Below are 244777 nucleotides of genomic sequence, written 5' to 3' on the forward strand. Positions count from 1 at the left end.
CATGTAGGAGTTGTCTTATGCAAACATACAGTTCAAATATCGTCATGCTCTCGGGCAACAGGTAGCACGAACTGTTTATTCTGAGTGGGTGGAGTAGTTTTACAAATCCTTTCAGCGGAATCACACTCAGGGTTCAACTAGTGAAAAACCATAAAACATCTCACGCGTGGTCGGTTTTTATCTTTTATCGTTTGGTTTAGCCTTTCGCCGAAACGACAGGCTTTATGCTGTAACTGTCATCACAAAGCGACCTCTACCCCGCGCATTTTATACCAACCGATAAACTAGTGTACCGCACGTTTTTGTCATATTGTCGAACACGTGTGAGCGTTACACAAAAATATATTACGACATGCTATATCCATATATATATATATATATATATATATATATATATATATATATCCATGCATTATAAGTGTCATGCCTGTTCTATTGATTTCGCCTGCAACATTTGGCTTTGATTATTTATTGGTTGATGCTAACCATCAAATTTCTCTTTGTGAACATACGATTCCATTTTTTAAAGACATCTTCATAAATATTTTACACACTGTATTTTAAATATTCAAAACAAAGACAATGATTTATGTTTTGCTCTCTCCATTCTTGCCAAACTGTACCCAGTCTCATCAAACAAGGAAAGAGAAACACATTACCTCCCCTATTTGAATAGGCTCAATTTAGAAGGGTTTTCTTTTCCTATGACATTGAAACAAATTCCTCGTTTTGAACAGCTTAACCAGTTGAGCATCAATGTGTACGGATTTGAAGATGGTACCTTGTACCCTATGTATATCAGTAATGAGTCGAACGTGGGGGAAAATAGGCAAGTAGATTTATTGTTATTGTCGCAAGAAAGTCAACCGGATGATTTTGAAAGAGTCTTGGGGTTAGAAGATCATGAGGACACCATGGATGTAGACAAGATACCCAACACACATTATTGTCTCATTAATAAATTGAACAGATTAGTGAGACACAGAAAAGGTAACACAAACATGTGTTTTGTTTGTAGAAAATGCTTGTGGTCTTATTCATCTCAGGAAAGGTTGGAAGCTCACAAAGACTATTGTTATGAGAAAGCACAAAGAGTCAAGTTACCTAAACCAGAGGAAGCAGTGTATCAGTTCGGTTTAAGATCCCAAAGCAAAACTGAAAGAGCCAAGTTTTTGATTGTAGCTGATTTTGAAAGCTTGTTAGTGGCTGAAGATGATGGTTCTTCACGTTTAAACCGTCATGTCCCTTGTGGCTATGCCTACAAGGTGGCTATGCCTACAAGGTGGCTATGCCTACAAGGTGGTGTGTACCGATGAACAATATTCCAAACCCATTCAAACCTATATAGGTGAAAAAGCAGCAGAACATTGCATTGACAGCATTTTGAAAGAATATGACGACATCATGAACCTGTTTGATTCCATCAAACCCATGCAACTCACTGAGCAAGATAAAATTGTCATAGCTAATACAGAACATTGTGGATTGTGTGGAAAGCTCTTAGGAACAGATAGAGTATTGGATCATGACCACTTGTCGGGGAAATTCCGCCAAGTTTTGCATAACAAATGTAACTTAAATTTTCAGTTAAGGAAGAAGGTGATTGTGATGTTTCACAATCTAGAACATTATGATGCTCATCTTTTGTTAGAAGTGGCACAACATTTTGGCGACCGTGAGATCACAGTAATACCTCATACCACTGAGCAATTTCTGTCCTTCACGGTGGACCATAGATTAGTGTTTCTGGATTCCTACAAATTTTTACAAAGTTCTTTGGATGCGCTGACACAAAATCTGTTGAAAAAGGGTACGGACTCGTTTGTGTATTTGAAAGAGCAATTTCCTCAGCATGTAGATCTGTTAACACGAAAACTTCCATTTCCCTATGAACATATGGATTCCTGGGAAACGTTAAATGAGACATGTTTGCCTTCAAAGGAAGCATTCTACAGTTCATTGACTGAGCAGGGTGTTAGTGAGGATGACTATGCATTTGCCCATCAGTTATGGCATACATTTCAATGCCAATCCATGTGCGACTTCATGAGATTGTATGTGACAGTAGATGTGTTGCTGTTAACCGATGTTATTGAAACCTTTAGAACTGGTTGTTTAGCCGACTATGGACTTGACATTTGCCACTACTATTCCATGCCTGGTTTCTGTTTGGATGCTGCTATAGTATGAAAATCACTGGCGCTAAATTGGATCTGTTTACAGATGTAGACACTTACAATTTTATTGAACATTCTATTCGCGGTGGCGTGTCTGTCATTGGTAAAAAGTATGCCGAAAGCAACAATGAACATATGACTGATTTTGATCCAGAGAAAGACACGTCCACTCTACTCTACTTTGATGTGAACTCATTGTATGCTACTGTCATGTTACAGCCGCTACCTATAGGAAATTATCATTTCATTGAACCTGCAGAGTTCAACACCATAGACTGGACAAGCATCGAGGTAGGGGGAGAGTATGGGTACATCTTCGAAGTTGATTTGTTATACCCCAGTCATTTGCACCAAGCTCATGCTGCTTTCCCTATGGCTCCAACGCATGATTATATCCCATTTGAGGAGTTATCTCCTACACACAAACAGCTTCTGGCTCATTTTAACAATCGTCCCATAGATAAACTTCCAAAGAAATCATCTGGTAGAAAACTTTTTTGTACCTTGAAAGATCGTTCACATTATGTGGTTCATTTTAAAACCTTGCAGTTGTATTTGAAACATGGGTTAGTGTTGAATCACATACACAGAGTGCTGAAGTTTAGTCAGGGTCCATGGTTAAAGTCCTATGTGGAACTCAACTTGGAAAATCGCAAAAATGCAAAGGATGATTGTGACAAAGACCGTTACAAATTGATGAACAACTGTGTGTTTGGTCGTTTCTGTATGAATAAACGCAAACACAAAACTGTGCGCTTGGTGACACACAGACCCAAACTTCAAAAACTGGCCTCCAAAACCAATTTCAAACAGGTTAAAATTTATTCAGAAGAGGTGGTCGCCGTTGAAATGGGAAATTTAAGTGTTCATTTAGATCAGCCCATCGCTGTGGGTTTTAGCATTTTGGATTTGGCCAAATATGAAATTTATGACTTTTACTACAATGTGATGCAAAAGCAATATGGACATGAACATTTAGATTTGCTCATGACAGACACTGACAGTCTCTTTATGCAAGTCCATGCCCCTCCACATGAACCCCTCTTGGACCCCTATGTGTTTATGAAAAAAAATCTCCATTTATTTGACACTTCCAATTATGCAACCAATGACTCAAAGGGGCTCTATTCAGATCAAAACAGGAAGGTGACAGGCAAGATGAAGGATGAAGCAGGTGGAAACATCGTACTTGAATTCTGTGGACTAAAAAGTAAAATGTATTCGTTTTTGATGAAAACAGATAAGGAACTTATTGAGAAAAAAACAGCCAAAGGTATTAAAAAAACAGTCATCAAGAAATTTCTCAGACATAAGATGTTTACAGAGTGTCTTTTTGACAAAAGGGCTGTGACATGTTCCTTTCATCTGATTCGCTCTTTCAATAACGTCTTGTACACACAGAAACAAAACAAAGTGGCTCTGACCTCCATAGACAACAAGCGTTATGTACTAGAGGATGGCATTCATAGTGTACCTTATGGTTATTCATCAACTGAATAGTTACAACATCTGCAAGAAAATCTTCAAAACAAAGTGGCTCTGACCTCCATAGACAACAAGCGTTATGTACTAGAGGATGGCATTCATAGTGTACCTTATGGTTATTCATCAACTGAATAGTTACAACATCTGCAAGAAAATCTTCAGCGAAATTTCACAATCCCTAAAGGTAAGCTACATGATTATTATGATAATTTGGTTTAAGTGTATTTGGGTTCTGATTTTGCGTTTTGAAATTTAGAATGTATGTTCATGTCATTATGTTTGTATTCGCTGTTACTATGTGTGTTTGAATTATTTTACAGAATGAGCCAACCATCCTACATCTGTACAAGCTGTGATGGGTTTCTGCCAGTGGATGCAAATGGGGAAGACAGTTCGGGACTCTTCACATATGTCTATTGCGGTGTGAAGCTCAAATATACATATCACAGGTTTCTGACACACACTGGCAAATGTGTCGTCAGGAAGAAACTGAAGACAAACCCGCCTGCACTTGTCGTCACAAGATTTATTATGACTAACTGAAGTCAACTTGTGCAGAACTGCCTTTCTCCTCAAGACATTTTTCCAGCGGATTGTGCCATTTTGTTCCACTGCAAGACAAGCTTGCTGAACACTATGTGTGACTACTTTAAGACTACAAAGAGAACAAGCATGACAATAATTGTGGACTCATTGTTTATTGACACAATGTACGTAGAGTTTGATCATCAACATCATTTCAATAAAAGGATTCTAATGTTTTTGATTTACTCATCCCGGGAACACCTTCAGTAGCTTAACGTTTCATAAATAAAGCATTTCTATGTGACTTTGTTTTGTCTTTCTTTTTTCTTTGAACACTTTTCATGAGATGTTTGGGCATATGTAAACGTTTTAATAGTTTAAGAAACTGCTTATAGCCCACTGGTGGACGTCTACTTCGTGGTGACAAGATAAAAAATCGAATCAAGTTCACTATGTTTGAGTTTTGCAGTACATTATTATTGTTTACCACAAGTTGTAAATTCTCATCTACGTTTAATTGTCCTTTTTCAATGTTGTTTTTCACAAATAGCCACATTGACATCAATTTTCCAATAGTCTTGGTAGAAGAAATGTCCTTGATTAACTGGTCAGGAACTTGAAACAGGAGTTCAGTCTTTTTCTTGCATACAGGATTATCAGCTGGTTGTACTGAGTTAGCTATCCGTTGTGAATTGTCATCGTCTATCTCATTCGCTTTCTGTGATTGAGCTGTCTGATGAACTGTCCGTTGAGCTGTCTGTTCTTCTTGTTTGGACATCAATCTCTGATAATTCTCTCTCATCAGAAGAACCATAGGCTTGCTCATTTTGTACTGAGGTCAAGTAGGCTTGGTAGTTCCTTATGCAAATAGGTAAAATTGAATGGTATGCAACGATGAGCTCACGTTTCCTCCGTCTGCTGACACTCTTACTGGCTAAGATTCGAATGACATTCTTGTGACGTGACAGACGGCTTTTATCTTCTTCTGTTAGCTGTATGTTTCCATCAAGAATATTATACACTAGTGTAATAATTGACATGAACTGTTCAGATGAAGTATGAGTCAGCATAGCTTTTCTCTGTGCAGGATTAGCTTGTGCTAACACCGATAAGAAAGTGACATGTTTTTCTAATAGTCCACTCATGTCAATGCTTTAGGGTAGCTGTTCCGCTTTAAAATGATAGGGTTACTGTTGGAGCAGGTTTTTTTTATCTCATCATCTATGCTTCCTTGGTTACCTTTGGTGCTGCTATCATATTGATATAGTCACAGTGAGGAGACAATTTAAAATGTTCTGAAAGTGGATCATCTTCAACTATCCATTGAGAGGCACAAAGTTTACACTTAAAACAGTAGACTTTATCAGACGTCCCCGTGTAAATAAATCCAGCTTCAGCCATTGAATTTGGTGACTGTTTCAGTTGAATGGGCCAACTGTTGAAAGATCTTAGTCTGTCACTGTATTTTTCTCCATAAGTAGAAGTATATGTTACAGCAACACAATCTGGCGCTATGTTATCAAACCGTCCACAAGTATCCATACCTCTGTGTTCAGTTGGAAGGGATGCAAGTGAAATGAGGTGTTATGGTTGTATTTATTGTATTTATAGGGTTAAGACTACTGTGGTAGGTACACAGTACACATCTCATCAGGGAATATTCCTGTACGCAAACGTCCATACTGTTCATCAGCAAAAGGCGACACATCTAGAACAAGATACCCAAATTGTTTCCCGCTTACAGCATCATGAAATGATTCGGTAAAATATTTACTCTGTCCTGGAAATATCTGCGATGCTAAAATTTTATATTCATGAGCCGAACGAGGGTTGGACAATAACACAAAATAATGTGTATTTATTGACTGAGTTCTTGCATATTCGCCTCTTGGATAGATACTTTGCATTAGATTTACTGCTGTCAATCCTAAATGATGCGAGAGCATGGTATACAGATCTAAATAAACTGGACTTTTACAAATGTCTTGCATAAAATCATCAAATATAATCAAACATCGTTGATCCGATTCTAAAGAATATGATTTCAGTTCTTCTTCTGTAGGTAGACTGTTTTGAAAGCGAATATTTAAAACAGTTCTCTCCAAGTCTGAGAAAATTTCTTGCCACACGGCATAACAATACACAATCAAGTTCGGTGGTGGATCAAACATGGTGCTGGCTTGTTTTATGAGGCGAGCAACCCAAAAGGTTTTACCACTAGACGATCCACCTACCACGGATATGGTCGTAGGCGTTTTGAAAGGCAACGGACAAGTATTTTCTTCTTCCATGATGTATCTTGCTTTTGTGCTCAGTACACAACTGAGATAAATCACTAATAGCGAAAGTATTTATAAACAACAAACAATAATACTTTAGTAGAAACTATTTTTATTTTGAAATTATTTTCACATGTTAAATATCATACATGAATGTCATTATTCACAAGTAAAACAGGGTGCAGACTTTTGAGATGTTTCAACAAAGGTTTGACATACAGATGCTGCCAAACTTTCAATTCATTGTCTTTATTCACTTGTGCTGGTGATAAATTCGGTAGGGAGGAATGCAATGTGTGATTGTAGTTGTGTACTAGTTTAGGTAAAACATCAATGTAATGTTTGGTATTGTTGTGAGTCATGTAACGCGTAATCAGTGATTTTAACGTTCTGTTGAACCGTTCTACGTAATTACTTTTGATGTTTTCATTCCGCGTAATGGTGTGAGTGATGTTTTTCTTTTTCAAATATGACTCAAAGCCTGCTCGAAATTCCGATCCAGCGTCTGTGCGAACCTTCTTTGGTTGTCTAGTTTTAAGTATTTCTTTGAAGGCTTTCGACACCAATTCAGATTTCTTATTTTCTAAAGGTAGCACAAAAGCATATCTGCTCAAGATATCAATAGCCACCAGCAAATATCTGATGCCATCATTCTCTTTGCTATAACGAGAGAGGTCGGCCAGATCCACATCAAACATTTCATTCATAAAATTAACCCTTACTTTTAACCTTTTAAATCTATGCTTGACTGGCCTATGTAGACTGTAGGCATCTTGATTCTTCACAAATTGTTTCACATTCCTCAACCTGATATGATGTTGTCTGTTTTTCTTCAATTCATCACGTAGTTTTGATGGACCAAAATAAGCTCCAGGATTTTCAGCATTGAAATAATACTTTTCTATGGCTTTTTTCTTGCTTTGACATGCTGCTCTTCTTTCTTGACCTCGTGCTGTACTGCGGAAACTGTGACTGACTAAGCAATATATATTGAACATGAAACACCATTTGGTTTATTCATTTTATTTACTCTATGACCATTCACTAAGTTTGTTACAATACATAATGATAACCGCCATGTTACAGAGCATGATGAAAGCACTTCTGTATTTACACTGATAGGATATGACCTTCAAAGTCCTGCGATACCGCGTCTTTCATCATGCCGCCTTCATCATAGTAGCACATACAGTTCATGAGATCCATACAACACACATGACACTGAATTTGTCCACTATTACAGCTCATGTAACGCAACCTATTGTTGTAACGACATACACTGCAACTTTTCTGAAGAGGAGTAAGTTTCTCTTCCTGATAGAGATCTTCCATGATTCCACTGGATGAATCAACAGCTGTTATGTCTGTGGCTTGTTTCTCTTGCTGTTCTATGTCCTCTATGAGTTGAGTGTAATCCAACCACCAGTCATCTATAGTAGGTTCTGTGGTAGGTATTATGGATTGTGTCGTGAGGGATGGAGTTGACACTGCTTCAGTATCATCTCCCATGTCGTCCCTAAAATGACAAATAAGATTGGTGAATGTAGAACCGCAAACACAGTTACACGTACATAAATGAAAAGATATTTAAAAATCAACATAGTGATAAACTATACGCTTACCTTGGTTGCAAAGGAGTGGATTTCTTCTTTTTGGTCTTCTGCTTCTGACCCCTTTTCTCTTCCTTCACTTTCCTTGGCTTCTTAGCCTTAGCAAGACGCTTGTTGGGTGATCGACGTTTTCTGTTGCTTGAATTTCCATCCACAGAGGTGACAGCAATTTTTGAATAATCCAACATCAAGCTCATGAGAGCAGGCGATAGCGACGGAAATTTCTGTTCTAGGGTCTTCATTCTCCTAGACATCTCTGTGTATGTGGTTTTATACAACTCACTTGTTCGCATCATCGTTTCGTGCAACTGGAGCTGAGTGTTAAGAATATCCTTCATTTCTTGAAATGTACTCGTGAGCAACTGGTCTGTTGAAAAGTGCACACGTCGAAGGTCAAACATCTTTTGTGCCATATGGATTACAAGCAGAGATGTCTTTCTGAAACTCATTCGGTCGATAATGACAATGAAACTGATTTGAAATGTCTTATACTAAAAGGTACATGATGGGATTGCGTAGAGCATGAGAGCACTGATTGGATGTAGAGTAGTACACATACAGTTTGGTTGGTTAACACTCTACATCGGTGGAATATTTTTATTCTAACTGAGGAATGTTTGTTCGTCTGGACTTAAATCGTTTGCATAGTTTTCAGGGACCTGTGGAATGTTTGTTCACCGTGACGTCAATAGATTGAATGCTTTCAGAAGCTTTTTAGGAGCACACCTCTGGAATGCTTATTCATGTGTACTGGAATGATATTGTATTCTATTGAATGCTTTATTGTTCCTCTGGAATGTTTGTTCACCGTGACGTCAATAGATTGAATACTTCAGGAACTTGGAGGTGCACACCTCTGGAATGCTTATTCATGTGTACTGGAATGATATTGTATTCTATTGAATGCTTTATTGTTCCTCTGGAATGTTTGTTCACCGTGACGTCAATAGATTGAATACTTCAGGAACTTGGAGGTGCACACCTCTGGAATGCTTATTCATGTGTACTGGAATGATATTGTATTCTATTGAATGCTTTATTGTTCCTCTGGAATGTTTGTTCACCGTGACGTCAATAGATTGAATACTTCAGGAACTTGGAGGAGCGCACCTCTGGAATGCTTATTCATGTGTACTGGAATGTTATTGTATTCTATTGAATGCTTTATTGTTCCTCTGGAATGTTTGTTCACCGTGACGTCAATAGATTGAATACTTCAGGAGCTTGGAGGAGCTTAGAGGAGCGCTCCTCTGGAATGCTATTGTATTCGTCAGGAATGCTTTTGTTCTCTTAGGAATGCTATTGTCTGTGCTATCTGGATTACTTACTATCTACTTATGTATGTACATATAATTATTATATGGTTTCTGATAACTACTGTATTGTACGTTGACCATTATTTTTGCCGAAATAAAGTATAGATAAATACATTGTATAGTAACGGTAGTGTTAACACGTAAGATTTCTGTCGAGCTGTAATTATACACAGATATAATTTCATATCTTCATATAGTTAGTTAATCAGAACAAAATAGACATGTTAGATTGTCCTAATGTTCCTGATCAATTCGCAGGGATGATGTTATGTTTATGACTGTGTCCAGTGAAAAGAAAATATTATAAGTGCGTGGTGATGTGACTTGTCAACTGATAAGATGGTATCTTTACAAACTGATGAGGGAGACCCGGAAACACGCGGCGGTTGCACGTAAATACCCTGTCAGTGTCAGAAGATGACATACCGTTCACCGTGACACTTTCCGCATAGCCCGGGTTGAAGGCCTTTCCCGGCCAATAATCATCTGGAAGCAATTAACCATTTTTTTCACTGTCTATTATCTGAATGAAATTCATTTCGTCACTCACCGGCCCTTCACGTTTTCTCACGTAATCGTGTCAATGCCTGTTTGAACTTCCAACTGTCTATCTATCTGTCCATCCATTCATCCATATATCAATCCATCCATGATGACAGATCTACTATAATGGCATATACTGAGAAGAGAAATATTCAAATGAAATCACAATAATTTCAATTTGGAATGAATACAGATAACCGCATGTAAAATGTTTCAGAATTATGATGTCCAGGCTAACGAGTTAACCTCCCTTTTAGTTGATATTGGGAGCAATACGAGCAAATATATATTGATTTAAGTTATCTGGAATACTAGGTAATATACCCAAGACATGTTAATTCAAGGTGCAAGCCACAGTAAGCGCACCTTGGTTTCCATAGTTAGAAATACCGTGCTTGATTTGGTAATGTATGCAAAATGATGACCTGAAAGAGCCACTTAACCAATGAAATTGTGGTGACAGGTAATTTTGCTTTCGAACATGACCGACATTCGTGAAACTTTATAACACAATGGCATTAAACTCTTGTCTTTTATTTCCTTTAGAACTATATGCTTTATGGGCATTTAGAAGATGGAAGGTAACATAACAAGGTATGGTATGGATTTACAGCTTCTTTATTATTTATAACACCACGTTTCTTGCTACTTCTTGCTACCTATCAGTGTTAATTGTGTTATATCTAACATAAACTACTACCACACGCGGCATTTCCCATATCTCAGCGTACAAACGGATCGGTATTATGATATTGCGAAACATAAATGAATTTACTTTGATGTAAAGCTAATGCTGTGCAGCACAGGTATAATATTTTTTATTGATTGGGGTAAATACTTCACGATTGTTTCAAACAGTTATGCTATTCCTCCAACCCTACTGAATACGTTCATGTGTTCATCCAATGAAAAGGTGATTAAAGGCCTTTGCTGCGCACATTTGTCATAACAATAAGTTTTGGGTTTTTCTATTTTTGTTTGTTTTTATTGTTCCCAATGTGATGAGTACAAAAACATGATGAGTACAAGCATATAGAGGAATATGTGGACATAGCAGCTAGTGGGCTCAATAGCGATATAGTACACAAAGTACATTGAATATCAATATCAGTGATATGTTTTTGTTTAATAGTCATTCAGGGTTAAATTCAGGGATGAGAGGAAACTATTTGGTTAAAAAGCTTTGAACATTATTATTTCTTCTGGACATGAATGATTCAGTGGTAAATATGTCTCTCAATATCCTTAAGTAATTATCAACTTTTGGGAAAAAAATTTCAAAGAGCAAGTGTAAGTATACCACTTAGCAGATAAGATTATGTGGTTCAGTAATGGGTTCTTACATAAAAAGACAAACCAGATCAAAGATTTTGTCAAATTAAGTGTTTGGATACGTTTCGGAATCCACTGTTCAAGTTTCTTCCAGAAAGTTTTGGTTTCATCACATTCCCAATATGCATGGCATAAGGAAAGTTTCAATAGAATCATTACACAAAGAACATATTGTATTGTTCACCAGATTCATTCTAAAAAGTTCTTATTTGGTATAAACAATTCCGTGCAGAAATTAATATTGAAAATCTAACAGTTTAATATCTCTCAAAACAATAAGTTTATTACATTATCAAACAATCCTCTGCATTTCTTAACTGGTTCTACGTTTTTAATGTCCAACAAACAAGTTCCGCTAATTTCTCATTCATTCTTTCTTATGAAATATATAAGACAAGGAATTTATATTCAGTGTTACAGAAAAAAGGCTAAAAGCAACAGTTTGTTTATTTGACATGCTGGATACTCTAATGTGTAAAGTATCCGAAGTATCCACTGTTTAATGATTTTTTTCCTGTGAGGTGATACCGTTCACGGAGTTAGGTGTAGGAACATTTGGCAAATATGCATTACCTCAGGTGCTGATTTAAGCATTTTTCTGGCTTCATTTATATATTCCTTTGCATTATGTAAACATAAACTTGTTCCCCCCGCGAGATCAACTTTGCTGACAACAAGAAATAGAAGTAAGTGATAAAGAGTAACGTATATTGGATGATTACGTACTGCGGAATAAAAGCTGTTAATAGCAATTAATGGTTATGATCAAAGATAGAAGACTATATCTTTTACTCAATTTACATTACTTTTTTAAAAGATTATTACTCAATTTAGCCAGTGGATCACCCTGCCCATTTGTTAACTACCCCAACAAAAAAAAGATGACAGTGACTGGTTCTTTTATGAATATATATTTCGTTTCTCTCATCTCACAGCGAGTACTTTTCAGTTTATATGTAATTTATTTCACAATTATACATTATCTAGGTCTATTGATACATACCAGTTTTACTCAAGCTATTTACAAAGCGTTGCCATATAGATGTAGTTTGATCTCACCGCAATGCCACATGATCTCAAAATGAAGCAGTAAATGGCCAATGGGGCTTCTGCGGCAACATATTCATGTTCGGGGCCACAGTATCTACCACATTATACCGCAAGGAGAATTGCAAATGTGGAGTCTGACGGCTTTCCCCAGCAGGTCAATTTCATATGAGACTTTCAGCGAGAACCACATACGTAGTTTGAGCTGATCAGGACACGATCAATTGAAGATGGAATGCGAGTAAGTGAATCCTAATCATATTTCTAAATAGACTTTAATAAATAATGGACATTAACGAAGGAACGTTTTATCACAGTAAACGGTTTAGTAAGATTGCTTATGCATTCATTTCCATTAATAAGTTGAATTTACCATTTTGTTTTTTTCTCAAGATAGCAACAATTAGCATAAATAGTATGAAGGTTCGAATACACCCAGGAGTTCGATAACAACGAAAGTGTTGTGCTTGCTAAAGCCAACTTTTGTAACATTACAGGATATTGCTTCAAGAACCAAAAACCTAAGAAGCACTACAATGAGAACTGTGAGTAAACATTATGTCAACGTGAGTGAGTTTGGCTGTGATAACAAAGTATCTATCTCAATTCTGATGTGTGAAAACCGCATTTGACTCCTTTCCATGATTTAGGTAAAGGTTCACCTCTTGTTCAATATAAAAAGATGTGTATCTGTGGATATTTATATAGCGCACATATCCACGCACTAGTACATGGTCAAGGCGCTGGGTTTTTCTCCATCGATCATTGGATATCCATATCAAGTCTCTGGGGAGAGTAGGCGCACCGAGCTAATGTGTCTTTCCCATCCTTACGGGATACCCATTCACAGCTGGGTGGACTGGTACGCATAGTGATGTACTTTACTTGTACTTTGTCCACATTGTTGTACCCGCAACTAGGTGTTTGCACGTATTCATGTAGCCAGTATCTGGCATTTGCATCAACGGAGATGTGAGTACTTTTAATAAAGTGCACAGGGTTGTGACAACACTGAAAGAGTCTGCACACAAAACTGACTGAAACAGTCTGCACACAAAACTGACTGAAAGAGTCTGCACACAAAACTGACTCCAAGGTTTTTACACCCGGTCACAGGTGGGCTCGATCCCGGCATCACAAGCTCGCTGGCGCCTTTGACAGCTCGCCCACCATGCCCCACGGTGTGTCCATACAATTCTATTTCTATATACATTCTCATTGCTTATGTAGACATACCGACGGCATCAGATAAACCGCTGATTCTGCGGAATGGCAGGAATCAAAATCTGAAGCCAAAAGATGGATGCCTGTTTTTCATTGTATCATCGAAGACATGGGATTGTAAATACAGCAAAGGACCAAAGGAAAAACATAAGGTAATGTACCAAACCACCTTATCTCCATACCCATCGGTGAGCTTTAAGGGGTGTAAAATGGAATGAGATTTAGTTACATATAAATGCGAAATGCATTTATAATTTTATCATTGAGATGGTTGTGATTTAGTTGTAATACGTTTGTAGATAGTGAGGTATTTCTTCTTTGCTACATATTTATTCATAAATATGGATAAATACTAATTTACTAGTTTTGATAAAAAAATGTAACGCTTACAATTGTAATCAAATACAAAAACGATGGAGCACAATTTCTTATCATATTACGGAAATGCAAGGTCGAGGTATGATAAGCGCCCTCCCGGCCCGCGTGATACACGCACATTTTGTGCGTATATATATATATATATCGGGTTTCAGGACACTTTATTTGTTAAGAGCCCGGGTTCGTGTCCACAAACAACAAATAAAGTGTCCTGAAACCCGATGTATCCCACTGAGTGAACATCTAGATGTCTGTGCGAAAGGAAACGATGTTAAATTTACAATATTTCCTTTTTATCAAGTTCAAAATTCGGACAAAGTAAAACGAATTTTAAAAGAACACTACTTCATAGACAAGTACAAACCAATGTTAAACCATTGCAAGCTGTGACCTTGTCGCTCTAGAATGTTGTCCCCCCTATTATGACGTCACAATATATATGTAATGACGTCATACTGTAACCGCTACAATCTCCCTGAAGAGTAAAGAACGAAACATGTTGCAGAAAACGGCATTCTGTTTTTATTTATCTATGCAATATATATATATATATATATATATATATATAATGTTATAAAAGATAAACAAAAGCATAATGAAAGATAGCAGACTGGGGGGGGAATAGGTGCTAGTTCCTGAACGTACTGTGACATTTTGAATAATGAAAATATTCCAAAGAATGTGTTCATATATAGGATTATTACTTTATGTATTATGTCGGAAAGCGCGCTTTAAATCTCCAAATCATCATCACACGTAGAATTTGCATTATTTCAGGAGGCGGATACACCGGCTGAGCACCAGTATGCAAGGAAACCTACCAGACAGCGACTCTTCACGATACCCAAACTGCACTGTGACGCAAAACTGCATGTGAGAAAGACGCTGTGTTTTCCATATGAAAAGGTGATACTGCAAAGCTTATGCTTATTATAAAAGTCGTTTCTGATGATCACATGTTCATCCAAACCAAGAACCGAATGCATACAATACCCATTATGCGTTTATAAATACAAGAATGCCTTTCAGTGATAAAATGAAACATATGTCATGTTCGGGAGTATACGTTCTGGTTAACCTTTGGGGGTTGAGGTCCATCTGGCATCTTACTCTCACTGTCAGTGATGTAACCAACTCAGCCACAGCATTTCCTAAACATGGAAGTGTAACCACTGGCAGTCAAGATCACGTACTTTTTGTATCCTACAAAAGCCAGAAACAAGATGTGACAAGCATATGAATGCTAAATATTGGTTTTGGATGTTTGTAGACGCGTTAAAAAGATTAGGCACAATGGACACACATACATGAAAGTTTATGTTTCACGTGACCCTCAGGTTCTAAGGCCTCAAGCAGGATGCAATTAATCTACTAATATTCTAAGATGCCTAGCGGTTAGAACAATCGAAAATAAAATACATTATCAGACATTGTAAACCAATAGTGTGTGTTTTCTGCAAATAGACCGATCCAGTCCCGGCCGATAAGCCCCGCCCACTTCATTTTTGACGTTAGGGGGGACAACCACGGACTAATCACAATGGCGTCACCGCCGGCGAAACGTACGTGATTGTGAACGTTGTTGATGAATTCTGCTTGTAATATGTTGATATCCGTCGTTTGTGAATGATATTTAAAGAGGAAAGTTATACGTACTTTATTTTTAATATATTTTAGTTGACAGATTGTAATTGGCGAGTGAAAATGAGTTGCATGCTCGATGAAAAATCGTCTCGGCCAGCTGCTGAGTGTGGAACGTGTTTCCTTTCGAACCAAATAACATATCTGGCAATTCACGTCCGTCTAAGATATTAGCAGGGAAAGGGTAACAGAAAATATGTTGTTTTGTTTTTTTCAAAAATTCCCATCGTAATATTACAAAAACCGTGAACACAGCCACATGTTCAAGTTGGAGATCGTTTCGGTATCTATAAATAGATTGTCAAACCTGCGCGTGGCGCCTTTATTTATTTAATACGTTGTTCAAATTTAGTTAAATCAATAATGTGAAAACATGGGTTTCTACCTTTTAATGAACTAAGCAGAAAAATGTGTCCCGTCTACTACTTCGTCCACCTTATTTGTCTATATTTGTAAACAAATAAATCACTGGATATCCTATTTGATCTTATTTGGGAATCTGGAAAAAGGTTATTGGGCTTGTAAACAGTATGCATGGATGTATCTGGACATACACAGAAGCAAATATTCACCAGCTAATCTGCTAATTCTCAGTATAATTTCTCTCTTCAAAATCTGTACACCATCCTAAAATGACACTGAATATTAGGAAATCCATTTTTAAATCATCCTTTCCAATATATTTTTCTATATGTACTTTGTTGTGGTATCATAATTTACAAACTTCTACAATACCGGGCTTCATGAACTGCCAGCATTTACGTACAGTTATGTCACACCACAATAACACAAAGAAGATCCAAGTCTTCACCTGTACACTGACCCATCTTCCAGACATAGGAAACCTGTGATGCAAAATCTTTGAACAGGGTATTCACAGTTATCCAAACAATTAACTAGCATTGAAATAGAATGTTACACAAAATACAAATATACTGCTTTTTCTTCATAGAAACTACTAATGTAAATAAGGTGTAAAGAATATATCCTAAGTTCAAAGCTTTTCGTCAATAAACTTACATACTGTCATTATTGCTTCTTAAACAATGATGGGGCGGTGGGGTAGCCCAGTGGTTAAAGCGTTGGCTCGTCACGCCGAAGACCCGGGTTCGATTCCCCACATGGGCACAATGTGTTAAGCCCATTTCTGGTGTCCCCCGCCGTGATATTGCTGGAATATTGCTAAAAGCAGCGTAAAACTAAACTCAGTCAGTCAGTCTTAAACAATGATAATCTTTGTTTTATTAGATCTGAGACCATATCCCTAAGGGACATAACACTAATTTTGATACATTTCCTTTTCTGAAATTCTTACTAGTGCCATCAAAAATATATTTAAGTTGTTTCTAAATTGGTAACAAAATAAAAGTTTAAGAAAACACACATGAAAATGTCCTGAAGCTTTCACCTCCTTCAAACCAGTGTGCAATTTAATATGAAGCTCATTTTCCAAATAACCATCCACAAACCTTGAACAATTTGTCCAAAACCACCATCTTAATAAACACTACTTTGGCTCAAATGTCTTCAAATAATGGTAACCTCCTCAAAAGCTGATGATTTCTAAGAAGTTTTACATCAAATATGGGATAAATATATGTTTCAATATTCATTCCAGTTACATGACTAGTCAACTGAATATTTTGTAAGTTATTCTGTTCCAAGACTGAATAATGCCTGACCAGGGTGTGACCTATTTCTTTTCAAATTTTCGGGATGTTGAAATTTATTATCATGAGCTTGATACTAGTAATCATTTTCAGAATAATCCTTTAAGTAAATATATTATTTAAAAAATCCAAAGATATCTTACAGCAGGAGCCAACAAACTAAGTTAATTAGTAGCAAGTGATTGTTCTGCCAGGGTACGTATTTAGTGTTTGTTTGCCTAGCTCTGCCTTAAAATCACATGAAACTGATATGTCAGTCAATTAAGTAGTTATTTATAATTAATTATGTAATTATTTATTTTATTACCTTTCCACGTTTACTTAAGGACGCAAGATTCTAAAAACATACCTTGCTATCATTTCCAGTGAATTATAATTAAAATGACAGTTATGTTAAGACTCCTAACATGTACCAGTGCGCCACCCTACATGTTGAAAAAATTATGTTGTAACAAAAATTCAAAAGAAATAATGTTCTCATAGTTAAGAAATACACTTTTATTCCACTCCATCCAATATTCCAGAAAGTCACTATTCTTCTTACATAGTTTTCGTCTCTGATCCACATGGAGTAACGTAATTCAATTCAAGGTCCCATCTCTTTATAAAAATTCTGAAATATTTATGGCATGGTTTTATACACTCATTTGAATTAATTTTGTTATTTGGATGTTGCCTGATAGGCAACTGCTGACACTGACTATGTTTCCGTTTGAAATATAAAAAATATTATTTCTGGAATATTTTGCACTAATAACAAATACTGTACTGTAGGCTTTCAGATTGTGTTTTTGAAACTTTAAAACATCCTATAATGAGTGACAAATTTAAGAATATCTAAGGGCGATGGTAACAACATTCACCACATTGTTCTTTAATGTAACAAGTTCTGCTATTTCGATCGACAATAACCCGAAATCAGATGCGGCTGTCAGATTTGTTTACATTGTCACCTGTCTCATTTCAGCTTTATGGTGCAACTCAATGCGCATTATTGACAAAACACGTTTCAAAAACACTTTTGTATACAAGAATTGCCCGTGTTTATACACTTGCAAAGCCTTAAAGTGCTATTTGTTGTCATCTATTGGTAAAATGTGTGCGAAAGTGTTAAGCAACCCTCAAGCACGTGGGTTTTGTAATCGAAAATAACGTTAAAGCATCAAATCACTTTGAAAATAAAGTTTCATTGTGTCATAGCTTTATTAATGGTGTGATTATTAACACACATAAAAACGGTGTATTAAACGCGGTTTATAACAGCAAATTTAAAGTGCCTCTATTGCAGGCATGATTTTGCATGAGCGAAAGTGTAAATTCGCAATTTCATTGATCCGTAGAGAGCACGATCAGGCATTTCATTGATCCGCTTCAAATCTTGATCAGCTTCTCTTCATCATAATAGTCGGTTAAAGGTACACATCAAATCGCAGCAATATGTAAAAGATATATAGCGAGTGTGAATGGCATAATACGTAGCACATCGCTTCCGAGGCATCGTTTGACCCCGGAAATAAATCTGACAAATCCACACAGCGCGCCCGGCCTGCTGATTGGCCAAAATTGACGCATGCGCCAGTTTTGATTGACAGACTGGATCGGTCTATTCATTGGTCGAGAAATCTTGTCGAACATTGTTTCTGACGTAACAATTAAATGACGTTATCCCATGTTATTCTAGTGTGCCCACTCGTAATCGAACCATTTTACATTACGTCACAATGTAAGCGACGTCACGATGCATGTCAGTTTTCATCGCCTCGTACGGCCTCCTACAGTAAACTACTCGTTGCATCCCGTTTCTTGGTTTGCAGTTGCTTCACGCGGCTAACATCACTGGTGGAAACATTACGTTTATGTTTTACGATGGTTAAAATGTGTCAATTCGACTCACAAGTTTTCAGCGCCACGGTAACGTTCGCAATGTTTGCATTCCCACAATGCAATCGTGTGGTATGAGCCTGCAATGTCTGTTGATGAAGTTGTATCTACAGATGGACTGGGACAGAGTAAAGACTATGTGAGTATAAACTTGGTGTTGCGTTTATCTATGAATGTATGTGTGCCAATACATGAATGTGATGTAGTTAGTTAGGAGATGCGGTCGCCCTACCCCTCACTCCTTGACTTAACATTCCCCATGGACCAAGCGAGTGCAGAGCTGGAGCTTACATCTCCCCTGACAATGTGGAAAGACCATAATCAATAGGTAACTTGGATAGGGTTTACTGAAGCCCAATCAACAGTTACGACAATATCAACCACACCACGGGGTGAGAACAATTCCATGCTGTTATAGTACATTCTATTGTACCGGCCAACAGACATTTATTGTCGTAAGAAACAGTCGACTTGTAACATTCATCAAATAAGTTGTGAACAGGTTCCTCTTTAGTGGTGGATTTTTGTTTGTACTTCATACGGCGGTATATATACACCCAAAGTTTGGAGATCGTTCATGTTTTACAAATGGTTCCTTCATGTACAGGCCGAGAAAGGTGACAGAAGGAAACGACGAAAATACGGAGCAGAATTGAAGAAAGCATTGGTTGAAGGACGACTATCCGAATATCACTTTCAACGACGCTTTATTGTTTCATTTCCGAGACCCGAAGACCATTCAGAACACCCCACTGGCGAGGTATTGTACAATGTCATCTGGGTATGATGTACCTATAATTGGAAACTGAGGCATCAATAACAGGATGCGAATGTTAAGTCGCGAGAAGTTACTATATCGTTGTTACACTAATTATTGTTGTAATACAGTACACGCTGTGTCAGCAAGCTCAAAGGGAGGAAGAATCGTACGCATTTTGACTATAACATGAAACAAGTGGCTGTAAGCAAGACACAATTCGTTATAAAGGAATTTACTGTACGTCAAACTGAACAGTAGAACTTCTGTACTACCGATGTTTGCTTCATTCGCTATAACTTTAGTTCAATATGTGTGTGTCTGATATTCCATTTACATGTGAACGGGAAGCTATTGATAAGCTACAGCACCATCACCCCTTATTTGTAGCTTTTGTATGCGCCGATATTCTAGATGGCTAGTTAATTACAGAAAATAATGAATTGCAGGATAGCAGTGGCACAAACAGGGTAGACAAACTTGTGATTAACAAAATACATGAGGTTGTGGAAACTGGTGAAACGCGACCCAGAGAAGTTGGTTCAAAGGTAGAAGAATTTATAAAAGAGTTTATGCCGTCAAGACCAAGTTCCACGAATCGGCAGTTCAGCCCAACCAAGAAGGATTTATATAACCACATTCAGACAGCTTTACGAAATAACAGGTAATGACGTTAACTGTTGCGTATATGTAAATTACACGGCACGGGATTGTAGTTCGATGTATAAAGAATTGATTGAATAGTGAATATCCCATCTCATAGAGAAATAGTACACAACACCTAAAACTAACATTACACAAACAATTGTTTTCCAGATGTTAATTTCATCCAGAGTTCATAATCAAACTGTGTTTTTGTTCGAATTCTACGATATGAGTGATGATATAACCTATAATCTACTACAAGAAATACAGTTCAAGAAACATAGACGTTATCATTTCAAAATTCACTCAACATATGAAAATCTATAGACAATTTCAGGAATTCCGGAGAAGAACAAGGAATCATCTCCGACTTACTTGAAAAACTGAAAAGAGACGACACAGACTCACGTCTAGACAGCTGCTGGTTTCGACCAAGGAAGTGAGGCAGTTTTCGCTTCAATATAATTATGCTAATGTTGGGTAAAGAAAACCTTTGTTCCTAACCTGTTTAGACAAATCCTCATGCCCATGGAACATAACTGTGAAACTATTGGCAGGTATTGAGTTTTGTGCTTCCTGCCTTTGTAATGGTTTATGATGCTGGTATCGCAACTGACCAAGACAGTGCTGGTTAATATGATTTTAAAGTGTGAATATTGAAAGTGAGAATAATACGCAGGTCTTGTAGTGGTTGGGTTAAACAATAGTAACCACTGCCAATATATCCACATACTACTTCTACAGTAGAGGTTAGGTTGTCGGATAGTCTGTCTCACAGTCCCTGAACCACATTATTTTCCCTACTGCAAAGCCCTCTCTGCAGTGCTAAAGCCCTAAATAAAGCAAGTCTAGATTTCCTCAGGTTCAGAATCTCTGGTCTCCCTGAGGCTCCTTTTCAATTTAAATGGGCTTGCTTGTTACTATTAAAATTATATATATTCAGAGACTAAACGTTAGTCTAGTTGTCGGAGTGCAAGCTTAAAGAGAATTATCCCATTTGCTACTCCTCAGCAGTGTAGATGTTATCTGCCCGTGAGTGACAGGATTGTGACGGCTATGGGTGCCTGGCGAGAGCCTGGTGATGTCATAGGTTAACATTGGAATTTACTACTGGAATAACATGTGCCTTATAGTAAATGTGCTGACAACCATTTTACTCATATTTTGATGACTAAAGAGATTCATTTGATTAGTAGTTATGAAATAACCAAAAAAATATTTTATGGGAAAAAGATATTCAGCATGAAGATGTCTGTATCAAATACGTGCACTACCCTAGCCGTGCACACAGGCGGTCATGGGAATGGGGAAGGGGGGTATTTCCCCAGCCTTCTGAATTATGAAACCTTGAATGAAACTGTTTGGCTTGTGACAACGACACTGATCCAGAGCAATTCCCTGGGACTGGTTGTTGCTTTCACGATTGTTTTTACTCCGCAACTACCAGGATGATTGATCCCTGTTGCACCACCATCAAGCGCAATTGGTACTATAAGGGCGTTTCCATACACTGATAGACAAAGATTGAATACATTAATTAGAACATATTTTTTACCTATTGCATTGTGTGATGCGTCATTTCTATGCGGGATTATTATTAAAATCACTTTGTAACGAAATTTCTAACCAACATGACTAATCATAGGCGGGTGCAGGGGTGCGCACCCCCCTTTTGTCCTGAAATTTTATTAAATGACCATTGAAACTCTCGTGAAAATGAAGTGTGCACCCCACCCTTCTCAATAGTGTGCACCCCTCCTTTCTCAAAAAAGCTGTATCCGCCCCTGCTAATGTACTGAAACCTTATATTGTTTAGTGGATTAGGATATCATTACTTCAATCTTTATTCCAATGTGCACTAACACCGGTAACATTCAGCCTTTGTTTAAATGACCTACATAAAGATAATGGTATTTGCTTAGAAAAGTTCTTGTTATCAATTTCAGTGACACTTCAGGTGACACCTTTTTACTGGTCATGTCAACACAGTAGCAAAGGACAATGCTTGAACAGTTTGGCAGTGCTGTTTTATTGGATGCAACCTACAAGACTAACAAGTACAACCTTCCTCTGTATCAACTGGCAGTACGCACAAATTCGGTGTATGTTCCCGTGGGTTTTATTGTGACGGAAGATCAGACCACGGATAGTCTGCAGGAGGGGATGGAGAAATTTTCTTCTTTTCACAAGGAGTGGAAGCCTGAAGTTTTTATAATTGATGACGACCAGAGGGAGAAAAACGTCATACAGAAGATTTTTCCAGGTAATTGTTGTTCTTAATAACACACCTATGCACATGCTCGCAAACTTACTATCTTTCTCACTCTCTCTCAATCGGTTTATTTAAAATATAATTCTCTTCATTTAACTATCTGTGTTCAAATTTCCGACTAAACTCCTGTTACTTCCTATCTTGAAATATTGAGTCTCTCTCTCTCTCTCTCTGTTGTGTGAGTAAATTATTATTGATCAAGAATAAACTTCAATGTAGAGTACAATATATAAGGTTTTGTTTACTTTGCCATTCATCAATTTCTGAAAAAAAGCCTTTTAACAGTGGAGATTAAGATTTCATGACATTGACTGAGACGGCACATTTCTGTTTTCAGAATGCAGATTTTACATCTGCCATTTCCATGTAAAGCAAGCCTGGAAAAGATGGCTACAGAGGATACCATCAAAGACAGATGAGGAAGCGATGATGTCAGAGTATGTTCTTGTGCTGCATTCTGTGTAACAGAAATTATATAATGGATAATCTTCAAACACACTATCTTAAGAATAAAACATACATCCAGAATGTGTAATAACTAAACAGAAGAAGGGAAGTTATAAACAGAAAAACATAAGCATATTTGTATTGGTAATCAAGGGGGTTATATGTTAATACTGCTTCAGTACACAAAATGCATGATGTAATGAAAACATAAGTGAAGGTAGACTATAATTGATGGCTAGTTAGATGTGTGTAGGAGAGAAGTATATTTGCTGTTCATATGCTATGAATAAAGTTATTTACTTAAATGAAAATCTGCCAGTTTTAGATCAGAGATTTGAACAGAACCTAACATTTGTAATTTATCTCCTTTCATCAAATACAAGTTTCATACAGCACTGTTTAATTGGAAGATTAAGATTATTTGTAAACATTGTAAACATAAAGAAGAAATGCTGAGCATGAATGGTATGATGTACACAGGAACACATTTTAGCATCCAAAATATGTCTAACACTGATTGGTGTTAGATCACTTCATCTAAGAATGAGACAATGAATAATTCAACAAAATCAGTTACGTAAAATAATATCCCAGTATATGTCCTTCCATGTAGCAAGTTCTGGAATTTGGTAATGGTCTATTATGTAATGGAAGCATATTCCAGAATTTTTATATAGCTGACATATACGTAACTCCTAATGCTTTGTTTTAAACCTCACTTCTTGAAGATCAGCTATGTTCAGTACAAGCATACAAGATATTCAGCTTTTGTTTGATTATAATGAAATTATTTTATGTGTAAGTTCCAGCTTTTAAATTTTCTGATGACTGACGACTTTGCCACTTATGGTCATAAGAGCATGTATGTGTAAATTTTCCAATAATATGGTGTGTTCATAAGGCCACTTATCAAAAACATGACCCAGTAATCATAAATTGGGGAAAAATAATAACTGGTACATATTTTCCAAGATAATTACTGATACATGATATCGAAAAAATTTCAAACATTTAAACATACTTTTTATCTTTATGTACAACCTATGGTTTCCTTCCATGTGTGTTCCTAACTGTTTCCAGCGTAACTTACATGGATATTGAATTGTTATTATTGGTTTTATACAGCTTGTCCAACATCATGTGCTGCCTGGAAGAGTCTGACTATGGCAGTAAAGTTGAGGAACTCAGAAATACGTGGGGGCACTACACGAACTTCATGGAATATATGGATAACTTCTGGTTATGCTCACCTAAGGTATATGAAAAAATATGCAATGTACTGACTACAAACATAAATTGGGTAAAATGATACAAAGTGTTTGCAGTGAGTTATGTGAATGGTACATGGATTCACATAATCACATACTGCATGCAAAATATGACTTTTATCCAGAATGTATGCATGTGTAAACATAAGCATATTTGAATATGTCATTAGTGAGTGAGTGAGTGAGTTTAGTTTTACACTGCACACAGCAATACTCTAGCTATGTTGAGTCGGTAATAATAATTGAGTCAGGACCAGTTCTTACAAAATGTTTCTAAGTTTGTGATGAAGTGTTTCAGTCAACAGTAAGGTGCTAATGTTATTTTCTATATCAATGTCTTTGTACAATAACAGTTAAATTCTTTTGTGTGGAAATATTTAACATACACATATGAAACTTGCTTGTATGTGATACTATATATGATATTACAATTCCAGCCATGGGCCATTGCCTTCAGACCTTTTGATCAACATGTGGGACTAACAACAAACAATGGAGTTGAGAGGCTACATTCTCTGTTTAAAAGTGAGCAGAAGCATTCTACAGACATGAGCATAACAGGGCTGATTGCACTTCTAATAAAACACCACAAGAACAGGTAAATCAGATTTTTTATTTAATTTGGTAATGGTTAACTGTAGGTCCTAAAAATATGGTTTGCCAATATTATGTGTGCATCCATGTAAGCCTACGCTGAAAATGCATGTTTCATTCTTTCTGCACTGTTATATGCTAGTTCATATTAACAGTGGGCTAAAAGAAAGTATTACAGAATATTACTTGATGGATTGATTCACTGTAACCTTTGGAAAAGGAATATATACTGGCCACATAAAGAAACTGTGCACACAGAAAATATAAAGATAGGCAGACAGCGTCTTTATGCATAAATAACGGTGTGAACATAGCAAGTATTGGAGACAATCAAACGCTCATGCAGGTGCCAGGCGATGTGACGTCATTGATGGTGGCCTATGGACGTGCAATGTGTTGCTGCACACAACATGTGAAACTCAGAAATTGCTGTCACTGTCGAAAGCTTGATCTTTGGTCATTCAAACGTTCACAAATTCACATGAAAAGTCACATGCGCATAATGCCAAGATTAACATGTGCTCAGCGTCATGAAGCCATTGGAACGGTTCGAGCAGGCATGAGCCAACAACAGGTGGCAGCACATTTCCAATGCCATCGTAACACGATATCTGCATTGGTCAGGCGTTAGGGAAACAGTAATGACGTCGCCGACCACCCACGTTCTGGGCGTCCCCGGGTAACGACGCCAAGACAGGACAGATGGATTCGGGTGACTCATATCAGACATAGGTTCCAGACGGCAGTGACCATGTCCCAAACCATTCCCCAGGCCTTCATTTGGAAAATTTGGTAGCCTCTATGTGTCGTCGATGCACTGCTGTGCTTCACGCGCATGATGGTCATACCCGTTATTGACTTTGTGACTTCGACGTGTGACCCCCGACTCAATTTTGAACTTCTGGCGTCATCGTTACGGATATTGTTCATGTTCTTTTGACATGTTGTTGAGGCCCGATACTTCAGCTTATAAAGTGTCTACATCATGTCGTCTTTTCTGTGTTGTATTCCAATTCTGAAGGAATTTTCTGTGTGCACAGTTTCTTTATGTGGCTAGTATATATGTGGCCAATTGTGAAATGCTTTTGTTTTGAGAATGTAAACAGATGACAAATATAAATAGAAACTATTAAGTTCTCACAAACAGATAAGAGTAATGAGCATACAGTTGTGGTTGAAAATATGAATTTATCATGTATTCCAAAAAGGTAACCCACTGCAATATATGCAAGTGTGTTACAGCAAATGTAAAATGAAATGTCTGTATATCATACTAATGACAAGAGTCATTACCCTTTTGACAGTGAATTGCCACATTTTGTATATACTACTTTGCATAATACCTTTAATGCCAATACTATTCTCTGGAGCAAACTATATACTAGACACATGTGCATGGTGTAAATACCCTCAAATTATGTTATTAAAATACAAGCAAGTATTTACTATATGCACTACTGACAAAATTTAGTAAAATGTAAAGCAGGTTACTGTTAGTTACTGTTAACTATATACAACACTGATATATATTCTGGAAATAAACAATGTGATTGCAGTTACTACGAAAAGAACGACAGAATGAAGATGGCACTGAAGGATTCTGTCCCAGGGTTTTTGACTGGGAGGGGGTGGACATGCTTTGAACACTGCAGAAGGAAACTGAATGAGGTGATGCAAACAGAATCTATCCACAAAGGTGAATTAAATTACCTAGTGAACAATTACAATGTTGTTTTAAATAGGGGTACCAAAGATCTCTGTTCTTGCCAAGACTATAGAAGACATTTTTTTCCATGTAAGCGTATTCTGGCCACATTATATCACAACAACCTACCCTGGGAAGCGTTACCCAAGCAATACAGAGACACTCCAATTTTACATGTCAGCAAGGATTGTAGGACCTCACTGCCAACAGGTATTAATGTCAAGTTTCCAAAAGTCTCTTCAGAAGATTGTCTATCACCTAGCAACATGAGTGGTGCAGAGTGCAGTGGCACATCACTGAAGGCTCATACAGATGATATTGACACTGCCCAAGGGAAACAATCAAGTGTGAGGTTGCTGTGTGAGCTGAGGGATCTGCTGACAAGGTGCAACTGCCCGGAAACAGTGACAGAGGCCAACCAGTCCCTAGAAATGATAAAGAAAACTGTTCAAAACAGAAACTGTTTTAGGAAAAGGAGAAAACACAGGCAGATGCCAAGAGCAGCTTTAAACTTCCTGAAGTCCAAACTACACAAAAAGTATTTGCTGAACAAGAAAAAACATACAATGCGTAAGTATTGTGGTAAATGAAAACACTGAATGATTATTCAAATATCAGAAAAGTAATATAAAAGAGTTAAACAGTTAAAAAACGTCTTGGTACACTTATTTAAAGTTGATGGCTATCATTAAATATAACACCCTACTTCACAACTAACTCTTTTGAATATTTTGGTGCATTTAATAGCCAACAAAAAAACATCCTTTACTGTGTTCACAAACTAGCATCATCAATGTACATTGTGTACATTGCGAGCGATGAAAAGCATGTGCATCAAACCATGTGTTCTACGTCCATGCATTCTATATACAGACATTGAAGGTGTACTTACGTATGGATAATACCATTCCAGAAATTATTTGTTTTCATTTTCCATGTGGAATCACTTTGTTCTGACGTTGTTATGACTCTTGTCATACAAAAGATCTTTTCACCCCAAAATGGATAGATTAAGGATATTCTCTTCAAACTGCCAAGGATTGAATAATGATAAAAAGAGACTGGATGCTTTTGAAAATTTAAAGAAAAGAAGGGGAAATATCTATTGTATTCAGGACACTCATTTTATGAAGGACACAGAGCAAAAAGTTGAAAATGAATGGAGAGCAGATGTTTGTTGTACTTTTTCTATTCAGTGACGATCAAGAGGCGTGCCAAAAAAAAACCGAAAAGAGGTGTGGAAATGTTTTTGATAACAATTTTGTCTTTCAAGTTATAGAGGAGATTTATGATACAGAAAATGGTAACTTCATCATTCTTAAGATCAAAATAATTTAAGAAGAGTTTAGTATGACTGATATCTATGCACCAAATACAGACACTCCAGGGTTTTATAAAAATATTAAGAGACTATTGTATAAACTAAATTCAGAAACAAATATAATTTGTGGAGATTTTAACCATGCACTCGATACCTATAACTATAAACACATAAACAATCCAAAAGCATGAGAGGTTTTTTCTTGAAATGTCAGATGAAACTAAACCTTTATGACCCGTGGAGAGAAGCTAACTTAAAGAAGAAAAGGTATACTTGGAGAAAATCAAAACTTATGAAACAAACCAGATAAGACTACTTCCTAGTTAGTAGAAATCTAGAAAAATCAATTATTGTCACTGACATAGTCACAGGTTACAGATCAGACCATTCAATGATTACCATGGAAATGGAATATTCAAAATTGGAAAGGGGAATAGGTTCAAGTTCAACAACAGTTTACTGTACGACCCAGAGTATTTCAAAGAAATCAAAACAATAATTCAAGAAACATTTGATCAAGATAGCATATTAAACACAGATGTGGGGAAAAAATTTAACAATCAGCGATCAACCATTCTATAAGGTGTTACTTTGTATTATTCGAGGCTTCACGATAAAATACTGAAATTGATTAAATAGAGAGAACGAAATAAATGAAAAACTTGAAACGCTAGAAACTAAACTGGACGAAACAAACGAGCATCATGATAAACATATGATCATAAAAAAAATAAGTAAATTGAAATTTAGAATTTTTCAACTTTGGACCTTCAATTACAAAATGGATAAAAACTTTCTATAACGATATCAAATCAAGTGTTCTTTTTAACGGTTTCTCCTCAGACTTCTTTAACTTAACAAGAGCATGTAGACAGGGTGATCGCCTTAATTATTGTGCAGAAATTCTAGCTAAAATGTTAAGGGAAAATAAAAATGTCAAAAGGCATTAAACTTGTTGATATGGACTGACTGAGTATGGTTTTACGCCGTTTTTAGCAATATTCCAGCAAAATCACGGCGGGGGACACCAGAAATGGGCTTCACATATTGTACCCATGTGGGGAATCGAACCCGGGCCTTGTACCTTTCAAAAAGAAATAAAGTGATAGAAAATATAAAAGAGTTTATGCCTATGCACTATTTCTCAAAGCGCATTAATGATTATAAGAAGTATGTATTGCTTCTAGAAATTAAATGTACAAGTAATACACTTTTACAGTTTTACTTGCAGAGAGGGCTAAAAGGCTTTCAAGTATTTCTAGAAAAGCTGTCAATAAGGTAACCCTTTAGAAGAATAAGCAGTTTTTTAAAAAACAAGCACAATAAAGAGAAACAGAAGGAATATTCTGTTTCAGCTGATTATAATAAGCTGTCTGCTTTCTGTTACTAAACCGGCTAGCTATTCTCCAAATGTTTGTAGCCCTACGAACTTCTTAAGCCCACTCTTAACACGTTGGCTACGATCAAAGTTAAGATTTCTTAGGGCTACGAACATTTGGAGAATAGGGCCTCTGATCCTTTAATGTTACTTTAGAATTATGGTGATCACTGACCACTTGCTTTTTAAACAATACTCACCACTTGCAGGAGCATGGACAATCTGTGTTTGACCAACCAAATATGGCAAGTGTCATGGTAAGTGTAAACAATGAAAACAAATGATTAAAAATATATGATTCGTATATTTATTGTTGAATCTAATTACTATGTTCATTTTTGGGTACATGTCATTAAAATATCTGTTGTCATGCCTCGGTAATATGGGAAAGTACATGTGAAGTGATGAATCTGTAATAACATGTATAAAGATATTAACCTCTCATACTAGACAAACACAGCAGCTGCATTTGTGGGAGGAAAGAGGAAATGGACAGAAACAATAGACTTAAAAAGAGAATCCGATGAGGACACCACAACCACAGGTATGTAAAGTGTACATACTTGGAATGTACAAAAAGTGATATTACTTTCTTTCCAGAAAATTTGGATTTAGACCCTTAAAAACCAGGTGTATCTTAAAACAACAGAATTTTTATGTAAGGTTTCAGGTATCCTTTAAGGATTTATATATCATAACAAAAAAATGTTATTACTTCCAGCAAGCAGTATATGTGTCAGAAGATGATAAAGCTTGTCTTTCAACAGCTGAGGTAAGATAGTTGTGCATGTGTATATGTTTGTCAATTAACACCACACTCAGATATATTCAGATTGTATGTATATATACCAGTACTTGAGCCTGATTTAATGAGAAACAATACATACCTTTTTCATACATGATAATGCTATTAACCTAGTCACTGAGACTGTCCACATAATTCACTTACTCACAACAAGCACAGGTTCCTAGGAACCAATTATATCCATACCCATTAGTTCTAAGTTAAAGCATCAAATGTTTACATGTATTAACTATCAAAGAGTAACAATACCATCTGGCTGAGATAAGATGTGTGTATAGTGCATAAGATGTATAAGATATGGTACAAGTCAAATTAGGGAATCAGACATGAGTTTTATTACTGAGGAGCCAAATTTGTAATGAACTTTAAAAATTAGATGTAGATCTATAAACAGAAAAATGTTTTGAGTGAATACAAAGCAAAAATACATTTAACAGGAAAGTAATAAACATTTGTGCATTTGCAAACTGTACAGAAATGTAAAATCATAAAACTGTGGTGCATAAAAGTAGTTAAAATGGACTATTGACAGTAGTATGAATCACAAAATATACTGAAATATATATACAATAATATTTCATTGTTCTTTTGCTGGTCTTGTTACAGATGTCACCAGGTAAACTTAACAAGAGACTGACAGAGATTTTCCTAATCAAGTTGGGTTTAGTTTGGAACAAAAATGTCAGTGGGGTACAGCTTCATAATGACATTTATGAACTAAACATCATTCTGGTAGAAAGCACTTGTGTTAAAAGCTAAAAGGTTATAATTATGACCCTTAGACATGTGAACCTAACATAAAATATTAGAAAATGGCTTCTTTGAAATCAATGTATAGAATTAACAATAAAAAATTAAAAAAACACATGTACTAGGTGACATTAACCACTTGCAGGAGGATGGCAAAACAGAAGATGACCTACCTGCTGTGGCAAGTTTCACGGTAAGTATATAGAGAAAACAAGATGTGTTAAAACATTCTTGGCACTGCCTGGTATTGTTGGTAGAATCCATATCTTACACTAAAGGTAGATCTTCTTAAAATATCTGATAACTTAACTGGTCAATACCTGCAAGTACCGGTACCTATGAATTCATAAATCTTTGTCATACCATGCTGGTAGAGATAGAACTTCCATTCTCTCATACTAGGCAAAGTCAGCACCAGCACTTGAAGGAAGAAAGAGGAAATCAGAGTACAACAAAACCACAGAGGTAGGTAAAGTACACATACTTGCAAAGTACAAAAAATGTTAAATTCCTTAAAGGTCACATGCAACGTAAAACACAACTTTGCAGATTCTGATACCTTTCGGTATGGACTTACCGAAACAAAGCGTCAAAAATGCAAATTCAACTTATAAAGTTGAAAAATAACGCGATGAAAAAAACCGCGCGAAATCGGAGTTCAAACGTTTCACTAATTTTCCCCAGACTTTTCTGGGGAATACCGGTTTCAACAGCTGGCTAAGGCCATAGCACGCGCGCAGTGAAATAGGTTCAGCGCCAACTTGGAAGCCGGGCTGTCTGGTGAATACCGGTGAAGGGTTTGGTGTGAGCCATTTTATAATGTTTTGTTGATATCTCACAGGCTGAGCTTTTATATGTTATGACAGTAAATAAACTGTTTATATAATTTCATTTGTCTATTTCACCACGAACGAGTTCTTCTTACCGAAGTCACTTTCTCAGTTCGATACTTAAAAGCAATGTCATTATTTAGCTGCTGACACAATTTCTAACTGTGATATAGATATGTCGCTGTCACAGACAAAACTCAATGTCTTGTTTTATTGACACCTGTCTGCCTGCCTGCCTGTCCGCTAATGACAATAATCAATACACAACTGCGATCACTGACCACATGCAATTTGAACTTAACACCAATCAGGCTATACACCATAAACAAAATGCATTGATTTATGGCCCGAGTTTGGTCTCTGTCACATTATGTAATTACACAGACAGGCAGGTGTGATACTTGAACACATGACATGTTATGATGTCTGTTGATTGCAAAATGTTATACACAAAAAATGAGCATGTATTTACAAAACCCAACATCTCTATATATACACACACAATGAGCTGTGAAGGCGGTATCTGCTAATGAACCAGCCGTTACACTTGAGTGCACACCCACCCGCTCTGACTGGGTTCGGTATCCCGGGCTGCTTCGTTTCGAGGGAGGTAAACCCAAGTACAAAATATTGCACTTTTGATCTGCGATTATACGCTTATAATTTTGTTTATTTGTTTTTTCATAATCAGCAATGCATATTATATGTCATGAAGAAGTGATAATTGTGTTTTAATTATGTTTGATTTTTTGGTTGCATGTGACCTTTAAAGAAAAGTTGGATAAAAATCAGGTGTTCTTTAAAATAATCCAATGTGTATGAAAGGTAACCCCAAAATAATTGACAGTTTTAGAGGTTACTGTTTTAGTTATAGAGATTATTACATGGGCAAGTGTGTCATACGACTTATACAAAATGATTGTGAAATTTTGTAGTAATACATAATTTTGCATGAGTATTGTACGAGTCGTATGACACACTTGCTTGAGTGTAATAATTTTTTTATTATACATTTTATTCCTGCACATTTGTGCAGTAAAACACAGTATGCCAGTGTGACATGACACATCCTTGACATCACGTTCAATTGTTAAGTGATATGTGCACAGATGCCCATATAATATATAGGACACTGGTTATGTTTCACCATATGAGTAATAAAAGTATTATGCAATAATATCAAAAATAATGTTATTAGTGAGTCAGGGGAGTTCAGATATTTCAGTCACATTGTATACATTAATAATAAATACACTTATTTCATAAAATTTGTGGACATAGGACAGTAAAACAACTAAGTTATCATAGATAGAATTTTGAAACTGGCATTTAAAGTTTTTACTACAATGACTAGGTATAAAAGTATGGTGTGCAAAAAACCATTTGAAGAATGAGGAAATTACATGCATGCTTTAGGGGACAATTATTTTTCGTTACTTCAACCCCACTAATGATCTAATTTACTTATTAGCACTACCAATGTTTATTTTATAAGAGATATCTATATATGTACATCAAGATTTATGTAGGAGTTCAATTTCTTTAAAAAAAAATTAAATATTTAATGACAACTTACTCTGTTTAAGGGGCGGTGGGGTAGCCTAGTGGTTAAAGCATTCGCTCGTCACGCTGAAGGCCCGGGTTCGATTCCCCACATGGGTACAATTTGTGAAGCCCATTTCTGGTGTCCCCCGCTGTGATATTGCTGGAATATTGCTAAAAACGGCGTAAAACCATACTCAATCAGTCAGTCAGTACTCTGTTTAAAGATGCTTCATAATTAATGATTTGAAATAGCAATCTATTGGATGGAAAAATGAATACAGTGAAGCAAGACATGTTGGACTGTGATTCTTTCATTACAAGGGATACAACATGTAGGATTGTCGCCTTTTAATAGATATTCATGCGTATATCCTGAATGGCCAATATGAAATTGTCTTAATATGACCTCAAACCTGGACTGACAACCCAACTAGGCATAACCGATAGCTGGTTTAATTGCATGTAATTTAGTGATACTAGCTTGGGTGTCCCACTTCTTTTGCATTAGATTCCAGATGTAGCTCCTAATAATAGTTTTATAGTCACGGTAATGTATCAGAAATGGTGTTACAAAAATATGTTATTACTTCATGATGATGATGATGATGATAAGACATGTATGTGAAGTTCTGAGGAAAGTTAAGTGTGTGTGTGTGTGTGCATGTTTGCCATTAAACAGAACACTCAGCAGCATAAAAGTTATGAAAAAGAAATAATTATAACCCTTAGACATGTGAAACTAATATATAATATCTGAGTGTGGCACCTATTGAAATAAATGTATAGAATTAACAATAAAAAATTAAAAATACATACACTGGCCATTGCAGGAGGATTGCGAAACAGAAGATGACCTACCTGCTATGGCAAGTTTCATGGTAAGTATATAGATAAAACAAGATATTTTAAGATATTCCTGGCACTATCTGTTATTGCTCATGGGTTGTTACGTGTAATGTAGATGTTAAGGTACTGGTACACTTTAATAAGATATATGATAACATATGTCTTTAATGCTAGCAAATACGGGTGCTCCGATTAATTGAAATAATGAGAGATTTGTAGCAATGACCAAACGACCAAGCAATTGATCAAATTTTCTCAAAATAGAGTACGAACAATTTTGAAAGTACTGTTTATGTTTTTGAAACACTTGACTGAACACTTCTTGAAGACTGGGAAGTGTATGTTCATGATATATTAGTCATTACTTTAAAGTAGCAAGTTTCATAACTTTATATATTGGATGTGAAATTCGCAAATGCAAGTTGTGCAGTTTCTAAATATAACAATAACAAAATACAAGAGATAACAACATTTTTTTTTCTTTACACTTAGCTGCAATAACAACCTGAACAGGAAGGTGAAAAAGTGATGCAAACCAATTTTTCTCAATGATTGCTCATTAGTGATGATAATCGATGAACAAATTATCAGAGAGAAATTTCAACCCATTCCTAGCACTACTAGCAAGTTCCTATAAAAGTGATAAGTATTTGTGATAACTAGTACTATGCTGGTAAAGATAAGAACCCCATTCTCCAATCCCAGGCAAAGTCAGCTGCATTTGAGGGAGGAAAGAGAAACAGGACTGTAGAAATCGACCTAACCAGAGAATCTGATAACAACACAACCTCAGAGGTATGTTAAATACACATACTTGCAATGTAAAATAAATTTATTTTACATTTTTATAAAAAAGAAAATATGTATTACTGCACCCAAATTAAACGTTCTATTGTATAGTGGGTGATAAGTAGAAGAATGAATATTCTAATAATGTCAACAATTGCAGGACCAAGATGAGGATTCAGATGGCTTACCAGAGTTAAAATTTGAGAGGAGAAAGAGGAAAAGACCTTTCTTAAAGCAAACAACAGATGCTCACACAACTAAACAGGTAAGTATAGTACCTGTGCCTCAATAGTGACTCATAGACATAGAAAGGCTTTCAGTGGATTTCAATATGAACTCATAATGAACTTAATGTTCCATTCTTTACAGAAACAAGGAGATGAGACACATATGGTCAACAGGAGACACAGTGAACCTGTAAGTTATTGAGCTAACACTGTAAAAGGATTGTAGACATTGCTGAAGTATGGTTTGCTACTTGTTGTGAGAAAACAATCTAGGCTGCACAAGACACATCTGTGTTTGACGTAAAAATATTCCAAGCAATCTGGTTGTGATGACATACAATCATAGTTAGTGAGCATTACCTGCCAATTCATCATGCTGCCTAAGACTACACCAAAATGGAATATGTGATTAACACCAAGAATGAGAGAAAATTACCCCTGGTATGCAGCATGAAGAGCCAAGTGTATACCAAAGACAACAACCATTAAATATGAAGTTTTAACATAACAGAAATGACAGTTATTGTTCATGTTGCTTTCAGCTACCAATACCTTTGGATTATGAGTCCATATGGAGGTTTCACTCAAACACAAATGCTGTGATGGCTGTAGTAGATGGACATAAACTGACAGGGAGAAGCTTCGCAGCACTGAGACCAGGGCATGAAGTTACAGATGAGGTACTTCCATAACAACTAATTTATTTGAAAGTTGACTGACTGACTGACTGACTGAGTTTGGTTTTACGCCGCTTTTAGCAATATTCCAGCAACATCACGGCGGGGAACACCAGAAATGGGCTTCACACATTGTACCCATGTGGGGATTCGAACCCGGGTCTTCGGAGTGACGAGCCAACGCTTTAACCATTAGGCTACCCCACCGCCCCTTTGAAAGTTGACGATGGCATAACTGTTTGACAAATGGTACACCTATATATATAAATATATATCTATTTTGTTAGGTTATTTTGATGTTCATGTTAATAAAATCCTGATGGCAATGGATTAAAGAAGAAATTTTCCACAAAATTATTATGCTTGACTTGGATTAACCCTTTTGGAATGACTTTTTACTGATATAAAACATAACAAAATAAATATGGTGACACAGCTGATATTTTAGCAGCATGCATTTTGTTAGTAGTTTAATGTGACATTAGACAGTAGCCCAGTTATCTAATGATGGTATGTTAAGAAGTACACCAGGAACCAAATATACAATGGTGAATTGTGACAATGCAGCACATGTATTATTGTGTGAAATGATTGCTTAACATTTTTACAGATACTCAATGCATACTGCAGTGTGAAATGTGGCGACCGAGATGATGTATACCTGATGGACTGCCTTGTTGCAACAGATGTTATTCTCAAGCATGGACAATCACCAGTATTTAGGAATGTAAGAATTACAACCATTGTCATAAAGTTTGCATAAGTTCTAACACTAGGATTACCTTTGGTGGACAAATACATACCAATAACAATTGCTCCACATGTATATGTCAGGGTAGAGATTGTGATCGGAGTCTCTACTGGTACAATCAGAGATTCTACCAGTACAATTTCATGACATGGATCTGACAAAACTCACTGTTGTGACATATTGTTTTATGTATATATTCGATATCTGCGGACATCAGTAATTATTTATAACAAATAATGTCACATTTATGACAGACCTAAATGTTGCCAATGTTATTTATTAAGAGACATAGCTGACATTAGCACTCACAATAAAGTGTGAGATTTTCTAAAATAAACATTGAATTTGTATTTTTTTTAATTTTAGAGTTATATCGATAACAATCATAAATGAAAACAGAGAAACAATGTTTTATTTTCATTTTGTTTGTAAACAATGCGGACAAACAGTGTGCACTTTCAATGGAAGATGTTATTCTACAGTATATGAAGATAAATTTTGTTTTTCTAAATATTCACTTAGATTATATACATTAACATGTATGTTTATCCACTGTTGAAGGGGCACGTAAAGTAAGGGTTTCATATCCCTATGACATATATTAATTTATTTCATACTCTATGCCTGCAGGGGGATTACAGCTGACATGATGTTTAAAAGTTTTTGTTTGTTTGTTGCACTCAGCAAAATTCCAGCTGTATGGTGGCGGTCTGTAAATAATGAAGTCTAGATCAGACAATCCAGTGATGAAACATCATGAGCATAGATCTATGCATTTAGCATATGAGGACATGTGTCAAGCAAGTCTGACCACCAAATCCCTTTATTTGCCTCTTACAACAAGCATGGGATGGTGAAGACCAATTCAAACCAGGATGTTCACGGATCTGCTATTTCAAGAGTTATCTGCACTTGATAACTGACATACCAAAACAGACCTAGCTATGAACAGATATTTCTGCTCATTCATTAACACACTGCATATGACAATATCACTTGTAAATACTAGATTATGTTGTAATATGCTGTAAATATTATAGAATTAGTAACAAATGTAGTAGTAATGAATGAACTGTGCATCCTTTTAAAAAAAATAAGCAAAGAATATTGTTTGAAAGACTGAATTTTTTTATGGAACAGGTGGATCTTCTTTCGAAAGAGATGATACTAGCACCATATGTGACAGGAAGGCACTGGCAAATGTTTGTGGTATACCCCCAAAATTATGAGATTGTATATATAAACCCAATGGGTGAAGACACATCACATGAGAGTAAAGAGGCAGTTTTGTCAGCTTGGCGGAGAATACTGAGAAGCAGATGTAAAATGGGTCTACTCAACAAGGACACCCTTCAGAAGAGATGGAAGCTGACAACAGTAAAACATCAATTACAACAAGACTCCACAAGCTGTGGAATATATGTGATGAAGGTAACACAATTGTTAGAAAGCTAATTACAGCTAAAATATTTTGGTAACATACAGTTGACTTCAAAGAAGCAAATCCAAACAATATTTCAGCATGAGAATTCGAAATGCATCAGTTTGGTTAATATGTTCACAACAGATACCACAGTTTAACATAACTCCCCCAAATATTAGTACAAATTCCTACTAATGAACTGATAATTTCAAATTTCAGTTTGTTGACTTTCTGCTTGATGGGGAGAACATGTGTACCCCATTTGATACAGTTGAGTGCAGAATACACATAGCATCACATTTGCTGCAAGAAGCAGGTAAGTACAGATTACTGAAACAAAGCGAAACATACTACTCTATTATTATAACGTAAAAGAAAAACCGAGTAAGTTACACCAAAGCACATTTGCAAAATGTATAAGTAATTAACAGTAATGTGAAATTTTCTCAACAAATGTGAATGTGTTGTTTCAGATTTACCTGCAATGGCAGATATCTGTAAAGGCTGCTCAATGCAAACACGTATGGAGGCCACTAAAAGATTTGAAAAGAGAACACATGTCACCAAAGAAAGGGTACAACAATGGGTAAGGATTTATGACAGCTACTGAAGAAATAATGTGTAAATAAGTTTTACATGAATGTGGAATAACAAAATTAATACATTACATTCTGGACTGATAGAAAAGACACACACCTGAAATGATAAAGCTAAAATATTAATAATAATCACTTTGTATTACAGGTTCAGTGTGAGAGCTGCAAGTACTGGTATCACCTTGAATGCTCTGGCAGCAGTGAATCATTTAGAACACTGCAACATGAGACATTTGTGTGCAATGTGTGCCAGGTAGATGGTGTAGAGAACGAGAACAAGACATCACAAAGTTCATCTCTATTCCTAAGAAAAGGCGCACAAGAGCAAAATAGGTCTCATGGATCAAATACTAGGCTGGCTGGACACACGAGAACAATTTCCAATTAATTGCCTTAAATGGTCGTGATAAAAATGTCAAGGATGCAAAGTGAATTCAATCATCCACCAAGGGCACCATTTGACATAGTTGTGAGACATCTAGAGTACAGACAATTTTTCAGTCAGAGGGCAAATAGGGCATCAATCATTTTGGACAAATTCTCACTATCACTGCAGGGCACAGTGCATACTCACCAAAAATCCACATTTCACTCTAAGCAGGCTTGTAATTGATCCAAATTTAATATTGACAGACAGCCACATACAACATTTGGCACAAAATGGGATTGACATAATGTATGTTATAAATTCAAAAGTACCCTATTTGTAATCTTCACAACATATTGAACAACTACATGAATGAAGACCCTCAAAGCAGCCCTGAATACAGAACAGACGCCAGTGATTCCGGATAACATGACTGTGAAGACCCTCCCTGAAGCCCTCACTACAGAACAGATGCCAGTCAGTCATGATAACATGACAATCAAGACCCTCGAAGCAGCCCTCGCGACAGAACAGATGCCAGTGAGCCAGAATAACATGAGAATCAACACCCTCAAAGCAGCACTCACTACAGAACAGATGCCAGTCAGTAAGGATAACATGACAATCAATATCTTCACTAAAGCCCTAAGTTCAGAACACATGCCAGTGAGTCAGGATAACATGACAATCAAAACCCTCCCAGAAGCAGGAAAACATGACAATAAAGACCCTAACAGCAGCCCTGACTTCCAGAACAGATGCCAGTCAGTCAGGATAACATGACAATCAAACCCCTCACAGAAGGCTCACGTAAAGAAGAGATGCCAGTCAGTAAGGATGATACCATGACAATCAAGTCCCTCTCTGAAGCCATGGCTACAGAACAGGCCAGTGAGTGAGGACAACATGACAGTGAAGACCCTGCCGGAAGCCCTACCTACAGAACAGATGCAAGTCAGTCAGGATAACATGACAATCAAGACCCTCTCTTGAAGCCATAAGTGGTTACAGAACAGGTGCCAGTGAGGATAACATGACAGTGAAGACCTCTCACAGAAGCCCTACCTACACAGAACAGATGCCAGTCAGTCTGGATAACATGACAATTAACACCCTTAAAGAAGCCCTCACTACAGAACAGATGCCAGACAGTCAGGATAACATGACAATCAAGACCCTCTCTGAAGCCCCTCACAACAGAACAGACGACAGTGAGTGAGGATACCATGACAATCAAGACCCTCACAGCAGCCTCAAAACAGAACAGATGCCAGTCAGTCAGCATAACAGGACAATCAAGACCCTCTCTGAAGCCCTCACTACAGAACAGACTACAGTGAGTGAGGATACCATGACAATCAAGACCCTCACAGAAGCCCTGACTACAGAACAGATGCCAGTCAGTCAGCATAACAGGACAATCAAGACCCTCTCTGAAGCCCTCACTACAGAACAGATGCCAGTCAGTCAGGATAACATGACAATCAAAACCCTCATAGAAGCCCTCACTACAGAACAGATGCCAGTCAGTCAGCATATCAGGACAATCAGGACCCTCACAGAAGCCCTCACTAAAGAACAGATGCCAGTCAGTAAGGATACCATGACAATCAAGACCCTCTCTGAAGCCCTCACAACAGAACAGACGACAGTGAGTGAGGATACCATGACAATCAAGACCCTCTCTGAAGCCATGGCTACAGAACAGGCGCCAGTGAGTGAGGATAACATGACAGTGAAGACCCTGCCAGAAGCCCTACGTACAGAACAGATGCCAGTTAGTCTGGATAACATGACAATTAACACCCTTAAAGAAGCCCTCACTACAGAACAGATGCCAGACAGTCAGGATAACATGATAATCAAGACCCTTACAGAAGCCCTCTCAACAGAACAGACGACAGTGAGTGAGGATACCATGACAATCAAGACCCCCACAGCAGCCTCAAAACAGAACAGATGCCAGTCAGTCAGCATACGGGACAATCAAGACCCTCTCTGAAGCCCTCACTACAGAACAGATGCCAGTCAGTCAGGATAACATGACAATCAAGACCCTCACAGAAGCCCTCACTACAGAACAGATGCCAGTCAGTGAGGATAACATGACAATCAAGACCTTCCCAGAAGCCCTCACTTCATAACAGACGCCAGTGAGATTGATAAAATGACAATAACAACCATCCCAGAAGCCCTGACTACAGAACAGATGCCAGTCAGTCAGGATAACATGACAATCAAGACCCTGAAAGCACCTGTCAATACTGAACAGATGCCAGTCAGTAAGGATAACATGACACTCAAGACAATGCCAGAAGCCCTCAGTACAGAACAGACGCCAGTCAGTGAGGATAACATGACAATCAATACCCTCACAGAAGCCCTGACTACGGAAGAGATGCCAGTCAGTCAGGGTAACGAAGACCCTCTCTGAAGCCTTCACTACAGAACAGATGCCAGTCAGTCATGATACCATGAAAGTGAAGACCCTCCAAGAAGCCCTGACTACAGAACAGATACCAGTGAGTGAGGATAACATGACAATCAAGACCCTCACAGCAGCCCTCACTACAGAACAGATGCCAGTCAGGATACCATGACAATCAAGACCCTCACAGCAGCCCTCACTACAGAACAGATGCCAGTGAGTAAGGAAAAACATGACAATCAAGACCCTCAAAGAAGCCCTCAATACAGAACAGATGCCAGTCAGTGAGGATAACATGATAACATCAAAACCCTTACAGAAGCCCCCACTATGGAAAAGATGCCACTCACTCAGGATAACATGACAGTGACGATCATCTCTGAAGCCCTGACTACAGAACAGAATGCCAGTCAGTCAGGATAACATGACACAAGACCCTCACAGAAGCCCTCACAACTGAACAGATGCCAGTCAGCAAGGATAACATACCAATCAAGACCCTCAAAGCGGTTCTCACTACAGAACAGATGCCAGTCAGTGAGGATAACATGACAATCAAGACCTTCCCAGAAGCCCTCACTTCATAACAGACGCCAGTGAGATTGATAAAATGACAATAACAACCATCCCAGAAGCCCTGACTACAGAACAGATGCCAGTCAGTCAGGATAACATGACAATCAAGACCCTGAAAGCACCTGTCAATACTGAACAGATGCCAGTCCAGTAAGGATAACATGACACTCAAGACAATGCCAGAAGCCCTCAGTACAGAACACAGACGCCAGTCAGTGAGGATAACATGACAATCAATACCCTCACAGAAGCCCTGACTCACAGGAAGAGATGCCAGTCAGTCAGGGTAACGAAGACCCTCTCTGAAGCCTTCACTACAGAACAGATGCCAGTCAGTAAGGATGGCATGACAATCAAGACTCTTAAAGCACCCCTCAATACAGAACAGATGCCAGTCAGTCATGATACCATGAAAGTGAAGACCCTCCAAAAGCCCTGACTACAGAACAGATACCAGTGAGTGAGGATAACATGACAATCAAGACCCTCACAGCAGCCCTCACTACAGAACAGATGCCAGTCAGGATACCATGACAATCAAGACCCTCACAGCAGCCCTCACTACAGAACAGATGCCAGTCAGTCAGCATAACAGGACAATCAAGACCCTCTCTGAAGCCCTCACAACAGAACAGACGACAGTGAGTGAGGATACTACGACAATGAAGACCCTCACAGCAGCCTCAAAACAGAACAGATGCCAGTCAGTAAGGATGACATGATAATCAAGACCCTCAAAGTGGTCCTCACTACAGAACAGATGCCAGTCAGTCAGCATAACAGGACAATCAAGACCCTCTCTGAAGCCCTCACTACAGAACAGATGCCAGTAAGTCAGGATAACATGACAATCAAGACCCTCACAGCAGCCCTCACTACAGAACAGATGCCAGTCAGGATAACATGACAATCAAGACCCTCACAGCAGCCCTCACTACAGAACAGATGCCAGTGAGTAAGGAAAAACATGACAATCAAGACCCTCAAAGAAGCCCTCAATACAGAACAGATGCCAGTCAGGATAACATGACAATCAAGACCCTCAAAGAAGCCCTCACTATATAACAGATGCCAGTCAGGATAACATGACAATCAAGACCTTCAAAGTGGCCCTCACTATATAACAGATGCCAGTCAGGATAACATGACAATCAAGACCCTCACAGAGGCCCTCAATATAGAACAGATGCCAGTCAGTGAGGATAACATGACAATGAAAACCCTCCAAGAAGCACTCACTACAGAACAGACGGCAGTAAGTCACGATTTCATGACCAAAAAGACCCTCACAGCATCCCTCACTACAGGACAGATGCCAGTCAGTAAGGATAACATGACAATGAGACCCTCTCTGAAGACCTCACAACAGAGCAGATGCCAGTCAGTGAGGATAACATCAAAACCCTCACAGAAGCCCCCACTATGGAAAAGATGCCACTCACTCAGGATAACATGACAGTGACGATCATCTCTGAAGCCCTGACTACAGAACAGAATGCCAGTCAGTCAGGATAACATGACACAAGACCTCACAGAAGCCCTCACAACTGAACAGATGCCAGTCAGCAAGGATAACATACCAATCAAGACCCTCAAAGCGGTTCTCACTACAGAACAGATGCCAGTAAGTGAGAATAACATGACAATCAAGACCTTCCCAGAAGCCCTCACTTCATAACAGATTAGAGCCAGTGAGATTGATAAAATGACAATAACAACCATCCCAGAAGCCCTGACTACAGAACAGATGCCAGTCAGTCAGGATAACGAAGACCCTCTCTGAAGCCTTCACTACAGAACAGATGCCAGTCAGCAAGGATGGCATGACAATCAAGACCCCTCAAAGCATCCCTCAATACAGAACAGATGCCAGTGAGTGAGGACAACATGACAATCAAAACCCTCACAGAAGCCCTAACAACGGAAGAGATGCCAGTCAGTCAGCATAACATGACAAAGAAGACCCTCTGAAGCCCTTACTACAGAACAGATGCCAGTCAGGATAACATGACAATGAAAACCCTCCAAGAAGCACTCACTACAGAACAGACGGCAGTGAGTCAATGATTTCATGACAAAAGACCCTCACAGCATCCCCTCACTACAGAACAGATGCCAGTCAGTAAGGATACCATGACAATCAAGACCCTCACAGCATCCCTCACTACAGAACAGATGCCAGTCAGTAAGGATACCATGACAATCAAGACCCTCACAGAAGCCCTCACTACAGAACAGATGCCAGTCAGTAAGGATACCATGACAGTCAAGACCCCTGCCAGAAGCCCTCACTACAAAAACAGATGCCAGTCAGTAAGGATACCATGACAGTCAAGACCCCGCCAGAAGCCCTCACTATACAAAACAGATGCCAGTCAGTAAGGATAACATGACAGTCAAGACCATCACAGCAGCAGCTCTCACAACAGAACAGATGCCAGTCAGTGAGGATAACAGGTGACTAAAGATTGTGCCAGAAGCCCTCACTACAGAACAGATGCCAGTCACTCAGGATAACAGGTGACTAAAGATTGTGCCAGAAGCCCTCACTACAGAACAGACGCCAGTCACTCAGGATAAAAGGTCAATCAAGACCGTGCAGAAGCCCTAGATACAGAACAGATGCCAGTGAGGAAAACAGGAGGATGATAAAAGGTTATGGCTCACAATAAGTGAAGCTAACAGGACAATAAAGAATGGTTCAAGCTTATGCTTGGGGAGATGTTTTCTGTGCTATAATGATAGGGTAGAGATGAACTTTATAAATGACACATTTTAACAATTTTTGGGCCAGATACCCTGGGCCTCCAATTGGCCTGGCCTGGAAACTATCACATTCATGAATGAAATGCTGATAGCATTACATCAGAATGGGATAGGCTAACACAGGGTGATTGAACGTTTTTTATCATATGCCTTAAGACAATATGTAAAGGGAATGCAAAACAGAATTAAGGAAATATAAAGGTTACTTCCATGATGAGTTAAATAGAAACTTTTAAAGCATGTATCAGTAAAACACAAGAAATACATGTACTTAAAATTAGAAATGAACTTGCTCTTTTATGTCACTGTATGTACACTTTTAAGCGATGAAATTAAATATCTTTGTCAATTGTTTCATGCAAAAGTTCACTATAATAAGATGGAGTGACACCTATGTGTTTAACATGACAAAACACATTGTTTTACGAGTATTATTAGAACAAGCTAAATATTTGTATTGAGTGGGAAATAAAACTGGGCATTACAAAAAACAATAATGACCAGGACTGACTGTTTTAATTTTTTCGGATAAAAAATGGGACAGAAATTATTTTTGTAAACATTTCTTACATAGGAAAATACTGAAAATAAATATACTAAGCAGCAAAAGAAACATCAGTTTGGAATTTTCCTCTGTATAATCATATAACTGTAAACTCATTTAATGTTTTGATTGTATATTTTTGACAACATCTCAACTTTATCTGAGCAAAGACATTCCTTCCCAAACTCAGAACTGAACCCAGGAAATGGTGTCAAAAACGCAACCTGATTTCGGAGATGGTATGGTGTTCTCCATGTTTTCATGCAACTCATGTTGCACGCGTTGGTTCACAAGGACCATCCCTGTAAAATGCACCCCCAAACCTGGTTGAAACATTCACATTACAACATCAACAGGATGCCTGCACTACTCACGACAGCTCAGAGGAACCAGCGCTATAGAAGACTTGAAGCTGGCCACACCGCACAAGCCGCTGCCGATCACTTCCAGGTGAACGCTCGGACCATCTACAGGCTGCAGCAGTTTCCTGGCCACCAACACCACAAATGATCGCCTCCAGTACTGGCAGACCAAGGGTGACCGCAAGACGACAAGACCACCATGTAGTGCGACAGCATGTACAGAATACCTTCATGCAGGCATCCGAAACAGCACGCTAGACAGTGGGAACACACGGGAGACCAATCAGTACTTATACAGTATGCCGACATCTTAACAGCGGGAATTTCCATTGCCATAGACCTTACCGTGGACCTATACTCACCCTTATCATCGGCGCCAACGCCTACAGTTTGCCCTACAACACCAAAACTAGCTTATACAGGCAATGGAGAACTATTCTGTTCACAAATGAGAGTCGGTACTGCCTATCAACTGCAGAAGGCAGAACAAAATATGGAGACGACATGGCCAGCGTTACTCAGACCAATGTGTTATGGAAAGAGACTCATGAGGAGGTGCAAGCTTCATGGTATGGGATGGAATAGGCCTGAACTGGAGAGTGGGTTCTGTTGTGTTTCAGAACCTTGGTCCAGGGAGAGGAGGCAGCATCACAGCGGTGCGCTACATCGACCAAGCTCTCAGACCCCACATCATACCACATTTCTCACGTCACCGGAACAACATTTTACAGCATGATAACGCCCAGGCACATACTGCCAGAGCTACATGGGACTTCCTACAGCAGAATTGTGTCAACATTATGCAGTGGCCAGCCCTTAGTCCTGATTTAAACCCACCTGAACATCTTTGGGATGAAATTCAGAAGAGACTGAATAATGTCATACCAAGGCCGAACACAGCTGATTTATTGCGCCAGGCCTTTCTGAGAGTGAGGTTCCAGGTGCCAATGGCCTTCATCAATCGATTGGTGCACTCCATGCATAGACGCTGTGCTGCAGTTATTGCCGCTTGTGGTGGTCACACTAGATACTGAAGTCAAGAGTATGAATGGACTGCAAACGTTCACGTAATGTCTTGAAATTGTGCTGAGTTATTCATTGATGTGTCAAGATATTGTACACAAAAAATGTTTTTGATCTGCTTATTATGTCCATTTCTGTAATGATTTGATTACAGTGCCTATCTAATTTTGAATTCATACTGACAGGTTTGTTTGCTGCTGAGTATAGAATGAAATGCTGAAAGAGTAGAGAGAAAACAAATGGAAATATAAGTTAAGAAGATGAGGTGAAACATGTACAAGTACATAAGTAAACTCCTAACTAGCTTGATGAATGATTATGGCCATATGATGACGCATGGGAAAGTATCCTAGAGTATCAGGTAGCTCAGGTAAATCAGGTGCCAAGTTCAAGCTGTATTGCTTTGATAAGTATGATTACCGTATGTTATGGAGATGCTAATACACCCTTATGTTGCAGGGTACCTGGGATGATAATGTTTGCCACTGGACTGCTGATGTTGTGTACTAGGGGGAGTTGATTAGAGGACTAGTGTGTTGGCCACTTGGAATACCAACCGGTACACCTGAGGGAGGTGTTTCAAGGACCAATGAGATGTACACCTGTGTGTGGGAAGTGGGAATATTCCCATGACCGACAGGCCGACCTCAGAGTATCAGCAGCAAAATTATGTATCTCATTATTGTGAATTTCTGCTTGCATTAATAAATGTGTATGTATAAGTTTATTGTGCTCTGTTCTGATTCAGGTGACACTTGGGGAATATCATCACTGGCCACATTGATACTTGTGCAATTGGTGCATGTTGGGGTATATGGGTGGGACAGAATGTCGTACCAGCCAAGATTCAAGAATTATTACCTTAAGTATAAGGACATCACATAGAAACAAACCACACTGATGAGTTCATAAAATGTTATTAGTGAGCACACTGGGCCTCATATTGGGTGATGTTTTGACTGCTACATATGGTTGGGGATGGATGGCTTGGACATCGCTTTGTTTGTGATAAGCTGACCAATATTGTAGATCTAAGACAACACAAGGATATTATACAAAGTATGTCAATACGTTTTGTGCACTGGAGGTGTTGTAGACACAAGGCATTTCAGTATTCTGTAGAGTTGGATGATTGGCTCTGTCAGCTATGTGGCACACATTAGTATACTTGAACTGTGGAAACATTTCAGCAAATTAAGAGGAGAGTGTTTTGTTAGGTCAGTTTGATAAGTTGTGTGCGTATCTGTGAATGCCAACTGTGCCATAATGGAGTTGGGCATCACTATGTTTCATTAGTCCTGAGACATGGCACACTTAAAAATAATTCTGACTCAGTACCCAGATTTGTATATAAGGGTGGGATTTGTTCAGTGAAATTGAGGATGAAGGTTTAATGCTGTTGTTCCAGAGTTGGCTGGTTGGATTGAAGTTTAATGTTACACTCAGCAATAGTCAAGCAACTGCATTTACTACTGGAGGATGTATGAGTATACACGTAACATGACAGATTCACTGACAGAGTTATGCTAGCCAAAAGTGAAACTGTTGAAACTAAAGTTAGGTGTTTATTCTTTGGGAAACAAATTATGGATGTGCATCTGTTTAAATTATGTAAATTCATGTTATAAAGTTTAATGTAATTTGACAAAAATGGGAACATCATTTTGCCATAAATAAGGTAGTTTATATTAACATCATGTGATGATATATGAGAGGTAAAGAATGATGTATGACAAAATCTGAGAGAAAATGGAAATTCATGAACAATTACTTAGTTTTGTAATTAAAAGTCAAAAGCTTGATTAGTATGTACAGTACTACGTACATACCAGAAGCAGTATGCGAAATAGCCTCTGGCCCACTAGCCCCTGGCGGCTAGTAAAAATCCAGGTGGGCCAGTAAATCTACAGTCATTGGCTCGACTGGCTGATGAATTTTCATTGGGTGATTTTGTAAATATATCACTGTCTCCGACTTGTTAAGATATAATAAACTTCAAAATCATGCAAGATTATGGCCTGATAAAAATGTTCATCATATTAGCAGCTGAATGATGAAACCCATGTCTACATTCAAATTTCTCGGACTTGTACATTATTTTGTTGGCTAGTAACTTTCAGGCACAGCTAGTCCGGACTGGCTAGCAAAATTTGAAACAATTCTCAAGACACTGACCAGAAGCAAACTTCATGGCACACTATGCATCTATTACCCACTGTGAGTGAGTGAGTTAATATGTAACGCCACAGCCGCAATATCTCAGCCATATCAGGATGAAAACAATTTATACTGTAAAGATGAAAAACATTATGAAGCATGTATCCTGTAAGTTTCATAGATGTCTGCCTGACCCATTGAAAATTCACAGGACCCATAGAATAAAATTAAACATACATTTTAGATTGAACATTTGTTATAATTGGTATTGAAATTATTAACAAACATAAGATTTATGAGCATCAAACAAGTGTCACATGTCACATATAACAACTTCAGTCAAAGTCATTGTGAAATATTCAGTCAGACACTGGGGCCGCAGGTTGTAGACTTCTATCGACCGCTGGCTTAATCTGCCGGATTTGTCAGAGGGTCAGACGCTATTCGTGAACACTGATGAAGAGTAAAATTAGTCAACAATGGACAGTAAAAATAATACAGTATCACAGATATAAATATAACTTGTACATAAAACTAAAACATTTTGATTAAAGAAGACAATACAATATAAAACACGGGCTATAGATTATTACCCACTGTATTAAGCCAGCAAGACAGACACACAATGCATGTAAATTCAGGATAATATATAACAATATAGCAAAGTTGACTGTTGAATGGTTTTAGCTTTGTGTATTGGCCTATTGCTTTGTTATTTAAAGAATTCATACAACAAACAAATTTCAAGGTTGGTATGGGGGGGAACCATGATGTATAGGCAGGGCTCCAGACAAGGGCCGTATCGGCTCAATACGGATATAAAATAATCACGATACGGTAGGAAATAATTTAGAAAACATAGCAGATACATACATTGTACATACCACAGCAGTGGTGTACGGTGTTAAAATCATTTACAGACGTTTTATCTGAAAAAGTATTGTTTTATTGTTTATTGACCTGTTTACACCAGAGTAGCAATGTTGTTGTGCATATATGAAACAGAACACAAGATTACTGATACTCCATTAATTTCCATTCAGTATTCTAAATGTACTTTAATTGTTTTCCTGTACTTCTATACTGAAAGAATAAGGAGTACATACCCTGATCATGAAACATTATCTGGGGCCCTGTATAGGTTGATAGTTTTTCTAAGCTATAAGCTGGCTATTGTAAACTAGTGATGGATTTTTACACACACTATTCACAGATAAGTAAATTAACTGTAAAATATACTAAATTCAATATCTTCCTCTTTACTCTTTTTATGAAGTACTACCTTTACAAACATACATATATGTCAGTTAAATTGTTTTGATTTAATTATAGAGTACAGGGTAATGACAACAATTGACAAATATAACAAGTGAAAACATAACAATAGGTTCCTGACAGGTTGCTTTTTCTCCTTCACTGGGATCGTATTTATGGCTAGAGTTTGATGTGTCCATGGATGTACATATCGACAGACTGTGTAAAACCTGCTAATTCATTGGTGCAGGATTGGAAACATACAGAAGTACATCACAAAAGAAAGTGCGAAGATTCTACTCAGATGTATAATTTCCTACAGAGTAGATTACTGCAATGGACTGCTTGTAGGTAATAACAGGGTTCAGCTTAAAAGCAGGACTCCAGATAAGGGTCGTATCGGCGTATGTACGGATAAAAAATATGCATGATACAGTAGGAAATAATTTAAAAAAACGTAGCAGATACGCACCATAACCATGGTGTACGGTATTAGAATTATTTACAGACGTATTTTTCTGAAAAAGTATTGTTTTATTGTTTATTGACCTGTTTACACAAGAGTAGCAATGTTGTGGTGCATACATGAAACGACGTTGAAACACAAGACTACTGATACGCCATTAAATTCCATTTAGTACTCTAAATGTACTCTTAAGTTTAGTACTCTAAATGTACTCTTAAGTTTTTCCGTGACTCTGTATTGAAAAAAATCAGGAGCACGCATTACTCACGCTGAAAAATTATCTGAACCCTGTAAAAGAGTGCAGAAAATACAGAATACTGCTGCCCTGCATCATTTTGTTATTAGTGCCGTGTTCATATAACCTCACTGGCTACCCATTGAATAACATCAACTTTAAAGTTCGCTGCACCATATACAAATGCATCCACAACCATACTACCTAACTGACTTGATCACTGTATACACACCAGCCAGAACTTTTCGATCTCACAACCAGCCCCAAGACTACTGAATTGACTACCAGTAAACATCAAAGACTCTGATTCTCTGACAGCTTTCAAATAACAACTGATGACTTACTTTTTTCCTCTGTATATACTGACTCTTTTCCCTCTTTCCCCGCTTTGAGCTTGCACTAGTGTGAGGATTATAGTGCATAAGAAATGGCCATTATTATTTATTATAAATACTACTTATTTAGAACAATGTTCATTCTTATTACTATTTTGAAGAAATTATTTTACCTGTTGTGAGAAACATTACTTGAAGCACCCTTCCAAAACATGATGTAATTTTATTTCCAATACTAGAATGAGACAAAGGGTGATATCAATATTATTGGTGAAACATTACAACAGTATGAGTTTAGACAGATACAGGTTAAGGAGCTCTTTCTGTATGGCACAATGACAAGCATCTCCCAAATCATGTTTAAAATTGTAAACAACATAAAATTGCTAATTACTACCCAACCTAGAAGAATGAGTTAATATAAAAACTATTTAGAATTGTTCCAATTAATATTAAAAGTATGAAGATTTAATATTTAGGATCAATGTATTAATTTGAAGATAAACATTTTACAAAATAGTAACATTAACTAAGTGCATTGACATTATTGTGTGAAATGATTACACAAAGTAGAATGAATATACATAGATGACAATATAATGACAAGGCCAGTGTGATGACCAAAAGAGAAGCCATTTAAGTGTAACGGAGGTGTAGTGACTGGGCTGCGTATAAAGTGCCGTGGGTATACCGTAACAAGGAAATTCCTATGGTGACACTAACATAACCGCAAAAATTATTTCCATTTGTGATTTATTTATGATAAGATAAAAAATAAACGTTCAAACTAAAGAATAAAATAAAGGTAGTTATACATAAAACAGTTTACTGTGTTAATGAAACAATGATACTAACTTTTCTTGAAGGCAAATGTAAAAAGACAAGAAACGTTTAACGTTACCATAACCGTACGGTAGCTGGGTACTGTCTATTAAAGTTGACAAGGATGTACGTATGGCTAGCGGCTTCACAAGTACATGTACATGACGCCCGCCACATTTAACCTATATACAGATTAACAACAACACAAACGATATTACGCTTGGTGACACTGGAATACCGATGTTGACCACGCTGGCACTGTGTGATTGATACAACTTTACAACGCTAACTGACTGACAACAAAAACTTTGTAATATTACACGCGAGATGTGGCTGTTAGGGTGAATTGCCTCCCTTGAATATACTACAGTCGATAAAACGAACACATGCACACGGTCTCTGAACGAGAGTGAAATAGCGACGACCCATGGCCCACGTGAGTGTTCAAGAAAGTTTATCAGAATCAGACTCTGACTCTATCTCTGTTAAAGAAGAAATAACGACAGGTGGGTAATTGTACTAGCCATCATAATCTCAGATGTCTAGTGTGATCAGGATTGAGTCGTTTTGGACAGTTCTATTAATCGACATTAGCTAGAACTCCTCATCGAGTTCCTCTCGTCCTACCGTTTTGATCGCAAACAGAGGGACTAACTACATACGGTTTCGGTATTGGTTGCGGAATATGGACTCGTCCGTCGTTTAGGGTACCGTGTACGTTTCTGTAGTTTGACTTTGTTAAGGGTACATATCTGTATACAGAAACGTACCTGGGGTACATATCTGTAGTACCTGTGCCGACAACGACCACTTCAGCGTATGTTAGTGTAACGCAATCAGGATACAGATGTTGTCACTGTTGGAGTCTCAGCACTGTACCAATGGATGGTTTTATATAGTGCCAAAACCCCGGCCATGACAATATATACCTTGATGCTAGTTTTCGCGTTACAAGGTCTAAAACATGATAATCAACGTAAAAGACTCACCATACTTACCGACTGTTGCTCGGGAAATCAGTTTTTTTACGCCTCCGTGGTGTAGTGGTTAGAGCATCCGCCCAGAGAGCGGAAAGTCGTGGGTTCGATCCCCGACCGCGTCATACCAAAAGACGTTAAAATATGGTACTTGTTGGTCCCTGCCTGGCCCTTGGCATTAATGGGTACAAGGACTGGTCGGCTCGGAGTCAATATAATGTGTCTTAGTGGGGTATTCATGCATCACTGCGGCATGGTATCTCAGTGGGCTAGCACTATAAAACCAGCTTCAGTCTGGGCTAATACAAGCAGCCGCACATACACATACACACGCATGCACGTCGTCATATGAGCGAAATATTCTCAAGCGCGACGTTAAACCCAATTTCACCTCACCAAGCCTGATCATCTTGTCTGCATATATTGCAATAGGACCAGTGAGGTAGCAGATGTAAATCTCACTCAGATGATCATGTTTATAATGATGTGACAACATGGAATGGACCATGTAAAACGAACCAGTTTTTAGTTATGAAATTTCATAATGAAGTCACAACAAGCTCAGTTCTACTTTTTTACTGAGACTTTATTACTAAGCCGCAGATGATAAGAAATCAAATAAAAATAAAAAATGCAATTTTCTGAAGTCACTGAAGAGATACATGCACACTGATACAGGCTTGATGCTAAGTTCACATATTGTTGAGATGTTTTCATAAGAAACAGCTGTAATTAGGTTCCAACAGAAAAAAACAATAGTTCTGTTACATATCTAGTTCATTCAGATTTTATATATTCTTTGTATTTGTGTGACATAACATGATAAAGATCTAGCCTTTGGTTTTATTTTGACATTCACTGATTCAGGTATACTAACATTAACAGTATCAAAAGTGTACCTTAAAAAATGGGCCCTCATGAACAAACTAGCTGATCCTTCTAGATGCAGCTACCTCTTGCCTGACACCCCAGTCTGGGGTTAACAAGCTGAGGCTTGTAATTTGAAATGATTATATTGTGATGATAAGTCTGTTGTGTTGAATATTAATTTATGTTTCATTTTATGACCACCACATAACATTTGACTTAGAAATGTAACAGTCTGATGTGTGGCATTTTCAGATCTACCTAAGATAACACCAAGAATGACAACACAACAGGAGATGGCCCTCCACCTCCATCTGGCCTGGCAGACGCCATGGCAGCCATTTTAACCAAGTCTGTTCAAAAGGGTGCAGTTATTTTGGCTAAAGGTCAAACTGATAAAGAAACTGTGTTCGAAGAGGAAGAGAGATAAAGAAGAAGGAAAGTTATCGAAGATGACAGTGATTCTGATGTTGAGAATAAAAGAGAAAAATTTGAAAAGGTTCTTTTTATGCATACGTTGTAATAATGAAATTTGTTGATTTCTAGTCCATTTGCCACGGTTATTTGCTTGTCATTCCAAAGACATTGATTTCCTTACTTTGGCTATACCACTGATTTCATCAAAATCATTATTGGTCTCTTGCTTCAGCCCATACGATCTAAGCAATGTCACCTGTAATAAAATGTCCCATAGTGGTTCTCATAGCATATAATCTCAAACTTAAGAGTAAACTTCATTTGCAGAGGAAAGAGTGGAATAACTTGTGTCGGGTGAAACCAGATCCAATGGAACGCAATATAGAACGCCGCTTTGCAGCTTAATAGCAACACGGTGAGTGACAGTTACGCAGATACTGTTGTATCATGCCTGTACGACAGTACTGTATCAGCTTAATCTCATGTTGTGTTATGCACTAATAACTGCCTTTAATATGATTACACCTTATTCTCAGTGTTATTCTACCTACATGTGTGGTCCATCTATTTGTACCTCTGCTCTCAGACTGTTTGTCTACCTGCAACCACTTCTGTGGTCTAGCAGATTGATAATCTGTCCAGAGAGTAGAAGGTCAATGGTTCAATCCAGAACCATGTCATTCAAAAGATGATAATAGAGGAATCTGTTGATACCCTGCTTGGACGCTCAGTCTTACAGGGATAAAAGGACTGTTTTGCCCAGAGACAGTATATTGTGTCCGAAAGGGATATCAGGGTTAAACTGTGACATGGTATCTCATGTAAAACTGTCATAAGTCTGAACAAGTGCTAGCAGCTTCATAAGCATGCACATCTGTATATAATCGCGGATAAGTGTGATGATCTTGAACAAAAAGTTTACCCATGAAAATCCAGGTTAGAATTGGTCTTCAGCAAGCCATCCTTGTTGTAACTGTAAGAGGTGAATAATGGGATTGGTTGGTCAGGCTTGCTGATTTGGTCGACACATGTCATCGATCCAAACTGCGAAGATCAATGCACATGATGTTGATCACTGGATTGTCTCGACAGACATGATTATTTACAGACCCCCGTCATATAGCTGGAATATTGCTCAGTGCGGCATTCAACAACAAAGAAAGAGAAAAATGAACAAAAAGTTAGTCCCCATTTCATCACACCTCAACTTATCTCCCTACAGGGGCGTCGTCCAGCTATTCAATGCTGTCCGTCAACAACAGAAAGTTTTGGAGGAGAAACTCACAGAAGCTGGTTCGTCCATCAAGAAAAGTGAAAAAGTGATGGAGTCCATGACCAAAGGAAAATTCCTTGATTTGTTGAAGGGTTCCAAACCTTCATTGTTAAAAGACTCTAAAAAAGTTACAAAGAAAGAACCGGTTTGTAGCTTTCATATTCTATTGTTGTCATCAGCAGATACTTGGGGGGTGTTTGTGTCATAGCTTTATACACTGTTTTATGTCCTTGTTACATTAACGATGAACCTAGCACATGGATTTGGACTATAATTTATATGTTCTCAAACTTTTTTTATTTTGATATACGAAACTGGTCCAAAATATATGCATTGTTCCACCTTTGGCAATGGTATTCAGAAATTTTACAAAACTCTGTCTGCTAAGTGTAGATTGATGATCATCATTATCATAAATCTGGAAAAGATGCTTTACCCACAATCATATGTAGGTAACACAACATACCAATTGGATCTGGTCTACAGAATTATGGAATGATAAACTGCCTGAGTCCACTGTGTATAGCCAACAATCAGGCACTTTTGCACTAGTTATTATACTCACACTTTGCTAAGGAGGCAGTCTAATCCAAACTTTATCAAATATCATAGTTAAATTTGGTCTTGTGATCCATTGAAAATGGATAAATAATTATTTATGAACCCCTCTGAGAGGTATTTTAAGTGTCCTTTATGGGACCTTAACTTGATACATGAGTATTTTCTGAATGTCTTTAATCAATCTTGCTTGAACATTGCTTTAAAAAGCTTGTAAAACCAGACTCAATTTTAGTTTCTTGTTTAACCATAAAATTTGTCCTGGCACCAATCAACCATCTCAAAAGGAACGAAGATTGACAAGTACACAACACCTCTGAATAGCAAAATCACTAGATGCAGTCATGGTGATAAGTAATGTTCCATGCTTAAATGCTTAGATATTTAAACCAAATTAGGCACATCATATGCTGTGAATCAATGATTTGATCTTTAAAAGTGTGAATAACATATTATACCATTGTCAACATTAGGCAGTTTTTGGGCCTATATCATAGTTAAAGAAGGATGTTTTTATGTTTTGAGGTGAAAAAGTGATATTTATAAACTCTTTTATTTAATGTCTGAAAACAGGACAACTTTGCAAGTAGTGGTGCATGAACATCTTTGATCAATCTCGTTTGGTCTGGCTTTAACTGCCTTTAGTTTGAGGGTAAATTGTATTAGGGGATCATTTGGCTAATATATCTACCTCTCTGTGTCTGAGATTGATCACATTTCTGTCATGTTTCAGACATTGAAACAGGAAGAGGAGCCCACAAAGTGGAAGATTTTAAGAGACTAATTTTATGATGGGTGCCAAGATGAAGGACTGGGACAAAGACAACAGCAGTTTGACGAGGGAGAGGATGGGGAGGAGGGGGTACAGATTTGTCAGATAGCTTAATGAAGAAATAAACCTGTGTGATTGTATTTCACTGTGTTTTGTGGTCATTGACTACCACTGTTCTTTGACTGTTGTTGAAGAAGTGGAATCTGATTCGGCAGATGTATCATGGTGTGAACATAATTATCTTCAAGTGAATGTGAAGACTACTAACGAACTTATTACTGACTTCAGAAATAACAAGAACACCAAGTTGCCAGTTATAATTAACAATGAACCTTTGGAAACTGTTAATGAATACAAGTATCTTGGTACATATATTGATAACAAACTGAATTATGATGTAAACACAGATGCTATATTCAATAAGTGTCAACAAAGGTTACACTTCTCGCGCAAATTGAGATCTTTCAATGTTAATCAATTAATTATGTGTCTTTTCTATCAGTGTTTTATACAGCACGTTCTGGCGTTTTCTGTACAATGCTGGTATGGAACCTTCTCCCTTAAAAACAGAAACTGTCTCACCAGAATAGTTTTATTAGCCAGTAAAATTGCAGGTGTATATTTTGCTAACCTAAATGAAATATATGAAGAAAGAGTTCTCAAGTCAGCCCGTAAGATTATATCTGATCCAGATCATCCCATCTACTATGAGTATTAATTACTGCCTTCTGGGCGCCGTTATAATTTACCCCGTTTTAGATCCAATCGTGCCATGAAATCCTTTGTTCCTGCCAGTATTAATCTCTTAAATGATTCCTTGTTAGCATGTTATGTGTGTGTTATTTATTGTATGAAAATAATTTCATCGTTTTATCAATGTTTGAGCTCTTTACTTTACACAAGAATTCCCTCCCGGGTAATAAAGTATTGTCATTGTCATGGTCAGCACATACTGTTCCCAGCTGTTGACATATATGTTTATAGTGTATATGTTATCTGGATTGTGCCACAATATGTTCATGAATAGACTTTTTTTGTTCTGGAAATGAGTCAAGTGTATAGAAACTTTAGCTTGTTCAATATTTTGATTCTTTGATTTATATCATGCCTAACAGACAACAATGATGTTGTTCATGGGCGGGGGTAGCCTACTGGTTAAAGTGTTCAGTCATTATGCCGAAGACCCAGATTTGATTCCCCACCTTGGTATACTGTGTGAAGCCCATTTCAGGTGACCCCTCTGTGATATTGCTAGAATATTGCTAAAAGCAGCGTAAAATTAAACTCACTCACTGTTGCATTTTTAGATATATCGCAACATTTTTGTGGTCAAGTATATTGCGTTAAACAGATGTTAAAAGTTTTGATATTATTCATTTGTTTTTACTTAAATTTACACAGAAATTCATTAACAAATTAGGTTTCCCTTTGAAATTTACTGACAAACCCGCAGAAACATTGATATTTCACTCTAATACTTTTCTCCTTAGAATTAATGATGGATTAACTGGCAGCAACAGACCAGGTTGAGTAATTTGTACCATGGTGTGTAGAAAATAGGATCTGCATGTAATTCAGTGTCAAAAGCTGACAAACACTTCAGCTATCTGTTGTAACGTCATCACATCTGGAAGATCTGGGTTAGAATTGCTCTTCAGCAACCTACGTTTGTTATAGGAGGCGACACAAGGGATCAGGAGGTCAGGCTTGGTTGACATGTCATCGTATCCCAATTGCGTCGATTGGGGCATCATTATTTTTTATATTTTCACGTAGCCACCAAATAAATAAAATTAGAAGGGTCGGTCGGGTGATGAGAAACACAGAAAAAAAAAATGCTGCCCCTGATGCTCATGATGTCCAGACTCACATATTTACAAATGGAAAAATGCAAACAACAAACAAAAAACAAATGTTGTGACATCATAGAACACTTGCATGTCTTAACACTTAACATTTTTACGTGTTGCATAATTCAGAAAGGAACATCAAATGTGGACATAAACGAAGAGTGTTGAAAGTTTGTAGTTCACAAATCCTGCCAACTACGTGTAATTAGTTGTATGGGTACTAGCATTACTAGGTCACAGAAGGCACAGGTGAATATTACTCCACATAACTCCATGGATAACGAGGGGCGGTGGGGTAGACTAGTGGTTAAAGCGTTGGCTCATCACGCCGAAGACCCCGGTTCGAATCCCCACATGGGTACAATGAGTGAAGCCCATTTCTGGTGTCCCCCACCGTGATATTGCTGGACTATTGCTAAAAGCGGGGTAAAACCAAACTCAGTCAGGCAGCCATGGATAACGAGGAGCCAATCTCTGGGAATTTTTCACCTTGTAAACGATGCACAGGGGTTAAAGTTTTATGGGACCATATTTATATTCATGGGCATGGTGAGATCTAGTGCCTCATGATCTAATGGTGTTTCCCGGAAGGAAGCTTTCAGAATGTCCATCTTTGTAACGTCCAACGCGTGATTCAGCTCATGGGGTGGCGGGGTAGCATAGTGGTTAATGTGATCAGTCGTCACGCCGAAGACCCGGTTCGAATCCCCACATGGGTACAATGTGTGAAGCTCATTTCTGGTGTCCCCCGCCGTGATATTGCTCGAATATTGCTAAAAGCGGCGTAAAACCAAACTCAGTCAGTCAGCCATGGATAACGAGGAGCCAATCTTTGGGAATTTTTCACCTTGTAAACGATGCACAGGGGTTAAAGTTTTATGGGACCATATTTATATTCATGGGCATGGTGAGATCTGGTGCCTCATGATCTAATGGTGTTTCCCGGAAGGAAGCTTTCAGAATGTCCATCTTTGTAACGTCCAACGCGTGATTCAGCTCATGGGGTGGCGGGGTAGCATAGTGGTTAATGTGATCAGTCGTCACGCCGAAGACCCGGATTCGATTCCCCACATGGGTACAATGTGTGAAGCCCATTTCTGGTGTCCCCCGCCGTGATATTGCTCGAATATTGCTAAAAGCGGCGTAAAACCAAACTCACTCACTCACGCCAAAGGTGTGGACCGATGTCTAACAGGACATGTGGTTGGCTTTCACAATTCTAGAACTGTCCCTAGTAAGAATGGCTAAATTGGGATGGGTTGGTTGCTATGAGAAACCTATTACATGTTACTTTTGGAATTACACATTTTTAGTTGAGCACGTCTTAGGTTGAGTCCTACCAGGGAATTGAAACCACCCTCAGAGTAAGGGATTAATCGCCAAAACACAAAGTCAGGGATGTAACCCATCCAGCCACCCAGGGTTCCGCAAAAACTGATGTTGGACAACAGAACACGTACTCGGGGTACTGAGTACCCCTTTAAATAGGTGTTACAAATACGGTTCCGATGACAAATATTCACTTTATATACTGACTCCATGAAATACCGTTGACGTCAATAGCCATACACTCACTGTTGATGCTGTAGTTGTTCCAAGTCAAAAGACACGTGAAGGTCCGTGTTAGAATTGGCCTTCAGTAACCCATGCTTGTCGTAAGAGGCGACTAACGGGATCGGGTGGTCAGGCTCGCTGGCTCGGTTGACACATGTCATCGGTTCCCAATTGCTCAGATCGATGCTAATGCTGTTGATCACTGGATTTTCTGGTCCAAACTCGATTATTTACAGACCGCCGCCAAATAGCTGGAATATTGCTGAATGCGGCGTAAAACTAAACTCACTCACTCAAGTCAAAAAGATATAAAAAACACAACAACAAATGTTCTTAACAATTTATTACAAAATGTAAAATTTCTTGGAATAATTAACATTATTTCCACAAGGACTATTTTGATGTTATACGTAAAGCCGCCCTTTGCCTGGTATATGTCCGAGGTTGGTTAAGAAGTAGAGTGTCAGTAACGCCCAGACTAAACACGGTGACAGTCATGGGTTTGGCGAGTGATGTTGCTGTGATTGTCATATTGGCTGCGTCCACCGTCAGATCCACGGAGTTGCCGCCGTAGTCGATTCCGGTGATGGAGAGGCGTGAGGTTGACGGAGGGAGGTTGGGGCTGAACACTAGTTGTGTATCCTCAATCCGGAATCCCCCATAGCCAAAGATCATCGCCTGGAGATATCCTCCCATACCGGTGTGGAAGTTGACGGCGCCACTGCCATCGGCGTTCTCTGTCCAGATCTGAGGAGAATAGACGGTGAATAGTTATATTTTTCCTAGTAGAAAATACGTTGCAACCCAATACACGATTATAGGTTTGAATCCCCAAATTTCCTTGATGACTCTTACGTTGTGTTGAATTTTCTGGAACCTTCTCTCACCAGAGCTGTAAACGTATACATACTAACTAATGTCATCTAAATTGCTTATCTACTGCACTGAGCTGTCAAGCCTCAAATAGCGTTAAGATTGCTGTTTCAGCCATAACTTACAACCACTCACCGGGTAAACCAATCATTAGTCTTTCTCCCAGACCCGGGCTCATGCTTATAATTTTGAAAGAAACAGATAGTTCCATTTTAATTGAAAAGAAGCCCCAACAAGTTGGGAGATTTAGAACCTGAGGAAATCTCGACTTTCCGCGCTCAGCAGAGGGGGAAAATAATCTGGTTTAAGGACTGTGAGACAGATGATACCTGACCCAACAAAATGAATTAAAGAGATGTCAGTCAGTGATTGGGCTAGTCTAGATTGCCCCAGCTTTCTTTCTACTTACATAAAAAGGTTTTTGGACATTTAGGATGGTGCGCTGGAACAGTGAGTCGGCCTTGACCTTGTCACCTAGCTCCAACCAGTTGATAGTGAAGATGCCCCACGTCATTGCCGGTCCGCCAGGGGTCGCCTAGTGAACACGCACAGACACGCGTTGTTATGTCACATCCAAATAGCTAATTAGCTTTACATTATTAAATAAAAGTCATGTTTGAATAAGTGATTTATATACTGAACATCATTGAAAACGCACCAGTTATAAAAGTTCAGATTATTAAAAGCACGTGTAAGGAATTGATATTTTTTGAGTGGATAATAACAGATGGGCGACTGACAAAAACACCAACACAGAAAAGACGCTCATTCATTGAAATGTTCCACAGTCAGAAAGGATCAAACACACGTGGGGTCAAATCGAAAAGTCAATATCGCGTGTGACCGCCGATTGCATTGAAACATGCAGTTCAAAGTCTCCTCATTGAGTCAATAAGCGTCCGAATAGAGTTCTTGAGGATGGCATTCCACTTCTGCAGTAGTGCAGCCTCAAGTTCCCAGATGTTTCGCATCTGTTGTCGCCGCGAAAGACTTTGACCAAATTCGTCCCACAAGTGCTGACTGTGCTGGCCAATGAATAACCTGGATGTGTTGCTTGGCCAGATACTGCATGGAAAGTCTTCTTGTGTGTGCCCGCGCGTTGTCCTGTTGAAACGTATGGACATCTTGGTGGTGATTGAAGACAGATACGATGTGATTCTGAAGAATCTGCTCACTGTAATAAAGGGCATTAACTCTCCCTTGACAGACATGAAGGCAGTCCTGTGACCACCCCACACCATGACACTCCCACCACCCAAAGGTCTGTCTGAACCACACATCCATCAGCATAACGTTCACCACGTCTACGACTAACACGTAATCGACCGTCATCATTACGTAGATGAAGACGTGACTCGTCAGTGACTACCACACCATGCCATTGTTGTAACCTTTACTGAAAATGCCTGCTAGCCCATTGTATACGTTCATTACAGTGTCTGTCTGTCAGAATTGGTCCAACGTAAGGACGTCGAGCATGGAGCCCTGTAGCGTGTAGACGGCGTCGCATGGAGTCAGCGCTGATGACCCCCACGTCAACCTTGAACTAATGCAGCAGTCCTGGCAGTCGGCAGTGTTCAATCACTGATATGGACAAGGTCAATATGGCGATCCCGATGGAGCGTCGTAACACGTTGTTGCCAAGGTCATTGAAGGTCTCGGGTGCTGCCTGTCTACTGATGTCGTCTATGAAGCCTAACGATGGTGGAGTGGCCAAGTCCAAGTTGTCGAGCAATATCCCTGCTGCTGGTGCCAACCTGAATCATGCCTAGTGCACGTTCTCTTTCGTGAGGTGTTAACCTCGGCATCTCGATCTGTCCTCGTTTCACAATAGTTAGTGAAGAAATGAGAATCGGTTCTCATACATCTGCTTTTAATGTCACAGTCAGTATGATTTCAGAATGAAACTCGCGCATTTTTCATGGCGTGGCTGCATGTTGATGCATTTTGGAATTAAGAATCACACTGTGGACAGGAATTTGTTTCTAAAGAATTTTTTCAACTGGACATGCCCTTCGACTTCATTTTAGTTATATTCATTGATCATTGTCATGCTGAAATCCATCTTGATGAAAATATGGACAATTTTAGATAGGTGCGTTTTCAATGATGTTCAGTGTATATTCACTGAATGACATACAATAAGGAAATTAGTTTCAACTAATTCTCTTGATCGCTGAAGTTCCTTCATAATCTTTTGGGCATACACTATGATAATTCTCTCCATCACTTCTGGTGTCCCGTCTTCTGTCTGACACATTTAGCCCTTTAGTGAGAGGTTTCACTGAGGGGGTAATCCTGTCAGACTTGCACAACTTATGACTTTCCATTCGGGTTGGAATATTGATCTTCAGTAAGCCATGCTTGTTGTAAGAGGCGACTAATGAGATCGGGTGCTCAGGCTCGCTGACTTGGTTGACACATGTCATCTGTTCCCAATTGCGTAGATCGATGCTCATGCTGTTGATAACTGGATTGTCTGGTCCAGACTCGATTATTTACAGACCGCCGCCATAAAGCCATCCTCGATAATCTCCAGGCTATACGTTACGATAACTCTCCACTATACCCTGGACGCATCTACAGTTCCGCCGGATAATTTTATTACCTCCCTTGGTTGGCCTCTTATCCAATCAGGTGTCTACGCTGGGAAGTTGAGCGGACCAATCACAACTCACTTTCGCTTCTTAAATTATCTAGCCGATTAAACGTGGCAACACAATTGATGCAGAGGTACTCTGAAAGAGGTTGGAGGAGTTCTTGCATATATTTTTTTTTACAGTTTCAGACCTGTAAATTTGTCTGTATGATTTCCCAAACATCTGAGTCGCACTGCGAACAAACCTTCGCGACTGCGACCGCTATCTTTGTTGACACTGGCAAGTTCGGTTGTAACGGCGGCTTAGCTGATTGGCTACTGTGAGTATGCGGAGCCAGCCAAGGGAGGTAATAAAATCATCGGGCCAAGCCGTAGATGCGTTGATGATGTATTCTCATTAGAAACAGTTTTGGGCCCCAATATCATGTATGGGTCTGTGCAACGGGCAGTTTTAGATTTTGTCTCGTCATCTGGAAAATATGATGTAATCTAGACAGGCTCTCGAATGGCTTAGACAGACTTAGTTCTGTGGTTTTAAATCATTTTAACACTCTGTCATCTGAACCTACTTCTTTTTTATTGAATGAGTATTTCATGTTTCAGAAATGGAAGTGATTACTTAGGTTTTTAATCCGTAACACGAAGCAGAGGTTATTCCATATATGTATACATCTATCCAAATTAATAGTGTTGTCGTTTCTTTTATCTTAGCTAAACGATTCCTTTTGGCAATGAAATTACGTATGATTGTTTATTAAATCAAGTCAATGTGTTGGGCGCAAATAGGCCTCTTATTGGCCCACGTCGCCCTAAAACTATAAAACCAACCAACCAACCAAGCCGTAGATGCGTCCAGGTTATAGTGGAGCGTTATCGTAACGTATACCCTGGAGATTATCGAGGATGCCATAAAGCTGGAATATTGCTGAGTGCGGCGTCAAACTCACTCACTCACTCCACTCCAGCTAACTCGCCTTGATTTAACTGGAATACTGTTCAAAGCGGTGTTAATCTCCACGCATTCATTAAAGTTTGGTTACCTTCTCGTAGATAGTGAGGTCATTCTTGAGCACCTGCTGTGTTAGCTTCGCCATGAGTGGGAACCCCAGCATCACCACGTCCGCTTGCTTCACCACGGTGCCTGCAGACACACAAAATCATGCACCTATCTGGGGCATCAGAAACAGACCACCAATAGACCTATAACCAGTCTCTGCTTGAATAAACCCTGAGTAACTCAAAGACTAGTGAACTGAATTTACACAATATTTCAGCTGTCGCGGCTTTCTTAATAATAAAAATCTATTTAAACAAGTGGTCGACAGCAGTACAGAAAGTTAAGAAAGTATGCAGTCTTCACCATAGTTGTCTCCCGAAATCCCATGTTGTGGAAAAAGACGATCCTTCAAATGTTTGCCATCCTTTCAGACCTCCACCTTCAATCCCTTTTTTTAGAAATTAAAATTCCAAATCGTAATTGTCTTTAAATTGCAATGACCTACTTACCCATGCCCGTTCAACCCAAGGGTGTTACTTATATGCATATGATAGTAAGGCCATCCATAGTTTCTTATGTTCTCATCTCAACCTCAAATAGTAAGAAAGCTTACGTATTTCTTTATAAAATGTTTTTCAGGCGTTGTGTAACTTCTCTGAAATATCAAGATCGCTTTTCAATTTTTACGTTATTCTATGAAAGTAGAACGAGTCGCTTTGCTTTGGAAACAAACTTTTGTAATTTGTAGATGACGATTGTTGAAGCTAACCTGGGGTATTGTTTATGAGCGTGAAAGGACAAGAGATCCATATACGTGAGTAAAATGTTAACAGCGGTGAGGATAATTCAGATAAGAAAACGTTTTTCAATTTGATGTCAAACAATGTATTGCTGCTTCATATAAATTGTATAAAGTTATTCATACATATTATTTATATTTGTACACACCCGATCTGAATGTACCCTTACTGAATTGAAATGATAAAAACGATTGAAAAAAAGAAAACGTTCTTATTCCACGACGGACAGAAAATTCAGGGCGGGCTGAAAAAATACAGAAAACATACGGACCTTCTTCATAAATGCACAGTCCATACCTATCTTGTAGGTGTCAAACTCGGGGTGATACTGTAGCTTGTCATCGAAGGGGATGTACATGTTGTCGGCGATGTCTTGCCAGTAGCCGGGGGGAGTCTGTCTTGCCATCCTGGTGGCGTACACCCCCGTCAGCAGACTCAGCTTGGCGACGGTGTTGGTGTAGACAGAGTTGCTGACGTTGTAGTGGTACTCGTCCGGCGGCATTACACCTGTGGAACAAGAGTTGTCACGGTATACATCCTGCCAAATGAAGACCCGGGACAAGAACACAGGCATAAACTGAGCTGAGTGGGTTTGGTTTTACGCCACTTCTAGCAATATTCCAGCAATATCACGGTGGGGGGACACCAGAAGTGGGCTTCACACATTGTACCCATCTGGGGAATCGAATCCGGGTCTTCTGCGTGACGACTGATCACTTTAACCACTATGCTACCCCGCCACCCCATGAGCTGAATCACGCGTCTATTAGGCCAATAATGTAAACAGGAGTTTAAGAACAGACACGCTCTTTGTTTTTAAAAGAAACTTGTCCTGGTATATGTCGTGTGTTTCTAAACTGACTTGTCCCTTGGTCTTTGTTTTCAAAAGAAACATTTTAGGTACATGTATATGTCATGCGTTTCTAGAGTGACAAGCCCGTTGTCTCCAAAAATGTTCTTTGTTTTTAAAAGAAACTGTCTGTGGTATATATCATGTGTTTCTAGACTTACGTGTCCTTTGTCCTGGAGTGTTTTGTGTTAGTGTCTAGGCAGACGTACCCCTTATTTCCCACAGTTTTGTAGTGGTGTTCTTGACAACCCTCGACGCCCAGAATTCGGCCATGTTGGTGATGGCGTCAAGGCCCCGTCCTTGGGTGAGGAAGTCTGTGTCGTTTGTGAGCTGCAGATACTGGCGGAACGCCAGGGACACGTCTCCGGTGATGTGCTGTTCCAGATCACCACAAGCCACGGAAGGACTGGTCTCCAATCCTGAAATACATAGTATACACGTGCATGATGGTACCGTCTCCAATATCGGACTTGACATTTTCTACTCCATGAGAATCATACTCTGTTGTCCATTGAAGAACAGAGATCAGCATGTTCCCTGTAGTGTTTGTTGGCATTCCTTGTGGGAAAAAAACCAAAATGCTCCTCCTGCATTACAATATTCTTTTCAATAAAGAACTGTTTAATAAGTCGACCATCAACTAAAATGTGCCCATGAAAAATCTTTTTATGCAGCCAAGAAGATAAATAACAGCTACAGTACCGATATACCTCTGTTAAAAAAGGAAATATATAAAGAATATGGTTGACACCTTAAATTCCAGTGTTATTAAAATCTCCAAATGGTTAGAAAATGAAAAACGGTAACTTCTGAAAACTTTATTATACCTGAAACAATATTTGTCTTAAAACCAAAGAATAAACTAAAAACATTTGTTACATTTAGTTTTGTATTTGGGACATTCTTCTAACCGTTAACGAGTCATTTAGAGAAATGGACGGACAAGGAAGCATGATCACATTTCAATGTTTTCCTCGTGACTCATTTTCAAGCTTTAACATGGCATTGTAAATAAGAATATGTTATTGTTAGATTTAAATTTAATGTTTAAATTTAATTTGAATTATTCTCTTCTTTGCGTTTTGTATTTTGTACTACTGCTGATGTACAGCAAATTCCCATTCAGGGTAATAAAGATTTTTTCTTCTCTCTTCTATAATAACGTTTGTCACCTGTAAACCCTGATTCCCACGGATATCTGGCCCCGCGGTAGCCAGTCGTGTTGGCCAGTATCTGGGCTGCTTTCAAAGTCCGTAGGCGGGTTCCAACCAATGTGCGGCCAAGATCAGCATGGAGCATCATGATTGGTGGAAACATCCACGTGGACTGGTCCCAGAACACGTGACCATTATAATCCTGAGGACGAGAAACTATAATGTATACTACTCAAAAAAGTTGAATAACACCTTCTTTTTGGCCATGGCAGATGAACTATAGTCATATCAATAAATCAGATCTTCTTAAACGTATTTTTAGTAATATTTGTATTATGCATACAAGCATATGTGAACGCACAAATCTAGTTTTAAATTTGTTATAACGAAGGCGGACGAATGTCACGTAATGTTGTGGTAACTTTACGTATGACATAAACGCTTAGGGTTGAACTGTATGGAAATGGTGTTGACAAACCAAGGACAATAATCAAATTCGAACCTACGATAAGTCCATCCTTGTTCAACAAAGGGGCGTTACTCAGTATCGAGAATTCTGACTTACTCGGACCCTTTGTAATGACTGACATTGGTCACCTAGAAATTATGAATTGTGGCTACCAGAAACTGATGTTAGCTGTCAGCGGAACCTACTGGACATATGCATGGCCTTGTGTTAATCCTGAACGTTTTAGACATGATATTATAGAGTTATGCCCCTTTAGATGCCAGTACACGCTGTGTGTTTGCGTCATATGATGCTTAGTTCTCTGATGGCTCTGTGACTTTGTAGGTTTGACAAACGTGATTTGAATACTCCCCAAATTAATCGCTCGCCATTGTCTCGCTACGTTCACACAAGTTGAAAGAAAATCGAACAAAAGTCAATGGATTTGGGAATCCCTTGTCACAGATGATGAAAAGTGGAGACTACACAACCTCACATGAGGTTACAAACTCTGATCGCAGCTCACACTACCGACGGGTGTAGTCTGTGTCTTAGTCCTTGAACCGCATTATTTTCGCCTAGGTCAGTCCTTTATTCAATGCTATGCTCTAAATAAAGCAAATCTAGATTTTTCCCCTGTTTCCGAAACTCCCATCTCACTGGAGCTCCTTTTCAGTTTGAAAGGAATTACTTCTTTCTATCAAAATTATAAAGGTTCAGAGACTAAGCGTTAATCTACCAACACTTGGTTTGTCTGGTACTAGCTCCTCCAATATGATATATAGATATGGAGTGAACGTGAATTACTGTTAATAAGTGCTGTGTAAAACAACATTCCATCAATAAAAAAAACTAAGCTGCATTTGTTACGAAAGACCGATTACCTCCCCCCGGGAGCCATGGGCTAGTCCTCCTGGTGACAGCCCAACGAAAGACCAGTTCGGATCTTCCTTCAAAGGGAGAGAACTGGTGAGGTAGTAGAGACAGGCATAGTTGATCCTGGCCAGGGTGAGGTTCCCCTCCACATCCACACGCCCCTTCTCCCAAACATCCCTCCAAGCAGCCACGTGGGAGGAATACAGCGTTCCATTCGCCATTAACTCCATAGCTAACAAACAATGAGTTACATTTATCAGAGCTTCAAAACCCAGGAGAGAAAAAAGCTTGAGATGTCGTAGTCTTGTGTGGAACCTGGTTAGGGGTTCAAGTTAACGCATAAATGGAAATTCCCTTGTCACAAACGTCTCTGAAAAGGATGTCTTGAGACCTAAATGTGCGATTTTATATTATTTTTAAGTGAGTCCAGAGATTCAGTTTTGTCGTGAGAACGTGACGTGAGTAATATAAGCCAAAGGCGTGAAAGTTGGCAGGTATGCATTTACATATGAGCGTACTTCATACTTATCAGCAGAATACTTTGATTGTTTCCGAGCTCATATTTAACATGACACAAAGGCAAGTATATGTGTGAGCTTGTCAAAGAAAGTTAGATGGCTGTCTGAAGCTGTATGTACTATTACAGAAAACATATGGTTGTTTTCACGTGTAGATTGCATTACGACTGTCTCAAATTACAGACTGGCAGGTAGCTGTCTAAACCTATATGCAAAGTATGACATTTCCCAGATAGCATTCAGACGTTGGGCCAACGTTGGCAATGTTGGCAAAACCATTGCCAACGTTGGGCCAACGTCTGAATGCTATCTGGGGAATTAGCACAGGAAGCCAGAAGACTGTCTGAACTTACATATAATATATGCCATTACAGAATACCAGACAACTGTCTGAAACTGAAATCAAATCTACAGACAGACAAGTGACTGTCTGAACTTCAATGCAATGGATGACCTTTGATAGCCGACTGTCTGAGCCAAACGTCAGAAGGATCTCGGTAAGGGAACGACAGTTAGTACCGCTGCCTTAAGCACGTGCCACATCAGACGCCATGTTAACTTTGAGACGGTGTTTTGTCTCTGACCTTGGTTGAAGCCTTCGATTGCCTTGCTTTTGTCTACGTTGATAGACGTGAAGAACACGACGTCTTCCTTGGAGATGCCAACCGGAAGTGACAGGCTGCTGGGAATGTTGCTGGAAAACACTGTCACCGGTGTCACTGGCGCCATCGCATCGTACTCCGCTTCTTTGGTGTGTCCACTCTTCAAACTAGTGGAAAACAACATAACTGATTATACACCGTGTACACCTCCCTGCATTTGATGTCATATATCTGCTCTGAACGTCAAGGGTTTTCTATTGTCTGTGTAGAGTTGCGTCCCTTATTCGTGCCAGGAATCATTGACACCCCTTTGCTTCTCATGTATTCAATCACAGGTTTGTCCGGTCCAGTCTCGTACAGGTCGATGTACAGACCACTGTGACATATGTGGAATATTGTTGAATACGACCTTTACCAACTTTCACCCATTTGCTCTTCCGCTTTGGGGTTTAATTCCTTCCATATATACCGTGGTTGTTTCTAGCCAGAATCAGCACCATGCCCGCATCAATGGGTTTCCGTATCATTTGGGATTTTCTCTCGTGACATGGCTGAAATACTGAGGTGAGGTGAGGTGAAAGTGGGTTTTACGTCGTGCTTGAGAATATTTCGCTCATATGACGACGTGCATGCGTGTGTATGTGTATGTGTATGTGCGCCTGCTTGTACTAGCCCAGGCTTAGGCTGGTTTTATAGTGCTAGCCCACTGAGATACCATGCCGCAGTGAAGCATGAATACCCCACTCAGACACATTATACTGACTCCGAGCCGACCAGTCCTTGTTGTACCCATTAATGCCGAGCACCAGGCAGGGACCAACAAGTACCATATTTTAACGTCTTTTGGTATGACGCGGTCGGGGATCGAACCCGCGACCTTCCGCTCTCCGGGCGGACGTTCTAACCACTACATCACGGAGGCGGTCGTGGAGTTAAACCTCACTCACTCACTCACTCATTCTCACCGGCATAGAAACAGACATTTGTCAATACTGATCTTCATCCAACACGAATATTATATATATCTTTGCACCGTTACCGCACACAAACTGCTTCACTAAAGTACATTTCCACTTACCCTTATCATTTGGTTTAAATATGTCTATAACAATTCAAAATTAAACTCACGTGATCTGTCCGTTGTCGTCAACATTTGTCCATGTGACGTCCTCGCTGGCTGTGCCGTTGTTGACGTTCAAGGTCACCGTGATGTTTCCGTTACGATTGCCGGACGTGTCAGCTATGATCAGTTCTATAGCGAGGACGCTCGTCACCACTCTGTGTGCGTATATCCGTAGTTCCACGTAGAATCCATCCCCGTTATAGCGCTCGTAGTATACACCTGTGACAGACACCATGATATTTAAAGGGGGACCGGGCTCAGAAACCTGACAGTCCCTGAAAGTTTCATCAAAGGTGCCCATACACTTTGTTAGCTTTCTAACCGATCTTCGATAATCAATCGTGTATATCAATCAAGCTGGTTGTAATTTACTGATTTAGAAGACAACAATGCCACAGCTGGTTCACGCGAGGGATTCATTATTATGTCTATACAACCACTAGAAACTTTTTTCAAAATCTTGGAAGAAAGTCACCCTTTCATGTGTATACATGTATGCATAAAGACGTGTATAGATTTGTATAAACTCAACGAGTGAGTGAGTGTAAATTTTACTTCGCTTTCAGCAATATTTCAGCAATGTCACAGTGGGGGACACCACGAATTGTATTTATGTGGGAATCGAATCTGGTCTTTGGCGTAATGAGCGAACGCTATGACCACTTGCGTAAATACCACCCCATAAACTCCTCGACGCTAAAGCGCCCGACGATGAAAAAGGCTTTGAGTTCCCTGGAGATCACAATTCAGGCGTCACGACACAACGAAACCATTTGAAATAATCAATGCCTATTTCGGTCGCCCATTGGTTCTTACTGGTAACTGCTTTATGTTGATAAGTTTGAGGAGCGGCAGGGTAATCTTGTGTTTAAGCGTTAGCTCGTCACGCCGAACGTTCGGGTTCGATTCCACATATGGGTATATTTTATGAAGCCGGTCTCTGGTGTGTCCTGGCAGGAATATTGCGCACAGTGGGGTGAAACCAAAACCACTTACTCACACCTAAATAGAACATCTATCTCGTAAAAAACGTATTTATACCCTCAAATCCAACGTTTTTTGCGCCATATTGACAGTCTCTGGAATCTCACCTCTGCCAATGTCAAGGACAAATTTCTTAGTGACGTTGCTAGGGGTGATGGATGTAATAGACACGGCCACAGTCGACGGAAGTCGGGCTCGGTGACTGTCCCGTTCTTTGCCGTTATAAAGACCGTTCATGAACATGGAGTCGCCCTTGACGACCGTGGCCACATGACCGTTGCCAATCTCAGGCCAAAGACGTTCATCAGAGGGGTACCTATTTTGAGAACATATATGAATATCAATGGCATGTAGATGAACTTCAGGCAGAAATATACCGAGTTACCATGAAAGGGCAAAATTTACCAAAGGGTAGGCTGAGACAAGGAGACAGCACCAAATAGCTCACCTTTACAGGCAGGTATATACAACTAAAGACTCTTAGAAAACCCTTACCGCGAATATTGGACTCAAGGCAATTTAAAAACGTCATCCGTTTACTATTTTGACGTCACGAGAGGTCATGAAAGAGTTTCTTTGTTGCTTAACGCCGCACACAGTAATGTTTCGGATATACGACGGGACCAGACAATTCAGTGATTTACATTATGAACGTTGCCTTACGCAGCTAGGATACGATGCCTTGCATCAACCGATTCGGCAAACTTGACCACCCGATCCCGTTAGTCGCCGTTATTCCAACCCCGACCTTCACGGGGCGGCGAAGATTGTGATACTATTCTTTTAACTCAAGTTTTATCATCTGGTATATATTATATAGATACACACTAAACATTTCATGATATACCAAGCCAATTGTCCCATGTCGTATTTAAGCTGCATGAGTACTCTGGTTTCAGTAAATAAATGTCTGTATGGGGGAACTTACTTATCAAACTCAAACACCGTAGCGTCTTGGGGCAGAGCGGAAGGCGGGACCTTGTCGGAGTCGCATGACACCCTGTACCGCTTGTCACCATGACGATTCGTACATATCCGGTCTGATGACGCATGTCCACGAGTCGAGGTGTCTCTACCGGTCTGATCCGGAGACCCAATGGTGTGGACATCAGGGGTTTGTCCATTCCGCGACTCCTTCCACGACACAACGTTGCCAGTGTCCCTGTGTCCGTAGGTGTGAAGCAGCAACAGCGTCGTTGTAGTGATAAATATCAGGAAACCCGCCATCAGGACGTTTTGGATGGAAACCTGGATTGAATAATAGCCGCATATTTGTACCATTCATCACTGATGAAATGAGCGTCCGCCCGGAGTGCGGAAGGTCGTGGGTTCGATCCCCGACCGCGTCATACCAAAAGACGTTAAAATATGGTACTTGTTGGTCCCTGCCTGGGGCTCGGCATTAATGGGTACAACCTGGGGCTCGGTATTAATGGGTACAACAAGGACTGGTCGGCTCGGAGTCAGTATAATGTGTCTGAGTGGGGTATTCACGCTTCACTGCGGCATGGTATCTCAGTGGGTTAGCACTATAAAACCAGCTTCAGTCTGGGCTAGTACAAGCAGCCGCACGTACACATACACACGCATGCACGTCGTCATATGAGCGAAATATTCTCAAGCACGACGATAAACCCAATTCCACCACCACTGATGAAATGAAGCTGCTTATATTATGTTCCCCTTACTGCACCGCCCAGTCATGTACGTAAGCTACATTCCTCTATACATTCCAGTAACGACCTGTAAAGCCTCTCATAATCATGATAATTTTTGTTTTTCTTAGTTTAGCCAAAAAAAACTTTGTTGTTTTCGAATGGTGTACATGCGTACGTGCGTGCGTGCGTGCTTGTGTATGTGGTTTTACGCCACTTTTAGCAATATTTGAGCAATATTACTGCGTGAGACACCATTGTATTTATAACCTATACACGTGAAGTTAACATTTCTGGATGTCAGCTTCTGTAGGGGGCGGGATGTAATAGCGCTGTTTGATAAGAATGGCATTGATCTTCGCAAAAGGGATTAAGTGACATGCATCTACCAAGTTAGCGAGTCTGACAGCCCAGTGGCTTTAGTAGCCTCTGACAACAAGGACGGGCACCTGACATCGAATCCTGTGAATATTAAGACGCTTAATCCACACATTTGGGTACGATGACACACAAGACCAGCCGGGTCCTGGCTCCGAAATCATAATGAATATTAGCGATATTACACCATATCACCATCCAGATCATATAATAATATATGTAGGTTCGAAAAATACACACGAAGTTAAGCCCTCGTTACAGAATGTCAGTAGAACCTTGTTACACGTACCTTGAATTGAGGCGCACTCGGCTCTTTGACAACAGAGGGTTGTCAGTAATTGGTTACACTCACATCCTAACTGTCCACCCTTGCAACGATGGTAGCCGTGACCTTTAATTGCGATTGTCCGAAGGTTAATCTAAGATACGTACCATATGGAGGCCGTATCGGCATGTCTCAGCATCGGTAGTCACGCCCCCTTCCGTCCCCGCTATAACGATGATTTGGTTCCGCTGTTGAAACACGAGGCAGCAGCTGGTTATAAAATAACATGGCAGTATACAATGCACTTGAAAAAGGGTATATAAACATGTTACATTTCTACAAGCACTGGTCGGATCTATGGTTAATGAAACTGAAAAGAACACGGTATAACGAATTGCAGACCGACACTTGTTCATTTACAAACATGTAAAAAATTATAATTACTCAGATATGACCTTGACTTACCACCAATGTCCAAATAACAGTATACCTGTTCTACAGGCCGTCTACAAAACAATTCTACGACGTTTAAAAATGTGGTCAAGTTTTGCTTTTTGCGATACAGATATTTTGTAAACAAATTTAATTTTTTGTTTGCGTTTTCACGGAAAGATGATATAGATGAAAAAGGAACAATATAATTATAGAATTGTTTTCTTCATCTACACTTAGCAGATACGAGTTTGTATACAAACGTAAAACGGTGTGCTGTCTAGAATAAGCCTGTTTTGAAAACTGGCTGCAGGCAAGTACAGAACTGTTTACTGCAAAGCCATAGTTATCTATCTGTGCCAGCGCCTGACCGACATTCACACTGCAAAACAACCCAGCAACGTTTCAAACATGGAAATGTATTTACGGAGATCCTATTACACTTCACAGTGCTGCATTGGTCGTTGTGCAGGTTTTCGTCAACAAGACGTGCCAGTGTCCGCTTTGCGTCGGTTCGAATCCCACATGGACCCGATTACGGTCCATGGAAACGCGTTGTTTCGACCTACACAGCAGAAATGTCAGTGTTGGGTAAAGTCCACCTATCGGAACGAGTTAACAGCCAGACATTGGTTTCGGTGTATTCAGCTTCTCCTAAACTGTCAGTTGGTTAGTGAGTGAATTTTGTTATATGCCACGTTTTATGGAATATTCCGGCAATATCACGTCAGATACCAGGAATGGGCTTCACGCGTTGTACACAAGTTGGGAATGGATCCCGAATCTTCGACGCAACGAGCGTTCACTTTAACCACAAGGATACCCTACCTCCTCACTATCGTTTGGAAACACCGTAAGCGGCACTTTACGCCACATACTGTAGATCATATAGAGCAAGAGTACACGCTTGGACGGTACGTGATTTTCTTGGGTGTTGGTGTTCCATTCGTCTAAAACATTGCCATTTATTGTGCAAAATGTTCCCTGAGGCGTGTTATAACCTTTGACGATCCTGGGTTCGAATCACGGTTCGTCCTGATTATGTTCATAGGTCTGTCAGCACCAAGACCGTGTTTGTGGGATTCACCAAAACAGTGAGCGCTAATTAACAGGCCTTGCAAGAAACCTGTACGGTTAAAATCTGTTTGTTTGTTTGTTGTCGCCCATTGCTCGTTGTAAGCTGTTGGGATCCGATGACAACCAAGTCAGCGAGCCTGTCCACCCAATCCCGTTATAGTCGCCTTCTATGACAAGCATGGGTTGCTGAAGACCAATTCTAACCCGGATTTTCACGGATATGCCTAGTACGAGGGCCCTTATTCTCGAAACGTTCGTAGCCCTAAGAATTCTTAACTTTGATCGTAGCCAATGTGTTAAGAATGGACTTAAGACGTTCGTAGGGCTACGAACATTTCGAGAATAGCTAGCCTGTACCGTTAAAATCTGATTTTCTGGGTTTTCTTCCCATTCAACCTGCAGTGTCGTGATGTGACTGGAATACTTTTGAAAGCGTCACTGACCTCATCTACTTCCTCACTATATAGCTAAAAAGGGTATTTGTACTCTGGATCTACAGTTGCCTACTATTTACTAACGAGTAGCACACCTTTAGTTTACATCATCAAACAAAGTCACAGCTACAGGACATACTTAGGCAAACAAAACTCCAAGTTCTAGACTATTGAAATACAGATCGGCGTTTCTTCTTCGCGGAATCAAAATCTGATTATTATGGACTATAACTTAGACTGGTTTTACTTGTGTGGGGCACATGTCTCGTTCTGAGAGAAGATCAGGAACGAAATCTACCACCTGATTTGGGATACGCTTTTACATTCAAGCTTGCCTCTCCCATAGTCTTTCGCTTTCTGTTTCTATGTATTTTCTTTTTCAATGAACAATAATTCAAGCGATTCCATGGCTTTTGATTGCCCAACCAAGGCAATTCTGGCTCTCTGTTTTCTATGAACCGAAAAATAATGTGGCCCACATAACTCTTTCCTGATTGGTTAATAAAAGAATGGATTGCGCGGGAAGACATCATTTATTTTCTACTGTCACTACATTTTCTTGTTACTAATGATTAACTAAGAAGCGATTGGAGTTATTTTTGTTGACGTAATTTCAATGGGTTTTTAGCGTATATGCTATAAACCATTTGCCTTACCACACAAGCCAGTACCTCCATAAAATGTTGATGTCAATTTTTAAATGGTTTTGTTCTGCCTCCCTGTCCGATATTCAGGATTCTACGGTGTTACCTTAAAGGTCACATGCAACGTAAAACACAACTTTGCAGATTCTGATACCTTTCGGTATGGACTTACAGATACAAATCATCAAAAATGCAAATTCAGCTTATAAAGTTGAAAAATAACTCGATGGAAAAAACCCCGCAAAATCGGAGTTCAAACGATTCACTAAATCCACCCCAGCGCCTGGGGTGAAAAGTGGTTTCAAGAGCTGGGCTGCGCTGATAGCGCATGCGCAGTGAAATAGGATCGCACAGCTTGGAAGCGGGATGTCCGGATTTAATATAAGGTCGTGAGCAGGAGTAGTCTAAAAAAAAAATTAGCAAATAATCTACTCATTACATAAAAGAACCTTGTTAGGATCTAGATCTACTCAGCTATGTGTCAACCAGTGAGGCGTTCGACATTTCAAGACGGAAAACCTTCGCTGGCGGCGAATACTCGGTGAAGGCTTTGATGTGAGCTATTTTTTCTAATGTTTTGCTGATATTTCACAAGCGCGAGCTTTTTATATGTTATGACAGTAAATTACCGATTTAACTGTTTATATAATTTCATTTGTCTATTTCACCACACGTTCTTCTTACCGAGTCACTTTCTCAGTTCGATACTTAAAAGCAATGTCATTATTTAGCGTTGACAGAACTTCTAACTGTGATATAGATATGTCGTTGTCACAGACAAAACTCAATGTCTGTTTTATTGACACCTATGTGTCACATGCAATTTGAACTTAACACCTATCAGGCTATACACCATAAACAAAACGCATCGATTTATGGCCCGAGTTCGGTCTCTGTTACATTATGTAATTACACAGACAGGCAGGTGTGATACTTGTACACATGACATGTTATGATGTCTGTTGATTGCCAAAATGTTATACCAAAAAAATGAGCATGTATTTACAAAACCCAACATCACTATATACATACACACACATACAATGAGCCGTGAAGGCATCAGCAAATGAACCAGCCAATGAAAGGCCTCGTTACACTTGAGTGCACACCCACCAGCTCTGACTGGGTTTGGTATCCTGGGTCCTTCGTTTCGAGGGAAGTAAACCAAAGTACAAAATATTGCACTTTTGATTTGCGATTGTACGCTTATAGTTTTGTTTACATGTTTTTTTCATAATCAGCAATGTATATTACTAGTATATGTCGTGAACAAGTGATAATTGTGTTTTAATTATGCTTGATTTTTTTGTTGCATGTGACCTTTAAATAGTCCCAGTATGTTCTTGATCTATCTAGCCATAAATCTGCACATTCTTTTCTGACAGACCCTTTCTGACTCATACAGTTCCTGTTTTGAATTTCCTCTGTCATCTATGGTATACCTCTTTGGCATCAATGGCCAGTCCATTCAGGGGTGGAACTGGTCATCAGCCAACAATTCTTTTCCTAAGAGGCGACTAATGGGTCTGTGGTCTGGCTCGCTTGGATGCATGCCATCGTATCCCAATTGCGTAGATCGATGTTCATGGTGTCGAATGTTTGGTATAGGCCAGATTACTTTCATAATCCACCGACATATACAGTATACCCTGGTTATAATGCCACGGTTTGTCCAGGAGAAATATGGCATTATATGCAGGGTGGCATTATAACAAGGTAGGACAGTTAGAGGCCTTGTGCACTCAACGAGGTGATTGAGCTGATGTTTCCCGTAATGAGCCTTGAATGACTGGATAATCCCAGCGTGTAGGGGCTGCAGGTGACTTGTTGTTGTAGGTGGAGCTGGGATGTTGCTGAGTGCAGCGTTAAACAAATTAATACCACTATTGACTATAGGTGTGTTGTGCCGTTTAAACCTAGAGAGGACGTTATTGTACAGCAGGAGGAGTTTATGCGATGACGTAAGGTTTAAGTACGTGCCCCCGCCCCATCGCAGGCCAATGCTTCATAAAAGTTTATCTTAAAAGTGAAAAAAAAGGGTGGCACATTATTGAATGTGGCGGCCATTTTGAAATCCAATATGGCCGCCAATGGGATGATGGGGAAAATTGGAAACATTGTTTTTTACATCAAGTGTAGTGAGTGGTTTAAGAAAATGTATACTGTTGCCAATCTCCAATTTCTTTAAACGAAAATACATAATACAATGGACTATTACAAAGAAGACTGACTGACTGACTGAGTTTGGTTTTACGCCGCTTTTAGCAATATTCCAGCAACATCACGGCGGGGGACACCAGAAATGGGCTTCACACATTGTGCCCTACAAAGAAGAAACCAGTCAACAATATTGATCATATTGGTCTCCAACTGCCAGTTTAAGAAGAAGTTGGGCACTGGGTTGGGGTTTAACATTGTTTTGTGCAGCCCGAAGTGTTGCAGATCTCAGGCCTTTTCCACTTTAATGACCTCAGTAGCTGTACCTCAATGACAGCATTCCTTGTCCACAACAAAAGATTTCACTATTAATTCTTTCATTACAAAATGCCAGTTAGAAAGTGGTCAGATGTAACGTGTCATATTTGGGATTACACTTTCTAGTACTTTTTTGGTTGAGGCCCATCCGAGATTCGAACTCACACCCTCAGTGTCAGGCACCTAATCGCTGAGCGGGTTAGGCAGCTGACTTTGCTTACTGGCGATTAGGTGCCCAACTGGTTGGGTCTATTATTGTGAAGGGGTGCACCTTTGTCAGACGATTGGTGTAAACGAGTGGACTGGTTGCTGGGCCCATGTTGAAAATTTGGAAAGCGACTACTGGGACAGAAATACTACGATTGAACATGAAATTGAAAACGTGATAATTGAACTGGGTGTAGAGAGTGATAGCGAGAGTGAATCGGATTGTGAAAGTAACTGACGTCTGTAAGTTGTAAAGTTAGTAAACCAAACCAGATAGCATATGACTGTGTTTAAACAATTCAATTAAACCTTGACATGATTGTTTTTTTCAGAAGTGTTGTTTTCCGGGACAAGTTCTGTAACGAATCTCTGTATAAATGCTTCGCACGAACGCAACATTAATAACATTCTCTGCACCCCTATTTAATGAAGATAACCCGTTTGTGCCATTTGACCTCCTGGTTCATGCTTATGTAGAGGAGCTCAGGTCAAGCTGAACAAGCTGTAGTGCTTGAAGCCTTGACTCATCAGCCAAAGACCTGGGTGTGATAAGCCACAATGTGTGAAGTCCATTTCTGGTGTCCCCAGCTGTGATATTGCTACAAGTGGCATAAAATCATATTCACTCATTCACTACATTCCCCTTCACCTGAACTCTCTTTTCATGTTCATGAAATGATTCACGATATTTGGCTCACTTTGAATGGATCCAGTGAGGAACTGAAGAGATGAGTTTGGTTTTAACACTGCTTTTAGCAATATTCCAACAATATCACAGCAGAGGACAACAGCTTCAGACATGACAAGTTAAACCACAGGGCTAACCTACTGTCCCTGCACCTGATGAAGGAACAGTGAGTGAGTGAATAAATGAGGGTTAGGGTTAGAGTATGTTATATCAATTAGCACTCACAGGCAGCTCCAGAGTGGGGTGTGTGTCTGCAGGGAAGTCCTGAAAGTTTATTAAATGACCATTAAAACGGGTGAACTGTGCATCCCCCTTTCAAAAAAGCTGTATCCACCCTTGCCACTATTCCAGCAATGTCATGGCGAGGGACACCAGAAATGGGCTTCACATCTTTTACTCAAGTGGGACATGCGGAAGGTCGCTGGTTCGATCCCCGACCGCGTCATACCAAAATACTTTAAAATATGGTACTTGTTGGTCCCTGCCTGGCGCTCGGCATTAATGGGTACAACAAGGACTGCTCAGCTCGGAGTGAGAATAATGTGTCTGAGTGGGATATTCATGCTTCACTGCCACATGGTATCTCAGTGGGCTAGCACTATAAAACCAGCTTCAGTCTGGGCTAGTACAAGCAGCCGCACATACATATACACACGCATGTCGTCATATGAGCGAAATATTCTCAAGTACGACGTTAAACCCAATTTCACCTCACCTCAAGTGGGGAATAGAACTCTGGTCTTTTGACATGATGAGCAACAGCTTTAACCACTAGGCTACCTCCCCTCCACTACACCCGATGAAGGAACAGTGCTACCATACCATTGTGTGAGCTACTAATACTGAGTACTAACCCTTGAAAATGACTTGTTCACAAGACAACTACTTGAAAAGTTGATATCTCTTTTAATGTTTCTTTATTCACACCACCATGAAACATTTCCAGATATCTACACAAAAATACAACCCCTCACTTGACTACATGGAAGTGCACACTCTTGTCTCAAATCTGAAACAAAGCCCATCACTCTGTATTTGAAGTCCGAGCTCGTGTCAACAGGGGTAATATTTTCACAGTTCTCAGCACTACAGCAATTACTTTCAATGTCACAGTAATAAGTAACACATAATGTCATGTGATTCGAGTCCATTTTTCACTGATCACCCACAACCTCTTCATGGCCGCTTCGTCAACAACCTGCTGTGACAAGGCTTGTTCCTCACAGTCACTGAAACAAGAAAACACGATCACCAGGCAATAATAATTTGAGTGTAGTTCATTTTTAGTACTGAACAACAAGTCCTCTTTACAGGGTAATAATGTAGTACTGTAGACATAGAAGAGATATAAATATCAGGGTTTTACACAGACTTTTAAAAATGGGATTCATGGTGACTCACCATATTTATTTTTGGGAGTCATTTTCAATATTTGGGAGTCATGAAAATTGTAATATATCTTTGTGTTCATCATTCTCAGTATGTAACTGTGTATGTCATACCACCAAATGAAACTACAGCATAGTTCAATTCACACAGCCAGGATTACTGTGTCCTCTGAGCTCTCTGGAACAATCTGACAGCTCTGTAAAAGTCAAACTATCATCGAACAATATCATTTTTTGCTTATCAAATCGATTTTATTGAACTGAATTGTGAGGGCCACCTATAAAACTTGCGTCAATGACTCATATGATAGTATTTTGAGAGTCATTAACATAATTGTTGCATCAAATACGCAGGAATCACGCGTCATGCAAAACCCTGAATATACATGAAAGCAGTCAAAGTAACAAATTCATGAACATTCATCGTTACCAGCACATTTAACCGTAAACCGTACGGAAATCGAAGATTAAACAAGACTTACCTGTAAGTTGAAGGTTGATCTAGATTATATGAAACTAATCACGAGTAGGAGGGATCACGTGAGATAGCGATAGCGAGCCAGGAGTCAGACTTTAAAGTGTTTGAAACCGTGTCCACAATAAGGGTGGGTGAAACTGTCAAGTTTTGGGAGGGCACGTGATCCCTCCTAATTGTGATTAGTTTCATATAATCTAGGTCAGCCTTTAACTTACAGGTAAGTCTCGTTTAATCTTCGATTATATTTCAACCAATCACAACGTAGCTCGTGATCACATGTTCAAAGCACATGGTTTCAAACAAAAGGCAGATAACTAAGTAGAATCTTAAAGTATTTTCCTGTAACTGTGGCATGATTAGGTCTTGTGTGACATACAATGTCATCTGATAGTGTACATGCATACAGTACCTGAAATATTTCCCTGTAACTGTGGCATGATTAGGTCTTGTGTGACATACAATGTCATCTGATAGTGTACATGCATACAGTACCTGAAATATTTCCCTGTAACTGTGGCATGATTAGGTTTTGTGTGACATACAATGTCATCTGATAGTGTACTTGCATACAGTATCTGAAATATTTCCCTGTGACTGTGGCATGATTAGGTCTTGCGTGACATACAATGTCATCTGATAGTGTACATGCATACAGTACCTGAAATATTTCCCTGTGACTGTGGCCAGCTTGGGATCTAGCGCGGCGTACAGTGTCGTCTGAGCTCCCTGCCGCGGCGTCTTCAACATCAGCCACAGAAAGGGAAACAACAGGAAGCTGGAGATGTAGGACTTGGTGACACTCAGGTGCCGGCCGATCTCTGTCTTCACAAGCCCAGGATTGACAGCATTACAAGTTACACCAGTGTCTGTCAAAAACATCATCAGATCCAGGTTAACATTTTCTTGTCAATATGATATAACCATCATCTGTTAAGTGGTTCTCAGATGGACAGATGCTTTCAAGATACAGGCACATCTGCTTCATCAGTTGACGCTAACAAGTAACAAGTATTAACCCTCATACAAATATGTCCAAACTGAAGTTCAAGTGTATCAATAAAACATTTGAATCAGGCTAGCACAACAATACAGGTACCAATCTTGTTAGAAGCAGATCTCAGTTCTGCTTCTTCTCAGTTCTTGCAACAGCTTAACAAAGATCTATGGTCATCTCATTCTGGGTTGCGTCAGAATGGTCAGTAAATAACTCGTCACTTACCATTATCAGGGAAGGGAAAAGTTGTATGTGCTTTCAAATCATGCAACCTTGAGACAGCTTAACAATGTTCAGGGCTGTACGATTGAATCAAAATCATCGTCTTTTGCTTCACAGAGATAAAAACAATTGAAACAGTAGAGACCTTCGGAAGTACTGCCATATAATATTGATTATCTGTCAGACATTCCAGAAGTATAGTTCATTCAGTTTTTAAAATTTCAAATTATGAAATTTGTCCAAAAATAATTTTAAGTGTTGTCTGGAATGTAGGTCGCCAGTTTAAAATTAGTGCCAGGAGGCTAGAGAAAGTTGCTTTCTGATTTGGCAATGTCAGCTTCATTCATTGACCGGTCATAGTTTGTTATAGATCATTATGATGTGACACATGATCTGATGTTTGTGTAGTGGCAGTAGGCACTAAGATCAGATTTTCATACGACTGGCTGTGATACCTTTCAATCGCTTTGCCAATTCCACAGTAAACAAGACGTTGGCAAGCTTGCTCTGTTCGTAGGCTCCAGAAGGGTTGTAAGTGGTTGCACTGTTCAAGTCCTCAAAGTTGATGCGGCCCCTACTGTGGGCCAGACTGGATACGTTGATGATCCGACTTGGAGCAGACGCCTTGAGCTTGTCCAACAGCAGGTGAGTCAGAAGAAAATGTCCTGATTGTTGATACAACAGGTAACTCAAAAAAGTGCTAAACCGAAACAGTACATACAAATTTGAATACACTTCACAAATCTATTTCGATCTTTTAATAGAGTTTTGCATGTCAAAATGGTTAAAAAGTGAACTGATTCACCCTCATTGAACAAGTTACAGTCAGCTGAAACATTCCTAGATCATATATATGGCTAATGCTAAACTGGGCCCCGTTCCTCAAAGCAATCGTAGCGCTAAGATGATCGTAACTCCCATACTTTAACATAGACTTACGACTGTTGTAGCGCTACGATCGCTTTGAGGAACGGGGCCCTGCATTTGAAACATACCTAGATGGTTGACACCTAACTGCATCTCAAACCCGTCTTCAGTCAGCAGTTTCGGACATCTCATGATACCAGCATTGTTGATAAGTATGTCCAGACGCTTCTCATCTGAATATATTCATTAAGATTTGTTAGACACATCGCACAGAACAGACAAGCAAATTGCTCATTATATATTACAATTCTTAGCCAGACAATCCAGTAATCATATCATGAGCATCGATCTATGCAATTGGGATACGATGACCACCCAACTCAAAAGTCACCTCTTACAACAGATATGGGTTGCCGAAAACCAATTCTAACACAGATCTTCATGAGGATGGTCATCTTTAGCACTACCAATAGGACCAATAAGACTGACTGAGTGAGTTTGGTTTTACGCCGCTTTTAGCAATATTCCAGCAACATCACGGCAGGGGACACCAAAAATGGGCTTCACACATTGTGCCCATGTGGGGATTCGAACCCGGGTCTTCGGCGTGACGAGCCAACGCTTTAACCATTAGGCTACCCCACCGCTCCAGGACCAATAAGAAAGCAAGGAGATTGTCCCACAGATAATGGTTCATAATGATGAATCTTTAATCTATCACATCAGCAGATCCTGACTCATACAGAAAATGTACACTAAATGATGTTATATGGTTACATGTACAGGATAGAAAAACACTGCCATACTCAAGTAAGTAGAACTTTTGACCACTCGACTGACCACACCCCAGATGTTATAGGACCTGTTTCTCACTTTGATTAACTGCCTTTGCAAATGCCTTGATTGACCCGATCGAAGCAAGGTCCAGCAGCTGACACTTGATGTTACGGTTTGCCGTCTCTACCACGATCTCCGCCCGGGCACGCTCACACTTGTCCAGGTCCCGACACGCCATAATGACACGACTTCCTGCCACCAGAGACACATCTATTACTAGTATATGGTCTCTGCTGCCACGCAAACAGTTTCATTCATAATAAATATATTTTCCAAACATTATCAGAATTACTAAGACAAATACTACTTTAAATAAGTAAAACCATAGAGTTTCATTAACCTTTCAGGATTTAAAAAAATATTGACTGAATTCGTATTTTTAGAGCTGCATTGGTTGCTGAAGACCAATTCTAACCCGGATGTTCACGGGTTATCACATAATCTAACAAATGGTACCATATTTTACTATTTTCGGTATGGCACCAATGATTGAACCACCAACCTTCTGCTCTATTTACTAGACCATGGAGGCGGTCGATATTAAATAATAATATTTGGTTGCTTTCACAATATCTGACACTTTGATCAATACTGGACTGAGTCAGTCAGTATGGTTTCATAACACAGATAACACCATTCTCTTCCCACAGAGGTTACTTGTCATATCTTCCTACGAACCTCTGTTCTAATACAGCCATATTTCCCGGTTCTCGTAAAATCCCCTAGCGGCAAAGGATCGCAACACGAATTATCTCCCTTCTTTCTATCCAATCAGAACACGTGTTACATCGACTTAGATTCAACTTGACTAACACAAGCAAAGGTGGGGCCACAAATATCCCCCATCTGCCGGGGACTTGTGTTGATGTTACACACAAGACGTTTAATGGCTAGCTTGTCCGTTGTCAACGACGGCGATAAACACGCCACTGATCCGCCATAACATGACTGAGTTCTGTCTAGAAGAAACGTTTTCGCATCGCACAGGGGAAGAAGTTTAGTTTTCTCGAAGCATACGGAAATTACCGAGGCCTCGCGAATCATCACTTTTGAAACAACGTCGCTGATTGATTGCACAACTAAATCTGTTTGCCTCCAATCACGAGTCTTGAACGCTCACACCATGAAAGGGCCGTATTAGAACAGAGGTTACGTAGGAAGATATGACAGGAGTAACCTCTGTGGGAAGAGAATGAGATAACACTGAAACATGAGTTTTTCAGTTTGGAATGAGCTGTTCACATGTCATAACAATACCTGACCATTGTATAAACAAACAACTATCAACTATCCAACACTTATATTACCTCCATCCTGAGCAGTGTAACATACCTCTCTTGGCCAGGTCCCTTGCCACTTCTTTCCCGATGCCAGTGTTGGCTCCAGTGATGACGACAGTCCGCCCAGCCAACCTCTCTTCCCCGGTGTACTTCCCTCCCCCCATGTAGTCCCTGTATACAGAACATCTTTGTATACAGAACACCATTGTATACACAACATCATTGTATACATAACACCATTGTATACAGAACACCATTGTATTCAGAACACCATTGTATACAGAACATCATTGTATACAGACCATCATTGTATACAGAACACCATTGTGTACAGAACACCATTGTATATAGAACACCATTGTGTACAGAACACCATTGTGTACAGAACACCATTGTATATAGAACACCATTGTATACAGAACACCATTGTATACAGAACACCATTGTATACAGAACACCATTGTATACAGAACACCATTGTCTACAGAACACCATTGTGTACAGAACATCATTGTGTACAGAACACCATTGTCTACAGAACACCATTGTCTACAGAACATCATTGTCTACAGAACACCATTGTCTACAGAACATCATTGTCTACAGAACACCATTGTCTACAGAACACCATTGTATACAGAACACCATTGTATACAGAACACCATTGTCTACAGAACACCATTGTCTACAGAACATCATTGTGTACAGAACACCATTGTATACAGAACACCATTGTCTACAGAACACCATTGTCTACAGAACACCATTGTCTACAGAACATCATTGTATATAGAACACCATTGTATATAGAACATCATTGTGTACAGAACACCATTGTATATAGAACACCATTGTGTACAGAACATCATTGTATACAGAACACCATTGTCTACAGAACACCATTGTCTACAGAACATCATTGTCTACAGAACATCATTGTATACAGAACACCATTGTATACAGAACATCATTGTATACAGAACACCATTGTATACAGAACATCATTGTGTACAGAACATCATTGTATACAGAACACCATTGTCTACAGAACACCATTGTCTACAGAACACCATTGTCTACAGAACATCATTGTGTACAGAACATCATTGTGTACAGATTGGTGTATATACACCAACTATCCAAGTACGTGTTGGTACATATCAATGTCTCCATCAGGGATAGAAATACACCAATTTACTAGCCTGAATAGTCATAAAATATAGCAATACCCAAAACAAGTTGAAATTCTACCAGCTGTTAAATAAATAAGTCAACAGTAAGACTGCTCAAATCGTCATTATTACTATCGACACGATCTTATTTATTTTGATTCATACAAACTTACATGCAAAACAATTTGCTTATTAGCCAATTAAATGCCATAGAATGTCGAGGAATTCCTTTCAGTGTATTCATATCTATGGGGCAACACAATAATTCAAAGCCTGCATTAACCCATGCCAACTGCATGGCTTCTTCATTAATCTTAAAATAATGACAATTTTACTAGATTCACTATATATACCCTTATATATACTTGCACTCACTTCAACAGATATATTCCTCCCATGAGAGTACCAAGGGCACTTAAAGGTACAGCATACTTCGGCATACTGTAGGACCCCATTGTCTACAAAACAGAACATAACATGATCAGGAGGAAAGTAAAAGTATTTTGCTAATTTCCTCCAGCAATTATGTAACAAGTGATCTATGATTCATCTATAATTACAGTCATAAGAACCAGAGGTTGATATTATGAGCAGTGTGACATTAGTTACAATATTGCAGGTCTGTGTGACGATTGCTATGGGCTTGATTTTCCGTTCATAGTAACTGCATTTGCAGAAAATTAAGGACCACTTTTTCAGGTTCACTGAACATGCTGAATATCATAATATAATAATAATAATTAACATAATAATATTATGATCATAACATAGATTAATTAGAATCTAGTATAAAAAGTAATCTCCTGTTTGAAACATGGTGTAGAACTGGTAACATTATGAAACTGTGAAAATGACCATAATTTCGAGCCATAAAATTCCTCAAGCAAAATGTTAATTTTTTCAGGTAAATTGACGCAATATTGCCAATAATGAAAGATCGCAAGTAGCAAATCATTATTGCGTGGGGTGTACTACACAGTCTGTCATTAGTAACAGGAAATGGGAGGAACCTTTTAGAACGTTACAAAGTTGACTCCCTGACTAACGGACATAACATAAACTTGTGAACTACACTCACTGTCAGATTTTGACCTTTCCTTCAAGCCAATGTGTGACCGACTGAGCAGGGTCATACGCCTTCAGAACCAATCTGAAGACATTAGTCCAGCTGTAATAAGATCATGCCGTTGCATACCACCATTTTATTGCAGCAAACATGAATACCAACAACTAAACACTAAAAAGTATCTTCACCGAAGGTTTTATATACAACACAGCAAGTCAACGTGAGAATTAGTAAATTAGAGTTACCTCCCCCTTTTTCTACACGAAACGAGTTCCGGACCGGTTGTGCATATCTGGGCGTGCTGATCCATTCATCCTTCATCATGTCGACACCACAGCTGCCATTCCCAGACCCAGAGAAGATTTTTACCTCTTGGTGGCCAATTATCATCGGTGTTGCTGTCGGAATATTTTATGCAGCAAGGTAATGTTCGAATATAGACGAAACTGATGAACCATTGTTCTAATTTCGATCGCAAGCTCTCATGCATTATGCATTTTATCGAGTTGTGAGTTGATTCCAATCATTTCTTTGAAACAGTAAATATTATTTTTAGCTTTTCAGTGAGTTCTGTACCATAACCCGAAAAACAATGAACTCAGAATTATAGGTGAGATTGTACAACTTGAAATAGTGTAAAATACCGTTTGTTCTAATATCAAACGAAGCCACAAGTCCTTATTGCGCAAGGTGCACACACTGTACATTTGCTTATCACTGATAGAAAGTTGCCAGTTTTTTTCATATACATGAAGAAACCTGTTGTATACATTATGAAACGACTTACATTATCATGTTTATGTAATGCAGTCATGTAAGGGGTGACTAACGGGATCGGGTGGTCAGGCTCGCTGACTTGGTTGATACATGTCATCAAATCCCATTTGCGTGGATTGATGCTCATGCTGTTGATCACTGGATTGTCTGGTCTAGACTCGATTATTTACAGACCGTCGCCATATAGCTGGAATATTGCAGATTGCGGCGTAAAACTAAACTCACTCACTCACTAATACAGTAATGGTACTCACTAAGTTGTATCATGACAAAAAGAAAATCATGATTATTTTCCATTACCATTAGGATCATGCTGGTAGCCTAAGGTGTTGAGGGTTCATCACATCACTACACTGTGTTTGTACATCATATACAGTCACTGCCATACATCCAGGCTGCCATCATGACCCACAACTGTTGAAGTTGCAGGTCCTAACTTAGTCCAGCATATAACTAGACGACTTTGCACTATACCAAGGTGTGCTCGACGTCTAGCCGGCTAATTCAAGTTCTTTGACGCACTTCACTAGGCAGAGAGGCACAACAGATTTAGGCATAAACGAGGGTAGAAACTCAACCTATCGACTAATACTTGTGCATGGATTGATAAACTTTCATTCATCTTCAAAACGAAACACTTACCTCCTCTAAAAACGACTCATTTTATTACTTAAATGACCTGAAACATAAAGACCCCACCTACTTTCCACCATTTGTCGGCCATACTATTATGGTAATTAGTGGTTGAATAAAAAGTGGAAACGCATTGAAACGTATTTAGGAACAAATAGAAACTGCTAAAAGTTTGTCCCCCTTCCTCCGACTTCAGAGCGTCATGTAATCACGGTCCGTTTAATACGATTCCTTTTTTTGATACAACTGCTAATTACCATAACCAAAATGGTCGACAAATGGTGGAAAGTTGGTGGGGGGATTTATGTTTCAGGTCATTTAGTAATAAAGTGAATCGATTTTAGTGGAGGTAAGTGTCTCGTTTTGAAGACGATTGTTTGTTTTAGTAATGCATGCACATGCATTAGTCGATAGGTTGAGTCTTTATTCTTGTTTTTGCCTATAACTGTTCCACTCAAATTTCTTGCGGAAAGGTGCGTCAAAGAAAATGCACTCGCCGTATAAACTCGATGTAGGCCATGGCTGGAATACGAGTTTATTCATATGAACTAGTCCTAACTAAACTCTTAATACAAGACAAATCTTATGGATAACAACTTCTTGATTTATTTTACACAGTGTTTCTGGGCTAGTTTCTGACGAAGGGGCAAGAACTAGCCCAGAAACGTTGTGTAAAATAAATCAAGAAGTTGTTATCCATAAGATTTGTCTTGTATTACTACACCAACTTCTAAATGCCTTTGAAGAATTTAAACTCTTTATGCCATCACTTAAAAAAAACTCCAAATTGTTTTGACAAGAAAATTGACACTTAAATACAGTGGTGGGAGCCTGATGGTTAAAGTGTCATCTCATCAAACTGAAGATCTGGGTTCGATTCCCCACATGGGTACGGTGAGTGAAACCTATGTTCGGTGTCCCCTGAGTAAAACCATACTAAATCAGTCAGTCAGTCAGTGACGCATGTCACAGTTTTGTAGATCGTTGCTCATGCAGTGGATCACTAGTTTGTCTGCTCCAGCATGTTATTAACAGACCGCCAACATATAGCTGGAATATTGCTGAGTGTGGCGTTAAACAACAAATAGCAAAATCTCTTGAGTTTGAGCAAGGTGACTACATATCATAGTCCCCGTAGGTTTCAATATTTAGTATGGTTATTGACAGACTTAGTTATTGCAGATTGTGCCTTTATTTGTGTGTGTATGGTGAACTAGAGTTATGTATATTGTTTGCAGACAATGGTTGCGTGGTGCACAGTTTGTGGAGGAAGTCAAACTGGAAGGGAAGGTTGTTATCATCACTGGGGGCAACTCAGGCATCGGCAATGCTGCAGCGTTATATATGGCCAGGAGAGGTAGGTCAACTCAGTATTGTAAGGTCATAAACCTTGTGTTTCTGGAGCAGGTCTAGTGTACAAACACTGTGTCACTTTCCTTATCTGGAGCCACAGTATCTCAGATACAAATATTCTCAATGTTCAGAATTGCGTCCTTGAGCTGTGCCAGGATCTGCTTACAATTTGGTCTCTTAGCACTTTACTGAACTTGAGGGCACTTCTTTCCTAGTGTATTTCGTTCAAGATGGTCAGTGTTGACCATTATTTTATGAAAGTGACCATTGTCTGGCCAATATGTAATTAATGTGTATGGCATAATATTGCAAGTCTGCATTTTGGGTTGAAATAGAAAGATGCTTGACAAGATAGATGACAAGCCTGAGTTCAGATTGACATGAAGTAATATGCAAGATTGTGAATTTTAGACTGTATCATTTTGATCAATTTGTGTTGGTAGAAATATATTGACACCTGTGGTTTTACAATGAGACTAGGTATCCTCTGTAACACAGTGCTATCTGAAAAATACTTGTGTTGTATATTTTAATTGATTTTACGATCGGCTGATACTTACACCTAATTTATCACAGGACTGTAATATCTAGACATTTTATAATTTGCCAATGTGAATCATAATTCACACACACGCCCTAGTGTATGTTGTCTGTCTCATTACACTTCACGGCGAAAACAATGATTCTGTTGAATGCTACGACAAATGAATAAAAACAAAATGCAAATATTAAAATTAAAACAGATTAAAGTTATAGGAACAATGTCAGGCTATTACCTTGTTCGAGGAATGTATTCATCAATATCCACAAAAACAAGTGATATGCCATTCATCTGCAGCTGTTCCAAGTGATGTGTCTTTTAACAGTCTAATATACGAAAAATCCATATATCATTTCAGGTATTTCACATTGGTGTATAGTCTCATTGGTCACCCAAGATAGCACACCTGGCAACTAATTGCATAATGTCCGCCATTCTTTAAAAAAAGTAATTTAGTTAGCCAATAATGAGCAATCAATCAATGTATTGGCGGTTAATCCTTTGAAAGAAGGACGTTGTTTTTACGCAGACACAGACACGACAGAGTGTATTCAGTATAGATTAGTAAATCTACATACATAAACACTACCTTTTGACAAAATAAAGGTAATTAATCAATCAGCGTGTTATCGGTTAATCCTTTGATCAATGTTTATATTGTTGAGTATTTACTCCAGACACAAGAAATGCCAAATGGGAACCTTTGTCGGGTAATCTAAGTGGTGTTACCACTAATTATACCTGTTATAAATTAATTAACTGACCATCAAGTGAATGATGACAAATGACATGTGTAGGTTTATACCATCTAACACGGGTTACAACAAGAGAATATTAATTGTTGCATTGCATGCAATTTTAATTGCATGTGAAAACTTATGGGCCGACACTGCTTTGAGAATACGAACAGAACTTCATTGTTGCATAAGAAATACATATAAACATTTGCTGTGTGCTAAAACTGTATGTACCTAAGTAAATTTTCAGATTCTTCTAGCAATGGTTGTTTAGTTTACGGATTCAAATAAATAAAAAAATTAATATCATACGTAATAGACATCATATTTTTGCATGACATGATGAAACATCGAGGTAAAAAAACCCACAGAAATGGGATCAATTTGGATCAGTCATTATACCATCCAGGCATTAGAAAACCTGAAAAAGCCCACACTGCTTTGATACTTTATTACAATCAGACAAGAACCACCAGGGATATTTTCAAATACCTGCATCTGATGGGCATCCACCCTTGTTAATGTCCCACTGTTTAGGTTGAAAAAATTAACCGTAACCGTGATGAGTGAGGCTGATCATCGTTTTCGCTATCACTAGCGTCTGGCTCGAACAAAAAAGGCCTAGCGACACCAAGCTATTTTGACAGAATCGTCTATGAAAACAAGTTGTAACTCGGAAACTAGGCAAAGCAAGAGACAAAATTAAATGACAGTAGATTGTGAGAACATATAGCTTTCATTTTTCACAACAGTTGCCACGATTTCAGGTTTATACAAACCTGTAAACAAGATAATTTACCCCCTGAAATGTACATGAATTCTGCATCGGCCCTCATTTCTATTCCTCATATGACGTCACAGACACGCGCCACTCTGATTGGTTGAAATTTCGTTCGCGGGTGAGAATTGTGCACTGTTGTCAAAAAAGGTCGATTTAAGTTAAATAAAGATCAAAATGAGTAGTTTTAATGACTGGGTTTCATTTATAACGATGCCAATTAGTGATTTATGTATTTGTACCCCCTAGAGTATATGTGATCTTTAACATAAATCAAGACACATATGCTATGATAAAGGTTTCAACATGTAATGCCTCAACACCTGTGAAGATGATATTCCCATATTAGATCAAAGTGATGGGAAGTTGTAATGTAGCTGGTTTTCCGTGTTGTCTGTGCAGGTGGAAAGGTGATCATCGCCTGTCGGGATGAGGCTCTAGGTCGGGAGGCTGCAGAGGAAATGAAGACGCTCCACAAGCAGGAAGTGACCGTCATGAAGTGTGACCTAGCCTCCTTCAAGTCTATCAGGGAGTTTGTGGAAGCTTTCAAGAAAAGTGAGAGACCATCTCTGTCTAAAGCTTTGTTATCGATCTGTAACCGTTATATGAAAATTATTTCTAATAAGGTTTTTATTATTATACCCTCAAAAGAATTTGTTAACGACAGTTTACTGTAACATTGTTGGGTCTGTATGTAGTAGAACCCATTATAAGCTGGTTCAACCTACATACAGCCCATTGTAAGCTTGTACAACCCACTGTGACCATTGACAACCCATTGTAACCTCATACTACCTGTTGTAACCTTGTGTAACCCACTGTAACCTTGTACAACCCGCTGACAGACCGTTGTAACTCTATACCACCCACTGACACTATTGACAGACCATAGTAACTTTGTACAACCCACTGACAGACCATTGTAACTTTGTACAACCCACTGACAGACCATTTAACTTTGTACAACCCACTGACAGACCATTGTAACTTTGTACAATGCACTGACAGACCCTTGTAATCTTGTACAACCCACGGACAGACCATTGTAACTTTGTACATTGCACTGACAGACCCTCGTAATCTTGTTCAACCCACTGACAGACCATTGTAACTTTGTACAATCCACTGACAGACCATTGTAACTTTGTACAATCCACTGACAGACCATTATAATCTTGTACAACTCACTGACAGACCATTGTAACTTTGTACAATGCACTGACAGACCCTTGTAATCTTGTTCAACCCACTGACAGACCATTGTAACTTTGTACAACCCACTGACAGACCATTGTAACTTTGTACAATCCACTGACAGACCATTGTAATCTTGTACAACCCACTGACAGACCATTGTAACCTTATGCAACATACTGACAGACCATTGTAACTTTGTACAATCCACTGACAGACCATTGTAATCTTGTACAACCCACTGAAAGACCATTGTAACCTTGTACAACCCACTGACAGACCATTGTAACCTTATGCAACATACTATCCATATTACTATTCCATCTTACAGCAGGGCGGTGGGGTAGCCTAGTGGTTAAAGCGTTCGCTCGTCACGCTGAAGACCCGGGTTCGAATCCCCACATGGGTACAATGTGTGAAGCCCATTTCTGGTGTCCCCCGCCGTGATGTTGCTGGAATATTGCTAAAAGCGGTGTAAAAACCATACTCAGTCAGTCAGTCCATCTTACAGCAATATATACAATATTTTGCTAAAATAAAACATTCATGTGTTTATACGATGCTGGTGATAGTAAAACTTGTCGTATGTGGTTCTAATACCGGCAGTGCGTCATTAAATTCTAAATTCACATAGGGAAGTTCTCTTTGCAAATTTAGTCAAAAGTAAATGTGTGTTATTGACATAGAAATGTATTTTACCTTCCTGGCTGTTGACTGCATACCTAGATCATGTAGAATGTTGGGATACATCAGGATACATGTTTGATCCAGTGCCAAGTAATACCTCAGTTAGTTTAACGATTTTGTTTTTTTGCAGAGGAAAAGAAACTGGACATTTTGATCAACAATGCAGGCGTGATGATGAGTCCCCAGTCTCTAACAGAGGAAAAGTTTGATGTGCAATTTGGTGTCAACTACCTAGGTACACATGATTTCTGATGTTTTCTACTTACACTCCTTGTGGGCATTTAGGGGAAGAGGAGGGATGGGATAGCCTAGTGGAGAAGGTGTCACACCTACAGTCAGGGTTGATTCTCCTCAGTGTGTACAGGCTGTTCTGGTGTGAGTTGAACACCACTTTGAACAGTATTCATAGGCGGATCCAGGGGGGTGGGGTGAGTGCACCCCCACCTCCTTGTCCAGAAAGTTTGTTATATGACCATTGAAACTCGGGTGGAAATGCAGTGTGCACACACCCTTTTCTCAATAGTGTGCACCCCCCAACCCCCTTTCTCAAAAAGCTGTATCCGCCCCTGGTACATGTATTCAAGTTACATCACAGGATATCAGCTCAGTATCATGGCAGGGTGGTGGGGTAGACTGGTGGTTAAAGAGTTAAAGCCCTTTTCTGGTGTCCCCACCATGATATTGCTGTAATATTGCTAAAAGCAGCGTAAAACATCCTCACTCACTCACTCAGTATCATGGCATGCCAGCACTATTCATGGGTAGTGGCGCGACGTTTGTACTGCATATGATAGCCTGTTTTATTACAATATACATCTTGATTATCGATCACGTCATCTTGACTGGATGCCACGTTTGTTTTAAAGTGAATGCCAGTGATTGGAGGTGGAATTTGATTGGACATTAGGAAAGAGACATTACTCATAATCGTCAATGGAGGTGTTACAATTGAGCTTTGAAATTTAATTCTTAGATAGAAACTGAACTTTTATACTGAGTTAGCCCCTTTAACTCAGGCATATTACTTGTTTAGGAGATATTGTGCTTATATGTAATGTGTATGCATTACCATATGAGGAGTTGAGACCATAAGAGGTGCACTGAAACATTCCTCTATCATCATAGAGGTTTCATTATCAGCGTTAGGAATGAAATCTAGGGTTAATAGATGAATGCTTTTGGGCACCAAAACATTCCAAGTCCCCACTGATGAAATTCGAACTGTTGACTTTCTGATCAGATGGTCAGACACTTCAACTGTATAAACATCTTTGGTCATATTGACAAGCCATCAGACCTCGGATCTGAAGGTCTGTTGTTCAAATCACTTCACAGGACTCAGAATATTTTATTCCATAGCTGCTACCGAAACCGAAATCATTTCATCGATTCATCTTTCACTTCTTGCTATCTGGATGCAGGTACATTCCTGCTGACAGAGTTACTACTGGACCTCTTGAAGGCATCCGATGCGGGTCGCATCGTCAACACTTCAGCATCTGCGAGTAACCTTGGGGAGATCAACTTTGATGACATCAACATGACAGAAGACTACAGTCCAGGACAGGCGTACGCTCAGAGTAAACTGGCCGTCAACTTGTACACTCTTCACTTGGCACGTCGGCTTAAAGGTAGTTATAAGATTACTTGTTTACACTACATATGGAACTCGCTTAGATAATGATGATAATTATAAAGAGAAGCATATATGTTGTGAATGACCCTCCCTAAAATTTATGTAAAAAAGTAACCCCCCCCACCCCTGCATGTCATGTACAAAATTGCTGACCCACCCCCTTGTACATGTGTACAAAATTGATGACCCCTCCTACCCCCATAGAACAAAATGGGTGACCCCCCTTAAAATATCACACACACACACACACACACACACACACACACACACACACACACACACACACACACACACACACACACACACACACACACACACACACACACCAAATAAGTTATGAACAGTACCTTAAAGGTAATTACAGATTGTATATGTTTACTTGTTCACACTTCGTTTTAGTGAGGGGGCAGTGGGGTAGCCTAGTGGTTAAAGCGTTGGCTCGTCACACCGAAGACCGAGGTTCGAATCCCCACATGGGTACAATGTGTGAAGCCCATTTCTGGTGTCCCCCGCTGTGATGTTGCTGGAATATTGCTAAAAGCGGCATAAAACCAAACTCAGTGAGTCAGTCAGTCGTTTTAGAGAGAAGATTCAGTCACTTGATAAATGTCATCTTTCTTTGTAATGAGCGGAGTTGCTCAAGGAATGTCCCTTGATTCGAAAGGTAACAGTATCTATCTCATAACACCTTTGATATTTGACATAATATGTGTCTTATGGCGTCATGATTATTTTGACTCATATGTAATTTCTTTGATCTGTTTCACTGTTATTTCTTTGTTTAGCATGTTTAGAAAGAGGATACTTAACATCTTTAAATTGCATGGGGTATTAGCAGAAGCTGTGAACAAGTGATACCAGCAGTAATATTTTGTATTTATTCGTATTGTTCTTACAGATGTGTAAAAATTACACAATCAGTCTTGTCTGAAACGGGGCCTTGGGGTAGCCTAGTGGTTAAAACGTTTGCTCATGACGCCAAAGGCCCTGGTTTGATTCCCCACATGCGAACAATTTGTGGTGTCCCCCGCCATGATATTGCCAAAAACTCACGTTTCTGAAACCTTACACCCTCTGCCAATCATTACATTACATGACTTGGGTATTATGTACAACCTCCCTTTCTAAAAAATCTATGATCTGCCTCTGAAGTTCATACCCCTTCATGAGAAGTATTTTTAACATATGTTTTTGTGCTGTGATCATTTTTGTTCATAAAGCATATTATGGAATGTTATCAATATTGCAGACACCAAGGTCATTGTGAATGTGACCAATCCTGGAATTGTCAACACTAATGGACATCGTAATCTCCCCTTCAAGAACAACTCCTTCCTGCGGTTTAGCTTCTCCCCGATTGTGTGGTTCCTCATGAAGACACCATCAGATGGTGCTCAAACAACACTCCTTTTGGCTTGTTCGAAATCTATTGATGGCGTGTCAGGAAAATACTACAAGTAAGTAGTCTATGTCACACTTTGATGAGGCATCTCTCTAAACATTGGACACTGTGTGAAGCCCATTTCTGGTGTCCCTTGCCATGATGTTGCTGGATTATTGCTTGGACATTGTTCTTCTTGACCATTTTGACATGGAATATCTTTGAAAGGTTTTAGATCTCAATGAGTTAGGTGACCTTACAACTGTCATGTGTGAGTAATCTTAATGGCAGTGGAAACGTGTTTGATAAATATTTGTAGCTATTGTCAATGACAAATGAGTGAAAGGCAAGTGGCCAGAAAGTGCTTAGAGTTACCTGCCCCTGGTTGTAAACAAACATGGTAGGTGTGATGGTACAGTTTCTAGAAAACTTATTGTACCTTTATAACAGTGACAGTAGCAATCCCTGTTCCCACTGCCTCTACATTTATCACTATGGATAAAAAACTGAAGGAACAGATGGACATTTTGTCTCACGCGTCACATTTACTAGTGCAGAGTCGTGTCCTTCAGGCATACCAGGATCTATCTTTTTTAAAATCACCAACTGTTTACAATGGAATATCTAACCTTAATTCTGACTACTCGTGATAGATGTCTGTCGATGCCAGATCAAATTTATGGTTCTGAATTCATTGCGATAATTTAACCCAAACTCAAATCTGTCTAATCCAGACTTAAAGGGTGGCCTTGTTTAGTTTTAATAATAAAATGATAATAGAAAACTGTATTCATTGGAAATTTGCCTACAAGAAAAGGGAACATTATATTTTAGCTAACAAAGCAAATTATATGTAATATTGTGACTCGACCTCACTGATTTGTGTTTTTCAGAGACTGCACTTTGAGTGAGCTGACTGGCAGGTCCTTGGATGAAGAGCTGCAAGAGAGGTTACACAAAGAGTCTGTGAAGTGGACGGGTCTTGAGAAGAAGACTAAATAAATACTTGTTTTTATAGTCCAGATACCGAAACATCAAAAGAACATCTTTCACTGAAAGTGGAGTTTATGATAAATTTATTCTTACTGACCGAACAGATAGATAGTTTCAGGAATTGTTCCTGTTACCTGGTAGTGGCATTTACATGTTGGGAAATGTAGAATGATGATTGTGGAACAGAGTCTGGTAACAAGTCCAGAATGAAAACAGAAATTTAGTTCACATAAGCTAGCAATTTCTTGTCAGACCGTAGTGTAGGATGTTTAGTGTTATGATTGCACCTGAGACAGGGTGTCATCTTTGTCGGTTTCACATGGCCTGATCAAGTAATTTTTTCAACAAACATGAAGAAGGTTTGGATTTCTGTTTGAACCTACCAGGATGAAGAAATGGCTGAAAAGATCATTCATTTGAATGAGTGCCATTGCACCAGCATAGCAACGGATCAGTCCATTAATTGTAGAAGGGGCGCGTCAACTGGAATTGGGGAGGGTCACAAAAATTATGACAGACAGTCTCTTGGAATGGTTTCACATTTTTGGGAAGGATCATGAAAAAAAAGGTTCGAGTACATTGGGAAGGTCATCCAAGAATATTTCACACATTAGATGAACAGTATTTTTAATAATTTATCTGACCAAAATAATCTCTGACCTACCCTCCATGTTATAAATGACCGGTCGCAAAGCTGTCATGACAAATGTTATGAAGATTTACAATTTTTCTTCTTCTGTTACTATTTCCATCAGACCGTCCATTTATATATTAAACTCAGGCTATGTGGAACATAAGGGAAAAGATCTTGTCCTCAGAATATTATAGAGAAGACATAAGAAGCCGTTGCTCGTAGTAACAACTTCCATTAGACTCTATAGATCAATATTTATTGTCAGACATGTTCCGTGATGGTTCAAACAAAGCAATAACCTTCCCATAGTTTGTCCTGTAACTGTTGTGATTTCTGTGTGTAAGGTAAATACTTCATTAACGAATTATGTGGATCATAAATGACGGGTGTACATCATGTCCAGAATTGCCAAAAAGTATAATTTTTAAACTTATCCTATCTCACGGTATGCACCTCTCTTCTTCTACGACCAAGCCAAGCGTGTGGATCAGCAGCGGAAAAGTTGCTGTTGCACTGATCACAATGTTTGCGTTTCTTAGAAGATTCGATTTATTTACCATATTGACAATCAAATAATGTCTAACTGAGAGAACAACACATGTCCACTCGGTGTAGCGACAAGAAAGAGAATGACAGGCACAGAGCGTCACGTGATCATCTGAGCGATCTGCACGCTTATTGAGATGATTGACAGGTATTGTTATCGGAGTGGGGGCAGAGGTCAGAGGCCAGGAAGTTTTGATTCAACTTAGCCTACAGCACATTTCCACACTTGGTCGTAGAAGAAGAAGAGAGGTGCGTACCGTGAGATAGGATAAGTATATAAATATACAATTTATAGTAAAATTTCCAATGTTCCATATACAGTGTATCAGTTCTAACTGTTCTGTTTCCAAGAACTCTGCATTCCATGCATCTTGTGTAGAAGTTGTGATCATAGTCTTCTCACATCACTGTTAATTTTTCTTTATATTTTGACATGTATTTTCAAACACTTATACAGAAATGTGATGGTCATGGTAGAGGGATTTGTATGACCTTGAAGGAAGGGCAGTAATTAACTGTCAAATGAATGTCAGTAATATGTATGCTATTGTACAAAGGGATCTTGGCGCTGAAGTGAACGTGACTTCCTTATATAGGCTATTATTATCGTCATAGTTTTTGTACAGTGCCATCCTCATGTAGATATTCTTTCATGGAAGTAAGACACTGCATTTGGGTAGGTTTTTACCGAGATATTTATTCAGAGCATGGTTGTAATCAAATTGGCAGCAGTTCTGAGCCAGATCAACCTGCAGACATTACACTTGCTGCACTTTGTGGTCTTCTGGATATATTGAAAACTTTGGTTAAAACCAGAGGTGTTATCAGAAATGGTTGTGTGCACAAACAGATGCTGTTTGATTTGCAAGTTAAACATTATATAAGAAAACATACAAACACAAAAAAACCCAGAAACCATCTGATTTTTTGTATATGAGCCAGCTTTAATTTTGATAACACTTGATTACCCAGCTTTTTTCCAAGGAAAATTTTGAAACATTTACACGCTATACTTTTGCACCTTTATTCACTCTGCACTTTCATCACTGCACTACTGGATCAGTGAATCTCTTATACGTTCCCTCTGCTAAATGGTTGTGACTGTTGAAACAAATATGGTATTGATTTAGGTGAATGATTTACCCAACCCCTGATGATGTCTTGTTCATTGTTTGAATAATAACAGCTTATCTGTAAACAACTTTAAATGTCACATGATGAGATGGGTCTCATGGAGACGAACCAGTACTGATAATATACTTCTAGTGTACTCGAAAAAACATGTTGTAGATATATATCTTGGTTAATTGTTATGGTATTCAATTGAATCTTTGTATTGCTTTACATGATACCATCAGTATGGTCTTGTGCCAAGATTTATAGGTCATCTCTGATGAGTCATCACTTCCATCAAGAATAGTCTTTATCTAATGCTTGAACAGATTTTCACTATTTCATGTTCTAAAACTATTTCCTTCGGTCTTGAAAATTAATAAAAATATATATGGTAATTTTCATGAATAAATTCTAGTTACATTTCTTGATGAACCCTACCTTTCATGTATTACTTTTAATGCATTTGTGTCTATGACGTGACAATGGCAAGGGGTGATCAATGCACATACTCGGTCTGCAATAGATATCCAGCTATGAGATTGTTGTAATTATGATGACCAGGTGTTAGCTGTTACCTGTGTCATCATTGTCTTTGTCTAGGACAGATAATCATACTTTCAACTACTGGTTGTCAAGGCCAAAATTGTATTATTTACAAGTTGCATTATCTGCATGAATGTTGCTGACAGTTGTGTAAAACAAAACTTACAAAAAACATTGTATCCTGCTTTCGATGGTGAAGATGGCCAAAAACAGGATATTCATTTCAGTCAGTGATCAGTCATCACCGACATGTTAAACCAGCTTCAGTTGACATGTTGAAAGGGTGGCCCTGTGATCTGACGAGCTGTAGTTGTGCGTGTAGATTACAATCATGCCGATGCCAAAATCCTGTGACTGTTGGTTCGGATAATGGTTCCCACTGATTGTTTCTAGGTTCGGCAGCACCATAGCTGTGCAGGCGGGTTTTGCCAAAATGGTAAATGTCTGGGATTTGCATTAATTCAGGCTTTCCTGCCACAGTAAGCCGATGGCTGTGTAAAAACCAACTCGCTCACTTGTTAAAGCATTCCCTACAGTGTATAAGAGGTAGATTAGAGTAGGCCTCATCATATTTGTATAGATAGTTCTGTTTCTAAAACCATTGTTGCATTTTTCAGCATTGATTATGCAATGGCTGTATGCAGATCTGTTGGATGTATTTTGTACAACGCTTACACTTTTTTAATAAACAGCTGTTTTTACTTCCTGCATCTGTTGTTGTCTGTTGACCAGTCCAGATTTCTTTGTTGTTTACGCCACACACAGCAATATTCCAGCTATATGGCAGCGGTCTGTAAATAATCAAGAGTGTCAGTGGACCAGACAATCCAGTGACCAACAGCATGAGCATCTATCTATGCAGCTGGGATACAATGACATGTATCAACCATGTCAGTGAGCCTGACCACCTCATCCTCTTAGTTGCCTCTCAGGACAAGCATCACAGTAACATTACTGCCTGGTAACACATTGATCATTAGACATCATTGATCATCAAAACGTACTTGTGAAAAACATATCCAGGTATGGTAACTACTAGTGTTGGGAATTGGTTAAAATCTCATAATTGATGATTGATTCATTACAACCGATCAATCATCGAAAATAATTGGTTAGCGTCATTTATGAAATTTGTTAATGCACGGAAAAATAAGGGGAAAAACATGTAGTTCTTTGACGTTTTGGGGGCAAAATTTCACATCTTTAAAGGATGACTAGTATGTTAGGAACATAAATTTCTTAGAGTCTTTAAGATAACTTCAATCATGACTTGGAACGAGCTTGTAGTGCTTATGAAATGTAACAGACAAAACCAACCTAGTGAAAAATACTGTTAATGAAAACGTGTTCCAGAATTGTTTGTGTTCGATTATGAGAAAACAGGATCGATTGCTTGGTCGTTTAGTCTGTGCGACCAATCTTCGATTATTTCAATTAATCGGACCACCACTAGTAACTACTGCTATTGAGGTCATAAATAATGACCAACATGTCGCAGGGCTACACCTGACACGGATGCATGGAAGTCAACGAGATTAACCATCCAATGTATTCGTGGTCTCTTCAGATAGACATAGGTAACCATGGTCAGTGGGGACCTTTTCTTATCAGGAATCACATGTCACACTGTGAGTGTAGTGATTTGATCGCTTCACATGATCCTAAGAAAAGTACATGTATCCCACGTGGGAGTGAAATAAGTTTCTGTGAGGAAGAATAAATCACTTGTACCTTGTCACAGAGAAAATAGGCTGCAGATATACTGGCTGGTGAACAGTTATCACCAATACATCAACATCACACCTGCGGAATTCCGGTCAATTACACTTCAGGTATTTTTTTCCATGGTTTTTGACAACAATAAAGGACAGCAAAAGAAAATTCTTCACGGTAAGTAACATAAGAGACAAATTAGAGATAGTTATGAAAACTATAAAAAAAATTGTAACTTAGTTGGGGATGTCACACATTCAAGTAACAAAGATATATAATAGCAAGTTCAAGTTCACAACAGTCATGAATTGCTTCATTTCCAATGAATCTACTGTAAAAGACACATTCAAATAGTCACACAATCAATTATTCGAGATTACTGTATGATATAAATATATATTATTTCACGTATGGCATGAGAAATTCCAAAATGGCGATAACTGTTACAGTTAGTTGTGACAAAACATCTATTTGTACTGCCATGATTCCCTTCTGCTGTGTTCTATAAAAACATGATCGGCGGCAGTGAACGGGCTGGACACATCGGTGAATAGCAAATTAAGTGAGCGAGTGAGGTTAGTTTTACGCTGCACTCGGCAATATTCCAGCTATATGGCGGTCTGTAAATAATCAAGTCTGGACGAGACAATCCAGTGATCAACAGCATGAGCATCGATCTGCACAATAGCTAATTAAGTATCATAATTAATTTTGTTTCATTAATTTAACGAACGGCGGAGTAATTTTGTAAATACCGCTAAAATATGGCGATAACTGTTCGGCAGTCAATATTCCTGAGCAAGACAACATAATCCTATATGGAGAAAAGAAAAGTAGGTGATAGGATAGATAGTGAAAGGTGGGAAGAAGGGTCATATATATTATGTAAAAGTTATTGATAACTTAACATAGTGTTAAAAATAATAACTTCATAATACTTGAAAGTATATATCACGATGAGCTAAATATAACTTCAAGGGAGAATCTTACTTGGTGTATTTGATGCAAGGTGATATTATTCATACTGCTTACCTATATCTCCAACTAAATTCAGCTTTGGTCATAGGCTTGCATGGTTCGATAATATCTTTAAAATGTTTTTAACTGGCTTGTCAAGACAGTTTTTTCGTTTTGACACATTTAGGACAAACCCCTACATGTACTGTCATACGTCCAAAACATGCAAGAGTTTCATAAATGCACATACACATATTTTCTATAACTGTAAAAACAACTTATAAATATCTAGATCGAGCTTACTTCTGTAATTATGTTGATACAACTGTAAAAGCAATACTCGCTATAAGTCGTCCTAGTACAGACCCGTGCAAAAAGTATTCAGACGCTTGACGTAATGTCCATGCATAGACTTACATGTTATTTCAGTGTAGCATAAATAATTTTCATGAAGTGAGTTTAGAATGGATCTTTGTAAAATATGACAGGCAAATTTGAAATCATCTCTGATCTGCGCACATAATTTCAGTTCAATTTTCCGACCACTAATGACATCACATTTATCAACTTACGTATGGTTCCACAACGCAGAACCCCATAGGCCGCCATGTTAAAGGAGTTCACGGCACTGTACACATGTTGATTAAACTGTTGCCACTCGATAAATAAGCAATGGAAAATTAAACAGAAATTATGTGATTGTAGGTAAGATGATTCATCACAAATGTGCAAAATTTGACTTGGATCTTACGAAAATTTAATTCAAGAAAAATATTTATGCTACACTAAATTAACATGTAAGTCTATGGAAATTACGTCGAGAGTACTGCACTTTACCGGGCGCACTTTTTCAGATTTATTAGCGCTTCTGGGGTTCCCTAACCCTAAGGATCGTAAAGGGTGCCTAACTCTAAGGATTGTAAAGGAAGCAGCGAAGGCTGTGCCCGGTAAAGTGCATTCTAGCCGGGGTTTGAATAAAGAGTTGCAATCAAAACAAGCTTTCAACGGAATCAAACAGCGCATCGACTTACTACATAATTCATCAACGTTTACATTTCCCGCCTAACCAGCCCTGCAGCCATGGCGAGCACCGACTCAGCGCGTGTAGGGAAGGAAGAACTGCTGGCCAAGCTGGTGGAGATGGGACTTGACTGTGATACACACGAACACCCTGAGGTACAAGGATAAGTAGAAAGTGAATTTTCTGTCCTTAAACGTACTCTAGTGCACACTCGGTTGTATAGAAGACAAACAGTGCGTGTCTGATGCAACTACCTGCTGACGAGAAAATGCAGTTATGCAACGGATTGTTAAAATGGATATTCCTCATATTCTACAAGCACCATATAGTAGAAAGTGTAAACAGAATAAAAGAACCTGGTTATGCGCTAATGACGAATGCGAACTCTTTCTGTTGAAACACGCTGGAAGGTGTGGTCAACATAAGGGAGATAATTCGATATTACTCGAGTCTATTTGAACAGTACTTTCATGCAGGTTTGTCAACCTTGGTTCAAAACCGCATGAAAACATTTTGATTTTTGAGCCATCTGCACTCCTATTCAATATAGTTACTATTCAGTTTATTTCTTTCACCAGCCTCATTGATACACTTTAGGAGATAATCCCAATTTTGTGCAGTTCAATAGTTATATGGCTGCATAAAATTATATATTCGAAATATATTGTATATTTTTCTTACACACATTTTCTTTGTTTTGTTTTTTTGGAAAGGATAAGGAATTATGAGTATTTTTAGCAATACTTTTACAGAATTATGGGCTCAAACCTCACTACAGAAAAATATCCATGTTTGCTAACTTACAATATTTGCTAAGACATGATGCATTCAGTTTTAAATGACATTTTGTAGTGTTTGATCAACAATGAACCACCTGAAAATGGAAAATAAATGAATAGATTTATCTCCATTTAACCAGGACTGATGCAAGTTAAAAAAGCCTTCCTTCATACATATTCCATTCAGTGATGTGGTCAGTAGTTACAATTCATTAAACTTGAAAAATTAAGTAAAATTAAATTACATCAATGTCATAGTAAAGTGAAAGTTGAACATATATTGTTGGACAAAATATTTCTCTTTGAAACAGATCACTGGTAACTGTCTGTTGGTGATCAGTTTCTCACAAAATGTGCAATGTGTTTAATGTTTGTTGTAGGTATTTACTGTAGAGCAGGCAATTCCTCATGTGGCACATCTAGAGGGAATGTTTGCCAAGAACCTGTTTCTCAGAGACAAGAAAAAGAAACTGTATTTATTCTGTGCCGCTCATGATGCTGACATCAAATTAAATGACTTGGCTAAAGCAGTAAAAGCTCCAGGAGGACTACGGTTCGCGGACGAGAGCATCCTGTCTGACAAGCTTGGACTGCAGCAGGGAAGTGTCACTATATTTGGTCTGATCAATGATAAAGTCAAGGATGTGCAGCTGCTCATGGACTCACGTTTTATAGGGGACACTTACACCAGGCTCTATTTCCATCCAATGACCAATGCAGCAAGCACTGGTATCTCACCTTCAGATCTCAGCAAGTTCCTTGAAGCAGTGGACCACAAGCCTACCCTGGTGGACATTGGTGCCATACAGGCAGCAGACTAGTAGTGGTGGTCCGATTAATTGAAATACATGTAATCGAAGATTGGTCATAGTGACTAAACGACCAAGCAATCGATCATCATGTCTCATAATCGAACACAAACAATTCTGGAACACTTGTTTTCATTAACAATATTTTTCACATGGTTGGTTTTGTCTGTTCAATTTCGTAAGCACTACAAGCTCGTTTCAAGTCATGATTGAATTTATCTTAAAGATTCCAAGAAATTTATGTTCCTAACATACTAGTCATCCTTTAAAGATGTGAAACTTTGCCAAAAAAAACCCAGAAGAACTACATTCCCCCCCCCTTTATTTTAATGTGCATTAACAAATTTCATAAATGACGCTAACCAATTATTTTCGATGATTGATCGGTAGTAATGAACCAATTCCCATCACTACAGACTAGGAGAGTGAGTCACAACTTCATCTTCACTGGTTGTACATCAAAACTCAATGAACTGTTCCACTTTCTAAAAATGACTTCTCCAATATATAAAACCAGCCAAGAACCATTACTTGTTAGTCTATATACATGTATTTGTCTGGGAAGATAGGATGCACTTAATACACAATTCAAACACAAAACTTGCTTCAGTATGTATCACGGTGGCACAGATTCTCAATCTCATTCATCCAATTATCTATAGATTTATGTATCCACCTGTCTCAAATAGTTGCTATGATCATTATGTACTGGTTGAAAATTAATAACCTTGTTGTACCTTTTTTACCTCATTGTAGAAGACCGGACCTGTGTCATAAACAGTTGGCTGACTTGTTCATCAATGGCCAACATGTTCTCAGGTAGCACATGGAAATCCTGTAATTTGATCTGTACATGTCAGCCTGAAAGACTGCCTCAAACTTTGGGACCATGAATGAAGATATTTTTCCATGTATTTACACCAAGACATGATCATGATGTTGGACATGACTTTTGATTTTAATGTTGAATCAGATCAAGAGACTTAAAGCATAATATTCATCAGATCATATATTCCTAATGTGATGTTTGGATACTGTTGAGACTTGTTGCATAGTTCTGTATGATTGGTCAATGATGGTAAGATTCACTCAGAGCAATATCGCTACATATCAGGTCCACTATACATGTCAGCTGAACATTTTGTGATAGTTTAAAAAATATACCTTATACAAATGTGATTATGATATATGGAGAAAACCCTAGAAATATTGCACAATAAATCATAAAAACTTGCATGGTTACGGTTTATTCTGTACAGTTTATGATAATGAAAATATGTACATTTCAAGGGCTTGGTACATAACAAGATGGACAGAAAAGATGACAGAGAGATGATAGCATGCAGCTGTGTACAGATAATTAGATATGTACAAGGTAGATACACAGCAGTCTACATCTTTTAACAAAGTGATGATTACTGATTAGTCAGTCCAAGCAGGTTTGTTCAGCAGGAAGGTGCATGGATCTTGTACGGTTCAGGCTAATCGCTTGTTTCTCTAAACAAGGTAGTCTTGGGATATGGACTGAAGGGTAAATATCTATACTAGGTGTAAACACACAAAATCCTTGGAGAGGAGAGAGCTGGTGAGAAGGTTCCATATGAAAGATTAAGATTATCTCTTCCAAGCGATACAGTCTCAGGAATTGGATTAGCTTATGTAGAATAATCGGTTTTCATCCTGGCAACATGCAAGTAGCATAATGTTTTGCAGCCAATCCCACATGTATACTCACCTACATACTTGTCTATTTACTGTGAATTCTGGAACATGTTTCCATAGTAACACAGGCATGTCAGTTCAGGAACATGTCTCTCCTGTTTCATAAAGAAGTTATAGCCATGGAAATATTGGTATCAGTGTCCTAAAGTAATTTTTCTTTCTGATTTACATATATTCACTTGCATTCTGGAGACAAGTCATTATTGCAGATATAGATAATCCATGTTTAGAGTGTGTGTGTTGTTTCCATGGAGATACATACACAGGTGTTTTAATGTAGTGGCACACCGTTTCCATGATGATACATCCATCTTTGCTGTAGAGCACTAGTACACTTTCCATGAGCATATGTCCATCTTTGTTGTATAGTACAGGTGCACTGTTTCCATGACGATACATCCATCTTTGTTGTAGAGCACTAGTACACTTTCCATGAGCATATGTCCATCAGTGTTGTATAGTACTGGTACACTGTTTCCATGGCGATACATCCATCTTTGTTGTAGAGCACTAGTACACTTTCCATGAGCATATGTCCATCAGTGTCGTCTAGTACTGGTACACTGTTTCCATGATGATACATCCATCTTTGTTGTAGAGTACTAGTACACTTTCCATGAGCATATGTCCATCAGTGTTGTAATAGTACAGTGCACTGTTTCCATGACGATACATCCATCTTTGTTGTAGAGCACTATTACACTTTCCATGAGCATATGTCCAGTGTTGTATAGTACTGGTACACTGTTTCCATGGCGATACATCCATCTTTGTTGTAGAGCACTAGTACACTTTCCATGAGCATATGTCCATCAGTGTTGTATAGTACTGGTACACTGTTTCCATGGCGATACATCCATCTTTGTTGTAGAGCACTAGTACACTTTCCATGAGCATATGTCCATCAGTGTTGCAGAGTACTGGTACACTGTTTCCATGGAGATACATAAGCCTGTTTTGGAATTCTGATTTCAAGAGAGACAAATGTACCTGTGCTCTAGAGTACTTGGTGATAACTGTACCTGTGACTTAATGACTTGTACCTGGAGAGCATATATAGCACGATGTGGCTGCATCAAGGTACATGTCAATACTCAGCCAACTGGTTTTATAATCACTATTTCAAGTTTTCACCCATGTTAGAGGTGATGTTGAGCGCCACCTGGTTGTACTTGGTAACAAGATTTTCCATGAAGTAGTCCTCCAGCTCACACCGAATGGCAGCCAGGTCCGGCAACTCGTCACAGCTGGGGATGTTGAGCAGTCGATGGAACACGCTCTTCCACAGACTAACATTCCACTTCCTGGTGAGAGATGAGACAACAGATTCAAACAGCATCATCAAGCAAGCGATAGAATCAACACCAACATATTGCAACAATTGTAGTCATTAGTTACTAGTCAAGTTTTTAAATGACATTCCAAGACCTACATATGTTAGGCAATAAGATTAGATACATGTTGATATACTCCCACCCACTCACAACACTAGACAACACTGTTATAACCCACCTCTGGAAGCTACTTGTCATGTGCCACACCCCTTGTGATTGGTACACTTTCATGTAGTCACAGAACACCAAGACATGTATTGTACCAATAAGTCCAAACAGGTCCGTCTGAAAAACAACCAACTTTCACAGTCATTTCAAATGGCATTCAAAAGAAACATTTGTTGTTTAACATGATATCCAGCAATATTTCAGCTATATGGTGATACGGTCCAAAGGGACAAAGCAGAGATTGATATTGTAAGCATGATTATGATGTTCATATGATTAAGGTCTCTCGCTTGACCAGCAAAGGTTGTGGGTGACCTTTTCTAACAAGGATGTCCACGGGTAAAATAAGAAACAAGGTGTCTTCTCTGGCATCATTGATCAATTGTCAATATGAAATGAATCAGCCATCTGTAGTGCAGAAATGGATTAATTTAGACAGTAACATTTCGTATCTCACCTAACTTGTTATGGTATAGTTCACACAGTATTTAATCCTGTTTTCAGTTGATTTAACTTGCATATATCTGCTAACATTAATTGGTTTGAGTACACAATTTGAACCACAAAGATTCACAATGTCTGTATCTTCTTTCCATTTGTACAATCAGACTAAGGTATCAGACTAAGGTATCATACTCCTGCAAAATTATGCAGATCGCTATTAGAAAAGAGGAGATGTTGACATAAACCACAACATGAGCCACAGTCAATGAACATGAGGAATATACGAGTAGAATTCTGACCTGATACGTCCAGGGCATGTCTGTCCTCATCTCAATACACCGGAAGCCCTCTGTGGCGCACTTTGCCAGGAAGGTGGTGCCAGGGGGGTATCTTGTCATGTCAATGCTGCGTCCAAAGTCGATCAGCTTCAGGGTTTGTGTAGAGCGGCCGAATACTTCTTCCTTTGTAGTCTCACCATATAGGCAGGGGCTGAAGTAGGCAAGAGACATATCATACACTAAACTATCTCACCATATAGGCAGGGGCTGAAGTAAGCAAGAGACATATCATACACTAAACTGTCTCACCATATAGGCAGGGGCTGAAGTAAGCAAGAGACATATGCCTAAACTAAACTGTCTCACCATATAGGCAGGGGCTGAAGTAAGCAAGAGACATATCATACACTAAACTGTCTCACCATATAGGCAGGGGGCTGAAGTAAGCAAGCAAGAGACATATCATACACTAAACTGTCTCACCATATAGGCAGGGGCTGAAGTAAGCAAGAGACATATCATACACTAAACTGTCTCACCATATAGGCAGGGGCTGAAGTAAGCAAGAGACATATCATACACTAAACTGTCTCACCATATAGGCAGGGGCTGAAGTAAGCAAGAGACATATCATACACTAAACTGTCTCACCATATAGGCAGGGGCTGAAGTAAGCAAGAGACATATCATACACTAAACTGTCTCACCATACAGACCTTGTGTGACTTGTTTGATCCAACACAAGTAAGCAAATGCCTACACTAAACTATCTCACCATATAGGCAGGGGCTGAAGTAAGCAAGAGACATATCATACACTAAACTGTCTCACCATACAGACCTTGTTTGATCCAACACAAGACAAATGCCTACACTAAACTGTCTCACCATATAGGCAGGGGCTGAAGTAAGCAAGAGACATATCATACACTAAACTGTCTCACCATACAGACCTTGTTTGATCCAACACAAGACAAATGCCTACACTAAACTATCTCACCAAATAGGCAGGGCCTGAAACAAGCACAAGGCATATGCCTACACTAAACTATCTCACCATACAGACCTGGTTTGATCCAACACAAGACAAATGCCTACACTAAACTATCTCACCAAATAGGCAGGGCCTGAAACAAGCACAAGGCCTATGCCTACACTAAACTATCTCACCATACAGACCTAGTTTGATCCAACGCAACACAAATGCCTACACTAAACTATCTCACCAAATAGGCAGGGCCAGAAGCAAACACAAGGCATATGCCTACACTAAGCTGTCTCACCAAATAGGCCGAGGCTGAAGCAAGCATAAGGCATATGCCTACACTAAGCTGTCTCACCAAATAGGCAGGGCCAGAAGCAAGCATAAGGCATATACCTACACTAAGCTGTCTCACCAAATAGGCAGAGGCTGAAGCAAGCACAAGGCATATGCCTACACTAAGCTGTCTCACCAAATAGGCAGAGGCTGAAGCAAGCACAAGGCATATGCCTACACTAAACTGTCTCACCAAATAGGCAGAGGCTGAAGCAAGCACAAGGCATATACCTACACTAAGCTGTTTCACCAAATAGGCAGAGGCTGAAGCAAGCACAAGGCATATACCTACACTAAATTGTCTCACCAAATAGGCAGAGGCTGAAGCAAGCACAAGGCATATACCTACACTAAGCTGTCTCACCAAATAGGCAGAGGCTGAAGCAAGCACAAGGCATATGCCTACACTAAACTGTCTCACCAAATAGGCAGGGCCAGAAGCAAGCACAAGGCATATACCTACACTAAGCCTTCTCACCAAACAGGCAGAGGCTGAAGCAAGCACAAGGCATATGCCTACACTAAACTGTCTCACTTTACAGGCAGGGCTGGATCCAGCACTACATACCTGGCCTAAACTCAGTGAGAGTGGTTTTATGCTGCTTTTAGCAATATTCAAGCAACATGACAACAGGAGACGCCAAATGTGAGCTTCACACATTGTCGCTTGGGGGAAACGAATATCAGGGGGTGATGGCGTAGCCTAGTGGTTAAAACGCTTGCTCATCATGCCGAAGACCCAGGTTCAATTCTCCGCATGGGTACAATGTGTGAAGCCCTTTCTGGTGTCCCCCACCGTGATATTGCTGGAATATTGCTAAAAGCGGCGTAAAGGTAAACTCACTCACTCTTATATCAGGCGATTATTTCTGTGTTTATTTACATAAAATGGCAGTATGTCGCCAATCTATGTCTTACATGTTTCTGATTAGGAAGTTGTCTGGTTTGATGTCTCCATGAATGATGTTACACTTGTGCAGCTTCTCTATCATGTGCATCATCTCAATCGTCATGAACATCACAAGTGGCTCCATATCATTGCGCAGTGTCGATTGTACGCGGACATAGTTCACCAGGGACTAAAAAGAACACAAAACCAAGCTATGTATTACTACTTCAACTACAACATAGGAATGGTCACAGATATCTAGGAGGTGAGGTGAAATTGGGTTTAACGTCGTGCTTGAGAATATTTCGCTCATATGACGACGTGCATGCATGTGTATGTGTAGGTGCGGCTGCTTGTACTAGCCCAGACTTAAGCTTGTTTTATAGTGCTAGCCCACTGAGATACCATGCCGCAGTGAAGCATGAATACCCCACTCAGACACATTATACTGACTCCGAGCCAACCAGTCCTTGTTGTACCCATTAATGCCAAACGCCAGGCAGGAACCAACAAGTACCATATTTTAACGTCTTTTGGTATGATGCGGTCGGGGATCGAACCCGCGACCTTCCGCTCTCTGGGCGGACGCTCTAACCACTACACCACGGAGGCGGTCACAGATATCTAGGAACATGTCAGTTCAGAAATGTATCTTTAAACATAAGCATTGACTAACTAGGGCTGGGATGATTCACCGATGCATTGCGATACATTTAAGTTTGATACAGCTATCGTATCGTTGACTGGTGTATCGAAACAAAACGATACACAACTTGTTTTCAAAACAGTATTATCTTAAACATGTTACAGTAATTATTTAGAGAAAGATACGCAAGTATGATGGAGTTACTTGTTTGTTTATTACAAAAGTATTATTGTTAAACACAAATACCTTGAAATAATCATTTTAAATCTTGATACTGTGTGATTCTTTCAAGGTGTATGTATCGTGATACGTATCGTATCGCAGGAAAAATATCGCAATATGTATCGTATCATGACATAGTGTATCGTCCCAGCCCTATGACTAACTTTAAATCATACATTATGCATAAAGCAGATTCTTTGGGGGCTAGTTGAATCACTCGTGATCTTTGCTCTGAACTGATACGGTTGTCTGATTCAATTTTCCAATTATCGAACAAGAAGAAGCCACAGGGTATTACTTACCAGGAGAGAGCCTTTGGTGTGTAAGGTGCTGATGAGACAGCTGCCATCATCATAGAAATAACCTTTGTCGATAGCCATCAGGGAATCACTCTGAAAAACACAAGGCAACATACAGCAATAGCTACCTGTACATCTTTCAGTAGATATCACCTGTATCATTTACAGGTGTTTCCTGCATTATTTGGAGTAGGTAATACGTGCACTTTATGCCATGACATACAGAAGGTATTACCTGTAACACATACAGGTGTTTCATTAGTAAAAGATGCTGTAAAGCTCACAGCAGGTGTTACCTAACTACTAACAGGTAGGAGAGAATGATGGAACTAACCACATCCATGGGATCACTGATTTCCTTCAAGCGCTCACTGATCTGGCTGCAGATATAGAATTCCCAGGGACAAGCCGGTTTCTGAACCTGCCAACACAAGGCTCAATGAAACATTCAATGAAACATTCAAGAAAGTAAAGATGACATGAATAAAGAAGTAACAGCTAGCTTGCTTACTGAATTACTTCCTTCCTTAAGTGGTTATTACAGCCTCATGATATTGCTGACACGGACAAGTGGTTATTACAGCCTCATGATATTGCTCACATTGACAGGTCGTTATTTTGGCCTCATGATATTGCTGACACTGACAAGTGGTTATTACAACCTCATGATATTGCCTATTTTGACAGGTGGTTATTATGTTCCATGATATTGCTCACATAGACAGGTGGTTATTATGGCCTCATGATATTGCTCACAGACACAGGTGGTTATTACCGCCTCATGATATTGCTCACAGACACAGGTGGTTTTACGACCTCATGATATTGCTCACATAGACAGGCGGTTATTAAAGCCTCATGATATTGCTCACATAGACAGGCGGTTATTAAAGCCTCATGATATTGCTCACATAGACAGGCGGTTATTAAAGCCTCATGATATTGCTCACAGAGACAGGTGGTTATTACGACCTCATGATATTGCTCACATAGACAGGCGGTTATTAAAGCCTCATGATATTGCTGACATAGACAGGCGGTTATTAAAGCCTCATGATATTGCTGACATAGACAGGTGGTTATTACGACCTCATGATATTGCTCACATAGACAGGCGGTTATTAAAGCCTCATGATATTGCTGACATAGACAGGTGGTTATTACAGCCTCATGATACTGCTCAGACAAGTGGTAATTATGTCCTCATCACACTCATTATACTGTGTATGTTGACAGGTTATGACCTCATTATACTGTGTATGTTGACAGTAGACTGACATCCATGCGTTGCTTATGTCGACAGAAGGTAATGTCCTTATTGCTCACTGCAGATTTATAACCACACTGTTTTGCCTACCTTGAGAGCTTTTTCCTCCCCCTCGGTATCACATAAATCATCAAGGTTGTCCATGTCAAATAATCTTCCCCTGTACACACTGCCAAAACCTCCTTTACCAATACATTCAGAGATGTTGTACGTCTCTGTTCCTGGAAAGAGACAAACCATTTCCACATTCAATTCTGTTAACAAAACACACTGACAAACATATCATCTACAGTGCACAATGAGTTTTATATTAATCCATGCTGAAATCAATTGCTAATAACAAACGAAATATTTTGAGGGCACAAGCTAGTCTGAACTTCACAAACTAACTTGAGTGCCTGTCAGAACTGTTGTTCCTGACTAAAATAATTTCTCTTTTAAGGTTATATCTTTCACATCATTATTTGTGCAATAAGTTTACTCCAAGAGTGAGTGAGTATGGTTTTACACCGCTTTTAGCAATATTCCAGCAATATCAATGAGTGTTCACGAATGGCGTTTCAAAGTAACAGGACATTGGGTCCTGTAAGTTTCAGATGTCTGTCTGACCCATTGAAAATTCACAGGACCCATAGAATACAATTAAACACATATTTCAGATTAAACATTTCTTATAATTAGCATCAAAATTATTAACATACATTAGATTTATAAACAGCAAACAAGTGTCACATGTCACATATAAAAACTTCAGTCAAAGTCATTGAGAAATATAGTCAGACACTGGGGCCGGCGGGTGGTAGACTTCTATCGGACCGTTGGTGAATCTGCCGGATTTGTCAGAGGGTCAGACGCTATTCGTGAACACTGTATCACGGTGGGGAACTCCAGAAATGGACTTCACACATTGTACCCATGTGGGGAATTGAACCCAGGTCTTTGCCATGACAAGCGAACGCTTTAACCACTAGGCCCCCTTTACTTCAAGAAAGACTCACCTAGGAGAACAAATGTTGTGATCATATGTGGCAAGGGTTCATTGATATGATAGTAGTTCTTGTATTCCTCTAAAGGACGTTCCAGACTGGACAAAACTTCATCAATCTCAGCCTGGTCAAAGGGGTCATGAGGGTTGATCATAACTGACATAGACAGCAGTGCTTCCGTCTTCTCATCCGGCTCAGGAGCCACATAGTCAGCCATGTCGATCTCGTGATGCTTGTGACTGTCTGGGATGGTGATGGGGCAAAGCTCTAGAGTGGTCACATGGTGTTTAGAGTTGAGGTGGCTGGGATGACACTTGGACTCTTCCCCACTGCCCTCTGTACTTCCCTCAAAGATAGGACTGAAATGGAAGGGAGTTTCCGCACTGACATACTTCACCACAAGGGACAAAATACTTTAATATTTCCATACACATATCATTATTCAGTCTTGTTCAAAGGGTCAGAATAAAGATGCCCACTCACCTGAGAGAAGTTTTAGATGGTGGTGCTATGCTAACATCAAAACTTGGCTGTTGGGGGTTCTGCAGAGACTGTGCTGACACAACCTCAGGGTGTTCCTGGGGTGCCTTGATCTGGCTGAGTGGGGGGTTCGGCAGTTGTGGTAACTTCCCCATTGATAAATAAGGGGTGGATGCAAGACAGGCTGCAGAGGCAAAGCTCTCACTGGATCCAACATTTGCCAGTGTCATGTCTGTCATGGGCATGTGTAATATGTAGTCATCTGGAGAATCCTCACTTGGCATAACCTGAACAGAAAGGCTTTCTCAAGTTTGTTATGCAGAAAGCCATCTTGTCTCTAAACAAATAACTCACCCTTATCATCATGTGATTGGGATCATAAAGCTAGCGAGATTGTCAATAAAGTCACTCCTTCATACACAACTATACATATTATATGTTAAAGCTACGGAAGGTAAAAGTAATGTTAACCTCCTGGCACCTCACAGACTACTTGGGTTATAAACTTCCCAGGGAATTTAAATAACCTAGTAACCTGAGTAAAATCTAGGGGCCTAAATTTTCGAAGCTCTCTTAGTGTTAAGATGGTTCATAAGTGCCATACATTAACATTAACTTACGACTATCTTAGCTCAGAGAGCATAAAGCTAATTTAATAAAGTCACTCCCAGGTCATCAGGCTAACCTCCTGGCACCTCACAGATCTATAGCCAGGGAAAATCACTTTTAGGGGTGAGTAGTGTTAAGATGGTTTAAGTATGCCGCTTAGCAATAATCCAGGCTACTCTGCAATATCATAGCGTTTATACAAAGCCACGGAAGGTAAAAGTAATGTTAACCTCCTGGCACCTTCACAGACTACTTTGGGTTATAAACTTCCCAGGAATTTACCAACTCTAGTAACCTGAGTAAATTCAGGTTTGTGTTCTCCTATCATAGCAGTGTTCTCCCAAAATGGGCTTCACACATTGGGCGTGACAAGTGAATGCATTAACCACTAGGCTACCCTACCAACCCCTAAATCATTTTAGTAGAATAGCCTATTCCAAATTTAGTCTGCTTTTACATCAGGTGCTGGGGTTGAAGTCACTGGTGGTTCTACTGTCAGGCTAGAGAAGAATATTGAGATGGGCCTACCTTGACAGTTTCCACCATGACTATATCATGCTCCCCCTCAGGGTCGACAGGGAGACCTATGGATGGCTGCAAGTGGCCTGACAAGTTGTGGCGGCGAGGAGCAGGCTTGTAATCCTTGGGGGGCCTGGAAGTTAACAAACTACCCTTCTCAAGGCTAAAGCAATCATATGACTATGTCCTAATCATAATGAAACACAATATAATTAGTGAGTGAGTGAGTGAGTTTGGTTTTACGCCGCTTTTAGCAATATTCCAGCAACATCACGGCGGGGTACACCAGAAATGGGCTTCAGACATTGTACCCATGTGGGGAATCGAACCCGGCCTTCGGCGTGACAAACCAATGCTTCACCCATAGGCTACCCCACTTCAGTGCAACCATAACTTTGATCAGTCCAGTGAGTTAGTTTAATTTTACGCGACTTTCAGGAATATTCCAGCAATATCATGTCGGGGGACACAAGAAATGGGCTTCACACATTGGATCCATGGATCCCGGATCTTCGGTGTGATGAGGGACACTTTAACCACTAGGCTACCCCATCGCCCCAATCAGTCCAGTGTTTCATCTGACATGTCAACAGGGAAATGGGAAGATTCATGGAAGAGAGGCCATGTCATTACTAACTGACAATTACTTACGTGTTCTCTTTGTCACCAGCTGGATCCTGTTGAGTAATCATTGGCACAGCTTGCTCTTCTGATTCGTCATAGATGGCAAAGGGCTGATTACCAACAGGGGCTATCACAGCAGCTTGAGCTAAACAAAGACAATCACAGATGTTCAAAAACAAAAGATAACTTCACAAAAATTCAAACAAACCTGTAGAGGTTTCTGATTCTTTGATGAGAGTCCTCCTTGGGGTACATATAAGCATTAAAATGTCCATTTTCAATCCCAACGACAGTTGTAACTATATTTTGAATAAAATATCTACAAACAAAAAACAACGTTTTTGTCTCGTCGACCACCCCTATGGACCCCAGAATGGACCCGTCCACCAAGAACAGGCAACTCTAGGCGTTAACCTCGTACCTCACTTTCCATGCTAAACGTATCAGACAGAATGTGAGACGGTGGGTGGCCGTACCCCAAGGAGGACTCTCATCAAATAATCAGCAACCTCTACAGGTTTGTTTGATTCTTTTTCATGAGAGATCCTCCTTGGGGTACATATAAGCATAAGACAGACTCCTAAAGACAAGAGTCCTGGGAGTGGTATTCTGTCTGATAAACTACGCCCCCGACAAGCTGAACATTCCCAACTGTAAAAAGAAAAAGGAACAGCTCACTTACCTGGCCACGTGACCTCTTCAGCCAATCTGGCAAGGGCGTGGTCCAGGGTCAGGGAAAATATATTCTGCTCATATGCAAATGAGGCAGTGAACTATGCATGAAGTAAACAATTGTGCCCCACCCCCATCCCGAGTTTCATAAACACCTAAGGAGGGAGAGACATTAAATCCCATGAAACCGCAGCAAAGCTTAGATTTCTAAGGAATAATGCACAAAGAAGATACACAGGGGAGAACAAACCATCACCATAAAAAAACAAACACCAAGTAAGGGTAAAAAGGGAAGGAAAGTTGACCGCAAACCCGCCACCAGTAAAAAACAGATAAAGCCGTAAATCTAAAGCTCAATCGGCTAGAGAGTTACGACTCTGCCCACTGGAGAGAACAGACTGACCAAACCGAGCACGCTCACTGGAGTGTCTGACAAGTTGATAATGCCGGATGAACGTACTCGGCCGGCTCCAGATAGCCACGGAGCAGATCTCCTCAACAGGCAGAGCCCCAGCATAAGCCTTAGATGTGGCGACTGCTCTAACCAAATGAGCTTGTAACCCAGAAGGTGGTGTTAACCCTTTCTGTGTATAGCTCGTACCAAAGGGCAGAGACAAGCCACCTAAATATGGTCTGCTTGTTCGCCGGAAGACCAGCCTTACCTCCACCATAACAGCAAAACAATTGGTTATCTCTCCAGATAGCCAATGTCCACTTGATATAAGCCTTGAGGGTCTTACGCACATCTAAGACGTGAGCACGCCGAAGAGAGGTACCCGGTGGGGAAGGCTAAGTGAAAGCTGGAAGCTCAATAGGCGCCGTGACATGAAAGGCGCTGTCTCTCTAATGCTAACTCTGTCTTTATGAAAAACAGTTAGCTGGGGGTCGGCTGACATTGCATGAATGTTGCCTACTGGCCAGCCGGAGGTTACCGCCACAAGAAAAGCTGCCTTCCACGTCAACAGCTGGAGGGAAAGAGCCAACAGATCATAAAAGAAAGGACCGGACAGCCAATCAAGAACGATCGACAAGTCCCACGGGGGACTGATCCGCCGGACACCCCACCTAGATATGGTCTGCCACACCTGCTGTGTGGATTCTGTCCACACCTGCTAAAAAACGCTGTACAAGAGGGTGCTGCCCCAAGAGTGCACCGTCGACAGGAATATGAAACGCTGAAATAGCCGTTGAGTTACCTCGAACAGTTGAAGCAGCTAGCCCCGCTTCAAACCGAGACTGGAGGAACTCAAGCACCGTGACTAGATCTGCAGAAAAGGGATCAAGCATCCCCCTGCCGACACACCAGCGCGTATAGCAGGCCCATCTATCCTCATATTGAAAGTTTGTCGAATCCTTCCGCGAAGCCAGAATGGTGTTTGCAACTGATGCAGGAATTCCGCTCGTCTGGAGGCGATTCCGGACAGTGGCCATGCCACCCACTGAATCCTGGGATTCGGGTGTGGCGCTCCATTCTGGGATAGAAGATCCGGTCGAAAGGGTAATAGTACAGGAGGCTGAGCCAGAAACCTGAGAATTACCGGAAACCAGCTTTGAGCTAACCAAAGAGGTGCAAGGAGCACTAACAGTCGAGCTGGTTGGGTGGCCAACTGCGATAGGATCTTGGATATCAGTGGTATCGGTGGGAACACCCACAGTACCCTGTCCGTCCAGTCGAGTTGGAAGGCATCGTTGGCTATCGCTCTCCAGTATCCGGTATCCGAGAGCAAAACTCTGGTATCTGGTTCGTCGCACCAGAGGCAAACTGATCCACCTGGAACGACCTATACAAATGGGTGATAATCCTGAATGTCCCCCGGTCTAGCATCCACTGATATGCAGTGTGATATGCAGACTGATCCAGAACACCCCCAACCTGCATCCAGAGGAACACCCCTGGATAAGTTCCCGCAACCGCAAGTGAGGGGTTAACCAGTCGGGCCTCACGAGAACCTTCTCGTAGCTCTCCGAATGGGACCACAGTTGAGCCAGTGCCTGCTGTATAGGTCTCATCAGACACGCACGCCACACCACATACACAGTCGCCGCCAAGTTGCCTAGCAACTGGAGCCACGCCCGAGCTGAAGCCGCGGGAGTCTCAAGAAACTGTAAAACAGTTCTCTGAACTTTGGCAATGCAGTCCTGAGACAGGGAAACAATCCTTGTCTCTGTTTTGTATCTTGTTTCCAAGAAAAACAGATCCTGTGTCGGAACGAGTTCTGATTTTTTTAGATTGATAATCCATCCCAGCCGTATGAGAATATCCATCACGTGATGTGTGGTATTCCTGCTCAACTGCTGGCCTAACGCCCGGAGCAGCCAGTAGTCGAGGTACGGGTGACAAAACCTGCCCTCTGACCTGGCTAACTGAGCTGGGATTAACATGAGTTTGGTGAACATCCTTGGCGCCTTGGAGATGACAAAGGGGAGCACATGAAACTGGTAGCACTTCTCGTCAAAGGAGAACCTAATGTACTTCTTGAAATCGGTGTGCATTGGTACATGTAGGTAAGCGTCTTTGAGATCGCTTGACGTGAGCCAATCCCTTGTCTCGACGGAGTAGATCACTGAGCGCAGTGTCTCCATCCTGAAAGATGGCACTTCTATCATTTTGTTCAGCCCTTTTAGATTGAGTATGGGTCTGAACCCTCCGTCCTTCTTGGTCACTATGAAATACGTGGAGTAAAATCCCTAGTTTTCGTGACCTTCCGGGACCACCAGTAGAGACTGGACCTCGGCACAGAGAATGCCCGCTTTTTCCTGGGAGATGAGCACAGGAGTGTGCCGCATCCCAGTGAATGGTGGCGGACCTCGCTTCCACTGTGGCATATGGCCATCCCTGAGTGTGGACAGGACCCAGGGATTTGAAGTGGCTTTCACCCATTCCGGGAAGAAGAGTGTAAGCTGGACGCCTACAGGGACGTGTGGCATGAGGCAGTGCACTCCCACACGCCCGATCTATCCGACTTCAGAGGCTGACTTCAGAGCTGGGGCGTTGGCAGGGAAAGGCGGCAGTCGCTGGCCCTGCCTTGCCGAAGACAGGGAGGAAGAGGAACCACCAAGTGTGACAGACGTAAAGACGCACTCATCCACCACCGGCGGCTCAAACAGTGCCTCTTCTCCCAAAGGGTACCGCCTGCTAAGTTCCGGTAGACAAGAGCGAGTACCCGAGAGGAGAGGATTAATCACCGTGGCAATCAATGATGAGAGAATACAGAGTTTAGCCTCAGCCACTCGCGTAGGCACAAAAGCCTCCCCCGGAAGGCGAAATTCCGAGGGGTCAGGCCCAAGCACAGGCACAGGAACAGTAACCTGAGGCAGCACTTGTGCAATGCGTTCGCGCACCTGCCTCAGAGACGATCCAAAAGAGTACGAGACCTCACCCTCTGGCTCGTCTCTTCCCCATCCTCCTCCATGTCCACATCGTCACATCCCTCGGTAACCGAACTCTCTGTAAAGAGAGACGGCTCCGTGGGCACCGTTCACATAGAACATGAAGGACTCAAGGAAAAGATAACCAGAGGGTTCAGATCGCCCTGTCCCCGGCTCGGACCTGAGCCGCGGGGCTGAGGCAACAAGGTAGGAACTGCCGAAGCAGGCCGCCCAGTGTGCCCAGCCAAGCCTCTGAGCGCCGAGGGACCTGGTTGCCCAGGTATGCTCAGGCGCCCATCGGCGGCAGACGAATCCTGCGCCCCACCGGGGTAGGAGCCCAACTCGGCACTAGGAACAACAGACAGACCATCCCCCGAGCCGAGACTCGGGGTAGGTTGCCCAGGGATAGGTGCACGCCACCGTCCCCAGGAGAGCAACCTGGACCATCGAGATTAACACATTGCGTGCCGAGCTCCTGACGGAGCCCGGACATTGCACTATCAATCATCGACTTCACATTAGACATCTGCTGCTGCTTGTGTTGCTGAAATAGTGAAGCAATTGAGTCAATATGTAAGGCAGCAGCAGGGGGGTGTGGGGGGGGGTTGGACTGACTGACTGGCTGCAAGTGGCCTGACAAGTTGTGGCGGCGAGGAGCAGGCTTGTAATCCTTGGGGGGCCTGGAAGTTAACAAACTACCCTTCTCAAGGCTAAAGCAATCATATGACAATGTCCTAATCATAATGAAACACAATATAATTAGTGAGTGAGTGAGTGAGTTTGGTTTTACGCCGCTTTTAGCAATATTCCAGCAACATCACGGCGGGGGGGCACCAGAAATGGGCTTCACACATTGTACCCATGTGGGGATTCGAAACTGGGTCTTCGGAGTGACGAGCCAACGCTTTAACCACTAGGCTACCCCACCGCCCCTGTGGGGGATTTGGAGGTGGAGGGAACAGGTGACATCTTAGACACGATGCATGACCACTGCAACAAACGTCAAGTCTGACAGAGAACGTATAACGTAACCACAAAAATATGCATGGGCGATTAATAAATATAAATATTACCCATACTAGCATATAGACTGTACTTAAACAAGAAGACAAAGACCCCGCAATGGCAAAATACTCTTCATGATTATGTCTATGAGTTATGATTATGTCAAATATTTAGGTGTGTATATAGAAAAGTGGAAGGAGAGTATTGAAAGGTTTTTAAAGTTCTGCTCCAGAAAAGAGCACTACCACCAATTTCAGGCTAAGTCGAACTTGTTGCCATGGAAATGCCAAAAATATTTTATTCAGAATTCCAAAACTACCAAAAGGCACCAGTACACCACCAGACCAATCTATGTGCCAAGTTTGGTGAAAAAATAGCGAACGGTTTTAGAGTTCAGCTCCGGAAAAGAGCACTACCACAATTTCAGGCTAAGTCAAACTTGTTGCCACAGAAAAGCCAAAAATATTTTATTCAGAATTCCACAACTACGAAAAAGGCACCAGTACACCACCAGATCTATCTATGTGCCAAGTTTGGTGAAGAAATATTGAACGGTTTTAGAGTTCTGCTCCGGAAAAGAGCACTACCACCAATTTCAGTCAAAGTCGAACTTGTTGCCACAGAAAAACCAAAAATATTTTATTCACAATTCCAAAACTACGAAAAAGGCACCAGTACACCACCAGATCCATGTATGTGCCAAGATTGGTGAAGAAATATTGAACGATTTTAGAGTTCTGCTCCGGAAAACAAATGTGGACAGACGGACGGACGGACGGACGGACTCACGGACGCACGGACGGAGTCCATTTGAATTCCAAAACTACCAAAAGGCACCAGTACACCACCGGATCTATCTATGTGCCCAGTTTGGTGAAGAAATAGTGAACGGTTTTAGAGTTCTACTCCGGAAAAGACAAATGTGCACAGACGGATGGACGGACGGATGGACGCACGGACAGAGTCCATTTTAATACCCCCCGCAAAACGCGTTGCAGGGGAGAATAAGAACTAGTGCATGCCAGCCCACTTCATAACATGGAGCCCATTAGCAACATATGACGTGAATACAACTATTTAGAGCAAATCACGTAATATAAATAATCCACCTGAAAAGAGATAAATATCTACAAATTCAGTAACACAACACACAAACCTAGACAAGGGAGCTACAGGGTAACCTGAAAAAGCAAGCGTGTATGCGCCTCCCGTCCGCCATCTTGACAAGTACATGGCAAGCCAACAGGGACTAAGACGAAAGTTACAACAAATGATGAATGAAAACTTTCAAAAACATTGATCAATTACCGCCCATGCGAATAAGAGATAACCATACATACAGTAGCTGTTTCTGAAGAACTCTTCTGGTCAATCGAAAGGGAAAATCAACTTGTAAGCTGAAGGACACGTCGATACTGACGAACAACAGCATGGAACGAGGTACGAGGTTAGCGCCTAGAGTTACCTGTTCTTGGCGGACAGGTCCATTCTGGTGTCCGTAGGGGTAGTTGAACAAGACAAAAACGTTGTTTTTTGTTTGTAAATATTTTATTCAAAATATAGTTACAACTGTCGCAGGGATTCAAAATGGACATTTTAATCCTTTAAAAGGAGGATCTCTCATGAAAAAGAATACTTGTTTGTTTGTGGTTTAATGCCACACTCAGCAGTTTTCCAGCCATAAAATGGAAGTCTGAAGCTATTCGAGTCTGAACCAAACAATCCAGTGTTTAACATCATGAGCATTGATCTACACAATTGGGACAAGTATGGGTTGATGAAGACCAGCATTGCAATACATGATATGAAACAAAAATTAAACAAAAATATTTAGCAAAACCTAGTTATATAATGAGATTAAATTTTAACCACTTTAATATTTTATGAGCGCTTCAGTAATCATAATATGACTAAGCTTGACAAGCAAGTTAGGTAGGTAATATTTCTGATGAAAGGACTTTCTGCTGTACGTAAAAAATAGACCCTCATTATTCTATTTCATAATGTAATCTAACATCATTATATTTTGTTATATTTACATCAGTCAACAGACAACCATTTAGTCTAGTTTTTGTTTAGAAATAGTTTGTGTGTGTGCAGGAAATGATGACATCATGAGTGATGTGCAGGAAATGATGATGCCATCATGAGTGATGTGCAGGAAATGATGATGCCATAAGTGATGTGTAGGAAATGATGACATCATGAGTGATGTGTAGGTGAGGTGAAATTGGGTTTAACGTCGGGCTTGAGAATATTTCGCTCATATGACGATGTGATGTGTAGGAAATGATGACGCCATAAGTGATGTGTAGGAAATGATGACGCCATAAGTGATGTGTAGGAAATGATGACATCATGAGTGATGTGTAGGAAATGATGACGTAATGAGTGATGTGTAGGAAATGATGAAGTAATGGGTGATGTGTAGGAAATGATGACGTAATGAGTGATGTGTAGGAAATGATGATGTAATGAGTGATGTGCAGGAAATGGTGACATAATGAGTGATGTGTAGGAAATGATGACATAATGAGTGATGTGCAGGAAATGATGACGCCATAAGTGATGTGTAGGAAATGATGACATAATGAGTGATATGTAGGAAATGATGACGTAATGAGACGATGATGTAAATGAATGTGATGACGAATGGGTGATGATGTAGGAAATGATGAGCGATAATATGTGTAGGAAATGATGACGTAATGAGTGATGTGTAGGAAATGATGACGTAATGAGTGATGTGTAGGAAATGATGACGTAATGAGTGATGTGTAGGAAATGATGACGTAATGAGTGATGTGTAGGAAATGATGACGTCATGAGATGATGAGTATGAAATGATGACGTAATGAGTGATGAGTAGGAAATGATGACGTAATGAGTAATGTGTAGAAAATGACGATGACGTAGGAAATGAGTAAATGAGTGATAGGAAATGATGACGTAATGAGTGATGTGTAGGAAATGATGACGTAATGAGTGATCTGTAGGAAATGATGACGTAATGAGTGATGTGTAGGAAATGATGACGTAATGAGTGATGTGTAGGAAATGATGACGTAATGAGTGATGTGATGTGTAGGAAATGATAAAGTCATGAGATGATGTGTAGGAAATGATGAGGTCATGAGATGATGTGTAGGAAATGATGAGGTCATGAGATGATGTGTAAAATGATGGCGGTTGAAATAAATGCAGAACCAATATCGGAGACTCAATCTGTTTTTATTCAGAGAAAGAGGCATGAAACGATCCCAGTACCCACGTAAAGCTGCACTATATCTTTCCCTATACTACATCATTTGGGGTACAATGACACAATGAACCGGGCTATTTATTGCAAACATTCAACTGTCAGTTTTAGTTGTATGTCAAGCATGGTACACTGAACCTACTCTGTCCCCAAAAGGCATGGACATCACCTATCTTACCTCCAGTGACTTCTCCGGTAGGCTCTTCACCAGGCCAGCCATACTGTTTCTCACAGTCCAGGGAGGCATTGAACATTCCACGGACAACCTTCAGGGCCTCCTGTGTGTTCACTGTTGGGGATGGGGCTACTAAACTCTGAAACAGTAACATTCACCCATGGAAACCAGAAATAATTTAGACATTTCCACAAAAAATAAGGACTCATAGAAAATATTCACTTCAAATTCCTGAAATTAATGTGAAAAATGCTGTTCAATCAGGACATAATTGAGTATATAATCATATCAGATTCATTGCAAAATGGGCCTGAAAAATTGACAAACTTAGAACTGATCTCAATAAATTGGCCACTTGATTAAGATGGTGTATGGTCTTAGAATCATTTACAGATGTTTTTATCTGTTTTATTGTTCATTGACCTATTTACACAAGAGTAGCAATGTTGTGGTGCATATATGAAATGAAACACAAGATTACTGATACTCTAATTTCCATTCAGTACTCTAAATGTACACTTCAGGTTTTCCAGTGCTCCTGTATTGACTAAATAAGGAGTACATACTCCTGATGTTGAAAAATTATCTGGAGCCCAGAGGTGTCAAACAATTGAAGTTAAGATAGTGTTGATACTATTCAATTGAACTGCTACCATGCAATTCCAATTCTACTGTCCTGAAAGCATTATTTGCTTATTAGCTTTACAAGTTCAAAAGCAGGGCAACTTATTTCATCATACAAATTTTTCCTGGGTGTGAAATAATTTGCTTTGAACCTATAAGTTGTTTTGGATTTCATACCTGTGAAAGAAAGGATTTGGGGGCGAATAGACAGCAGAAACTTTTGTCAAGATTCACATACAAATGACAAATGGTTTCTGACAAACTAGTGCATGTGAATGCATATTTAGCATCATGATGATAAAGTTAACAGTTTGGAAAGGCAACTGACCCCTCGATGGGAAAAACTGTTGCTGTCTGGTGTGGGTCCCCGAGACTTGGGCCTGGCACCAGAAGAACCATGAAAGGAGTTGACTGAGGTGTTAAAGACTGGTGTCCTCTGACTGGAGTTGAGGCTGGTGGAGGGGTCTGTGGGGGCTTCCATCTTCCTCCGTGCATCTCGAGATGCTAGCAGCTGTGCTGACAGACCAGGAGGCACATTCTCTGTGTTGCCATGGGAAGTCATATCATCAAAGTTGAGCTGGCGAGTCAGTCTTTCACTGGAAAGACCATTTTAGACCTCAATATCCGCTTATGATATACATTTGTGGATGAGAGGCACTATATACATGCTGTTCTCCTGTTTACCTGGTATACAGCGGCAGAATGTACCTGTTGTTCTGTATATCGGGTGTAAGGGGGCAATATTTACCTGCTGTTCCCCTGTGTATCTGGTGTAAGATGGGCAGTATTTACCTGCTGTGCCCCTGTGTATCTGATGTAATATGGGCAGTATTTACCTGCTGTTCTCCTGTGTATCTGGTGTAAGGGGGTAGTATTTACCTGCTGTTCCCCTGTGTATCTGATGTAAGATGGGCAGTATTTACCTGCTGTTCCCCTGTGTATCTGGTGTAATATGGGCAGTATTTACCTGCTGTTCTCCTGTGTATCTGGTATCAGAGGGGCAGTATTTACCTGCTGTTCCCCTGTGTATCTGGTGTAATATGGGCAGTATTAACTGCTGTTCTCCTGTGTATCTGGTATCAGAGGGGCAGTATTTACCTGCTGTTCTCCTGTGTATCTGGTGTAAGAGGGGCAGTATTTACCTGCTTCTCCTCTGTGTATCTGGTGTAAGAGGGGCAGTATTTACCTGCTGTTCTCTTGTGTATCTGGTGTAATATGGGCACTATTTACCTGTTGTTCTGTATATCTGGTGTAAGGGGGCAATATTTACCTGCTGTTCCCCTGTGTATCTGGTGTAAGATGGGCAGTATTTACCTGCTGTTCCCCTGTGTATCTGGTGTAAGATGGGCAGTATTTACCTGCTGTTCCCCTGTGTATCTGGTGTAAGATGGGCAGTATTTACCTGCTGTTCTCCTGTGTATCTGGTGTAAGATGGGCAGCATTTACCTGCTGTTCTCCTGTGTATCTGGTGTAATATGGGCAGTATTTACCTGTTGTTCTGTATATCTGGTGTAAGGGGGCAATATTTACCTGCTGTTCTCCTGTGTATCTGGTGTAAGGGGGCAGTATTTACCTGCTGTTCCCCTGTGTATCTGGTGTAAGATGGGCAGTATTTACCTGCTGTTCCCCTGTGTATCTGGTGTAAGATGGGCAGCATTTACCTGCTGTTCCCCTGTGTATCTGGTGTCAGAGGGGCAGTATTTACCTGTTGTCTCCTGTGTATCTGGTGTAAGATGGGCAGTATTTACCTGCTGTCTCCTGTGTATCTGATGTAATATGGGCAGTATTTACCTGCTGTTCCCCTGTGTATCTGGTGTAAGAAGGGCAGTATTTACCTGCTGTTCTCCTGTGTATCTGGTATCAGAGGGGCAGTATTTACCTGCTGTTCTCCTGTGTATCTGGTGTAATATGGGCAGTATTAACTGCTGTTCTCCTGTGTATCTGGTATCAGAGGGGCAGTATTTACCTGCTGTCTCCTGTGTATCTGGTATCAGAGGGGCAGTATTTACCTGCTGTGCCCCTGTGTATCTGGTATCAGAGGGGCAGTATTTACCTGCTGTCTCCTGTGTATCTGGTATCAGAGGGGCAGTATTTACCTGCTGTGCCCCTGTGTATCTGGTGTCAGAGGGGCAGTATTTACCTGCTGTTCTCTTGTGTATCTGGTGTAATATGGGCACTATTTACCTGTTGTTCTGTATATCTGGTGTAAGGGGGCAATATTTACCTGCTGTTCTCCTGTGTATCTGGTGTAAGAAGGGCAGTATTTACCTGCTGTTCCCCTGTGTATCTGGTGTAAGATGGGCAGTATTTACCTGCTGTTCCCCTGTGTATCTGGTGTAAGATGGGCAGTATTTACCTGCTGTTCTCCTGTGTATCTGGTGTCAGAGGGGCAATATTTACCTGCTGTTCTCCTGTGTATCTGGTGTAATATGGGCAGTATTTACCTGTTGTTCTGTATATCTGGTGTAGGGGGGCAATATTTACCTGCTGTTCTCCTGTGTATCTGGTGTAAGGGGGCAGTATTTACCTGCTGTTCCCCTGTGTATCTGGTGTAAGATGGGCAGTATTTACCTGCTGTTCCCCTGTGTATCTGGTGTAAGATGGGCAGTATTTACCTGTTGTCTCCTGTGTATCTGGTGTAAGAAGGGCAGTATTTACCTGCTGTCTCCTGTGTATCTGGTGTAAGAGGGGCAGTATTTACCTGCTGTTCCCCTGTGTATCTGGTGTAAGATGGGCAGTATTTACCTGCTGTTCCCCTGTGTATCTGATGTGTGGAGGCAGTGTTTACCTGCTGTTCTCCTGTGTATCTGGTGTGAGATGGGCAGTATTTACCTGATGTTCCCCTGTGTATCTGGTATCAGAGGGGCAGTATTTACCTGCTGTGCCCCTGTGTATCTGGTATCAGAGGGGCAGTATTTACCTGCTGTTCCCCTGTGTATCTGGTGTCAGAGGGGCAGTATTTACCTGCTGTTCTCTTGTGTATCTGGTGTAATATGGGCACTATTTACCTGTTGTTCTGTATATCTGGTGTAGGGGGGCAATATTTACCTGCTGTTCTCCTGTGTATCTGGTGTAAGAAGGGCAGTATTTACCTGCTGTTCCCCTGTGTATCTGGTGTAAGATGGGCAGTATTTACCTGCTGTTCCCCTGTGTATCTGGTGTAAGATGGGCACTATTTACCTGTTGTTCTGTATATCTGGTGTAAGGGGGCAATATTTACCTGCTGTTCTCCTGTGTATCTGGTGTAAGAAGGGCAGTATTTACCTGCTGTTCCCCTGTGTATCTGGTGTAAGATGGGCAGTATTTACCTGCTGTTCCCCTGTGTATCTGGTGTAAGATGGGCAGTATTTACCTGCTGTTCTCCTGTGTATCTGGTGTCAGAGGGGCAATATTTACCTGCTGTTCTCCTGTGTATCTGGTGTAATATGGGCAGTATTTACCTGTTGTTCTGTATATCTGGTGTAAGGGGGCAATATTTACCTGCTGTTCTCCTGTGTATCTGGTGTAAGGGGGCGGTATTTACCTGCTGTTCCCCTGTGTATCTGGTGTAAGATGGGCAGTATTTACCTGCTGTTCCCCTGTGTATCTGGTGTAAGATGGGCAGTATTTACCTGTTGTCTCCTGTGTATCTGGTGTAAGAAGGGCAGTATTTACCTGCTGTCTCCTGTGTATCTGGTGTAAGAGGGGCAGTATTTACCTGCTGTTCCCCTGTGTATCTGGTGTAAGATGGGCAGTATTTACCTGCTGTTCCCCTGTGTATCTGATGTGTGGAGGCAGTGTTTACCTGCTGTTCTCCTGTGTATCTGGTGTGAGATGGGCAGTATTTACCTGATGTTCCCCTGTGTATCTGGTGCAAGATGGGCAGTATTTACCTGCTGTTCTCCTGTGTATCTGGTGTAAGAGGGGCAGTATTTACCTGTTGTCTCCTGTGTATCTGGTGTAAGAGGGGCAGTATTTACCTGCTGTTCTCCTGTGTATCTGGTGTGTGGCTAATATTGAGTTGCCTCTGCAAACGCTGTTGTATGTCCTGATCCACTGCATTCTGGGCTTGCTGTGTCTGTGTGAGCCTACACAAAAAGTATGTAAGGAATGAGTTGGATTTATTTCCACTATTTCAGCTACATGACAGCATATCAACTTAAGATAAGTGAAAATCCCAAACTAATACAGACTACTGACAGACACATTTCTGATGCTCATCTTGAACAGATTTTTGTATCCAGGTAATTATTTATCAGAATTGCCTGAATTAAAGTACTTGGAATACAGCATCCTGCACACATACAAATAGAAAACTGCCAAGAATAAAAATTGCAACCACTGGGAAACTGAAAGGACATATTCATGTGTAGGACTGAATCCTGCTATTTCATAATTTGGTAATATTTACTTACATTTCCTTATGTCATCTCATAAAAAACACAATGCACAGTTAAATGCTTACTGAACTTCTAGTACTAGGTCTTGTAAATTTGTTTCAGTTGGTTAACGCCACATCCAGTTCTAATTAATGGCCACTGAGTATGCATATTCTTACATCGTATGTATTTAAGTAAAATATTCTCTCTGGGAACCCATTTTGGGTTTACCTGAGACACGTTACAGATAAAGCTTGTGAGTGGCAAAGACCCCCAAATAAAAAGAGGAGATATTCAAATAGAATCATCCAATGTATTTGAAAGACATTTGAAGAACTACAAACTGCTATGACTTCAATATTCTTTACAGTTTACATGCCTAAGAAATATGCGAGGAGCCCCTCACCTCTGGTTCTCTAGGTGCTCCTGCTGTAATGTCATCTGCTTTCGTAGATCCTCCATCATCTTATCTTTCTCTGCCTGTAACTGTTCCCGGATTGAGCGATGATAATTCACCAGCTCTTCCCTTGCCTGCTTCAGACGAATGGCCTCCTCTGCAAACAGATATCCATTAATGAGTACAATCAAAGGCCTTGAACGTGTTACCTTTGAAAACTGAAACTGGTATGATGGCAACAAGTTGCCCTTGGGATGTGGTGCATCATTTTGAGGGAGAACCTTTAGCTTCAGTCAGTTACAATATCTGTCAATCCTTGTTAATCACGGTCTATTATCATACGCTGTCATGCACATTTCCTCAATTTCAACCTATGCAGAAAGATCCCAATTAGAATTGGTCTTGAGCAACCCATGTTTGTCATACAAGGCGACTACGATGTACAGGTGGTAGCCAATTGCATATTTTGTTTATTCAAAATATCAAAAACAAGTGTAGAAGTGAGCCCAGCTCACATACCCCCACTTCCCACTTTGGGACATGGAAATGACTGATATTGATATATATATAGTGACAAGGATCAGCAGCTCAAAAGACTTTCTCCTTGACTCTACTAAACTTTATATACATGTTAGATAATAGTTTTGCCATGTACTGATTACAGTAATGATTTATGGAAACATTATTTTTTTGTGTTTTCCGTGGAAACCTGACATACAATTGAACTTGTTGCACACAATAAAGTGGACGTAGATGAAGATTGTTATTTTTTAGCACATGGCATATCTGTGGGTCATGATTAACGTGTGTATTAAGTTTGGTGAACCCATCATGTATAGTTTCGATGATATGCTGTGGCCAGGTAACCATCAAACACATTTTGCACCAAGTAATGTTTCCATGGAAACAACAACAAAACAAATTCTGAAAAAAAATTAAAATAAAAAAAATTAAAATAGCAAAAGGCACATCAATGGGTAATGATTTACATGTGTGTGAAGTTTGGTGAACCTAGCATGTAACCTTTAAGAGATATGCTCCGGACAAAACCATTAAACACATTTGGCACTAAGTTGTGTTTCCATGGAAACAGCAATAAAACAAAATTCTGAAAAAAAATTAAAATAGCAAAAGGCACATCAATGGGTAATGATTAACATGTGTGTGAAGTGTGGTGAACCTAGCATGTAAACTTTAAGAGATATGCTCCGGACAAAACCATCAAACACATTTGGCACTAAGTCGTGTTTCCATGGAAACAGCAATAAAACAAAATTCTGAAAAAAAATTAAAATAGCAAAAGGCAAATCAATGGGTAATGATTAACATGTGTGCGAAGTTTGGTGAACCTAGCATGTAAACTTTAAGAGTTATGCTCCGGACAAAGTTTCGGGATGGACAGACGGACGGAATGAACGCTATATACCCCCGTTACTTCGTAGCAGGGGTATAATTATGGTTATTTTGTTCCCCATGTTATTAAACAATGTAAGGTTTGGTTCTTGTTTTCAATTTGCTGCATTATGATGTATCTCATGTACCGAACTGAAACAACCGAACCAAAGGCCTTGTACCACACTATGTACTGTACCTTAGTAAGAGTGTACCGTTTCACCCCTAACAACCATCATAAAGACAGAAAATAGCAGCGAAGTGTTAAAAAATCAAATTCTCAGTTTCAATCTTAATAACTGCAAATAACCAACAAGTCCAGGTACTGTATTACCAAGTTCAAGCAATATTACCTTCTATTTTCTGTCTCTCTTCAGCAAGTTTTCTGTCCTGGTCTTCCTTTGCCTTCTGTTTGGTCAGCCAGCGTGCGCCTCGCAGCTCCTCAAAGGAAAACTCCTCCAGGCCACGGTAAATCTTGCCCTTGTTGTACATTGGCCTCATCTCCAGGCCCCCTGTCGGTGCTGGCTGCTGCATGGGTGCTAGAGGGTTGACATGCTTCTCAGGCTTCCGAGCACTACCCAAACACAGTATCAGTAGATACAGTACACACAATACACATACAAGAGAAGTTACACTGCACAACTTTAAGCGGAAATATGTTCCATAAGAGCAGAGTCCAATGTCTTTGGTTAATACCATAAGCATGAATCAGCCATACCAAGTGTTACACAATTATTATATAGGTATGTGATTATTATCAATGTTTGAACAGTTCAATCAGTACATCTTTGATCAGACACAATACCTACCTCAACACCTGTGGGTCAACGACTGATCCTTTCTGGGGTGTCCTGAAAAATAACGCAGGAGTACATTTAAGAATTGACTTAGATATATTTTACATTTATGTAGGTCTAACCATAACATACTGTACACAATGTAAATCTGCACACCAGTTTTTCCATTTGTAATTCAATGAATGCAAAATCATTAAATCAGTTCTTATAAATACAGCTTGTTATCAAGTTAAGTAAGATACAAAAATACATTGTCAGTTATAACATGGATATTTCATGGCATGAAAATAAACACCACCATGACATTTTTGCGAATGTATGTTTATCGGTACTGGTAATGATATCTTTTGCACTTAAAGTTTCAGCTGGATGTTTCTGACAATGGAACTGCATTCATATGTATCACTGCAGACTTTGATCATACCCTAGATTAGGTTCCAAACACTAAACTTACACCATAGGTTGGTCCACACAATCGTCTACATGGACTGTGAAACTGGGTGTGGCATTGGCTGCTAGCAAGGCTGTATTCTTCATGGGAACCTGTTTCACGAAATGTATAAACATTCACTGAACCTGTCTGGGCATGCTGAGTCACACAAATACTGTCAAGTTTGTATAATGTAAGTGTGCATTAGATGAGACAGATATAACATTCATAAACACAGTTCATACAAAACTCCAGACACCAAGTTGTAGGATCTCATAACATCTGTATCAAGGCCTCCCTGAAGCAATGATTGTTCTTAAAAAATAGTTACGTCTAAACAGATTTTACCTCGACAAATTAACTGAATGTCATTGATGGAATGGCTCTCCTGTACATCCAAATAAATTTCTCTAAGTCTATATCTCCATAAAAGAATACAACATGCATCAGTGACATACAATGTTGTTTACAATTCAGGACCATCATGCAAGGTAATTCACATCTGCCTTTCTTTCATATCTTATTTTGTCGGGCTACATATTTTGTGACTAGTGTAATATCCCTAATAAATCTTAAGTATACATCTTGGTGTATAATGGTTCAGGGTTACTGTTCCAACACTTAGATATATCTTATAGCGGCCAGAATATTACACAGGAAAGTACAGCCAGAGTTAATTCCCAGCACCATTGCGAAGCCAAGAAATAGAGAATACTAAACGATGTCCCGTGTAATACCATGTTTATGAAACGATGATACTATTAGTTTAGTATTTTATGTATTACTCACCCTACATTAGCAAAATACATTAGCAAAGTACATTTTGCCTAAGAATTTAACGAGTGTGATGACTCTCAGCTTTCCACTACAGGTCTAATACTACTGTGACAGAGGTATTAGCATTGTGACGTCATAACTGTAAACTACTTTGGCATCATACGTACGAGATCACGAGATGTTATTACACAATGTGTAATAACATTGTAAAATTATTAAACAGTCATATCTTCAACAGGTGAGTAATAAAGTAAAGTATATATCCAGTTGTAACATATTTTGTCAACCTCATTAAAATTTAATTGCACTATTCAGCACTACAGGTGTACTATGACACACAATTCAGTCAGGTACACAAAACACAACTAAATTATCCTCGTCTTAGACAGGTCTACTACAAGCATCAAGTAGAAGCAACCTAATTGCCTTATAATTCCCACAAAGGTCCATAAGATGAGGACACCTACCCTAGCTTTTGTCCAGACACCGGGCTTCTGCTCATTCTCCTGTTGGTGGCTCTTGTGGGGACAGTCTCCCACTCTCCGGTCTGCTTGGGGGTACAGGCTATCTCTGCATTCTCATCGGTGTAGATCTGGAAACCTATCCCATTTGTCTGTTTTTGCTTGTCACACTTCACAACACCTCCTTGTGAAGCTGAAAATATTTCATACAGTGTTCACTTCTACAAAGATGAGGCAAGACAAATGATGTATAACACTGCATTAATATAGCAATGTGCATGAAGATCTAGTTGTAAATGTTTTGAGGGTTTTTATAGAGTTAGTCACACCATGGTGCAGTTCTCAATGAATGACCCCTCAGACTCTGCCTCTTGGAAAGACAAGCTGCAAAAAAGTGTTTGCAGGCTCTAAATGCTCCCGATTGTTCTTTTTATGGGACAAACAGACCATGTGCTCTGATGTTTTCGATGTTACCTATTCCACAGCCTAATATCTATCCAGTCTATGTGCTGGTATTCCTTACCACAACCACCAGTACCCACTTCCACCTCATTTACACCAGCACTTGCTTTATCCCATTACTGATGACAGCCAGGCTGGGTAACAATAATAACATCTTTTAACATATTTTGGTATTATGTGGTCAGGATCTAACCATCAACCTTACACTCTCTCGGAAAGAAGGAATAAACAGTTTATTCTTCAATTTATCTAGCTCATGCTGAGACAAGATTTTACCCATGAATCTTTGAGAGAGTGAGTGAGTTTGGTTTTACGCCGCTTTTAGCAATATTGCAGCAACATCACGGCGAGGGACACCAGAAATGGGCTTCACACATTGTACCCATGTGGGGAATCGAACCCGGGTCTTCGGCATGACTAGCTTTGAGAGAGACATTTGACATTACAACATAACGCATAATGGTAATCCCATACTAACATTTCTTGGCAGCTCCTGTCCTGGCTGTGCCAACTTGGTGGTGTCTTCCTGAAGCTTTCAGCTGGCCTAGAGTTGTGCGCTGTTCCTCTTCCATAAGGATGCCATCTGTGTCCATCACCTCTGATCTCATCAGGCCACGGGCAACACGAGCCTGAAACTCTCTGTACAAAACACGAAGAAAATAATTAGTTCCCAATATCATATGTCTGTAAAGAAATTTGATGAAATCAGCCTACCCCCAAATATACGACTGAACCAATTAAGCAAATATCAATGTGATGATTGGTGAAAAATTGCACAATGTTACCACTAAAAATTGCAGTGGCATCTACCAGGAAGTATATTCAGTGACAAAAGCAAAACATTATGTATATTATATCAGCCTCTGAGCAGGCCTAGATAAATCCCTGAGTTATTTCAGCTTTAGAGTTACAGTACAACCAGAAATTATTGAGAATTTAAAGATTGTAATTTTTTTTTTATTTTCACTCATTACTCACGCATTAAATGTGAATATTAGCAGAACATAACTCCAGATTCAAAGACAGTTGAACAGTTAGTATTTTGTCAAGTCACCATGGGCAGCAATGCAGGCTTCAATGTGGCGGAGCATACTACTGATCAAAGAAGATAGAAAGTCGTGGTCCATGCTGTCCCAATATCAGACCACCTCTTCTTTCATTTCAGCAATATTTGTCAGATTTTTCTTATTGACACTTTCCTTCATAAGTCCCCAAACATTTTCTATTGGATTTAGGTCAGGGCTATGGCTTGGCCAATCAAATAATGTCATATTTTGAGTCCGAAACCAGGCCTGTGAATGCTTTGAACAATGTTTTGGGTCGTTGTCCTGCTGGAAAATCCAAAAAGTTCCGTAGAACACGCGAGCAGATGGAAGTAAATGTCCCTCGAGAATATCTGTGTACCGCTCACTGTTCATATTCCCTTCAAATACACAGAGGGGTGTTGCCCCTAACACAGATATGCCACCCCACACGGGACTGTACTTTGGGCGCTGATACAAAGGTTTTTCAGTTTGTTTCGTCCAGAATTTCAGGGTATTAGGAAACAGCCACACAGAACTTTCATCTGAGAAAATCACATTGTCCCAGTTGAAATTTCTATGCTGTAAGCACCAGTTCAACCTTCGCTCCTTTCGTTCAGGTTTCATGATTGGTGATGGAATTCTTCGACTTTTCTGCCAACCCATTGCATGCAGCTCAGTTCTAATTGTCTCCTTACAGACAGCCAGTTCCTCTATCAATCATATCCAGCCTTAAGTTTTCTTAACTCCTTCGTTTGTTTTTAGAAACAAGAATACCAAGCCGCCTCCTGTCACCGACAGTCAATTTTCTGGGCCTACCTGTGCCTCCCTGGTGCTCAATGCCATATCCATTTGCAATATTTTTCAAAACACAATAAGCAGTGGACAAAGGGATGCCTGTTATACTTGAAATCACTTTAGCTGATCTGATGTATTGTTATAATACTTTAAAATGAACTTCCTCTTCTTTAAATCATCCATACTGAGGATCACTGAAAATGTCGTCTGCTAGCAAGTAAACAAAGGGGGATAACTCTTCACAAACTAATGAAAAAGGATTGACAGAGTTGTCTCTCGTGAATGAAATCAAGCACTTGATAGCTGGTCAAGGTTGTTTATACTAGAAATCCAATTAAACATATTCCTAAAATTCTCAATAATTTCTGGTCATACTATAAGATGAATTTGTGAAACTGGACCTTGATGAGCAAACAGTATGAATGTTGGGGATTTATAACCATTGTTGCTTCAACATATTCAAAAAGGTTTCAATGGCAAGCATTATATGAAAACATTGCTCAAAAAGTGCTGTTTCCCAAAATAGTACAAAACTTTGTTCATTATCAAACAACTTACTGGTGTTTTCTAAGCAAGAATTCAGCAGGTTGAGCATTTCTTCGCAGCCCTTCTTGATAGATGGCATCTGCCTTCTTAGTATTCCCTGCATCCTCTAACACTGTTGCCCAGGCGTCATACAGGAAAGACACCTCACAACCAATTTTCTGGTCAAACATGAAGGCAAACATCTCTGCTGGATCCATGCAGAAGTTTGCCTGGAATTCAGAGTTCAGGTATTAGTCAATGCAAGTGTTGAGTGAATGAGTCTTTGCAATGGTCAGCAATTACAAGATATGTTATCATCAAAGCATCAGCGACTAACAAGCCTAAGCTGCATCAATTCATGAAGGAAGGAAACAACCAATCTGTGCATTAAGGTCCAGACTGGTCTCTAACCATCTTGAAAACCACAACAACTTTCCAAAAATCATGCATGATTACAAGGTAACCATGGTAAAATGATGTAAACTCAACCACTGCTCTAACACCTTTATGTAATGAACAATGCCTGTTTCTGTAAATCATGAACTAATCAACAGTGTTCACGAATGGTGTTTCAAAGTAACAGGACATTGGGTCCTGTAAGTTTCAGATGTCTGTCTGAACCATTGAAAATGCACAGGACCCATGGAATAAAATTAAACACACATTTCAGATTTAATATTTCTTATAACTGACATTGAAATTATTAACAAACATAAGATTTATAAACACCAAACAAGTGTCACATGTCACATAAAACAACTTCAGTCAAAGTCATTGTTAAATATACAGTCAGACACTGGGGCCGGCGGGTTGTAGACTTCTGCCTGACCGTTGGCGAATCTGCCAGATTTGTCAGTGGGTCAGACGCTATTCGTGATCACTGATCAAACTAATTGTTATTAAATGAATCCTAAAATATCTTAATATATACTCATGGAAATGAATAAGGGAACACATGAAAGTACAAGTGTTCCTGTATTCTTTTCCAGAATTTCACCCACAGTGCAATACAAAGTTTTTTAAGAAACCTGGTAAAGACTGACTGACTGAGTTTGGTTTAACGCTGCTTTTAGCAATATTCCAGCAACATCACGGCGGGGGACACCAGAAATGGGCTTCTCACATTGTACCCAAGTGGGGAATTGAACCCGGGTCTTCGGCGTGACGAGCCAACGCTTTGACCACTAGGCTTACCCCACCTGGTAAAGAATAAAGGAACACTGAGTATATATACCTAAAATTCACAAAGAAGAAGTATTCTAACATTCCACAGGCTGCACAGGAAGATAAGGAATTACTTTCTATTTGAGCTGTTTCTTTTCTAATAAACATGATAAAACAAGGAACAGATGACTGCCCAAAACTTACAAATTTAATCCAAGCATCAACATATCTGTGATCATTCTTGTATTTCTCTTCATCTTTAAAAATTGTAACACATCGCTCCAGCAGAGCTCTTAGTTTGCCCGCTTTGCCACCCTTTGGATACGCTTCATCCGTCCAGCGAATGTATCTGGTTGAAAAACATAAGCATAAGATAACAAACCTACAAACATGGCCAGTATGCAACAAATACAATCTGAAATGATAAATTGAAAATGTCAACTGTTTCATCATGTTCATGTTCTTTGAAGCTTTGTTCATAAACCACAGGTTCAAGGTGATGCAGAACAAATATATTTTAAAGTACATAATTTACTGTTAACAAACATTTCTCGACATTCAATGGACTGTATGAATTCCCTTTCAAGAATAACCTCAGTTCTGGGAATCATGATTTTCTAGACATGTAAGATATGTATGTTCTCAGAGAACACTATAAAAATTGAATTCTGTATCTTACCTGTCCCAGGTGTCAAGTGGATCGGAACCTGTATATGTCCGTAACTCACTTTCAAATACTCTGTAAGTAAGAAAGATATATTGCAATTCACTATATTCAGTCTTCAGCATGCGGAAAGACTTCTGCCTGTATCCCCCCTTAAATTTTATTCTAGATAGTCAAATCATATCACATGAATAATATTCGTCATCTGATAAGGATGAGTTTTAACATGTTTCATTAATTATATCTACATATTGATAGATATATCCAGCATCTAGAAATGTCACTCAAGAAATTTCTCCTCGTCGTTAAAATTTAGGGGGGATACGGGCGGAAGTCTTACCAAAACTTGAACATGTGCAATTCTAAAAACAACAATGAAAACTAATCTTAATATCCAGTATACCATGAATACTTTGACACAGATTGAAATATTCCACATCTAATTATGAATATGACCGTACATACTTAAATGTAGACCCAAACAGAAGTATATATATCAGTTTCAAACATCTTTATAACAATCAGCATGATCATGATGATCAGGTTAAGTCTCCACAGGTAAACAATAACGATAATTTAATAGATGCTAATAATAATAATAATAAATGCATATTTATAATGCGCCCCTTCCACACCCTAAGGCATGCTCAAAGCGCTACAGAATATTTACACTGGAGTATTTACAGATGAAGTTATACATAATATACTGAGAAAAGGTGGGTTTTAAGTCTGGACTTAAAAATGTCAATTGTGTCAGAGCTTTTACTTTTAAGGGCACATGGGAGAGAGTTCCAAAGCACAGGCATGGAGTAAGAGAATGATCGGTGTCCGAAGGATTTCAGTTTGTAGGATGGGATGACCAGTCAATTTTGTGTGTTTGAGCGCAAGATGCGTGAGGGGACATACGGATGTAGGAGTTCAGACAAGTAGGAGGGAGCCAAACCATGGAGGCACTTGTATGTCAGACAGAGGATCTTAAAGTCAATTCTGGCCCTAACTGGTAGCCAATGCAGTTCTTTCAACACTGGTGTTATATGGGAAAGTTTAGAAGTCTTGCTGATAATGCGGGCGGAAGTATTTTGGATCTTCTGAAGCTTATCAAGGAGTTTAGAACTGAGGCCTGAAAGGATGCTGTTACAGTAGTCAAGCCTAGATGTAACAAGAGCTCGAACAAGGGCTTGAGTTGCAGCAGTTGTCAGGTATTGCCGAATGTTACCAATGGATCTTAGGTGAAAGTAGCAGGTCCTGCTCAGACGGTTAACATGAGCATCCAGAGTCAAGGAAGAGTCGATGTGGACACCCAAATCCTTAACCACATCAGAGAATCTGACGTCAATAATAATTTTCTTGGACTATCTTTTTCCAGTCCTGGCAGCCAACACTTGATATACATTGATTAAAGACGGGCATGGGTGAAAAAGACCTTTGTTGTCATTCCAACAGCTTGGAAACCGTACCAAAAATATTTTAAAACAAATGCATACAGTTGAAACTTACTGTTTTTGTTGTTTGATGACAACCATTTGATCATCCTGAGGCTGAAGCGCTACTGACAGCGAGGAGACATTGCGCCCTTGTTTCCGAGGTCTTACGTTTTCTTTGCTCAGTTCCCATTCATCAGAATATTCTTCCGTATGATTCATTGTTAAATGACTGAGAAAACAAGGCTACAAATACCAAATATCTTCTTTACAGGCCTTATTTTCGTTATTCCATTACCCCCAATTTAGTTTTGAAATGTCCGCTCCGCGCATGCGTAGATAGTCTTGAGGGAAGTCAAGCTAAACTGGTTCCACCGTTGATAGGCCAGTGCGCCAGTCCTGCTCGTACGCGCCGTTGCGGTTTTTGCGGACACAAACATTGACTGGGTTCTCGTCTATGTAAACGTATGGTATATATTTTAAAGTCTTGGAAAGTCTATCAATGGACATACCTTTTTATTTTGTTTTATAGGACAACTTGATCGTATATGAATATGATCTAGAAGTTATTACTCAAACTAATAATTATTTTCTTATTGACTTTTACCAGTCTAAGCAAAGACCCCTAGGTTGGAGAATGAGCACTGTACCAACCGATTGTGTGAGGTTATTTCATGCCGATACCTCGAATGCATAATCGCTAACTTGGAAATTTTCTTCACATAGTGCTGATCTTCAATCTTCTTAGCATTAAAACGAAACAGAACAAATATCTTGATAATGCCACGTCACACCACAACTTATAATGGCACCAGTTTCATTAATTACCAGTTAATAAATTTGGTATGGTGGTTGATTCGGGCCATCGCTGAAAATTCCAGGCGACATCCAGCGATGGCCCGAATCAGCCACCATAGTTTGGTGATGCAATGTCTTTACATTGTTATAAATTCAACCTCCTTTTTGGAAAGATTTGGGTTGCACTGTGGGAAGGGGGTACACGAAAAATGTTTCAATCCCTGTATTTAACTGTCAACACATATGAATCTTAATGGCATGTCTCTTTGAATCAATGTACATTAAATATATACCAAAGTTTAAGGCTGTAGGTCATACATTGCATAAACAAGTAAATATGTACCAACAGCCTGCAGAGCAAATGTAGCATGTGCATGGAGAAGTGACAGCGTATGTTGTGTCCTTAAAGCTAGAAAGGTAGAATGTAGTTTTTGTTGTTGAGTTAACTGCTTTGGACGTCGCCTTCACCTGTTGGTATTTCGGCAGACTGTAGAATGTAGAATAATAATTAATATTTATGTATGGGCGGAGATTATATGACCACGTCGGGTTTAGGACAATTCCCACTAGGACAATTGTCACCCGGACAATTCCCACCTAGGACAATTCCCACCTAGTGCAATTCCCACACGGACAATTCCCACCCCCAAAATAAAATTACATGAAGAACATAGTTTAGTTTAAACATTTATTCATTATGACATAAATACCATATAATATAAAACTTCATCAAAGTCAAATTTCTTTAATGTCACAATTTCAATATTGTATCATCTTCTATATTACACCAAAGTAAATATTTCCATACTTCAAAGCCTGGGTGGGAATTGTCCTCATCATTATAGTGAAAATAACTGGGTGGGAATTGTCCTAGGTGGGAATTGTCCAAGGTGGGAATTGTCCTAGGTGCGGGTGGCATTTGTCCGGGTGGCAATTGTCCTGCTCCCGACCACGTCACACGTGTTTCAATCTCCGCCCACTCATGAATATTCATGACTATTCTACACTTAAGACCATTCTAAAGTACTGTCGGAAATGCTAGAAAAATGCTTTTTAGCCTTAATATCTTTAGAAAGGTGATAAATGTATTATGTTGTCAATATATCAACTCACCTATAGTGTACCTAATTTTTATTGCAATTGATTTAACATTCCCATGCATTTAAAGGGCAGTTTACAGGAGAGAATTTGGTACCAAAACAACAACTTAAGATTTTTTCAGAGTTCAACAACAGATATCTGAAATAGTCTTTACATTTATGTTAATAATACAGGTGGTGTAAAAATATAAATTAACGTTTTTCTTAAACAAATAAATGTTGAATGTTTGTGTTTCTTAGCTTAATTATCGTTTCTTTATTGAAGAAATATTAATATAAATGTTAAGTCTTGATAAATATGTTTCCCGTCATGCATGCACATCTTTATCACAGCGTCCACTATGGCCAACTATTTGCAGACGATTGTTGCAAAGGTTTATAAGTTTTTTGTGCTTGAAAAAGACAGAGGTAAACCTTTCATTAGTATAGAAATGGTTTAATATAGAACTTGTAGAGCTGTTGGTATGTCTTACCAACAAGTTTACAATATTGTAAACAAATCAGACAAGACAGGGACCGTCTCAAAAGCAAAACCGAGACGTAAAACCATCCTTGACAACTTTGACAAGGGAGTACGTAGTCTACAAACTTTAGGAGAAGAATAATATATATATTCTAAAGAAGCTACACCAGTGACTTCGTTAAATCTTTGGCCAGTGTTCACAACTAGATTAAACTGACCGAATTACATCCATATCTTTGCAATGAAATATACTGTTGACATGCAAAACATTTATTAAAACGTTGCACATTTCTACAATCAATCGATAAGATAACACAAGTGACAGGATTCTTTCCAATGTACAGTAGTTCGTATGTTTATTTCAGAATAAACACACATACACAAATGATCCCTTACATAACCAATACGTATACTATACGTACACATATTCAACATTTTGAAGAAAACATCTATTGAGATGACCCCTCGCCCGAGCGCGTGCTAAGGTGTCAATTTCACCTCTCGATACCGTGCATGCTGATGACGTAACACAGGCAGTTAATGTTTGTATCAAATAACGTCCCACTACCCCTTAGTTTTCTAAGTTTTTGGTATTTTAATCAGTAAAAACGCATTTTAGGGCATGTCTCAAAATTTATTCCCTTGGTCTACATTAGGTATATGTTTCTTAACATGATATTTGTTATTTAAGTAACTGTAATACCTCTGAATTTTAAATATAAGTCAAAAAGCATTTTTCTAGCATTTCCGACAGTACTTTTAGCTTTAAGTCACAACACACGTACATTCTTCTTATCTGGTATTGTGTATATGTAAACACTATCAAGTCAGGTAGACAATTATAATTAATATTGGAGTTTTTATGTAGATACCATATTTCTATTGATCTCTGCGTGAATGATATGTATGGCATCAAATGTCGTAAAAGATATGTGCTGGATGAAAAAGCGTAAAAGATATGTGTGACGTGTAAAAACGTAAAAGATACGCGCGTCATGAAATAGCTCAAACGATGTGTGTTATGAAATAGCGTAAGAGATTATTATAATATTACTAAATGTGCAGCTGAAATGTCAAATAGAGTCGATATGCTTTACAAATTCTGGTCTTCTTATCATTCTGTGTTCATGTTAATGTACCGCCTCCGTGGTGTAGTGGTTAGAGCGTCCGCCCGGAGAGCGGAAGGTCGCAGGTTCGATCCCCGACTACGTTATACCAAAAGACGTTAAAATATGGTACTTGTTGGTCCCTGTCTGGCGCTCGGCATTAATGGGTACATCAAGGACTGGTCGGCTCGGAGTCAGTATAATGTGTCTGAGTGGGTATTCATGCTTCACTGCGGCATGGTATCTCAGTGGGCTAGCACTATAAAACCAGCTTCAGTCTGGGCTAGTACAAGCAGCCGCACATACACATACGCATGCACGTCGTCATATGGGCGAAATATTCTCAAGCACGACGTTAAACCCAATTTCACCTCACCTCACCTCACCTGGGCTAGTACAAGCAGCCGCACATACACATACACACGCATGCACGTCGTCATATGAGCGCAATATTCTCAAGCACGACGTTAAACCCAATTTCACCTCACCTCACCTGGGCTAGTACAAGCAGCCGCACATACACATACACACGCATGCACGTCGTCATATGAGCGCAATATTCTCAAGCACGACGTTAAACCCAATTTCACCTCACCTCACCTCACCTGGGCTAGTACAAGCAGCCGCACATACACATACACACGCATGCACGTCGTCATATGAGCGAAATATTCTTAAGCACGACGTTAAACCCAATTTCACCTCACCTCACCTCACCTCACCGCATCGCACCTCACCTCACCACACCTCACCTCACCTCACGTAAATGTATTGTGCGATTGATAACTGTATTTACTTTGAAATAAAAGTTTTAATATGAAAACAATAATACATAACTACGCCAGTAATCACTTTAGACCAATAGCAAATAGGCAGAACCCCTTTCATAATGTACTCTTTAAAAAGTAGGGGAACCTGAACTTTCAATTTGTATAATGAGTATAAGCGTTAACAAACTTTTCAAGGACAGACACGCACCAACATGTCTCTTTATCGCCATCCCTAAACACAACGCATGGAATGCACGTGCACAACGCAGTAGCACCATACACGCGCATAGGGTGTCAGTCTTGATGTTGACGGTTTTCAAGAGTGAGTGAGTTTAGTTTTACGCCGATTTTAGAAATATTCCAGCAATATCACATCGGGGGACACCAGAAATGTTCTTCGAACATTGTACCCATGTGGGGTTTTCAAGAAGGTCGATAAATAACTGTAGACCATTAATTTTGACAATCATCTTGCATCACACAGTTGTTAGTGTTTGTTTCTAGCCGATTTTTGTTGTTTGAAAATGAAAAACACATGCAAATCTCACGTCATACACCAATCATCTTTCAAGAGCGATTACTGTACAAACAACTATGGTCATAAGGAAGTGCAAGTAGTAAAACACTCTCAAAACATTCATTATTATCATAACAACATTGATTGACTCAGATATATCTCCCAATTTTTTCAATCGTGAATTCAAAATGAAGTTCCCCTACTTTTTTAAGAGTATATATCAAAATATAGATGAAGCTGGGAAGGCGCTGAAGGTTGCCTTGTATTATGTCCGATTATGTCTCACACGATTAGATCTAGAAAATGACATTGAACCAATTCTAAAAGCGGCAAGTGTCCTTGGTAACGTTACCGTTGCCTTGGTTAGGCTGACCCCAATGTCTCTTTCATCGCATTAATGATATAAAACGTAGAATTGATTTTTGGATTTCTTGGAATTTTGGTAGGAGAGAAATGCTCTTGACGATCTGTAAGATATGTATACACAAGGACTTAGTTAAGCACCCCCTGACATATGTCACGATTGCATGAGCCCCGGTCTTAACCCTTTTGAGCATATCTGGGACATGATTGGTCGTCGTGTGCAACAAAGGGATCCTCCTGTACAGAGCCTGGCCCAATTGGAAGCTGCTCTACACGAGGAATGGCGTAGACTGGCCCTTCTGAGGATCAGGATGCTGACAGGTGGTATGAGGAGAGTGCTGGCTGTCATACAGTCACATGGAGGTTACTCTAAAGTCTTGGTATTGACCTTGAATCGTGTAAGACACGCAAATTGACATTTTGAATGTTCACATTCACCAATAAATTCAACATTCCAGGGCCATGCTTGTACAGACATGGTTTAGTATGAAAATCAGTGGGGCTTTTTTAAATGAACAATTATCATCATAAAAGCAACATGGATTCCAATCATTTTGTCGTTTTTTAATGAGTCAAAGGGTCATAAGGGTCACAAAAACTCATGTTTTTCCATCGTGGTCACCACGAGAAGTTTATACACAAGGTGAAGACTAGGTGAACAGGGTGTAGAGAGAGGTACACAAGGTGAAGACTTGGTGAACAGGGTGTAGAGAGACGTACACAAGGTGAAGACTAGGTGAACAGGGTGTAGAGAGACGAACACAAGGTGAAGACTAGGTGAACAGGGTGTAGAGAGACGTACACAAGGTGAAGACTAGGTGAACAGGGTGTAGAGAGACGTACACAAGGTGAAGACTAGGTGAACAGGGTGTAGAGAGAGGTACACAAGGTGAAGACTTGGTGAACAGGGTGTAGAGAGACGTACACAAGGTGAAGACTAGGTGAACAGTATGTAGAGAGACGAACACAAGGTGAAGACTAGGTGAACAGGGTGTAGAGAGACGTACACAAGGTGAAGACTAGGTGAACAGGGTGTAGAGAGACGTACACAAGGTGAAGACTAGGTGAACAGGGTGTAGAGAGACGTACACAAGGTGAAGACTAGGTGAACAGGGTGTAGAGAGACGTACACAACAAGGTGAAGACTAGGTGAACAGGGGTGTAGAGAGACGTACACAAGGTGAAGATTAGGTGAACAGGGTGTAGAGAGACGTACACAAGGTGAAGACTAGGTGAACAGGGTGTAGAGAGACGTACACAAGGTGAAGACTAGGTGAACAGGGTGTAGAGAGACGTACACAAGGTGAAGACTAGGTGAACAGGGTGTAGAGAGACGTACACAAGGTGAAGACTAGGTGAACAGGGTGTAGAGAGACGTACAACCCGTCATTGCAAAAACACAGGGGATGGTTAGTTATGTTCTTTGTGTATATTATGATACTAGCACGTTCTATTCGGACTGCTGTGATATACACTAACTTAATTGATATATGAACATGAACGTAACATCTTGCCAGGGCTGAATCGGAAGCTGGTTTAAGATGATTGAAAACGGACTTACTTTGGTTTCTAAATACTCATACATATATACTCTGAACACAGATGTCCACGCAAAGATAAATGACCCGAGGGTGTTACACACGGTTATGAAAATTGAAAAGCCGCGTAAATAAGAGGCAAGTGAAAAGCGAAAACATGGCACTGATGACAGCTGCTGTAGGCAACAATTAATGCCATCGGCCAACTGCAGACAGGTGACTCGACTTCTGCAGTAGCATCACGTCCCACAGTCATAGAACAGTTGACACAAGCACGAGACTCGCATGGGGGCGATACTAGGATTCATTACCGAAACGTCGACCTTCTAAACCCTATGGGTCGACGTTTCGGTAAGACACGATACAAGAGATCGTGAATAGATGACCTTCACCCTGACATTCGATTGTTTCTTGTGTGCCTCGGTCAGTGTCAATGACTCCTGTTGAATATTTACATATTACATATTACATAATATTACATATTACATAAAGTAAACATCTGAAGAAACATTTTCGGTCGAGTTTAGTTCTTATAGTTCATCGTTACATATTACACCTGATGTTCCTAGTTCATCGTTACATATTACACCTGATGTTCCTAGTTCATCGTTACATATTACACCTGATGTTCCTATAGTTCATCATTACATTACACCTGATGTTCCTATAATTCAGTTTAGTTCTTATAGTTCATCGTTACATATTACACATGATGTTCCTAGTTCATCTGTGCATATTACACCTGATGTTCCTATTGTTAACCTTTACATATAGAACCTGATGTTCCTAGTTCATCTTTCAATATTACACCTGATATTCCTATTGTTAACCATTACATATTACACCTGATATTCCAAGTTTCATCTTTACATATTACACCTGATGTTCCAATAGTTCATCTTTACAAATTACACCTGATATTCCTATTGTTAACCATTACATATTACACCTGATATTCCAAGTTTCATCTTTACATATTACACCTGATGTTCCTATAGTTCATCATTGCATATTACACCTGATGTTCCTATAATTCATCTTTACATATTACACCTGATGTTCCTAGTTCATCTATGCATATTACACCTGATGTTCCTATAGTTCATCATTACATATTACACCTTATGTTCCTATAATTCATTGTTACATATTAGACCTGATGTTCCTAAATCATCTTTAAATATTACACCTGTTGTTCCTAGTTCATCTGTGCATATTACACCTGATGTTCCTATAGTTCATCTTTCAATATTACACCTGATGTTCCTAGTTCATCTTTCAATATTACACCTGATGTTCCTAGTTCATCTTTCAATATTACACCTGATGTTCCTATTGTTAACCTTTACATATTGCACCTGATGTTCCTATTGTTAACCTTTACATATTACACCTGATGTTCCTAGTTCATCTTTACATATTACACCTGATGTTCCTGGTTCATCTTTCCACACACCATTACACCTGATATAGTTCATCTTTACATATTACACCTGATGTTCCTGGTTATTTCAATATTACACCTGATGTTCCTCATACATATTACACCTTCCTCCTGAAGTTCATCGTTCCATATTACCTGATATTCCAATAGTTGATCTCTGCATATCAAACCTGATGTTCCTGTAGTTCTCGGAGGACTAGCACCTAAAACGGGCATCTATCTGGAATAGTACAATATGTTTGCTTACAGCGAATATTCTCATAGTTCATCTTTCCATGGGAAATCTTCAACATGGTTCTTCGCCAACACCCTAAAAACACAAGTGGAGCAAGAGAATATGAACACAACAAAACAAAACTTCAGGAACATTCTTAGATCCAGTTTATTTACATCTCTTTAAGCTGTACACACACTTCTGACTTCCCGCAAGTAGAAAAAGTGTATCAAATATACGGAAGAAGTACTAAAATACCAGATCAAGTGCTCAGCCTGGAGGATATACACAATAAATATTATAAACATCCATTTACTATTACAGTCGTATTTACAATCTATATATATTACTGTAACAAATTGTCATAAAAATGAAATTACAATTGTGTGCACATAGACATATGCTATTGTATATTCATACAATACTTGCTGTTACTGGCATAAGCTTAACACGATGCCAGCTCAAACAGTCAAACATTGTAAAACCATATAAAAGGTGTTACTAAAACTTTAACCTGTAAAAGTGAAAGTGGCGTTTAAGAGCGTTTTTGTAATAGGGCTTTTATGCTAAAGATATGGTAAATCTGACAACCACATCGCAAGATGTATTTGGCATCATCCACACATGCAAACCCCAGAGGTCATGCATCCGTCACTGTTGTCATGGAAACATGAAGACACTGAATGCATGTTGGCACATTATGCGAATGTAATATACTATGTCCTCAAAAACCCTCAAGCTAATTCACAGGTAATGAAATATACTTGCAAGAAAACCAGCAGAAACATGGTCACTCTGAGTGGGAACTGTGTTGTCACAGTAATGGTTTAATCGTATATCCATCGTGTACAGACAGCATCCTATATGCATCACAGCAAAGTCACATCCTTGAACCAACAGACCTGTCCCGTCCCGAACATCCACATGAAGTACTCCAGTCACATCCTGTTCCTGACAGTCACATCCTGTTCCTGACAGTCACATCCTGTTCCTGACAGTCACTCCATAACCCACAGACACATCCCATGCCTCTCCGCTGCATCCTGTCCTGACAGTCACTCCATAACCCACAGCCACATCCAATGCCTCTCAGCTGCATCCTGTCCTGACAGTCACTCCATAACCCACCAACACATCCAATGCTTCACAGACACATCCTGTCCTGACAGACGCTCCATATCCCACAGCCACATCCAATGCCTCACAAGTACATCCTGTCCTCACAGCCGCTCCAAAGCATACCGTCAAACCTTTGTCCCACAGCCACATCCCATCACTCAGATACCCGTGAAGATCCGGGTTAGAATGAACCTTCAGTAACACATGCTTGTCGTAAGAGGTGACTAACGGGATCGGGTGGTCAGGCTTGCTGACTTGGTTGACACATGTCATCAGTTCCCACAATGCGCAGGTTGATGTTCATGCTATTGATCACTGGATTGTCTGGTCCAGACTCATTTATTTACAGACTGCCACCATATAGCTGGAATATTGCTGAGTGCGGCGTAAAAACTAAACTCAATAACCCCATCACTCAGAGCCACATCCACTTCCTCAAAGCCACGACTATTTGTCCATGGCTTTACCCTGTCCCTCAAAGCAATTCTAACCCCTAATACATACATCCTCCATCTATATACCACACACATAACGTCCGGTACACCCAACTTATTCACTTACATAGATCTGCACCAACACCAAGCACACCTTAACACAAAGACCAGGAGCTGTATGGTTCAACACTTCCATCAAGTTAGCTGACACTGTTGGGAACTCTCTCTACCAGACACACAAACTGTTGTTCAAATACCAGCGATGCAGGCTACGGTACTCCATCCTCCTTCTAACATTATGTACATTTGCATATTCATGTCAGAGATCATCATAAAAGATTCGTAGTCAAGAAAATCCTAAAGAGATCACACTGAAATTATTACAGATCGACCAGCACATCACTTACTCCTGGGTCAGTCTCTAATAAGTTCATATCTTGCTGGTTACTTCAGACACATATCACATTTCATTCCAGTGTCTTTAAGCAGGTAAATACCAAGCTGTGGCATACACTGAAAGTGTAACAAGTGTCACAGGTGTCACAATATCTGTAACATATGTCACAGGTGTTACACAATATCTGTAACAAATCTCACAGGTGTTACACAATATCTGTAACAAATGTCACAGGTGTTACATATCTGTAACAAATGTCACACGATATCTGTAACATATGTCATGCAATATATGTAACAAGTGTCACAGGTGTCATACAATATCTGTAACAATGTCACAGGTGTCACACTATATCTGTAACAAATGTCACAGGTGTAACGCAATATCTGTAACAAGTGTCACACAATATGTCACAGGTGTAACACACCATATGTAACAAATATCACAGGTGTCATGCAATATCTGTAACAAATGTCACGCAACATCTGTAACAAATGTCACAGGTGTCACGCAATATGCCACAGGTGTAACACACCATATGTAACAAATATAACAGGTGTCACACAATATCTGTAACAAATGTCACAGGTGTCATGCAATATATGTAACAAATGTCACAGGTGTCACACAAATCTGTAACAAATGTCACAGGTGGCATGCAATATCTGTAACAAATGTCACACAAATCTGTAACAAATGTCACAGGTTTCACGCAATATCTGTAACAAATGTCACAGGTGTCATGCAATATCTGTAACAAATGTCACACAAATCTGTAACAAATGTCACACAATATCAGTACAGTTCACAAATGTCACAGTATTTGTATACCAACACATGTCCCAGGTGTAAAACAATATTCTGTTTGTTAACAAATGTCACAGGTGTTACGAAATATTTGAATAATGATCTTAAGAACCTGCTGAATTATTAGCGAAGTAGATACAATGCCAGCTGTGATGCCATAGCCACCATCGTGTATTTTTAGGTGAAGTCTAGCTGTAGTTCCTTGACCTTTGATGTATCTTGCCTAATGAAAGAGTGGGATAGAAACCAATTCTTGCTGGTAAGGAACACAGTAAATTGAGTTGCATTGAACAGTACCTGACATTACATCAAGCAGGTTATAGATGCTTACCACTTTTGAAAAACACAAATTGTTCTTACAGGCCACAGGTAATAACTTTGTCACTTTTTGGATTAAACCTTGTAGCTGTGATTGCCTTGCACCATGGGGACACATCAAATTGCCTTCAAACTAGGGCTGGGACGCGTCCAAATTTCTATCCAGGTACCCCCACCCCTATTACCCTACCCAACCTGGATACCCGTTATGTTAATTCTTCACATCAAATTTGTAAGAAATGTCAATATTTTCTTCAGCTCGGAGGCTAAAATGTTGATTTTTTTTCAATATCTTAATCATGTATTATATTCAAAAGAGGTGAATGTAATTATGTCTAAATCTTCAATGACAATATAACCTTTTAATCAAGAAAGAGTAACATATTACATTGTTTAATCTATTAGTCATCATCATCGGGTAACAGGTGAGACGGGTACCCGGGTCCAATCCATTATCCACCCGTCCCTTGTATCCGGGCCCGTCCCAGCCCTACTTTAAACATCACCTTGTTCGATAAGGACCAACTTTATGGATGAACAACTTCTTTATTCAGGTTGTTCATCCATAACGTTGGTCCTTATCAGACTCTCCAACTTTCAGAAATGCCACTCAAGGAACACCTTGTTCACCTGTAGGAGGATCGCCCAGCCTAGTTTCATCATTTCATCCACACCACCTGCTTTCATAGTTTGAGTTTGAGCCAGACTTTTCTTTTTTTCTCTGGTTTACACATTTCTTTTTGACCAAAGATTCAGTTCAATAGAAAAAATTATAATAAATAATAACAATCCAATTTAAAATATTCTATTTAATATTCTTATGTTAAGTAGGCAGCTATGTATGTGGTTGGATATGGTGAAGAGAATTTAGAGTTACCTCCCTTCTGTATTGTATGTCACATTTCATGAAGTGTTTAGAAATTCTTAAGATGAATTTCCAACAGGTTTTAACTGTAGTTGAATGATTTATTCATATTAATAGTCCCAGTAAATGAGCATGTTATTTAAAAACTTATTGTGAGCACGATGAAAACACACTGCTTTTCATTTTATAATACTGTTTCACATTTTAAGGATCTGGAGACAGTGCATTTGTAAACCAGTTTTAAAAAAAGAAGTCTGGCCTTATCTTCAACAGTTAGATATGAAATAACAAACACAAGGTGACTCTTACTAACTAGAACCTACACTGTTTACACAACAACCATGTGCAGGTCGACAGCAATGTGGTTTGGGACATTACCACCTTATCTAGTAACTAACTATGCTTGAATTGGCAAACTTGCAATGCACATAACAATTTGTGTAACGACATGAAACTACCAAACTAATTTTTATTGTTTGCCCTACAATATTACTATACTGTTAGGAATGATAGAAAAATACCAATAATATCACCAAAAGTATAACAATCGATAGTTTCAAAAGTTGAAATTAGTTCATATTTTATGCATTTCAAACCTGCCTGTTTGGTTGAATAGCTGGGATTACGCCAACTTCAGATTAGAGTTACTTCCCCTAGGTTTGAGTAGCAACAGAGAGGAACATGGCCCTGTTGACCATGTTGACAACTATCGCAAACCCATTGCTATGGTGTGGCAACTATTGCAATACAGTTGCAATAGTGAAGATAACTGGCATAGTCACCCCTACATGACAATATTGCACTACCAGTGATACACTGGACCAAGGAGACGCTCTTAAGAACACGTGCCCCTCTTGCCTTTCAAAGACTAGTTTAACTTACTTTCATGTGACATTAAACAATACCACAAGTAACAATCTTACTCAAAGATCATGCACAAGAACTTACCTGAAAATATGTAAAAGTTAATTCTTTACAAATAATATCAAAAATAGTAATTTCATCTTTTGTACATTTGTAAAAAGAGGTATTCCATTCCAGGGGATTAAGAGCCCTCTTATGGCGCTAGTTAGAGAATCAGTCCTTATATAGGGCCACACAAAACAATGAATTGTATCGGCCTACTTTTGTATACTACGCAAAACAAGTCAAAGACCACCTGAATCTTTCATATTAATAGAGTCAATCTGTCATGGTATAATAGTGAGTCAGTGAATGAGTGTATTTTTACGCCGCTTTTTAGCAGTATTCCAGCAATATCACGTCCAGGGGCACCAGAAATGGGCTTCATATATTGTACCCACATGGGGAATCGAACCGGGTCTTCCGCTTGACAGGCGAATGCTTTAACCACAAGGCTACCCAACAGCCCCTTGGTATAACTGACTGACTGACTGACTGAGTTTGGTTTTACGCCGCTTTTAGCAGTATTCCAGCAATATCACGGCGGGGGGCACCAGAAATGGGCTTCATATATTGTACCCACATGGGGAATCGAACCGGGTCTTTGGCGTGACAGGTGAATGCTTTAACCACAAGGCTACCTAACAGCCCCATGGTATAACAGATAAGCTACAGTAATATATATGACATAACTGGGTGGTCATTTTGTCATATTATGACAGACTCGCAACAGTAATATGAAAGCGTCAGGAAATCCCTAACCTCTTTTGAGAAGAGTATGTGTAACATTAGCACTTGTAGCAAGGCACAGACGTTTGATAAATTGTGCTCTGTTCAGACATGTGCCATCAGACTTGCTGTATCTGAGTGTTCTATCCACTATACAGCAACTCTTTGACAAGCAGCTGACATTAACAGGAACGTCATCTGATGTTCTATGGAACATATTCAGAAGAATGTTACTCTAACTGAAGGGAAACCCTAAAACGATCAAATCATCTACACAGAAAGCTTCTGTCACCAACACATATTTCCACTTCATGAATTAATAGTTCCAGAAGGCATTAAGATATATAACAAGTCTGAACTTCAAAAAGATAAATAGTAACAATATCACATCAATTTATTTTTGAAAGTGATGTAAAAGTCAATAAATAGTTGTATCTTATACACAATTCATTAACAATTTTTAAAAATAAACTTATGTTCTTAAAAGACAAATCAGAGTCAAAACGATAAAGGATTCATGTTACAAAGCTAATACCTTACAACAGTCTAAACACAGGTTCGTCAACAAGAAGATCATCTGCTAAGCTGCTGCAGAACATTGATCAGGGCGGTCAACTTAACAACACTGACATCCCACCTACCTCCCATAGTACAAAGTAGGCAAAACAAGTATTCACCAGGAGCCATAATCTCCCTTCTCCTCTTCCCTTAAAAGATCTCATGTTTCTGGTTTCAACATTTTCAAACTGGTATCTGGTCATTCTTTCCAGATCATAAACAAGGGCAGATAACTCTAATTAGCCAACCTAAAAGCAAAAACAGTAACAAACTTTCAAGCTATTAAAAACCATGACTGATACATTTGGCAAGATTTAAAACATTTGAAAAATCATCATACCTTAAAAACGAAACCAAAAACCAGGAACATGAGACGTGTCGATTGATAAAATTTGAAGGTATCCTAAAGGTGCAAGATCAGATTTTATAAGTTTCTTCATGTGATTTCCTTTTGATTTTGGAACATGAATCTCAAATTGTGACATTTACTTCCACAGCTTGGTGATAAAATATTCTTATTCAGGCCAGGTATGTCCTTCAGCCAAATTCAGATACATCCTGAGATATTGCAGTAATCAAGCATCTCCACACTATCTGACCAAGGCTGATCCAAAACCATCCTGATGCCAATCTAATAAGACAGGTTATCAGATCTTGCAGCTGTTGATCAAAGAAATACAAAGTCTCCAAACACAATCCAAGCCTCCACAGAATATCAACTGATTGGTCTGTTATCAACTATTTCTTCATTACAATATGCCAAATCCAAACCTATTCTCAATCAACTAAAATCTGATCTCGTAGCTTTAGTAAGGAGCAATATGCAATGACAATGTAAAAGTGTAAAATCTTTGCCTTTCCAATATCTTCATTCTTCCCTGATTCTCAGCAAATCCATGATACCTTATAAGGGATATGCCAACAAGCACAGATAAGGCACTATACACAGTCAATAATCAAACAAAGAGTGGGTGGCAAGGTATTACATAGATATTTACAAGACTTATCTCCCTTATATAACAAGACTCCTACAGCCACTAGGGGGCAGTGTTAGGAGAGAAGCTTGACCTTGAGCAGTGTGTGAAACAGCCATGTGCCTGCTGAGTCATGTCTAGCCAAAAATCAGTTCGACTAAAGATTTTGATATTTCAACAATCTACTGAATTCTTAATGTGATTTTTATATGCAAATCTATAATGTTCTCCCAATTCTTTAGATCAATATGAAAATACAAAATGAAATTAATATCCAGGCGCAGAGTTATCTCCCTTCACAATATTTGACTTATGACTTAGGGTTTATATAAACTTATTAATACCTTCTCAGAATATAATATTTATAAAAATCCCCACATTTTTCTGCTAGTAAAACTGGCTAGTATGTTTCATGACTAGCTAGCAATATTTTGAGACTATTTCACACACTAGCCTTGAGAAGCTTCATGTTGCCTTTGTGAAGATCTCATTATGATCATGGTATAAATAGATATAGAAAGAGTTGAAAGCACGAGATGAAAACTGTTAATTTACAACAGATGAGGTCATAGACAGGTAGATATTATGCAGCATTAGCAAAAATTCCCTGCAGACTTTTAACCAAATGTATGACATATTGTAAGTGAACATACCAGTGTTGAACAGTTTCAATGTCCTGATCAGAAGTTTTAATTTGTAAACCAGTTACTATAGCTACAGTCCGTTTGAGTCAGAAACGGACTGATGAATTGCAAATTTTATCATTGTACAAAATTGCCACATAAATATAAATAGTACACATGTTTATCATTTACGAATACCCAACAGTTGTTTTATATTTGAAAATTAAACAACTATTTTTGGTGGAGTGCCGGACAAAATTTTCATATATGGAAGAAAAGCACAGGCTAATGAATGTTGGTGGGCACTTATGCGTGCTTCTCTAAATGAACAAAATTGAACTGTGTAAAATTTTAATATAGTTTTTACTTTTGGTGGAGTCCAGAAAATGTTCATATACCGTATTGTTGGGTACAGTGAAATGATAAACATGTGTAATTTAATGTGGCAATTCATCAATGATAAAAATTCTGATTCATCTCAAATCTGACTGTACAATGGACTGTACAATGGTGAGAAATGAAGTCAAGGGGAGACAACTCATGTAAACACTTCACAGGGCACCAGCTCCCACCAAATCTTAGATATGTGTTCTAGGAGTAAGACACTAACAATACATTAAAATGGAATAGATTCTGAAAAAAAAGCAACATATCATTTATAAACCATGACCACGGGTCATTATCACAGATCCTCTAATCATCAATAACAATAGTATCAGTCCGTATTCGTTTGGTGGAACCATTTTTCGATTTGTCTTCAGCATTAGTTCTGGAAGAGGGGAATGTGTTAGCAATGATTATACAATCGTCATCTTCATCCTCTTCCGCCAGACGTTGTTCAATGTCCAACTTGCGTTTGATACCGCGAGTCATGTGCACTTCAACCTCTGGAGCGTCGGTCGAGTTTATATGAATCACTCTCTCCTTGGAGGTTGAGGACAAAGGGCTGTCCACTCTGGGCGCGCCACCCTTCTGGGGCACAAAGCCCATACTGGACATGGATCCCTGAGAGGTACTGGAGGTGTTTGAGGTGTTCGAGTGAGTCCTCACCGGCGACTGCCGCACTGGAGACTGTGTCAGCCCCGATGAAACAGTCGAACTAGAATTATTACTGTCTGTAGAACTACTACGATTGTCTGTTGAGCTTTTCTTAGCTCGACGTCGTTTGGCTAATGGGGCAGTGGCAACATCTTGAAGCCTGAAGCCCTCTTTAGTAGCCATGTGAAAAGCATCCATTGTTACAGACAACTGCACATTGACTGAGCCGGAGAGAACGCCAGGAGTCTTGAGCGGTGTGTGAGAGAAGACCTGTGAGTTGCTGCCGTTGACCCAATCGTTCTTCTGCAGATCTGACATTGTCAAACGCTTCCTTGGTTCCACACGTAATAAACCTGCAAAGAACAAAGTTTATTAACTTCTTAACATACACTCTCCTACCCAGAGTTCCATGCGGCAAGCCACCATAGTACCTCTGATAAAGGAGTCCTGTGAGCATCAGTGACATAATGCTGTATAATGTTAAAGTCTATACAAGTACAAGTGAGTACAAGACAAACCAGGAATTGAAAGTTGAAGTGAGTGAGTTCGGTTTTATGCCACTTTGAGGAATATACCAGCAATTTTGCACGTTGTACTTGTATGGGGAATAGAACCTAGATTATCGAGGTGACTAGCCAGTACTTTTACCTCTAGGCTCCCCAATCACATAAGCAGTAATTGATCTTTGCATAATGAAAGCCACACTGCCCAGTCCCCATTTCAGCTCTTGCTAGATGAAATATCGAGGACCAATTTTGACCTCAAATCCAGATAGGACCATAGCAAAATATTGACAGTTAATTTATTGAAGAGAGGACTATTGGGAGACAGTGACAAAGGACATCAATAACATTAAAAGAAGGGTGAAAGACCAGCAGTTTTTAATCATGTAAACACAGCAATATGCCAGGTGTAATGGATGGAATATACAGTCTTGTGAGATGGAACAGCGATCAATAGTTAATCATAGATGCCATGAGCCAAGTTCGGGCTAGTGGACAGAGAATACACAGTACATTGCTTACCCTTTATAAGTCTTTTAGCTGGCTCTGACACAGACTTCCATTCAGGCAGGGACAAGTCAAACTCTCCTCCCTTGATTCTTGACATGATTGCCTCTGCAGTGTCATCACGACTCTGAGCCTGGAAGGGCGCCTTCCCAGACAACATAGTGTACTGCAAGATCAAGCAGGTGTGTTGATACAGGTAGTGCAGATAATCAAGCAGGTGTGTTGATACAGGTAGTGCAGATAATCATGCGGGTATATTGATACAGGTAGTGCTGATAATCATACAGGTATATTGATACAGGTAGTGCAGATAATCAAGCAGATGTGCTGATACAGGTAGTGCAGATAATCAAGCAGATGTGCTGATACAGGTAGTGCAGATAATCATGCAGGTATATTGATACAGGTAGTGCAGATAATCTTGCAGGTATATTGATACAGGTAGCGTAGATAATCATACAGGTATATTGATACAGGTAGTGCAGATAATCAAGCAGATGTGCTGACACAGGTAGTGCAGATAATCAAGCAGGTGTGCTGGGTGTGTTGATACAGGTAGTGCAGATAATCATGCAGGTAAATTGATACAGGTAGTGCAGATAATCAAGCAGGGTGTGTTGATACAGGTAGTGTGGATAATCAAGCAGGGTGTGTTGATACAGGTAGTGTGGATAATCAAGCAGATGTGCTGATACAGGTAGTGCAGATAATCATGCAGGTGTGTTGATACAGGTAGTGCAGATAATCAAGAAGGGTGTGCTGATACAGGTAGTGCAGATAATCAAGCAGGGTGTGTTGATACAGGTAGTGCAGATAATCAAGCAGGGTGTGTTGATACAGGTAGTGTGGATAATCAAGCAGGGTGTGTTGATACAGGTAGTGCAGATAATCAACCAGGGTGTGTTGATACAGGTAGTGCAGATAATCAAGCAGATGTGCTGATACAGGTAGTGCAGATAATGTGTTGATACAGGTGTGCTGATACAGGTATTGATGGATGCAGATAATCAAGCAGGTGTGTTGATACAGGTAATATGGATAATCAAGCAGGTGTGTTGATACAGGTAGTGAGTGAATGCTGTTGATCGCTGAAGTCAGCAATATTCCAGCTATGTCTGGTTGGCCTGTTAATAATTGACTCTTGTATTGACAAACATGATCGACTGTTTGAGCAATGGTGTATAATGAACAGAATGGCAAAACATCAGCCATGTCACAACATGCATGCTTGTTTTGCTTGTGTCTCTCTTTCTGTCTACATCTGCGTGTGGTTATGTGTGCTTGTGCACGAGCAATCTGATAGATGAGTGAGTGAGTTTAGTTTTTACGCCACACTGAGCAATATTCCAGCTATATGGCGGCGGTCTGTAAATAATCGAGTCTGGACCAGACAATCCAGTAACCAACAGCATGAGCATCGACCTGTGCAATTGGGAACCGATGACCAAGCAAGCGAGCCTGACCACCCGATCCAATTAGTCGCCTCTTACGACAACATGGGTTACTGAAGGTTCATTCTAGCCCGGACCTTCACAGGTGTCTGATGAATGAATGAGCTTGGTTTAACATGGCTGTGAACAAATATTAGTAACATCATTGTATGTCATCTTCAAGAAAGACTTGTGTAATGCTGGACTTGGGATACTATGTCACGTGTCATCCAAGTCTGCGAGCCTGACCACCCGATCCTGTCAGTCGCCTCTGATGACAAGTATGGGTTGCTGGAGATCAATTCTAACCCATATCTTCATGGGTATCTTGACAACAATGTATCCAATGACACACATCTAGATGTTTACTTACCAGGATAACTCCCAGACTCCACAGGTCACATGACTCATCATACCCGGTGTCCCGGTTCGTTGTCTGTCGGAGAACCTCGGGGGCGGCATAGGGAAGGGAAAAGCATGGAGTTTTTAGGGGTTGGTTCTCTGGGTTGAGTCTGGCAAACCCAAAGTCAACAATCTTGATCTCAGCATCATCAGTATTATCCTCAAATATCAGATTCTGAAAAAAAGAAGAAGAAGAATGGTAATCACTCATTACTATCCTGACTCAACAGCAGATTTGTTTGCTTGTTTGTTGTTTAACACTGATCAGATTTTTATCATCCGAAGACAACTGATATCATGAACCAGGCTAGCTATTCTCGAAACGTTCGTAGCCCTACGAACTTCTTAAGCCCATTCTTAATACATTGGCTACGATAAAAGTTAAGAATTCTTAGGGCTACAAACGTTTCGAGAATAAGGGCCCAGGACACTTGGTCTAAGCATGCACTGCATCCAGTGACTACTTAAAACCAACATAATCCAGGAACACCATGGGGCTCAACTGCAACTTAAACAAAACAAAGTTTTGCACTGCTCTAAACGACAATACTTAAATTTGCAGTACACAATAAACACATTTAATACTACACTGCACCTCTATACAGGAGAATGTGCTACAGCTTAAGCATATAGAAGACTGCAATGCACTTTAGCACATATTAAACTGAGCTTGAACTTAAGCATCTGTATACAAAGACTGTGCTGCTGCTGCTGCTGCTGCTGTTGATGAACGTATGAATGTGCTACTCCATGAACACATTTAAGACATCAATATTTCTTACTGATATGAATGACTGTGATAGCACCACCTGTGCAGGGACCTTGAGGTGGCAAGCAGACACATTAGACTGACTGACTGAGTTTGGTTTTACGCCGCTTTTAGCGATATTCCAGCAACATCACGACGGGGGACACCAGAAATGGGCTTCACACATTGTACCCATGTGGGGAGTCGAACCCGGTCTTCGGCGTGATGAGCCAACGCTTTGACCACTAGGCTACCCCACCGGCCCCAGACACATTAGAAAATAAGCCATCCTTGCTATGCCTACCTCTGGTTTCAGATCTCGATGCACAACTCCCTTGAGGTGCATGAAGTCTACTGCTCTCACTAACTTCTGCATTATCTCACTGGCTTCCGTCTCTGTGAAACTCTTCTTTTTCCTAATTCGATCCAGTAGTTCCCCTCCTCTGAGTAACTCCATCACAATGTAGGTGTGGAACTGGGCAACACAAGACATCAACACAGTGCTAAAAACATGCAAGAAATACTCGCATCTCCAACAATCGTATGTTCTATTTTACTCAAAATTCAGGCCCTTTACCATGAAAGATGTCTTGTTCCAAAGTGAGTGAGTGAGTCTGTAAATAATTGAGTCTGGACCAGACAATCCAGTGATCAACATCATGAACATCGATCTGTGCAATTGGGAACCGATGATATGTGTCAACCAAGTCAGCGAGCCTGACCACCCGATCCCATTAGTCGCCTCTTCTACAAGCATAGTCGCCTTTTGTGGCAATCATGGGTTGCTGAAGACCTATTCTACCCCGGAACTTCACGGGTTCTTGTTCCAAAGTGTCAATGACATTTAATAGTGCTGGTGATTGCTCACAATATGCATATCGATAATCAGAGGTCACTAATCGATAAATAATCGATTGTAATCGTTAACCCCACCACAAACTCATGTGGGCAAAAATGGGACACAATCAAAGAATTGTGTTAACAAAACAGGCACCAATTTATTCCATGATCAAGACATTCGAGGATACTTTCTGTTGAGATATGTTGAGATATGTTGAGATATGTTGTTTACATTGCATTTTACAAGGAAACGCATCAGTTGCTTATGTCTTGATTTGATAAACATACAATAAGAAACATTCTTTCGAAAGATTAATTTGATGTTGCATTTTTCATAAATATTGATTTTTCTCCCAAGCTTATGCAAGCAATATCAATCACTTGATCGATTATAAAAGCTTATGAAAGTTTAATTAACAGAAATCTGAAACATACTGACTGAGAAAATGCCATTAACTGTAAAAGACAGCACCATCAGAGGATCAGTATGGAGTGAGTGAGTGGGAAATCAAACCCGGGTCTTCGGTGTGACGAGCCAACGCTTTAACCACTAGGCTACCTCACCGGCCCGGATACGTGTGAGACACAAAGCACATGCTAATCATAGTATCTTAGGTCTCAGGGTCTTTTCTACAGACGTAGAATCGCCACTTGACATAAGTAAAAATACCAACGGCCTTTAGCACCTACCTCGTCGTGATACACATCTTGTAACTGCACGATATTTGGATGACCTTGACACATCCTGAGTAACTGGATCTCCCGATGACATTCCACCCGCCGACTGATTATCTTCACCGCGTATTGAATGCTGGTCTGTTTGTGACGACACTTTCTGAAAACATATATAGATAACAGAATGAATACATTAATGGAAAAGATTTACATTCAAGGCCTCAGGAAGTGACAGATTTCTACGCTGATATATTTTACAGATGGTCACTGACCAAGAATATTACAGAACAAAAGGCACTGACAAACAGGAATAATTTTTAATGAGAGAATCATCACATGTAATTTATGACATCTTTCCAAAGATTGACAATGGAAAGTATCCTGCTAGTCACAATTGTTTATTATTGCCCATCACCTGTCGTTTGTTTGTTGTTTAATGCTGCACTCAACAATGTTTCAGCTAAATGACAACAGCCTATATATCATCAGTGACTGACACCAAGAGCATCAATCTACTATTGATATGCATCCACAAAATGAGTGAGGCTGACCACCCTAGTATGGGTTGCTGAAGTCCAAATCTGTTTGTTTTCAACTGACCTGCATATAGAGAAACTCCCATCTCCTAATGGAGGATCTTTTAGGTCAAGGTCATAGTGCTGGAAGAATGGAGAGTTCTGAAAACAATGGACAAAAACTGTTCTCAAACACATTATAAACATGTTAAAAACAGTGAAATACATGCTGTGCAAAAAGTTGTTAAGAGTTCACAAAAGAGTTAGATCTATTACATGACTACCTGTAACAGAAAACTTTTACTTTCAGTGAACAGAAAACAAGTAAGTTGTCAAGCACTTACTTTGGGATGATTAGGACACTGTGGTTGTCAAGCACTTACTTTGGGATGATTAGGAGACTGGTTGTCAAGCACTTACTTTGGGATGAGTAGGACAATGTGGTTGTCAAGCACTTACTTTGGTATGATTGGGACACTGTGTTTGTCAAACACTTACTTTAGGATGATTAGGAGACTGGTTGTCAAGCACTTACTTTGGGATGATTAGGACACTGTGGTTGTCAAGCACTTACTTTGGGATGTCAAGCACTTACTTTAGGATGATTAGGACACTGTGGTTGTCAAGCACTTACTTTAGGATGATTAGGAGACTGTGGTTGTCAAGCACTTACTTTGGGATGATTAGGACAATGTGGTTGTCAAGCACTTACTTTGAGATGATTAGGACAATGTGGTTGTCAAGCACTTACTTTGAGATGACTAGTACAGAGAAGGTTGGACTCATCAGGCTGGTGTTCCCGGGTGGGGTGAAGTAGACTACTGCTGATAGTGTTCTCGGTGAAGATGATGGACGGAGCCACATAGGAATAGCCCTGCAATAACAAACAAACTCTGTAAAACACATGAAACCAAGTAACTTTGACATCAGAATATATATACTGGAAAACAGACAACCAACAAGCATCATCATATCTTATAATAGCCAGATGATATACAACCTTGAGAAGGGTTCGATCACTACGTAATGATATGGTGTATGTCAGGGGCATTGGTGGCGTAGGTATCCTAGAGTTACATCCCTTAGGCATATAAGGATCCTCAGTCAATAACTAGATTTGCTCTGACAACATCTAGGACATGCATCTTGTACACTGTACCAGAATACATGAAGGTTGTCAGGCACACTAACTTTGAGATGACCAGCACAATCAAGGTTGTCAGGCACACTTAACTTTGAGATGACCAGCACAATCATGGTTGTCAGGCACACTTAACTTTGAGATGACCAGCACAATCATGGTTGTCAGGCACACTTAACTTTGAGATGACCAGCACAATCATGGTTGTCAAGCACACTAACTTTGAGATGACCAGCACAATCAAGGTTGTCAGGCACACTAACTTTGAGATGACCAGCACAATCAAGGTTGTCAAGCACACTAACTTTGAGATGACCAGCACAATCAAGGTTGTCAGGCACACTAACTTTGAGATGACCAGCACAATCATGGTTGTCAGGCACACTAACTTTGAGATGACCAGCACAATCAAGGTTGTCAGGCACACTAACTTTGAGATGACCAGCACAATCATGGTTGTCATCACACTAACTTTGAGATGACCAGCACAATCAAGGTTGTCAGGCACACTAACTTTGAGATGACCAGCACAATCAAGGTTGTCAGGCACACTAACTTTGAGATGACCAGCACAATCAAGGTTGTCAGGCACACTAACTTTGAGATGACCAGCACAATCAAGGTTGTCAGGCACACTTAACTTTGAGATGACCAGCACAATCATGGTTGTCAGGCACACTTAACTTTGAGATGACCAGCACAATCATGGTTGTCATCACACTAACTTTGAGATGACCAGCACAATCATGGTTGTCAGGCACACTAACTTTGAGATGACCAGCACAATCATGGTTGTCAGGCACACTAACTTTGAGATGACCAGCACAATCAAGGTTGTCAGGCACACTAACTTTGAGATGACCAGCACAATCAAGGTTGTCAGGCACACTTAACTTTGAGATGACCAGCACAATCATGGTTGTCAGGCACACTTAACTTTGAGATGACCAGCACAATCATGGTTGTCATCACACTAACTTTGAGATGACCAGCACAATCATGGTTGTCAGGCACACTAACTTTGAGATGACCAGCACAATCAAGGTTGTCAGGCACACTAACTTTGAGATGACCAGCACAATCAAGGTTGTCAGGCACACTTAACTTTGAGATGACCAGCACAATCATGGTTGTCAGGCACACTTAACTTTGAGATGACCAGCACAATCATGGTTGTCATCACACTAACTTTGAGATGACCAGCACAATCATGGTTGTCAGGCACACTAACTTTGAGATGACCAGCACAATCAAGGTTGTCAGGCACACTAACTTTGAGATGACCAGCACAATCATGGTTGTCAGGCACACTAACTTTGAGATGACCAGCACAATCAAGGTTGTCAGGCACACTAACTTTGAGATGACCAGCACAATCAAGGTTGTCAGGCACACTTAACTTTGAGATGACCAGCACAATCATGGTTGTCAGGCACACTTAACTTTGAGATGACCAGCACAATCATGGTTGTCAGGCACACTAACTTTGAGATGACCAGCACAATCAAGGTTGTCAGGCACACTAACTTTGAGATGACCAGCACAATCATGGTTGTCAGGCACACTAACTTTGAGATGACCAGCACAATCAAGGTTGTCAGGCACACTTAACTTTGAGATGACCAGCACAATCAAGGTTGTCAGGCACACTAACTTTGAGATGACCAGCACAATCAAGGTTGTCAGGCACACTAACTTTGAGATGACCAGCACAATCAAGGTTGTCAGGCACACTTAACTTTGAGATGACCAGCACAATCATGGTTGTCAGGCACACTAACTTTGAGATGACCAGCACAATCAAGGTTGTCAGGCACACTAACTTTGAGATGACCAGCACAATCATGGTTGTCATCACACTAACTTTGAGATGACCAGCACAATCAAGGTTGTCAGGCACACTAACTTTGAGATGACCAGCACAATCAAGGTTGTCAGGCACACTAACTTTGAGATGACCAGCACAATCAAGGTTGTCAGGCACACTAACTTTGAGATGACCAGCACAATCAAGGTTGTCAGGCACACTTAACTTTGAGATGACCAGCACAATCATGGTTGTCAGGCACACTTAACTTTGAGATGACCAGCACAATCATGGTTGTCATCACACTAACTTTGAGATGACCAGCACAATCATGGTTGTCAGGCACACTAACTTTGAGATGACCAGCACAATCATGGTTGTCAGGCACACTAACTTTGAGATGACCAGCACAATCAAGGTTGTCAGGCACACTAACTTTGAGATGACCAGCACAATCAAGGTTGTCAGGCACACTTAACTTTGAGATGACCAGCACAATCATGGTTGTCAGGCACACTTAACTTTGAGATGACCAGCACAATCATGGTTGTCATCACACTAACTTTGAGATGACCAGCACAATCATGGTTGTCAGGCACACTAACTTTGAGATGACCAGCACAATCAAGGTTGTCAGGCACACTAACTTTGAGATGACCAGCACAATCAAGGTTGTCAGGCACACTTAACTTTGAGATGACCAGCACAATCATGGTTGTCAGGCACACTTAACTTTGAGATGACCAGCACAATCATGGTTGTCATCACACTAACTTTGAGATGACCAGCACAATCATGGTTGTCAGGCACACTAACTTTGAGATGACCAGCACAATCAAGGTTGTCAGGCACACTAACTTTGAGATGACCAGCACAATCATGGTTGTCAGGCACACTAACTTTGAGATGACCAGCACAATCAAGGTTGTCAGGCACACTAACTTTGAGATGACCAGCACAATCAAGGTTGTCAGGCACACTTAACTTTGAGATGACCAGCACAATCATGGTTGTCAGGCACACTTAACTTTGAGATGACCAGCACAATCATGGTTGTCAGGCACACTAACTTTGAGATGACCAGCACAATCAAGGTTGTCAGGCACACTAACTTTGAGATGACCAGCACAATCATGGTTGTCAGGCACACTAACTTTGAGATGACCAGCACAATCAAGGTTGTCAGGCACACTTAACTTTGAGATGACCAGCACAATCAAGGTTGTCAGGCACACTAACTTTGAGATGACCAGCACAATCAAGGTTGTCAGGCACACTAACTTTGAGATGACCAGCACAATCAAGGTTGTCAGGCACACTTAACTTTGAGATGACCAGCACAATCATGGTTGTCAGGCACACTTAACTTTGAGATGACCAGCACAATCATGGTTGTCAGGCACACTTAACTTTGAGATGACCAGCACAATCAAGGTTGTCAGGCACACTAACTTTGAGATGACCAGCACAATCAAGGTTGTCAGGCACACTTAACTTTGAGATGACCAGCACAATCAAGGTTGTCAGGCACACTTAACTTTGAGATGACCAGCACAATCAAGGTTGTCAGGCACACTAACTTTGAGATGACCAGCACAATCATGGTTGTCAGGCACACTTAACTTTGAGATGACCAGCACAATCAAGGTTGTCAGGCACACTAACTTTGAGATGACCAGCACAATCAAGGTTGTCAGGCACACTTAACTTTGAGATGACCAGCACAATCATGGTTGTCAGGCACACTTAACTTTGAGATGACCAGCACAATCATGGTTGTCATCACACTAACTTTGAGATGACCAGCACAATCAAGGTTGTCAGGCACACTAACTTTGAGATGACCAGCACAATCATGGTTGTCAGGCACACTAACTTTGAGATGACCAGCACAATCATGGTTGTCAAGCACTTACTTTGATATGACTAGTATGCTCCAATCCTATGCAATTCAGTTACATAGCTGATAACATATATCATAATGTTACATGACTCTTTTCCCTCACTCACTCAATGCATGTGCATGATCTCACCTTGAACAGTTTCTCCCCGTTCATGGGAACAATGGCCGGGGAGTCTGCAGCCTGCATCGCGGTGAACTCTTCCGAGAAGTTGCTCACATCCAGCTCATGCCGAATTTTGGGCACAAATGGTGCTGGAACTTTCTTCCGTGACAGATCTTGCCAGTTCAGGCCCTGACAAGTACCAGATAAAACTGTATACATCATGGAACCAAAGAGTAACACTTAAGCAGCATAAAACAACACTCACTCACTCACTCTTGTTAGCAATTCTCTGACCATCAAGGCCCAGTTGCTGTTATAGGTACGCTGATTTCTCATCATGTAAATACATACGTTTAACTAAGTGTCAAAAAGACAGGAAGGTCCCTGAATCAGACGAGTGAGAGAGTCAGTTTAGTTTTACGCCGTACTCAGCAATATTTTAGCTACATGGCGGTGGTCTGTAAATAATCGAGTCTGGACCAGACCATCCAGTGATCAACATTATGAGCATCGATCTGTGCAATTGTGATACGATGACACGTCAACTAAGTCAGCCAGTCTGACCACCCGATCCCATTAGTCGCCTCTTACGACAACCATGGGTTACCAAAGATCAATTCTAACTCGGATCTCCATGGGTTCTTAATCAAACCGAGATTATGTAAATGTTTCACACAAAGAATTGTCATCTTCATATATTACTTAAAATCGCCAATGAAGCATACAACTTTATCGATGACAACTGCTTGCTTATTGCATAGAGTGACGTTTCTGTGTAGATTCTTACATCATTATCAAGCTAAAAGTTGTACGTTCCATTATTGACTCACCAACTTCTAGAATGCTGTTCAAACAGTTGAAATCACTGGTTTATTTTAACTTGAGCACACATTTCTTGATTGTCTATTTACATAATATCCCTAAGTTACCGAGTTGAAAAATCCCTCTAGTGGACCTGTGAGATTCGGCAAGTTTGTTAGTTTCTTTACAAATTTCTTGTACAGTTCACTGGGCATGACAACAGCATGTATGATACTAAAAGTTTTGAAAATAATCATAAAAGTACAGTTACAATTGTATTCAAGCATCAAAACTTGTTGAGGAGTACATTCAATTTTGTTCAATATTGTTCTTTTCAATAATATGCTCATCAACATTAGTTATATCCCATAATACCATTAGAAAATATTCTTCAGAAATACTATTTGGCTCGATACATGAGATGTTAATGTATCTCCTTTCATGCTATGATAATATAATTGATCATACAATATTTGTGGCCAAAACCAAATAGCACTGTAAAATATGTCGAAGCTGAATTCACAGGAAGGATTTTCTTTAGAAATAACTCTACATCTACTAGACTTGGGAAGTTTGTTCTCACCTTGAAAAAAGGATGTTTCTTGATAGCATCAGCCCCATTAGAGCCGAGTCGTTTCAAAGGATCCTTTGTCAACAATCGTAGAATGAACTCCTTGGCTTCCGATGAGAAATCACTCGGAATTGGAGGGTTGCACTTTAATATTCTCCTGACAAAATACATTAGACAAATGTACAACAAATAAAAAACAAATTTAAAATTATATGCTGATATGTTCAGAGTGAGTGAGTGAGTTAATATTTAACGTCACATCGGCAATATCTCAGCCATATCGTGACGAAAACAATTTATACAATAAAAAGTGAAAACATTTTGAAGATTAAAACCTGTCGACGAGGGACAGTAAAAATACTACATGATATGTTCAGAAAATGTGGCAAACTATAAAATACACATTAATCACTGAACTAATGTGAACACAAAGACATTGAATCCCGTGGTGATTATGTATGGTCCACTTACTTTGATATTTCAGACTGTGAGTTCTTCTCTCCATCCACTGTGAAGGGGGATGCCCCGGTGAGCAGCTCATATGTCAGGACACCCAGGGACCACCAGTCTACAGCCTGGGAACAGACACATACATGAGTAAATACATGTACTGACACCAGGTGTTCCAGTCTATACAGTACCCTACAGCCTGGGGACATGTATACAGACAGGTAAATACATGTACTGACACCAGGTGTTCCAGTCTATACAGTACCCTACAGCCTAGGAACACGTATAGACAGGTAAATAATGTACTGACACCAGGTGTCCCAGTCTATACAGTACCCTACAGCCTAGGAACACGTATACAGACAGGTAAATACATGTACAGACACCAGGTGTTCCAGTCTATACAGTACCCTACAGCCTAGGAACACGTATACATACAGGTAAATACATGTACAGACACCAGGTGTTCCAGTAGGTCCAGTACTATTCAGCCTGGAAACAAACATAGACAAGTAAATACATGTACAGACACCAGGTGTTCCAGTCAATACATTACCCTACAGCATGGGAACAGACACATACAGACAGGTAAATACATGTACACACACCAGGTGTTCCAGTCAATACAGTACTCTGGTCACAGGTGAGGCTCTCACTTAGATAATCTGAGATCAAGAGATCTGAATCACACAGTAACATTGTATTACAACCATATGTCATACAGTTAAATATAAGGGAACCAACCAGTGTCACACAATAATAACATCCAGGAACTAGTGTCACACAGCAATACTAATTATGAGCTGAGGTACATTGTAATAACAACCAGGAACCAGTGGTACATGGTAATAACCAGGAACCAGTCTAACAGTAATAACAAAACATGAGGTAGTGTTATGCAGTAATATCAACCAGGAGTTTGTCTTACACAGTAATAACCAGCAAAACAATCAGGAACCAGTGTATCACAGTAATTACAAACATGAGGTAGTGTTATGCAGTAATATCAACCAGGAGTTTGTCTTACACAGTAATTACCAGCAAAACAATCAGGAACCAGTGTATCACAGTAATAACAAAACAAGAGGTAGTGTTATGCAGTAATATCAACCAGGAGTTTGTCTTACACAGTAATAACCAGTAAAACAACCAGGAACCAGTGTATCACAGTAATAACAAAACATGAGGTAGTGTTATGCAGTAATATCAACCAGGAGTTTGTCTTACACAGTAATAACCAGCAAAACAATCAGGAACCAGTGTATCACAGTAATAACAAAACATGAGGTAGTGTTATGCAGTAATATCAACCAGGAGTTTGTCTTACACAGTAATAACCAGCAAAACAATCAGGAACCAGTGTATCACAGTAATAACAAAACATGAGGTAGTGTTATGCAGTAATATCAACCAGGAGTTTGTCTTACACAGTAATAACCAGCAAAACAATCAGGAACCAGTGTATCACAGTAATAACAAAACATGAGGTAGTGTTATGCAGTAATATCAACCAGGAGTTTGTCTTACACAGTAATAACATCCACCAACCAGTGATAGACAGTAATAACAACTCACAATAATTGTCACACAATGGATACTTCCAAGAACCAGTGCTACACAGTAACAACATCCAGGAACTAGTGGTACATTTTAATACACAATCATGAGTTGTTGCTATGAAATGTAACAAGCTGGAACCAGTGTTACACAGTATAACAATCATGAGATAGTGTTACGCAGCATAACAAAGTGGAAGGGGTGTTACACAATGTAACAACCTGGAGCCTGTGTTACACAGTATAAAAAATATGAGCTAGTGTCATGCAATATGGAACCTGTTACAAAGTCCAAACTTGTAACCAGTGTTACACAGCAGGCCAACTAGCCAGTGTTCAAAACTATCAACTCACAAAATCATGGCCAGATCTTCCTTGAACGACCTCAGGTGCCATGTATTCAATTGTCCCGCAGAACGAGTATGCTCGATGAGTCTGTTTGGGAAGAAATCAGCATTTAACACACAACATCTTGTTAATAACAACATTGAAATACACCATTCACAACACATCAACAACATTATTTACCATGAGATAACACATCCTGCACATGAACAACAATATAACTACACCATTTAACCAGAGATGCCACCCCTAATTTAGCCCAATTAGTACTTATGCCAAAAACTGATGCAAAAATTTGTACTTTTTGGCCAAAATTAGTATTGACTTTTCCAAAGAATTTTAATATTTAATAAAGAATAAATAGATATTCTAAGAACTTGTTATTAATATTGTGCTCAACTAAATCAGTAGTAAATATCCACATATAGCTTGATAATGAATAAAATGTTTGAAATTTACTGTGTATGGTATGTATGCAATTTCATAATTAATTTTATTATTCTAAAAACAAAATCGTACAGTTTTACTGCTATCTTAGTCGCGTATTTTGTGTTGTTTTTTCCTAATGAATACAATAAAATCGTATGGGTTGGCATCTCTGATTTCACACACAAATACAGCAATATTTCTTCTTGTCGTGGGTAACGCCAGCTTGCTTGTTTACTGTCAACTGAGAATGAATCTGCCACAGACTGAAAGATAGTGAGTGAGTGAGTGAGTGAGTGTATAATTGAACTGCAATATTCTAAGCTTATCCAGGATCAGGTACCTACAATGGACTTCATGTCATGTACTCCTGAAGGAAATCAAAAACACACTATGCTGCCTAAGACAGAAAGACATGTAAGGAGGCAAACTCACAGCATCGCTAGCGAGGAACTCCTTGCTGAGTCCGAAGTCTGTCAGGATGATATGTCCATGGGAGTCCAGCAGGATGTTCTCCAGCTTGATGTCCCGGTAGATAATGCCCAGCTGGAACACCAACATTAAACATTGTACACTTGGGATGCCACGATACATCGACTGACTGACTGACTGAGTTTAGTTTTACGCCGCTTTTAGCAATATTCCAGCAATATCACGGCGGGGGACACCAGAAATGGTACGATACATCGAAATGTCCATACTTTTTCTAAGACAATACAATTATCAATAAGTTCAAAACTGTATCGATATTTAGTTTTGAAAGCACTGGTTTAAATATGTTTATGCAACATTTACATTTTGCAATTGTATCATGTTTTTTTATGTTGTGAGAGTTAAACATGATACAATTGCAAAATGTAAACGATACACAAATATATTTAAACCGATACTTTCAAAACTAAATATCAATATAGTTTTGAACAGATCGATAATTGTATCATCTTAGAAAAAGTATCGATGCATCGTGGCATCCCTAGATCATATAAGTATGTACAAGCACTCTCCGCATCCTCACTGCCTACACTTCCACTTGACAACACTGCAGCATTCAGACACCCCATGAATGTTAAGTGGTGGTTAATGTAACAGTTACTGATAACAGCAATGATCTAATGCATGATGTATGATCTTGTCTCTTGAGGCAAATGAGTCTTAAGTGTTTTGCGATTCCCGTGCCACACATGACACCAGCTCATACAACCAGATCAACCTTTCTGATCCTATTGTTAATCAATGATAAAGTACAGCAGCCACACAGTCGTAGCTTCTAGAACTACACGAGGACCAGGTCCCCCGTGTGTTATTAGTGAAGTCCAACCCAACCCTCAATCACCTTGTGAAGGGTCTCCAGGGCTAAGACGATCTCTCCAATATAGATTCTAACTTCAGACTCTCTGAAGTGTTCCTTCTGGTAGAGGTGTGTGAACATCTCACCTCCGCCAACGTAGTCTGCCATGAAAAAAGAGGACATATTACTAATCCTATCTCTAGTGATGAAATACATTTTACTGCTTGTATTTAACACCAAACTCAGCAATATTTCAGCTACATGACAGTGACCTGTAAATACTCGAGTGTGGTCCAGTGGTTGATATGGTGAGCAATTATCCATGATATCAGGGTACAATTACATGAAGTCAAGGAAATCACCAAGCTCGACCACTGACAACACGTTCGTTTGTCGTTTAACGCCGCACTCAGCAATATTCCAGCTATATGACAGTGACCTGTAAATACTCGAGTGTGGTCCAATGGTTGATTTGGTGAGCAATTATCCATGATATCAGGGTACAATTACATGAAGTCAAGGAAATCACCAAGCTCGACCACTGACAACACGTTCGTTTGTCGTTTAACGCCGCACTCAGCAATATTCCAGCTATATGACAGTGACCTGTAAATACTCGAGTGTGGTCCAGTGGTTGATATGGTGAGCAATTATCCATGATATCAGGGTACAATTACGTGAAGTAAAAAAAATCACCAAGCTCGACCACTGACAACACGATCGTCTGTCGTTTAACGCCGCACTCAGCAATATTCCAGCTACATGACAGTGACCTGTAAATACTCGAGTGTGGTCCAGTGGTTGATATGGTGAGCAATTATCCATGATATCTGGGTACAATTACATGAAGTCAAGGAAATCACCAAGCTCGACCACTGACAACACGATCGTTTGTTGTTTAACGCCGCACTCAGCAATATTCCAGCTAAATGTTTCAGTGAATGGTATCATCTGGTTATACACTGCAATGGCTGCAATAAGTCACCATAGTGATGGTATAAGTGATGGTATAACTGATGGTATAAGTGATGGCAAAGTGATGGCAAAGTGATGGCCTGGCTGCATGATCACTTAATATAAGCTGGTCTTGATCAATACACGCCACCTTCATTGGTAGGATCACTGACAACCTTGACAATGAGAAGGCTACCAGTCACATCTGTGAGAGACATTGATCATTTTGGGACAGAGTATTATATTGTCAGTTAAGCTGTGAACAGGAGGTGACCCTTGGCGAATAAATCTTACTGTGGTTTCTTAGAGCAGGCCACACAAGGGTCAGTGACAATAGGACGTTTTTTCAGCTAGATCAACTTTGAAGAAGTGAGAGTTGCGTATCGCTTGCTTGATAACAGCATCTACACCAAAACATCTATTGCAAGAAAGAGGTTGTCTATCCATAAACATTGTACCTCTTCATCAGAGCAGTTTCTATATGTCACTTGAAAATATTGAAGTGTGAGTGAATGAGTTTGGTTTTACGTCGCTTTTAGCAATATTCCAGCAATATCATGGAGGGGGACACCAGAAATGGGCTTCACACATTGTACCCATGTGGGGAATCAAACCTGGGTCTTTGGCATGACAAACGAATGCTTTAACCACTAGACTACCCACTGCCCCAAAGATACTGAAGAAGTGTGTTTACCCAGAATCAGATGGAGCTTGGCATCGGTCTGGAAGGCATAATGGAGTGTGACCAGGAAGGGCGACTGTCGGATGGCCTCGAGAACTTGTCTCTCGGTCTTTGTGTGTTCTGTTGTCTTCGTCTTCTGCACTATGCTGGCCTTTTTTAAAACCTTCATGGCATACAGCTTCTTGTCATCTGAACCGCCGACTTTACGCACCAGGAACACCTTTCCGTAAGCTGCAGAAACACAACAAAAAGTCCAATTGCAACATTCAACTGTTTGCTGTCTTATCCCAGTCATCACTGATCTAGCCATATCACATCAACATGTCATCACAACAAACCTGGCCACACAGAACTGGTAGTGATTGATGTAATCAGCAATGTCCGATGTTGCTAGATTAGGTTGGTTGGTTTGTTGTTTAACTCCGCCCTCAGCAATATTCCAGCTATATCGCGACGGTCTGTTAATAACCGAGTCTGCACCAGACAATCCAGTGATCAACAGCATGAGCATCAATCTTTGCAATTGGGATACGATGACATGCGTTAGCAAGCCTGACCACCCGATCTCATTAGTCGCCTCTTACGACAAGCATGGGTTAATAAAGACCAATTCTAACCTGGATCTTCACTGGTACACACTTCACAGGTCTGCTGCATAAGGGCCACAGCAATCACTGAGCTGGGCAAACCGATCTAATTAAGTCACTTATTCAATCAAACAATAATGCCAATGGGCTGGTAACATTTACAGCAAGCTGTGTGGCACAAAAACAGCAATCACGTAAGATTTTATGGAACAAAAAAATAGCAAAAATGTTTTCTCTCACCTCCAGTTCCTAAAACTTTCAGCAATTCGAAGTCCTCCATTCCAACCCTCTCCTTCCCACTGCCAGTCATGTTCACTGAAAGAGGAATAGATTAACTTATAAAATTACCATTGCTACATTAATCAACAAAAAAGTTCCTGGGGGAATAGCATCACACAAATTCACAACAGTTATTACCATGATTAGCACCAAACGGTTTCCTAAGAGCTGTGCTCAGCTGAGAACTATACCACAACTATTACTGAAAAATACCAAAACGTGCTGATGAGAAATGACAACAGATCTTAAGCATTGAACATTACAGCTAATGGTCCAACACAAGAATCTGAAATGATGTATTTGCACCAGTTACATAAACTGGGCATCATTCATATGCCATGGTTTCTCAGGAAAAGCAATCAAATATGATCCCAATGAACCGATCCGGCTTGCTAGCCATTTAAAATAAAAAGCTATCAGTTGATAAAACCATTGTATCATGTAGAATTGTATCCTTCCCAGGGGTGGAAATAACTTTAAAATTGCTAGTGTACTCTGGTACAGTGGCACATGTGAAATCACTTGCCCTGAATTTTTTTCCACTATACCGGCTGTTTTCTTGTTGAATTTTTAAAATAAACAACATAATTAACATTGGAAAGTCAACTGGACACCGGTACAGTGTGATATACAAATTTGCTTGCCCGACAGAAAAAAACACTGGACTCGGACGTCAGGCAATGGGTTATTTCCACCCCTGCTTCCTTCCACTCAGATCCTCCCCATCCACATCAACACTTGTTGGTCCATATCTATATATAGCAAAGTATAGAGGCAAGTCAATCATCACCACAATCCCAGGCTTTGAGGACTGATTGCTGACTGTATAAAGTGTGTCATGCTGATGAAACATTAATATGACTTACTTCTGTCTCTAAATTAACACTGGTCAGTAGAAGGCAGTGTGTATAGGTTGACCTTTACTGACAAGAGACAAGGATTTCTTTGATCCAGGCAGAATGAGCTTTTGGTTGGACATACAACGAAACTACATACAGATACAACCATCTTCGATCAAATCATCTGCATTAATATTTCCAAGCCTGGCAGACAGTGAAATAAAAAGGTATGACTGAAGTGTTAGTAATTATGACTGAAATCTAGTGTTACTGTTAATTTCTATTAACACAAGATTCAAGACTAGTTTGTGATTCTAGGAAGTGGTAAGGGACTCAACGATCACACAGCAGGTAGACATGAATAGCTAAGCAGCATGTATGATGTACTGAACATGAACTTGGTGGCCCTAACGGTTAATAGGTTGGTGCACTCACTGAAGTGCATAAAGGCTGATATTTAGTTGTTATTTTGTTTAATTGTTGGTGTTATTTCTAAACCTTCTGTATTTGTCAGTGCATGCTGCCGATGATTACACAGATTACTGCATAAATAATCTACTTTTGGAAACCCCTGGAGATCCGGCCAACCCATGCTTGTCATAAGAGGTGACTCAAAGGATTGGGTGGTCAGCCTCGCTACTTGGTTGACACAAGTCATCGTATCCCAATTGCGTAGATTGATGCTCATACTGTTGATTGCTGGATTGTCTGTTCCAGACTTGATTGTTTACAGACTGCCGCCACATAGCTAGAATAGTGGGGAGTGCGGTGCTGTGTTGAACGACAAACAAAACTACATATGAACATCTTAAAGAAACAGTGCTGCATGACGAGGCAGAATAATACCATGCCTTCCTTGTAGTGCAGCCAGTGTTGTCTGCATGTTGACAGCCCACTAAACATTACATGGTTATCCATTACTTCATTTGGCAGATGGCTTAAGACAAGTCATTTATTAACACAATAAATCAAACATATACAAGTGGTAACATGAGGCAGCAAAATATGGTAACAGATATGTGGTGTAAACTTGGGTGGAAGTTCAGTTTCAGAGTTTCAGGCCTATAATCAATGACAGTGTTTGCACATTATCCATGTGCACACACATATATGGTGCTCATGGGAAAGGTGAGGTGAGGTGAAATTGGGTTTTACGTTGTGCTTGAGAATATTTCGCTCATATGACGACGTGCATGCGTGTGTATGTGTATGTGTGGCTGCTTGTACTAGCCCAGACTTAAGCTGGTTTTATAGCGCTAGCCCACTGAGATACCATGCCGCAGTGAAGCACGAATACCCCAATCAGACACATTATACTGACTCCGAGCCGACCAGTCCTTGATGTACCCATTAATGCCGAGCGCCAGGCAGGGACCAGCAAGTACCATATTTTAACGTCTTTTGGTAGGACGGGCGGACGGGCGGACCATATTTTAACGTCTTTTGGTAGTCCGGGCGGACGCTCTAACCACTACACCACGGAGGCGGTCGCTGATGGGAAAGGCAGTCTGTGACTAACGTGTGGTCCGACTCGTAAAAGTTCTTTTGGGTTAGTACGTATTGCAAGTTTTGCAAATTCATACAGGGTTTTACCTCGACTCACAAACATGGGGGTCCAGGGGACCTCTAATTATTAGTCTTAAGGGTCCTTGCAGGCAATATGAGGGTCAAGTGAAGTAACGGTGAAGAGAACTGAATGTTTTGATAATTTCTTTAGAGCCTGGAATGAATCATTGATCATGTGGACTGATGGATGAAATGATGCAGGTAACTGCTCTGAAAGAAACAACCCAACACTTAGTAAAGTCACAGATGTATTGTGGGTACAGTGTATAATATTGTGCGTCCCTATGGATGCAGTGAATTATTCTTCTGTGTCCATTCTCTACATTTGTGTGTACTGGACGCACATTTGCACATCGCGTAAAACTTTTTCATACATTCACATTTGGATCTACTGAACATGATTTCAGGAGACCAGTTCAGATAGAAGTGATTTGAGTTTGAGTTCAAGTATTTTCGAACGGTATTCCAGTTATATTACGGCGAGTCAGCTTAAAATGTGAGTAAAGCCAGAAGTAATGCAAGTTTCAGATGTTGACAACTTTGGTGAAACTCACCAGCGTGGGCATATGCTGACATACCTAGAAACATTAACAGGGCAAACAGGGCAAACAATGATTCCATCACACAATGCTAGGGTTCTAGTGTGGCCATGGCCGCATTGTGGATAGCGAATTGCAGTGCCTCAGACAACTAGGACTTTGGTCCACCAATTTGGTCCAAAAGGCTCTAGAGTTGTGGACACAGATAGCTGAAGTGACTGCAGAAATTCTGACACATAGAAACCAAATTGTGTGACGTTAAACTATATTTTCAGTCTGTTTGCATGGAGGTTTTACTTTGAACACAGGTCTGGGAAATGGCTGATGCTGCATTATACAATATTCACTCACTCACTCACTCACTCACTATAATGAAGCATATCAGTGACACATCTGTACACCACACTGCTGTAGTGCTGTTTAATTATTTGCGCAAATATAAATTTATTCATTTATTCAACAAATAGACCAAAAAATCTCTTCAAACCGCTGTCTGCTTGATTTCAAATTAAAACATGGACCACATGTGACATATCGACACATCTGTTACTGTGTTAAGGCAGATTGTGTTCATATCACTTCGCTGCTTGCTAATATATATAGATTAATGACTGTACCACATAAGAAGACAGAAGTACTTCAGCCAGTGTTAAACCAAACAGTGACAACTGGCACATTACTTTTTGAAAAGTGTGCCAACAATATTTGAAAGTCAAAGTGTGTCAAGTTGACGATTAGGTGGGTGAAATGGGGTCTAACTTTGAATTCGAGATTTGGCACTTCTATATAACAACATGCATGCATGGATGCATGTGCCAGTGTGAACTAGTGCTGGTTTAATAGTGTTGAGACGTCACGCTGCAGTTTAACAGGACTCCGAGCTGCCATGTCCTTGTTTCATTTTATCCCCTTATTTTCAAGCAACAAGTACCATCCTTGAACATCTTTTTGTACAGAAGAACCGATGACCGTCTGCTCTCTGGGAGGACACTTTACACTATTGGTGGCCCGATTAGTTGAAATATTCGAAGATTGGTCACAATGACTAAACGACCAGGCAATCGATCATGTTTTCTCATAACCAAACACAAACAATTTGGGAACACTTGTTTGCATTAACAACATTTTTCACAAGGTTGGTTTTCGTTACATTTCATAAGCACTACAAGCTCGTTTCTTGTCATGATGGAATTTATCTTAAAGACTCCAGGAAATTTATGTTCCTAACATACTAGTCATCCTTTAAGTTGTGAAATTTGTAATGCATTTTATGCAATTTTCAAAGAAAAAACCCTGAAAGAACTACATATTTTTTCTATATTTTTTGTGCATTAACAAACATAACCAAGAGAATTTGATAAATGACGCTAACCAATTATTTTCAATTATTGATCGGTTGTAATGAACCAATCATCAATTGTGAGATTATAACCAATTCCCAACACTACTTCACACATTCTTGTTCTAACCAATCAACATTTCTCACTGCAGCAACTGATGCTGAAGACATCATGAACTATGTTAATTTACATATAGTCTACACGTTCTAAGGTACATCTAGCACCAAAAATATACTCACAGAACCCAATAAGGTAACACATGAAAGTGAAAGTGTTCCTTTATTTATTTCCAGAATTTCACTCACAGTGAAATACATACCTTGCGAAGAAACCTGGTAAAGAATAAAGGAACACTTGTACTTTCAGTGTTCCCTTATTCGTTTCCATGAGTATATTTTTGTAAAACAAATTGTAATTGATGCAACTTTTAACTCAGAGTTCGGAAATACTGGTCCTAACACTAATCAGACACAAATTTTGTGTTTTTCAAAAACCCATTGTGATCATTGGGGCATGCCTCATCTGCACAAACAGCAGTAAAGTGAACCAGTATGAAAGGTAACCAGTTAAAAAAATTGTTTAACCAATGAAATATATCATACGCTTTTGTAAAAATAGGCATAAAGCTAATCTGGAAATTAATAGCAGATATGTACATTAACTATCTATTTCTGTGACTCTTGTCATTGAAAAAAAATGGCACTTAAAAAATTTATAGCCTATTGAAGTATTGCAACTGCATAATCATATATACTCATGGAAACAAATAAGGGAACACATGAAAGTACAAGTGTTCCTTTATTCTTTACCAGGTTTATTCACAAAGGTTGTATTGCACTGTGAGTGAAATTCTGGAAATAAATAAAGGAACACTTGTACTTTCGTGTGTTGCAATATTTGTTATTATGAATATAATATGCAATATCCACACAGATAGGCATTTCAGTGTTCATTGTTTAAATAATGGTAGATCTTGTCAATATGAAGACACGCTACCTCAACAATCTGTTTCTCTTTCTGGTGGCCATTGTGCAGCATTAATGACCATATTGTCACGAATAATAGTGCAGCTTATTCAGCTTAATAAACTTAATATCTGATCACAATCATGGGAAATTAATCAAATCACATTACAATACTTATGATCAACAATTTTCCGTGATTCATACAAAAAATAGTAAATGAATAAAAACAGTCGGATAAGAAGTGTTAATTTTCATGATATCTGATACAGATATGAAACATTCATTCACTTCAAATCTAATTCTAATTCCCCAATCAGAACAATCTGTGAATTAATCTGTAAAACAGAAACACCAATGTTTTCTGTTAAGGGACCGTTAATAATTTATGGCTAGGGGGGGGGGTGGGGGGGGTTGTGTGTGGGTGTTTGGTGATGATTTTTATGGAGAAGCATGTACAATGTGAATCCCCCCCCTAAAATTTATGTACAAAATAAGTGAACCCCCCTGCGCGTCATGTACAAAATCAATGACCCCCCTCCCTTCCCATAATTTCTAAGCATAATTTTAAACATATTTTTATGAACAAAATTGATGACCCCCCTTAGTACGTGTGTACAAAATTGATGACCCCCCTAGCTCGCCAGAACAATATGGGTGACCCCCCTTAAAATCACCACCACCACCACCACCACCAGCCATAAATTAAGAACGGTCCCTAATGTATATGAAATGAAAATATGTTGGTTGACAAATTAGAAACTATTCATAATTAACTTCTGAATGAAGATCTCAGGCCAAATCTATTTTCAATACTGACCACCTTTTATCACTATCTGCATCACCCATATTGAATAACATTGCACAACAGAAATACATTTCTTGAACATACTGACATCTCAATTCACAAATACATGTTTCCATTTCAAAGTCAAATCACTGAAAACAAGGAGAGTCTGACCATACAAAAGTAAAACAAATTTGAGATCAGAGTTGGTCAAAGATAGGTCACACGTCATATGACTGCTGACCGTTGTCCAGATACCAGAAGTTGATACAGGTAACCACTCTCCTTGTGCAATAACATGAATAGCATTCAAATGAACGTGAGACCAGGCGTATATTACCTGAATTATCTGTTGCTCCATTAATTAAGAGTCCACATGGGTGTCTATACGGAAAGAAACTGCAGGCCACCATTGCACCAGCCTGTCACATCTCAGTGTTAGCTATTCTGCGCCCCTGGGCTATTAATAGCTCATTCTGTTTCTGGTGATTGCCAGGCTATAAATAGACACAAGCCACCAACATAACTGTCCCAACAGCTTGGTCCAGCTTATTTATATTGACAAGTTGAAAACTTGCTCCAGCTAAGTCATGAATATTCATTTACGGCTACTATCTGTTTCTGTTTGCTGATTTCCTGACGTGTCTGCTGTGTGGAAAGCAGGGAATAGCAGTTCCTGCATTACCTGGGCTACTATTTATAATGCTGAGCTGGGTTGACAGCACCCGGTATAGATCCTGTATAGATCTACACAGGTTAACCTCAGCTCTAGCTGGCTGATACAACATTATGAAACATCTTTCACAGATGGTATTCCCAGTGACTTCTTTACAGTTGTACGGAGAAGACTGTAAAAATCCCCTTAAGACCCCTTTTGGTTTCATTGTTATCATTTAAAGGAAGATATTTTTCACCTGATTAAGGCTTCTGTAAAGAATTAGAAATGTCTGACAGATTGTGTATTTCATATTACTGTTAGTGTTTTTGTTAATTTTTGTTGCGATGCCAACATAACAAAAGCTTCAGTTTGTCTGTGAGATACCAATGGTAGCAATCCGTGTGATATCACTCCATATGATATCAGTGTTAGTTTGTCTATATGATACCAATGGTAGCAATCCGTGTGATATCACTCCACATGATATCAGTGTTTGTTTGTCTATATGATATCAACAGCAGCAATCCATGTGATATCACTCCACATGATATCAGTGTTAGTTTGTCTATATGATACCAATGGTAGCAATCCGTGTGATATCACTCCACATGATATCAGTGTTGGTTTGTCTATATGATACCAATGGTAGCAATCCATGTGATATCACTCCATATGATATCAGTGTTAGTTTGTCTATATGATACCAATGGTAGCAATCCGTGTGATATCACTCCACATGATATCAGTGTTAGTTTATCTATATGATATCAACAGCAGCAATCCGTGTGATATTACTCCACATGATATCAGTGTTAGTTTATCTATATGATACCAATGGTAGCAATCCGTGTGATATCACTCCACATGATATCAGCATGAGTCTATGATATCAACAGCAGCAATCCGTGTGATATTACTCCACATTATATCAGTGTTAGTTTATCTATATGATACCAATGGTAGCAATCCGTGTGATATCACTCCACATGATATCCGTGTTAGTCTATATGATATCAACAGCAGCAATCCATGATAGTTTATCCGTATTTCATCAGTGATTTTGTACTCAGTTATATGATGCCAGCAATAATATATCCATGACGACACTGTCCATTTTGTTATTTCCAGCCAAGTGCCAGACTTAAATCATCATGGTTAACTCAGCTACTTGCTAAATCTCCAAAACTCCTGGAAATAAATAATATATAAACGGCCTGATAAATAAACTGCTTTCTATGCAGCCAGCATGCCCTTGGATGTGTCCTATATCCTCATTCAAAGTGCGGTATTGACTGAAGCATATTAAGTAAGCTGATTACTTATCATAGTACATAAATGGGCTATAAAATGTACTGCTGCATGAAACTCACCCTACTGCCAATGACCTTTGGCAGGAGCACATCATACCATATCATACAGCGATATACTGTTAGTTGTACAATATGACACTGTCTAGTGACTGACTGACTGACTGAGTTTGGTTTTACGCCGCTTTTAGCAATATTCCAGCAACATCACGGCGGGGTACACCAGAAATGGGTTTCACACATTGTACCCATGTGGGGATTCGAACCCGGGTCTTCGCAGACGAGCCAACGCTTTAACCACTAGGCTACCCCACCGACCCCCACTGTCTAGTGAATCACCAGTTAATACTTGAATCAACACAAAAAGAAAATCATATGATACTGGAAAAGGGAATGGCAGCTGTACTGGCCATTTTGTTTGTGATGGAACAACTTCTGATCTGCTGTAAGAATCTACCCATGGCAAGGGAGTTAAAAGGCTGTAGAAGTCCAGTTTCGACCTTTACAGAACTAGGATGTAATTTCTTGGCTTGATCTTATATATCCCTCCTATTGGCCAATGAGATTCCACCTTTCAGATCACTCAAAATTTGCTGTAAACAAAACAGCAATGCCCAGTCAAGCAAATCTCATTGATCTTCAAGATCTTATTGTAACAAAAACAGGTTTCACCTTGCAGAGTGCACCATAATTCCAGTATCGTTTGGCAAGGGGACAACTGGATTTGCTATAGAAGAATGTGCTGGAAGTCACAGAGAATCCTCCAGGAAATGACTGTCCCCAGCATTATTGTAACTATGTAAGGCCCTGAACGAATTTGCTTTGTAACAGCTTAGTATTGTTGAGGTGATGTGATCTCTGTGTCTGACTGTGCTTTAGCATTGTTGCTGAGATAGGAACAGTGTGTCTGACTGTGCTTTAGCATTGTTGCTGAAATAGTACAAGTGTGTGTGACTGTGCTTTAGCATTGTTGCTGAGATAAGAACAGGTGTGTGTTTTAACATTGTTGCTGAGATAGGAACAATGTGTGACTGTGCTTTAGCATTGTTGCTGAGATAGCACAAGTGTGTGTGACTGCTTTAGCATTGTTGCTGAGATAAGAACAGTGTGTGTGACTGTGCTTTAGCATTGTTGCTGAGATAAGAACAGTGTGTCTGACTGTGCTCTAGCATTGTTGCTGAGATAAGAACAGTGTGTCTGACTGTGCTTTAGCATTGTTGCTGAGATAGCACAAGTGTGTGTGACTGCTTTAGCATTGTTGCTGAGATAAGAACAGTGTGTCTGACTGTGCTTTAGCATTGTTGCTGAGATGGGAACAGTGTTTGTGTTTTAGCATTGTTGCTGAGATAGGAACAGTGCATCTGATTGTGTTTTAGCATTGTTGCTGAGATGGGAACAGAGCATCTGATAGTGTTTTAGCATTGTTGAAGAGATGGGAACAGTGAGCCTGATTGTGTTTTAGCATTGTTGAAGAGATGGGAATAGTGCATCTGATTGTGTTTTAGCATTGTTGCTGAAATGGGAACAGTGTTTGTGTTTTAGCATTGTTGCTGAGATGGGAACAGTGCATCTGATTGTGTTTTAGCATTGTTGCTGAGATGGGAACAGTGCGCCTGATTGTGTTTTAGCATTGTTGCTGAGATAGGAACAGTGCATCTGATTGTGTGTTAGCATTGTTGCTGAGATGGGAACAGAGCATCTGATTGTGTTTTAGCATTGTTGAAGAGATGGGAACAGTGAGCCTGATTGTGTTTTAGCATTGTTGAAGAGATGGGAATAGTGCATCTGATTGTGTTTTAGCATTGTTGCTGAAATGGGAACAGTGTTTGTGTTTTAGCATTGTTGCTGAGATGGGAACAGTGCATCTGATTGTGTTTTAGCATTGTTGAAGAGATGGGAACAGTGCCTGATTGTGTTTTAGCATTGTTGCTGAGATGGGAACAGTGCATCTGATTGTGTTTTAGCATTGTTGCTGAGATGGGAACAGTGCCTGATTGTGTTTTAGCATTGTTGAAGAGATGGGAAAAGTGCGCCTGATTGTGTTTTAGCATTGTTGAAGAGATGGGAACAGTGCGTCTGATTGTGTTTTAGCATTGTTGCTGAGATGGGAACAGTGCATCTGATTGTGTTTTAGCATTGTTGAAGAGATGGGAACAGTGCGCCTGATTGTGTTTTAGCATTGTTGCTGAGATGGGAACAGTGCATCTGATTGTGTTTTAGCATTGTTGAAGAGATGGGAATAGTGCATCTGATTGTGTTTTAGCATTGTTTCTGAAATGGGAACAGTGTGTGTGTTTTAGCATTGTTGCTGAGATGGGAACAGTGCATCTGATTGTGTTTTAGCATTGTTGAAGAGATGGGAATAGTGCATCTGATTGTGTTTTAGCATTGTTTCTGAAATGGGAACAGTGTGTGTGTTTTAGCATTGTTGCTGAGATGGGAACAGTGCATCTGATTGTGTTTTAGCATTGTTGCTGAGATGGGAACAGTGCATCTGATTGTGTTTTAGCATTGTTGAAGAGATGGGAACAGTGCGTCTGATTGTGTTTTAGCATTGTTTCTGAAATGGGAACAGTGTGTGTGTTTTAGCATTGTTGCTGAGATGGGAACAGTGCATCTGATTGTGTTTTAGCATTGTTGCTGAGATGGGAACAGTGTATCTGATTGTGTTTTCGCATTGTTGAAGAGATGGGAATAGTGCATCTGATTGTGTTTTAGCATTGTTTCTGAAATGGGAACAGTGTGTGTGTTTTAGCATTGTTGCTGAGATGGGAACAGTGCATCTGGTTTAGTATTTTTGCAGAGATGTGATCTGTATGTCTGACCGTAGCTTTGCATTGTTCAAGAGATGTGAACTAAATCAGTCAATAGAAATACAACATTAAAATATTTCAGTCTACAAGAAACTGAACTATATATTTCAACTAGTTCACCCAAGACATCAACAGTCATGCAGTGTGTGGACAAGTCAGACTTGTGTATGTTTCCAGTGATATTTCTGTATGTGTGGATCTAGTTTCACTATGAAATCCTCCGTAGAACAAAGAGTGGGTTGTGCAGATGGTGTTCAAGCTGGCTGATCAATAGCTGCAACCAGCCAAGGTACCCTACTGCACTGACTTCTAGATCAGTGGATGTATGTCAGGGACAAGAGTGAATTTACTGCCCTATTTATTGGCACTGCTGCAGAGTATGTAGGTCACTTGTACATTCTCCACCAGTGATCTTGTTAAACACCAGGGTTGCTGACATAGTGACGAGAACTACTGATAGATGGACGGATGGATGGATGCATGTCGCTTGATATCAAACAGGAAAGAAAGCGGATGTCAGCATGGCTGTTTATTGACAGCAATGAACTGTCTGAAGGATTGGACAAATATATAATACGGCCATTAACACAGTTTGACATTAACAGACAGTCGCGACTGCTGATGAGAATATACATCAAAAGAAAAAGAAGACAAAAAGATTTGCACATTTTTCTATGACATACATGTTTTTCTTTTCATTTGCAAGCTCTGAAATATTTCATTGACACTCTAAACTTTCATAACCTGCTTGACCCTAGCCTGTCTCAGTCTCTGAACTGCATTATTTTCCCTTCCACCCAGCCCATTCTTCTATGCTAAAGCCGTTAATGAAGCAAGTCTAGATTTATTCAGGTTATGGATCTCCCATCTCAGAGATGCTCCTTTTCAACTTAATAGGAATTTTTTGTTTCAATCACAAGTATATATAATTACATTATAATTATTCATACAGATTAAGTGTTAGTCTAACTTGACCAGTTAGAAATTATCAGCAGTCCAAGATTGGCAAGAAGCGACAAACAGGACCCCATGGTCTGACTTGATGACTTAGTTGATGCGTGTCACCTTTAGTCACAATGCGTAGATTCATGCACATGATATCAATTATTAGTTGGTCTAGTCCAGACTTGGCTTTTTACACACCACCATCACATAACTGGAAAATTACTGTGCATGGCCTTGTCTAAACTGTCGAGATATACTGAGAGCGTACCTACAGTGCATCAAGAGAAGTTAGACAAGACATTACCAAACAAACATTACCAAACAAACATTAACAAACAAACATAAAATGTCTGTCATATACAAATATATTTCTGGCTAGAGCGGGCATGGTGAATAATCTGTTTCAAACAAATACTAGTATGTCATATACACTGGTCCCTGGCTCCATTTACATTGTGTCACTGTCATCAAGCTCTTTTACATTGTGTTACTGTCATCAAGCTCTACTTACATTGTGTCACTGTCATCAAGCTCTACTTACATTGTGTCACTGTCATCAAGCTCTACTTACATTGTGTCACTGTCATCAAGCTCTACTTACATTGTGTCACTGTCATCAAGCTCTACTTACATTGTGTCACTGTCATCAAGCTCTATTACACTGTGTCACTGTCATCAAGCTCTACTTACATTGTATAACTGTCATCAAGCTCTACTTACATTGTGTCACTGTCATCAAGCTCTACTTACATTGTGTCACTTTCATCAAGCTCTATTTACATTGTGTCACTGTCATCAAGCTCTGCTTACATTGAATCAAGCTCTATTCATTCACACTGGTCCTTAGCTCTATTTACATTGTGTCACTGTCTATAGATCTAGCGACTGATTCACCTATTTCAACATATTCAAAGCATAATAAATTTTTCAGGCTTCTTCAACAGCTGGCTGACACCATAAATCAGAGCATTAATTTTGAACATGATAAATAGGCTATTTGGTTTTACTTTTTATAAACATCACCCAGGGAAGAAATAACAGTGCACTTTTAACATCTGGCAGTGTCACAGATAGTTGAGGATCACAACCAGCATGCAGTCTTCCCGTGGGACTAGCATCAGTCAAAAACATAAACCACTAGCCCAATGACTGAGTCCGGTGAGTGAGTGAGTTTAGTTTTATGCCGCTTTTAGCAATATTCCAGCAATATCCCAAATTCCCAGCGGGGGAAGCCAGAAAAGGGATTCACACATTGTACCCAAGTGGGGAATCGAACCTGAGTTTTCAGAGCGATGAGGAAACGCTTTATCCACTTGGCTACCCCACTGAATCTTAACAAATTCTCGTTTTTCATGTAAGTTTGCCTGGTACTAGTCAAATAATATCAGAATCAACAGAAACTGAAGCATGGAGGCAAGTTCAGGCAAGGCATAAAAGTGCTTGCACATCCTGCTTATGTCAATGCATTAGCCCACTTATGTATTACATAACAGACTCTTGAAATCGGCTCAAACGAATAAAATTTTAAACATATTAAAATATTAAACACAGGATGTTAATTCCCATTAGAATTAAGATACTGACCATAAGAACCACAAGTTTTCACAACACAAACCTATCCATCTATATGGTTAGCCGAGCTGACCATAGGTTGAGTGAGTGAGTGAGTGAGTTTGATTTTACGCCGTTTTTAGCAATATTCCAGCAATATCACGGCGGGGGACACCAGAAATGGGCTTCACACATTTTACCCATGTGGGGAATCAAACCCGGGCCTTCGACGTGACGAGCGAACGCTTTACCCACTAGGCTACCCCACAGCCCCGACCATAGGTTGAAATACTTAAATTACCATTTGATTAACTAACAACAGTTTCATTTCTTCCCAATTATTTCATCACCAGTAACAATCTCACTTAGGATGTTTTGAGACAAAGAATTATTTCAACATGTGAAGCAAACATCAAAGATTTGAATTAAGGCTACAAATTTTGTTTGGTGATTCAAATGCCGTAATATTCAAGTTATATGGTGGCGGTCTGTAAATAATCAAGTCTAGACCAGACAATCAAGTGATCAACAGCATGAGCATCGATCAACGCAACTGGGATACAATGACATGTGTCAACTAAGTCAGCAAGCCTGACCACCCGATCCCTTTAATCGCCTCTTACAACAAGCATGGGTTGCTGGAGACCAATTCTAACCCAGATCTTCACGGGTACAGGTTGTAAGCCAAACATCAAGTGTATGTCATACAAATTCTCAGGACCCTTAGACCACTGTCAGACATATTAGTAACTAAGGTTACAGACTCTAAGTTCCTTACATTTTAGCCTTGATGCTAAAGTGATCATAACTCTCATACCTTAACGCTGACGTTCGACTGCTGTAGGGATGCTTTGTACAACGGCACGAGGTAAGGGAATGGCACATTTAGAAATTATAATTCTTTAACAAATCCACGACAGTGTTTACAATATTTCAAACATGTGAACATTATTGCACAGGAAAATTAACAAACTTAATTTTCACAAATGAAAATGTGTCAAAGATTTCACCATTACATCTGTTTAAAGTCCAGCTGAGGTAAAAAGGGGTGAGTAGGAGAGTATTAGCAATCCCTGCTATATCCCAACTATATCCTGGCAAAATCCCAGCTATATTATGGCAATATCCCAGCAATAGCCAGGCAATATCTCATCAATATCCCAGCTAGGCCAAATAAAAAAATGTTGTGGTTCCAATAACACCTCTTTGAAATTTGGGGTAGGTAGGCAGGATTTCTTTTTTTAAAAGTTTTTTAGAAGTAAAGTACAAACTAATAACACATTTATCAATGTGTAATTATTTATTCAATCAAGCTTGCGGCCATCATGTCGACTTTCTCTATCAGAGTAACCAATGTCTGTCGGTGATGGGAAAAAACAGTGGTATCTGAAAGCTTATTTTATTCATACCGCCTAAAAAAGATAGGGTCGGCACCAGAATTCAAGTGTCCGTCGGGTAATCAGAACAACAACAAAAAAATTTAGGCCCTATATCTCATCACTATTCCAGCCATATCCAGGCAATATCCCAGTTATATCTCATCAATATCTAGGCAATATCCCAGCTACATTCTGGCAATAACTTGACAATATCCCAGTTATATCCCGGGAATACCCCAGCTATATCCCAGCAATATCCCAAACAAAGGAAAACTGGGCTTCACACTTCATACCTGTGAGGAATGGCACCTGTCTCCATTACAAGTGAGCACATTAACCACCAGACTTACAACCGACCCTGTTAGATCATGGATCAATATTTTTCTCGTGGTTGGCACACTTTAGTGACAAAGTGCATTGTAAACATCTTTAATAGTGCAATTTGGCACACTTGAAAACAACAACATTTCTTTCCCTGGATTAAGGACTTTAGTCAAGGATCAGACTACTTGAGCCAAAACAATCAGTAAACAGAAAAAAGGAGGGATTAGGCTGATGGCTGCATCATGTATATAATGAGAAAGATTTGAACGGCATGATCAGGTTGTGAAAGAAGAACAAATAGGAGTGAGTGAGTGAGTTTAGTTTTACGCCACACTCAGCAATATTCAAGCTATATGGTGGCGGTCTGTAAATAATCGAGTCTGGACCAGACAATCCAGTGATCAACAGCATGAGCATCCATCTGCGTAATTGGGAAGCGATGTCATGTGTCAAGCAAGTCAGCGAGCCTGACCACCTGATCTCGTTAGTCGCCTCTTACAACATGCATGGGTTACTGAAGATCAATTCTAACCCGGACCTTCACAGGTCAGAACAAACAGGACATGATTTTTATTAAAAATAGTTATTGTTTTAACCAACTATCAACATTGATGGTGATGGTGAATAATCAGTAAATCAATCGATCTCATTTGCGTCAGCGATTATCGATGAGCATGGGAGACTAGTTGATAATCATAAAAACTGAAACATGAACTTAAACTATAGAAAATATGTTATTGTTGTGTTTGTTACATCAAGACATAAACAACTGATGCAGTTTCTGACTCGTAAAACTGCAGCGTAAACAACATATTTGTGTGTGAGTCTGACTCAACTGTACCCACAATCGTCTTGATCGTAGCATAATTCGGTGCCCGTTTCGTTTGCATAATGTTATGATTGTGTCCAGTAATAACAAACATGAGTTTTGTGGTGGGATTAACGATTAAGATCAATTATTGATTACTGAGCTCCGATTATTGATAGGCATATTGTGAGCGATAACCAGCACTATCTGATACAAGTCTGATTTTAAGCCAACTCAAGACATGTCATAACATGTATTATCGACTCAAACATATCTCATGTCCACCTGAATTCTGGTGTTCAGAGTACCAACAAAATGGACAATTGATTTCAGAGCATTTTCAAAGATAACAATCAGTTGTTTATCAGAGGCTGGCACGCCACTTCCTGTCATCCAGGGCTATGTATTGATGAAGAGATGATATGTGTATACCAAATATTGGGGATTAAGGATCAGGCAATGCATAATTTATAACAGTAAAGTCTGTTCCATGTATCACATTCTTGACTCAAATCTTACTGTTGTTATATACAGCAATTGATACTTAGTAATACTCTGTGAAAGGGCTTAATGACATTACGTACTGAATGCTGGCCAATGCTTACTGTAATCATATTACGTAACTTGGCATTGCATAACGTCAACACTGGTCCACAGGCGTGTAGAACTGTCACGCACAACCAGTTGATCTGATATATTATGCTGTTGGACAAGCAACTGTTTACATTCTCAATTACAATTCCATTCGCAGAAATATTTTGTGCGTATTATACGGCAAGTGGGTTTGATCAAGTTTATTTTAATGCTCAGTGTACTTGCTAACTTGATTGAGGACAGGTAAATAATTTTGTTATTTCTGCAGAACTTTTATATTGGTAAATTTAATAAATGCTTCACTGCTTTGAGCCCTGTGAAGATCTGGATAGAATTGGCCTCAGCAACACATTCTCTATCATGATACAAATCAGGTGGTCAGGCTGACTGACAGAGTTGAAGCATGTCAGTGTATCCAAACTGTGTATATTGATGAGCATGTCAATCACAGGATTGTCTGATCTCTACACGACTATTAACAGAAGGACGTCAGCTACAATAACCAAAGATACCCCTGCTTCAAATTTTGCCCAAGTCGGGCAATCTAACCCTAACCCTACATAAAAATGTTTTTAATACTTCTAGCGACGGTAAGATTTTAAAAGATTTTATGGCAGTTATTTGCAGAAGTATAACAAAAATTGCTGACTACTTTATTAAACAATAAACACAACTTGGAGACTGTCAAGTGATCCAGCTATAATTAGAATGTAACAATCATTCAAACACTCAATGACATCAATGGTTTCAGGATGAAAGATGGTGGCCAACTCACCTTGAGGACCAGCTGCTGCATCAGCAGTCAGTCTAGTCTCTGCCATGCACCACTGAACACCATCATCACTAGGCACCATCATAAGTATATCACCAGTACATCCACAAAATACTTCAACAATCTATGAAGCAGTAACTCCACAATCAAGCAAACCAGCTCCTTATTAGCCTCCTCCCTCCTCCACCCACACTACAGACACACAAGCAGGGAAGGCCAGCATCTATCAATCAGCTGATTTGGTTTATCCTGATGTGGACTGAGCCCCCTGAGACCAAGGTCTGTGCATGGCAATATCTTCCTGAAGCTACAGCTGCCTCAGGCAATGTGGCTGACCCACTGACTGTTACATCACCCTGATCTCAAACACTGGCCATTGGTCAACAAGCCTAACTGACCACTGTGATATACAGACATGACAGAAGTGTTATAACCCCTGGGGACAGGCCTACACTGTAAAGGGTAACTAGCCACCAGCAAAGTAAAGTCACTCAAGCATAAAGTCCAGACTTACATAACCTGGCATAAATCACTTGTTTAGCCATATTTAAGCAATATCTACATAGGCTGCAATTTGATACTAGGCAAGTAATAGATAACCGGTTATGCCAGATGCATTCTGAATTATATAAGAAACTTAATAACCGAGGTGGATTTTAACAGATATATATATACAATTACAGTTATGTTTATAGACCACTACATTCAGTATGCAGCCATGCAAAATACATTCTGTTTGGCACAACCTGAGAGTTGGGTCAATATCTTATTTATACAGCACACATTTATGTAACCAATTCCGTCCGCATCCAACCCATTGCATAAATGACTTAATATGTTTAGGCAGCACAGACTTAGACCATAGGCCATTGTAGTAGTCATGTATATATATATGAAACCAAGACAAAATACTTTTTTTAAGTTGCCTAACCTGGTAAATGTACATTGCCAAAATTAACTGACATTTGATCAGAAAGCCTAACTTCTAATTTCATTCAGGAATAATGAAAGCCTATAATAAATAGTTGCATGGTGATTTACTTTTCTGCACTAAAGCAACAACATTTCTTTCCCTGGATTAAGGACTTTAGTCAAGGATCAGACTTCTTGAGCCAAAACAATCAGTTAACAGAAAAAAGGAGGGATTAGGCTGATGGCTGCATCATGTATATAATGAGAAAGATTTGAACGACATGATCAGGTTGTGAAAGAAGAACAAACAGGAGTGAGTGAGTGAGTTTAGTTTTACGCCGCACTCAGCAATATACCTTTGATAGGTGAAAAATTAGAAAAATAAATAATTTCTGACATATCTTTAGGTAGGAATATGAGAAAAACTGTCAGGACATGAGTTTTTTAAAGATAAATTTTAAACAAGTGTTGATTTCAGTATCTTTCTTCTAAATATGTGACAGTTGATGGAATAAATAAACCCACCCTTTATCATATTAATATTGTTGTCACATTATTTTTGAGTCTACAAAATTCGCAAATTAAGCGTACAAATAGGTCAGGTCTTATTGATGTATTATTACATAACATGCATAAAGAGTATTCTAAAAGACAACTCCTACATGTCACTAACAAGTCAAACGGAAAATGTTATCCCAATGAAGACCAACCAAGGACTGATTCAGAGGAATAACTTCATTAGGCTGACACACAACCACTGATCTGGTGCTGAAGCCCAAATATCACAAGAGACTACACCTTTAATACCCACAGATTAATTGTCCAGAAATAGTTGCCCAAGGCCTGGCACTATATATATCTCATTAACAACACAAGGCATGAAGGTCTTCATTACTGAGCAGCTAACAGATGTCCCAGCATGCAACAGCACTTCCTTCACTTCCTCCTCCTGTGTCTGTAGCTCAAGGAGGGGGCAATAAATGACATAACACACCAGATGGCCTGTGTCTGATCACTCAATTGTTTTATCATATCTATACAATTCGCAATCTTTGACAGGTCTACATAATTAATGTGACATTCACAAAGCCTTATTTGGAAGCATTGTGCAGATATCAACATTATCATCCATGCACTGATTCTGCACAAAATATACTACTCAAAACATTAGTTAAGCAGGGCTCCAGATAATTTTTCAACATAAGGAGTACGTACTCCTTATTTTTTCAATATAGGAGTACTGAAAAAACTTAAAAGTACATTTAGAGTACTTAATAGAATCTTGTGTTTCGTTTCATATATGCACTACAACATTTCTACGCTTGTGTAATCAAACAATAAGATAATACTTTTCAGATAAATATGTCTGTAAATCATTCTGAGACCATTCACCATTGCTGTGGTGCGTATCTGCAACGTTTTCTAAATTATTTCCTACCATATCGTGCATATTTTTTATCCGTACATACGCTGATACGGACTTTATCTGGAGCCCTGGTTAAGGATCTCCCAACACCTGACCATTACTTTATTCAATCTTCCATGGGAAGGATCATCCAATGTAACAGACCTTCATGCCTTGTGTTGTTAATGACATGACATAAAAGATAAACTTCAGTAATATGAAGGAATTGAGATGTCCTAAACATCTTTTGAGCAGTATATTTTTCATATTTGTCATTTTTCAATAACAAAAAAGATGTTATAAGTGTAGCAGACAGACACAGGAATTGCCCTAGGCTCTCATATATGTGAGTCATCTTGATGCCCTCTCTGTCTTCAAGAGAATAATATTCAAATAATACGAGGCCATTTTTAAAATAAAGAATGTCTCTAAGAAAATTAATTCACCGATTAAGAAGCAATTAATAATCAATTATACCCATGTAAGTATATTATATTAAATAATGTCCTTCAAGTTGAAAATTAAATGTCAATGATAATTAATAAATTCAAGTATTACCCTAATTTAATTTGTATTACCATTATTTAATTTGATTTTAAACTATTTCAATCAGTATCCACGTTTCTGTTTATGTTGCTAATTTTGAACATCGGTTTACTTGCTGTTGTGTGAAATCAACCCCATAGGAAAGGTAATCTCAGTATTTTCAACACAGATGATGTCCTTCCATACACTATCTGGCAGCATTGCTGTCAAATATAATCAAGATTACCATCCACCAATATGAAAGATATCAATCATTCATGTGATATCATGGATGACTAAGCAGATTCCCTTACAGTACACAAATACATAAACACTGACGGTAGTGTGCGGACTAGGGGTGGGTATTGCAGAGAATTTTCATATTGCGAAGCAAAAGCATATATTGCGATATGTATTGCAATATATTTCAAGAAGGGGTTTTTTTAAACAAAAAAAACTACTTACAATCGAGTTAATGCTTGATTTATAAAGCAAAACACAACAAAATCATTATGCTTAATTAAGCTTTAATAAAAACCTTTGACAAAAATATGTAAATAATATTTGGCACAAATGAGACAAGAAAAAGAACAATTTAACATCAACACAGTGGTTACTAGTTTGAACTAGTTTCTCCACTCTCAAAAAAAGCCCTGAGATTTTAGACAGCAACTTGACCTAGTCAGGACATATCAGAGATCACTGGTCATTAATGAGTAAATATCTAAAACCTTGACGGAAAATGGAAATATCCGAAGATTTCCCACTTTTACAAAGTTTTCCGAATGCATGTCAAAATACCGGTTTTCGATCAGCATACCGCAATACGTATGGTTTACATGTCAGAACCAGTTATATTGTGCAGCCTTAGTCCTGACACAGATGCAGATAATACCAGGACATGCTCACGTAGAACTGAGTGTGTGAGTTTAGTTTTACTCCGCTTTTAGCTATGTTCCGGCAATATTGCAGCGGGGGACACCAGAAATGGGCTTAACACATTGTACCCATGTGGGGAATCGAACCCAGGTCTTTGGCATGACGACCAAACGCTTTCACCACTAGGCTACCCAACCGCCCCTACACGGTATAACTTCATTTATGAAGGTATAACTATAAGCTGGTTTGGACTAGTGTAAGATGAAGTAATTCAAGTCACTTCAAGGGTGGCTGGGTAGCCTAGTGGTTAAAATGTTCGCTCGTCACGTCAAAGACCCGGGTTCGAATCCTCACATGGAAACAAATCTGGTTAAACACACAACACAGTTGGATGGCTGATTATGTTCAGCGGCTGAAGTCCTTCAAGTTTCTAATGTTTCCTGAACCACACCAATGCACATGTAGAACATGTGAGGACTCCAAAGTGACATATTTTGAAATATAGTACTTCAAACATCGGTGAATGGGTACCAGGAAGGATTTCGTTAGTTTGTGTATTGTTTAACGCCGAGCTCAGCAATATTCCAGCTATATGGTGACTGTCTGTATTTTTTTTAAATAATCAAGTCGGGGCCAGACAATCCAGTGATCAACAGCATGAGCATCAATTTACGCAACTGGACCTGGTAGGAAGAAATGGTAATGGGACTATTAACCTTCTTGCAACTCACAATCAGCTTGTATACTTCCCATGAAGCAGAGAACAATAACCTAGTTCACACTGACCTACTGGATCTAACTGTGCTCTTGGAGTACTATATCAAGCATGTAAAAGTGCAATATATAGACTATTGTTACATCCTGTCATTTTCTCATTGCTGCATCTGAATGAATCTGACAGTTCAATCTGATCATTTTGCTATCCTCGCTAGAGCAAGCTTTTCTATACCCAGAAGACCAAGACAGGAACTATCATTCCGGAAATGGGATTGTATCAGTCTTCCTGTTTTGAAGTCAGCTCTTTCCACAGCACTTGAAGGATATTCTGAGCTTAGTGTTGAAGCATGTGCCTGTCGTTATGATAGTGAAGTCCGTAAAGTCATTAATGACCTTGCTCCGATATCCAAACGTATTGGAACAGTTCACTCAAAAGAACCTTGGTACAATGACAAAATCTGGGCAGCAAAACAGTATCGACGACAGTTGGAGAGGCGGATGAGATCGTCTGATCTGGTAGTCTTCAAAGAGATGCATTCTACCCAGCGTAATGCTGTCAATGCCCTTATATACAAGGAAAAGAAAACCTACTACAATGATGCAATTGAAAAGTCTAATGGCCAAAAGTATCTTTATCGACTGTGTGACAGACTTTTGTTCAAGAAGCATTCAAAGCCTCTGCCAAACTATGACTCTAAACTCGAAATGGTGAATACATTCTCCAAGTATTTCACGGAAAAGATTGAAATTCTTCGTTCCAGTCTGGAAAGTATAACTGTGAGACCTGTTACCACCATCCCCACCAGTGGCGTTCCTGATAATCATCACTCACTGTCCTCATTTTCCCTGATTCATGAGAACGAAACCAGGAAACTTATCTCTCTATGTCCAAACAAATCTTGCTCCCTGGACCCGTTACCGACATGGCTCCTCAAGGACTGTTTGGATGAGGTTGTTCCTGTGATGACTCACATTGTAAATCAATCCTTTCTCGAATCTTCTGTTCCTGCAGGTTTTAAGAAAGCTTTTGTGTCACCCTTGCTGAAAAAACCACAACTGGATGCAGAGGTTTTAAAAAACTATAGACCTGTATCCAATCTGTCGTTTGCATCCAAGTTACTTGAATGAGTTGCTGCTTCACAATTTAACCAGCATCTGAAGAGTACCGGTCAACTGGAAGTGCTACAGTCTGCTTACAGAAAAGGGCATAGTACTGAGACTGCTCTTGTTCGTGTACAGAATGATCTTCTCCAGGCTGTTGACAAAGATGGTGCAGCAGTACTCATACTCCTTGATCTTTCCTCTGCCTTTGATACTATCGATCAGGGAATACTACTTCGTACTCTAGAGGATAGATTTGGAGTTACTGGAGAAGCTACTCTGGCTAAATTCAGATATCTGTCAAACCCGATACCAGGCTGTGTATGTGGATGGTTATAGCTCTGACATGACAGAGCTCAAGTATGGTGTTCCGCAAGGTTCGGTACTGGGACCTATACTTTTCACGATGTACACTTCTCCACTTGGAGATATTGCCAGAGCACACAATTTTTGCTTTCATCTATATGCAGATGATACACAGCTGTATCTATCATGCAAGCCGAAAGATAAAACCTCAATCAATACTGCTTTCTCCAGAATTGCAGAGTGCAAAGAAGACATCAAGACTTGGATGACCATGAATTTCTTAAAGCTGAATGAGGAAAAGACTGAGATGCTTGTGATTACATCAAAAGCCATGAGAACAAAGTTAACACTTCCCATTCTTAAGTTGTCATCTTGTGTCATCGAACCTAGCCAAGAGGCTAGAAATCTTGGTGTCATGTTTGACTCCACACTCAGTGCTGAATGCCATGTAAGCCGGGGTCTGCAAAAAAGCTTACATGAATATCTGTAACATCAGTCAGATACGACAGTTTATCAACAACAACTTTGCTCGTTCAAGCCTGTGTAATCTCCCATCAGGATTATTGCAACTCCCTTCTTCTCGGGCTGCCAAAGCATCTTGTCTTTAAACTTCAGAAAGTCCAGAATTCTGCCGCAAGACTAATCCAGAGAACCAGAAGATCAGTACACATTACCCCAATCCTGAAAGATCTCCACTGGCTCAAAGTTGAGGACAGAATCAAGCTTAAAGTGCTGACTCTGACATTCCATGCTATCCACCACGATGCTCCTCCGTACATTTCTGAACTCATCCAAGAATACAAACCTGAGAGAACTCTAAGCTTCAGTGTCTCTTGAAGGTTCCGTCAGCTTGTACATCACTTGGCGAGAGAAGTTTCCAAATCTCAGCCCCCCAGTTATGGAACTCCCTCCCACTTGAAATAAGAAGTGCCCCTGAGTTTGAATCATTCAAATCACTACTGAACACTACTGCTACTGTTAGACTGTGTATTTCCAGGACACTTCATTGCTCACAAGCACTTTTGAGCAGTTGATTATACTGGAAACAGGCGCTATACAAGTGTAGATTTATTATTATTTTTATTATATTATTATTATTATAATTACATGCAAGGTTGACACGCAATCAGGTGAGCTTGATTCATATAATACAATTGATCGTGGCCACTTATATTAACTGATAAAGGTCAAGGTAATCTGAATGCAACAAATCAATAATTGCTTGCACTCACTCAAACACTATAGATATAACTAAATGTCAATACCGGCCCAAGACAAATATTTTCTGCTTTTTGTTATTTGCCACCAGGGACAAAGAAATTGAAGTGATTTCATTGTAAACAAATTGTCGTGTACATCAGAATTTAAATCTTGAATTAATTGCTTTATTCACAGAAATTAAGAGATTACCCTTAACATTGTGCCAATACTCGTGCTGTTGATCACTGGATTGTCTGGTCCAGACTCGATTATTTACAGACTGCCGCCTTCTTGCTGGAATATTGCTGAGTGCGGCGTAAAACTAAACTCACTCACTCATTGTGCAAATACAAAATATATGTGAGTGAGTGAGTGAGTGAATGAAGTTTTTAGCTTTTAGCAATATTCCATCGTATCATGGTGGGGAATGCCAGATATGGGCTTCACACATTGTACCCATGTAGGGAATCAAACCCACATCTTCAGCGTGATGAGTTATGCCTTAACACGTTGATTGCCTATCACAAGTATACGCGAAGTATCATTTCTGGCTGAATTTGCCACTACAAGTTATCTCGTAGCTACATCAGTGGTACTTTAAAACAAGTTTCACATGTTGGCAAAATTGGCACAAGAAACAAATGTCACCTGGCATTCTTTGTTACCGCCAGGAGATGATTGCTTCTTGTGCCTATTTTGCCAACATGTGAAACTTGTTTCAAAATACCACTGATATAGCTACGAGATAACTCGTAGTGGCAAACTGGGCCAGACACTGATACTACGAGTATACTCATGGTGGCGGTCAACGTGTTAACCACTAGACTACCCCACCGCCCCACACAATAAAATGAAAAACTCGTATCTACTAAAGGGGTTTGACACATCAATCAAATAAAATGAAAAATTAGCGCCTACAAAAAGGTTTCACACATCAATCACTACTGACGATGAATCACAATGACCTTTCGTATCCCCAGCCCTGTTATTTAATATACAACCACAACATATTGAAGCTAAGCACTAACACATTACATGTACTCCGATAACAACAACAACTGCATCAGCGACCTTGAGTAGGCCGGCATACATCACAACAAGTTTACTTTACCATGCATTTAGACCTCCATCTTTATTATCTAACTTTTATGATTGTGATCATTTTAATCGAGAGCATACATTCACAAATCACTTCAGCCTTCAACATCTCCTGTACCAATCAATCAGCTCTTGTTGCCATGGTTACACATGGGGGTGGGGGCGATGCTAGGGATTCATATGACTTTCTTTTGTTGATAATTGACTTAAATTAACAGAAGAAAACCTTTGCACTACTAAACATAGTGAGGAAGACATTGTATAGTCTCAGAGTCACCTTTGTTGAGTGAGTGAGGGAGTTTAGTTTTACACTGCTTTTAGCAATATTCCAGCAATATCACGGCAGGGGACACCAGAAATGGGCTTCATCAGTTTTGTTGTGTGGAGAGAGGCTTGAATGTAAGAGTGATGATTGCCAGAGACACAATTTAAACTACAAAGAGACAGTTCCTAAAAATCTAAGTACTACATTGAATTGAAAATTGTATGAATCATATTATGTCTAAATAATGGGGTGGTGTGTGTGTGTGCGTGTGTGTGCGTGCACACACCATTGTACCCTTGTGGGGAATAGAACCTGGTCTTCGGTGCAGGCAAACACTTTAACCACTAGGCTACCCAAGTACCCCCAAAAGACTAATAACTTAAGCTGCAGACAAGAAAACATCCAGTGATGATAGTATGTGAGTGAGTGAATTCAGTTTTAAGCCGCTTTTAGCAATATTCCAGCAATATCATGGGGACACCAGTACCCATGTGGGGAATCAAACTCGGGTCTTCGGCACGACGAGAGCCAAAATATGATGACTTGGCAAAGACATTTCCATGACTTGAATGAAAACCAAGTTCTATGGATAGTCAACTCTTTATTGCAATGAGTTGCAATAAAAAAGTTGACTATCCATAGAATTTGGCTTTCCTTCATCATTATAGCTTCTAAAATGCCTCTCAAAGTATTTCCATGACTTACAGGAGTACTTGAATATTGCATTGTTATTTAAGACAATCAGAAGTGATTTTTACACTGCAACGAGGCTGGTGATTACTGACAGCGGACAGCAACACTCGCATGTCATCGAACTGACACACATTTACTTGATCTGAAAAACAAACTGAATCTCTGAACTGCCATTTGCTAACTGATGTGACAAAATTGGTCTGTGTCCGCTCCTTCCGCATCCATTTCAGTTTTAGTAATTGTCAGGTTGCGGTTTCTTTCACAGGGAACGCAAATCAATCTTATTCACAAAGTTCAAGCTATTTCACTGTAACCTGAATTTCATAATGAAGATGTATCTATTAATTCTGTTTTAACATTTCCTGGGCACTGAAATCATATGCAAGTGGTTCATGCATGCATAGCTCACAGCTATTGGTCTGTCACCAAGGCAATGAATTGAAAAAAGCCCAACTCAAGTCTAGAATGATTGGGCAAATCTAGTTGCTCCCAAAATTAAGTGAGTGAGTGAGCGAGGAGTTTAGTTTTACGCCGCACTTGGCATCTGGCGAATCTGGACCAGACAATCCAGTGATCAACAGCATGAGCATAGATCTGCACAATTGGGAACCAATGACATATGTCAACCAAGTCAGCGAGCCTTCGGAAATTAAGTACTGCTCTGAGGCCCTTTTAGATATTTCTATTTGTAGATACATATTTTTCAATAAGATAACTTTGAGTCTGTCACGATGTCAGTTTACCATAGTAACAAATGACACATTCATAACTTACTGAATAATGGCTCAAATACAGAGTTCATTCAAGCTTCAAGATGCTGAAAGCTGTTGCACTTTCATGGATTCAATCTGAACAAGCTGAATGGCTACAACCTATACAAGATATACTCTGGTATTGAATATAAGTACCGGTATGCACTCTTTCAAGATTATTTCAAATTTCACATTGAAAAAACAAGGGGTAAGGATGCATCTGTTGTGTAATGTGCATGTTGAACCTTGTTCACTACAATCTAAAATTCATGCTTTGCCAAAGGTGCATGAGTGAGTGAGTGAGTTTGGTTTTACGCAGCTTTTAGCAATATTCCAGCAATATTGCGGCAGGGGACACCAGAAATGAGCTTAACACTGTGGCAATGTGCAAAGGTACATGAAGTCTCTGACTGTTTACATATATGAATTATTGATAGATAGACTTGTAATCACATAAGCAAAAAAATTTTCTTCTAAGATGGGTGATTGATAAGTTCTGAGCTCCACAAAGAAAACTTTAGCGAAAGCAATAGAATGATGTAATCTGGGTTAGAATGGGTCTTCAGCAACAATGCTTGTTTTAAGAATCAACCAAAGGGGTCGGGTGGTCAGGTTCACTGACTTGGTTCATGTATGTCATCGTATGACAATAGTGTAGATCGATGCTTCTGATGTCAGTCACTGTATTGTCTGGTCCACACTTGATTATTTACAGACCACCATCATATAGATGGAATATTGCCATGTGGGGTATTAAACAATAAATAAACAAACAAACAAACAAATAGAAAAGAATGATGTAATTTTCACCATAAGCCACTTCTACATTGATACACTTATGCCAACTATGTAGCGCGCCAAAAGGTTCTTCATAGCGCAATGACACAATTGTTCAAGTTGAAATAGGTTCCCGCTGGGGCATGTCATCAGTTCCCAATTGCGCAGATCGATGCTCATGCTGTTGATCACTGGATTGTCTGGTCCAGACTTGATTGTTTACAGACCGCCACCATATATCTGGAATATTGCTGAGTGCCGAGTAAAACTAGACTCAATCACTCACTCACTACTTCTAAATACCATTCAAAGAATACACCCAGTTATAAGCCATGGTACCCCTGAAGATCCGGGTTAGAATTGGTCTTCAGCAACCCATGCTTGTCGTTAAGAGGTGACTAACAGAAGCAGGTGGTCAGGCTCGCTGACTTGGTTGACACATGTCATTGTATCACAAATGCGTAGATCGATGCTCAAGCTGTTGATCACTGGATTGTCTGGTCCAGGCTCAAATATATACAGACCGCCACCATCTGGCTTCAATAATGCTGATCGCTGTGTTAAACAACAAAACATCCAACCAACCAACCAACCAACCGAAGGTGAATTCATAACAAAATTATGACCATTTATGACCTTGGCATTAAGAACCGCATCACTTGAACAAGAATCATGCAAGCCAGTACTGAAACATGTACAAGGGGAGTGCTTCTGATTACCAACAGTCCTTGATGTGTCATACTAACCCATATACAGGTGTTAACAGGTGTCAAAAAGTTCACCTGCATTGTGATGTGAATGTATGATTACTCATGCAAGTCCATGTACATGACATATAATATGCACTGATTATGAAAAACAAATAAACAAAATTATAAGCGTTTATGATCGCGAAATGAAAAGTGCAATATTTTTACTTGGGTTTACCTCCCTCGAAACGAAGCACGGGATACCGAACCCAGTCAGTCACTTGTAACGGCTGGTTCATTGTCATACGGGTCATTGTGTGTGTATATATAGAAAGTTGGTTTTGTAAATACATGCTCATTTTTGTGTATAAAATTTTACAATCAACAGGTGTTCAAGTATCACACCTGCCTGTCTGTGTAATTACATAATGTGACAGAAGTTCTCGGGCCATAAATCAACGCGTTTTGTTTATATAGCCTGATTGGTGTTAAGTTCAAATTGCATGTGGTCAGTGATTAATGTGTATTGAATATTGTCATTAGCAGACAGGCAGGCAGACACACTGGTGTCAATAAAACAAGACATTGAGTTTTGTCTTGACAGCGACATATCTATATCACCGTAGAAATCGTGTCAACTCTAAATAATGCATTGCTTTTAAGTATCGAACTGAGAAAGTGATTCCAGTAAGAAGAACGTGTGGTGAAATAGACAAATGAAATTTAAATAAACAGTTTAAACATACTGAGATATCAACAAAACATTATGAAACTAGCTCACACCAAAGCCTTCAGTGATTCAGACAGCCCGCTTCCAAGTTGCGCGAACCTTTTGAGCTATGAGCGCAGCCAGCTGTTGAAATCTATTTCAGAAAATCTGGGGAAAATTAGTGAAACGTTTGAACTCGATTTCGGCGCATTTTTTTTCATCGCGTTATTTTTCAACTTTATAAGTTGAATTTGCATTTTTGACACTTTCCATACCGAAAGGTATCAGAATCTGCAAAGTTGTGTTTTACGTTGCATGTGACCTTTAATCATTTTGTTGTTTGTTGTTTAACGCTGCAATATTCCAGCCATAGGCGGCGGTCTGTAAATAATTAAGTTTTGACCAGACAATCCAGTGATCAACAGCATGAGCTGCGATCTATGCAATTGGGATATGGTGATGTGTGAACTTGCACAAGATTCCACACGATGCAAAAACTGTATGTCGAGAATGGATGCAGGAAAATATTGTATTGCATCTGGAGGAATGAACAATGAACCAAGCTGTTAACAAGAACTATCTAATCTTACGTTACGGTCTACCACAATATTTCATTACATTACAAGAACCATTTTTCCCCTTTAAGGACCCTTTAGATTAGATTTATTGATGGCTCTTGGATTATAGTATTGTGGGTCAAGGTCAAAACCTCATTCACAGTAGGCGACTTAAGTCGGGATGTCCACAAAATAATGATCTATAGTCTGTTTGGCTCAAAAGCGGACCGATGAATTGCAATCTAACTCGAAAACTAATAAACATAACACACTCAATGAAACGCTGATCATAATCAAAACATCATACCCACTCTGTGAGGTTTTTGCAGAATTTTTGTCCTAAAATAATAAAGTTGTTTAACAAACTATCATTAAAATATTGACACAGTTCACTGTTTGTTATGAGGGAGGAGTGCAGAGAAAGGGACAGCCAGGGATCCAATGTGTGAAGTCCATTTCTGGTGTTCCCTGTCGTGATATTGCTAGAATATTGCTAAAAGCAGTGTAAGGCAAAAACTCACTCACTCACAACCTGACACGAGTTACTGACTTTGGCCCATGCCAGATGATAGGTATTAATAATTCAGCAGCACTAATTTAGATTTTGTTTTCTAATGATCAACAGGGGTTATGGTAGCCTTGTGGTCAATGCATTCACTCATCATGCATAAGTTCCAGGTTCAATTCCCTACATGGGTACAATGTGTGACTGTGAAGCCCATATTTTCTGTCTCCCATCGTGATTTTACAAAATAAATACTCACTTTCATTCACTCTAATGATCAGAAACAAAAAAAATCCTTAAAACTGCATCATATGTTACAACTGGGCCTCTGGTGACCTTCAACAAACTTAAACAATGTCATCTTAACTTGAGATCCCATCTGTCAGATGGCAGTAATTCTGCTGTAGACAAAGGACATAAAGATACATGATATATCAAACTGTATGTCATTACCGCCAGGAAACCTACCTTTGGTGATGATCCAAATAAACCTTGGATTATATAATACATCAGATTTAAAAGGTGACAATTTATGGATTTCAACTTCTATATTATGAGGAACATGACGTTTTGGCATATATTCATACTTCTTCATCTCATAACAAGCTCACATCCATAAATATTAGAGTTTTATGTGTTTCCTTCCAAATGCCGTTCAACATGTTCAAAGACCTTAAACTAGGTTTGTTCTCGAAAAAAACAAAACTGTGACTTCTAACTACAAAAGATGCAAATATTCCTGGGCCTTTCAAGCTCCACAACCTTGGTAACCACGGTAACATGTACTGCTTACATTGCACATACCACATGCACTTACAGTTTAAGGTTGGAGTGAGTGAGTGAGTATTATGCCGCACTCAGCAATATCCAGCTATATGGCAGTGGTCTGTAAATACTAGTAATTGAGTCTGGACCAGACAATCCAGTGATCAACAGCATGAGCATCGATCTGCGCAACTGGGAACCAATGACATGTGTCAACCAAGTCAGCAAGCCTGACCACCCGATCCCGTTAGTCTCCTCTTACGACAAACATGGGTTACTGAAGATCAATATTCTAACCCGGAACTTCACAGGTGTTTAAGGTTGGACAGCACACCAAAGAGAAAAGAAGATATGCAGTCAAACACTGCCAAAGCTGAAGAGCATTGTGTACCTTTTTCAAGTTATCCAAAGTCCGATAACCACAAAAATGATGACCACAGTTTTTAATGGGCACTTCCATGTTTACCAAAGTAAAAGCTAAGGTGTCAGAGTTGGCTTCGAGAAAAGGGACATAACTTGTTACAGCCACTGATTGCACTAATATCGAGTTAAGAATTTCCAGCCTAGTTCTGTAAGGGCAGAAACTAGACTTCAACAGTCAGTTAACTCCCTTGCCTAGGAGTGATTGGGAATCAAGTTTTTACCTAGATTTATTATGTAACTTATAAACTAGAATATTCGACACTGGTTTGGACAACTGTTCTATCACAAAAACCTCAACTAAGTCGAGGTTTCACATTATCCTAATGAGACCCAATGAGTCCAGTAGCAGATTTAGATTGGACTTTTAAACTTCCATTTGTTTTAAATTGAAGACAAGACATGAAACCTTTGCACGATGGAAATTAGAATCACACCCACAAAATGGGGTCAGTAGTCATGCAGTATATTAAATCATCAGACCACAGAGCTGGTGAAAAACAAGTGATTCAATAGAAGGTAACATGTTTAACATTTTTTCTCGACTAGAGTGTTGCGTAACACTGTCATACTGAATAACAATAAGCAAGCTAGACCATGTGAGCAAGGCTCACTAATACCTTAAACCATGACTCAAAACTTCAACTGTACAACAGATAATCAAGAGCATTCTTGACAAAAATACAACATCTGTCTCAAACTTGGCACCGACCACAAACAAAGAAGCCATTACCCAAATCTGAAAACAATTCTATAATGTGACTCTGAAGTATTGGCTGAACAAATTCATGACGGACATTTTCACCCCAAGTTCAAGAGATGTAATTTGTGAAAATATCGATAAATTACAAAATATATTGTTGCACTGCACTCTCAAACAGATATGGAGGGTGATCCCCAAATTTGAAACAATCCATTCAAATGAGTTTTAGTTATTGGTTGGACAAAAAATATAATTGAAGCAACTCTTTCAAAAATTGGATCCAAACTTTGCACTCCATTCCTTTACCAGACAAAGAAGGTGGTCTCCAAATTTGAAAACACTCCAACCAACACTTTCAAGTTATTAGATGAACAAAAATGTCTTCTGGTGGAATTCCTTGGTATGACTCCATAATCCACCTTGGTAGGTCAGGGGTTTAACAAATATCAATGAATATTGATTCGACATGTTCAATGGATTGTTGCTTCAAATGTTTGAATAAAACTGAGAGCTTGTTTTGTTTCTGAAACTGAAAAACTCCATATGGTTTCAAATCTGCCCATCTCTAAAATATTTTCTGTTATTAACACAAGAAATAAAGTCTTAATTTGATTGCACTATGGATAAGAGTTAATCTTTGAAATGGCAAATTCACCTGATTTTTATGCAGCTTTGAAATTCAACTCATTTCAAGCAAATAATAATATATTTGAGGTCTTTATTTATTTTATGCTAGGTTTCCTTTTGGCTAAAGTCAGTTTACATATGCCATGGAAACTAAATACAAGTGAAGATTAATAAATAGTTAACGAACACAGATTGCAGGAGATTCAATACCAATATGTACGAGTGAGTGAGTGAGTATAGTTTTACGCCGCCATTTAGCAATATTCCAGCAATACCATGGCGGGGGACACCAGAAATGGGCTTCACACATTGTAATCATGTGGGGAATCGAACCCGGGTCTTCGGTATGACGAGTGAAGACTTTAACCACTGGGCTACCCCACTTCCCCAGACATACAAACAGAAGGAAGTGTGACAACACTACCAGATAAAAGGTTATTTCAGAATGTGTGCATGTATCCATTGCCATCTTCAAAATATCCTTGCACAACAATGAAACATTACCACCTCTAGTTGGTGAATAATCTCTTTCTTCAAGAAAGAAGACAACAATGAGGATATACAAAATCGTGAATCAGTATGCAAAATGTTTAATGAGGTACACAAGCCTGAATAACTGATTCATCGAGGGCAGACATTTTAAAACATTTTTTACACATTCTACAAATCTGCAGGACTCCCAAAAGTTAAAACATGAAATATTAAAGTGAAATGTTACAAAAACAACACACTTACTGTCACTATTAATATAATAGATTTAAATCAAACACTACAAGCACAACCTGTATCTCAAATTTCAAAACACAACAAACTATGACGTGTGATGATAGACCTGTGTCTATAACAGAAGGGAGGTAACTCTAAACTAATCTCACAAAGTCCACATACTTTTTTCCTGCTGCCTAATCAACACTTTGAGGAAATCAACAAAACTAGTTTCATTTTGTTTTCAAACGATCACCTTGAAAATTCTCTAAACACTCCACTCCTCCAAAGTCTTGGTAGGTCTAATAATGATCAATGTCACTTACTGATAACATAATGCAACTGGTACCAGACCCTTGGGCTGATAACTTTCAGACCTACATACATACTTATCATAAAGTCACTGAGAGTGAAGTCTGGAGACATCACCTTTCATATATTTACCTGTCTGTTGATCAAGAAACTTTCAAAAATTCACACTCAACTCAATATTAACCTGTCCCAGGCGTTCAGATGAACAACTATTTCGGACAATGCTGTTGTGTATACTGATTCTTGCTGTACTGACAATACCGGCAGGGTGGGAAGAGTTCACAAGTATTCCAGAAGAAATTGCTGCATTGTTCTCGTCAATCAAGCCCACAGATATTAATCTTTGGCAAATGTTTCTCTAATTATACCTTCCATTTACAACCAATACCAAATATGACATATGTAACTTTACACCAGACAACATTATTAGTCATTAATCATTGCAAGCTTGAGGAAAAAGCAGCATGGCCAAATATTCTTGTTAAATTGGCTGTTGTGTGACTTCTGGGTTATTATGCCCTACAATACCTTGTCTAATCATAAAACCTCTCAAATGTTCAAAAGGAACAATTCATCACTAGATTGATATATATAGCAGGCTTCAACAAGAGATATTCAATCTAGTTCTTCTTTAAAAGCGGAAAACTCTCAACAGACAAGACATGCTTTTTATTCTATCCACCTATTTTCACAATCGAGGTGATAAGGACACAAGGAATCTTTACAAAACTATTGGTAATATTACAGAAGAATCTCCAGTAAAAATAAATAAATAAAGATTCTTGTCTTTGGTGTCCTACTGCTATCTGCCTTGCAAAGTTCCTAAAACTTCATGATACAACAGTTTGTTAACTATCTGATGTGAAATGTTTTGATACAATATAGCATATAGTGCCTCAAATAACACAATGATGAATTGTTTCACCCTTATATACTGTTACTTAAATGTTGTATTCAAAGTTCAAGATCACCAATTGCAGCATTCAAAACAAACATGAAACCTCCACAGGCTATAAAAATGAAGAGGCAAAGTAGCTGTAAGCATTTCCATATTGGTACTACTTATATCCCTGATGAACATAACAACCCCCTAAATTTTTTATTTAAAGGGGATAACTGTTAAAGCGAAAAAACTGTAATAAAGTAAAAAGAGGGAATGAATATTGTTCATTTCGCTTTTAGCACTATTCCAGCCATATCTGTGGAGAACAATAGAAATTAACATAACACATTCTACCTATGGGGGGAGCTAAACCAGGGCCCCATTTCACAAAGTGTTCGTAGCACTATAGTGATCGTAACTCCCATACTTTAACACAGACTTACGACAGTTGTAGCGCTATGATCACTTTGAGAAACGGATCCCTGGTCTTCAGCATGACAAGAGAATGCTTTAACTGCTAGGCTACCTCATCACTCCAGATGTGATAAGAACTCACTAAATACAGTGTTCAGAGTTTGAAACTTACTTGGTACCAAGTTATCTGAATTCATGAAGGCCACTAGTGCTTGTGGACATAATTACATTTAAAAGTTTACAAATTAAGACGGGCACACTAGTGTTTGTTCAAAACTACTTTCTTTTTCACAATCTAGGGCATGTAGAGCTAAGTACATCTTCTGGTTTGGATTCAAAATATGACACTTATTACATGAGATGGTTAAAAGGGGATCCAGGATTTAGAAAACTTTACTTAGCAGTTACAGTGGTTCACGTCAGGTTTCTCAAAAATAAGGGAGTGGTTGGAGTGTTATTTTGATAAAAAGTTCTGTTGAAGTTCGTCACTGACGTTTGTAAATAGTTAAAACCAACAGAGTCTGTATGACATTGCCTTATATCTGGAACCAATTGATAGGAACTAAGGTCCGGAACTAACTGGCTGTGTGTTACATGAACTTGTAAACAAATACAAAGTTCAGCAGATTCACCTTATAGCAGATGGATAGATGTAAACAATCCTGACATGTCAACTATCTATTCGTAACATAACAGCCAGGCTTCCTCGTCAAAGACAGATGCTGCGTCATTCTAAACACAGGACATACGCGACAAAACAATACAGGTCTAGTCTGGACAGAATCATCAACAAAAACAACTTGCTAACAACGCTCGAGGCACTCAAAGGTCAATTTCAGTGCATCTTATTCAACCTTTGCAGACGATTTTGATCTGGTTTTATAAACCGCGACCTATATTTTTCCCTACTCGAAACATCTACATCCCGGAAATAACTGAATGTGACCACAATGAGTTTGACCACGATAGAAAGACTTCATGTATTTCTCTACTGGATTAAACACCTGTGTGCAGCACGTTGATGCGACAAGTTGCGTACTTCGAGATCAACTCGCGACATCGCGACACTGCAACAAGTTCTGCGGGCGCATACCCAGAAAATGGCACTCGCTTACCGTTTTTCAGCTCCATCGTGACCGTATCAGACCCTGCAGAGTCTGCCTCATCGGAGAGTAGGGTCTCCATGCTGCAAATATTTGCAAATTTCTTGTTTTCGTAAACAATATTTCTTCGGTTGTTTTTGCGATCGACTGGAGACTTCCCTTCCCAAAATGCCCAGCCTCAGCTACCGGAAGTATAGCTGATAGCTATGTATAGTAACAAAGCACGTGGGTTTGTTTTGGTTGAAATGCCACGTGACAAGAACAGGTGCCCGTCAAAGCATTAATAGTCAACCTTGAACACCTGTAACTGTTAAATATTGAACTTCTACAACATCTAGAACTTTGTTGTTGAGTTTTCCCAAGACATCATCTGAATAAAAGTATTAAGAAACGCTTAACCACAATATTATTGATGACACGAATAATTTACTAACTCAAGGTCAACAACTTGAAGGAAAAATTCTCAAGCTGTGTACATTTTCATACAGTTGAAGGTTAAATTAAGGCAAACTGACATGTGGAATGTTTATATATGGTATGTAACTAAAATTTAATAAGAAGTAATTTTTGAAATAGGGAATTTGCAGTGTTTCGTAAAAATATAACCTTGACTGTGACATGGGGTGAATATGGCTTTATGCCGCTTCTAGAAATGTTAAACAATATCAGGTCGAGCCACAGCAGAAATGGACTTCAACCTCTGGATTTGAAAAAAAACCCAGCCATTTCACCAAAGGGTTACACATTGTAAATGTACACAGAATGAAAGAACAATATGCGTGTGCGTGCGTGCGTGCGTGCGTGCGTGCGTGAGTGGAGTGTGCGTGCGTGTTTCTGTCGACCCATCTCATGAGTAGAATATATTAGCTCTCATATTCAATCTTCAACAGTCATCACCACCACCATGATTATTAATGCAAGAGAGCATCAATAACCCATAATGTATAATGGCCTTTTCCCGTATCAAACAGGTCATATACTATTGTGGTTCTCCTAAACGTCCATTTTTGTGATAGACATCAGCCATCCGGTTTCTGTGTGTGCTCTCATTGTTCAAAGATATCGTACTGCCTGGATCTAATCCGTTATGATAGACTGACTGACTGAGTTTGGTTTTACGCCGCTTTTAGCAATATTCAAGCAACATCACGGCGGGGGACACCAGAAATTGGCTTCACACAATGTACCCATGTGGGGATTCGAACCCGGGTCTTCGGCCGTTATGATAGAAAAAACTGGTTGTCTTCTACAACCCACGCTAGTCGAAAGAGTCAGTGAATTGTGTTTTACGCCGCTTTTAGTCATATTCCTGCAATATCACGGCGGGGGACACCAGAAATGGGCGTCACACATTTTGCCCATCTTGGGAATCGAACCCGGGTCCTCCGCGTGACGAGCAAACTCTTTCACTGCTGGGCTACCTCGCCACCCCACTAGTCAAAAAGCGACGAACGGGATCGGGTGTTCTGTCTCGCACACTTGCCCGATGCATGTCAATGTATCCCAAATGCGTACATCGTTGCTCATGATTTCGTTCACTGGATTATCTTGTCAAGACTATTATTTCCAGACCGCAGTCATTTAGCTGGAATATCGATGAATGTGGCATTAAGAACATACTGGATCTATAGTGGACATGTGCAGAAGGTGTCGAGTGGAACCCATTCTCATCCACAGAGGTTACTTTTCATATCTCCCGACAAGTAACCTAGCTCTGTGGGAGGTGAGGTGAGGTGAAATTGGGTTTAACGTCGTGCTTGAGAATATTTCGCTCATATGACGACGTGCATGCGTGTGTATGTGTATATGTGCGGCTGCTTGTACTAGCCCAGACTTAAGCTGGTTTTATAGTGCTAGCCCACTGAGACACCGTGCCGCAGTGAAGCATGAGTACCCCACTCAGACACATTATACTGACTCCGAGCCGACCAGTCCTTGTTGTACCCATTAATGCCGAGCGCCAGGCAGGGACCAACAAGTACCATATTTTAACGTCTTTTGGTAGGACGTGGTCGGGACCTCTGTGGGAAGAGAATGAGTGAAACCCATCTAACTTGCAATTGGAAACCAATTCATTTTCTGATGAGTGGGTGAGTTTAGTTGTACGCCACTTTCAGCAATATTCCAGCAATATCACGGCGGGGGACACCAGAAATAGGAATCACCCATGTGTGAGATCGAACCAGGGTCTTTGGCGTGACGAGCTAACGCTTTAACCACAAGGCTACCCCACCGCCACCATTTTCTGATGGGGATGTTGAGAGTATTCAACCACTCCGTTAAACAACATAATCTGATATCCTTAAATATGGTGGGAGTATGTTTTCCACGTAATGCCTCCGATGAAATAAACAAACAAATCATATAAAATAAGGTGGGTGAAAGATCTGATTGCAAATTTGTCACAATCACGTGTCTCCCGCACGTGTGGTACAACATCATGCTGCCCAGTCCAGTGTTACACGTCATTTACATACTCATTTGCATATCAATGACAAGGCCCAAACACTATTTACCAGCAATATATTTCCTAAATAGAAACAAGTAGTGTTCAAACCTTGTTTACTAAAGTTAGCACTAAATATATCAAGACCACTGATTAGATGTTATTCCAAAATTAACGCTATAATTAAAAATTAAAAGAAATCAACGTGGAAAAATAATTAATGGATAACGTCTTCTGTGTAATGCTGTAATTTCGTGGTTTCTGACTGACTGACTGAGTTTGGGTTTACGCCGCTTTTAGCACTATTCCAGCAACATCACGGCCGGGGACACCAGAAATGGGCTTCACACAATGTACCCATGTGGGGATTCGAACCCGGGCCTTCGGCGTGATGCGTGGTTTCTGAAAAGATCCTTATGCGTTGTCAAGCAACGCTTAAATATGAACATAATTATATATGGTGTAGGATTAACATATAACAACACTTATCATACGTAAGGAAATTAACATAAGAAGGATTAAATTGTAACGTGATGGACACAGAGCATGCGGCAAGGAAGCCAATTAAACAGGAAGCCAATTAAACCCTATTAAATTACAAGGTTGGATTACTGGCGAAAAAACATGGCTTGATGAGTTCATAGAGGCGGATGGATGAAATAGCCTTGATCTCTGTTAATAGACGGCTTGCGGCGGCGACTCGGGGCTGTTACTGTTTTCCCTTAGTGGTTGCATGAAGGCATGAAGGATTTGGATGTTGTCCCGATTGGTGTTGTGATTGGATCAGTTGAGGACAGGGTCTGAGATAGTTGATTTACTGATTGATTGGATCAAAGAATGAAGAGGACAACCGTTTATGGACAGACAACTTCTTTATTGCAACAGACGCGACGTTTCGGTGCAGATCCGGTGTTAGTATCAATACCAGCCCTCGCTTCTATTGCAATGAAGTTGTCTGTCCATAAAAAGGTGGCCCTCCACAGCATGCAGATCCGGTGTTAGTATCAATACTAGTCTGTCTCACAGTCCCTGAACCACATTATTTTCCCTACAGCCTAGCCTTCCCTGTAGTGCTAAAGCCCTAAACGAAGCAAGTCTAGATTTCCCCAGGTTCAGGTCTGAATCTCTGGTCTCCCTAGGGCCCCTTTTCAATATAAATGGGTTTGTTTGTTACTATCAAAATTATATATATTCAGAGACTAAGCCTTAGTCTATATCAATACCAGCCCTCGCATCTATTGCAATGAAGTTGTCTGTCCATAAAAAGTGGTCCTCCACAGCATGCAGATCCGGTGTTAGTATCAATACCAGCCCTCGCGTTTATTGCAATAAAGAAGTTGTCTGTCCATAAAAAGTGGTCCTCCATAGCATGCAGATCCGGTGTTAGTATCAATACCAGCCCTCGCGTTTATTGCAATGAAGAAGTTGTCTGTCCAAAAAAAAGTGGTCCTCCACAGCATGCAGATCCGGTGTTAGTATCAATACCGGCCCTCGCGTTTATTGCAATGAAGAAGTTGTCTGTCCATAAAAAGTGGTCCTCCACAGCATGCAGATCCGGTGTTAGTATCAATACCAACCCTCGCATCTATTGCAATGAAGTTGTCTGTCCATAAAAAGTGGTCCTCCACAGCATGCAGATCCGGTGTTAGTATCAATACCAGCCCTCGCGTCTATTGCAATGAAGAAGTTGTCTGTCCATAAAAACTGGCCCTCCACAGCATGCAGATCCGGTGTTAGTACCAATACCAGCCCTCGCTCCTATTGCAAAGAAGGAGGTTGTTTATCCATAAAAACTGGTCCTCCACAGCATGCAGATCCGGCGTTAGTATCAATACCAGCCCTCGCATCTATTGCAATGAAGTTGTCTGTCCATAAAAAGTGGTCCTCCACAGCATGCAGATCCGGTGTTAGTACCAATACCAGCCCTCGCATCAAATGCTATGAAGAAGTTGTCTGTCCATAAAAAGTGGTCCTCCACAGCATGCAGATCCGGTGTTAGTACCAATACCAGCCCTCGCTCCTATTGCAAAGAAGGAGGTTGTTTATCCATAAAAACTGGTCCTCCACAGCATGCAGATCCGGTGTTAGTATCAATACCAGCCCTCGCATCAAATGCTATGAAGAAGTTGTCTGTCCATAAAAAGTGGTCCTCCACAGCATGCAGATCCGGTGTTAGTATCAATACCAGCCCTCGCATCTATTGCAATGAAGTTGTCTGTCCATAAAAACTGGCCCTCCACAGCATGCAGATCCGGTGTTAGTATCAATACCAGCCCTCGCACCTATTGCTATGAAGAAGTTGTCTGTCCATAAAAGTGGTCCTCCACAGCATGCAGATCCGGTGTTAGTATCAATATCAGCCCTCGCGTCTATTGCAATGAAGTTGTCTGTTCATAAAAAGTGGTCCTCCACAGCATACCAGATTCTAAATACCACTTAAAGAAGCTGATCAACGAGGTTTTGTGCTCTTTGATTCTGATGATGAAGGCGCAGGGTGTTTCAACTAAAGTCTGTACGTAGAACTGTCCACAGTTATGTTTAATTGTTTTAAACCCTCCATTATAGGTATCATTGTTTTCGTGCCATCCTCACCGCTTCCCGATCCTTTCATATTAGAAACGATTGCATTGTAAAATGTTAAATAAGTAATAGTATACTGATGTACAAAAGAAAGTACACACCTGCTGTTTTGAGACTATTTAAAAAGTAAATATTTTTCTAGCAATGTTCCAATTGGGTACGATATCTATGGTGTTATTGCAACACGTACACAATGTTTGTGAATTGTGAGTCACAATCAAAACACTTTTTCTTAATATTACGCTGTTGTTAGGAAAACATTTGACCAAAGCATCAGGTGTGCAGTTTCTTTTGTACGTCAGTTTAGTTATAATAATAGAAATACACTTTGGATAAAATACTGAACTAAGAAACCACACTCATTATCTGGGTCACCACTGGCTCGAGATTACGGTTACAGATTAACTGTATGTATTGTACAAGTGTATAATATTCATTTGAATATGTTAATATAAAGGGACTAACTGTAATCTGATTTTTGGGCACGGTGTTTTTACAAGTAATGTTTTGCTTGTGTTTCAATCCCGATTTCGATCATGAGATAAAATATGCTTACCGGTAATTCATATGACAATCTTCCACATCACAACTTCTATGAAATCCACATGAAACTATGAAAAAGTCAATTACTGGAAAAATGTTTTGTTTTGTTCATTTCTCTTTAAAACTGATCAGAAACTTCCGGGTTGCCGAAAAAGAAATCAGTTTCTTTTGAATTCTCGTATTAAAAAATAACTAAAGTAAACAGGAATAACTTCTAACTTTTTAATGACATTCTAGAGATTTGTCAGCAAAAATGACAACATGCGATGTTTTGGATAAAAATTCCTGTTCATCGCATACTGCAATGTTTCCACTGGAGTGATTTCTTATCAGAAAATGGGATACATTTAGTCGATAAAGATAAATCAGAAGATTTTTTCGTATTATATATACATATTCTTATGAATACACAATGCTATTTGGAAAGTGGTCAGTTGTAACATATGTTGTACAAATTATATGTCGAAACAAATATCCAGCCCTTAGGCATGAGAAGAAATAATAAAAATAATTTTGTTCTACAAAATGGTTAATAACTTAACGCCCGACTATCTAACCAGTCTTGTCCCTCCTTGTGTATCAGATTCAAACCAATAAAACCTAAGAAATCGTAATAACATTCAAAATATTAACTGCAGAACAAGTAATTACGAAAATTCGTTTTTACCCGATAGTATTAAACTATTGAACAAATTACCTCTACATCTTACTCATTGGAGTCCTTGTCGAATTTTAAAAGAAAAATAAGGAATGAAAATCCACCTCGTATATGTTTTAATCTCAACCATGGAAGTCGTTTTTCTCAAATTGTACATTCCCGCCGGCTACTCGGCTGCACACAAATATGAAAGATACATTTCAGAAAGTCCGATAAGCTCATGTGGACTATCAAATGAAGATAGTTTTCACTTTTTCTTTACTTGTCAAATATATACTGTAACTCGAAAAACCTGTACTTTTACCCGAAAGGATACGCATTAGACTCAGTATTATTCGGAAATGTCCATGCAACTGCACCTGTAAATATACCAGAATCACGCGAGATCTACGCCACTTCAAGCTGTAGCGTTCCATATATCTTAGCCAATAATACGACAGAGCAGACATGGGTGGGTTTGTTTGTTTGTTTTTTAACGCCAAACGATTATAACCGATTGTAACCAGACAATCGAGTGATCAACAGCATGAGCATCGATCTAAGCAATTTGGATACGATGACATGTCAACCAAGTCAACGAGCCTGACCACCCGATCCCGTTTGTCACCTCTTACGACAAGCATGGGTTACTGTAGTCTGTCTCACAGTCCCTGAACTGCAATATTTTCCTACTGCCTATATCCCTCCCTGCAATAGCAAAGCCCTAAATGAAGCAAGTGTAGATTTCCTCAGGTTAATCTTAGGGACTGTCATAATTTATGGCTAGAGTGGAGCAGCACAGGCAGGCCAAGTAGGAACAATGGGCACCAATCAAGGCCGCATTGGATACAATAGAGAGGAGCTGGTGGCTATTCAACAATCAGCATCAAGCCTTTCTAAGCCAAGACTTTCACCTGGACTGTTTGAAAACCTCAATCAACTTGGGATTTCAATTGTTCGGAAAACAAAGAGAGGAAAACGTGCTGGCAGAAAATTAAAGAGAAATATTTGTGAACTCAATCTGTCAAAAGTTCATCCACAAACTTCCAGAAAATATTTGAGGGTGTCAGTTTGGAATTCACAGTCATCAAGAAACAAAACTTTAGAGATTAGGGACATGCTGGTCAGTGGAGATATTGATGTACTCGTCTTAACTGAGACATGGTTGCGAGATTCTGGTGATGAAGCATTGATATCAGAAATGACTCCTCCAGGTTTTCGTTTCTCACATGTTCCCAGACAAGGCAGGGGCGGTGGGGTCGCAGTGATATGCAGAACCTCCCCTGTTGTGAATGTGGTAAAACCAAAGGTAACTTTTGTGTCTTTTGAATACATAGACATTGTCATTGCATCTTTCAACACATCTCTCAGAGTTGTCTCCGTATACCGCCCACCACCATCATCAAGAAATAAGCTCTCACATGCTGATTTTTCAGATGATCTATCAGAACTGTTCTCATCATGTTCCAGGAAACATTGTATGTTTGTTGGAGACTTCAACATCCACTTGTGATGATAAAGCTAAACCAGATGTGCGGAAAATAGTAAGCTTGCTTAATTCCCACTCTCTGAAGGAACATGTCACAACGCCAACTCATAAGTCAGGACATATCCTCTACTGGGTTGTCACTCCTCAAGACAATGTTTCTCTCATAAACAATGTAACTGTGGACAACAACCTGGTCTCTGATCACTGTGTTATACACTTGTCTCTTTACATGCAGAGGCCAAAGAATGAAATAATTACAAAAACATGTCGTAATCATAAAGGAATTGACAATGTGAAATTCAGTCAAGATTTGGCAACATCGGATCTTGTCACAAATCCTGTATCAGACTGTGATGGGCAGACTGAATTGTATAACAACTCACTTCGCCAATTGCTGGACTGTCATGCACCTCAGAAGGAACGTACTTTTGTACAGCGTACAGGATGTCCCTGGTACAATGAACTTGTTCATGAAGCTAAACGTCAAAGACGTAAAGCAGAACGTAGGTGGCGAAAATCTCAACTTGAGATACATCGTCAAATGTATAAATATCAAAGAAATGCTTTTTGCAAGATCGTCCGAGAGCAGAAGCGTTTGTAATGTAAACAGCAAATCACAGAGTGTGTAGGAAAACCTAGAGATCTCCACAATTTCATAAAATCTATTATGGGCTAGACGAAAGAAGTTGTTCTTCCTCAATGTGATAATATTACACAACTTGCCAATGATTTCAATTCATTCTTTGAGAATAAAATTCTGGATATCCAGAAACTTCTCAGGGAGTATACACAGCCAGACATGGTGTTCGAGGAAACCTTGTTTGATGGCGTTCCTCTGAGGGAGTTCGCACTTTGTACTCCACAGGATGTTCTGAGTCTCATCAAATCATCCAACAAAACCACTTGTCTGAATGATCCAATGCCAAGCAATCTTGTGGTTGATCATCTCGATCATTTACTTCCAGTTATAACCGACATTATTAATAAAAGACTTTCATCCGGTGTTTTCCCTACATGTTTGAAAGATGCCATTATTACTCCACTGTTAAAGAATTCCAAACTTGATACCAACATACTCAAGAACTATCTGCCCGTTTCAAACTTGACTTTTCTTTCAAAACTTGTGGAGAAAGCAGACAACTGATGAAGCATATCAACCTCCATGACATCCTTGATGACTATCAGTCTGCTTATCGTCCGCAGCATTCAACAGAGACCTTGCTCCTGAGAGTTGTTAATGATCTCAGGTGTCTAGTGGATTCTGGTGACATGGCAACGCTGACTCTTTTAGATCTCAGTGCAGCGTTTGATGCGTTTGATCATTATATATTACTAGCTTCTGGATATTTTACAGAATCAAGTTGGTATCAGTGGAACAGTGCTCTCTTGGTTTGCATCTTATCTCCATGTCAGGCGGCAGTCTGTATATGTCTTGGGACAGTTTTCGGATAAGACAGTGCTCTCGTGTGGAGTCCCACTCTTTTAGATCTCAGTGCAGCGTTTGATGCGTTTGATCATTATATATTACTAGCTTCTGGATATTTTACAGAATCAAGTTGGTATCAGTGGAACAGTGCTCTCTTGGTTTGCATCTTATCTCCATGTCAGGCGGCAGTCTGTATATGTCTTGGGACAGTTTTCGGATAAGACAGTGCTCTCGTGTGGAGTCCCACAAGGTTCAGTGTTGGGACCTGTGTGGTTTCTCTTATACGTCATTTATCCTCATTTTTCATATGCAGATGATGTTCAACTGATGAATAGATTTAACACTGAATCAATTTCTGACACCCTACAACAAATTGAAAACTGTACTTCTGAAATTAAGTCATGGATGACCGAAAGAAAACTAAAGTTAAATGACGACAAAACAGAGGTAATATTGGTCGGAAGACAACAGCACATCGACTAGGTAGATGTTGAGCGAGTGATGATTGCTTCTGCCTGTATCTCCCCATCACGACAAGTTAAAGATCTTGGAGTAGAGCTACAGTCGGACCTTTCCATGTCTGCACAAGTGGATCATCTGTGTAAGACATGCTACTTTCACATTCGTTCCATGGGTACCATCCGAAAATACACCACTAAAGAGAGTGCACATATCCTGGTCAGATGCCTGGTGTCTTCCCGCCTAGACTACTGCAATAGCCTTCTCACTGGAATATCCAAAGAACACATGAAAAGAACACCAGAAAGTGCAGAATACAGCCGCTAGAATTATATCTTTGAGTTCTAAATATGATCATATAACCCCTGTGATAAAGTCTTTGCACTGGCTTCCTGTTCAATACCGAGTTGACTTCAAAGTTCTGTGTACAGTCTTTAAGTGTCTCAACAACCTTGCCCCTACATATCTCTCATCTCTCCTAACTCAGTATGTGCCTTCCAGGACTCTACGTTCCCAGGATAAACAGCTCCTCAAAGTACCTCAAGCTCGGCTCACCTCTTTTGGAAAGAGGAGTTTTCAGCATGTCGCGCCTCTCTTATGGAACTCTCTACCACTCCAAATCAAACTCGCCCCGACCCTGGACTCTTTTAAGAAGGACCTAAAGACATTGCTTTTTACTAAAGCCTATAATTGACATTTTCCCTTCTTTTGTAAATAGTTTTAATGCGCCATGAGCATGCATGAGTGGGTGGACACTGGCGCTTTACAAATATCCACTATTATTATTATTATCATTATTCTGAATCCCCCCATCTCACCAGGGCTCCCTTTCAATACAAATGGGTTTATTGTTACTAGCAAAACTGTATATATTCAGAGAATAAGTGTTCTTAGAGCTAAGGTGATCGCAATACCCATACTTCCACATTGGCTTATGATAGTCGTAGCGCCCAGGTCGCTTTGTGGAACGGGGCCTGGTATCTTTCCTGCACGTCCAGTAAACCATACACTTGGGCACTACCCACTTTTTCATATGATAAGGGACCGTTCATAATTTATCAATGATTTTTATGGAGAAGTATGTACAATGTGATTGATCCACCCATAAAGTTTATGTACAAAGTAAGTGACCCCCCTGCATGTCATGTAAAAGAATCAATGCCCTTCCCCTTCCCATAATTTTTAAGCATATTGTTTTTATATAGGTATGTACAAAATTGCTGCCCCCCCCTGTTAATGTGTACAAAATTGATGATCCCCTAGCTCCCCAGAACGAAATGGGTGCCCCCCTCCCCCAACTGCCATAGATTATGAACGGTCCCTAATTACAAAAACACTATACACGTTGCTGTATTCTGTGAAAACCAAATTCCGCGTATATAAATGGTAACTGTAACATGTTTTACTCAGATTAGTACAAGAACGAAAACAAAACTGAAATTGAACTTGAGTTACAATTTTCTTGCACCCTGTGAGGAATACCACACAAAAACACGTGAATGTCAACAGTGCCGGAAAGTATGGTCACCATGGCAACGCCACCAATTTGATTGTTACGCAGTTCTCAAGGAATGATTGTTTGATTACTATATGAACCACCAGGAGGAGACTGCCAGAAAAAGGGATTGGCAGTGTCAGACTGAGTATTTGACTCTTTGTCTTATCATTGACCATCTCGGGGCAGGCGCCCTCTCCGCTTGACCATGGAGTCGGCCCATATTTATCCCACGTCGTTTGACCTAGAAATATCCCTGAAGGAAAATCGTGCAACCAATGTCTGTGTTATCAAAACCTTCCTATCGACCATTGGTGACAGTAGGGCGTTTCGAACTGAACATGTTTGAATAGGCTTGAGTCGTCCGTTTTTTATTTTCATGAACTTCATAAAAAAGAACGATCAGAGTTTTAGTTCTGAACGTTACACACGTTTATGCCCCATCTGAACACGTAACAGTGATGTCATTGTCCAAACTGGACAACAGTGGACATGAGTACAGTATTGCGGCAGTAAAAGGGAAAATGACAGAGGTCAAGCTCATGACAAATCAATAACGCTTTTGGTCACAGTCTGTCTGACACCTCCTAGCTACCAAAGGACGTAACGAGTATGGATCACACCTTGGGGAATGTTGGCTCACTCGGTCTTCAGCGCATGTGCAAGCTGTTGCAGTGTCGAGGGCATTCGTCACCACTCGCACCTTTCCGTAACGTCCAAGAAGGCTTGTCCCTAAATAACACGAGTTGGCCACGAATGTGTGGAGAGCCATTCGTCACCACTCGCCCCTTTCCGTAACCTGCAAGAAGATCGGTATTCGGCTTGTCCCGGAATAACACGAGTTGGTCACGAATGGTGTCGAGAGGTCAAGCATTCGTCACTCGCTTCATTCGTCACCGGTCGCCCCTTTCCGTAACCTGCAAGATCGGTATTCGTCTTGTCCCGGAATAACACGAGTTGGTCTCGAATAGTGTCAAGGTGATTATGTCGTACGCAGCTATCTAGGTCTTGGCGAAAGTGCTCTCACGGGCCTTCCAGGATGACCAGTACACTGTGGTCTCGTAGCAATGTTGGTGTTGTATGCGTATAGTGTTGTCGTGCAGAAAGATGCCGTCATAATGAAAACAACGAGCCCCTACATCTCCCATCAACTGGATGCAGACATATATACCTTGATACGTGGCTGAACAGTTTCTCCATCGCAGATTTGGCCATATTCTGACCACAGACGTCGAACTCAAGCTGGGCCGGTCCCGTGACGTACCATACCGTTGGCACAGATAATAAAGTTCAGAGATGGTGCCCTGGTACTCATATTTGCTTGCTGAAGTCGACCTTGTTTAGTTGATCTTAGGTTAGTCCTGTAAAGGGTGGATACAACGTTTGGGAAAAGGATGGGAAATGTTTGTGAGTGAGTGAGTGTAGTTTTACCCCGCATTCAGCAATATTCCAGCTATATGGTGGCGGTCTGTAAATAATCTAGTCTGGACCAGACAATCCAGTGATCAACAGCATGAGCATCGACCTGCGCAATTGGGAACCGATAACATGTGTCAACCAAGTCAGCGAGCCTGACCACCCGATCCCGTTAGTCGCCTATTTCGACAAGCATGAGTTACTGAAGATCAATATTCTAACCCGGACCTTGCTCATGCTGTCGATCACTGGATAGTCTGGTCCAGACTTGTATATTTACAGACCGCCGCCATATGGCTGGAATATTGCTGAGTGCGGCGTAAAAGTAAACTCACTCATTCACTTACACATCGTCTTGAATTATGTCATAAGATATTGTGCTTACGCTTACTATATCCGATCTTCTATCAGATTTCCGATATTTTCACCTCCGAACCTAGAAAGCTAAACTTTCAAAGTCATGTTTTATAATTTCATCTGCAGAAATATGCACGTGTGTCGACACAAGTCTGGTGCCAAATGACGTCAGATTCATGATTCACTCATGTCGTTTATGTGGTACTGTCTTTCACAAATCCAGTCTAAGTAAACTTAGGCTCAGTATTATTCATTACACTGCTATACACATTATAGCGGTGTAACGAATAATACTGAGCCTAAGTTTACTAAGACTCTCACATATCTTTTTTTTGTTTTGGGATGTAAAAATATTAATTGTCAACAAAGTAGCGTAACATTCATATCATATCTATAATATAGTATGACCAGAAATTATTGAGAATTTTAGGAATATAGTTAAATGGATTTCTAGTATAAACAACCTTGACCAGCTATCAAGTGCTTGGTTTCATTCAAGAGAGACAACTCTGTCAATCCTTTTTCATTAGTTTGTGAAGAGTTATCCCCCTTTGTTTATTTGCTAGCAGACGACATTTTCAGTGATCCTCAGTATGGATGATTTAGAGAAGAGGAAATTGATTTTAGAGTATTATAACACGGTCATCGGATCAGCTAAAGTGATTTCAAGTAGAACAGGCATCCCTTTGTCCACTGTTTACCGTGTTTTGAAAAATATTGCAAATGGATATGGCATTGAGCACCAGGTAGCCGCAGGTAGGCCCAGAAAATTTACTGTCGGTGACAGGAGGCGGCTTGGTATTCTTGTTTCTAAAAACAAACGAAGGAGTTTAGAAAACTTAAGGCTGGATATGATTGATAGAGGAACTGTGGCTGTCTGTAAGGAGACAATTAGAACTGAGCTGCATGCAATGGGTTGGTAGAAAAGTCGAGGAATTCCATCACCGATCATGAAACCTGAACAAAAGGAGCGAAGGTTGAACAGGTGCTTACAGCATAGAAATTTTAACTGGGACAATGTGATTTTCTCAGATGATACACTGAAATTCTGGACCAAACAAATTGAAAAACCTTTGTATCAGCGCCCAAAGTACAGTCCAAAATTTAACATGTGGGGTGGCATATCTGTGTTAGGGGCAACGCCCCTCTGTGTATTTGAAGGGAATATGAACAGTGAGCGGTACACAGATATTCTCGAGGGACATTTACTTCCATCTGCTCACGTATTCTATGGAAGTTTTTTGATTTTCCAGCTGGACAACGACCCAAAACATCGTTCAAAGCATTCACAGGCCTGGTTTCGGACCCAAATATGACATTATTAGATTGGCCAAGCTATAGCCCTGACCTAAATCCAATAGAAAATGTTTGGGGACTTATGAAGGAAAGTGTCAATAAGAAAAATCTGACAAATATTGCTGAAATGAAAGAAGAGGTGGTCCGATATTGGGACAATGGACCACGACTTTCTAACTCTGATCAGTAAAAGAAACGCATTGCTGCCCTGTGACTTGACTCTAGATATGTCTTTAAAAAATGTTCTGTTTGAATTGAAGTGAGTAATTGCTTCCTTTAAATTCTAAATTTCTGGTTGTACGAATGTATTGAAATTATACACGTAATTAATGAAGATTACCATACATTTTCAAACAACTGCATTTGTACGCATGAAAAAGTGTATTTTATTGCTTATTCCGTCCAAACACTGCAACGCATAAGTGTATTTTATTGCTTATTCCGTCACAACGCATGAAATAACCCTCATGGTGACTTCGCACAAAAACCACATGCAAATCATGAAAATGGCAGTTAATGTAGGGGTGTATAAAAGCCCATGTGCTTTCGTATTATATTCATTCATTTGTCGCCGAAAAGCTGTGTTAAAATGCCACGATTGAGTGCTGCCGACCGAAATATCGCCATTGGTCGTGTTCAAGCCGGAGAAAGTTTTGGAACTGTTGCACGGCACCTAAATGTTCACAAAACAACGATATCCCGACTTTGGAGCCGCTACAACAACTTCAATTTGACCAACGATCGCCCGAGAAGTGGAAGGCCAAGAATCACGACCCCCCTTCAAGATCGGTACATCCGGGTCCATCACCTGCGTAATCGGCATGCCCTACCAACCGTGACTGCCACACAAATACCAGGTTTGAGGAGAGTGTCAGCTCAAACGATTAGGAACCGTCTGAAAGAAGCGGGTTTACGTGCCTGTAGACCAGTTGTTGGACCTGTACTACGCCCCTACATCGACGCCGACGACTCAGGTGGTGCAACAACGTAAGGATACGGACTTTACAAAGCTGGAGGCGCATCTGGTTTTCTGATGAATCACGTTTTCTTTTGCAACGTCACGACAGAAGACAGCGTCTGTATAGGAGACGTCATAAACGTTTTGCGCCCATCTGCGTCCGACAGGTGGACAGATTTGGCGGAGAAAGCGTCATGGTTTGGGGAACCATCTCATACAACCAGAAATCAGACTTGGTGATCGTTCCAGGGAACCTGACAGCCCAACGTTACACCAACCACGTGTTAAAGCTTCACCTTCTCCCGATTATTGACCAACAGACACAGATTTTTCAACGGGACAACGCCCGGCCTCATACTGCACGTGCAACAATGAACTTTCTGCAGAATTCCAACGTCAATGTCTTGCCATGGCCCTCTAAATCACCAGACCTCAACCCTATTGAACACCTGTGGATACTCTGGATCGACGCGTACGTCAACGTCAGCCGCCGCCACAGACGCTGCAACAGCTCGCCGTTGCACTGCAGGAGGAGTGGAGAGCCATTCCCCAGGAAAGAATCCGGCGTCTTATCCGTTCTTGTCCAAGGAGATGCCGTGCAGTGATTGCAGCTCGTGGTGCTCATACGAGATACTGAGAAAGACGCCCCCCTGGTGACAAACTGGTGTCTGTGAGATGACTTTTGAAATAACAATTTTAAACATGCCCATCTGGGTTATTATTCTGCCAAATTTCAGACTTCTGTCTTAAATAATAAAAATGCCGTGTCGTCCTAAAACTTCAGATCAAAATCTCTAAAATACAGGGGTTGCGTTTCTTTTTTGACAGAGTTTACATACATTTCCTTTCTATTTTTATACGTATATATAATTAAAACCATTATTGCCCTACTTGTTTCCATGATGTTGAAACCGTTGGCTTAAAGATCAGTATAGCTGTGGACATTATACACTGACTCAGACACATACTACTCAAGTTTTCATAAGGATTATCCGTTATTTCAGACATACCTAAGAGTGAGTGAGTGAGTTTAGTTTTACACCGCACTCAGCAATATTCCAGCTATATGGCGGCTGTCTGTAAATAATCGAGTCTGGACCAGACAATTCAGTGATCAACACCATGAGCATCGATCTGCGCATTTGGGAACCGATGACGTGTGTTAACCAAGCCAGCAAGCCTGACCACCCGATCCCGTTAGTCGCCTCTTACACATACCCAAGAGGACACTAGATATATGAAAGTATAGGTTTTCTGTATTAAAAAATTAAGATAAAAATAACCGGACCACCCGATCCCGTTAGTCGCCTCTTACACATACCTAAGAGGACACTAGATATATGAAAGTATAGGTTTTCTGTATTAAAAAAAGAAGATAAAAATAACCTTGTCAAAAGTGAATAGAGTATTTACCTGGATATGCACAAAGGTATGTCAGTTCGTGTTTTTTTAATTATCAGTGAGGGTACACTAAATCTAACATAGATTTACCAGAACCGGTTCACGATGGTTGTATGTAAATGTAAGTACATGTATATATACAAGTCATGTGAAATCTGTTTTATGTTGGGATATTTCCTTATTCTAAATTTCTGACGTCATCAGACGTCCGCCCCTGTGTCTGCAACACAGCGAATGTGCTGCTTGACCGACCCAGGAAAAAAATGTCTTGGAGACATTTGACGACATTGTTTGACGTCATCAGGCCTGGCATTACGATGACAAAGCCTAAAGTGCTTTTGTGCTCATGTCATTGGAGTTAGCGTCGACTCTGCTGTTTCAGCACACATACTCGTGTCGTCACTTCGTTAGTGCCTACTCCTCCAGATTGAAAAAAACCCAAACTACTACTACTACTATAGACTAAGGCTTAGTCTCTGAATATATATAATTTTGATAGTAACAAACAAGCCCATTTGTATTGAAAAGGAGCCCTAGGGAGACCAGAGATTCAGACCTGAACCTGGGGAAATCTAGACTTGCTTCGTTTAGGGCTTTAGCATTACAGGGAAGGCTAGGCTGTAGGGAAAATAATGTGGTTCAGGGACTGTGAGACAGACTACTACTACTACTACTACTACTACTACTACTACTACTGCTGCTGCTGCTGCTACTGCTAACAATAATGCTACTGATACTGATACTACAACTATTGCTGCTTTTACCGCTACTATTATTACGACTACTACAGCACAAATCGTACTACTACCGTTACTAATACAACTGCTACTGATATCCCCTCCACCACCACCACCTATACTACTACTACTGCTGCTACTACTACTAGTACTACTTCTACTGCTGCTGCTGCTACTACTACTACCAGAGCTCCAGATAAGATTTAGCTCATGTGGGTACTGTACCCACTGTAGTTTTTTGGAGTGGGTATTATGAATGTTGAGTGGGTATTTCATTTTCCGTTACCCACTGCTTTCAAATATGTGCGTATTTCAGTCATTTTACTCACCTAAGTATATGTCATTGAGTAAGTTTACTAAGCAGGTATGTTCTGCCTTATGTCATACCTAATCAAAACCAACATTAATATAATGGGAATGATTTCATAAAAAATCACTCATCCTATACACTTGTCCTATACTAACAGTACAACTTGATAGCAATCGATGTCTTTTTCATTACGCAAGCGAGTTTTATAAGTATATTCCGTACGCATTTGTTTTAAACTTTTTGAGTATCTAAAATTTTAAATGCGTAATTGGTACGCAACAATTATGTTTTCAATGCGTAATTGGATATTTTCTATGCGTATTTTACCCGGATACGCAGCTTATCTGGGCCTCTGGACTACTGCAACCCCTACTACTAATGTTACTGCTATTGCGGATATTATTACTACGGTTACTATCAGAGATGCAACTGCTTCTACTACTGTGGCAGTGGCGTCTTCTACTGTTGTTACTGTGGTTGCTGCTGCTGCTACTACTACTGCAACCCCTACTACTAATGTTACTGCTATTGCGGATATTATTACTACGGTTACTATCAGAGATGCAACTGCTTCTATTACTGTGACAATGGCGTCTTCTACTGTTGTTACTGTGGTTGCTGCTGCTACTACTACTGCAACCCCTAATACTAATGTTACTGCTATTGCGGATATTATTACTACGGTTACTATCAGAGATGCAACTGCTTCTACTACTGTGACAATGGCGTCTTCTACTGTTGTTACTGCGGTTGCTGCTGCTGTTACTACGACTACTTCAGCACAGATACCGCTTTCACTATTTGACATTTTTCTCGGTTGGTCAGATGCACGCCACGCTATAATGGACAGTGGCACACTGTTCCAGATATTAGGGTCACTTCGTTAAACACATACTCCACCCACCTTTAAGTCGGTGCCTGCAAGCGGAGCCAAAATAAGCATCTGGCGTTGTCACCGTGGAGTCGGCCTCCATGTCCCCTGGTCATAACGCCCCACTCCCCGGTATTATTCCAGTGTGTGTATGAATCTGTGACTGGTGTGTCGCCTATACTTGTTGTACAGTGTTGTGTAGTAAGTAGCGTGGGGCTAGAGATGCTCAGTGGGAGACTGCCGTCTAACGCTTCCCTCTCCATTACCGTAAATACAGCAGCATACGGCCCATCTCTGCGTGTACTGCTTCGCTTTACTATCCGACATCAGTCGAGGGACCGACCCAGTGGATGTAGGGTATTTAAAGAGGAGCAGCTACCATTTAACGAACTACACTCCATCATAGGAGCAGGAGGCTGCATTTCTCACTAGTTTCTTGAATAAACAAATTTGCTCAACCCTTCATACATAGGCTATACATATATAGAGTTTTTGCTGCAAAGCCGAATTTAACATCGAAATAATTCTAGATTCATATGTCCACATTTAATTCCTACTTTTAGTTTGATTCTTTGACTTGTCTCTCCAAATCAGTAGCATTGGTGACATGGGACTGTTTCTACGGGCTAAGGGGTGGTGGAGTAGCCTAGTGGTTAAATCGTTCTCTCATCATGCCGAAGAGCCAAGTTCGATTTCCATCATGGGTACAATGCATGAAGCCCATTTCTTGTGTCTCCAGCCGTGATATTGGTGGAATATTGCTAAAAGCGGCGTAAAACTATACTCACTCACTCACCTGTACATATGGATATTGAATCTCCCGCAATCTGTGTTTTTTAACTATTTAATCTGCACTTTTATTTAGTGCTGGACTAAGGACACCTTGCCTGTCTTCAAGGATCGGTTCCACTGGTTGAACTGATATCTGTCTCGTGAAAGTCATCACTTTAAACTCGGCGATGGTGTTGTGTTTATGTTACAAAAAGACTGTATAATGTTTAATGGGAATAAATTATTACAGAGATATACGTAATGAAAACGTGATGATGCTGATGATTTTATAGAGAAGCATGTACAATTCGCATAATTTATGTTCAAAGTAAGTGACACACACACACGCACGCACGCACTGACACACACACACATATGCATGCCATGTACAAAATCAATGCAGACAGTAATAGTCGAGCAGCATGGTTGAGGGAGTATGATTTGTACATGCCATGCAGGGGTTCACTCACTTATTACCAAAGAAATTAGGGGGTCGTTCAAATTGTACATGCTTCTCCATAAAAATCATCATCATATCTCACACACACGCGCGCGCGCACATACACACACACACACACGAACATTTTAATTTTTTCAAGTGACATTCGTTTGTATTTTTATTTACAGGAAATACGGTAATCGCATTATACCAACTTCAAACGTTTCTTGTACCAAAGGAACACAATTACAACCGTTTGCGGATGGTTTGTATGTGTGAAAAACATATCTGACGCGATCAGACTGCCCCGCACAACGTTGGCGCTGAGTATGTCGCTAACTCATGCTTATTTGCAAACTTTAGGCCGACACGTATGCGAGCCTAGAGTCAGCGATGGATATAGTCAACTGATAAAAACAATAACCATATAGATACGTGTATTCAATGACTGATTGAAATTTACAGCCTGCCATCTCCGCCTCTAGCGAACGATGAGGGTCGCACCCATTTATTGTCTTCGTAATTGGCGTTGCGAAATTCACGGGGCTTAAAATTTCTCTGCTTGTGTTGGCCTCCCATACGACTTAGCATGTAGCCCTTCTGACACAGTTTCTCCCTTGGAGATTTAGATAAAGACACACACATTAGCCTTGATAAGTATTACAACATTTCCGGGTCACGGCGTCCGTCGGAGAGAGGCATCTGTCTGTCCGCATGTTTCTCACCTGGTGACCCCACGTGCACCAGAACACCGCCTTCTTTGATGTCGCCGCATACCTGCCTCGCCAGCACACCTGAAGACAACAGTTCTGGTCCGGCGACCGACACCAGCTTACGTTACTTTGCCGTAGTCGTCCATGCTTTGTGGAAAGTGCGTCACGTTCCTATATCGAGAGTTACACAGAAGTTGTGTTCAGTTTTGAACGGGGAAATAGCACAGTGGGTAGAGTGTTCGCATAAAAAGCGGATTGCTCAGGTTCGAATCTTGTTATAGTACACACACTTAACTGACTGATATGTTGCAATATTCCAGCAACATCACGGCGGGGGACACCAGAAATGGGCTTCACACAATGTACCCATGTGGGGATTCGAACCCGGGTCTTCGGCGTGACGAGCCAACGCTTTAACCACTAGGCTACCCCACCGCCCCTCACACACTTAAACTATGATATGCGGTATATCCTACGTCATGTAGATATTAACACAGTTAATAAGGTTCTTTGAGAGGCATTTTGGAAGTTGTGAAGATGAAAGAAAACCAAGTTCTATGGATAGTCAACTTCTTTATTGCAATGAGTGCGACGTGTCGGTGTAGATACTAACACCGTCATCACCTATGGATAGTCAACTTCTTTATTGCAATGAGTGCGACGTGTCGGTGTATATACTAACACCGTTATTAAGCAAGTGATTTATGTGTCTGCGTGGAGAAGACGGTAAACAGGTATTCATGGTAGTCGGTCTCAATGATGTAAGTGAGTGAGTGAGTTTAGTTTTACACCACACCCAGCAATATTCAAGCTATATGGTGGCAGTCTGTAAATTATCAAGTCTGGACGAGACAATCCAGCGATCAACAGCATGAGCATCGATCTACGTAATTGGGAACCGAAGACATGTGTCAACCAAGTCAGCGAGCCTGACCACCCGATCCCGCTTGTCGCCTCTTACGCCAAGCACGGGTTACTAACCCGGACCTTCACGGGTCCTCAATGATCTAAACATAAACACAGGAAGAGTTTCATCTGCTGACGAATCCCAAAGTTATGCCCATTTTGTAATGTCGGATATGAAAACCATTTTATGTCTATTTGTCCTATACATGTATACGAATATCTCAGAATCAAGTGTTTACCGCAGTGGTTTCTATTCTTAATTGATGATACGATATTACTATGTTCTGCATGACCCTTTACAAGGAGTCAATTAGTTTGGGCAAACACCATGCGTCAGTGATACGCCATGATTTGTTACCATGACTTTGCATCTCATAAAATGTGTGACGTAAATTCGTTGTATTTGGGAGGGGCGGATACAGCTTTTGGAGAAAGGTGTGTGTGTGTGTGTGTGTGTGTGTGTGTGTGTGTGTGTGTGTGTGTGTGTGTGCGTGTGTGTGCGTGCGTGTGTGTGCGTGCGCGTGTGTGTGCGTGCGTGCACACTATTGAAAAAGGAGGGGTGCACACATAATTTTCACCCGAGTTTCAATGGTCATTTAATAAACTTTCAGGGCAAAAGCGGGGGTGCGCACCCCTGCACCCCCCTTTGGATCCGCCTATGTTTGGGCCTGTGATTTTCAAACGATGATTTTAGTCCATGAGCCGCCTTGAATCATGACCGCCGTAACGTGATAGTCACGTGAACTAGTAAATCCAATATGGATTCCACCTACTGATGACCGACATTATCAATGTGAGATTGAGATGAGCCGAATGATTTCATCTGTCGATTTGATGAGGCGGGGAACAATGGGGTTTAATGTCGAACTCTGTTGATTTGAATTACAATAAGGTATGAAATACCCTCCCTAACGCTTTGATCTGGTGATATGAAAACTTAAATATCATGTTTCATGCCTGTTTTCACACCCGACTTTTAAGTATGTACTCATAAAACGAAGTGGAACAAAACCAAGGTTTACAGCTTGAAGACACAGCGCTTTAAACTCTTGGCGTTTACATAATGGTTGCTTCTCGCTCACTTTATACATTTAGTTGATTTAGTTTAAAGGATTATAGTTCTTAAAGAATACTGTAATCAGAGGTCATGTTAAATTTTCAGCACATCTCTGCATTAGTATGTGGTCTCGGCGATTACACGTTCATATAGCATAGTGGTGATTATTAATATAATATGTCCGGAATTATGGTGGGGAAGTGGAATAATAAGTGTTATTTTTAAAACCTTGTAGTCCAGCGCCAACACAATTACACCGTGATATACCACTCAAAATAAGTTTAGGATCACCCGATTATAGTATAGCTATATTCGAGCTGACATGGCTTGTGAGCAAATGCAAGACACTTGCATCATTCAAATAGAGGCTGTCGGCTTGTATTGTGTAGTGTATATCTGTATCATTGATGATTGATTGAGTGAGTGAGTATAGTTTTACGCTGCTTTTAGCAATATTCCAGCAATATCACGGTGGGGGACACCAGAAATGAGCTTCACACATTGTACCCATGTGGGGAATCGAACCTGGGTCTTCAGCGTGACGATCGAACATTTTAACCACTAGGCTACCCCACCGCCCCGTATCATTGATGGAGACTAATTGAAGGCTCGATGCATATCTGGCGTTCATTTGTATTTCAAGGCTCAGTGACAAGAACTAATTCAATGTGCAAAATAATTCGTGTGAACTATTTCTACATATCGTGCGAAGAGCTCTTTAATCAATAAACGAGGCTGACGTAGTATCGGATGTGGGGTGGTAGACTAGCAGTGTGCGAAATAGTTTCCAAAGTTTGCAAGCTAGTCGGGCTAGCTATGCCTGAAAGTTACTAGCCCACAAAATAATTCACTAGTCCGAAATTTGAATGTAGACACAGGTTTCTTAAGCTGCTAATATGATGAACAATTTTATCAGGCCATAGTCTAGCATGATTTAACTTAACAAGTCGGAGAGAGTAATATATTTACAAAGAGACCCCATGAAAATTCACTAGCCAGTCGGGCATGTGACTGTGGAGATTCTCTGCCTCGACTGGATTTTTCTAGAGAGAAATGGTTGGCTGGTTGTTTAACGCCGCACTCAGCAATATTCCACGTATATGGTGGCAGTCTGTAAATAATCGAGTCTGGACCAGACAATCCAGTGATCAACGACACGAGCATCAATCTACGCAACTGGGATACGATGACATGTGCCAACCAAGTCAGCGAGCCTGACCACCCGATCCCGTTAGTCGCCTCTTACGACAAGCATGGGTTACTGAGGACCAATTCTAACCCGGATTTTCACGAGTAAGAGAAGAGGTAAAACAAAATGAAGTTGACTGTGTTATGTTAGGTCAGGCGACATGTTATGTGTTAGTTCAGGCTGTCCAGGTGCTTTGTTTCTACTGCAATGTATTTGCAGATTCCCTTTCCAGAAAGGGTGTAACTACCATACCTTAGGGATATGCCTCTGGGAAACCCTTAAACCTATTTGGGCTTAACTGTACAAAAGGCAAGAGTATCGTCGAGCAGATATCCTTTCGCGGGGCCCAATATTTACATTTTTCCATCTGCAAGCTATTCACTGTTTCGTGTCATCATCTCAAACAATTAAACCTCTTGACAATGACAATGATGCTGGTATGGAAAACCAATGTTTCACACAAACACAATGAGTTCCAATAAATCAAACGCAAGCTGACCAGGGAAATACACAGCAAGCTGCTAACACAGCTGCTTATTACAGATTTCTTAGCTGTTGGCAACAGCCCGTTGTTGTAGCGTCGTAAATGCAGCAGGTGGCGTGTCCCGTTGTCAGGTGGCCTAACTTGATGGCAACTGGCCCAGCGTCCGGTCAGTCACAGGTCATCCGTGCAGGGTCGCTGTAATCCCCGAGGTATTTGGTCGTCATTCAGGGAAGGTCGTAACTAATAGCTTTTGGCAGTTTGGAGTAACACATTGCATACTGGACATGTGATGAAGAGGTGTATGCATCGTACACCTTATGTGCTCGTAACAGGCATACACTAATATAACACCATGGGGTCTATATAAGCATTATGTAGTCTTATAAAGAGTCCCTGGAACACAAACTGAACCATTCTCAATAATACAGAGCGTTATCTGGACATATTTCTAATAACAGAGCTATTAATGCCTCACAGACGTGTTTGAGGCATTTATTGTTCTGGAGGCGTGGCTCGTGTGGTTTTGAATGGTCTAGTGTCATTTCATGTGTTAGGGGGTCGATTTTCTGGAAACGTGGTTTGTGTTGTGGGTAAAGTTCCAGAGACGTGGCCTGTGTGGTGATTATGTTCTGGAGACATGGTATGTGTGGTGATTATGTTCTGGAGACATGGTATGTGTGGTGATTATGTTCTGGAGGCGTGGCCTGTGTGGTAATTATGTTCTGAAAGCGTGGCCTGTGTGGTGATACTGTTCTAGAGACGTGGCCTGTGTGGTAATTATGTTCTGAAAGCGTGGCCTGTGTGGTGATACTGTTCTAGAGGCGTGGCCTGTGTGGTGATTATGTTCTGGAGACATGGTATGTGTGGTAATAATGTTCTGAAAGCGTGGCCTGTGTGGTGATTATGTTCTAAAGGCGTGGCCTGTGTGGTAATTATGTTCTGAAAGCGTTGCCTGTGTGGTGATACTGTTCTAGAGGCGTGGCCTGTGTGGTGATTATGTCCTATAGGCGTGGCCTGTGTGGTGATTGTGTTCTGGAGGCGTGGCCTGTGTGGTAATTATGTTCTGAAAGCGTGGCCTGTGTGGGGATACTGTTCTAGAGGCGTGGCCTGTGAGGGGAGCATGTTCTAGAGACGTGGCCTGTGTGGTGATTATGTTCTGAAGATGTGGCCTGTGTGGTGATCATGTTCTGAAGATGTGGCCTGTGTAGTGAGCATGTTCTAGAGGCGTGGCCTGTGTGGTGAGCATGTTCTAGAGGCGTGGCCTGTGTGGTGATTATGTTCTAGAGGCGTGGCCTGTGTGGTGAGCATGTTCTGAAGATGTGGCCTGTGTGGTGAGCATGTTTAGAGGCGTGGCCTGTGTGGTGAGCATGTTCTAGAGGCGTGGCCTGTGTGGTTAGCATGTTCTGAAGATGTGGCCTGTGTGGTGATTATGTTCTAAAGGCGTGGTCTGTGTGGTGATTATGTTCTAGAGGCGTGGCCTGTGTTGTGAGCAATTTCTAGAGACGCGGCCTGTGTGGTGAGCATGTTCTAGAGGCGTGGCCTGTGTGGTGAGCATGTTCTGAAGATGTGGCCTGTGTGGTGAGCATGTTTTAGAGGCTTGGTCTGTGTGGTGAGCATGTTCTAGAGACGTGGCCTGTGTTGTAAGCAATTTCTAGAGACGTGGCCTGTGTGGTGAGCATGTTCTAGAGGCGTGGCCAGTGTGTGGTGAGCATGTTTTAGAGGCGTGGCCTGTGTGGTGAGCATGTTCTAGAGACGTGGCCTGTGTGGTGAGCATGTTCTAGAGGCGTGGCCTGTGTGGTGATTATGTTCTAGAGGCGTGGCCTGTGTGGTGATTATGTTTTAGAGACATGGCCTGTGTTGTGAGCATTTTCTAGAGGCATGGCCTGTTTGGTGAGCATGTTCAAGAGACATGGCCTGTGTGGTGAGCATGTTCTAGAGGCATGGCCTGTGTGGTGAGCATGTTCTAGAGACATGGCCTGTGTGGTGATCATGTTCTAGAGACGTGTCCTATGTGGTGATTATGTTCTGGAGACATGGTATGTGTGGTGATTATGTTCTGGAGACATGGTATGTGTGGTGATTATGTTCTGGAGGCGTGGCCTGTGTGGTAATTATGTTCTGAAAGCGTGGCCTGTGTGGTGATACTGTTCTAGAGACATTGCCAGTGTGGTGAGGATGTTCTGGAGGCGTGGCCTGTGTGGTGAGCATGTTCTAGAGGCGTGGCCTGTATGGTGAGCATGTTCTAGAGGCGTGGCCTGTATGGTGAGCATGTTCTAGAGGCGTGGCCTGTATGGTGATCATGTTCTAGAGGCGTGGCCTGTATGGTGAGCATGTTCTAGAGGCGTGGCCTGTATGGTGAGCATGTTCTAGAGGCGTGGCCTGTATGGTGATCATGTTCCGGAGACGTGGCCTGTATGGTGAGCATGTTCTAGAGGCGTGGCCTGTATGGTGAGCATGTTCTAGAGACGTGGCCTGTATGGTGAGCATGTTCTAGAGGCGTGGCCTGTATGGTGAGCATGTTCCGGAGACGTGGCACGTATGGTGATCATGTTCTGGAGGCGTGGCCTGTATGGTGATACTGTTCTAGAGGCGTGGCCTGTATGGTGAGCATGTTCTAGAGGCGTGGCCTGTATTGTGATCATGTTCCGGAGACGTGGCCTGTATGGTGAGCATGTTCAAGAGGCGTGGCCTGTATGGTGAGCATGTTCCGGAGACGTGGCCTGTATGGTGATCATGTTCTAGAGGCGTGGCCTGTATGGTGAGCATGTTCTAGAGGCGTGGCCTGTATGGTGAGTATGTTCCGGAGACGTGGCCTGTATGTTGATCATGTTCAAGAGGCGTGGCCTGTATGGTGAGCATGTTCTGGAGGCGTGGCCTGTATGGTGATACTGTTCTAGATGCGTGGCCTGTGTGGTGAGCATGTTCTGGAGGCGTGGCCTGTATGGTGAGCATGTTCCGGAGACGTGGCCTGTATGGTGATCATGTTCTAGAGACGTGGCCTGTATGGTGATCATGTTCTGGAGGCGTGGCCTGTATGGTGATACTGTTCAAGAGGCGTGGCCTGTATGGTGAGCATGTTCTGGAGGCGTGGCCTGTATGGTGAGCATGTTCCGGAGACGTGGCCTGTATGGTGAGCATGTTCTGGAGGCGTGGCCTGTATGGTGAGCATGTTCTAGAGGCGTGGCCTGTATGGTGATCATGTTCTGGAGGCGTGGCCTGTATGGTGATACTGTTCTAGATGCGTGGCCTGTGTGGTGAGCATGTTCAAGAGGCGTGGCCTGTGTGGTGAGCATGTTCCGGAGACGTGGCCTGTATGGTGATCATGTTCTAGAGGCGTGGCCTGTATGGTGAGCATGTTCAAGAGGCGTGGCCTGTATGGTGAGCATGTTCTAGAGGCGTGGCCTGTATGGTGAGCATGTTCTAGAGGCGTGGCCTGTATGGTGATCATGTTCTAGAGGCGTGGCCTGTATGGTGAGCATGTTCAAGAGGCGTGGCCTGTATGGTGAGCATGTTCTAGAGACGTGGCCTGTATGGTGATCATGTTCTAGAGGCGTGGCCTGTATGGTGATACTGTTCTAGATGCGCGTGGCCTGTGTGGTGAGCATGTTCAAGAGGCGTGGCCTGTGTGGTGAGCATGTTCCAGAGACGTGGCCTGTATGGTGATCATGTTCTAGAGGCGTGGCCTGTATGGTGAGCATGTTCCGGAGACGTGGCCTGTATGGTGAGCATGTTCAAGAGGCGTGGCCTGTGTGGTGAGCATGTTCCGGAGACGTGGCCTGTATGGTGAGCATGTTCTAGAGGCGTGGCCTGTATGGTGAGCATGTTCTAGAGGCGTGGCCTGTATTGTGATCATGTTCTAGAGGGTTCTTAACGTCGTGCTTGAGAATATTTCGCTCATATGACGACGTGCATGCCTGTGTATGTGTATGTGCGGCTGCTTGTACTAGCCCAGCATTAAGCTGGTTTTATAGTGCTAGCTCACTGAGATACCATGCCGCAGTGAAGCATGAATACCCCACTCAGACACAGTATACTGACACAGAGCCGACCAGTCCTTGTACCCATTAATGCCTAGCGCCAGGCAGGGACCAACAAGTACCATAACCACTACACCACGGAGGCGGCCTATGTTCTAGAGATGTGGCCTGTGTGGTGATTATGTTCTCGAGGTGTGGCCTGTGTGGTGATTATGTTCTCGAGGTGTGGCCTGTGTTGTGAGCATGTTCTGGAGACGTGGCCTGTGCGGTGATTATGCAAGCAAGCAAGCATGTGGATACTCTGCTGAGACAGTCTCAGACTCAGTTACAAGGCGAAGTGAATGTTTCAATGCAAAGAAAACCCTTTGCCCTAAGCATCCACACTGGTTACTCCCTGGCATATTCTCTTATGAATCTGCTCTTAGAAGTTTTGTGAACAGTTCCACTGGCAGTCAGGAATTTGTGACAACCAGAGATAGAGGTTCGTTGTATCCCATTTCAGTATAGTGAATGAACGAGTTTGGTTCAGTGCTGAGCAGAAACCAATGACCATTTGTACCATACTGACAAACCCATGACCATAATCATGGCGAACCTTGGATTCTGACCAATGTAACAGTTGAGTAGAGTTGGGTTTTAGGTCACATCGGCATTACTCCAGCCATATAGTAACGAGATCAAGTTTGCATTCACAAACATTTCAAGTACAAAGTCCAATTTTTTCCCCCAAAAAACATATATATTCATTACATTATTATTTACAAACAGAATATTTACAAAAAGAAATTTGTCACAGGATTCTGGGACGTCCAAGGGAGGCAAATCTATATAGCGACATAGATGATCAGGTCATTCCTGCACAGTTATATATACCACACAAAAATGTTGAGTGAGTTTATTTTTACACTGCTTTAGCAATATTCAAGCAATATAACTGCAGGGCACACAAGAAATGGACTTTACACATTGTCCCATGTGGGGAATCGAACCCGGGTTTTTTGCATGACGAGTGAATGCTTTAACCACTTGGCTACACCACTGCCCCTAAAATGTTAAGGAACTACTTATTACATGTCACATGAAGAATCAGGAGTTCTATGATTTGTTTTGTGTAGTTTATATGGAACTTAATCTTGAGTGAGTGAGTGAGTGAGTATGGTTTTATGCCACTTTAGCAAAAATCTAGCAATATCACAGCAAGGGACACAAGAAATGGGCTTCACACACCGTACCCATATAGGGAATCAAACCCAGCCTTCAGCTATTTATAAGCTCTGGGCTACTCCACTTAATCTTTAGAGTGTATATAAGCTTCAATGCTTTTTCTGGTATATACACTAAATTTCCCTTTTATAAGTAAAATATTTTAATATGCATGAATGTCAAGAAAAACAGAAAATGCCAAGCTCTGTGGACTTCATTTAATTGTACAAATCTTACAGAACCTGTTCATAATATTAACAAGAAGTTGGAACACAAACCTTTCAGCTTCATTAGATCGACACAAATCGGTGACAATGTTCCATATTGTTTTACAAAGAACATGAAAATATTGTTAGTATACAAGATTATATACATGATGGGACCTTAGAGTTAGTCGTTGATATGTTTAAAAGTTATATCACAAAGATTTGAGGCACTTGATCCCGAAATAAATGCGTAATGGTTTCATTTCTACAACTTTATCTACATAATGACAAATCTATCTGGATGGTAGGTAAAAATGATATATTGCTAAAACGAATGATATAATACAATGTAACCATGACAACCATTCCTTCCCCAAAAGTCCATGTTTGTTTTGACAGTATTTTGCTTGTAGGTCTTAATGATTTGTAGCTTAACATGGTCTATAGGCCTAAATGATCTGTAGGTTCACATTGTTGGGCTAAAACATGA

General features: G+C 40.0%; 8 protein-coding genes and 1 long non-coding RNA gene across 10 annotated transcripts; 4 read left to right on the forward strand and 5 right to left on the reverse strand.

The window, feature by feature from the left end:
• Positions 1 to 27214: 27214 nt before the first annotated feature.
• Positions 27215 to 30032, forward strand: LOC124291997. Its single transcript, XR_006902337.1, has 3 exons — positions 27215 to 29395; positions 29705 to 29752; positions 29946 to 30032. It is a non-coding gene; the product is annotated as an uncharacterized LOC124291997 (long non-coding RNA).
• Positions 30033 to 55499: 25467 nt separating this feature from the next.
• LOC124291987 (RRP15-like protein) lies at positions 55500 to 56971 on the forward strand. Its single transcript, XM_046729064.1, has 2 exons — positions 55500 to 55748; positions 56895 to 56971. The coding sequence occupies exons 1-2, from the start codon at positions 55500 to 55502 to the stop codon at positions 56943 to 56945; spliced, it is 300 nt and encodes a 99-aa protein (XP_046585020.1). The 3' UTR covers positions 56946 to 56971.
• Positions 56972 to 60662: 3691 nt separating this feature from the next.
• LOC124291996 (protein-glucosylgalactosylhydroxylysine glucosidase-like) lies at positions 60663 to 74714 on the reverse strand. The gene is made up of 12 exons (XM_046729073.1): positions 74627 to 74714; positions 73090 to 73409; positions 72269 to 72477; positions 71183 to 71396; positions 70037 to 70221; positions 68943 to 69166; positions 67629 to 67812; positions 66666 to 66875; positions 65904 to 66113; positions 64850 to 64950; positions 61620 to 61745; positions 60663 to 61084 (listed from the first exon to the last, which is right to left on the reverse strand). Exons 1-12 carry the CDS (start codon positions 74627 to 74629, stop codon positions 60731 to 60733), a joined length of 2340 nt encoding a protein of 779 aa, XP_046585029.1. The 5' UTR covers positions 74630 to 74714; the 3' UTR covers positions 60663 to 60730.
• Positions 74715 to 81306: 6592 nt separating this feature from the next.
• LOC124291991 (retinol dehydrogenase 13-like) lies at positions 81307 to 88958 on the reverse strand. The gene is made up of 8 exons (XM_046729069.1): positions 88733 to 88958; positions 88030 to 88112; positions 86535 to 86653; positions 85239 to 85394; positions 84494 to 84598; positions 83954 to 84163; positions 82941 to 83148; positions 81307 to 81645 (listed from the first exon to the last, which is right to left on the reverse strand). Exons 2-8 carry the CDS (start codon positions 88107 to 88109, stop codon positions 81549 to 81551), a joined length of 975 nt encoding a protein of 324 aa, XP_046585025.1. The 5' UTR covers positions 88110 to 88112; positions 88733 to 88958; the 3' UTR covers positions 81307 to 81548.
• A 12-nt stretch (positions 88959 to 88970) lies between these two features.
• Positions 88971 to 100372, forward strand: LOC124291990 (retinol dehydrogenase 13-like). The gene is made up of 7 exons (XM_046729068.1): positions 88971 to 89143; positions 91369 to 91487; positions 93942 to 94094; positions 95551 to 95655; positions 96842 to 97051; positions 98306 to 98513; positions 99331 to 100372. Exons 1-7 carry the CDS (start codon positions 89043 to 89045, stop codon positions 99437 to 99439), a joined length of 1005 nt encoding a protein of 334 aa, XP_046585024.1. The 5' UTR covers positions 88971 to 89042; the 3' UTR covers positions 99440 to 100372.
• A 5617-nt stretch (positions 100373 to 105989) lies between these two features.
• On the forward strand, positions 105990 to 108782 carry LOC124291992 (prolyl-tRNA synthetase associated domain-containing protein 1-like). 2 transcript variants are annotated; one of them, XM_046729070.1, is made up of 3 exons: positions 105990 to 106115; positions 107120 to 107565; positions 107975 to 108782. In XM_046729070.1, the coding sequence occupies exons 1-2, from the start codon at positions 106020 to 106022 to the stop codon at positions 107558 to 107560; spliced, it is 537 nt and encodes a 178-aa protein (XP_046585026.1). In that variant the 5' UTR covers positions 105990 to 106019; the 3' UTR covers positions 107561 to 107565; positions 107975 to 108782. The 2 variants fall into 2 exon arrangements, with proteins under 2 accessions (XP_046585026.1, XP_046585027.1); XM_046729071.1 differs by having other exon boundaries at positions 107120 to 107552; positions 107962 to 108782.
• A 1190-nt stretch (positions 108783 to 109972) lies between these two features.
• LOC124291988 (mitotic checkpoint serine/threonine-protein kinase BUB1-like) lies at positions 109973 to 137177 on the reverse strand. Its single transcript, XM_046729065.1, has 19 exons — positions 137075 to 137177; positions 135855 to 135943; positions 135413 to 135454; positions 134957 to 135177; positions 133221 to 133368; positions 132416 to 132523; positions 128785 to 129052; positions 127836 to 127971; positions 119380 to 119497; positions 118738 to 118861; positions 117604 to 117887; positions 117133 to 117479; positions 116225 to 116355; positions 115202 to 115288; positions 114871 to 114960; positions 113730 to 113890; positions 111516 to 111705; positions 110783 to 110889; positions 109973 to 110574 (listed from the first exon to the last, which is right to left on the reverse strand). The coding sequence occupies exons 2-19, from the start codon at positions 135935 to 135937 to the stop codon at positions 110388 to 110390; spliced, it is 2832 nt and encodes a 943-aa protein (XP_046585021.1). The 5' UTR covers positions 135938 to 135943; positions 137075 to 137177; the 3' UTR covers positions 109973 to 110387.
• Positions 137178 to 138003: 826 nt separating this feature from the next.
• Positions 138004 to 143346, reverse strand: LOC124291989 (mitotic checkpoint serine/threonine-protein kinase BUB1 beta-like). The gene is made up of 5 exons (XM_046729066.1): positions 143201 to 143346; positions 141719 to 141778; positions 141244 to 141388; positions 139909 to 140105; positions 138004 to 138169 (listed from the first exon to the last, which is right to left on the reverse strand). The coding sequence occupies exons 1-5, from the start codon at positions 143344 to 143346 to the stop codon at positions 138004 to 138006; spliced, it is 714 nt and encodes a 237-aa protein (XP_046585022.1).
• Positions 143347 to 159673: 16327 nt separating this feature from the next.
• Positions 159674 to 215081, reverse strand: LOC124292003 (ribosomal protein S6 kinase alpha-5-like). Its single transcript, XM_046729076.1, has 16 exons — positions 214934 to 215081; positions 178677 to 178751; positions 177862 to 178080; positions 176259 to 176374; positions 175361 to 175471; positions 174509 to 174589; positions 172620 to 172723; positions 172161 to 172305; positions 170804 to 170965; positions 166574 to 166696; positions 165908 to 165984; positions 165323 to 165467; positions 164097 to 164267; positions 163016 to 163219; positions 161228 to 161378; positions 159674 to 160555 (listed from the first exon to the last, which is right to left on the reverse strand). Exons 1-16 carry the CDS (start codon positions 215001 to 215003, stop codon positions 159858 to 159860), a joined length of 2652 nt encoding a protein of 883 aa, XP_046585032.1. The 5' UTR covers positions 215004 to 215081; the 3' UTR covers positions 159674 to 159857.
• Between the last annotated feature and the right edge of the window lie 29696 nt (positions 215082 to 244777).

The sequence above is a fragment of the Haliotis rubra genome, unplaced genomic scaffold, assembly GCF_003918875.1.
Source record: "Haliotis rubra isolate DU_JTF1 unplaced genomic scaffold, ASM391887v1 Scf504, whole genome shotgun sequence".
Classification (NCBI taxonomy): Eukaryota; Metazoa; Mollusca; class Gastropoda; order Lepetellida; family Haliotidae; genus Haliotis; species Haliotis rubra.

What these genes read in the sequence shown, in the direction of transcription:
- LOC124291987 (XM_046729064.1), top strand. Translation starts at nt 55,500, where the DNA reads ATGAACAAAAAGTTAGTCCCCATTTCATCACACCTCAACTTATCTCCC. An exon ending in AAGTTACAAAGAAAGAACCG is followed by an intron (nt 55,749 to 56,894) that starts GTTTGTAGCTTT and finishes GTCATGTTTCAG; the next exon opens with ACATTGAAACAGGAAGAGGA.
- LOC124291996 (XM_046729073.1), bottom strand. An exon ending in ACGGTGTTTGAGTTTGATAA is followed by an intron (nt 72,478 to 73,089) that starts GTAAGTTCCCCC and finishes TTCTCAAAATAG; the next exon opens with GTACCCCTCTGATGAACGTC. An exon ending in ACCTCACTATCTACGAGAAG is followed by an intron (nt 61,746 to 64,849) that starts GTAACCAAACTT and finishes CGTGTTCACTAG; the next exon opens with GCGACCCCTGGCGGACCGGC.
- LOC124291991 (XM_046729069.1), bottom strand. Translation starts at nt 88,109, where the DNA reads ATGGGGTCCTACAGTATGCCGAAGTATGCTGTACCTTTAAGTGCCCTT. An exon ending in AAGGGACCTGGCCAAGAGAG is followed by an intron (nt 85,395 to 86,534) that starts GTATGTTACACT and finishes CTCTGGTGGCAG; the next exon opens with GAAGTCGTGTCATTATGGCG. An exon ending in ATTGGCAAAGCGATTGAAAG is followed by an intron (nt 83,149 to 83,953) that starts GTATCACAGCCA and finishes TGTTTTTGACAG; the next exon opens with ACACTGGTGTAACTTGTAAT.
- LOC124291990 (XM_046729068.1), top strand. Translation starts at nt 89,043, where the DNA reads ATGTCGACACCACAGCTGCCATTCCCAGACCCAGAGAAGATTTTTACC. An exon ending in ATTTGGTGTCAACTACCTAG is followed by an intron (nt 95,656 to 96,841) that starts GTACACATGATT and finishes ATCTGGATGCAG; the next exon opens with GTACATTCCTGCTGACAGAG. An exon ending in GTGTCAGGAAAATACTACAA is followed by an intron (nt 98,514 to 99,330) that starts GTAAGTAGTCTA and finishes TGTGTTTTTCAG; the next exon opens with AGACTGCACTTTGAGTGAGC.
- LOC124291992 (XM_046729070.1), top strand. Translation starts at nt 106,020, where the DNA reads ATGGCGAGCACCGACTCAGCGCGTGTAGGGAAGGAAGAACTGCTGGCC. An exon ending in ATACACACGAACACCCTGAG is followed by an intron (nt 106,116 to 107,119) that starts GTACAAGGATAA and finishes TGTTTGTTGTAG; the next exon opens with GTATTTACTGTAGAGCAGGC.
- LOC124291988 (XM_046729065.1), bottom strand. Translation starts at nt 135,937, where the DNA reads ATGAAGAATACAGCCTTGCTAGCAGCCAATGCCACACCCAGTTTCACA. An exon ending in TACCGGAGAAGTCACTGGAG is followed by an intron (nt 119,498 to 127,835) that starts GTAAGATAGGTG and finishes GTCTTTGTTTAG; the next exon opens with CTCAAGCTGCTGTGATAGCC. An exon ending in ACATGCCCTGGACGTATCAG is followed by an intron (nt 110,890 to 111,515) that starts GTCAGAATTCTA and finishes GTTGTTTTTCAG; the next exon opens with ACGGACCTGTTTGGACTTAT.
- LOC124291989 (XM_046729066.1), bottom strand. Translation starts at nt 143,346, where the DNA reads ATGAATCATACGGAAGAATATTCTGATGAATGGGAACTGAGCAAAGAA. An exon ending in CCACTTGACACCTGGGACAG is followed by an intron (nt 141,389 to 141,718) that starts GTAAGATACAGA and finishes TTTTTCAACCAG; the next exon opens with ATACATTCGCTGGACGGATG. An exon ending in TTCTTGCTTAGAAAACACCA is followed by an intron (nt 138,170 to 139,908) that starts GTAAGTTGTTTG and finishes TGTTTTGTACAG; the next exon opens with AGAGTTTCAGGCTCGTGTTG.
- LOC124292003 (XM_046729076.1), bottom strand. Translation starts at nt 215,003, where the DNA reads ATGGAGACCCTACTCTCCGATGAGGCAGACTCTGCAGGGTCTGATACG. An exon ending in ATCGAGATCTGAAACCAGAG is followed by an intron (nt 163,220 to 164,096) that starts GTAGGCATAGCA and finishes TCTTTTTTTCAG; the next exon opens with AATCTGATATTTGAGGATAA. An exon ending in AGCTAAAAGACTTATAAAGG is followed by an intron (nt 160,556 to 161,227) that starts GTAAGCAATGTA and finishes TGTTCTTTGCAG; the next exon opens with GTTTATTACGTGTGGAACCA.